This window comes from Tursiops truncatus, chromosome 19, assembly GCF_011762595.2.
Source record: "Tursiops truncatus isolate mTurTru1 chromosome 19, mTurTru1.mat.Y, whole genome shotgun sequence".
NCBI lineage: Eukaryota > Metazoa > Chordata > Mammalia > Artiodactyla > Delphinidae > Tursiops > Tursiops truncatus.
The window spans coordinates 33,294,339-33,559,562 of record NC_047052.1 but is presented as its reverse complement, the minus strand read 5'-3'; the positions used below and the strand labels follow the sequence as shown (position 1 = coordinate 33,559,562).

Below are 265,224 nucleotides of genomic sequence, written 5' to 3'. Positions count from 1 at the left end.
TTGTAATCTTTCCCACACTTTCCAACCTATAAACATTATGCAAAATAACTAGCACAGGGCTTAGTACATAGTAGGCTCTCAATAAATATTTGTCGAACAAATAAATGTTAGTGATTTTCTGTCTTATTAAGCAAGCTTGTTGCAGTTTTTGAATGCAGAATCACCCTATGGAACAGTGGAACGTGAGTTATTACATTGGAAATGTGCCATCCCCCCAATGTTTTAGGCTCTGAGGCATTAAGAGTCTGTACTGCTACCATTTAATTTTGCTATTCAGAACAACAATAAAGATAGGAAAAGATTAAATATACTCTACAGCTGTTTACATAATAGCTCAGCAAGCATATGAATATTATTCATGCCACAGTAAAATAGAAACTGTAGTTTTTTATGTAGGAAAAAGAAGTCTGCTTTAAAATACAGTTATTTGCAAATTATCCAGAATAGTCCATTAAGCATATACACTCTTTTAAGAGTTGAAGTATAAGCTCATGTGAGAGCCTTTTTTCTAGAAAATATTTTTAAGTGTCCAACCTGCCATGGCATGTTTATCCAAGGAAATAAAAATCACTGCTTTACTTCTCTCTTTTTCTTTTTGCCTTTAAGATGGAAACTCATTTTAAAATAGAATTGATTTTGAAATATTAGTCATTTAATTACATTTCTTTATCTGTAGTTTTATCTTTTGCCTTTATCTAGTCTTTCAGAGGAATACCTTTGAGTAATTAAGATAGGGAAAGTTCTTATCTCTTCAGCGTTCCTGTTCAGCCAGTTCTGTTGCAGGCTTGCTTCCTGCCTTTTTGAAATTGCATGGACCAATACTTGATTGTACAGGCAGACCTCGGAGATACTGGTCCAGAAAACCGCGTCAAAGCAAATATTGTAATAAAGTGAGTCACCAATTTTTTGATTTCCCAGTGCATAAGTGTGCAATAGCATTATGTTTAAAAAATAATGTACATACTTTTTTTTTTCCTTTTTGGCTGCGTTGGGTCTTTGTTGCTGCGCGCGGGCTTTCTCTAGTTGTGGCCAGTGGGGGCTACTCTCCGTTGCGGTGCGTGGGCTTCTCATTGCGGTGGCTTCTCTTGTTGCGGAGCACGGGCTCTAGGCGCATGGGCTTCGGTAGTTGCAGCACGCGGGCTCAGTAGGTGCGGCACGTGGGCCCTAGAGCACGCGGGCTTCAGTAGTTGTGGCGCGTGGGCTCAGTAGTTGTGGCTCGTGGGCTCTAGAGCGCAGGCTCAGTAGTTGTGGCGCACGGGCTTAGTTGCTCCGCGGCATGTGGGATCTTCCAGGACCAGGGATCGAACCCGTGTCCCCTGCATTGGCAGGCAGATTCTTAACCACTGCGCCACCAGGGAAGTCCTACATACCTTAATTTTAAAATACTTTATTGTTAAAAAATGCTACCCATCATCTGAGCTTTCAGTGAGTTGTAATCTTTTTTGCTGGTGGAGGCTCTTGCCTGGATGTTGATGCTGCTGACTGACCCGGGTGGTGGTTGCTGAAGGCTGGGGGCGCTGTGGCAATTTTTTAAGTCACCAGTGAAGCATCTCTTGACGCCTCCTTTCGCAAACAAGTTCTTTGTAGCATGCAAAGCTTTTGATAGCATTTTATCCACTTCTTTCAAAATTAGAGTCAATCCTCTCAAACCCTACTGCTTCCTTGTCAACTAAGTTTTTGCTCATCCATAAGAAGTAACTCCTCATCCATTAAAGTTTTATAATGAGATTGCAGCAATTCAGTCACATCTTCGGACTCCACTTGTGATTCTAGTTCTCATGCTGTTTCTACCACATCGGCAGTAACTTCCTTCACTGAAATCCTGAAATCCTCAAAGTCATCCATTAGAGTTGGAGTCAACTTCTTCCAAACTGCTGTTAATATTGATATTTTCATCTCTTACCATGAATCATGAATATTTTTAATGGCATCTAGAATGGTGAGTCCTTTCCACAAGGTTTTCAGTTTATTTTGCCCAGGTCCATCAGAGGAATTGCTGACTTTGGCAGCTGTAGCCTTACAAAATGTATTTCTTAAATAAGACTTGAAAGTGGAAATTACTCCTTTATCCATGGGCTGCAGAATGGGTGCTGAGTTAGCAGGCATGAAAACAACATTAATCTCATTGTACATCTCCGTCAGAGCTCTTGGGTGACCAGGTGCATTGTCAATGAGCATTAATATTTTGAAAGTCATCTTTTTTTTTTCTGAGCAGTAGGTCTCAACAGTGAATTTAAACTATTCAGTAAACTACGTTGTAAACAGATGTGCTGTCATCCAGACTTTAGTGTTTCATTTATAGAGCACAGGTAGAGTATATTTAGCATAATTCTTAAGGGTCCTAGGATTTTTGGAATTGTAAAGGAGTATTGGGTGCAACTTAAAAAGTCACCAGCTGCGTTAGCCCCTGACGAGAGACTCAGCCTGTCCTTTGAAGCTTTGAAGCCAGGCATTGACATAACCTCTCTAGCTATAAGTCCTAGACAGCATCTTCTCCCAGTATAAGGCTGTTACATCTACAATGAAACTCTGTTCTTTAGTGTAGCCACCTCATTAGTGATCTTAGCTAGATCTCCTGGATAACTTGCTGCAGATTCTATATCAGCACATGCTGCTCCACCTTGCACTTTTATGTTATGGAGTTAACTTCTTTCCTTAAACCTCATGAACCAACCTCTGCTACCTTCCAACTTGCTTCTGCAGCTTCTCACCTCTCTCAGCCTTCATAGAATTAGAGAGTTAGGGCCTTGCTCTGGAATAGGTTTTGGTTTAAGGGAATGTTGTGGGTGGGTTTGATCTTCTATCCAGACCACTAAAACCATTTCAGCTATAAGGCTGTTTCACTTTCTTATCATTCCTGTGTTCAGTGGAGTAGAACTTTTAATTTCCTTCAAGTACTTTTCCTTTGCATTCACAACTTGGCTAACCATTTGGTGCAAGAGGCCAAGCTTTTGGCTGATCTAGGCTTTCACATGCCTTCCTCACTGAGGTTAATCGTTTCTAGCTTTTGATTTAAAGTGAGAGACATGCGACGCTTCCTTTCACTTGAACACTTACAGACCAGTTAGGGCTATTAATTGGCCTAATTTCAATATCTTTTTGTCTCAGGGAATAGGGAGGCCCAGTAGAGGGAGAGTAACGGAACAGCCCGTGGGTAGAGCAGTCAGAACACACACAAAATTTATTAAGTTCATCATCTTATCTAGGTGCAGTTTGTGATGCCCCGAAACAATGACAATAGTAAACATCAAAGATCTTTGATCACAGATCGCTGTAACAAATATAACAATAATGAAAATTTTGGAATATTGTGAGAATTACCAAAATGTGACACAAACACAGAGGAAGCAAATTTGTAAAAAACGCCGCTATCTGTGAATTGCAAGGTATGCCTAATTTAACTGATATATAGGACATGAGCAATTTTAACACTCTCTTCTCCATATCCAAAAACACTTTGTTTTCAGCAACAGTAACCTTGTATTATACTAGTTTAAAACATCCGCTTTTAGGAGCAGAACACTTCCTTCCTTTCCTTGCCATTTTATTTTTATAAAATATGGATTTATAGTATATGGTCAGTCCATATATTCTGTCCCCTTCAAAATAAAATCTGTCATCGTCTCTGTCTTGTTACTGCTTAGATTTATTTTTTTTAAAAATTTATTTTATTGACGTGTAGTTGATTGACAATGTGTTAATTTCTGCTATACAACAAAGTAATTCAGTTATACATATATACATTCTTTTTCATATTCTTTTCCATTAGGGTTTATCACAGGATATTGAATACTGTTCCCTGTGCTATACAGTAGAACCTTGTTGTTTACTCATTCTATATATAATAGATTGCATCTGCTAATCCCAAACTCCCAGTCCTTCCCTCCCCTACCACTCCTTCCCCCGGCAGCCACAAATCTGTTCTCGATGTCTGTGAGTCTGTTTCTGTTTCATAGATACGTCCATTTGTGTCATATTTTAGATTCCACATATAAGTGATATCATATGGTATTTGTCTTTCTCTTTCTGACATACTTCACTTAGTATGATAATCTCTAGGTCCATCCATGTTGCTGCAAATGGCATTATTTCAGTCCTTTTTATGGCTGAGTAATATTCCATTGTATATATATGTACCACATTTTCTTTATCCATTCATCTTTCGATGGGCACTTAGGTTGTTTCATGTCTTGGCTATTGTGCTACTATGAACATAAGGGTGTATGTATCTTTTTGAATTATAGTTTTTGAATTCTAGTTTTGTCTGGATATATACCCAGGAGTGGGATTTCTGGATCATACGGCAACTCTATTTTTAGTTTTTTGAGGAACCTCCATACTGTTTTCCATGGTGGCTGCACCAATTTACATTCCCATCAACAGTTAGAAAAGGAGGGTTCCCTTTTCTCCACACCCTCACCAGCATTCGTTATTTGTAGATTTTTTAATTATGGCCATTCTGACCAGTGTGAGGTGGTACCTCATTGTATGCTTAGATTTATTTCTAAGTGTTTATTTCTATTATAAGTGGACTGTGATACTGATAGATTGTCTGCTGCCAAAGTAATTCGTGGTCCTTTGGATGGTTCTGCCCCAGGGCTTGGACTGCTGTGGAACCAACACCAAGTCAAGTGTTCGTGAGACATTTGTGGCAGGAGCAAGTGGCCTGTGGTCACAACGGTGTCCTCTTTGGGGCAGCAGTTTCTTACTAGGCCGTTCCTATGGCTGCACCAGGTCCCTTGTGCCCTGTGTCTGCATTTCCTGCCCATTGAGAGAAACTGATTCTCCCTCCCTCTCATCAGTTTTGTGAGCTACCCTAGAACTTTATAATAAACCTTATTTTTTGATAGCCATGCTGTTTCTGCTGCTTGCAACCTAAAAACCCTGGTTGATAGGTATCCTTCTAGAACTTTCTGGGCACATCCATCTAGACATACATGAATGTATTTTTTCTACAATAGGCACATAATGTTCTGCAGCTTGGCTTTTTTCTTTAACAGTAATTCAGGGATGTATTGTCATGTCAGAATTGTGATTAGATCTTAGGGTAAAGACCTAATATTTAGGTCTTTAGACCTAAAGACCTAAAGACCTAATCTTAAGGTCAAGACCTTTCTTCTTGAACGTGAAAAATCACTTCATTTCCACTGGAGCGTCTGTTAGATCTTAGCTTGATAGGTTGGGGTGAATTTGCTTTTCTAGGCCTGTTCTTTTTTTTTAATTGAAGTATAGTTGATTTACAATGTTGTGTTAATTGCTGCTGTACAGCGAAGTGATTCAGTTATACATGTATATACATTCTTTTTCATATTCTTTTCCATTATGGTTTATCACAGGGTACTGAATATAGTTCCCTGTGCTATACAGTGGGACCTTGCTGTTTATCCATTCAATATATAATGGTTTGCATCTCTAGGCCTGTTCTTGAGACAGCACTTTTAAACATTCTTTTGAATCTTCCAGTGGTTTGGAAAATTGAATCTCCTCATTTGTTGGACCTAATCCCAAACTTTTATTAAAAATAAACCCATAGAAACTATAAGATAGGGACCAAAGATTTTTAGAAATCTAGTACGTATTTTACAGTAGTAATTCCTAACCTTTTCTGGGTCATTAATTATGCTGAGAATCTAATGAAAATTATAGACGCTTCAAATAAATGCACTGCATTAGTTATCTCCTGTGTAACAAATTACCCCAAATTTAATAGCTTAAAATAACAAACTTTATTATCTCACAATTTCTGTGGATCAGGAATTCAGGGGCAACTTAGCTGGGTGGTTCTGCCTCAGGGTCTCACAAGGTTGCAGTAACGATGTCGTCCAGGGCTGCGGGCTGGAGGGTTTCTTCCAAGGTGGCCCATTCACTTGGTTATTGGCAGGAAACCTCAGTCCTCATGACACAGCAACTGGCTTTCGCCAGAGTCAATATTCCAAGAGAGAGAGGAGAAAGCTGAGATGCCTTTTATAACCTATTTTCTTTTCTTTTTTGTTTTTAAACATCTTTATTGGAGTATAATTGCTTTACAATGGTGTGTTAGTTTCTGCTTTATAACAAAGTGAATCAGCTATACATATACATATATCCCCATATCTCTTCCCTCTTGCGTCTCCTTCCCTCCCACCCTCCCTATCCCACCCCTCTAGGTTGTCACAAAGCACCGAGCTGATTATAACCTATTTTCAAGAGTATGAAAAAGAATATGTATATGTATAACTGAATTGCTTTGCTGTACAGCAGAAATTAACACATTGTCAATCAACTATACTTCAATAAAATTTAAAAATTAAATAAATATAACCTATTTTCAGAAGTAGCACGCCATCACTCCAGCCATGTTCTATTCGTTGTAAGTGAACCAATAAGTCCAACGCACGCTCAGGAGGAGGAGAATTAAGTTCCACATCTTGAAGAAAGGAATAGCAAAGAATTGGTGGACATATTTTAAACATACATACCTTTATTCTACATCAGAGTTCAGATTGTTTATGGATTTTTTCAGTTCACACATGGACATCAGGTTGAGATTTGTGATTTTATACTGAGTTGGTTACTCTTCTAACTTTAAGTCAAAAAGTATTCTGTGCACTTCTACATGCAATTGTCTATTGAATTAATTTTTTAAAATTTTATTGAAGTATAGTTGATTTACAATGTTGTGTTCATTTCCACTGTACAGCAAAGTGATTCAGTTATACATATACACACATTCTTTTTCATATTCTTTTCCATTATGGTTTATCACAGGATATTGAATATAGTTCCCTGTGCTATACAATAGGACCTTGTTGTTTATCCATCTTATACATAATAGTTTGCATCTGCTAATCCCAAACTCCCAATCCTTCCTTCCCCCATCCCCCCTCCCCGCCTCCCCCCCCCCCGCAACCACAAGTCTGTTCTCTATGTCTGTGCGTCTATTTCTGTTTCATAGATAAGTTCATTTGTGTCATATTTTAGATTCCACATAGAAGTGCTATCATATGGTATTTGTCTTTCTCTTTCTGACTTACTTCACTTAGTGTGATAATCTCTAGGTCCATCCATGTTGCTGCAAATAGCATTATTACCTTCTTTTTTATGCTGAGTAGTATTCTGTTGTATATGTACCACATCTTCTTTATCCATTCATCTGTCGATAGACATTTAGGTTGTTTCCATGTCTTGACTGTTGTAAATAGTGCTGTTATGAACGTAGGGGTGCCTGTATCTTTTTGAATTATAGTTTTGTCTGGATATATGCCCAGGAGTGGGATTGCTGAATCATATGGTAACTCTATTTTTAGCTTTTTAAGGAAACTTCATACTGTTTTCTGTAGTGACTACACCAATTTACATTCCCACCAACAGCATAGGAGGTTTCCCTTTTCTCCGCGTCCTCTCCAGCATTTGTTATTTGTAGACATTTTTTAAATTTTTATTTTATTTTATTTTTTTGGCTGTGCCTTGCGACATGTGGGATCTTAGGTCCCCAACCAGGGATCGAACCCGTGTCCCCTGCATTGGAAGGCGAATTCTTAACCACTGGACCACCAGGAAGGTCCCCCATGTAGACTTTTTAATGATGGCCATTCTGACTAGTGTGAGGTGGTGCCTCATTGTGGTTTGCATTTCTCTAATGATGAGCTAGATGTAATTGTCTATTAACAGATTTCTTTATTCATTCAACATTTAGTGTTTTATTAAACAAATACTGCCCCCATTGTTATCTTTTCTCCACATTGGAGTGAGAGTAGTCTTTTTGAAACATGAAATAACTTACGTTGCTTCCTTGCTTTTTGCTCTAATTCTTCAATGTTTCCCATCACCCATAAGATAAAGTTTAAAATCCTTGCTGTCCCCTGCAAGTAGCATGATTACATGTCCAGGTTTGCCTGAGAGTCCAGCCTAATTATTAACACCACTCTATTTGACTATCAGAAGTGCTCTGGAAACTAATGAGACAGTGTAAGATCCAGGATTGGGTCTGGGACCAGGATACAAGCAGCTCTAATGGACATAACTGAGACAACTGACCAAGTTGAATTTGTAAGGTGGACTAGGTAGTAGTATTTTATCACTGTTAAATGTCCTGATTTGATTACTGTGTTTATGAACGGGAATGTCCTTGTTCTTAGGAAATACACATTGACACATTTAGGAGTAAAGGAGCAGGATGTCTCTGACTTACTCTCAAATGATTCAGAACAAAATTTCATCTCTATATAAATGTAGAAAGAAATAAAGCAAATGGGGCAAAATGTAAAGAACTAGTGAATTGGGTAAAGGGTACATGGGACTTCTCTGAACTATTCTTGTACTTTTCGTTAAGTTTGAAATTATATCAAAATTAAAACTTAGAAAAATAATGTTTTTAAATTAGGGGAAAAAAAGTTCTCCAGTTTAGACATTAAATTAAATGGCATCCTAACCATAACCCCCTGCTTGACCCCTGGTTCCTCCTGCTATCTGCCTCGCTAAGTTTCAGCCATTCTGTCTTTTATTCAGTTGTTTGAATGCACCATGCTCCTCTGTGTCACATGTGTACGCAAACCCACCATCTGGCTTCTTTTCCCACTTAATTTAGGGAACTCCTATTCATCCCTCAAAACTCAGCTCAAATAGCAATTTCGCAGGGAAACTTTCTCTAATCCTCCAGACAAGGTCAGGAGTTAGTGTTCTAGCCACTCATAGCATCTTGTACTATATACCCTTCCTTTGTAGCACTTCATTCTTCATCAGAATGCTAGCACTTGCCTGTGTGCCAAGCATGCAGCTTCTGAAGACACCAAGGTAAGGAAAATGTCTTTATAGAGCTTATGGACTCACAGGAGACAGACATAGTCAACGTAAAATTACAAAGGTGAGAAGTGCTACGAACAGAGAGTACAGGTTGTTATGAGGCCATAAGAGAGACTTGCTCTAGTCAGCGAGGTCAGTGGAGGCTTACCTGGACACACAGGAGCAACCCAAGAGGTAGGAGAAAAACCAGAAGAGTGCAAAGACAGGGGCACTAGGGAATGCTTTCAGGAGGAAGGGGCCAAGATCGTGGAATGTGATTCAGGTCCAGGAAGAGGAGAGATGAAAAACAGCCACCAGTTTAGTGACTCGGATGTCACCGGTGTCAGTAGCAAGGGCTCTTTCCATGGAGTGATCAGGTCAGACGTCAGCCTGGAGGGAGCTGGTGGAATGTGAGAGGGGAGGAAATGAAGCTGGTGCGGAGACCAGTCTTCAGAGAGGTTTGTGAAGGGAAAAAGGAGACAAGGCAGTAGCTGAAGAAAGGAGTCACATGTGTCCATTTACTATAAATGAATGAACTGGTGATGTATTGGATATGGACGATAGAGCAAAAGAAAATCCCAGGATCATCCTGGCTTCCAGCTTATGGAACTAATTGAATAGTGGTCTATTTGTCTATTGGAGATGGGAAGCAAGACTCAGGTTAGGAGGAAAGTACCTGTAGTTTGAGTTGAGGAAGCATTTACCTAGGAAAATGGTTTTTTTTAATTTATTTATTTTTGGCTGTGTTGGGTCTTCGTTGCTGCGCGAGAGCTTTCTCTAGTTGCGGCAAGCGGGGGCTACTCTTCGTTGCGGCACGTGGGCTTCTCATTGCAGTGGCTTCTCTTGTTGCAGAGCACGGGCTCTAGGCACATGGGCTTCGGTAGTTGTGGCACGAGGGCTCAGCAGTTGTGGCTCGTGGGCTCTAGAGCGCAGGCTCAGTAGTTGTGGCACACGGGCTCAGTTGAGCCGCAGCATGTGGGATCTTCCTGGACCAGGACTTGACCGTGTCCCCTGCATTGGCAGGCGGATTCTTAACCACTGAGCCACCAGGGAAGTCCCTACCTAGGGAATCTTAATTTACCTTTTAAAGAAGTTGCTTTTTTCCTCCCCAAACCTCAAAACCTGTTTACTGCTTCTGTTGGTAACAAACATTGAGAGTTTCAAAGTCTTAGTGCACACTCTTTTCATCTTATCCTGTCTTTGAGTTAAAAGTTCACCTTAGTCTTACTGTCTAACCAAAAAAATGTTATTTCTTCATATAGTGGAAGATTCTCAAACTTTGCCTTATTAGAGAAATTTATACCTGTAATTGAAACTATTTTGGTCCCCTTATTTTAATGAAAGAATTAACTTGAGTCATTTTTTTCTAGGCAGAGTGAGAAATTACAAACAAGTGATTTCCAGTTTTGCTTAAATATATGTATATTTTTTCTTTTCTTTTTTTTTTTTTTTTTTAGCGGTACGTGGGCCTCTCACTGTTGTGGCCTCTCCCGTTGCGGAGCCCAGGCTCCAGATGCGCAGGCTCAGCGGCCACGGCTCACGGGCCCAGCCGCTCCGCGGCATGTGGGATCTTCCCGGACCGGGTCACGAACCCGTGTCCCCTGCATCGGCAGGCGGACTCTCAACCACTGCGCCACCAGGGAAGCCCTTAAATATATTTTTATCCTCCCTAATCTCATATAGGAATCCTAATTATGACAACACAGTTACCCTAAACTTTTAACATTTTCAGGAATGTATGCCTGTCCATGAAAAAAAAAACAAATTCTTTTTGAATAAAGAAGTTATAGTCTTCAATTGCTTTCATTTAGTATGAATGAAACCAGGAAAAATGCTTTCCTACTCTCATTTGCAGGAACCAATTCCCTGAGTTTATTTAACATAAAGATAATTAAAGTTATTCAAGTAAAATAGGAAGAAATGAAGTTTTTGTTTTTAGACTGAATGCTATTGAATTAAAGGAATAATGGATTTGTTTTTAGGGCCATGAGATTTTAAATTACAGATAGTGGAATAGGTACAGAACATGGAGCTGAAATGATTTCACAAAGGTGTTAGAAATAGTCGCCTCCTTTTCCTTTTTTATTTCAAAGATTAGTGTAAAAAGATTAATCAGAAAAGAAGTTTAAAATCATGGCCATTTTTTTTCTTTTTTAATTTTTGGCTGCGTTGGGTCTTCATTGCTGTGTGCGGGCGTTCTCTAGTTGTGGTGAGCACGGCCTACTCTTCGTTGCGGTGCGCAGGCTTCTCATTGCGGTGGCTTCTCTTTGTTGCAGAAAACGGGCTCTAGAGTGCAGGCTCAGTAGTTGTGGCGCACGGGCTTAGTTGCTCCGCGACATGTGGGATTTTCCTGGGCCAGGCTCAAACCCGTGTCCCCTGCATTGGCAGGTGGATTCTTAACAACTGCACCACCAGGGAAGTCCCATGGCCATTTTTAAAACCTTACACACTCAAAGGAAATAACTCCGTATCGTGCAATTATTTTCATTAAAATTTACACATGAATTTAATGTGTTTCACAATTTGATAAAAGTAAAACTGATAAGCCACCAAAAAATTTTTAAACCACAAGAAAGATAAGGAAGTTTTCACCTTTGGTCTTTCACTTTGACCTTAAAGTATAAAGTAAAATAAGTTCTGAAAAATTCAGAAGATGACATTTCCCATTGCTCTATTGAAAGAAGTTACATTTCCTTTCAATTATTTATTTATTTTAATTTAAAAAAAATTTATTTTTATTTTTTGGCCGTGCCGCGCGGCTTGCAGGATCTTAGTTCTCTGACCAGGGATTGAACCTGGGCCACAGCAATGAGAGCGCCGAGTTCTAACCACTAGACTGCCAGGGAATTTCCTCAATTTTTAAAAATTATATTCAAGAGGTATTACATGTGTATGATAAGCAATTAAACAGTGCCAGAAAAGTCCTTGAAAAAATTTTCTATTTCGCAGTTCCTCTCCCCAAAAAACATACCCCTTCCGGTTTTACATGCATCCTTCTAGAAATGCTCTTTGCATGATAAAGCTCATACATGTGTTCTGCCCCAGTTTTTTGTTGTTGTTGTTGTTGTTGTTGTTGTTTTTTGTGGTACACGGGCCTCTCACTGTTGTGGCCTCTCCTATTGCGGAGCACAGGCTCCGGACGCGCAGGCTCAGCGGCCATGGCTCACGGGCCCAGCCGCTCCGCGGCATGTGGGACCTTCCCGGACCGGGGCACGAACCCGTGACCCCTGCATCGGCAGGTGGACTCTCAACCACTGCGCCACCAGGGAAGCCCCCTGCCCCTGTTTTGTATAAAAATCTTAGTGTACTCTTCATACTATTCAGTATCTTCATGTTGTTAGTTAATATCTTCAAGATATTTCCATATCAACTTTTATAGAACTGCCCCCCACCCCACCCCCCTTTTTATTAGCAGCTCCATAGAATACCATTAAAAGGCTGGAAGCATGATTTAATTAATCTCCCCTTAGAGAGGGAGGCAGCATTGCATCCAGGTCAAGAGATTAGGCTCTGGAGCCAGATTGCCTGGGTTTGAATCCCGATTCTACCACTTCCTCATTGTGTTAAGTTGGACAAGTGACTTAATTTGCATGCCTCAGTTTTCTCATCTGAAAAAGGGAATAATGACATTAGACCCTTAATAGGTTTGTTGTTGAGGGTTAAGTGAGTTAATATTTGTAAAACACAGAACAGTGCCTAACACGTATTAAAAGCTATAGAAATGTTTCTTACCTAGATAGGTACCTAGACTGTGTCCAGTCTTTTGCTGCTATAGACAACGCTGAAGTGAATATTCTAGTACCTATGTGAATATCTATGCACAAGATCCTAGGACTTGAATTACTAAAGGAAAAGAACCCGTGTATATGCACACACTTATATGCACACACTTATATGTATATATAATGTATTATATATATTATGTATGACATATATTATGATGTCCCTTCCCACACCCCTCATCTAAAATAACACACCCTTGGGAATTCCCTGGTGGTCCAGTGGTTAGAACTCAGTGCTTTCACTGCTGGGGCCCTGGTTCAATCCCTAGTTGGGGAGCTAAGATCCTGCAAGCCACACAGCACAGCCAAATAAATAAATTAAATTAAATAAAATAGCATACCCTATGCACACTATACACCCTTACTCTGCTGTGTATTTTTTCTTTAGTACTTATCACCATTTGATATATACTTTTATTTAGAACATTATATTTTTAATTCCATAAATCGGCCCAGGTTTCTTCTCGTTACACTTGGAAAGAATAGCAACCAGAAACTGGAGAAACCTCCTGTGTTCTAGGTTTTTGCATTGCTTTAAAGAGGGCTTTAGAAAGAACAGGGATCTGGAAGCCGCGTGTTACCTAGCGCTCACCTTGCCCTTTCCTGCTAGCGCTGGAAGGCGAGGAAGTCGCTGTACCTGCCTTCCGGGGGCTTGCAGCATCCCTGCAGAGAATGAGAGGCCTGTGAGTCTCTGCGATTTGTAATGACATGGGCAACCAAATAAATTCTGGAAGAAACAGGGGGAAAGAGGCAACTAATCCTGCTTAGGAGTTTTAGGAAGACAGATGTGTCAGATGCTACCCTACAGATCTGCCCACATCCTTGCCCCCTTGGCGCACACCTGCCTAATTCCCTGCTGCCACCCCCTTTCCTTGCCTGAGGACTTTCTTTGGCCCCCAGGTGTTTCTTTGCCCCAGCATGAGAAGGAATGGATGAAACCTCCCCCTTCCCATTCCTTCCATCAACGACTGGCAGGCAGAGGTGTAATAACTACCCAGCACACTTGTCCCCTGGATGGGGTGTGGCTCTGAGGTGCCCGCATGGATCCAGCAGGATTAAGTCTTAGTTACTCACACTGGTAACTAAGACTAAAACAAACCCTTCATCGCTGCCTCCCTTCCCCATCTGGCTTTCCTTCTTCCCACTGGGATCTCCTGGGATCACCTCCCACATAAACTGTTTGCACTTGAAACCCTGGCTCAGTGCCTGCTTCTCGGAGAACCCAAAGCAACACAAGACATATTTAAGTTGTGTTTTAGGGGGCAAAACTATGTGTGTGTAAAATTCGTAAGTTCATAAATTTCCATTCTGGGTGTGCAAGAGTTTTGTGCGTTAGCCATATCCATGGAGTGGCTCTAGTCAACGTGCAGGGTGATCATCTTAGATTTCCTGCCTTAGGATAGAAGATAATTCTCATTTCCATTTATCAAACTAATTTCCTTCTGCAGATATCAAAAATTGCTTACGCCAGCCTACATCTCTAGTTAACAGAAATGGATTTGATGATCGATTAAATTATATTTCGATCTACTTAGGATCAGAATAATATAGCTATTTGAAAAAAATGTGTTAAAAAATACTAGTGGGAAAATACGATGGCACTCCCCATGTTTGTCATGTCATTGCCAATTACGTGGGAAACAAATTCAAGAGGGAAATCTTTCATCCTGAAACTCATAATTGCTGGTGGATTCTGAGGTCCGAACAACTAACTTCAAAGCTGATTTTTGAGATCTAACCAATGAGTGTGTGGATGGAAATACTTGCTGAACTACACATGAAATTGCACTTGGAAAGCCAATTGATAAGTTCTTGTCTAACAGGAATGAGATGAAATGAGATACTGGAAAATCAGAGCAATACACCTAGTTTGAAAAACAGTGTTTTAATCCAGGAGAGATGACAGGTATAAAAAATATAAGGACTTGCTTATCTAAACTGTGCCTCATTTCTGCATCTGTGAAGGGGGATCACCTTGATGATTACTTGGATACGTCTGGGGATTAATTTAGAAAAATAAAAATAAAGTCGTTATTAAAAGACATGCATTTTAAGATATAGAACTGCATAGACTCCTATGAAGATCTTCCTTACAGCTGTGTTTATGATAGCAAAAGATTGCAAACTACCTAATGCCCATCTGTAGAGGTGTGGCTAAATTCCGTATGGAGTTAAAAAAGGAGGAAAGTAGGGGCTTCCCTGGTGGCGCAGTGGTTGAGAGTCCGCCTGCCGATGCAGGGGACGCGGGTTAGTGCCCCGGTCCGGGAGGATCCCACATGCCGCGGAGCGGCTGGGCCCGTGAGCCATGGCCGCTGGGCCTGCCCGTCCGGAGCCTGTGCTCCGCAACGGGAGAGGCCACAACAGTGAGAGGCCCGCGTACCGCAAAAAAAAAAAAAAAAGAAGGAAAGTAGATCTACATGTATTAACACTGAGAGATCTCTAAGGTTGCTAAGTGAAAAGAAAGTTACATTACAAAATACACATCTATATATATATATATATATATTTTTTTTTTTTTTTTTTTTTTTTTTTTTTTTTGCGGTACGCGGGCCTCTCACTGTTGTGGCCTCTCCTGTTGCGGAGCACAGGCTCCGGACGCGCAGGCTCAGCGTCCATGGCTCACGGGCCCAGCCGCTCCGTGGCATGTGGGATCTTCCCAGACCGGGGCACGAACCCGCGTCCCCTGCATCGGCAGGCAGACTCTCAACCACTGCGCCACCAGGGAAGCCCCACATCTATATTTTTAAGACAAATAATATGTTTTTATAAAGATACATATGTATGTGTCTAAGAGTATGAGTGTGTGTATTGAATTTTAAAATTTTTTATTGTTTGTCTCCCCTACTAGACAGTACGTTCTATCAAATCAAGGGCTATGTTTTATACGTTATGTTCACTGCTATATGTACCTTCAGTGTCCTTAGCAGGAGCTCAGTAGTTATTTTTATTCATGTGCATATGTGTGCGTATGTTCCTCTTCTTTTTTTGTGGCAAAATATACATAAATATATTTTTTAAATATACTTAAATATGACGTAAATTTACCACTTTCACCCCTTTTAAGTGTACAGTTCAGTGGCATTAAGGACACTCACACTGCTGTGCAACCATCACCACTATGCATCTGCAGAATGGTTTTCATTTTCCTCAACCCAAACTCTGTACCATTAAACATTAACTCCCCTCACCCCACAGCCCCTGACAACCATCATTCTACTTTCTGTCTCTATGGATCTGACTACTCTAGGGACCTCCATATAAGTGGAACCATATGATATCTGTTGTTTTGTGACTGACTTATTTCACTTAACATCATGTATTGAAGGATCATCCGTGTCTGAGCACGCAACACGTTTTTTTAAATCCATTTATCTGTTGATGGACACTTGGGTTGCTTTCACTCTTGGCTATTGTGAATAATGCTACTATAAACATGAGTGTATATATATCTGCTCAAGTCTCTGATTTCAATTCTTTTTTTTTTTTAATATTTATTTATTTATTCGGCTGCGCCGGGTCTTAGTTGCAGCACACAGAATCTTCATTGCTGCGTGCGGGCTCTTTTCGTTGCTACAGGCAGGCTCTTTTGGGTATACACCCAGAAGTGGAATTGCTGTGTGGTGTGGTAGTTCTGTTTTTAATTTTTTGAGGAACCACCATGATGTTTTCCCCAGCAGCTGCACCATTTTACATCCCCCCCAATAGTGTGAGGTTGCAATTTCTCCACATCTTTGACAACACTTGCTACTTTTTATGTTTTGATAATAGCCCTCCTAATGGGAGTAAAGTAGGCCATAGTTATTTTTTTGAATAAACAAATAAACAATATTTCTAAAATTAGAATGACTGTTTATTGCATGGCATCTTGTCTAAGGATATTAATATTATAGAAGAATACTTGTATCCTTCTGAGATACACTGTTTCAGTTCAATTCAACAGCAAGAGCATTAGACTTTCCATTTTCTACAGGATATCTAATAGACCCTAAGACAAAATATAATGCTAAACCCAAATTACTGCTTTAACTACGATAAATAATATCCGTTGTCAAAGAGAGACCAGACTGAAAGATCTTTCAAGATCCTGTCATATACATTCTCATTTATGGCATGTAACTAAATATTAAAATACAATGAGAAGCAATATTCATCCTCAGAAAGTTAAAACATAGAATTACCATATGACCCAGCAATTCCACTCCCAGGTATGTACCCAAAAGAACTGAAAAGAGGTATTCAAATAAAAACATGTAAACAAATGTTCATAGCAGCACTGTTCACAATAGCTAAAAGTTGGAAACAATACAAATGCCCACTGCGAATGAACAGAAAAACTTCCTGTAGGATATTCATACAATGAAATATTGTTCAGCCATAAGAAGGAATGATACATGCTACGGTATGGATGCACCTTGAAAACACTATCCTAAGTGAAAGAAGCCAGGCAGAAAGGCCACACTATTATGATTCTGTTTATAAGAAATATACAAAGAAGGTAAATCCATAGAGATGCAAAGCAGATTAGTGGTTGCTAGGGGCTGGGTGGAGAAGGGAGAGCGATTGCTCATTTGGGGTGATGAAAATGTTTGGAACCAGAGAGAGGTGATGGTTGCGTAACATTGTGAATGCACTAAGTGCCGTTGAATTATACGCTTTTGGATGGTTAAAATGGTGAATGTTTTTCTACGTGAATTTTTTACCTTAAAAAAAAAGTAACATGCGTTCACCTAGCAGTGAGGGTGGGCAAAGCACAAACAGTATGGAAGGGTATAAGGAACAAATTCTTCCTCCTCATGCCCCAAGTCCACTCTTTAGTGGTAATGACTGCCAATAGTTTCTTGTAAATCCTTCCAGAAAATATTGGTGCTTAATTTTTTTTCTTTTTACAGAAATTGGATCATATTCTATACACTGCTCTGCACCGTGCCTTTTCCACTTAATGATATGGTTTAGTGAGTTCTCCATGTCACCGTGTTTAGCGCTGGCTCATTCATTTTAACAGTTGCATGGCAGTATTTTATTGACTGAATGTACCTTAATTCGTTTGACTAGCCCTCTCCTGAGGGATGCTTAGGTTATTTACAGTTTTTGGCTACAGCAGACAGTACAGTTTTTGTGTTTTTTAAAAATTAATTAATTTATTTATTTTTGGCTGCATTGGGTCTTCGTTGCTGTGCTTGGGCTTTCTCTACTTTGGGCGAGCGGGGGCTACTATTCGTCGTGGTGCGTGGGCTTCTGATTGCGGTGGCTTCTCGTGTTGCAGATCACGGGCTCTAGGCATGCGGGCTTCAGTAGTTGTGGCACGCGGGCTCAGTAATTGTGGCACACGGGCTTAGTTGCTCCATGGCATGTGGGATCTTCCCAGACCAGGGCTCGAACCCATGTCCCCCGCAATGGCAGGCAGATTCTTAACGACTGCGCCACCGGGGAAGCCTGACAATACAGTTTTAAATATTGTTATTTAAGGGTCTTTGTGCACAATGCAAACACATATGTCAGCTAAATCTCCAAAACTGGATCTGCTGGGCGTTATGGACTATACTGTGACCCTAACTCCTGCCTCCTGCCAAATTCACATCTTGAAATCCTAACCCTCAATGTGTATTTGGAGAGAGGGTCTTTAGGGAGGTAATTAAGGTTAAATGAAGTCATCAGTGTGGGGCCCTGATCCAACAGAACTTGTGTTCTTTTAAGGAGAGGAAGGGAGTCCAGAGATCGCTTTCTTCCTCTGTGTGCACATTTAGACACAGGGAAAAAATGTCACCTACGAGCTAAAAAGAGAGTTCTCACCAGAATCTAACCCCATCAGCACCTTGATCTTGGACTTCCAGCCTCCAGAACTGAGAGAAAATAAATTTCTGTTGTTTCAGCCAGCCACCCAGTCTGTGATATTCTGTTATGGCAGCCCGAGTAGACTAAAACACTGGGACAAAGGACATACACATTTTTAATTTGATAGATGGACCAAAATAATCCTCTGAAGTTTTGCTCCACTTGACCCTTCCACACACAGTAAACAAGGCTTGTTTCCCCTGTATCCTCACCGGCACTGGCTATAATCACACTGTTTAATCTTTGTCAATCTGAGAGACACAAAAAATGTATGTATGTAACTTAATGTATGCTTGAAATTGAGATTTTTTTCCAGATGAGTGTGTGACTTTTAGAGTGAATCCTTTATCCTCCCTCTCCATCCCTGGAAGCCCATTATGTGGTATTACATGAAAGCTTGTCCAACTCCACAGGGACGTTTCAAGTAATTTTCTTATTCACTTTCCATTTCCTCTTGCTTCTTTAATAATTCATGAGTTGAAATGGCTATAAAATAAATAAAGGTAAGAGAGCATTATTGGGAGGGTCTCTCATATTTGGTAGTAAGATATTTAATTCACTGTGATTTGGAAAAATGAGCTATAGGTCATATAATATTATAGATGAACGTAAGTCTCCACTAGAGTCAAATTTTCTCAACTGCCTGATTGCCATGTGAAATGTATTTGAACAGTTTTAGAACAGAAGTTGTTATTACATGTGTCCACAGACTGATAGAAGTAGGAATGGGGGAGACGTGCAATTTTTTTTCTCTGAGACATGTTGAGCTATCTTCTTACTGATCATTCTTCTTTCTTCTTGGGAGTACAAGGATGTGTCACCAGGACACTCTGCTCCAGGGGCTCCCAGGTGCCCCATTTGAATTATACATCCCCTGTGCCTATCCTCCAGGTGCTTGCATTCCAGCCAAATGAAAAAGGTTGGGCTACAATGACATATATTGATTAGAAAACACACCCACACACCCATGGACCACTGGATTATGAATGATGCCCCTGACTTGTACCCCAGTGTTAAATGTTGATGGAACGAGTAAATGTATGTATGTATGAATGAATGGCAAAAATACCAATTAGTTAAGTATCCAAATGTTTCTTGGGAAGGATGTTATTTTGGCCAAGAGGCTGAGCACAGCTTTTGATCTTCATAGCATTCAAAGTCATGACCTTGTAGCCACACTGGCAAATTTCGTGGCTTGAAAAGATGGAACAATCAAGCCAACCTATGAAAAACTGAAGTATTTTACACATATATACCCTCACACGAAGTGAATTACGATTTGAGAAGCTGGATAGCGATGATATCTTATTACTCACTGTTTTTTAGCCGTTAATTCACAGATGTTGATTAATCATTGACCACTCATGATTGTGTGTTTTCTGATTCAGTTCTAGAACTTTGAACAAGGTCAGTAACCTTGTGTTGCTGTGGTCATAGTACCTTGCTAATTACTGAGAGTGAAAAATTATGTCAAATATTTTCTAGAGCACTAAGAAATGGCTTTCAGGATATCTTAAATTTGTTATATGGGCTAGTTTTAAAACAGATCGGGGCTACAAATTTGAAACTATTCCACTGGCATGATGTCTACGGGGGCGGGTGTGTGTGTGTTTGTTGTTTGTTTGTTTGTTTGTTTTGGTAAGTGGTGACCTTGGCAATTTCTATTTGTGGCACATGGTGTGTGGCCTCTCAGAGCTCTATGCTATACTCTCTGACTCGGTTTTCCTTGCTATGCAATGAGTTCATTTGTCCTCAGCCTGCAAATTTCAGTTGGCTTTTTTTCCCTTCTGCCAAACCAATATTGAAATTGCCCCCCTCCCATTACTTTGGCCACATTTTTCAAAGCTTATCAGACCAGCCCCAAACTCCAGCATAACTCTATAACTTAAATTATTCAAAATTTTCTTGAATGAGATGCCTTTTAGACTGGATACATGACAACAATAAGGGAAAAACTTGGCACGTTTTGTCTCGCATTTTACTGTAGAAAAGGCCCTGGTGGCTTAGCTTACACATGTCTGGAAACAAAATTTGCCTTTCTGCATCTTTGTGAGGCAGTCAAAGCATGATGTGCAAGTCCAAAATATATTTAGTTCTGTCTGTAGCAATTCTTTTTAAAAAATATTTATTAATTTATTTGGCTGCGACGGGTCTTAGTTGCGGCATATTGCCACGTGCGGGATCTTCATTGCAGCATGCAGGATCTTTGGTTGCGGCATGCGGGATCTTTAATTGCAGCATGCGATCTCTTAGTTGTGGCATGTGGGATCTTAGTTCCCTGACAAGGGATCGAACCCTGGCCCCCTGCATTGGGAGCATGGAGTCTTAGCCACTGGACCACCAGGGAAGTCCCCGTAGCAATTCTTTTGTTGAAGATGCTTGCCATGAAACATCCTGGAGGGGGGATTGGGTGGAAGAATAATAGACTAGGGTGTTGCTTGGATGGGGCAGGCAGAGCACTGCCTAAAGGAATAGTGCTGAAGAAGTGATTTTACTTTATAAAACATTCAAATCTGAAGTCACGGGGGCTATTTTGTTCTCTTGTGTATGTGTTTAAGTAATACATTTATAGCATAAAACTATTTTTCAAACAGTTCAAAAGGGTATAAAATGAAATGAAAGTCTCCCTCCTTCATGGATTTCTAATACTTTTGTTTTCCTCCCCAGACTTTTGTCAGTTTCTTGTAGACCCCTCTAGAGAAATTCTACATTTATGCAGGTACACACATACACACACAAGTGATAGCATATTATAACACAATTGTCCACTTTGTTTTCTCTGTTTTGTTTTTGCGTAATAATATAGTAATTCAACAGACATTTATTGGGCACCTAATATATGCTGGATCCTGTTCTAAGTACTCAGGATAGAACAATGAAGAAAAAAACTATGTTGGTTTTCTATTGCTGAATAACAAATTACCACAAATTTAGTAGCTAAGAACAACAGACATTTATTATCTCTCAGTTTCAATGTATCAAGAGTCTGGGCACTACTTAGTTGAGTTTTCTGCTTCAGGCTCTGGCCAGGCTGCAATCAACATGTCCGCAAGGCTGTGTTCTCATCTGAAGGCTCAGTTGGATTCTTCATCTGCTTCCAAGCTCGCTCCAGTTGTTGGTAGAATCATTTCCTTTTGGTGCCTGGACTGAGAGCTTCAGGTTTTCAACTGGCTTTTGGTCAGAGGTGCTAAGTTCCCAGTTGCCAGCCTCAAACAGTTCACAAATGGCAGCTTGCTTCTTCAAGGCCAGCAGGAGAGTGAGAGTGGATCCACTAGCAAAACAGTCTTATATTATGGAACATAATCACGGGAATGACAGCCCATCACTTTGTCACATTCTGTTGGTTAGAAACAAGTCACATGGGACTTCCCTGGGTGTCCAGTGGGTAAGAAGCCGTGCTCCCAATGCAGGGGGCCTGGGTTCGAGCCCTGGTTGGGGAACTAGATCCCACATGCATGCCGCAACTACGAGTTCGCATGCTGCAACTAACACTTCGTGTGCCGCAACTAAGAAGCCTGCATACTGCAACTAAGAGTCAGCATGCCACAACTAAAGGTCCCACATGCCTCAACTGAAAAACATGCCACAACAAAGATCCTGCATGTTGCCACTAAGACCTGGTGCAGCCTAAATAAATAAATATATATATATATATACATATACATATACATATATATATATAAAAGAAACAAGTCACAGGTCCCATCCACATGGAAGAGGAAGGAATTAAACACCAGTAAGTGGGGATTGTGGGTGGGGGCATGCGTCTTAGAGTCTGTCGCCTCACGAACCAAGCCCCTGCGGTCATGGAGCTTACATTATAGTAGGGGAAGACAGACAACAAAGGAATAGACAGATAAAGGTTGCAAATAAATGCTAAAACAGAACAATAAATCTGGCTAAATGGAACAGAAGTGAAGGGTGCCGTCAGGGCAGGCCTCTCAGGGGCAGCAACATGGGAGCAGAGACCTGAAGGAAGTGAGGAAGCTGCAGAGAGCTAATAGAAGTGGGCTCCAGCCTGAGACAGCAAGTGCACAGGCCTACCTTGTGGATTTGCTGGAGAGTTCTGTAAGTCGGCAGACTGGTGTTGCTGCAAGCCGTCGCTCAGGTGGAAGGACACAAGCCCAGAGAGGAGATGGGATCAGATGGGATAGGACCTTGTGGGTGTAAGGATCTCTGAGCAAGATGCAGAGCTATTGGAAAATTGGGGGCAGAGGAGAAACGTTGTTTGGCTTACCTTTGCAAAAGATCACATGGTTCCTGGGGTGAGAACAGACTGAAGGGAGGCGTCGGCGGAAGCAGGGAGACCAGTTTGCAAGCTGTTTTAATCATCTCGGCAGGAAACAATGATGGTTTGGATGGAAGTGGCGCTGGTGTGTTTCCTGGAAAGTAGGCGGATCTAGTCTGAGGTGGAGCCTGCAGCACTGAGGGTGGAATTGATGGGCGGTGGGAAGGAAAGAGAAAGGTTAAGGGTGATGGCAAGGATTTGGGCCTGAGCCACTTGAAGAATGGTGTCACCATTTACTGAGATGCAGAAGACAGTGGGAGGAATGGGTTTGGACAGAAAAAATCTAGAGTTTAATTTTATTATACACTTGAAGGCGAAGGATATAGTCAACTTCATTTTTTTTTTTTTTTTTTTTTTGTCGTACGCGGGCCTCTCACCGCTGCGGCCTCTTCCACTGCGGAGCACAGGCTCCGGACGCGCAGGCCCAGCGGCCATGGCTCACGGGCCCAGCAGCTCCACGGCACATGGGATCTTCCCAGACTGGGGCACAAACCCGTGTCCCCTGTATCGGCAGGCAGACTCTCAACCACTGCGCCACCAGGGAAGCCCTCAACTTCATTTTTTTTTTTTTTTTTTTTTTTGCCGTAAGCATGCCTCTCTCACTGTTGTGGCCTCTCCCGTTGCGGAGCACAGGCTCCGGACGCGCAGGCTCAGCGGCCATGGCTCACGGGCCCAGCCGCTCCGCGGCACATGGGATCTTCCCGGACCGGGGCACGAACCCGTGTCCCCTGCATCGGCAGGCGGACTCTCAACCACTGTGCCACCAGGGAAGCCCTCAACTTCATATTTTTAAAAGTTCACTCTGGTTGCTGTGACATGTTGGATTGAGAAGTTAAAGTGTGGATGGCTCTGAGACAACAATTGGAATGGTATTGTGGCAGCCCAGGCAACGAGTGTTGGTGGCCCGGGCTCAGCAGAATAGGGTGGGAGGAGACGGAACTGAATGGACTTTCAGTGTGTCCTGGAGGTAAAATAGGGCAGGTCTGGAGGTTGTCTCAAGGTAGTAGGAATGGTTTTGTTGCAGGGAAGTCCACACTTATCTGATGGGCATAAAGCAGAAGGTGACTATCAAAGTAGAACAACAGCAAGAGTAAAACTGGATTCTCCACAGGGGCTTTGGAAACTTCTTTCATGAACAAGTGTCTTAGTCCAGGCTGCTATAACAGAATGCCACAGAAAACCACAAGGTGGCTTATAAGCAACAGAGATTTATTTCCTGCAGTTCTGGAGACTGAAAGCCTAAGGTTGGGGTTCCAGCATGGTCAGGTTCTGGTGAGGACCCTCTTCCAGGTTGCAGACTGCCAATTTCTCGATGTATCTTCATATGGTGGAGAACAGAGGGAGGAAGCTAGTTCTCTCATGACTCTTTAAGGGCACCAATCCCATTCGTGAGGGCTCCACCCTCATGACCTCATCTATTCCTAATTGTATACTCAACTCCCCCCCACCCCCCAACCCCAGACTCCTATACCATCACATCAGGGAGTAGGGTCTGGGAGAACATAAACATTCAATCCATAATATTCTTCCCCTGGATCCCCCACATTCATGTCCTTCTCACACACAAAATACATCTGCTCAAAAGTCTTAAACTCATTCCAGCATCAACTCTAAAGTCTAAAGTCCAAAGTCTCATCTAAATATTATCCAAATCAGGTATGGATGAGACTTGAGGTATGATTCATCCTGAGGTTGATTCCTTTCTAGCTGTGAACTTGTGAAACCAAACCAATTATGTGTTGCTAAAATACAATGACGGGACAAGCATAGGACAGACATTCCCATTCTAAAAGGGAGAAACAGGGAAGAAGGCAGGGGTGATGGGTTCCGAGCAAGTCCAGAACCCAGCAAGCCAAACTCCATGAGATCTTAAAGCTCCAGGATAACCCTCTTTGGTTCCATGCTCTCCCCTCCAGGCCCACTGGGGCAGAAATCCCACCTTTCTGACCCACTGGGGCAGTGGCCCCACCTCCACCGGGGTGGAGGTGCTGCCTCCAGAGCCCTACTAGGCAAGAGTCGGCCCCCAGGACTCTGCTAGGAAGCCCCATCCCCACAGCTCTGGGCAGCCCTGCCCGTCCGGCTCTGGGCAGAGGCTGTCTAGCCTGGTAGAAGCAAGGCAATGGTCTTATTTTCTGAAACCAAGGAGGCAGCCCTGATGATCTCTGAATCGCCTTTGGGGTCACTCTTCTCTCGTCTTGAAGAATAGCACATGATCTCACCAAATAGCTCTACGGTCTCATCCTGTAAAATCCACAAAGTTTGACAGCCTTCCTTCATTCCTTCCTATTTCCTTCTCCTTCAGTTTAAATTGGCAGTTTTCCTCCTGGGGTGTCAGCCATATCCTTACTCATTTCCTGATGCCCCAAATGGTCACTTGGCCATATCCTTAGTGTTCTCATTTTCTGCAATATGGATAGGCTGAGAATTTTCCAAATCATTAAGTTCTACTTCCCTTTTGCTTAACAGTCTGTCTTTAAGTCATTTCTCTCTTCTTGAATTTTACTATAAGCAGCCAGGAAGAGCCAAGCCACACCTTCGACACTTTATTTTAGCAATCGCTTCAGTTAAATACCCAATTTCATCGCTTGCAAGTTCTACCTTCCACAAAACACTGGAACACAAACACAATTCAGCCAAGTTCTTTACCACTTTATAACAAGGATTGCCTTCCCACCAGTTTCCAATAACATGTTCCTCATTTCCATCTGAGACCTCACCAGAATGGCATTTACCATTCATATTTCTACCAACATACCGTACATGACTACTTAGGTATCCCCAAAGAAAACTGAGACTTTCTCTACAGATCTCTTTTCTTTGACCTCTCATCAGAATGACCTTTAAAGGCGGAATTCCCTGAAAGTCCAGTGGTTAGGACACTGCGCTCTCATTGCCAAGGGCCTGGGTTCAATCCCTGGTCAGGGAACTAAGATCCTGCAAGCCATGCGGCCAAAAAAAAAAAAAAATTACCTTTAAAGGGCCTTTCATGGCAGTATAAACTTTTCTACCATGCACCTCCAAACTTCCCCAGTCTCTACCCATTTCCCAGATCCAAAGCTGCTTCCACATTTTTAGGTATTTGTTAGAGCAGCACCTCCACTTCCTAGCACCAATGACCTATATTAGTCAGGGTTCTCCAGGGAAACAACCGGGAGGATATATATATTATCTATTATTTGGATTTGTTATCTATGTAATATATATCCATATAGAGAGATTTATATGGAGATCTATTATGAGGAATTGGCTTATGCAGTTGTGAAGGATGAGAAGTCTCATGATCTCCTGTCTGCAAGCTGGAGACCCAGGAAAACCAGTGGTGTAATTCAGTCCAAGTCTGAATGACTGAGAACCAGGGTCGCTAATGATATAAATCCCAGTCCAAGCTGGAAACGATGAGATGAGATGAGATGTCTCAGCTGAAACAGCAAGGTGTGAAAAACGGGGTGAATTCCTCCTTCCTCTGCCTTTTGTCCTATTCAGGCCCTGAACCCGTAGGACTCCAAAACTGGATGGTGGTGATGGCTGCACAACTCTGTAAATTTAGGAAAAGTTATTAAATTGTACGCTTAAAATGAGTGAATTTTATGGTATAGAAATTATAGTATAAAGACTTTAAACACACACACACATGCATACACACACAGATACTCTCACTCCAAAGATCCCAGAATGCACACAATTTGAGCAATATTTTTTCTAAAAGTTAGGAATGGGAGAAACTTCCATTGCAGGGAACAAGATACAGGCTTCCACACTGCATGTTATTTTGAAGTCTCATTGAAATGCAATTCCCTACTTGGAATCCTCTTTGTACTCACAAAGGAGGAAACAAACATGGTACAATGGTGTATATTCTGTGCAAAAAAGAGAAAGTTGTAAATGGTACCTAAGCCCAAGATTATTAATACCTGGGCAAATACTTCATTTGCTAAATGCAGAAGATACTAATAACTATAACTATGTGACTATTATTCATGGTTTTGTGAACTCTGGAGTAATATAATCACACACTGATTTAATTACAATGACAATTATTAATAACACCATGTAGTAGTATGTATGTGCAATTCCCCTTCTGTTTTATTCAAGTTAATAAATCAACAAAATTGTACTTAAATTTGCCTGATTCTTGGGCAACTTGCTTTTCATTTATCTACTCAATTTTTACTCTGCAGAATCTTGATGTTTCTGTAAATCTTGCAAGTTGAGGCCAGCTCAGTATTTTCCCCCCTAAGAGTAAGAATGCTGAGAATGAATAGGACGTTATATTATGCAGGATAATGTCTGGTGGGTTTTTTTTAAATTAATTAATTAATTTGGTTACACAGGGTCTTAGTTGCAGCAGGCGGGCTCCTTAGTTGTGGCATGTGGACTCTTAGTTGTGGCATGCATGTGGGATCTAGTTCCCTGGCTGGGGATCAAACCTGGGGCCCCTGCATAGGGAGCATGGAGTCCCAACCACTGCGCCACTGGGGAAGTCCCCAATGTCTGGGTTTTTGGCTCATCAGTTTAATGAAGGTGGTTTTAAAGAATGTAATGTTCTAAATAGCAAAATGAAAAGGTTGAGTAATCAAAATTTATTATTGAAATTAGTGTAGTCTTTCTCTTTGGTCGCAGTAGTAGATTACTTTGAGACAAAACATTGAGATTTGTTGTGGAAAGTGAATATATTTTTGTGTATTTAAAATTCCCTATTGTTTTAGACTGGATGGTTTTTGAGGAAACTTCCAGAAGAGATACTTTATGATTCTATACACATTCAACACTCATTTACATTGCCTTATCATCCTGCACACAAAGTAAATTCCTGCCTCAGGGCCTTTGCACTTGCTGATTTGCACTTGCTATTCCCTCTGTCTGATGTGTCATTCCCTAGATGGTCATGGTCCACTCCCTCACTTAAGTCCCTGATCAAATATCACTTCCTCAGAGCAGCCTTCCCTGATTAGCCCATCTAAAAATAGCACACCGTCACTATCCTTTTAGCTTGCTTTCTTTCTCTTCACAGCACTTAGCCACTGTCTGACCTTATATGCTTGGCAGGGACATTGTCAGTATTGTTCATTGCTATATCCCCAGACTTTGGCACATAATAATTGCTCAAGACATGTTTGTTGAATTAACTGAATGAATTTTAATTTGACTTTAAATATTTACCTTTTTTTGCCTCCCTAATCAGACAGTAAATTCATGGAAGGCAGCCAAAGGCCCTGGTTGCTTATTTATCTTCTCTAAAACAATTAGCTCAGCTCTGCAAGGATGCTAAACATTCAACCAAGATTTACTGAATGAATGCCTTGAAACATGGACATGTGACACGGCTAACCAGTCAGCGTTACCTGCAGGTGAACAAGAACAGTGATGTCTTGCCTTACAGCCCACATTTTACAAATTACTTTTATGTATATTAACTCATATGATCATTTTGGTAATACTTTAGTAGTTCTGAAGGTTTGCCTGAAGAAACAAGCATTCAAAAATAACAAATGTTAATTTCCGGCGTGTACTATTGCTAATTCTGAATACTATTTTTTTTTTGGTTTAAATATCATTTAATGTGTTCTTGGACATCTGAAAAACTATTTTAAAAGACTGAATAAGATTTAAAATAAATAAGGAAATAAGTAAAAATAAGAAAGACTGTCTTGAAACATATATATGCATGGAGAGATTTTTCGAAGAGTGTTTATCAAAGTCTTCATGGTAGTTATTTCTACATGGTGGGATCTTAGTATTACTTTTTTTTGGCTTTGCATTTTTCTCCCTTGAATGTTTAAAACAAATTTGAAGTCATGAAAAGAAACTTTTTTCTATACAATGCTTTATTTTTAATTTGCCAGTGTGAAGAGCATAAAAATATCACTACTCATTTTCCTGGCTATGTAATTCTCAGGACATAGCAAATTTCATTCTGAGAAAACTTTTAATACTGATTTATAGTAAAGCAACAACAAACATAGAACGAACCAAAATTCTTCAGGGTTTTCGGTGTGTTTTCCATATTTATGCCCATGTTATTCTCTGAGCAAGAAAAAAGGTAGAGCAATGCTTCGTAATTTGTTAATTTTTCATCTTTGCCAAAAAAACCTTTCCAGGAAATTGCGCTCCCAAAATAGGCCAAAATCGGGCGTTAGGGGCTCATTCTGGACTTTGGACCAACCTTAGAGGGCACACATGAAACGTACTAACTTATTTTCCGTTTTTCTCTTGATGATTTAAAACGCTTAAAATCCCTGTCTTTTCCCCACAGGAATTGGGAAGATATGCAAATAACCACTTTGTGGAAAATCTCTGCTGATGCCAACAATATGGTCCTCAAATTAGGCTTAAAAGGTTTTGGGTTTTCTTTCATTCTGAACTAAGAAGGGTTTTTCATGGTTGCTGGTGCACCTTTGGGCAAGTGAAGTTTCTTTACACGCTGAACACCTTGTGTCTGTCTCCCTGCCGGTGCGTCTGCGCGTGTTTCTGTGCGCAAGTCTGCATAAAGTCGGTTTGGGGTGTGTGACGGTGGTTTTGAGCCCATGGTTTACGCACTCTACGAAGAAGCGCGTCCAGCCCTGTAGGTGGGCACAGGTTTCTCCAGTCTCGGGGTCGTGTAGGGGGACCCTCCGCCAAGGCCTGCGGCTCCCAACCCCAGCCAGGGCGCGGCAGAGCGGGCGCAGGGAGTAGTGGGATGGCCCGGCAGCCCGCGTCCAGGCAGGGTCCGGGACACATGCTCGGGTGGCGAGGGGGCGCATTTTCTCCCCTCTGGAACACTGCTTAGAGCGGAGATCTCGGGAGGGGTCGGAGAAGCCCAGGGGGTCCCGGCGCTGCAGACTGGGGGAGGGGACAGTGGGCGGGACGGCACCTCCCACAATCCATTCGCTGCGGAGGGGGCGGCGACCTCCGTCCGGCCCCACCCAGCCTCAGGGACCGGGAAACTGGGACCGGAGGCGGCACGCGCATCAGGGGCGCCTGGACGCCCAGGTGCGTGCTACCCTCTCCCTAGCCGGCGCCGGGACGGTTGGGCCGGGCGGTTTCAGCCCCAGACACACCTTCCCGCGGCCTCTGTGACGCACCGCGCGGCCTCTGGGGCTGGACCGGCGGCGCGGCGCGCGCTGTGGGGGCGGGGCGGGGGCGGGGCGTGAGGGGCGGACCCGGCAGCGGCCCCGCCCCGGGGCCGGAGGAGCAAGGACGCTACGGAGCAGGCGCGTCCCGCCGCCGTCGCTGCCGCTGCCGCCGCCGACGATCACCCTTCTCCAGAGCCGCCGCTGCAGCCGCCATTTGCACGGGGACCCCGGTGACAGGGGCTCGGCAGAGGGGCGGAGGGAGGGGGGGAGGGCCCGCGGAGCCCCCGAGGGCGGGAGCGACGCCGCTGGCGCCGGCCGGGCTCACAGCGCGACCGCGCCGCCCGCGGCGGGCCGGGAGCAGCAGCAGCAGCAGCAACAGCAGCAGCAGCAGCAGCAACAGCAACAGCAGCAGCAGCCGCCGAGGCCGGGCGTGCGCCTGAGGCGCGGCGGCGGCGGCGGCGGCCCTGCGGGCAGCCAGGAGGGGCGGGGGCAGCGGCCGCCGCCGTTTGATGGATCCGAGGATCGCCTGGTTCCAGCCAGAGCAGCTCGGACCGTCCAACAGTCTGTGGATGCAGATCTGGGAGACGACCCAGGGACTGAGGAACCTCTACTTTAACCACCACTGTCACAGCAGCGGCGGCGCGAGCGGCGGCGGCGGCGGCAGCAGCACGGCCACCGGCGGGAGCGGCAGCAGCACCGGCAGCCCGGGCGGCGCGGCCCCGGCCCCGGCCCCGGCCGGCATGTACCGTTCCGGGGAGCGCCTGCTGGGCGGCCACGCGCTGCCGGCAGAGCAGCGGGACTTCCTGCCCCTGGAGACGACCAACAACAACAACCACCACCACCAGCCCGCGGCCTGGGCCCGCCGGGCTGCCGCGGGCCCCTCGGCGTCCCCGTCCCCCTTGGCGTCCTCGTCCCCGCACTCCTCGGCCGCCGTCCCCGCCGCGGAACCCGCCGACCCAGCTTCGGGCAGCAGCAACAAGAGGAAGCGCGACAATAAGGCCAGCACCTACGGACTCAACTACAGCCTGCTGCAGCCCAGCGGAGGGCGGGCCGCGGGGGGCGGCCGGGCCGACGGCAGCGGGGGCTTGTACAGCGGGACCCCGTGGAAGCGGAGGAACTACAACCAGGGAGTCGTGGGGTGAGTGGTGGCCCTGCGGCCTGGCGGCCTGGCCCTTGCACACGCGCAGCCGGGCACACGCCCACAGAAGGGGGATTGGGGGGGAGCCTGGGTGAGGCCACCCCCCTCTGCCTACCTTCATTACTGGTCCTCAGGGGGCTGATGGCCATCGCTCCATCCCTCCGCCATCCATACCTTCTCCCAACCTTGGTTAGCGGTCCACAGCTTTCCCCCCTCCCCCTCAGCTCCACGCCTTTTCTGGACATCCCCTCAGCCATCCACACCCTCCCCTCACCTCCCTTAGTCATCCACATCCTCCTTTTTAACCCTCCACACCTTCCCTGGACCCCCCCGTTATCCATCCAGTCTTTCCTCCCATCCCCCCTAGTCAAAGACACCTTCCCTCTATTCCCTCTCCAGCCCTCTAGCCCTCCCCACCCTGCTCGCCATCATCACACCCCAAAATGAAGTCGCTTAGCACAGGCAAATCATTCATTCCCTGAGAACGTTCCTGTGTTAGTGCCTTTTGACGGTACAGGACTTGGAGGTGCTTTTCTTGCCAAGAATAGAAACATCCAGAAAGCTCCTCCCCCTCCCCCAATCCCAAACAGGAATCCGTGTCAGCCCTGAAAGGCTTTGCCTGCTATTGACCCTTGGCCCATCTCTTTATTTTTTATTTTTAAAACTTTCTTATATTAGCGATGCCTTGCTTTGTGGGGAGTGAGAAATGGGGTGACAGTTAAGTTTAGGCTGATGGAGATGGTGAGCTCTTCTTCTCAGGCGGATAGAACTTTCTAGGAGTTCATGGTCCTTGGCCCCAGTTTTTCCCTGTAAAGTTGTCATCCTGGCAGAGACAGCCAGTGCTTTTCATTCTAGGGGGTAACTTTATGCTAATGAATGAATGTTGCACCACTAATGACTTTCTGTTTAAAGTTCAGCTGTTACAAAATGGAATCTTACCTGACCCCTAGTGAATTATGTACATAAACAGGGACTGTTTCCAGCTAGATTTCCCTTCTGGAAGAGCCCCTGTGCTGGAATAGATTATAGAGTCCTTTTTAAAAATTTTTGTAAAATAAAGCTTTTGGGCCGTGTGTGTGTGTGTGTGTGTGTGTGTGTGTGTGTGTGTGTGTATGTATGTGTGTGTGTGTGTGTGTGTGTTTAGCTTGAGTATGGAGAATGAGCTTTAAAATTGCTTTTCATTTTTCAGATCCTGTTTTACATTGTAGGCTACAGTAGGCAAATGAAATCACCATTAGTAGTCCTTTGTGAAACCTTTTCTTAGATTCATCCATTCAGATCTGCCCTGCTTTGGCAAGCAGAGAGAGTTCTGTGTACCTTTTTGAAGGTCTGGGTAAAATGAGTTGGTGGGTTCCATCTGCTTCTAGTGGGCTGGTGTCTGCTGTATGCTACTATTACAACTCCCACCTTTTATGGAAGATGTAGTCAAGCATTTTAGGACTGGCATTGGGGTACATATCAAACCTGTCCTCACTTTCCAGAGGGGAACCTTTTTGGGTTTAGTCCTCTGTTGCTAAGCTTCAAGGGCGCTCTCCATGGTCATCTCGTTTTAATAAAAGGCTCATGGTTCCATCCTGTTAGCATTTCCAAGATGAAGCATAAACCTGTGGTTTAGTGACAAGCAAATTGATATTGAGGGATTCTGGTAGTTTCATTTCACAGGAATAAGCTCCAGTTAAGTAATCACTGTAAACTAAAATCTTGAAGTTCCCTAGTTTCATTTTACTGAAGCTTCTGCATATGTATGTAGCAATGATAACATTATAAATCCAAAATGCTGGCTTGCCTCTCTTTTTGATAGATTAGAAATTCTCCTCTCTTTCACTTGCTATTTAATGTTGAGGATACTGTAAAAGGCTCACATTTGAACTTAGGTAGAAGCAAGATGTTCTTGGTCCTGATTCAAATATTATATTGTCCTCAAAGGGATTAAGGAGAGGAATTTCCATTTCCCAGAGGGATTACTGTTTAAAAACTGATTGTAAACCTGTCTTAAAACTGCTTATCGCTTCATCAGACTTTCCATTCTTTCGCCTCCTTCTTTAGAGGATGTCAGCAGTTAAATTTTTTAAATTTTATTAAGCGGTTCCTAAGAGTGTTTTTGTAAAAGTGTCTGGGTGCTTAAAAATTCTTGTTGTGATTTACGGATCCTTATTTCTTGACTTTTACAAAAGTTTTGCTTTTTTTAATACAGGTATTTTAAAAATTCTGATTTCAGAGTGCACCTCAATGTTACGCTATTCTGAGATTAAATACAGTAAAACTATTCTGAGTTCTTGGGATGACTGACATTTAGCTAACAGATTAACAAATCGTGGTGGTCCCTGGCCTCTGAACTGACATGACTGTCCAGATAGGGAGAGGAAGAAAAAGCACATGAACAGTGGACTGGAACTGTGGGACAGCTGTATACACACTCTGTCTCACATGTTTGATCTCTCTGTGTTCTTTGTTTTGGCCAGACTGGTTGACTTACTCCCTGAACACTCCAAGATCCAGTTCAAAATCCTGACTTTGTTGCCCAGGTTCATGATTTTTTTGGTTCTTCCTCTGAAATCTTGTAGTAGTTGTTTCATGCTCTTGGTATAGCTTGCTTATGTTTGATTTTCCTTTTATGTATATGTTTTCTCTTACCCACTAGGTCACTAGTTAAGATGAAATTTCTTTCTTTTTTTTAAATTGAGGTAAGATGGAAATTTCTTAAATGTAGAATAAGATGTTTGGATTTCATCCCGAAGTTTTCATGGTTCTCTTTCAAAATTAAAACTCACCTGGGCTTACCATCTCAGCCTTCTCTGTGTACCCCAGATCCAGGGAGGAGTTTGTTTGCTTTTCTTTTCTTTTTTTTTTTTTTTTTTGCGGTACGCGGGCCTCTCACTGTTGTGGCCTCTCCCGTTGTGGAGCACAGGCTCCGGACGCGCAGGCTCAGCGGCCATGGCTCACGGGCCCAGCTGCTCCGCGGCACGTGGGATCTTCCCGGACCGGGGCACGAACCCATGTCCCTGCATCGGCAGGTGGACTCTCGACCACTGCGCCACCAGGGAAGTCCATAGACTCATTCTTTTTTACTTAATGATTTTAATAGCTGTGTATTATTCTGTCTAGTGGTTACATCATATTTTACTTAAACTCATCCCTATTTTAAGCATTTTATATTTCAATACATTGTTCAATATTCTTTGTGACTATGAGTTTCTCTATAGTTTGGATTATTTAGGTTAGAATCTTTTTTTTTTTTTTTTTTGCGGTACGCAGGCCTCTCATTGTTGTGGCCTCTCCCGTTGCGGAGCACAGGCTCCGGACGCGCAGGCTCAGCGGCGATGGCTCACAGGCCCAGCCGCTTCGCAGCATGTGGGATCTTCCCGAACCGGGGCACGAACCCGTGTCCCCTGCATCGGCAGGCGGACTCTCAACCACTGCGCCACCAGGGAAGCCTTCTTTTTTTCTTTATAAAGTTGCTTTCACTTATTCTGTTGCTTGGAATTCATCCCCTTTCAGCGCTGGCTATGATGTAGGACGAGTCCGCCTGCCGCTTCTGGTTGTCCGTGAAAATGAACTTTAAGCCCTTTGCTTTTCAGAGATTTAATTGTTGATCATAATGGAGAAAGAGGAGATGCCAAAAGGTACCAAACATGAGAAACTTTGGCAGATTCAGAGTCCTGGGTCCTGCGTCCAGGTGTCCAGAAACTTCTTGTGGAAGGTGCTTGGCGCTTGTCCAAGCTCATGAGGATAGGCTTGTGTTGGCTGCACTGCCAACTCTGTAGATATTTTTTCAAGGCTTGGATGACTTGTTCAAAACAACGTTTTAGAGTATGAATTTGACTGTGGGACATCAAGAAGTCCCTGGTGGGAAACTTGGGTTGAAGGAATAATTTCTTGAACTGGGATGATGCGTATGGGAATGGGAAGGAGTGAATGTGAAAGGTACCACAAGGTAAGAATGGAAAAGATTCTGACTCCCTTCATGGATTTAATAACAGCTTTGAATTTGAGTGACTAGGGTAATGTTCGTGTTATTGTTGAAAATAAGGGTTATGACTGTTGGTTTGGAGCAAAAGATATGGTGCTGTTTAGATAGAACTGTCTAGCAGGGAGATGAAATTTTGGGGCTGAGATACAGTCATCTTTACTGCAGTGGGGCAGTGTCATTTCTTATGTGTGTTGTACGCTGTATCGTAGTAAGTCCGAGATGTTAACGCTGTTCTTTGGCCCTGGCCTTATGGCCTCTTTCTGACTGTTTCTACACAATATGATCAGTGGGATTGGTGTTAGTGCTGGGCTCCAAAGCGATCAGGCAGATTAACGTGAAAGAATTTAGAGGCCTTATTCCAAGGGTTTGCTCTAAGTGTAATTTCTGTGCATTTGCAAATGTAGCCCACAGTAATTCTTCACTGAACTAGGACCTTCAGGCTATTGAATTTTACTGCATTTGGGTGCTTAAATGTGCTTTCAAGAAGACATTAGGTTTTCTGAAGTGTAGATTCTACACTAACAACGTAATTCATATTTGAGAATTTCAAATCTAGTATACTGTGTTCAACTAAGCTGCTTCCATGCCACAACTCATCTTCTGTCTAAAATCTGTGACAGTGAACACTGTCACACCGTCAGAATCATTGGCATTTTAGCGTGTGGAATTTTCTTCAACACCTATAAAGTTTTTAGGTGCCGAAAGGCAGAAAGAAACCATTACTAGAGCTTTTAGGAATCTACCGTGGGGTCACACAGAAGGTTTAGTTTTTTTCTGGAAAGGAAGCATGGGAAAGGGATACTAGGAAAGTCTAAGGTAGGGAGGAGGAGGGAGTGTGTGTTACAGCAGTTCTGGTCCTGGGGTGGTAGATGGCCTTACATCACAACTTCTTCCGTGAAACCGCTACCAGTAAATCCTAGTGTTAGGAGTCCAGAAGGGTCCATGGGGAGAAAATTTCAAGGGCTCCCTTGCTGGTATTGGACTGGTCAGACAGTTGTGGTTAGGTATTCTTATACCTGAGAAAAATTTAAGCCACTTTTCTATGGAAAGTAGAAAAGCAAAGTGTTGTATGATTTTACTCAGCTTTCTTTTTGTCCTTTAGAGTAGAATTTTGTGGAGGAAACTATTTCAGGATCACACCCACTGCACTGGAGACTGTATATATTAATCATTTATACACACATAGGTATGGAGTAGTCTTGAAGGGGCTGTAGGCCTAAGAGGATGCTCATTTGAAGAATTAGGGTCCAGTTCCCAGCAGCTGGTCTGAGACTGCTATTTTGACTCTTTCCTACAGAACTGGCTGGACAGCTCAGCCTACTTCAGGGATTCAGAGGATGGCCTAACCCTCTGAATATTTGTTAGGGACTCAGCTGCTACAGAACACCAAAAAGACTTTAAATTCATTTTTACCATTTTTACCATGACAGGAAATTATTTTTTTCTAAGAGAATATTTATCGAAGTTGAGGATGCCCTTGAACTAGGCTTTTCATTAATTTGAACCCAAACAGCAGGTGTTAATTTATTTCCATCCTATAAGTTACTTAATGATATTAGAGACTTTTTTTTAATACTAAGGGCTTTGGGTTATGTGGAAATTTGAGTTAAAGATTTTGGGAAAAAGCTGAATGTGGAGCTGTTTTGTTGTGTACTGGCTCCTTAATCACTTGAAGGGTTTCAGAGTGTGGAAAAAAATCTTGCCATGTGCATAAGAGATTTCATGTAGTATCTGGTAACTGAACTCTGGAATTCTAGCTCAAGTCATGCTTTCTGCTGAAATAGTTTGAATAGTATACAGAAACCTGTGTTTTCAAATTAGTTGCTTTATTAAAAGTGCTCTATAAAATAAAAGTGCTCATGGAGCCTTTTTACCATGTTCCATATGCTGTGTTAAACCTTTTGTATTTCTTATATTAACCTTCTCATGCATAGCCCCATCTAATTTTTTAAAACTTTTTATTTTGAAATATAGATTCACAGAAAGTTGCAAAAAATAGTACAGAAAGATCCCATGTTCCCTTCACCTAGTTTCGTGCAGTGGTAACATCTTACATAACTATAGTTTAATATCAAAACCAGGCAATCAACATTGTTATAATCCATAGCCTTATTCAGATTTCACCAGTCTTACGTGCACTCATTTGTGTAGTGTGTGTGTGTTTAGTTCTGTGCAATTTTACATGTGTAGATTTGTGTAACCACCACCGCCGTCTTTAAGATGCAGAACTATACCATCACCTCAAAGATCCCTCATGCCGTCCCTTTATTTTCACGCACACGCATCCTCATCTCTAACCTCGAACAACCACTGATCTGCTCTCCATGTTTATAATTTTTTCATTTCGAAAATGTTATATAAATGGAATCATATAGTACTTTACTTTGACTTTTTTCCATTTACCATAACTCCTTTGAGTTCTTTCCAAATTGTTGCATGTTTAATAGTTCCTTCCTTTTTAATGCTGAGTAGTGTTCCAAAATTTGGATGTACCACAGTTTGTTTAACAGTTTACCTGGCGAAGGACATTCCGGAAGAGTTTATATGGTTTTTGGCTATTGCAAATAAAGCTGCTATAAACATTCATGTAGTACACATTTTTATGTGAATGTAAGTTTTCACTTTGGGGGGAATAAATGCCCAAAGGTGCTGAGTCATTTGGTAAGCACATGAAACTGCTAAACTCTCTTCTAGAGTCGCTGTATCACATTACATTCCTACCAGCAATGTATGTGAGATCTGGTTTCTCTGCATCCTCGCCAGCATTTGGTATTATTACTGTTTTTTATTTTAGCTGTTCTCATATGAATAGCAATAGTTTATTATGCTTTTATCATATTAACCACCTCATAAATAACTCCACCTAATTTTAAGTTTTATTTTAAAAACTTCTTGGCAGTATTGAGAATGTCTGCAATTAAAAATCTGTAAGTAAAATTGACTTAAAAGGGCCTTACTTTTCGATTTGCTTTGATTTTATACTTAGCAATATCACTTTAACTCTTTTATCATTGAATTACTTTACAGTGTTTCCTTTACGTGTTGCTTTCTCTTAGAAACTAGTATGAAGTAGAGCTTTATTTTCATTTTCTAAAACCATATAAAAGGATAACTTCAGAGTTGATTTCAAAATTTAGAGTCCTTCCTTTCATATGCTATGAATAAACTTTATTTTCTGTTGGCTTGGTTATATTTTGGGGAGTAAACCCCGTGGTTAGTGGTGATTTTTTTTTAAATTAATTTATTTTTTGGCTGTTTTGGGTGTTTGTTGCTGCACTCAAGCTTTCTCTAGCAGTGAGAGGGGCTACTCTGTTGCAGTGTGCGGGCTCCTCACTGCAGTGGCTTCTCTTTGTTGCAGGACATGGGCTCTACGCGCGAGGGCTTCGGTAGTTGTGGCGCGCGAGCTCAGTAGTTGTGGTGCACGGGGTTAGTTGCTCTGCGGCATGTGGGATCTTCCTGGACCAGGGCTCGAACCCATGTCCCCTGCATTGGCAGGTGGATTCTTAACTACTGCGCCACCAGGGAAGTCCCTAGTGGTGACTTTTTTTGTTGGTGGTGGTAGTAAGGTTTTTTTTGGTTTTTTTACAGTATTTTTACATCTGAACAGTGCCTTCAGACTGTGTAGAATAAATATATTTTCTTCATATCTATGCTAGAATAAACCATGTTTCATTGGAACCATTTTCTGGACTGAGAATTAGGACCTGGTCTCTTATCTTTCCCTTACCAGCCCCTTTAGTCACTGTTTTGATTTTGTCAAAATAACGTAACTTTTAGCACTGTCAAGTTTGTATTATAAATTGTACTTTTTTTTTTTTTTTTTTTTTTTTTTGCGGTATGCGGGTCTCTCACTGTTGTGGCCTCTCCCGCTGCGGAGCACAGGCTCCGGACGCACAGGCTCAGCGGCCATGGCTAACGGGCCCAGCCGCTCCGCGGCATGTGGGATCTTCCCGGACCGGGGCACGAACCCATGTCCCCTGCATCGGCAGGCGGACTCTCAACCACTGCGCCACCAGGGAAGCCCTATAAATTGTAAATTTATTGTATTGTAAATTTCTGCCAAAGCAAGAGTAAGGATGCATTAGGATTGTGGTTGTGGAGGTTTGTTTTTTTTTTTTTTTTTTTTTTTTTTTTTGGCTGCGTTGGGTCTTTGTTGTTGTGTGCGGGCTTTCTCTAGTTGTGGCGAGCAGGGGCTACTCTTCGTTGCAGTGCACAGGCTTCTCACTGCGGTGGCTTCTCTTGTTGCGGAGCATGGGATCTAGGCGCGGGCTCCAGTAGTTGTGGCACGTGGGCTCAGTAGTTGTGGCTTGTGGGCTCTAGTACGCAGGCTCAGTAGTTGTGGCACACGGGCTTAGTTGCTCCGCGGCATGTGGGCTCTTCCCGGATCAGGGCTCGAACCCATGTCCCCTGCATTGGCAGGCGGATTCTTCCGTTATTATTTATTTATTTTTTTGCGGTATGCGGGTCTCTCACTGTTGTGGCCTCTCCCGCTGCGGAGCACAGGCTCCGGACGCGCAGGCTCAGCAGCCATGGCTCACGGGCCCAGCCACTCCGCGGCATGTGGGATCTTCCCGGACCGGGGCACGAACCCGTGTCCCCTGCATCGGCAGACGGACTCTCAGCCACTGCGCCACCCGGGAAGCCCGGTTGTGGAGTTTTAAAAGTTATCTTCTAGTAATTTGGATTTAATAAAGTGTTAGGTCTGTGATGAGGTTTTAAATTTGATGTCTTTATTAAATTTAGTTATTCACCCTTGGTTTTCTTCTTTGTTTGAGGTGTTAATACCACTTTTCCTTAGAATACTTGTTTTCTGGTGTTTTTTTTTTTTTTGGCCGTGTTGGGTCTTTGTTGCTGTGCGCGGGCTTTCTCTAGTTGCAGGGAGCGGGGGCTACTCTTCGTTGTGGTGCGAGGGCTTCTCATTACGGTGGCTTCTCTTTTTTTTTTTTAAACATCTTTATTGGAGTATAATTGCATGACAATGGTGTGTTAGTTTCTGATTTATAACGAAGTGAATCAGTTATACATATACATATGTTCCCATATCTCTTCTCTCTTGCATCTCCCTCCCTCCCACCCTCCCTATCCCACCCCTCTAGGTGGTCACAAACCACCTAGCTGATCTCCCTGTGCTATGCGGCTGCTTCCCACTAGCTATCTATTTTACCTTTGGTAGTGTATATATGTCCATGCCACTCTCTCACTTTGTCACAGCTTACCCTTCCCCCTCCCCATATTCTCAAGTCCATGCTCTAGTAGGTCTGTGTCTTTATTCCCATCTTACCGCTAGGTTCTTCTTGACCTTTTTTTTTTCTTTCTTAGATTCCATATATATTTGTTAGCATACGGTATTTGTTTTTCTCTTTCTGACTTATTTCACTCTGTATGACAGACTCTAGGTCCATCCACCTCACTACAGATAACTCAATTTCGTTTCTTTCTATGGCTGAGTAATATTCCATTGTATATACGTGCCACATCTTCTTTATCCATTTATCTGTTGATGGACACTTAGGTTGCTTCCATGTCCTGGCTATTGTAAATAGAGCTGCAATGAACATTTTGGTACATGACTCTTTTTGAATTATGGTTTTCTCAGGGTATATGCCCAGTAGTGGGATTGCTGGGTCGTATGGTTGTTCTATTTTTAGTATTTTAAGGAATCTCCATACTGTTCTCCATAGTGGCTGTATCAATTTACATTCCCACCAACAGTGCAAGAGTGTTCCCATTTACCATTGCAACAAAAAGAATAAAATATCTAGGAATAAACCTACCTAAGAAGACAAAAGACCTGTATGCAGAAAATTATAAGACACTGATGAAAGAAATTAAAGATGATACAGGTAGATGGAGAGATATACCATGTTCTTGGATTGGAAGAATCAACATTGTGAAAATGACTCTACTTCCTAAAGCAATCTACAGATTCAATGCAATCCCTATCAAGCTACCACTGGCATTTTTCACAGAACTAGTACAAAAAATTTCACAATTTGTATGGAAACACAGAAGACCCCGAATAGCCAAAGCAATCTTGAGAATGAAAAATGGAGCTGGAGGAATCAGGCTCCTTGACTTCAGACTATACTACAAAGCTACAGTAATCAAGACAGTATGGTACTGGCACAAAAACAGAAATATAGATCAATGGAACAGGATAGAAAGCCCAGGCATAAACCCACACACGTATGGTCTCCTTATCTTTGATAAAGGAGGCAAGAATATACAGTGGAGAAAAGACAGCCTCTTCAATAAGTGGTGCTGGGAAAACTGGACAGGTACATGTAAAAGTATGAAATTAGAACACTCCCTAACACCATACACAAAAATAATGGATTAAAGACCTAAATGTAAGGCCAGACACTATCAAACTCTTTGAGGAAAACATAGGCAGAATACTCTATGACATAAATCACAGCAAGATCCTTTTTGACCCACCTCCTAGAGAAATGGAGATAAAAACAAAAATAAACAAATGGGACCTAATGAAACTTCAAAGCTTTTGCACAGCAAAGGAAACCATAAACAAGACCAAACGACAACCCTCAGAATGGGAGAAAATATTTGCAAATGAAGCAACTGACAAAGGATTAATCTCCAAAATTTACAAGCAGCTCATGCAGCTCAATAACAAAAAAAACAAACAACCCAATCCAAAAATGGGCAGAAGACCTAAATAGACATTCTCCAAAGAAGATATACAGATTGCCAACAAACACATGAAGAATGCTCAACATCATTAATCATTAGAGAAATGCAGTGGCTTCTCTTGTTGTGGAGTTTGGGCTCTAGATGCGCGGGCTTCAGTAGTTGCAGCATACAGGCTCAGTAGTTGTGGTATGTGGGCTCAGTTGCTCTGTGTGGCATGTGGGATCTTCCCCAACCAGGGATTGATCCCGTGTCCCCTGCATTGGCAGGCGGATTCTTAACCACTGTGCCACCAGGGAAGTCCCAGATTACTTGTTTTTAAAATCAACATATGTTTTATATACTACTAATAAGTGCTAATTGTCAAAAAATTAGAAAATACAGCTAAACCAAAGGAAGAAAAAATAGCCCCTATAATACTAGTACCAGGACATAACTATTGTTAGCATATTTTGGTGTAGATATTTTTTATAATTTTATAATATTAAATATATTTAATACACTTACTATATTTCATTTTTTCTGTCTATCAATATGGACTCCACTATGGGTATACTTAAATTTTTTTTCCGATTTAAAGAAAAATTTTTTTGTTTGTTTGTTTTTGCAGTACACAGGCCTCTCAGTGTTGTGGACTCTTCCGTTGCGGAGCACAGGCTCCGGACGCGCAGGCTCAGCAGCCATGGCTCACGGGCCCAGCCGCTCCGCGGCATGTGGGATCTTCCCGGACTGGGGCACGAACCCGTGTCCCCTGCATCGGCAGGCGGACTCTCAACCACTGCGCCACCATGGAAGCCCCTAGAAAAAAATTTTTTGAATAATAGAAATTTATTCTCTCACAATCTGGAGGCCAGAACTTAGAACTGGTTTTTATCTTAAGATTGTTTTCTACTTTGGGAGAAGGGTATCAGACTATTGTGGGCATACTTTTTTGACTTAAAAAAATGTATTAATGTGACAAATATCTTGCATATGAAATACATTTCTACAGCATTTAAAAATACCCCACTACCTTTAGTATGACTCTGTGTACCTACTGTGTGTGGACATGGTATTCCAGTGATCGAATGCACCTTAATTTATTTCACCAGTCCCCAGTTGAACATTTAGTTTGTTTCCAATCTTTTTTTTTTTTTTTTGCATTACGCGGGCCTCTCACTGTTGTGGCCTCGCCCGTTACAGAGTGCAGGCTCAGCGGCCATGGCTCACAGGCCCAGCTGCTCCGTGGCATGTGAGATCTTCCCGGTATCTTCCCGGACCGGGGCACGAACCCGTGTCTTCTGCATCGGCAGGCAGACTTTCAACCACTGCGCCACCAGGGAAGCCCCAGTCTTTTGTTTTTTAAAAGACATGTTTTTAGCTGAGCCTGTGCCACAGTGAGGATTATTTCTTCTATTTTTCTACTTATCTTTACTGAGATAAAATTCATATGCTATCATATTCACCCTTTTAAAGTGTACAATTCAGTGGTTTTAGACCATTACAAGATTGTGCAACCATCACAGCTATCTAATTCCAGAACGTTTTCATCACCACAGAAAGAAACCCTGTACCCATTATCACTCCACTATCCCCTTCCCCTTCAGATCCTGGAAGCCTCATACAGACTTTTTGTCTCTCTGGATTTATGATTCTGGACATTTCATAAGAATGGAATCATATAATATGTGGCCTTTTGTGTCTGGCTTCTTTCAGTTAGCATGTTTTCAGAGTTCATTTGTGTTGTAGCATGTATCAGTACTTCATTCCTTTTTATGCCTAAATATTCCAGTGTATGAATATACCACATTTTGTTTATCCATTTATTAGTTGATGGACATTTGGGTTGTTTCCACTTTTTGGCTATTATAAATAATGAACATTCATGTACAGATTTTTTTTGTGGACATGTGTTTTCATTTTTCTTGGGTAAATAACTTGGAGTGGAATTGCTGGGTCATATAAAGTGGCTATAATATTTTTCATTCCCACCAGCAATGTCTGAGGTTTCCAGTTTCTCCATGTTCTTGTCAATACTTTTCATTATCTGTCTTTTTGATTATAGCCGTCCTAGGGAGTGTGAAGCAGTATCTCATTGTGCTTTTTTGTTTTTGAAAATTTATTTAATTCATTTTATTTTTGGCTGCCTTGGGTATTTGTTGCTGCACACGAGCTTTCTCTAGTTGGCGCAAGCGGGGGCTAGCTACTCTTCGTTGCGGTGCGTGTGGGCTTCTCATCGCAGTGCCCTCTCGTTGCGGAGCACAGTCTCTAGGCGCGCGGGCTTAGTACTTGTGGCTCGTGGGCTCCAGAGCACAGGCTCAGTAATTGTGGCGCACAGGCTTAGTTGCTCCACAGCATGTAGGATCCTCTCCGACCAGGGCTCGAACCCATGTCCCCTGCACTGGCAGGCGTATTCCCAACCATTGCACCACCAGAGAAGCCCTCATTGTGGTTTTGATTGCATTTCCCTAACGACTAAGGATGTTGAGCATCTTTTCATGTGCTTGTAGGCTGCGTGTATATCTTCTTTGGAGAAATGTCTGTTTAAGTTGCTTGCCCAGTTTTTTCTAGTGGACTTTTTATTGTTTATGGTAAGAGTTCTTTATATATTCTGGATTGTAGACCCTTATCAGATAGATGATTTGCAGATATTTTCTCCCATTTTGTGGATTGTCTTTATATTATCTTGATATTGTCCTTTGAGGCACAAAGTTTTATTTGTTTGTTCTATTTTATAAATTCCAATTTGTCTATTTTTTTTCTGTTTCTTGTGCTTTAGGTGTCATATCTAAGAAACCATTGCCAAGATCACAAAAATTGACCCCTATTTTGCCTTCTAAGAGTCTTACAGTTTTAGCTCTTAAATTTAGGTTTTTGATCCATTTTGAATTCACTTTTGCATATGGTGTGAGGTAGAGGTCTAAGTTCATTCTTTTGCCTGTGGATATGAGGTTGTCCCAGCACCATTGGTTAAAGACCATTCTTTCTCCATAAATTGTCTTGCCACATGGTTATTTCTTGAGGATAAAGTTTTAGACTGGAGAATGTTTATATCTTTTAAGGCTTTTGCCAAATTTTCCTGTGGAAAGATTCGATCAGTTTACCCTTACATTAGCAGTGTGCAAGAGTCCGAATTTTCCCTAAACCTTCACCAATGCTACATGTTACAAATAAAAGCAAATACCAATACAAAAGGAAACATTTTTTGCCAATTTTATAGGTAAAAAATAGTATTTTACTGATTTCATTTGCACATGCCTTCACATTAATTGGCTATTTTTCTTTGCAATTTCTTATTTCCCTTGCCTATCTTTTTTTAATTGGAGTATAATTGCTTTACAATGTTGTGTTAGTTTCTGCTGTACAGTGAAGTGAATCAGCTATATGTATACCTATATCCTCTCCCTCTTGGACCTCCCTCCCACCCCCCGCTCCACCCCACCCATCTAGGCTGTCACGGAGCACCAAGCTGAGCTCCTTGTGCTATACAGCAGGTTCCCACTAGCTATCTGTTTTACATGTGGTAGTGTTTTTATGTCAAACCTAATCTCCCAATTCATTCCATCCACCCCTTTTCCCCTCTGTCCACATATCCGTTCTCTATGTCTACGTCTCTATTCCTGCCCTACAAATAGGGTGTTTGTACCATTTTTCTAGATTCCACATATATGCGTTAATATACGATATTTGTTTTTCTCTTTCTGGCTTACTTCACTCTGTGTGACAGACTCTAGGTCCATCCACATCTCTACAAATGACCCAGTTTCGTTCCTTTTTCTTGGAGATGTTGGTCTTATTTATAAGAGCCCTTGTTCTGTCCTATTACAAATACATGTAATTTTTAATTCTAATTTTATGATTTATAAATAGCTTTTATTAGGATATAATTTATATATAATAAATTCACCCATTTAAATTGTACAGATAGGTGACTTTTGGAAATATATACAGTTGTGTGACCACAACAATCAAAATGTAGGAAGAAGATATAGAACATTTCCATCACTCAGAAAGTACCCTCATGCCCGTTACAGTCAGTTGCTTTACCCCATCGCTTCCCCTGAGCAACCACTTTTGCCTTTTCTAGGATTTTGATTAAATGGAATTATATATGCTGGGTAGTCTTTTGTGCCTGACTCCTCTTAGCATGATGTTTTGGAGGTTCATGCATATTGTGTGTAATATAGTTCTTTGTTACTTTTTAATGCCGAGTAGCATTTTTATTGTATAGATCTATCACAATATGTTCATCCATTCTTTGTGACATATAGATTTTGTAAACATGTCCTCTGCTTTTGGTTCTTTATTACTTGTTGATTTTGCGACTCATCTCCAAACAGACCAGGATGATCCACACGGTTTTTTGGTTGGATAATCTACTGCTGTATGCAAGCCCCTGCACTAGGCTTTTTGTGGGAAGTAAAGACAGTAAAACATTCTCTGCCTTCTAAGAAATTATGGTCTGGTTGGATAAACTGGATAAGGTGGAGAGGTTGCTTTTGACTAGTGAGGTAAGGGCAAACTTTGAGAAGAGTAGAGATTTTTTGCTAATGTTTTGGAAGATTGGTTAGGTTGTGGAGGGTTGGAAAGGAAAAATTGGTTATACAGGTTTCATACGACAATCCCTAAAAGGATAGGTTGGATATACAGTGGTCCCTGGGTATCCATAGGGGATTGGTTCCAGGATGGATACCAAAACACGGGGATGCTCAAATCCCTTACATAAAATGGTGTAGTGCAATGAATACAGTTGGCCCTCCATATCTGTGGGGTTTGCATCTGAAGAATCAACCAACCTCGGATTGAGATTTTGATCTGTGGTTGGTTGATTGTTTGGATGTGAAACCCACGGGTACGGAGGGCTGACTGTGTAGTATTTAGCTTAATCGAGATAGATGGGGAGCAGCATCTACTATGATGGGCTATAATGGTTTATCTTTCTTAGAAAAATTTGAGGTCTGAAATTACTCTACTTCATTTTTTTTTTTCGCGGTACGCGGGCCTCTCACTGCTGTGGCCTCTCCCATTGTGGACCACAGGCTCCAGACGCGCAGGCTCAGCGGCCATGGCTCATGGGCCCAGCCGCTCCATGGCATGTGGGATCTTCCCGGACCGGGGCACGAACCCGTGTCCCCTGCATCGGCAGGTGGACTCTCAACCACTGCGCCACCAGGGAAGCCCTCTACTTCATTTTTTAAAACATTTTTATTATGGAGAATCACAAACGGTATGAAAGTACACAGAATAGATAATGAACTTCCATGTACTCATCACACAACTTCAACAGTCATCAACCCATGGCCAAACTCATTTCACTTGCATGCCAGTCCATTTCCACCCCACATTATTTTGAAGCAAATTCCAGATGTCACATCATTTTATATAAACCTTTCTATATGCGTGCGTCTCTAGATAAGGACTTAAAAAGAAACCATAATCGTGATACTATTATTACACCTGAATAAGTTAACAATAATTCGTTAGTTACCTCAAATACCCAATGTTTATATTTCCCCAATTGTGCCTTAATTTTTTTTTAACAGTTTGTTCAAATCAGAATCCAAATGAGTTTCTTGCATTGCTGTTGGTTGAAATGCCTTTTTAATCTTTTAATCAACAGCTTTGTCTGCTGTCTGTTTTCCCCCCATTAATTTATTTGTTGAAGAAGCTGGGGTGTTTTTCCTATAGATTTTTCTACTTTCTGAGTTTTGCTAATTGCACTCCTGTGGTGTCAATTTAATATGTTCTGTGTACCCCTGTATTTTCTATAAATTTGTAATTAGATCTAGAGGCTTGTTTAGATTTGTTGTTGTTGTTTTCTGCAAGAATACATCATAGAGGGTGGTGTGTACTTTTCCCAGGACACATATAGTATCTGAATGTCTTTATTTTTGTGATATTAGTAGCCATTAATGATCATTGCCTATAAATATTAGTTCATTATTAGAGTTGTAAACTTGGGATCTTCTTATTCTCTTGATCCTTTATCATTTATTAGCTCCTAAAAGGAGAAACATTTCCTCCTCAACCATTTGGTTGTCCTGAGGGTACGGTTCCCATAGGGAAAACAGGATAAGAGTGAGAAAGGGGATATAACTTTTAACTAGCTCTGTTAATGAGCTGTCATCCCTCAGGAAAGAGAAGCAAGGTGGGCTGCAGGAAGCTGAAGTGGGCTTTGGGCCGACTAGTGCCTGGTGTGTGGAAGAGGAAGTAGTGAACTGTACGTGACCTTTGGTCGGTGGCTGGGACTGTCAGGGGAGCCCTTGGCCCACAGGCACACCTGACCTTTGCTTTCAGCTTGTGGTAGCTGAAGAAAACCATGATGGATGTAGTGGCCTGTGAGCCTCTGCTCAGGAGACAGAATTCTCACAGCCTTAACTTGACAACCAGGGTAATACATTTATTTTTCCTTTAAATTAAACTTGGATTGTGTTTCTTCATCTTGTGCTAATATTCTTTAACCTTAGGCTAAAGAATGCTGTAACCCATACAGCATTATAGGAAGGATTCCTACCGGGAGTAAATGTTTAACACTTTACCTCCAATCAAATACTTATTTTAAAGGTTACTATTTACGTATAAAAACCATGTAGCAAGGTGTGTAAAGGAAGGGCAGTATGACCTCTGTAAAGGAAGGCTCCAAGATGATGACGTGAATCGAGCCTCAAGATCATGGTTTGGCTTCAGCTTCCTTAGGAGTCTGTGGTCGCCCCTTCTGGGGAGTCAGTAGGCAGGGAAAACGGTGAGACCTGGGCAAAGTGGAGATATTCATGGACATTTCTGTTCTGAAGTAGCTGGTTCCTCTTTCCTTCCCCAAGAGCCGTGTGTGTGTGTGTGTGTGTGTGTGTGTGTGTGTGTGTGTGTTTTATGTATATATTTGTGTGTATATGATTTTTTCTTGAGCAGTTTTACGTTTACAGAAAAATTGAACAGAAAGTACAGAGTTCTCATATACTCCCTCACTTCCCCACTCCCACCCCAGTTCCTCTATAATTAATGTATTGTATGTATTGTATTTGTTACAATTGATGGGCCCTATGTTGATACATTACGACTAATTAAAGTCCATAGTTTACTGTTAGGTTTCACTCTTTGTGTTGTACATTCTGTGGATTTGGCAAATGTATATAATGACTTGTATCCATCATTATACAGAATGATATCACGCAGAATAGTTTCACTGCCCTAAAAATCCTGTGTTCTACCTGTTCATCTCTCTCTCCCCCTGAGCCCCTGGCAACCACTGATCTTTTTATTGTCTCCATTGTTTTGTGTTTTCCAGAATGTTATATAGTTGGAATCATACAGTATGTGACCATTTCAGATTGTCTACTTTCACTTAGCAGTATGCATTTAAGGTTCCTCTGTATCTTTTCCTGGCTTGATAGCTCATTTTTATTGCTGAATAGTACTCCATTGTATGGGTATACCACAGCTTATGTATCCAATTACCTGTTGAAGGACATCTTGGTTATTCCAGGTTTGGGCAGTTATGAATAAAGCTGTTATAAGCATCTGTGTGCAGGTTTTTGTGTGAACATAAGTTTTCAGCTCCTTTGGGTTAATACCAAGGAGTGTGAGATTCCTGGATGGATGGTAAGAGTATATTAAGTTCTGTAAGAAACTACCAACTGTCTTCCAAAGTGACCGTTCTATTTTACATTCCCACCAGCAATGAATGAGAGTTCTTGTTGCTCCACATCCTCTCCAGCATTTGGTGTTGTCAGTGTTTTGGATTTTGGCCATTCTAATAGGTGTATAGTGGTATCTCATTGTTTTAATTTGCAGTTCCCTAATGACATATGATGTCAGGTATCTTTTCTTATACTTGTCATCTGTATTTTCTTTGGTGAGGTGTCTCCTCAGATATTTTGCTTTTTTTTTTAATTGAAGTATAGGTGACTTACAATATTATATTAATTTCAGGTGTACCGCATAGAATTTGATATTTTTATAGATGATACTCCATGTTTTGCTCATTTGTAAGTTAGGTTATTTTCTTTCTTTTCTTTTTAAATTAATTAATTAATTTATTTTTGCTGTGTTGGGTCTTCATTTCGGCACGAGGGCCTTCTCCAGTTGGGGCAAGCGGGGGCCACTCTTCGTCGCGGTGCGCAGGCCTCTCACTATTGCGACTTCTCTTGTTGCAGAGCACGGGCTCCAGACGCGCAGGCTCAGTAGCTGTGGCTCATGGGCTTAGTTGCTCCGCGGCATGTGGGATCTTCCCAGACCAGGGCTCGAACCCATGTCCCCTGCATTGGCAGGCAGAATCTCAACCACTGCACCACCAGGGAAGCTCAGTTAGGTTATTTTATTATTGTTGAGTTTTAAATATTTTGGATACCAGTCCTTTATTAAATATGTATTTTTTAAAAATTATTTATTTATTTATTTTATTTATTAGTTGCGGCGTGCGGAATCTTCATTGAAGCATACGGGATCTTTCGTTGTGGTGCGCGGGCTCTTCTTTGTGACACTCGGGCTTCTCTCTAGTTGTGGTGTATGGGTTTCCTCTTCTCTAGTTGTGGTGCGCAGGCAGGCTCCAGGGCGCGTGGACTCTGTAGTTTGCGACCCGCAGGCTCTCTAGTTGAGGCGCGCGAGCTTATTAATTGTGGTGCGTGGTCTTAGTTGCCCTGCAGCATGTGGGATCTTAGTTCCCCGACCAGGGATTGAACCCTCATCCCCTGCATTGCAAGGTGGATTCTTTAACACTGGACCACCAGGGAAGTCCCTTAAATATGTGTTTTGTAAAAAATTTTTTCCCAGTCGATGGCTTGCCTTTTTTCCTTCTCTTGACAGTGTCTTTTGCAGAGCAGAAGTTTTTACTTTTAGTGAAGTCCAATTTAGCAATTTTCTTTTATGGACTGTGCTTTTGGTATTGTGTCTGAAAAGTCATGGCCAAACTCAAGGTCACCTAAATTTTTTCTTAGGTTGTCTTCTAGGAATTTTATAGTTTTGTGGGTTTTTTTGTTTGTTTGTTTGTTTTTCTTTTGTGGTACGTGGGCCTCTCACTGTTGTGACCTCTCCTGTTGCGGAGCACAGGCTCTGCACACGCAGGCTCAGCGGCCATGGCTCACGGGCCCAGCCGCTCCGCGGCATGTGGGCTCCTCCCGGACTGGGGCACGAACCCGTGTCCCCTGCATCGGCAGGCGGACTCCCAGCCACTGCGCCACCAGGGAAGCCCTGGGCTTTCTATTCTGTTCCGTGTCTAGCCTTTCGCCAGTACCTCACTGTCTTGATTACTTTAGCATCATAGTAAGTCTTGAAGTCAGGTATTGTCATTCCTCTGACTTTATTCTTCTCCTTCTATATTATTTTGGCTATTCTGGATCTTTTGCCTTTCCATATAAATTTTAGAATCAGTTTGTTGAAATGTACAAAATGTCTTGCTGAATTTTGATTGGGATTTCATTGTATCTGTAGATCAAGTTGCAAAGAAATGGAATAGATCTTTGATTTCTTTCATCAGAGTTTTGTAGTTTTCTTTGTATAGATCTTGATCATATGTTGTTACATTTATACCTAAGTATTTCTGTTTTGGGTTTTTTTTAAATGGTATTGCATTTTAAATTTCATATTTCATTTGTTTATTGCTGGTATATAAGGAAGCAGTTGACTTTTGTTTATTAACTTTGTATCCTGTAACCTTGCTATAATGGCTTATTAGTTCCAGGAATTTTTTTGTTACTTCTTTGGGATTTTCTACATAGATAATCATGTCAGTAGCAAACAAAGGCAATTTTATTCTTCCTTTCCAATATGTACACTTTTTATTTCCTTGTTTTGTTCTATTGCATTAGGACTTCCAATATGATGCCGATTAGGAGTGGTGAGAGTGGACATCTTGCCTTGTCCCTAATCTTAGTGGGAAAGCATCTAATTTACATCATTAAGTAGCTGTAAGGTATTTGTAATATGTTCTTTATCAAGTTGAGTAACTTCCCCTCTATTTCCGGTTTCCTGAGTTGTTTTTTTTGGGGGGGGGGCGGGGCGGCGCACCACGAGGCATGGGGGAATATTAGTTCTCCAACTAGGGACTGAACCTGTGCCCCCTGCAGTCGTAACCATTGGACCACCATGGAATTCCCTTCCTGAGTGTTTTTGATTGGGTGTTAGATTTTTTTCAAATGCTTTTCCTATTTGATATGATTATAGGATTTTTCTTCTTTAGCCTGTTGTTGTGATGGATTACATAAATTTATTTTTGAATGTTGACTCAGTCTTGCATACCTGGAATAAATCCCACTTGGTCATGGTGTATAATTCTTTTTGTATATTGTTGTATTTGGTTTGCTAATATTTTGTTCAAGATTTTTACATCTGTGTTCAGAGACATATCAGAGATATTGGTCTGTAGTTTTTCTTTCTTATAATGTCTTTGGTTTGGGGATTAGGGTAATCGTCTCAGAGAATGCATTACAAACGATTTCCTCTGCTTCTATTTTCTGGAAGAGATTGTAGAAAATTCAGATAATTTCTTCCTTAGATCTTTGGTAGATTTCCCTAGTGAACCCATCTGGGGTTGTTGCTTTTTATTTTAAGAGCGTTATTAGTTATTGATTCAGTTTCCGTAATAGACGTAGGCCTATTCAGATTGTTCTTTTCTTCTTGTATAAATCCTGGTAGATTGTCTCTTTCAAGGAATTGGTGTATTTTATCTAGGTTATCAATTTGTGGGTTCATAATATTTCTTTATCTTCCTGTTAATATCCATAGGATCAGTAGTGATGGCCCTTCATTCATTTCTGATGTTAGTAATTAGTGTCTTCTCTCTTTTTTCTCGATTTGGCTAGAGGTTTATCCATTTCATTGATCTTTCCAAAGAGTCAGCTTTTGTTTCACTGATTTTTCTCTATAGATTTCTTTTTTCACTGATTTCTGCTCAAATTTTAATTATTTTTCTCGTCCTTACTTTGAATATAATTTGTTCACCTTTTTCTAGTTTCCTAAGGTAGAAACTTAGATAATTGAATTTTAGATCTCTCTTCTTTTCTTTTTTTTTTAAATAAATTTATTTATTTTATTTATTTATTTTTGGCTGCACTGGGTCTTCATTCGTGCTCACAGGCTTTCTCTAGTTGCAGCAAGCAGGGGCTACTCTTCGTTGTGGTGTGCGGGCTTCTCATTGCGGTGGCTTCTCTTGTTGCAGAGCACAGGCTCTAGGCATGCAGGCTTCCGTAGTTGTGGCATGTGGGCTCAGTAGTTGTGGTTTGTAGGCTCCAGAGCGCAGGCTCAGCAGCTGTGGCGCACAGGCCTCGCTGCTCTGCGGCATGTGGGATCTTCCCGGACCAGGGCTCGAACCCATGTCCCCTGCATTGGCAGGCGGGCTCTCAGTCACTGCGCCACCAGGGAATCCCTTTCTTCTTTTTTAATATTTGCATTCAGTGATATAAATTTTACTCTATGTACTGCTTTCCCTGCATGTCACAAGTTTTGATAAGTTATATTTTCACTTTCATTTAGTTAGGACTATCTCTTGAGACAACTTCTTTGACCCAAGTTTTAATTTCCCAATTATTTAGTCTCCAAGTATTGCATATTTAATCTTCAAATATTATATTTGGGATTTTCCAGCTATTTTTAAATTACTGATTTCTCGTTTAATTCCACTGAGGTCTGAGAGTATACTTTGTATGATTTAAAAGTTTTTAAGGTGTGTTTTATGGCCCAGAATGTGATCTGCTTACAGGTCTTTTTTTTTTTCCCCCCAAGAAATGTGATGATGTAAGGTTCTCTCATTTTTATTGTATGTGACTTCAAAGTAACATACAGTTAAAAAAAAAAAATCAGAATGAAGCAACCCAAGTGTTCATTGATGGATGAATGGGTAAACAAAATGTTGTAATATACACACAATGTAATATCATTCAGCTTTATAAGGGAAGGAAATTGACACATGCTACGACATGGGTGAAACTTAAGGACGTGCTAGGTGAAAAAAAAGCTGGTCACAAAGGACAGAATTGAATGAGATTCTACTTCTATGAGATACCTAGGGAGTAGTTAAATTCATAGAGACAGAAAGTAGAACAGTGACTGCTAGGGGTTTGGGGGCGGGGGAGAAGAGAATGGGGAGTTAGGGTTTAATGGGTACAGAGTTTCATTTGGGGAAGATTAAAAAGTGGAGGGCTTCCCTGGTGGCGCAGTGGTTGAGAGTCCGTCTGCCGATGCAAGGGACACGGGTTCGTGCCCCGGTCCGGGAAGATCCCACATGCCATGGAGTGGCTGGACCCGTGAGCCACGGCCGCCGAGCCTGCGCGTCTGGAGCCTGTGCTCCACAATGGGAGAGGCCACAACAGTGAGAGGCCCGCGTACCGCAAAAAAAAAAAAAAAAAAAAAAGTAAATAAAGGGGGCAGGAGGAAACTTTTGGGAGGTGTTGGATATGTTTTTGGCCTTGATGGTTGGTGATAGTTTTACAAGTATGGTTATATACATTAAATATTTTATGTGTCAGTCATACTTCAGTAAAGTGGTTTAAAAAGAAAAGTTCTACAGATGGATAGTAGTGATAGTTTCACAAGATGTGTATGTCTTCTTTTTGTTTTTTTAACGTCCTTATTGGAGTATAATTGTTTTACAGTGGTGTGTTAGTTTCTGCTCTATAACAAAATGAATCAGCTATACATATATCCCCATAACTCTTCTTTCTTGCATCTCCCTCCCTCCCGCCCTCCCTATCCCGCCCCTCTAAGTGGTCACAAAGCACTGAGCTGATCTCCCTTTGCTATGCCGCTGCTTCCCACTAGCTATCTATTTTACGTTTGGTCGTGTAAATATGTACATGCCACTCGCTCACTTTGTCCCAGCGTACCCTTCCCCCTCCCCGTGTTCTCAAGTCCATTCTCTAGTAGGTCTGCGTCTTTATTCCCGTCCTGCCTCTAGGTTCTTCATGACCATTTTTTTTTTTTTTTAGATTCCATATATATGTGTTAATATATGGTATTTGTTTTTCTCTTTCTGACGTACTTCACTCTGTATGACAGTCTCTCGGTCCATCCACCTCACTACAAATAAATCAATGTCGTTTCTTTTTATGGCTGAGTAGATGTGTATGTCTTAATGCCATAGAACTGCACACTTAAAAATGTTTAAAATGGTAAATTTTACACATATTTTACCACAGTTTTTAAAAATGGGAAAAAATTTCCTTTAATCAGAACATTAACAAAGACAAGGTTGAATTATTTAAAAAATTTCTTTATTCCAAATGTATGTATTTATTTTTATAGTTTTATTTATTTATATCTTTTTATTATTTTTTTAAATAGATCTTTATTGGAGTATAATTGCTTCACAATACTGTGTCAGTTTCTGTTGTACAACAAAATGAATCAGCCATACGCATACATATATCCCCCTATCCCCTCCCTCTTGAGCCTCCTCCCCACCCTCCCTATCCCACCCCTCTAGGTTGTTGCAAAGCACTGAGCTGATCTCCCTGTGCTATGCGGCTGCTTCCCACTAGCTAACTACTTTACATTCGGTAGTGTATATATACGTCGATGCTACTCTCACTTCCCCCCAGCTTACCCCCACACCCCGCCCCGTGTGCTCAAGTCCATTCTTTATGTCTGTGTCTTTATTCCTGCCCTGCCACTAGGTTCATCAGTACCGTTTTTTTTTTTTGTTTTTTTTTTTTACGGTATGCGGGCCTCTCACTGCTGTGGCCTCTCCCGTTGCGGAGCACAGGCTCCGGACGCGCAGGCTCAGCGGCCATGGCTCACGGGCCCAGCCGCTCCGCGGCATGTGGGATGTTCCCGGACCGGGGCACGAACCCGTGTCCCCTGCATCGGCAGGCGGATTCTCAACCACTGTGCCACCAGGGAAGCCCAGTACCATTTTTTTTTCCTTTAGATTCCATATATATGCAGTAGTATATGGTATTTGTGTTTCTGTTTCTGACTTCACTCTGTATGACAGATATTGAGCTCCATGAGCTGTTTGTATATTTTGGTGTCTGTTTCCTTTGCAAATATTTTCTCCCATTCTGAGGGTTGTCTTTTTGTCTTGTTTATGGTTTCCTTTGCTGTGCAAAAGCTTTTAAGTTTAATTAGGTCTCATTTGTTTGTTTTTATTTTCATTACTCTAGGATGTGGGTCAAAAAAAATCTTGCTGTGATTTATGTCAAAGATTGTTTTTCCTATGTTTTCCTCTAAGAGTTTTATAGTGTCTGGTCTTACACTTAGGTCTTTAATCCATTTGGAGTTTATTTTTGTGTATGGTGTTAGGTAGTGTTCTAATTTCATTCTTTTACAAGTAGCTGTCCAGTTTTCCCAGCACCACATATTGAAGAGGTTGTCTTTTCTCCATTGTATGTTCTTGCCTTCTTTGTCATAAATTAGGTGACCATATGTGTGTGGGTTTATCTCTGGACTTTCTATCCTATTCCATTGACCTATATTTCTGTTTTTGTGCCAGTACCCTACTGTCTTGATTACTGTAGCTTTGTAGTATAGTTTGAAGTCGGGGAGCCTGATTCCTCCAGCTCCGTTTTTCTTTCTCAAGATTGCTTTGGGTATTCAGGGTCTTTTGTGTTTCCATACGAATTGTAAAATTTTTTGTTCGAATTCTGTGAAGAATGTGATTGGTAGTTTGGTAGGGATTGCATTGAATCTGTAAATTTCTTTGGGTAGTAGAGTCATTTTCACAATGTTGATTCTTCCAATCCAAGAACATGGTATATTTCTCCATCTGTTTATGTCATCTTTGATTTCTTTCATTAGTGTTTTAGTTTTCTGAGTACAAGTCTTTCGCCTCCTTAGATAGGTTTATTCCTAGGTATTTTATTCTTTTTGTTGCGATGGTAAATGGGATTGTTTCCTTAATTTCTCTTTCTGATTTTGTGTTGTTAGTATATAGGAATGCCAGAGATTTCTGTGCATTAATTTTGTATCCTGCAACTTTACCAAATTCATTGATTAACTCTAGTAGTTTTCTGGTGGCATCTTTAGGATTTTCCGTGTATAGTATCATGTCATCTGCAAACAGTGACAGTTTTACTTCTTCTTTTCCAATTTGTATTCCTTTTATATCTTTTTCTTCTCTGATTGCCGTGGCTAGGACTTCCAAAACTATGTTGAATAATAGCGGTGAGAGTGGACATCCTTGTCTTGTTCCTGATCTTAGAGGAAATGCTTTCAGTTTTTCACCATTGAGAATGATGTTTGCTGTGGGTTTGTCGTATATGGCCTTTATTATGTTGAGGTAGGTTCCCTCTATGCCCATTTTCTGGAGAGTTTTTAATCATAAATGGGTGTTGAATTTTATCAAAAGCTTTTTCTGTGTCTATTGAGCTGATCATATGGTTTTTATTCCTTAATTTATTAATACAGTGTATCACATTGATTGATTTGTGTATATTGAAGAACCTTTGCATCCCTGGGATAAATCCCACTTGATCATGGTATGTGATCCTTTTAATGTGCTGTTGGATTCTGTTTGCTAGTATTTTGTTGAGGATTTTTGCATCTATGTTCATCAGTGATATTGGCCTGTAGTTTTCTTTTTTTGTGGTATCTTTTTCTGGTTTTGGTATCAGGGTGATGGTGTTTTCGTAGAATGAATTTGGGAGTGTTCCCCCCTCAGCAATCTTTTGGAAGAGTTTGAGAAGGATCAGTGTTAATTCTTCTCTAAATGTTTGATAAAATTCACCTGTGAAGCCATCTGGTCCTGGACTTTTGTTTGTTGGAAGATTTTTTTTTAACCTTTAATTCATTTATTTTAAATCCTTTGTTCATAGGAATTTAGAGACTATTTTCAAACTAGTACAAATATTTTATAAATAATATCTAGCAGTTTATTAACTAGTGGAGTATACTGCACAACAAACTACCTCACATCTTTCAGGAAGAAAAACTACTAAATTTGAAAAGTAAAAAGATGTCACCCACTGAATTTGGACACAATTAAAATGTGCTTTAAATATTTGTTTGGAGGAGGGGGGTCACACACTTCTACTCAATTAAGAGAAACATTTATACAGTCCAGGTCTTCTATTTTCTTTACACCCATCATGCCATGAATTCATAGGGAATGGGCTCTAACAGTTCAGGATCCTTTCCGTTGGTTCTCACAAAGTGTGCTTCTCTGGGTGGAGCAGGCTGGCGCTTCAGTTGAACCCAAGTACCTTTCTCTTTGTCTTCCTTCTTTTTCTGATTGTTTTCCTTCACCCGTTTCAGGAAGCTGTCTCGGCTCTTAGAGTCCTTAATATGCTCGATACGCACATGAATTCTCTTGGCAAGAATCTTGCCCTTCACTTGTTTGTTTACAATGATGCCAACAGCATGCTGGGTAACATTGTAGACTCTCCCAGTTTTGCCATGGTAACATTTCTGAGGTATTCCTTTTTTTTTTTTTTTTTTTTTATTTGCGCGGTATGCACGCCTCTCACTGCTGTGGCCTCTTCCGTTGCGGAGCACAGGCTCCGGACACGCAGGCTCAGCGGCCATGGCTCACGGGCCCAGCCGCTCCGCGGCACGTGGGATCCTCCCGAACCGGGGCACGAACCCGTGTCCCCTGCATCAGCAGGCGGACTCTCAACCACTGTGCCACCAGGGAAGCCTGGGGTATTCCTTTTTGAACAGTGTCCAGATATCTACAGTATCTCCTTTCTTGTAGATTCGCATGTATGTGGCCAAAGGAACAACTCCATATTTTCTAAAGGGCCTGGAGAACATGTAGCGAGTGCCCCTCCTCTTTCCCTTTGTGTTGATCATTTTGGCGAATTACTGGAAGATGGTGGTTCCGGCCGAAAAGCTGTTGGAAGATTTTTAATTAACAGTTTCAATTTCATTGTTTGTGATGGGTCTGTTTATATTTTCTATTTCTTTCTGGTTCAGTCTTGGAAATTTGTACCTTTCCAAGAATTTGTCCATTTCTTCGTGGTTGTCCATTTTATTGGCATTTAGTTGTTTGTAGTAGTCTCTTATAATCCTTTGTAATTCTGCAGTGTCAGTTGTGATTTCTCCTTTTTCATTTCTAATTTTACTTATTTGCGTCCTCTCCCTTTTTTTCTTGATGAGTCTGGCTAAGGGTTTATCAATTTTGTTTATCTTCTCAAAGAACCAGCTTTTAGTTTTATTGATCTTTGCTATTGTTTTCTTCGTTTCTATTTCATATATTTCTGCTCTGATCTTTATGATTTCTTTCCTTCTACTGACTTGGGGTTCTTTTTGTTCTTCTTTCTCTAGTTGCTTTAGGTGTAGGATTAGATTGTTTATTTTGATAGTTTTATTTATTTGTTTGTTTAATTTTTAAAGAAATATTTATTTGGTTGCATTGGGTCTTAGTTGCGGCTCGCAGGCTCCTTACTTGCAGCTCCAGGGCTCCTTAGTTGTGGCTCGCGGGCTCCTTAGTTGTGGCATGCAAACTCTTAGTTGCAGCATGCATGTGGGATCTAGTTCCCCAACCAGGGATTGAACCTGCGCCCCCTGCATTGGGAGCGTGGAGTCTTATCCACTGCGCCACCAGGGAAATCCCTGTATTTATTTTGAGACTTATGTGACTAGTTTAATTTTCACTTGTGATTGATCTGATAGAATCTAATTAGGTTCAGTTAGGATTTCTTATGGTGTGATGATGAATAGAATTTTTATGTAGATTAGCATAAAATTATATGTATGATGAATCTGATACTCGCAGAAGATATTCATGCATTTATTTAAGGATACTCTGCTTATGGACTTGATTGATTTGTGGCCACATGGTAGAATCATCATGGGGTTTGAGATCAGAGGATCTTCGGAGGTCATTTATTCCAGTCCTTTAAAAAATTGATAATTTGAACCTCAGAGAGGTTAAATGACTTTACCAAGTTTCAAGTTAGTGGAGTGACTTTATCTTTAGTTGAAACCAGGGCTTCTTACTAGCCCTAGTCTATAATGGATCTTAGTTATAGAGAATCTTGTCCTGTTAGCCTAACTCTGTGATTTCAAATAAAACTGGGGGTTGGTGTTTCAGCTCCTCTGCTGGCTGCCACTGTGTTTCCTATGGCCCATGTAGATAATGGTGTTCTGCTTCCTGAGCTGGATAAGAGCAACGCCTAAACCAGTTACTTCAACACAGGGTTCTCAATCTGAGGAAGTTAAAAAAGAGAATTGATGACGGGAACCCACTCCTCGGAGATTCTGATTTAATAGGTCTGCAGTGGGTGGTGGCTCTCACGTCATATTTAAAAAATAATAATCGTATGCAGCATGGATTGAGAAGTACTGCTTAAAACCCACTTTTAGAGCATGGGTTCCCAAATCCGGCTAATTATCAGAATCCCTTGGACCCCCTTGCTATAAGAGGGGTTCCTTGTTGAGGCGGGAGATGAGATGCTGGAAGTCCTCCGAAATTATGCTCAAAATGGAATAGCTTTGCCTTCCCACTAACTTTTCTGTATTGATTAAAACCAGACCAAGTGAATGAAACAACTTCAAAATAGTTATGTGGGCAACAGACATCATCTTAATGAGGTGAAGTTTGGCTAAGGCTTTGTAACACTATCGTTTTTTGGATGAAAAGTAAAAATGCTTATTAAGGAGTTTGAGATTATGTGTAAGATTTTTTAAAAATTTGGTCTTGTACTAAAAGTGCTTTTTTCCTTTTTTTTTTTTTTTTGGCGAGGAGGGTGTCTGGGGTTGTTTTTAAGGAAGGAAACATATTTACATTGCTGGAGAGGTACAGAGGGAAGTGTGTTTTTCTACTTAAATGTGAAGACAGGGCACCTTCAATGCGCTTTATCAGTTAGACCCATACCACCTGTGTTCATATAGATTTGAATTCCCTTAATGGAATATTAGATAAATCACATGCAATTTATGATCCAGAGATTTTTCTTAAATTATAATTATGGAAATAAGGCATGAATTTATTCTCCTTGTAAAAACTCAAAACGTTACAGAAAAGTCAGGAGTCTCCTTTGACCACCATTCTTATTCTTAGCTCCAGCCTCTTCTTCAGAGGTAGTGATTGTTTCCAGTGTCCTGTGGATCCTCCCAGAACTTTTCCTACTGGGTGGACTTTATTTTGTAAATTTTGGTTTTTTCCAAATAATGTATCTTGGAAATTTTTTCATGTCAGTTCACGTGCTGTGTAGAATTCGACTGTGTAGTTGTACCATAATTTTTAAAGCCATTTTCCTCCTGGTGAGCACAAATGTTGTTTCCACTGTTTCCTATTCCAGTGCTGCAGTGAACATTCTTGTGGCTGCCTCTGTGTGCACATGTGCTGTGATTGCTGGGGCAAAATGCTAAATTGTCCTCCAGCCAGGTCATGCTGCAGAAGTGTTGAGGAGGGGAACTCAGGAGAATTTTCTGGACTTCATTGAATTTGCAAATATTTCAGTGAAGGCACAAGAGTAGCAGAGCAATTTTTTTGTTTATAATTGTCAAAAATTTGAGGAGTGTTTTGGGTTTGCTCCGCATACCCTGAATGTCTTCATGCCCAGTGCCATTGTGCTGGCTGCTGACTTGGAAATAGTTTATAAAAAACGCTGAATTAGGTTAGTGATGTGAAGATGATTAACAGATAATGGTAGCCAGAATAATTGTGTCAAAACAGCAAGAAATATCAAGAGAATTTGATGAGTTCCGCATTTTCTTTGGTGCTTGCCTTTCATAATAGTGTTAGAAACTTTACGTTGTATATTCAATCAACTTGACTGTAGAATAACAACAAATATGCCACTTCAAAGAAGCTCTTCATTAAAAATTATCAACTAATATTAGTCTCCGTAAACTCTTATTTAAGTGTCATTGTAAAAGATCCATTTAAAAATATACAATTTTCTTCTACTTGAAAGATCTTATTCCTTCTCCTAGTTTACATTTTGCATGGTCTTTTCCGTGTATTTACATAGTCTACGATGCAGTGTTTTTAGGAGAGGGTAGACCATATTTTCCTACATAACTATATATACCAGGGTTTACTAAAGCACGCCCTTGTTATTGGACATCTAAGTTGCTTTTCATTTTCTGTTGTGAATAAAGCACGAGAAACATACTTATAAGTGTTGTTTACTTTTGAGCCAGTTTCTCCATCTGTGTTCCTCAAAGTAAAATTGCTGGTCTCATTATGTGTTAGAAAGACTGTGAAGGTTAACGGTGCATGAGGGAAACTGTTACCGCTTTTCTGAAGGCTCCCAGGCTCCTACCCTGCACCCCGCTACCCCCAAGTAGATTTGGGCTTTATCCGTTTACTTATTTTTGTCATGGAATAGTGGTTGTGAGATTTTTGCCCCATGGGTTTGTTGGTGTGTGTGTTTGTTGAGGTATGTGTAAATGTGTTGGCTGTATTATTATTCTACTTTGAAGTTTCTAGTGTGTTAATGTTCTGATTTTTCTCAGGCATATCACTTTCTTATCTGAAGGTGAGGTAATAATGAACTTGGCACCACTGAATTAGAACATTGGCAGTTTGTCCTTGACCAGAAGATCATATGCCCAGGAAAGAGGTAATTACATGAGGGATTCAGCAGTTACAGAAATGGGTGGTTGTGTCTTCCAATGGAGAATGTCAAAGAGTTATTCAGATTTATAAAACTTTCCGTAAAATGAGACAAGACTCCCTAAGTAATGGTAAACTTAAGGACATATAATATATGCTCATTGTTAGGGAAGTTAATGGTGAAAAGAGTTTTTGTTTTTGTTTTTTTGTGTTTGACTTTCTCTGGATGCTTGAGGATTATCCTGTGAAACCAGCAGTGCCCAGGAGGGAGCTGAGGTGGGCAGGCGCAGATTCATGGACTCTCTAATGACACGTGGAGAAGCTATTGGGACTCTCGGATTAGATTGATGTTGCGTTAAAAGTTCTGAATGCCGGGCTTACCTGGTGGCGCAGTGGTTGCGAGTCCGCCTGTCGATGCAGGGCACACGGGTTCGGGCCCCGGTCCGGGAAGATCCCACGTGCCGCGGAGCGGCTGGGCGCGTGAGCCATGGCCGCCGAGCCTGCGCGTCTGGAGCCTGTGCTCCGCAGCGGTGGGAGGCCCGCGTACCGCAAAAAAAAAAAAAAAAAGTTCTGAATGCTTTAGATACATGTTGACCCTGGAATCTCTAGGTCCTTTTTGGGTCTTTCAATATTTCAAAAAGCGTAACAATTTGCCTGTTACCTTGGTCCATGTGCTAAGTAAAATGTCAAGTTGTTTTGTTTTGGGTTTGTGTTAAGTCATTTACTACCTGGATACAAGTCTTCTTTCTATTGACTTATAGACTCTCCTATTCCTCTTATTTTGCTTTGTGGTAACATACAAGTTGAGGCAGAATCTTTTGGGGTCTGTAATGGCAGCTTGTCCTTGTTTTTTCTTTTTTCCCTAATAATAGCCTCACTGAGATATGTACAGTTCAGATGTCTTTTAGTATATTCACAGAGTTGTGCAGCTATCATCAGAATAAGTTTTAGAATATTTTCATCACCCCCAAAACAAGCCTCATATCCACTAGCAGTTACTTTCTATCTCTACGGATTTGCTTATTTTGGGCATTTCATATAAATGGAATTTTATAGCTTAGGTGTCCTTTTGTGTGTGCCTTCTTTCACTTAGCGTGTTTTTAAGGTTTATCCATGTTGTAATATGTATCATGCCTTTATGTGGCTGAATAACATTTCAGTGTGTCCACATTTTGTTTATCCATTCATCAATTGATGGACACTTGGATTGTTTCCACTTTTTGGCTATTGTGAATAATGCTGTTACGAACAGCTTTTGCGTGGGTAGACGTTTTCATTTCCCTTGGATAGATACCTAGGAGTGTTCCCTCTTTTGGTTCTTAGTGTCATTTTGAGCCTGGTGTACTTTTACATCTCCCATACTTACATGGAAATAGTGTTTTGGCTAAAAGAAAAAAAAAGATCTAATTGTGTGTTGTGTGTGTGTGTGAGAGAGAGAGAGAGAGAGAGGGAGAGGGAGAGGGAGAGAGAGAGAAAGAATGACTATGAATGGCTCTAGGGTTATTTCTACCCTGATCTTATTTGTACACTTTTGATACAACTGGCAAAGTAGCAAAGCTCCAAGTTGCAGTTACTTCCAAGTTCTGGCTTATTTGGGAATTTTTGCCTTTTATTGACAATTTTCAGTTACCTGCAGTAAGTAATTATGAACCAATCGTAACTGTATTACTACTACTAGCCTGGTATGAATTTAATTGTATGTAGAAATGCTGCAGTTTTTACATTAATTCTAATGGGAATTAGTGTTTTTTTAACTTGCAATTTTGGAGGCAAGCAAAAATTGTAAGACCAATTATGGTCTCAGAGTGAGAGAAAAGTCTGGCTAGTGAATGCTGATTGACAACTCTGACTGCTTGTTGGTGGCAGCTTAGATCCATGGGGAGAGGGGAAGATGGGAAGTGGAAGGTGCTCTTGATGGTAAATTGGGAACATGGCCTGTGTCTGGGCTGTCTGCTCATTCATTGTGTAGAATGGCTAAAGGAAGTTTTAATTCCTTATTATGTAAACTTTTGATTCTTAGTCATTTCACATTTTTATTATTAACTATTTCAGACATATGGAGAGGATACAGAATAGCAATGAGCCCCTGAGTCCCCACCATCTGGATTTAACAAATTTGACTTTTTCCCTTTTTTTCCCTCCCTCCCTCCCTTCTTTTCTTCCATTTTTTTTCTTTTATTTCCTTTACATAAGGAATATAACTTTTCAGGTACACTTGAACGGCGTTTGGCACACCTCCCATTTACCTCCCTCCTTTCCCAGAGGTAACCACTCTTGCAACGCTGATGTTTTTATGCTTCTGTGTTTACATCCATAGCAATATATACCATTGGTGTCTATATTTTTAAGCATTACATAAATGGTTTAATTTTTAATTCTAACTCTGTAGCAGTGTTTCTCAGATTAAGATCTTCATAAAACATTTTTGGCAGATATCCAGTGTTAGCTTAAGTTTTTCTTATTGTGATAAAATATACATAACATAGAATTTACCATTGTTAAGTATACAGTTCAGTGGCATTAAGTACATTCACATCACTGTCCAACCGTCACCACTATCAGTTTCCAGAATTTTTCGTCATTCCAAGCAGAAACTATCTACCCATTAAACTGTCACTCCCCATTCCCCCCTCCCCTCCAGCCCCTGGTAACTAACCTCTGTTCTGCTTTCCCGCTGAATTTGCCTATTCTAGGTACTTCATATAAGTGGAAACATACAATATTTGTCCTTTTGTGTCTGACTTATTGTTTCACTTAGCATAATGTTCTTAACATGCATGTTATGACATATATCAAAATATCCTTCGTTTTTATTTATTTATTTATTTATTTATTTATTTATTTTTGTCGGTACGCGGGCCTCTCACTGCTGTGGCCTCTCCTGTTTGTGGAGCACAGGCTCCCGATGCGCAGGCTCAGTGGCCATGGCTCACGGGCCCAGCCGCTCCGCGGCATGTGGGATCTTCCCAGACCGGGGCACAAACCCGTGTCCCCTGCATCGGCAGGCGGACTCTCAACCACTGCGCCACCAGGGAAGCCCTGTCCTTCGTTTTTAATGCCGACTAATATTCCACATTTTGTTTATCCATTCATTTGTTGATGGACATTTGGTTTGTTTCCACCTTTTGGCTATTGTGAATAATGCTATGAACATTGGTGTATAAGTATCTTGAGTTTCTGCTTTCAGTTCTTCTGGGTTTATACCTAGGAGTGGAATTGCTGCATCATATGGTAATTCTACTTTTTAAGGAACTGCCACAGTTTTCCACCTGAGCTAATCATTTTATATTCCCACCAGCAATGTAGGAGGGTTCCGATTTTTCCACATTTCACCAACATTTGTTAATTTCTGTTTATTTGATAATAGCCATCCTAATGGGTTGAAGTAATCTGATGGTACTGATTTGCATTTCTCTAATTGACTATTGATGTTGAGTGTCTTTTTTTTTTTTTTTTTTGCGGTACGCGGGCCTCTCACTGTTGTGGCCTCTCCCGTTGCGGAGCACAGGCTCCGGACGCACAGGCTCAGCGGCCATGGCTTACGGGCCCAGCCGCTCCGCGGCATGTGGGATCTTCCTGGACCGGGGCACAAACCCGCATCCCCTGCATCGGCAGGCGGACTCTCAACCACTGCGCCACCAGGGAAGCCCGATGTTGAGTATCTTTTCATGTGCTTATTGGTCATCCATAGTTCTTCTTTGGAGAAATGTCCATTCAAGTCCTTTGTCCATTTTTGAATTGGGATTTGATTTTGTTGTTGAATTGTAGGAGTTCTTTGTATATTTTGGATATTAATCCCTTATCAGATAGATGATTTGAAAATATTTTCTCCCATTCTGTTGGTTGTCTTTTCACTCTCTTTTTTTTTTTTTCTTTTTCGGTACGCGGGCCTCTCACTGTTGTGGCCTCTCCTGTTGCAGAGCACTGGCTCCAGACGCACAGGCTAAGTGGCCATGGCTCACGGGCCCAGCCGCTCTGCGGCATGTGGGATCTTCCCGGACTGGGGCCCGAACCCGCGTCCCCTGCATCGGCAGGCGGACTCTCAACCATTGCGCCGCCAGGGAAGCCCCCTAGCACCATTTTTTGAAAAGACTGTCCTTTCTCCATCGACTGCTCTTGGCACCCTAGCTTGAGTTATTTTTATTATAATGTAAGAATGCACACAAGGATAAATTTCTTATGCTTAAAAAAGGTTACAAAAACAAAACAACCAGGTAAATACAGATAAAATGACAGAATCAATAAAATTAAAATTAATTTATGGGACAGATGATGTTTTACGCAGATCATATTGCTACTCTCAATGTAAATATGATATTGCCTGCTGTGGTGTTGGGAATGCACTGGAAATGCCTTTGGTACCTTGCCATGTGACAACTCAGTTCTCTCATCATTTTTCTCTATTCTGAAAACTGTAGAAATGTTCAGGGGTGCCATTTGACCTTTACTTGGCATATGTGTGTGATACGTGTATCAGGTCTTACCCTGTTCTTGACTGTTAGTACAGACCAATTAAAATCCTCTTCTTTGGCCTTAGCTTGATGGTAAACACAACAGCATGTGGGCTGGAGAATCCCTGGGCAGCTCTCTGTTTCCAGAGAAGCATCTGGATGATCCAGAACAAGCTCATGCTAATGTTATTAGAGTAATATTGAAGTGAAAACACACAATTTAAAAATTCTCATAGAGAACGTATGGACTTAGAAGAAGTATCTACAGGGCCAGTTTGAGACACATTTCTTTCTTTCTTCCTTTCTCTCTTTCTCCTTTCTTCCTTCCTTCCTTCCTTCCTTCCTTTCTTTCTTTCTTTCTTTCTTTCTTTCTCTTTCTCTCTCTCTTTCTCTCTTTCTCTCTTTCTCCCTCTTTCTCCCTCTCTCTCTCTCTCCCTCTCTCCCCCCCTCTTTCTCTCCCTCTCCCTCTCCCTCTCCCTCCCCCTCCCCTCCCCTCCCCTCCCCCTCTCCCTCCCCCTCCCCCTCCCCCTCCCTTTCTTTCCTTTCTTTCCTTCCCATGCCACGTGCGTGGCACGTGGGATCTTAGTTCCCCAACCAGGGATCAAACCTGTGCCCCCTGCACTGGAGGCAGGGGAGTCTTAACCACTGGACCGCCAGGGAAGCCCCAGGTTCAGTTATTTTTATTATAACTTCAGGGTTTTTAAAATTGCTTCTCTTTAGTGCTTTTATATATTATTGTTTTTTCTCTTGATTACAACCAAAATAAAACCTGGTATTCTTAATCTCAGATCCTGATGTATGTGTTTAAATATAATTTTACTGCCAAAAATCTGTCAAATTTGGTTTTTATTACGTTAGTTTTGTTTTTTGTGGATAACATGACCCTCAAATACCATGTCTTCTCATTGTTAAATTCTCAACTGAGTTGTCCCTATTTGAAGTGTAAGACTGCCAATTTGATTTTAAAATATTGGAAGTGAATTATGGTGAGATAGAGCTGTGAAGAAAGAAGCTTCATGTTCCCCTGGTTATAAATGCCTTTGGCATTTGTTTCTACTTGAAGACAACTTTTTCCTAATGCTTTTTTGAGGGAAGAACGTCTCACCTCTTCAGATAGGTCTGGGGGCAAATGGCTAAGAGACATGAACGAAAGCCCTGCGCTGTCTCCTGACAGGAAATCCCTTTCACACTCTCTCTCAAGTGTTCTAGTATGTAAGTGTGTTTCCTATTTGTGTGAACTCCTATATTTAGCGCCTAAAATAAAAATTCTTATCTTCTATGCCTGACATGAAGTTTTATGACATGTGGACGTGGGTGTGGGTAGATGTACATATGTCAGCTGAGGGTCCCTTCCTCAAGAAGTGCTTTTCCGTACTGTGTCCTGGGTCTGGGGACACAGAGCTGCCTCGGAGAGTCGAGTCGGAGCAGGGAGGCCTGTGAGCAGGGCATCTGCTGTGAACTCGCTTGGATTGACTGCTGGGCAGGAGGTAGGACTAAGACTAGAGGGGCAGGAGCGCTGCGGAGGAGCTGAAGTGACACTGCTTCTGGGAACTTGACTGAGGAGGTGCTAGTGGAGCTCGCAAAGGCTGAGTAAAAAGGTGTTCCAGGCACAGGGCCTGCCTGTACAAGGGCGGGGCTCTTGAGGAGGCCTGGCGTGTACCAGCACAGTTCTTTGTGGCTGTACTGGGGGGGAAGAGGCATCAGGAAATGACACAGATAGCTTGAGGAAGGGTGATCACGTGGAAGATGGCCCAGAGAAGGGAAAAGCTAGGGGCAGGAAGACCAGTTTGGTTTCCATTTTGGGGAAACAATAACTCAGGGAAGAAAATGCAAGCAGGAAGGCTAGGTTTTGGAAGAAGACAAGGAATTTCATTTTGAATGAGTTTGAGGTGACATATAGGTAGAGGAGTCTAGCCGGCAGCCGGAAATATAGGACGTGTGTGTGTGTGTGTGTGTGTGTGTGTGTGTGTGTGTGACAATTTCTTTGTAAAAATCAGATTCTAGAGCCTCCTGAAGATGTCACTCAGACTGCTCTAGGGATTGCCTCAGGGCTTGCTGTTATTCACTTCTTTTGGTGCCTACTTGCATTTGAAAAAAATCAAACAGTACAAAAGGCTGTATAAATCCCTATACCTCAGACCTCAGTCCCACCCCCTCCCCCCAGAGGAAACCACTGCGAGCAGTTTTTATGTATTCTTCCAGAAATTTGTCTTGCATATACACACAGATTTAAGTCCCTAGAAGGGGTGAGTCAGACAGCAGCAGAAACTTACTACTATACTCACTGCATCATGCATGACGTAACTTCCCAACTGTGTCATGTGTCAGTTGCTGCGTGCCCGGGTTTGGGGTCCCCTCTCTGCTCAAGTCTTCCAGCTGCCTGGTGTGTAGCCTGTTGGTCTGCAAAGCTCGATTATTAGAGTAAGCTGAGTCTTTTTCCTTTAAGTGTTAATTTTCTTTAATGATATTTTTCCTTGTTATAAAAATATACAATGGTAATTAACGTGTATGCATTTTAAATGATAGACTATATATATATCAGTGTATACTTTAAAAAAAGTGAGTCTCTTCCCAGCCCCAAATTCACTCACCAGGTTTAGTCACCATAAACAGTATGGTATATAGACCATGTTCTGTGGGGCGAAGCTTTGGGGAAATACACGTGTGTATTTTTCACATGGAAAATATAAAGACGATGACAAGTGACCTGTAATCTCGCCCAACAGATAATGATGATTCCTGTTAGAAAAGCAGACAAACAAATAAGCACTAGTGGTTTTAAAAAAATTACAAGATTATACAGAGTGATATGAAATAAAAAACTAAAGTGTCCCTACCTCTCCTGCCATGCCCTGTCCCCACAGCCATCACTGTTAACAGTTCTCCTTCCAGAAAACTTGTAATGCAAATAGAAACATATGGTGACTCTCTCTCTTTGTGTGTGTGTTTTTATTACTTTATTTTATTTTTTAAAATTTATTTTATTTATTTATTTGGCTGCGCCGGGTCTTAGCTGTGGCGCGCGGGATCTTCGTTGCGGCATGTGGGATCTCTTTCCCTGACCAGGGATCGAACCTGGGCCCCCTGCATTGGGAGCATGGAGTCTTACCCGCTGGACCACCGGGGAAGTCCCTGTGTGTGTCTTTTTAATGTACATGAAAGGGATCCTTTCTTTTAAACATAACAAATCTTAGATCTTTCTCTCTCGGCTCATTTAGCTCTTCATCATTCTTTTTAATGGGTTATTGGCTATAGTTCAAGGGAAGGTCAATGAGTACTCCTATGATTATTTAATTGGATCCCATTGATGGACATCGAAGCTGTTTCTCAATTATTTAGTATCCTAAATCATGCTGTGGTGAATATCCTTGTTCCCTCATGGAAATATTTCTGAAGGGTGAAAAGAAGGGGATTTGTTTTTAAACAGCTTTACAAAAACCTGCACGTATTTCATGCAGATATTCAACTGGATGAGTTTGGACATATGCATCCCCCCATGAAACCATTACTGCAGTCAAGGTAATAGATATCCAGCACCTGCAAAAGTTTCCTTGTGTCCCTCGCTTGTTTTGTGGTACGAATACAACATAAAATCTACCCTCTTAACACATTTTTAAGTGCATAACACAGTATTGTTAACTATAGACACTGTGTTGTACAGCATATCTATAGAACTTATTCATCTTGTTTAACTGAAACTGTATACCCATTGAACAACTCCCCAGCCACACCCCTATGCCAGCCCCTGGCATCCACCATTCTGTTCTCTGCTTCTGTGAGTTTGTTTTAAATATTGCCTATAAGTGGAATCATGCAGTATGTGTCTTTCTCTGATTGGCTTATTTTACTTAACATAATGTCCTTCAGGTTTGTCTATGTTGCAAATGGCAAGATTTCCTTTTTTAAGGCTGAATAACATGTCATTATAGATATAGACCATGTTTTCTTTATCTGTTCATCTGTCAATGTACATTTCGGTTGTTTCCATATCTTGGCTATTGTGAATAATGCTGCAGTAAACATGGGACTGCAGATAAGATACTCTTCCAGATCCTGATTTTAATGAAATAATGGGATTTTAAAAATTATTTATATAAGCATTATTTATCACTAATTAATACAACAACCTCTGGAGAGGTTGTAGTAATTTATATTTTTACATACAGCATGTGAGTGCCTTTTCCATATGTCCTTGTCAAAATTGGTTATTATTAATCTTAAAATTTGGGGGGGGGAAGTAATTGAATAGAACTTTGTCAATGCCTTCATGTAAATCTGAAGTTATAATTAATGAGGACTTCAGTTATGGAAACTGGAAAGCTTGCCCTTGATGTGGCAGTGTTTTCAGGCACATTGCAAGCTGGACAGGTGTCCCTCAGGAAGCAGGGTTAGCCCCTGAACAGATTTTGGCTGAACTGCAGGGGGCAGTGTTGAGCAGCGGGGCCAGCAGTGGGTGATCTGCCTGCCTTGGCCTGGAGGCATCAGGGAGACTGCCATGTTGCCTCTGGTTTTGAGGGTACAGAAGCTCCTAAGAGACTCACACCGCCACCCTGGGCAACCCAGCTGAAAGGGTGTGAAGCAGGTCTTCCCTTTGATAGCCAGAGAAACGGAGCCTTTGAGGGCCATTTTGAAAGGCTAACATTTCTCCCTGGTGGAACTTTTCTCAGAGCAGAAGCAATTTTTTTTTTTTCATGTCTCTGTTTTGACCTAAATTATCTGTGGGGTTGTACTTTTTAAAATACAGAAGCTAGTTTTTGTTGATATTTCTTCCTTGTCACTTTAAATTTTTGTATTATCATTAATTTTGAGATTAACGTAAATTTTACCCCAGCAAGTTAATTTTGATTCTGTTTTTTTGGGGGGTGGTATCCTCTCCAGTTGTATAGCAGCACCTACTTTATCATATTGCTTTTATATTATGTACTTTTCCTTTAAAAACAGGGAGTGGGTATGCTTTCATGCTCACTTTATCTTATAAAAAGAAAACATTGATATCCTGATAGAGGGCACTGTGTTTTGATCACTCAGGAATTTTGATCACAGGAGAGTTGTATTTTATTAATTTAAGATGAGAAACCGTAAGGCTGCGTATGTAGCATACAGCAATATTTACTAATTAATCATATTGAGTTTTGACCCAGATGTGGGAGAAACTAAAGTTTTCTCTGAGTCATTGATTTCAGAGGCATAAAGTTGCATTAATATGTGAAAGCAAACTTGCAAAGTTTCTCTAGTTTCCAGCCTTTATTAGGTCATCATGTCACTCAGAAGTGTGCCAGGCATGCAGTAGTTACTCCAAAAATGGGATTCAGTTCCTTCAGGATCTTTGAAGCCCCTAGATGTACATGGCGCCATGCCAGTAAAATTATGCAGTCCACAGGGATAGAGCCCCTCAGAATTATTTTAAAATCTTTACTGGAAATTTATTTTCTAAATATACCAACATTTCTCACTTAGTTCTTTAAGCATTTTATAAGTAGCTAGTTAAATATAGACGAGATATAGGTAGTGATGTTTGTGTTTGGTGTGGGTAAAGAGATGACCCTGGCAGGCTTGAGATGGGTTCTCTTGTTCTTACTGTTCCAGTACGTTTTTGTTTTAATAGCCCTCCCTTTTTCCTTTATCCCTCTTTCCCCCTTCCAATATGGCAAATGCAAATCTACAGATAAGCTGTAGAACCATATTTTCCTAAATGGGAAGATGGTTCCATGGATTTTTAAAGTTTAGGGTAGTCTTGATTTAAGGATTTGTCACGTAAAACTGTAATATCTTGTCTCCAAATTAATGTGCTAATTAGAAACCTAAAAGCCTAGGGATAAATAGGAATTTTAGAATCTTCTCCACTTTTTACCAAGTTCAGAAATCTCTTACAAGACCTTTGTTTGCTTCATGGTCATCTAGTATTTTTTATTTATACTTGTAGTGACGGGGACCTTACTACCTTGCAAGGCAACCCCTTTCCATTTCCCGAAGCTATCATCATTGGAAAGCACTCCTGTTCATCTGCAACCTGCCTGTGGTGGAACAGTGCGGAATATATATATTACACATCACAAAACTACTTCAAATGAGTATTTCTTTTCATCATTAGATGGAAACTACCCAGTGCCAGGATCATGTGTGACTAGCCTTTTTCCTTGTAATGCCCTGAACACAGGTGCTCGGTAGTGTTCTTACTTAGTTTCATATGACTTGAAGATTAACTGGAAGACAGGCTAAATATTTTTTGCCTGTATTTGAGTTAGAAAATGTGTAAGTGGGCCTTTGTAGAATAGATAACAGTCAAATTTAGGAGGTTTTTTCCATTGGTTAAAATGGAAGTATTCTACAGTGATATGCTTTCGAACCACAAATAAACTCTGATACATAGCAAATGATCCAGTTAGATAAGAAGTCCATTTATTTTGTTGTTTATTTGTGGCCCTCATCCCTGCCAAAAGTGCAGAAGAGTAAAGCAAGCTGGAAACTCTGTAATGACTAGTCATTTTAGCTGTTGTCTTTAAGAAGCCAAAGGGGATAACCTTAGAGAATATATTAAAACCTGGGAAGCTTAAAAGTAAATCAGAAGATCCTAGGGTACCTAGAAGCATACCAAGGAAGACTTGATTCCACCTGCAGAACTCCCTGGAGTTTTAAAATCCAGTTTTCTGTGGTATTGCACAGTGAACAGGCAGAACGCTGCTATAAATCATTCCTTACCAAATGGCCCAGGATTTGAAACTAAGGGGCTGAGAAGGCTCCCTGTTGCCAACCCCTTGGTCGTGCCTGAGGACACCAAGGCCAGAAAGTGTCAGTTGCTTTTCAAAAAGAACATAGCTGCCCTCAGGCAGAGCCTGAGTCTGGAACTCAAGTTTTTTGGACTCTGTCTAAAAATAAAACATCAGAAGAGGCAGAAACTGTTGATTGCTTACTCAGCCACATTTTAAATGTTATAGCAGCGGAGGTTGGGACTTAGACATTTTTCTTTCCTTTCTTTATAACCATTTTGGATCTCCTGGTGTTTCTAGCTTCCTGTGAATCCCAGACCCGCTCTGGACCTAGATGGGCTTGCCGCTGCGGGCACACCCCTCCTTCCAGATTCTGTTACTTCGAGGCTGCACTGCCTCCCACTGCCCCCCAGCATGCTCCCCTCTGGCACTTGGCACCCATTGCTATTTAACTAGTGCCCTTCTCCTGGCTTCCTGGTCCATCACAGCTGTGCTAGACTGAGACACCACGAGCACAACCTCACTCTGGCTTACCTCCAGCTACCTGGAGCCCGGCCTCCCACCTTGTCTGCGTCCAACACAAGTTTAGCAGATTTCCTCCCGTTTTATATTCAGTTTTCCCTCCTAGAGGTAGCTCTTCACAGTTGCACCAGCTTGTTAAGGAATGCTATTTTCGTCTTCTTCTATTCTGCAGTAGTAATTGACTACACCCAGCCCCTCAGCCAGCCTAGTTTTTCCTTTCATCTTGTTCATTGATGCCCCCAGCCGCTCAGGCCTCAGCCCTTGCAGGTGTCCCCGCTCCTGTCTTTCCATTGCTGGTCATGCCCTGCGGCCCAGCCATTGTGTCCGTGTGTGTGGCGCTTCTGGAGCCCATTTCTTTCCTTCCACCATCCTCCAGGCCTTCAGCTAGTTAGTTCTTCTACAGTTGCAGTAATTTATGAGCCATTCCTCCGCCTCCAGTCTCGTCTCTTTCCCAATCCATTGTTTGCACCACTGCCAGATGAATCTTCTTAAAATGCTCCATTTTTTAAGTCAGTCTTTCCCGGGTCCCTCTCAGAAGCATTTAAATAGTTCCGTTACCACCGGGGAAGGTCTGAACTTCTTAGCTTTTCGTTCAAAGCCTGCTGTCATCAGGTGCTGCCTTCCTCTCAGCTGCTGTTCCTCCCTTTACTCCTCCCTCCGCCACAGGCTGTGCCCTTTGCTCGGTGCTCCCTGAGTGTGCCTCGTACCTCTCGGTCTCTGGAAGTCTTCTTAGCTCCTTCGTGGAGCCTTGTCTGCCAGCCATTCTTTTCAGGTCTTTGCTGATATTCACTGGCTGACCTATTCATTTGACACTTAATTCACTAAGCAAACATTATGAAAGACACGCTGTTTTGCTCCTGTGAGGAATGGATTACAGAGGGGTTAGAGGGTCATCCGCACTGCCAGGAAGCTTGTCTTTGTCACCTAGATTCTGTATCTTCTTGTGTTCATAGCTACTGGATCAGAAGTGTAAAGGCAGAGGCCAGGCCTTACACTTGAAATTTAAGAAATTTAAAAATCACCAGCACCCAGCAAATACTCTGCACAGGCGGATAAATACGTGCTGTGAGGGCTGCTAGTACACTTCTATTAAGGCTTCTTGGAATTTGGAATTTCTTGTTTTATTTATTTTGGCATTTTGATTAAATTTTGTACGTTCCCATTTTAGCATGGATTGTAACTTTAAAATTAAGGTGAGAAATCTATGAATGTAAAATCATCAGCTGAGTTATCTTATAAACTTAATTAGGGAAGATTATTTAAGCTAGTGATTTCTCACTAGTCTGGCCCCGCTCATATTAACTTTTCTGCTTTTTTTTTTCAGTCTGCATGAAGAAATAAGTGATTTTTATGAATACATGTCTCCAAGACCAGAGGAGGAGAAGATGCGGATGGAGGTGGTGAACAGGATCGAGAGTGTGATTAAGGAACTCTGGCCCAGTGCTGACGTGAGTACCTGTCTGGGTGGAAGGGTGCTTAGGTGGTAATATCCCTGTGTATGTGCATCTGTCGAGTTGTGATCTAATGAAATTTTAAAAGCAAAGAATTTTCTTCAGCTTTGAGAATTTTGGGCTTCCTAATTATTTGCATTGAATTGGATGACTTACTTAAAACTGTTTCTTTGCAGTACTGAATAGCAGCTACTAACTGCAAACTATTTTTGGGAATCATTACTATAAAGAGAGGAAAGACAAATAAAGCCTCCTTGTAGTAGTGGGTTATTTGGATGTGATGTATCAAAACGCTGTTACTATTTTGTTCCAGCCTGTCAGTATGAACATTACATAATTGTGTACAGCTGAATGAAGATGTCAAGTAGGAATTTCTTATGTCATTTGAAATTCGTTTTCCTAGGCTGATGCAGACGTGTGTTCTACTTTCCTGAAACTGCTGTTTTCTTCTCTTTTTCTAATCACTCCTTGCCTCCCAGTATAGCTCCCACCCAGTGAACAAAACTTTTGCCCAAGATTTCCTCTGCTTATTTGTGGTTCTTATTGTGGACGCTCACTTTTTAGGGCTCCTTTGAGGGTCTGTTGTACAATTTTGTGCATTCGAAGAAGTAACTTATTAGAATCCATTACATTGTACATTGTGTTGTATAGCTTTTCTTTAGACTCCGTCATGGGCTGGTAAAGGTGAAGCCAGGGAAGTTTTTCTGGTCCAGTTGGCAAAACAAAGAAGCTTCAAATAAGATACTGTAGGTACAGGGAAGAGGGGAGGACACTAGCAATGTTTTATTGAGCAGCCACTGTATGCCACGTTGTTCCTCCCATGTGATCTAGATTGACAGCTTTCAACTGGGGACAAGTTTCTCCCCCAGGAGGCATCTGGCAATGTCAGAGACATTTTTTATTATCGTGACTGGTGAGGTGCTCCTGGCATATAATGAGTAGAGGCCAGGGAGGTTGCTAAACATCACATGATGCACAGGACAGCTCCTCAACACAAAGAATTATCTGCCCCGGAAGCCAGCAGTGCTGAAGTTGAGAAACCCTGATCTAAATCAGTCCTCCTCCTTCTGAGGTGGGGGATTTTATCCACAATTTTTTTGCAGATGAGGCGCACGAGGCTGTGATTAGGTTCCTGGGTCCATCTCACCTCAAAAGTTGAACTGTTTTCATTGTTCATCCTTTATTGCAATTACTTGCAAACACATATTTGCCTGAGTCTTCCACTGTTCTCTGTGATTTGAGATAGGATACGTCCTGATTTTATGCCACGGCATGATGTTATAATGACAGTGCCTGGTGTTCTCTGTGGAGATGGCCTACAGGCTGGCACTTGTCCTGGAACTGAAGTAGTCTGACCCTAATTCAGTAATCTATGCGAAGATTCCTTTTGAGAGAACAAAAGTTAAGGATTTGTGATTATATCTCTAGATTATCAGGGAACATTAGTGACCTGAACATTACTTTTGAGAGGTTTCTATTTAAGTCTACATATTTGAACCTAATAAGTTTAAGCTATATTCCGAATGTCTGCCTATAAGCCACGGGATCCCGCTTCATGAAAGCATGGTGTTAGAAAAACAATGCTCTTGTAGTACTAAAAATTACCAGTAGAGGGTGGCAAAACCCTGCATTTCTCCATAGCTTGGTGGCTTTTCATCTGATATTTTAATATAACAATTTTTTCTCTTTTAGGTCCAGATATTTGGAAGTTTTAAAACTGGCCTGTATTTACCTACTAGGTTAGTACATTTATGGCACTTATAAGGGATTGTACATTTTTTAAGAGTGTATGCACTTTGACTGTTGAATGTGTAAGAGTTGAAACAAAGCAGGTTTATGAAACAAAAATTCACTTACCTGTATTTTATTTGAATTATCTTGAAGTAGAATATCACTGCAGATAACTGCTCAACCCTGTAACTTAACCCACTAACACAGATGTTAATGTCATATTATGGTAAAACACCTGATTATGCTCTAGAACTTTGTATTCTCTGGAATGCCAGGTCTCTCATTTTTTATTGAGAACTCATACTATTAGCTCCTGTTCCAGTGTTCTGATTCAGAAAATCAGGGTACAGACTCTCCTCTGAGGGAAGTCTTGGTCTTTTCAGGCCTCTTGTTTGTTTCGGTCTTCTCAAATGAGGGCTGTCTTGGCCCATAGCTGGGGGTGGGGTGTGTGTGTTGGGGGTGATTTTGGGGGTTAGTAAGACTTCCTTGAGGAGTGAGTACCTGTCCTCTAAGAATTGAAATGCTGTGGTCTCTACGAAGCAAAAACATTTATGATGTTTTTGTTTTTATTGTGGTAAGAGCACTCAACCTGAGATTTACCCTTTTAACAAATGTTCAAGCGCACTCTAGGCACCCATCATGTTTTTCATTTGAGTTTGATTCACTCTACTTTACCCAAACTTAAAATGTGTTAAAGTGGCTGGATCCTAGCAATTTCCATTCTTCCCATTGCTGTCTTAGGCCTACAAAAGCCATAAAATATTCAATTTGAGTCCATTAATATTTTTCCTTACTTAGGTTCTGAGCCTCAGCAAAACCTGAGTCACTCTTTCTAATAATTTAATTAAATGTTATGAACAGTACTACATTTACCTAGTTCAGATTTGAAAAGAGCACACACACAATTACAATGCAAAGTCTGGATCCCACCTCTCTCCCCCAGTTTCTCTCCTTGGAGGAGCTGCTATTACCAGTTCTTTGCATATCCTTCCAGAGATATTCTATGCATATAAAAGGAAATGTGTGTTTCTTCCTTTTGTACACAAATGGTAGCATACTAGATACACTGCCTGCATCTTGCTTTTTATACTTAATAACGTAAGTCACAATCCGTTAACCTCATTCACTTGGAAGGTCTTAAGTTTTTTAGTACCAGAAGCCTTTATGAACAGGAAACGTTAACTGGTGTTTTTGAGGTGTTACTTCTTTTAAAATCACCCCGGGAAATGACCAGGAGAAGGAGGAGGTTGTTAAAATCACCAGTTTCCACTTCCTCTCTAAAAACAGTCCTCACCAACACATTCAGTCTTCATGGGCAGGGTGAGAAATAGAATTCCATTGTACTAACCTGCTGCCTGTAGCTTGAATGAGTTAGAGTAAGTACAGTTTCTCACTTCTTGAAACAACTCTTGGGTGTGCTCTGTGTTCAGTGACATCGATCTTGTGGTGTTTGGGAAGTGGGAGAACCTACCCCTCTGGACCCTGGAAGAAGCTCTTCGGAAGCATAAGGTTGCAGATGAGGATTCAGTGAAAGTTCTAGACAAAGCAACTGTAAGTTCTTCAACATTTCATCTTAAACTCTCTAGGTTACTTATACATGAAACTTGTAAAATTAAAATTTAATTTTGGTGAGCACCGTCGGATTGGGAGTGAATTATTCCTTCCTTTTGTTCATGATCACAGTGTTTGTACATAAAAAGTTGTGTTTGTGAGACAAATGAATTATTCTGGTTGTACATTTCTTTAAAAAATATTATTCAATTTATCATACATAATGTAGAGATTTTTTCATATAAAAACATAAGTAAAAATGTGGATATCTGATAAAGTTTATAGTTGCACAGCTGTTGCTTTTCTATCATATTTTGTATCCTTGAAGAATTGTATTTATTGAAATTTTGTAAATCAAGTTATATTTAACTAACAGAATGGACATTAAAGAATTTTCACAGAAGCTCATTTTAGAAATAAATATGTCTATTTTAGAAGTTTGGATTTTTGCATATTGGGTTTTATTAGAGCAAAACAACTTGTATTGTTTTTTATTAAAAGCTGTTAATTTGGAAATCCAGTTCCGTACACAAAGTTTGCTGGCCTGAGTTTTCTAATGCATGGTAGAAATAGAGCTTTTTTTTTTTTTTTAAAGAATTCCTGATATCACATATAAATCATCCTATCATTTTTCATTTGAGAATCATTCTTACATTTTAAGTTCTCTTGTTAGGTTGTTTTTTGGGCTGTTTGCAAAACTGACCAAAAAGGCCAGCGACTTACTGCGTGTGACTTAAGAATCTAGCGGTTTTCTTATTGGAAACGGTTCGGCGCTGTGGGCTGACATTCACAATTCTTGATTTTCTTGAGTTGGAAACTGTTCTCCAAAGTATATTAATGTTGAGAAAGTTTTTGTTACCTGATTTCAGAACTCTCAGTTAGTAGAAACTACAAATATATTGCATGAGGTTAATGCTAAATACGTAATGTAAAATATCTAGAAGGCCAAGTCAGCTATGGTACGGAGGGTTCAGGATACTCGGTGTTTTTATGTCCTCATGAGGAGGTGAAGACCTCAAGTCTGATAACCTTCCATCCCCTGATTTTGTCATTTGATTTGGTTAAAGTATCTAAATTTTACCTGTCTTCTCTTTCTAGGTACCTATTATTAAATTAACAGATTCTTTTACCGAAGTGAAAGTTGATATCAGCTTTAATGTACAGAATGGTGTGAGAGCAGCTGACCTCATCAAAGATTTTACCAAGGTCAGAGAATTTATAGTGTTTATTCAGTGAAAATGTTAGAAATGGAGTTGTGTTTTGAGATTCTGTTGTGGTGGTGTTCGGATATACTTGGCTAAACTATCTTTATATGTGTATCGCTGACAAATGCTTCTTTTCTGTGCAGTGGTTTTACTTTCCTTGAATCTGCTTGTAATAATCAGTAATTTATAATGTGACCTCAAGTAAGAATTAAGGGTTGAGGAAGCTTTTGAAGAACTTCTCTCCAAGAGTTCAGATTAAGACCCTCTCTAGGGAGCCTTTTCTAGATTTTAATCCCCAAGTCACCTGTAAGATAGGTCCTGCAGGTGTCCTTATCTTACCCTGAAGTGGTTTAAGTCTGTTTCTGCTTATTCTGTTTTCTTCCCAGATAGTGCAGAATTTGTCAACATCATCTTCAGAACATTTCACATGCTTAAACCCATCAGCTTTTTTCTCCCAAAACTAAAACTGTGAACTGCTTTGGCTTATGTAGAATATCATTTCTCTCCATTCACAATGTTTTTTTTTTAAATAAATTTATTTATTTTATTCATTTATTTAATTTTTGGCTGCATTGGGTCTTCTCTGCTGCACGCGGTTTTCTCTAGCTGCTGAGAGCGGGGGCTACTCTTCGTTGCAGTACGCGGGCTTCTCACTGCAGTGGCTTCTCTTGTTGCGGAGCACAGGCCCTAGAGCACGCGGGCTTCAGTAGTTGTGTCGCATGGGCTCAGTAGTGGCAGCACGCGGGCTCTAGAGCACAGGCTCAGTAGTTGTGGCGCACGGGCTTAGTTGCTCCGCGGCATGTGGGATCTTTCCGGACCAGGGCTCGAACCCTGCATTGGCAGGCAGATTCTTAACCACTGTGCCACCAGGGAAGCCCCCACGATGTTTTTTTTTTTTAGCAGCTCTTCAGGTTCACCTTTTTCTTTTTATGTCAGAAAAAATTTTAACTCTCCTGTGGTAAACATATTCTTGTATAAATGAGCAGAGTATAGAAAAGCAGAAAAAGAAAAGAAATATTATCTGTAATCCCACTCTTTTGGAGGTATTGGGTATGTATAAAGTTTCTTTTTACCAGAAAGAAACTTTTTTTAAAATTGAGGATAATACGTATGATAAAAAAATCTTACCAGTATAAAAGGGTAGTGAAAAGTGAGTCACCCTTACACCTTACATGCTTAGGCCAGCTTCATAGGATGTGCCTTCATCGGCTTTTTTTCTTTGCTTTTTATCCTCTTCTTGAAATTTTTAACAAAAGGAATATAGCACGCTATATACAAGACGTCTAATACTTTTTTTCTAACTTAATATTTTGGTGGGTTTTTCTGTATCAGCACAGTCAGGGTTCCTTCTTTCTTTTCACTGACTACATGCTTGTCCCTCATCAGGATTATTGTGCTTTGTGCAGCACTTCCCCGGTGTTGCTTCCAGTGGTTTTTTCTGTTACAGAAGGTGCTTGGTGGACATCCTTCCATGCCTACATCTTTCTTTACACTAATAAATTGTAGGAAGATTCCCGGAAGTGGAATTTCTGGGTCAGAGGATATATGCAGAAAAAATTCTGTTGGAAATTTGCCTAGTTGTTCTTTAAAGAGACTATATTTCTGAGTTCAACTGTAGTGTTTAAAAATGATTATTTCTCCATATTTTTGTTGTTTCTCGTGCTTGCTTACTTTGACATGATTTGCAAAAGTTTAAACTTTTTTCTTTCTCATGGAAGCGGTTTGTTTCCATTGTAAGTGTCAAGAAAAGAGTGGAAATCACTAGTAATTCTGCCGCCCTAGGTGATGGTTGTTGACTTCTTTCTCGATGTTTGTGCTTGCTTTGTTCCCCTCGGCGTCCCTAGCCCAGGGCCTGGCTTGTGGAGAGAACTTAATAAGTGTGTGCCTGAGTGACAGACAGACTCACACTCTCCCTATTGGCCAGCATGGATGTTCTCACCCTTCTTTGTAAAGCACAGAAGGTGGGTCTGTGTGTTCACCCGCCCGCATGGAGAACAGCGGGCAGGATGGCTCCTGCTTCTGGGCTCTGCAGAATCATCTGAAGGACCCTGGTCTGCCTATGGAGTGCCACCTGCAAGAAGTGATTCTTCAAAATCCCACTGATTTAGTGCTTTAAGAGATGGGAATTCCCTGGCGGTCCAGTGGTTAGGACTCTGCGCTTTCACTACATGGGGCCTGGATTCGATCCCTGGTCGGGGAACTAAGATCCTGCAAGCTGGGAGGTGTGGCCAAAAAAAAAAAAAAAAAAGAAAGAATTGAGACATTGTCCTGTACTGTTTCTGTTACCTATTTACAATTGAATATTATTCGGTAATGGTCATAAATGAGTGTCACAAAATATGTATTGCTAGCGTTTTTGTCCTGTAGTGAGTGCTTGGCTGCTGTCATTTACGTCTACATGTTTTAGATTTTAGATGTGAGGAGACAATCCTTAATTACTTATAGCTTACTTTTTTATAGCTTGTTTTAAAAATAGAAAATTAAGTATATTACATATGTCCACCAAAGTTTGTAATGTAAGGACCAGTTTATACTTAGAGACCATATATGCTGTTAATGCTTAGAGCTGTTATTGATGTAGGAATTCATTGAAAATACAATTTTCTTTTCCAGAAATATCCTGTATTACCATACTTGGTTTTAGTATTGAAACAGTTCTTATTACAGAGGGACCTTAATGAAGTATTTACAGGTGGAATTGGTTCTTATAGTCTCTTTTTAATGGCAGTGAGTTTCCTTCAGGTAAGTTATACCATACTAGTGTACACTAAACATTTTTTAAAATATATCAGTTGGGAATCATTTTGGAAAAAATTTAAATCAAGCTCTAATTAGAGTGTTTCCCTTGATTACTTACGACTTTTCCCTTTAAACTAGGTACCTTTTTATAATTTAGCAAATAAGTACTTTAAAATCCCTAGGGAAGAATATTTATTTTTAATCCCGTGTGCTCTAGTATTTTTGAGACTTTTCACTGCAAATTTTAGCATGCAAAAGTATGGTGTGGTTTCCATAGGTGTAAATAGTAACACAAATGCCAAAATTAAGAATGTCTTCTAAGCACCTACTCTTGTAAGTTTAGCTGGAGTTGAGATTTGCTGTCTGGTTAAGATGAGTTAGAAGCCTTAATCTCGTCAGTGAGCGTACTTATGTGGCGCAGTGTTGCCAACTGCGTGACTCGCTGGTGAGTCAGAATGACTTCCCTGATGTTGGGCCAAGCCCGCGCTCTCAGCATCCTGGGGCAGCTGTAAAATTCAGCCTTATAAATTGTCCCCCACCAGGTCCCCCCACACCCATGGGGCTTTAATTTAGGTTGTCTATAACAGAAGTGCTATTATGATTAGCCTGCTCTAACTCCATGACCTATTGGCTGCTATGCTAAAGCAAAATTATAATAATACTGTTTATAGAAGTTAGAATGTCATTTATTATCCTCACCTTGAATTTAGAGAAAGTCCAATATAATTCTTTTTCTTCTCATTTTAGTTACATCCCAGGGAAGATGCTTGCATCCCCAATACAAACTATGGTGTTCTCTTAATAGAATTTTTTGAATTATATGGACGACACTTCAATTATTTAAAGACTGGCATCCGGATAAAGGATGGTGGTTCCTATGTGGCCAAAGATGAAGTACAGAAAAATATGCTAGATGGCTACAGGCCATCCATGCTTTATATTGAAGATCCTTTACAACCAGGTATTGAATTTAGGTAAATTTATGGACATTCAAAGAAAAAGGCATTGGGAATTCCCTGGCAGTCCAGTGGTTAGGACTCACTCCACGCTTTCACTGCTGAGGGCCTGGGTTCAATCCCTGGTCGGGGGAACTGAGATCCCGTAGGCCTCGCAGTGCGGCCAAAAAAAGAAAAAGAAAGAAAAGGGCATTGTCAGTCATCATATTGTACTTTAAACTCTCTTCAGATGAAAAATTAAGCATTAACTTGTAGTAGTCTTTTTTTTTTTCCTCAAAATATATATATATATATATTTTTTTTTTTTTTTGCGGTACGCGGGCCTCTCACTGTTGTGGCCTCTCCCGTTGCGGAGCACAGGCTCCAGACGCACAGGCTCAGCGGCCATGGCTCACGGGCCCAGCCGCTCTGCGGTATGTGGGATCCTCCCGGACCGGGGCACGAACCCGTGTCCCCTGCATCGGCAGGCGGACTCTCAACCACTGCGCCACCAGGGAAGCCCTCAAAATATTTTATAAGCAAACACATGAACATAAACACACACACACAGCAGGAAAACACATTGCATACTTCCAAATGAGTTGAGTTGGGAGTGGAATCCATTCGACTCTTAAAGGCAAAGGAGAATGGGTATTAACTATATGGGTGGGTTTGTGCATCTCCAGTTTGGTGCCATTTTTCTTCTTTCTTGCGTCCTCACTGCTTCTGATTCTAACCAGGTGTCAAACGGCGCTTTAAGTGAGGATTTTGAGGTCCTTAGAGGGAGTGAGCTCGCTCATATGTCTCAGAATTCATGAGGGAAAGGGTACCAAGAGATAGTTTAGTTTCCCTTTGGACCCCTTCTTTTTAATTTTGCATAGTCTCCCTGTGCTTTTTCCAGCTTTATGTTGGCTTAAAAGTGAGCAGAAAATGAATTCCTCCTGTGCTTTCATGATGCTGTGTTTGCTTGCTTGTATCCTAGTTTTTCTGGGCAATATTTTTTCCTGATATAATTGTAAAATATTTAGATTCCGTATTATCGGCCTTCAATGGAAATGCTTCTAGGCATTTGCTTTTAATGTATTGGCCTTGAAAATGAGTAAGGAAAGGGAGTTAAGAGATAGAGTAGTTACCTAGGAGCCCTTTTCTGGCTTGATGAGCCATCTTATAAACATTAATAGTTCTGTGTGGTGACTTCCCTGGCGGTCCAGTGGTTAAGACTCTGCACTTCCAATGTAGGGGGCTCAGGTTCGATCCCTGGTCGGGGAACTAGGATTCCATATGCCGCGCAGTGCGGCCAATAAAAAAAAGAAAGTTCTGTGTTTATTCATTGAGGAAATGTTTACTGGGAGCCTACCCTACATAAAGGACACAAAGGTTTTTTCAGCAAGATGGTCCTTGCTTTTTAGAAGCTCATAATTTAGTGAAGGAGATGTCTGTATACCTACCAAGCAAAAAATAAGTATTTATAATTTAGCTTGGTTTCCCTCTTAGGGAAAACCAGGCAGTTACTTCTTTTATTTGCATGACTGTGTATGGGATAGTCCTGTTGGGCCAGAAGACATCTAGGCAATTTATATGACATAAGAACATATTTATGCGTGATGCACGCGTTTATAGAGTCTGGGGAGCTGTGGGACCGACTGACAGCTCAGATTCTGAGTGCCGCTCTAGCAGGATAGTGAGTGCCCTTGCTCTCCCAGAAGAGGGCTCATAAACATTTAGTTCATTTTAAGCCACGGTAAGTTTTAATATCTTATGTATATATTTCTTTTAAAGGTAATGATGTTGGAAGGAGTTCATATGGGGCCATGCAAGTGAAACAGGCCTTTGATTATGCCTACGTTGTTCTGAGTCATGCTGTATCGCCAATAGCAAAGTACTATCCCAACAACGAAACGGAGAGGTAAAAGTTTAACTAAAATCAGCCCATTGGGTCAAAATTGGTTGTGGCTTCTTATCTTCAAATTAATGTACCTCCCCTCTTTTTTTTTTTTAAACACTTGCAGCATATTAGGTAGAATAATTAGAGTAACAGATGAAGTTGCCACATATAGAGACTGGATATCAAAGCAGTGGGGCTTGCAGAATAGGCCTGAGCCTTCATGCAATGGTAAGAGTTTTTCATCGATTGAGTATTAGAGGCTTTTCTGTGTTGTGTGTGCTTAATGGGAAGAAACGTTTTCCAATCTTTTGCCACTCTTTCAGGAAATGGTGTTACCTTGATAGTAGATACTCAGCAGTTAGATAAATGTAATAATAATCTATCTGAAGAAAATGAAGCCCTTGGAAAATGTAGAAGTAAAACTTCGGAATCTGTTAGTAAACACTCTTCAAACTCTTCATCAGGTCCAGTGTCTTCCTCTTCCGCTACACAGTCCAGCTCTAGTGACGTCGTAAGTATGAAGACGTTGTTTTCTAAACCTAGACCCTTAGGAGTTCTGTTGGGGGTAACTCTATCTAGAGAGACAAGGCTAGCTCATTTTCTTATTTGTTCCTGGGAAATTTTAATAACTTTATGATTGTACTTCTTTTTTTTTTTTTTCCTTGCAGTATGCGGGCCTCTCACTGTTGTCGCCTCTCCCGTTGCGGAGCACAGGCTCCGGACGCGCAGGCTCAGTGGCCATGGCCCACGGGCCCAGCCGCTCTGCGGCATGTGGGATCCTCCCGGACCGGGGCACGAACCCGCGTCCCCTGCATCGGCAGGCGGACTCTCAACCACTGCGCCACCAGGGAAGCCCTATGATTATACTTTTTCTCAACATTGTGTTCAAATTTTCAAGCATACAGCCAAAAGTGAAAGGATTTTAGTGAACATCCATATACACCACTAGATTCTACCATTGACATTTTACTGGCTTATCACAGAGCTGTCCATTCATTCACCAGTTCATCTTATTCTTTGATACATTTCAAAGTATTGCAGACATTAGCACACTTCCCACAAAGTACTGTTGTGTGCTTGTCATTAACCACAGTTCAGTGTTTGTCCAGTTTTCTCTTTTGATATAAAATTAACATATAAGGAAATCTTAATTATACATTTACTAAATTTTAACAAATGCATACACATGTGTAACACCAAATCCTAACAAGATACAGACTATTACCATCACCCCAAAGAGTTCCCTCATGATGTTTTCAAGTAAATTCCCAATCTTACCCTCAGAGGTAACCACCACTACGATTTTCTAATACCATAGATTAGTTTTGTCTGTTTCAAAATTTTATATAAATGGGATATATACTCTCTTGTTCACCATTTAGAAATGTACAACTTAAGTGGTTTTCTTTTAGCATATTTATAATATTGTGCAGCTATACCACTATCTAATTCCAGGACATTTCCATCACCCCAAAAACAAACCTATTAGCAGTCCCTAATTTATTCTCTCCCCCTGTGCCCTGGAAATCCCTAATCTACTTTCTGTCTTATCCTGAGTTTACTTAAAATCAAGATCTATTAATAAAATGGGCTTTATTGGCTTCATTAAGTGTATAACATAAAATCTAAATATGGAAGAGGAGGGCTTCCCTGGTAGCGCAGTGGTTGAGAGTCCGCCTGCCGATGCAGGGGACACGGGTTCGTGCCCCGGTCCCAGAAGATCCCACATGCCGCGGAGCGGTTGGGCCCGTGAGCCATGGCCGCTGAGCCTGCACGTCCGGAGCCTGTGCTCCACAACGGGAGAGGCCACAACGCTCTGAGAGGCCCGCGTACTGCAAAAAAAAAAAAAAAAAAAAAATTGTAAATATGGAAGAGGCGTAGTTTTTCGTTGTCGACGATGACCGTTTATCATAATGGAGTCGTAAACGCTCACATGCAGGATCTACCTGTGGGCAGTTGTGGTTCCTAGAGCAGAGCTGTGGAGGACAGAATGCCGAGCTAGATGTCACAGACACAGAGGGGCGAAAGCAGACACAGCCTCGAGAGGGCGCCTTAGGGACTGAGAGTACGTGTCTCTGAAATGCTGGGCAGAGTGTGAGGGGAAAGGTAGAGCTGAGGAAAGAGTAGCAGTCATGGCCCCAGCAGCCCCGAAACAGGTGGGCTCAGACCGGTGTCTCTGGGAAGTCTGGTCCACTCGGTGTGTTCGGTGCAGGGAGCGCTGATTTGTCATCGCAGACTCTTGAGAGACCGAGCTTTGTAAAGTGACTGTTTTGTATTTGGTTGAAGACATTGAATCAGGGACCGGGACCTAGGTCCTCACTCTTTACCATGCTCTTTCCACTCTACCATGGTTCATTTTCTGTAAATAAAAATGCAAATAAACTTGGACCTCCATGAGCTCCTTCAAGGCCGATTAACAAGGTCAGGCGTGGGCAGTGGATTTAACAATGAACAGAAACCCTCTGATAGAATAAGCCACTTTAAATGTTTGGAAGAAAACTTAAGCAGTTAATTTTATAAATTCCTCAGTGTGCTTCCTTTAACTCCCAAATATTTATTAGACTTAGTCCAGAGAGTGCTTAGCTGAAGTTTTTTTCCTTTCTTAATATTGAATGTCTAAATTATTACTGTGTCACATTATAATTCATGTGACTTGTGTTAGGATTCCGACGCGACACCGTGCAAAACCCCGAAACAGCTGCTCTGCCGCCCGTCCACTGGGAACCGGGTAGGGTCGCAGGATGTGTCCTTGGAATCCTCTCAGGCAGGCGGGAAAATGCAGAGCACCCAGACCACTAACATATCCAACAGCACCAACAAATCCCAGGTGTGTGGAATTTGTGTTTTTGATTGTTAATATTGCGTATAGAATATTTAGAGTTTTGTACGTGCATGTACATATATACATATGTATTCATACACATTATGGGTTTAAAGAAAGCTCTAGGTTAAAAAACAAACATATTTTGTTCTAAGAGGTGCCAAAGCATGACAGTGCTTCTAGTAACAGGATGTCCTGAGGATCTTTGTGAGACACCATTGTAACATAAACCTTTGTGGGAATCTAGCCACCTGGTCCTTATAAGATGTCCCGGCCAACCCACCTTATTACAGATTCAGCATAAAAAAAAATTGCTTCAAGTTATACAAAGTTTCAGCTGTACTTGAAGTAAACTCACGTGAAGTTTTTGCATGACCTCATTGCAGTGTTGTGCACATCTGGGAATAATGTATCCTTTTTTATTTTAAAATTCAATACCTGGTTGCCTGTGTTGAAATGATCAGACAGCAGTCAGCCATGGTCAGCTGACTAGCTTTAGCTTTGACTTAAAAAGGCCACAGAGACACTCTATTGGAAGTTTTTCAGTTGCCTGAAATTTTATTCATCGTGAATAATGAATCAAAATGAGGGGAAGAAGTCATTTCGTACTAGACTCTGGCCTAAGGCCATCACACCCTCTCCCAGTACATCAGGGACCCTGGGGAAGGCCCCTTGGCAGTACAGATTGACTGTTAATGTCAGTCACCTCATGTGTGACTTGACTCACAGAATCCACTTTACCTGTAGTCATGTGCACCAAACACAGACTCGTTTAGAAATGGCAATTAAAGTGACACGTGATAGCAGGAAAGGAGTGGCCGGCTGTGATGACCCCTGACCTGGCAACACACCTGCATGTCTGACAGCTTCTTCCAGTAATGCCATTTGTTACGTGGTGTATCGGTTGATAGGCTCCTTAAGAAAAGCCTTACATTGCATATACTCTGTTAAGAAGACAGGGCTTCTTCTTAACAGAAGAAGTGGTCTATGTTTTTTGATATTTAAAAGTTTTAGAGCCCGAGAGAGTTAACCCCTGTAGCATCGTTTTCTGCCTGCTAGATAAGTCAGCGTGTTCCTAGTTATGAAAGCTCCCCGAGGTAGGTCTTAGCCAGTGCTCTGTTGAATCTGCAATACTGATGTCTTTTTGACCGCTTTCCTTCTCTGCAGCATGGATCAGCAAGGCTCTTTCGTTCTTCCAGCAAAGGCTTCCAAGGTACAACCCAAACAAGCCATGGTTCCTTGATGACAAACAAACAACATCAAGGCAAATCAAATAATCAGTATTACCATGGCAAAAAGAGGAAACACAAGAGGGACGCCCCCCTCTCAGACCTTTGTAGATAGTCGGCGTTGTACGATGGACTGTCTTCTGTGTGCAATGATCTCATGCTCAGGACAGTTGGATAGGGACTCCTGGGAAACATTCGGGAGCCTTACACTGTTCAGACGTTGATTTAGCAACTGCGTTTTTTCCCAGCTCGCCACGGAATGGATCATGAAGACTGACAACTGCAAAAACAAAAAGCACGCAAAAAAGGGGGGAAAAAAAGGCTGCTCATTTGATAAGTCATATGCTATAACAGGGTCATTTTAAGATTTAAAGCTTGAATGTAAAATAAATCTATTTCTCATTGGCTTTATGCAGAGTTATAGGGACTAGTATTCAGTGTGGGTAGGGTGACAGAAACAAGAAACAATTTCAGAGGATGGGGTGGGGAAGGAAAACACAGGTATCTTATAGGAAGTCCAGATTTCAAAGGGGAAAGTGATCTGTGCATGTTTTTTTTTTTTTAATATTTTTGCATATATTTACCATTTTATTGTGTGTATATATAGATGACCATATAGGAAATTGATATTTGTAATAGTGGATTTGTTAATACTTTTTACATAACATTACTGTTTAAATTGTAAACAGATTTTTCTCAGGATTAGTTTGAAAAATAATCTGAATTGTCATCTTAACATCCATCTATAGGGAAGTGATTAGTTCTATTACTCAATTTGTTTCCTCAACATTGAAATGACTTAATAGAACCCTTGTGACCTGCTGCAAAAATTTTCCTCTCTAAAGAAAAGGTTATGGTGGCAAATGACGTTTACTTTATTTTGTAAAAAAACAAAAAACAAACAAAAAAAACATACGTACTATGTACTTTTGTGTAAACACTGAAAAATCTCTAGTCATCTCTAAGAATTGACTTGCAACTGTTTTCTATAGTGCTGTCGTCTTGGGCAATGGGCAATTACATGACTTTGTGTTTGTTTCCTTTGCAGTCTTTTTTTTTTTTTCTTTTCTTCCTAATAGGAAAAAAAAAAAAGGCCACCCACGTCTGGTCCCATTCCTGTTGCAGGGAAACCTCGAGTTCCACAGACGTTGCATGCTGGCTCCTCTAACCCTGTGTGCTGCGTGTGCTTGTTTTTCTCATCTCATATTCTTTTTTAAATTCATGCTTAACTACTGTGGGAGAGAATAACTGTAAACAGCTTTAATTAAATCATACTTATAAAAAACTATTTTCTTATACTCCACTTTATGCTTTTGGTATTGTTGATCTTTAAAAATTAAATGGTCTTTGATAATGGATCTATTTTGTATTGCCTTATTAAGACCAAATACTTCTTGTCATCCCATTCTTTATCCTCTCCTTTCATGGAATTGTTATCTTTAATTAAAACTTTTTTAAACATTGGCTTGTTTCAATCATGCTGTAAATTTTGGTTATGGTCAGTTTTGAGTGCAAATGAGATGTATAATTCTGTTATTCATCACATGTTGAGTTTGAAACTCGGTTGGAAGTATTTAATGGAATGTAAGTGATATTTCTGAAAACGCTTTCTTTCAAGGTGAACACTCTTTATGTTCAGCATCACTATGTCTGGCTCTGTTAATTACAGCCATTTCTGAGATGAGATTCTTTTATAAATATATACATATAAAGTACTATTGGCTTTTAGGAATTTCTTTTATGTATGTTTATGAAATACTGAAGACCAATCAGACCATTAATGGACATTTAGTGCAACTTTTTATAAAGAAAATAATGCTAAAATAAGACCAAAACTGATGTCATCACTGAAATTAACAGTTTTCAATGAGTTCGTATTTTAATTCACAACAAAAAAATGTGTTCCAAAACTGGAAGTTCATAATACTTGTGTAAACCGTGGAAGATTTTAAATGTGATGTTATTTTGACAATGTTTTAAATTTTAGAGTCACATTTTATTCTGATCAGAATTTTTATCAAGATGTTGAGCTTCTGTTTTTTGAAACTAGTTTGTCATAACATTGTGCATAGTCACAGTATTTATTTTCTAGGACTATTGTGAATGTGTAGACTTATGTTTACTGCTAAGGGAACAATTATTTATGAAATAATATTAAATCCAGTATTAGCTGCCTATTTCAGACACTTAATACTTGCAGAGATCCATGTTACATTTACCACACTGAAGTTTTTTTTTTAAAGAATCACCCTCATTGTTGAAAGTAAATGTACTCTTAGGGTGCAGATATTAGTGTTTCAATAAGCATGTGATTATATTAAGGTGGTGGTAGCGGGAAGATAATCTTGATTCCATTGGGAATCTTAGGTTTTCGTAAATTTATTGGGAAAATAGTTTTTCCTGTACTGCTGACGTTTCTTTTTGGTAAACAGTATCTTTCTAAAAGAAAAGCATGAAGGAGAAATTGAGGTGTGTACATTTCCTCAAATGACCAGCATTGTATTCGTGAATACTGTGTATCTTGCAATGAACGGTGTGGAAGCTGTTCATTTTTCAACCTGAAGTAAAATACTTTCAAGAACTTTTAGTTTGCCTGCTCATTTGTTTTGTACATTTCATCTCTGTATTTGACTCCTGTCTTTTTTCTTTTCTGAGTTTAAATAGTTTCTATAAAGATTTTGTGAATATGTCAGAAACATGCCATTTAAATATTGTAGTCCATCCATGTCCATGAGTCATAACCTGCCTTTGCTAGTACGTGTAGAATGGGGTTTTACAAATCCGGCCTCACTGTGGTGACATTTCTCTGGCAGTGGCGTGTGTGTACCTGACTGGTGTGGAAGCTCCTTAAAAAGTCATAATAAACTTTTCAAAATACTGGTTTTTAGAGGTTGCTGATGGGTCATAGAGGTGTCAGCACAAAACCTGAGTGGTTATGCTTTGATGATAAAGGTAAATGCACTTTTTCTTCCATTTTGAAGGTGTCCGTGAAGGTGCCCAGTTTTTAGCGTCTTTGATCTGTTTGGAGATGTTGCGCGTGGCTTGCAAGTCTAGCTTTGATCTGTGGGATCCACTGGTTTTACATGTAGTCGCCCTCCAGGCTTCACCAGTTGATCATATTATACTTTTGCCCTGTTTTGAGTGTTTTACATTTCCTTGCATTTTGAGCCTCTCATTAATATTTAGGTTTAATATTTAGGTCATTTGCTTTGGCTCCAGATATTCCTGGATAAAGTCTTCACAGAGCAAAACACGTGCGGTAGGGAGAGCATTTTTAATAGCCTTTTTTCCTCTGGAGTCTTAAATCTCCTTGTGTCTTCTTTTCATTGCCTTAAGCTATGGCCTAGTGTTTGGGGGTTCTGAACTGTAGGTGGGTCACGAGAGAGTATGGCTGCTCTGAGCTGCAGGACCCTATTGCTGTGACGTGTATCCATTGCAAAGACCTCCCCGATGACTAGGACGTAGTTTTTTAAGTTGCTCTGTAGAAATCCCTAGGAATCACCCTGGGTATTATTGATAAGTTTTGCTGCTATTTTTATTGTTCATGACGTATCTTCTCAACTTTAATATCCATCTAGAGTTTGAAACCAATCAGTTCCCTCAGTTATCAGACGCTGTTGATTTCTTAGTGTTTCAGTCACTAACTTGGAATGTTGATAGGAAGTTGGTTGCTTCTCAATTAACTTTTCAGGCATTAAATGGTAAAGTATAAAAAATATTCCCAATTTTGCTGTGATAAATATTAAAATGTCAAAATTAATAATCAGAAGAGTTTATGCTTATCCATCAGTTCTTACTCTCATTAAACTGTTTGAATTAGTGGAAAGCAACATTCTCGTAAAGTATTTTGTGAGCGGAGTATTCAATAAATGACTATTAAACCTGAGTAGGAAAGTTATAGTTAACAGTTGCTCTTTATCCTAATTTTCATCAGTGACATCTAGTGAAATGTGTAGAGAGAGGATGATGTAGCATTGAAGTGGGATCAAAGATACGTGTAAGTAATTCTTTGGAAGTGGTGTCTTTACCTTGTCTCAATTTCTAAACCTCAAGACTCTTAACTGCCTGCAATTTTGTCAGAACATTTATGGGTGGAATAATGTTAAAGAATGAATTTTAATATGCTACTTGGTAGTTACCATAACTAAGAAACAAGCCAGATTTTACCCGGAGAGTACTTGCATGACTTGAAAACCCTACATCACCCAGGAGCCTTTTACTCGACCATCTTCTTGTGAGCTGTCTTGACTTTACACCTTAAGCAACATTTTTTCTTCAAAGAGAATGAACTAAATGTCTGTATACATTGAATGCTGACAAAATTATTAACCAAAGGAATTGCTTATAAAGTCTGCTGATCTGTTTTATATCCAGAGTTAAATATTTACTTAAGGACAGCTTTTAGCTCATAAACTGCTAATGTGCTAATGTTTGTTTTCCTCATGTCAGGTTGGGTTTTTTTTTTTTTTCCTGAGTATTTGGCCTTTATATTTTCTGCTTGAGTATGTGCCTTATTAAGTTTAAGTTTAGCCTAGTCCAGAGTCTACTAGCCTGAAGGAGGTAACACTTTAGAAAGAGGCTGAACCAGAGAAATGGAGATAGATAGTGCATCCCCTTTGATGACTAAACGCTTGAGGTATCTCCTGGATTTACTGAGAGACATGTTAGCCATGTCAGTAAGAACAGATGCTAACAGGGAAGTCAGGTGTTCTCTTATTTTGTGTATTTTAGCGAACGTGTTGATTGGTATTTGCACATCATCTTAATTTTGCATTTTAATTTAAGTCCTTTTGGTTCCACACAGCCAGGGCTTCTTTTCATTGCAGCAGCTTCTACGTGTCCTGATTACAGGGAAGGTCTCCACTAAGGAAACAGTCTGGATGAATTTGTTAGGAGTGTTGTTTTATCTTAAAGATGCTGTGGTAACGAGAGGTTGTGAAGTAAAACAAGCTGGTCGTTACCCACTGGTGGGGTGTGTGGGGAGGGGAGAAGAAAGGGGCCCAGGAGAAGCATTCTGTAAAGCCAGTAACTTGGTGAAATGTAGTCCTTGTCTCTTATGGATTAGTCAGCCGTACTTTTCGAAGAGAATGGGATTTTTGGTTATCAGCCACTTTCTTTGAGTTTAAATTTCTCTTCCGCTTTCTGCTTGGGTTCTGTGCAATTCATAGCTGTTCCCTAAATCATTCCATATTACCTTTTGTATTTGGTTGCGGCTTTTCACAGCATGTCTCTTTGTCCCTAAACATAATCTCTGAAATTTAAGATCCCCTCCCTCTGATTTTTACGTACTGAAACTTCCAGTCACTTTTTTAAAGAAGTCTTTTGAAAGTCCTGTAATCCTAAAACAATTCAAAGTCTTGTTACAAGTATCAGAGTCTTCGCACTGTACTCACTACTAAAAAGCACCGTCTTATCGCATGGTGTTAAAGATGAGAGGATAGGTGGCAGCCAGTGTAGCTTCTGGATATGAAATGTGAAGGACTATTGAGATAAACATTTTTTTTTGAGTGGAATATAGATAGATACATGTATTTAGCAGTTTGATGAACCTGTGTTTGCTTTTAATAACCTTTTATTTATTTCCTTCTTTGATTAGCATTGCCTTCTGTGCTAAGAAATGCGGACTCCTGTGAGGTGCTGGAGGCTTGAATCATCTTGAAAGCTTTGCAATCTTGTCTAGTTACCGCTGCAGAGGCAGAAAGGAATTTACCAGAAAAAGAGATTTGATACAAATGATTTATGAAATCTCGACATTTCCTGAGGTCATATCACTGGGCACCAGTTACCCTGAATGCTCTGAATGAATTGCACATCTGGAAGCCTTTTTTTTTTTTTAAGCTACCAATGATTTCTTCAAAGATGTCAACTGTTTGCCTTAAAAATTTTATAAATTGCAGTTCTGCACACATCTGCCCCCAGTGCTCACCATCGGGTTTATTATTCATAATCTGCAATTCAATAAAGGCTTTGTACTTTATCTTCATAACCTCTGGTATGAGCCTTTATGTAAGACTGGAATAGCTACTTTAAAAAGAAATTATCTTGTAACTCTGAGGACGGCCCAATTTAGACTGGTAAGAGGTTTTCTTGTATCTGTACAGATAGCATTTCTGTGGGTTTTCATTTTTATAAATGCCAGCAGTGGAGAGGAAGATGCTCGAAGATGCTTTTTTTTTTTTTCTTTTGCCCATGTCCTAGCCAAAGATATCCTTTTGGCCTCCCCATAGCCATTGCAAGACTGTGGGGACGGACTCCCTCAAATCTGGATATTTGCAAGCACCAACCAAGTTTTACTCTTTGCTTTAATGTAAGGGGTTGCGCTTGCTGTACTGAGACATTGAGATACCATTTGTTCGGTGGAGCAGATTACACAGACTCTTACAATAGAGTAATGAAAATGTTAGTTTCTCCAAGGAACAGAGAGAAGCAGGGTTAATAATCAAGTGCAACTAAAGCATGTGTTCAGAATTACGCTCACCCAGGGAGCGGAACTGGCAGTCCTACGGCATGGACCAGTGGTGCTTGCCTGGAACGCAACTGAGTGGTGGCGGGGAAAATCCTGAATAGTTTGCTACAGGATGACTACAAAGCTTGGTTCTGGGTGAAGAGTAGCTCAGCAGTCTGTAGGCCACTGGCTGGTAAATCCAGACTGCCCACTCCAGTTACTGGAAATGTTCTCTTTTAAAAAGCAATAACGTATAATCCTGTTAAATAGCACCCCAGAAATTTCTCAAAGTAAATTAGAAAATAAATTGAATATACAGGATGATTTTTGTCCAGACACCCAGACACAGTGAATTTACTTAATTTCTTAACAAATACGTGAATGTATGTTCATTGTGAAGAAATGTAATTTGTAAATAGCTACATAAAAGGAGTTAGTTACCCTTCACCCTCTTAATCCCTTCATGTTAGAGCCAGCTTCTTTAATATTTCGAGATGTATACTTTTAAGATTTAAAAAGAAATGCATTTTCACACATAAACATATCTGCACAAATATAATTTCAGAGGGCGTCATTTCCCCTTTTACATAAGTGGTATCATTCTATGGTATTCTGCAAATCTCCTACCATATAGAGAGATCTTTCCATGTCAGCGCACATACAGATCTACTTCGTTCCTTTTTATATGCTGACGTTTGCTTGCAAGTAGCTTTGGTAAATTCACATGTCAGATACCCCAAGGCTCTTACAAGCTAATAAGCGCTTATGAAATGTCCAGTACTTTTCAGCTTGACTTGAATAGGCGTTTTATAAAGTGTTGCTGTTTGATGGCTTTTTTCTTCTGAACTTTTACTGAGGAAAAAAAAAGATTCCCCTAGTTTTATCTCTTAGGTGAATTTTCATGAGTTGCTTTTTGGTATTTTTACTAGGATTTTTTTTCTTTCTTTTTTTTTTTTTTTTTGGTACACGGGCCTCTCACTGTTGTGGCCTCTCCCGCTGCGGAGCTCAGGCTCCGGACGCGCAGGCTCGGCGGCCATGGCTCACGGGCCCAGCCGCTCCTGGGCATGTGGGATCCTCCCGGACCGGGGCACGAACCCGTGTCCCCTGCATCGGCAGGCGGACTCTCAACCACTGCGCCACCAGGGAAGCCCTTTACTAGGATTTAAATGTTATAAATGCAACATGGTCGTCTGAAACTACACCCTGCTACTTTTTTTCTGTACTTCCACGTAAAAAATTGCCCTTGGCAAAACTGATAAAAAAATATTAGTTTTATTGATCATTTTCCCCCCACCTGTCCCCTAACTTAATCTTTTAAGACCATTCAGTGACTGTAGCAGCAACAACCGTAAAATTTTCTCTAAAAATAAGTTATCTGTCTTAGAGTAGAATGAATCATACAGTGAGCCAAGAGAGGGAACTCTGGCAAGAAAAGGGATCCAGCTATTTGGGTCAAGAGTAGGCAGAAAACTGCCTTGGATTTTATTGGGAAAATCTGCTGGAAAAATTTGTTGGAAAAAGGATGAACAGTAGCTGTTGGAAATTCCAGATGGTGGTCTCCCTGCTCTTTAGGAGCTGTCATTTTCTAAGGAGATACTTTCCTTGAAATCACTTTCTTAGGCTGCAATTGTAGAATTTTTGTTTTTGTTTTTGTTTTTTGCGGTACGGGGGCCTCTCACTGTTGTGGCCTGTCCCGTTGCGGAGCACAGGCTCCGGACGCGCAGGCTCAGCGGCCATGGCTCACGGGCCCAGCCGCTCCGCGGCATGTGGGATCTTCCCGGACCGGGGCACGAACCCGCGTCCCCTGCATCGGCAGGCGGACTCTCAACCACTGCGCCACCAGGGAAGCCCAATTGTAGAATTTTTGCTGTAATCTGTGTTCATTATCATTCAGTTAAGTCTGTGATGAGATGTTCTATATTTACCAGGTTAGCTTAGGAACGCACCAACTTTGACTTTTAAATTGGGACCATTTTTCACTTTATAAGGAGAATGCTTTATACTTCTTGCTTGTCTAAGAAAACCATTTAGAAACGCCGATGCAATAAAAATTCATATTTTATGGCAAGACAATTTAAAAATAAAAATTTTCTCTGCCTGTTTGGGCCTCCTGCCTCCCCTCTGGTGTGCACTGTGCATCTGCATTATGCATTAATGAGACCCTCCCCAAGGGCAGAAGCACCTACTCAACCATAAAGATCAATTTTTCTCCTTCTGGTACCAGCCATGTAACTCCTTAGAAGATAACATTCCTTTCTCTATCCTGTAAGGGGTCATAATAACCTTGTACATGCAGACATCTTTGGTGAACTTTCTGTACGATGCCAATATATCATTTCCCTGAAAGATAGCAATTGGTGCAGAACAGACTGGTCAGATGACCTGGGGGTATACTGGGCTGCACCTAATAGAAGTTCTTAAATACTTACTTATGACCTTATTAATGTTACTAGCTAATGCTACTTGTATTCTGCCCATTTTACAAGATTACTGTTTCTTGCATTACCAGTGTGTGACTAGCCTCAGATAAAATTAATGATGATTAGGCAGCTTGAAACAGTTGATCAAATATGCAAGATAATGATTGTAATAGTGTAACGCTAGATGTGGGAAGAGGGAACTTTCCTGGACCGTAACACACTAGTAAGACCGGTGGTCCAGAAGCTTTTGGCTACTGTTAACAGGGCCTAGTCCAGTAATAGCAAATTGAGTGGCCTATCAGCGATATCCTTGCCTGACCAGGGAACGAACATTCTTGGCATCACGGGACAAATTGGTCACGAAATGCCTCCCCAAACTTGGTCAAAATTAAGACCAAAAGGCAAGGGATTGTAAAATGAAGAATGTTGCCCACCATCCAGCTGCTGACCCCCAGTACACCCTGAAAGGAGTTCAACGTGAAGAGCAGATGAAGCACTTTGTGCTCTGAGAAGACTGAGAGACTGGCCCTCAGATATTTTCAGGAGAAGGTTTTACGAACCCAGTTTCTTGCATCTTCCCATGCTTAGAAAACCGTTAGCTAAGATGTTTGTTCCTTGCGGCTAGCAGCGACCGTCTACCAAGATGTGTCTTGGTTGCACGTACGCCCTTTGCCAAAGTCACATCTCTACTGGACTCCGCCACTTACCTCGTCAGAACAGTTCTCAGAGCTCTCTGAGAGCCTGTCTCCTGGGTTATAATCCTGTTTGGCCCAAGTAAAATTTACCATTTCTTTCTTAGATTGACTTAAATTTTTTCATCAACAACTCAAATTAATATGTGAAATAATCTATTTGGGTGTAAATAGTATAAATTTGTGTTATATGTGTGTTTCTAAAGCGAGTAACTAACTCCAGTTTGAAAACACAGGATTAAAACATCGAAGAGAAACCCATCAGAGATAAAAATGTCAGTGTTTAATGCCAAGATGAAATTGAAGGGAAAGGAGAGGGTTGAAAGTATCGAGTGGCCTAATCAAATGGTGTGTCAATCAATATTCAAAAGAGCTCAATGTGGGTTGCAAACCACTTTTGTACTTAAATCACTCAGCAGGTATCTTTAGGAATGTGGTTTTGTGCAAGCACTCAAAATAGTTGAAAGGTGATTACATCATGCATCTTTGTTTTCTAAAATCCAATTCAGGGAAACAGTGCTTTCACATAAGTAGGCAAGACATCTCCACAGGAAGACCCAAGTGAAGGGGAAACGGCGACACAGAACAGCCTATGGAGATAGGGGTGCGTAAGGCAGCCAGGCTGGCATGAGGGGCCCTGCCAAGGAAGTGAAAAGCAGGTGGATAGGGACAGAGCAGGGGTTGTGTTGTAGTTTAAAACCAATAGTTCTAAAAGTTTGTCTCCCATTCCCTCCCTCTGCTTTCTCCCTCCCCGCTTTTTTGGGGGGTGGAGTGTTTACCTCCTTGTCTCTCAATAATATACCTTTAATACACTTCTTGATTTTTTGTTCTTGAAATTGTGTGTTGACTTCCCACCAACCCCAAACTTCTGTGCCCCAACCTCCCAACACAGTTGTATTGAATTTTGCTTAGCACAATAGACAGTGGTTGCATTATCATGACTGTGTAGATGCTGTGCTTATCCGTTGAGCTGGATGATAATATGACTCCCTTTTCTGCACAAGTTTTTTTGTTTTTCCTGGAGTTTTTTGTTTTCAGCTTTCCACATTAATTCACCCTAAACTCTGCCAATTTTCTAAGCCTCTCTAAATGCTCAGGTGCATCAGAGGCATCTCTCCTGGAGCTTATGGCCTGCTGTGCCTGTGCACACGTCACCCTGGTCTGTCCAACCTCCACCTGGACATTCCTATCACGTATCCTGTGTTGCAGCTCCTGTTCTCTGTATCCCGTTTCCCTCTTTTTGATAAACTCTCTCCTTTCCTTAGCACACATTCCAGTACCCTGGAAAAGGGTGCACAGACAGTAAACATCTGAAAATGTCTTTGTTCTTCATTTATGCTCCACTGATAGTTTGGCTGGGTATGGAATTCTAGGTTAGAAAACATTTTTCCTTCAGGATTTGAAAGCATTCCTTCATCACTCCCACTGTTGTGAGAAAAGCTGGTTGTAACCTTTTGTTTGTTTTTTTTTCTCTTGAAACGTTTAAGAACTTCTCTTTGGTTCCCAGTGGTCTGAAATTTCACAACTATGGAGATTTGGTGGTTCTATTTTTGTCACTTGAACTGGGGCGTTAGATAGTACGGGCCCTTCTGATCTGACACCGCATGACCTTTAGTACTGGGAAATCTTGAATTCTTATCTTCCTTTCTTCTGTTTTCTCAGGAACTCCACAATTATTCCGCTATTGTGTCTCCTGGATCAATCTCTCATTTTCTTATCTATTCTTCCCTATTTTCCATCTCTGACTTTTTATTCAACCTTATCTTCCAACGCTTCTGTTGGCTTTTCATTTCTGCTATCATGTTTTCATTTGAGGATTCTTTTTTTTTTCCTCATATGTTCCTTGTCAAAAAATAGTACCCTATTTGTTTTCATGGTTACAATGTATTTTTTGAATCTCTGAAGATATTAATGATACAGTTATGGTTTGCCTGTATAGTCTCTGTGAATGTTTCTCCCCCTCTTGCTGTCTTGGACTCTGCTTTCTTGGGTTAGAGGCTTTCCTCGGATTCCTGATGTCTTCTGCTTGCCTGCACATGTGTAAGAATGGGGCCTAACAAGCTCGTGGGAAGCTCTGCACTCAGTGTGGCAGCCAGCTGTGTGCTTCTCTCAGGGTGATCAGGCTTGATGGCGGTGAGGAGAGGATCTTCAGGGGTTCCCCAGGGAATCCCTCCAGCCTGGGGGTAATGGTCTGGCTGCCAACACCCTGGGACTAGCTGAGTGGAGAAGAGGGCTGGCTTGGGGTGGGGTATGTCTCAGCTTCCCGTATAAATGTGCCCTTTAAATTTCTCTTTTCCCACAGCTGGGCTTAGTGTGGTCCAATCCAGAGACTATTTTAGCTTTTCTAGAGAAAAACCCTGCAGATTTCTGCTTGCCTGGGGAGGGGTACTCAGCTGGGCGGTGGTAGTCAGGGGTGGGGGAGAGACTGGCACTCTTAATTGCTTCTTAGGTTTTCAACCTACCTTCTTTACTTGAGCTCTACCTTGCTTCCTGAGATACCCAGCACTTCCACTTTCGGAGACTTTGGAGCTTACTCCAGTATAACTGGGATTGAGTCTTTCCCAACTGCCAGTGGGTGATTCAGTTTCTTGTGTCTGCCAAGTCAGTACCACTGGTCCATCTGCTTTCCACCCTCCAAGTTTGTACTCTTTACTTCCCCTCTCATTCTCTTCATTTTTATGGGCCTTAAAAAATCCCTTCATTGCTGTTTTAGTAGGTGTAAGGAGGCAGCAGGAGTAGATAACGGGTTCAGTCCACCATCTTTTCTGACCATTGTTCCCCCCTAATTTTATTGAGATACAACTGACCTACAGCACTGTATAAGTTTAAGGTATACAGCCTAATGATTTAATCTGGTGAGTTTTCTAACGTAAAATTGGGTTGCCAAGGAGAAGGGTATAGAAAGAATATATCCCAAGCCTTGAGAGTCAATTCTCTCAGGGAGTGGCATGAAGGAGAGGACAGATTTCCAATCCTTCATACCTTCGGATTGTTTCATTTTTCTACTGTGAAGTACATATCCCCTTTCTAATTAAAAATCGATAGCTGCATAGCCCATTCCACAGGTACCCAAAGAACACCTGTCCACGACAAGTGCTACTTGGGGGAGTGAGGGCAAGAAGAAAGCTCCTTCTTCCTTAGCGGTAAGTGACAAGGACCATCCGGCTGGGAAGGCTAACGCGGCTTCACGTAGTGACGAGTGAAGAAGTTGTACCAGGACTGCAATGACAAAAGCACCAACTTGGCATGCTCTCCTGCTTGGCCTGATAAAGAGAAGGGTTGAGTTTACTGAGATAAGCAAATCACAGCTTCCATTGTAGTGATTTATTTTAGGTTTTTGAATCTTCTCCCTACACAAGTGAATCAAGGCCCCTGAACTGTTGCCTACCACAGAAATTCATTCAGGCAACAAATGCTGACGGTTTTCTAGCGGCAGATGCTGGCCCTCCATGGGGGACTCTGTCCCTGGGGCAGTTAATGAGGGACTCTTCAAACGTGCTCTGGAGGTTTTCAACACAGTGGATAATTAAAATCACAAACATACTCGATGTGGACATTTGGAGACACCTCACCTGGAGAGAGACGTTCAACTTTTAACTGCAGCCCTTCAGTGTGGATTTGATTTCCTGTGCAGACTTGTCCACTCCAAAATTACTAAAATATCTTCTTTTATAAGGTTTGTTTTCATACACAAAGATCTGATTCTATTGGTTGACCGTTGTTGTTACTGAGGTGCTTTCTAATAGTTTTGCCTCCACGGTAGCCAATTCAGCACTGGATTGAAGGAGCTCTTCCTTCCCTTTCTGATTTCAAGTGCCGTCTTCGTCATGAACTAAACTCACTCTGGGCTTTTCAATAATGCATATTCGCAGACCTACCCCAGGATCAGAATCTCTGGGAATAGGATCCAACCGTATTTGGAGACCAGTGCCTTAGAGCCTTGCTACACAGGCTGGCCTGAGGGCCAGCAGCACTGGAATCACCTGGGAGCTGGGTAGAAGGTAAAACTCTTGGTAGCCATTGCCAGACCTGCTGCATCAGAAACTCGAAGCGGGGCCCGGCAGGGTGTGTTTTCACCAGGCCTCTGGGCGATTCTCATGCTGGCTGTAGTTTGAGAATCACTGACTGAGGACTGAGTATGCAAGGAGGTGACTGCCACTGAGGTGACCACAGCACTGATGGGGCGATGGAGCTATCCTGGCAGTTCATGGCAAACGCTTTTGCAGGCATCATGCTTAACTCACTTTCTCTGGCTCTGCTTTTCTGTTCGCTGTCAAGAGAGTTGGTCACAGAGTCGCATAAAGATGACACACACAACAGGGTGGGAAATCATAGCATAGCTCCCCGCCCCCCCCGCCCCGCAACATCACGAAGGGCAGAAGGCTTCTAGCGCTCTGCATGGAGAGGCCAATGGAGGGAGACAGCTGAGAGCAAGCCCCAACTGGGCCATCCCATGCCCAGGGCTCCACCTCACTCTCCAGGGCTGACCTCACACAGCAGAACGCACTGCTGCGGGGCTGAGACACACACTGTTCTTGAGGCCTTGGGGTTAAACAGGTGGGTTCCCTGACTTCCTGGGTGGTTGAGGAGGAAGGGCTGCAGGAGGTAGGCAGGCACAGCTCCCAAGTCAGCTCTGCTGAGCATGAGATGTGCCCACCATCTTGCACACTGCAGGGCTTCCCATTTCCTGCGGGGGGAAGTCCCAGCAGCTGGGAAGCCCTTCCCCTGTGAGCCCTCGGGAAGCAGCAGTGACCGCACCAGGGCTCCAGCCTAGAGGGCCAAGGGCCACTGTCTGGACACCCAGAGGCTGTGGGAGCCCAAGGAGGTGCCTGACCAGTCTCCAGGGAACCAGGGAGGGCTTGCTGCTGAGGACAGACGTTTCAGCTGGGATCTTCCCACCCGCCATCTGGAATGGAAATCAGATGTTCACCTTCCAGCATCCCATCATCTGATTCCTCATAATAGTTCCAAAGTAGGTGGGCTCTGGGCTGGGTTCTAGGCCCACTGCAGGGTCAAGGCTGTGACATATCCAGGGTCTCTTCCCCCTGGAGTAAGCTGTGGTACCTTGCTCCAGGATTCCACCACAGGGTCCCAAGTAGACCAGAGTTCATGAACCTGCTTCTCATAGGATCACCTGGGGGCTCGTTAAACTGCAGATTCCCAGTAATCTTTCCTGTGGGGCTCTGGCCTCTGAGGTTGGACCTGAGAAATGGGTATAACAGATGCTCACGTGATTCCTCTCAGCAAAGTGGGAGCCTCGGGATTCCACGGTGGGCATAAGGGCGCTCTGGACAAGTGGGAAGGGAGAAACTCATGCAGGTGTATGAGTTAAATGCCTCCTCCTCTTGATTACCCCTTCAGTCAGCCTCCTTTGTCCCTCCCAGTGGTGACTCAGAGGAGGGATTTCTTGTTCTCCCAGCCTGGGTTCCTCGGAAACAGGACAGATTTTTTTGCTGCCAGCTCTGGGGCCTCACCCGGGTTGTAGGCAGCGGTGAGTGGGATCACGATGAGGTTCGGTACCTGCTTTCTGAGGACAACTACTTTCTGAAGCGAGCTTGGTCTTCCTGGTGCCCGAGAAGAAGGTCAATAAAGGGCTGAATCTCGCGGGTGCTGGGGCAGCTCCCGCCTCCGGACCCCTAGGAGTTTAAGGCCTGAGTGAGACAGTAGGTTTCGACTAGTTTCCCTCATCTTGGCAGGAGGGCACTAGACCACAGTCCATGGGTCCTTCTAGAAACGGCGTTACTGGTGGGGGTGGGATGGGAATCTGGAGCAGAAACAGCTGAAAGAATTTGCTAGAAAGTGTTTTCCTCCGGGGCTGGGGCTGCACCTGGCGCGTCCAAACACGTGCGTGGCCTTGAGTTAGAGAATGTGTTTTGAAAAGGTTTTGTTTTCTGCTCACGTTCCGAGGGTGCCTGGCCGCTCGCTCCCACACCCGCGTGGGAAGGCGGGCGGCGGCTGTGGGATGCTTGTGCGTTTTCCTTGTTTCTGGTGAAAACCGAGTAGGGTGGCGGCACGCGGCGCCCGAATGGGGGCCGGGGCGTTGGGGCCGCCCTCCCTCCCGGCCGCGGGGCCCGGGGCCCGGAGCTCCGGGCTGGGCCGGGCGGCCAGCGGGGGGCGCCTGCGGCCTCTCCGCCGCCCCCGCCCGCACAGCCCGATCCCGCCCGCGGCGGCGCGCCCACTCGGGCGGCGGCGGCGGCGGCGGCGGCGGCGGCGGCGGCGGCGGCGGCGGCCGGCGCAGGAGCGGGGCGGCGGCGGCGGCGACGACGGCGGCAGGTGAGCGCGGTCCGGACGGCCGTGGCGGGGAAAGGCGCGGCGGGAGGGCCGGACCGAGGGGGCGCGCGCCGCGGCTCGGGGCCTGGGGACGCGCCCGCCGGCCAGGTCCTTGGACCCCCGCGTGGCAGGGCCTCGGCGTGGGGGGCGTCTGCGGCTTTTTCGTTGCTCGCCCGCCAGGCAGCACCCGAGCGGAGGGGTGGGCGTGGGCGGCTGCAGCCGGGCCCCTCGCTCGGCCTGCCTTCCCGGGCCTCGGGAGCCGGGGAGAGGCGCGGGGTCGGCCGACTGCCCCCTTCCCCCGCCCCGCGGAACCGCCCCCGCCCCGTTCCCCGGCCTTGCTCTTTCTCTGGCCCAAGCTTGGGGTGGGTCTTCTCAGATGCCCCCTCGCTCAGGCACTGCGGGGAGACGTTTCCCACATAGGACCTCAGCGCAGGAACTGGGGCCCAACCCCACTTCCCGGATGACAAGACTGAGACCTCACTGAGGGACATGGCTCTGCGTCCCCCCTGGGTCTGGCACGCTCCGACCACTCTGTTGGAACGCCCATTGGCTTATGATGGTAAAAAGAGGGGCTGGTTTTTCAGGTTTCTCAGACTCAGGCAAGGCAGGGGCCCCAGGAGGGTCAATATGGTCTGTTTAAAGTAAAAAATAACTCAAAGGGAGAAGGCTCAGGTAAGGGCAAGACTACGGCCTGGGGTTGGAAGCAGTCCAGTCACAGCCACAGTGAGCAGGACGCCTCACCAGTTAAGGGGGGCGGTGTGTAGATGGGAGAGCCGGTGAGGCGTTTGCTCTGGCTTGCGTCCCCACTGGGACACTCCCGAAACCTACCCTTTTACGCGAACGGCATGGTAACCATCCCTGCTTGGGGGTGAGATGATGGAGCCTTTCTCAGTGTGGGCTGGAGCTGTTCTCTCTCCTGGTGTATATCTCGGGTCCCCTTCCTCAAAGGCGAAGAATTCGTGTTCTTTCTGAGTCCCAGAGCCAGAGCTGGAAAATGAGAGTTTGGGCCCTTTCACTAGAAGTGGAGCCTTTAAGGTGAGGACCACTGGTGCCCTTGGTGGTTAGGCTGTGCCTGGAATGGCCAGATCTGGACTGGCCTTAGGTTCAGGGCCCTCATTGCTTGCTGAAGCCTCCTCAGACCTGGTCCAGGATGATGGTCAACAGAAGCATGAATGAATGAATGAACGAACGAATGACCAGCAGGACTGCAATGGTCTCAGGGCGTGAGGCTGAGGGCACTTGGCAGGTTGGGGCTTTGGGCTCAGAGATGAGGGCCTCTGGCATTCAATCAATCACCGCTCTCACACGTGGGCAGGTGCCCTCCTAGGAGAGGTGAGCGTGTCCCGCTGTGGACCTGGAGCTATAGGGGCAGATCCCCAGTGTAGTGAGGAAGCCCCACCGGGGTGGCCAGCTGGGTCCGGGGCATGGAGTTGGGTCCACAGGGTGACCTTTGGAGCTGCCTCCCCCAGTGCTGAATGTTTGGGATCCTCAGAGGCTGGGTCTTCTTCCTCAGCCCTCGATGCCCTTGGGCTTTTGAGAGCGGTTGCTCTTGGGCCTTTTATGGAGGAAGGCTGAAAGAGGTGGGGGAGTTCCAATTTCTCAGGCCAGATGGCTTACAAAGCCATGGCATGTCCCTTGTACCGTTTGATCCTGTTAGGAACAGAATGACGAGCACCATTTATGGGTGGGAAAGCTGAAGTGCTTGAAGGTCTTGTAGCAAGTTAGGCCTGGAGTGGGGACTAGGGCCTGGCCTTCTGGTCTTCCCATCCCGTTTTGGCCTGGTTCTGGTGGAGTCTGACTAAGTACCCATTGGGAGCCTGATCCCATCCCAGCAGGCAGTCTTAAGTGAGCGCATTAAATCCCCCTCAAGGGTAGAGCACATTGCCTGCCCACCCACCTGCCCACCTCTCTTCCTCCTGTTCCTCCTGCTTACCAGGAGATGCTCTGGACTTTGCTGCTGACCTCACCTCCTGGGCCCCCTTCCTCTGCAGCTGGGCTCAAAGGGACTGCTAGTGGGGGGATAACGGCTTATGTTGCCTCTGTGGCTAACTCCAGCAAGGGAGCCTCGACTGGCCTGCCCTGGTAGGAGGCAGAAAAGCGAGTTAGGCGTGGTCCCTGCCCCCTGCCAATAGGGGCGACAGAGTGGTTGCACCTTGACCCCAAACACCTCTGTAGAGAGAGGCTCACAGAGCAGGCAGGCCGGTCTGTGCACTAGAAGGATGGGCGGAGGGGTCTTCATTGTGATATCTTTGGGAGAGTTTGTCGATAGGTCATTTTCTTATTTCTTCATGCCTTCTGTATTTTCAAAATTGTCTACAATGAAGAAGAAAAGCAAAACTATTCCGTTTTTTGTTTGTTCTGGAAAATTTTCAAGAGCTGTTCTGCTTCTGAAACTTGGAATTGGGTTTGCAGGTGAGGTCGGTAAACTTCCGAATTTAATAGGGCATCCAAAGGGAAGGTCCCAGGATTTTGAGATATTTCAGCACAAATTAGTCTACAGAATGGCCTGGAGCTCAGGCAGAAGTTGCAAACTTCTTGTTGACAGTGTTGCCTCTCCCACTGCGAGTCTGCTGGTATTTGTGGCTCACGACCAACTGTTGGAGAGCTATCTGATGGGGCCTAGCTGGTGGGTGGGCAAGAGCTAGAGGTGATGGAGGCAAGGTTGGTGGCAGCTTCCAGGCCCTGAGCCACACCCATCTGGGAACCAAAGAGAGTGGTTTTTTAAGCTGATGCTGCCCGGCCTAGGTTGGAATTGGGGGTAGGGACTTTGGCCAGAGAAGAGTGGACAAGTCCACATCCACGTGGGTCCTCCCTGAGGAAGCTGAGTTTGTGGGATCAGCCCGCAGCCTCCTGGTCCTCTTTGCACGCAACACAGGCTGCGTGATGCCCTGGAGTCCTGAGTCCTTGCTGCGAGAGCTCCGCTCCCACCTCCAGCCCTTCCTTTTGCTATTCCTTCTTCCTGTAAACCCTCCTCTCCAGTGCAACTCCGTCATGTGTCTTAGGATGTGCTCAGCCCCCTCTTGGACAACTGACCTCAGGGGTCCCCTTCAGTCTGGTGCTCTGTGGGTCAGGGACATGGCCTGAGGGCCCTTTTGACTTCAGGCTCTGTCCCTGGGGTATTTGCCTTGCTCTGATTTTGGGACATGGGCATTTGTACCTGGACTGTCACTTTAAGAGGGGGAAAAAGCAAGGTAGGAGCTGTGGGCCCCTCCAGCTCTCCAACGCCCAGCTTCTATAGAGGGAGCTAAATGGGGCCCCACAGGGTGGGGTGGTGGGCCTTGGGCCAGGGCCATTGCCAAGTGTGGGGAGCTGGCAGCAGGAGGTCCAGCCAGTGTGTGCACAGGAGGCCACCCCTTCAGTTAATGACCACCTGCTGAGTGAGGTGGCTGTGATCAGCCATCTACCTGTTTGCAGAGGGAACCACTGTTTTCAGTTATTAACAACAAAGGTTACTATTTGCAAGCTTTTATGCTTGGAGGACAAGAACACAGGCTCTGGAGGGAACCTCTTGGGCTTGAGACCAAGCTCAACATTTCCTAGCTGTGTGACTTTGGGCAGGGGCTTCAACCTCTCTGAGCTTCAGTTTCTTATCTATAAAATGGAGACAGAATAAGACTACTTATCTCAAAAGCCAGGAACAGTTCCAGATTAAAAGAGACCAAAGTGACGTGACAACCAAATGCAGTTATGTGAACCTGGGCTGAAAAGAATTACATAAAGGACATTATTAGGACAGCTGATGAAACTGGATATGGACTGTAGATTAAAGTAGTGTGTCAATATTAAATGACCTGATAACTATATTGGTCCTTGTTCTTAAGAAACATGCACTGAAGTATTTAGGGGTAGAGGCTCATGGTATAGGCAAACCACTCTCAAATATTAAAGAGAAACATATGTATAGACAGATAGTAAAGAAAGTGAGACAAAATGGTACAAATAGGCAAATATGAATTAAAGTATAGGAGAGTTCTTTGTAGTTTTCATCTAACTTTACTGAAAGTTTGAAACTGTTTCAAAATACACAGTTCAAAAAAATGCCTATCTAATAGTATGAATGAAATGACATTAACTGATGTTACTTAGAACAGTGCCTCGCACTCCCTGAACATAGCTGTTATTGTTAGTGTTGCTTTTTGTTATCATTAATATGGACAAAGTATACATCTTTGTCTTTGTCTTACTTCATTGTCACAATACCCTGTGTTATTTTTCCACTTTACAGATGACAGTTGAAGCCCAAAGAGGTTAAGTGGTTTGCTCAGGGCCACACAGCAGTGAGTCCAGAGCACTGGTAGGAGAACTGCTTAAAATTTATTTTGGATTCATCGCCAGCATCTGCAACCATGAGATTTTATGTAAAAAAAAACCCAATTTCTTTTTTTTCAGTTATATATATGTAATGTATATATATTGTTATCTATATGTAATTATATATATATAATTTTAAAAAATACATATTTTTCAGATTATTTTCATTATAGATGATTATAAAGTATTGAATATAGTTCCTTGTGCTATGCAGTAAATCCTTGTTGTTTATTTTATGTACAGTAGTGTGTATCTGTTAGCCGCATACCCCTAGTTTATCCACCCCCCCCCACCCCCCCTTTCCTCTTTGGTAACCAGTGAGTTTGTTTTCTACGTCTGTGAGTCTGTTTCTGTAAAAACCCAGATTTCTGATTTCCTTTGATAACTCAGAAGGCTTGCAACACTCGCCACATTCCTTTGTGGCAGCTACTGGCTGAAGCTCTTTACACAGCTTCTCTTTACACAGAGCTTGGGCCTCCAGTTTACCCTAGTCCCCAGCCAGCCAGCTGGCATCTCTGGTTGATGTCCCGTCTGATCTCTGGGGGCTCTGAGTTTGCGCCTCTGGGAGAGTGCCATTGTACGCCTGATCCCAGGGCTCCAGGCCAAGGCTTGGGTTCTTCCCTTCCCTCCTGATGCCCCACCTTGGGTTCTCCCCTCCGCCCACCTGCTCCTCCAGCCAGAGGGTGCAGCATTGCATGTCCTTTGCTCAACCTACACTTGAGCGCCTATCAGCTGTGTGGAGAGGGGCTGGGGGGCCGGATAGGAGGAGGTGCCGGAAGTTTTGTGGCTCCAGCCTGGTGTGTCCTACGACGTTCCTCGTCTTCCCTCGGTCCTGCCCGTGGCCCTAAGCAGTGCGCCTGGCTCTTCAGAAAGGGTACAGGGTGGTTTGCTGATACCCCATGAGGAGGGTGTAGGAGGAGCTCACAGAAGGGCCCCCAGGCTGCAGTCTTCATCTTGGTTTGGTATATGTAGATGGGTGGTTATTTCTTTTCTCTGAGTTTCTGGTTCTTTCTCTGTAAATCGGGGCTATTCCGCCTTCCTGGAGGGTGGTCAGAGGGCTGGAGGGGCTAGCCTGTCAGCCTCGAGCAGCTGGAGATCTGGGGGTGTGGTCGTGGGGATTGTTTCATTCCACGTTCGGCCTCTGATGCCCCTGGTTCCCCACCACGCTGGGTGTAGAGTCAGCAGGTGCCCAAGAGGCAGAGGAATGAGCAAAGGCTGGAAATGAGGGCACCAGTCCACGGGCAGTGGGGGAGGGGAGGCTAGGCAGGTGGTGTTTATGTGGCCTTGTGGGTGTGCCTTACTGTACCCATCTCACACAGGAGGGAACAGGCTCTGTGAGGAGGTGGGAAGAGCTCACTCGGTGGATTTGGTGTCTGACAGATGGGGAAGCTGAGGCTCAGAGAGGCCGTGTGGCCTTGAGAAGTCCCACAGCCAGGCAACTTCTGCCTCCTGGGCCAAGACTGAGCAGCATTCCTGGGGAGGAGGAGAAGGTCAGCTCATTTTTTATTTTCAAATGGCTTGAATTTTGTGTTAATTACCCAAATAATTCACACTTATTACTAAAAAATCATAAAACCTAAGCAGTAAAGTGGGGATGGGCTTCCCTGGTGGCGCAGTGGTTGGGAGTCCGCCTGCCGATGCAGGGGACACGGGTTCGTACCCCGGTCTGGGAAGATCCCACATGCCGCGGAGCGGCTGGGCCCGTGAGCCATGGCCGCTGAGCCTGTGCGTCCGGAGCCTGTGCTCCGCAACGGGAGAGGCCACAACAGTGAGAGGCCCGCGTACTGCAAAAAAAAAAAAAAGTGGGGAGAAAAGCCAGAATCTGTACCCATTAATGTAACCTATTAGTGTATTGGTGTACGTCTTTCCAGACGATTTCTTGTTTTGGGGTTTTTTTTTTTTTTAAGCATGTGACAAGAAAAAAAAAAAGCATTACAACATTTCTTACTGTGTCTGTCCTGCTTGCCCCCAGGCTTTGGGAGTGGAGTTGCTGGAGTTCTCAGACACATATCAGGCCCGCTCCAACATTTGGTATACTAGGAACCCTGGTTGATTTTCTCTGTACCCTATTGCTGGACATTTAGGGTTTTTTCCAGTATTTTTGCAGTTAGCTCACAGCGCTAAGTAGTCCGTAAGTTAAGTCTTCGTACACTGGGGATTATTTTCTGTAGGGTTTGTGGCACTGCAGACTGGATGCAGGTTTGTGGTTGGGCCGTGTCTGCAGGCGTGGAGGTCCTGGGTGCCCCACTCCCCCGGTTAACTGCTTTGCGGTCAGAGGATGCGACGGGGAGGGGCTCCCACCGGAGGGCTTTGCCAGAAAAGGGGTTAAGATGCCGCCGCCCAGGCTGGTACTGGAAGCCTTTAAGCTCCTGTGCGGGAGTTGGGTGGAGGTGGAGGCGAAGGAGAAGGTGGCCGCTGCTCCAGGCTAGTACATGATGGTGGAGCCTGCAGCCCTGCAGCCTCCTGTGCTTCTGCAGAGGGGCCTGGGGGCGTCTCTGCCCTGCTCAGGCTTCAGGCTGAGAGTGCATCCACCCCTCCCAGTCGGGAGCAGGGCTGAGGCTGATTCTGTGTTACTGGCTCTGAGACTCCCTGGGGGCAGGGTGGGGGGCATTCCTCATCTGTAGGAAGGGGCTGAACATGTCGCCTTCACCAAGTGAGACTCAAATGAGACAACAGACGCCAGAGCTCTTACAGTGACAGTGTTTCAACATTCCATTATGGAAAAATTAAACACCCACAAAGGAAGACAGAATAGCATGTCCACCCCCATATACTCAACCCCTAGATGCCACGGTTTCCAGCTCTTGGCTAACCTGGAGTCATCTCTCCTCCCACACACTTCCCTCCTTCAGACCTCATATCACTTCATCTGTAAAAATTGTAGTACAGGCATACGTCGTTTTATTGTGCTTTGCAGGTATCGTGTTTCTTTTTTATTATAAATTGGAGGCTTGTGGCCACCTTGCTCTGTCAGATGATCTTTAGCATTTTTTAGCAATAAAGTCTTTTAAAATTAAGATATGTACATTGTTTAGACATAATGGTATTGCACACTTAACAGACTGCATGCAGTACAGTGTCAACATGACATTTATATGCATTAGGAAACCAAAAAAATTCGTGTGACTCACTTTATTGCAATATTTGCTTTATTGCAGTGATCTGGAACTGAACCTGCAATACCGAGGAACTATTCCTAAAGGAGAAGGAGTAGAAAAACAAAACAAAACAAAAAAACCCCAGAGTATTATTACCACACCTAAAACTTAGCAATATTCTTTAAGATCATAGCTATCCATGCAGTGTATTGTGTTCAAATTTCCAATTGTTTCGTAAATGTCAAAAATATATATATATTATTTTAGTTTTTTAAAATCAGCGTCCAAATGAGGTCTATGTAATGAGATTGGTTGATATATTTCTCAAGTCTTCTTTCATCTGTGTGATTGATATTCATTCACTCTCTCGTGCCATGTTTTTTTTTTGCTTCCTATAATGCTTAATGTGTTTTTTATCCACCGAACCTCCTATAGATTGGTAGTTGTATCTGGAGCCTTGATCTAATCTAGTTTTGACTTTTTTTCCACACAAGAGCACATTGGAAATGGGGTTGCAAACTTCTACTGGGAGGCTCGCATTGTCTGGTTCAATCTCTTTTTGTGATCTTCAGTGGCTTTAAGGTAGTAGTTTTTTTTTTTTTTTTTAATTTCTTTTCTTTATTTTTTTGTCTCCGTCGGATTTTTAGTTGCGGCACGCAGGATGTTTCCATTGCGGCACGGGCTGTTCGTTGTGGCCTGCGGGCTTCTCTCTAGTTGTGGCATGCGGGTTTTCTCTCTCTAGTTGTGGCATGCTGGCTTAGTTGCCCCCCGGCATGTGGAATCTTAGTTCCCTGACCAAGGATCGAACCTGTGTTCCCTGCACTGGAAGGCGGATTCTTTACCACTGCATCACCAGGGAAGTCCCTAAGGTAGTAATATTTTAGATTATCATAAAAACTTTCCATTTTCACTTGGTTACAGGTGGTGCTGAGTTTGGCATTGGGTGGAGACCTTCCAGTCTCAGGCCATTGTTTTTCCTTATTCCTGCTTTTTCTTCATAGTAGTTGCTTTTCCCTGTTATCTTTTAATTACATGGGAGGTATATTTTCATTAGAGAAAACTGGAAAACAGGCATAAACAAGAAAATATGCAATTAAAACTGTGCTAAATTTTATCACCTAGCGATAACTCCTAAGATTTGGAGTATATTTTTCCGGATTTTCCTCTGTGTTAAAAAATATACGTAAATCTGTGATATTGTTGAATGAAAGGTCTGTTTTCACCTCGTGGCACCTCCATAACCTCCTTCCCAGGATCTGTAGGGAGGGTCATGGTTTTCCTCCCTGTCCATCAGTAGTTCACACCAGACGGGGTGTGGGGAAGACAGGCGGCCGCTGGTGTAGCCCAGCTGCCAAGTTTTTCAAAGGAAATAAGGACTTTTGGTTGGCAGGGCAGTTGCTTTCACATCTGTTCTTTTAGGATTCTCTGCAGTTACTCAACACACTGTGACCTGGGCTGCCCCTTTCCTTCTCCAAAGCCCTGTCCCCGAGGCCTGGCAGAGGCTGGGGCCATGGGGGTCATGGGAGCCAGCCCCCTGCCCTCTGGCAGGCTGTACCACCAACATGATGCAGGGTGGTTCATTTTTCCTTGTCTGGCATTCTAACTGAGACAAGCAGCAGCTATTTAGATTTCTGCATAGGAGGGGCAGTGGCTAAGGGAGCTGAGTTTGGTTGCAAAGGTGCTGTTTACTTATTAACGCATGTGTGTTTTGGGAGTGGCTTTGTATCTCACCCCTTAGGACCACCACTGATTAGGAGTGAAGGCCTTTGTTCCATCCTATAACTTGTAACTGGTTGCATGACCTCAGTCGGCCCCTTCTCTGGACTGAAGGAGTGAGCCAGAGCATCTCCATATGTTCCCAGCCTGGGGAAGGAAGGGATCCTAGCACATCCCTGAGTTTGCAGTCGACTGGGAAGAGATGATGGCAGAGGGGCCAGAGGTGAGTCACTGCATTGGAATGCACCCCACCCCCCCAGTGTGAAAAATCATTCTGGGAGAAGGGTGAGTGATGGGACCACAAGGCCGTGCCTGCCTCGGTGAGGCTGTCTCCTTGGGGATCTCCTGGCCCAGAGCGTGGAAGAACTGGGGGCCTGGAGGAGTGGGGCCAGCAGACCTGACACCGGTACTGAGCCAGACTGCCCTGTCCTCCCAGGCGGGGGGAGTGCTGCTGTCTGCACAGGGTGGGTTCTGTGTTTCTGCTTTATGTTCTTGTCAGGAGATTCTGGGTGCAGATCAGTTTGGCAGAGATGTCGTGAAGGCCTCCTAAGTGCCTGGTACTGGGGATGGGTGGGTCTGCTGGAAGAGCAGAGGTGCCCCCCTGTCTCTCCTGATCAGGTCGGGATGCTACAGTGAGAGTGCATCAGTCCAGTCTTGACGGGGACTGGAGGATCTGCTTCCGAGGTGACTCAGTCACATGGATGGCAGGTTGGTGCTGGCTGTGGGCAGGAGGCCTCAGTTCCTCACCACAGGGCTACTTGAGTGTCTCACGACACGTTGGCTAGCTTCTCCCCAGAGGAAGTAATCCAAGAGGCAGCAAGGTGGAAGCCAAAGTATTTTTCATGACTTCAGAAGTCAAACATGTGATTTCTGCAGTATTTTGTTGGTCGCCCAGGTAATGTGGGAGGACACCATACAAGGGCGTGAACACCAGGAGGCAAGGGTCACTGGAGGCTGACTACCACTGTGGCATAGATGAGCCCAGCAGCTTCCAGTTCATATCCTCCCAGCCTAGTGAAATGAGAGCATCTTCTTTTTCCAGTTAGTTCCAACAAAAGTCCCAGAATTCAACATTGTGAGTCCCATGCCCGTTCCTCAATGAACACTGATCAGGAGCCCACCCCTGCAGGGCTGGTTCTCCATAGGAATAGGGAGCTGTTACTAGAAGTGAAAATGGATGCTACAGAAGGAAGGGAACAGTGTATGTCCTCTAAGGAGAGGCCTGTGGCACTGTGGCCCAGCGGAGGTGACGATGGGGCGTTGCTTCCTGAAAGAGGTGGCGTTTGTACTTGTCTTGGCAGGTTGAGTAGCATTTTGACCATTCCTGGTTGCAGAAAGGCTTGAGCCAAGGTATAGCAGGGTGAGGCAGCTGGATCATGGGGTCAAAGGAGATCAGGATGGAAAGACGAATTGGGCCGGGTGTGGAGGCCCGAGAGGAGGAGCCAGGACTTGACTCAGGAGGTACCGTGAAGCCATGGAAGTTCTTTGAACAGGACAGGTGTGCAGTAGAGCCAGGATCTAGGGTTTATTACTTTTTTGTTGTTTGTTTTTTTTTTTGCGGTACGCGGGCCTCTCACTGTTGTGGCCTCTCCCGTTGCGGAGCACAGGCTCCGGACGCGCAGGCTCAGCGGCCATGGCTCACGGGCCCAGCCGCTCCGCGGCATGTGGGATCTTCCCGGACCGGGGCACGAACCCGTGTCCCCTGCATCGGCAGGCGGACTCTCAACCACTGCGCCACCAGGGAAGCCCAGGATCTAGGGTTTAAAACTGAGAGAGCGCCCTCTGTCCAGCCTCCCTTGTCTTCAGCTGTGACTGAGCACTTACTGTGTGCCTTATACACATTTCTCACTAACCCTCACGGCCTCCCAAGGAGCTGGATGATGATGTTGTCCTGACTTTACAGATGGGCTCCTTGAGCGGCCAAGATCGTGTAACTTGGCCAAGGTCACTTGATGGGGACTCTGATTGCAGAGCTCTCAGCCTCTTCATCCCACATTCATGGGACAAGGGACTGGGTTGGGGGTGAATCGCCAGACCTGATTGCTCAGACCCCTCTCTGGGGTGTGGTGACTGTAGTATTGATGGTTTCCGTGCTCACACTCCCTCTCATAAATCTGCCTGGAGTTTGAAACACGCTGGGGTACTGTGGGGTTTCTTCCCAAGGGGAAAGGGATTGACATCTGGGTTTGTCAAATGGGGCCAAACTATGTGCTCAGAGCTCAGTGTTATTTGTCTCTTGGTCGACTGCCAACTGTGTCTGCCTTGTTTTTGCTGCAGTTTTATTCTTTCTTGCCCACTATTTGACAGCCTTGCCACTGTCTACAGCCTATTGCTCCCACGCAGCAGTCAGGGATTGGCTGGGCCATCTCCCGGGCCTGGGGCACCCTCTCTTGGGTCCCCTTCTTCAGGGAGGCCCTGAACCTCCCCCAGGTGGGTGAGGTCTTTCTCCCCTGAGCTCCGGACCACATATCTTGCCTTCACGGACGCTTCTCCCAGATCTTTGTGCCATGTCATGGGTGGTGGGCACGCTGTGTCCAAGTCACGCTTGTGTCCCCAGCCCAGAGGGAGTCCTGCCCACAGGGAGGAGGGCGGGTGCTGCTGAGTGGGACAGGAGAGGGTGGGGCTGTGCTTTGCGCCTGGCACCTTAGCGAACAGAAACCAGTCTTCCCTGCCTGATGCTGAGAAAGCCCGCGGTTGCCCCTCCTTTGGGGAAGTTTCGCTGGCAGGTTTGGGAGCACCGAGTGCCAGGGCTTGGAGACCTCGGGCGACGGCCCCTGCCAAGGAGGGCGTAGTGGGATCTGGATCAGCCTGTCTCCAGGGAAGCCCTTCTTTGCTCCTGGGGAGGGTCATGATGTGAGTGGTTGAGAGAGCCTAGGCCATAGAGTCAGACAGACCTGAGTCTGAATTCTGGCTCTGCCTTTTTTTTTTTTTTAAAGCTGTGTGTGCTTGGGCAAGTGGGTAGCCTGAGTCTCAGTTTTCTCTTCTGTAGAATGGGCACAATAGCGGGACCTCCTCATGAGGCTGTCAGTGTTTAAAGAGTGATCCTGGGTGCGTTAGCCTGTGTGCACAGGTCCCGCCTGCTGGGACCTCGCAGTTGGTATGAGGGGTGAGGTGTCAAGTGCCGGGGGGCTGGGCCTCGGGGTGCAGCAGGTCAGCAGAGAAGAGTCTGCTTCCTCTGAGGAAAGAGCTGGAAGGGAGACCTGGGGAGGGCAGGACGTGCCAGCTGGGAAAATTGGACACCGTTCCCTACTTTGTTACTGAACAGTAGGGTTTACTGTCAGGATAGAAGGTGGAAGATGATCCCAGGTCCCCATGTCTCATGCTCAGAGGGCTCCCTGAGGACCAGGAGGTGCTTTCCCCCTCTGTTTTGGGAGGTCTGTGCGCCCTGCTTCCCAGTCCCTCCTAGTCTCCTGCCTCACCACTGAGCACCCCATGATCCCAGTGGGGAAACTGAGGCTCAGAGCCTTGTGTGAGTGGCGGAGCCAGGATGCGGCTCCCTGCCAGGCCGCTCTTGCTTCTAATTGCTCATTAGGGAGGCGTTTACTCCCTGCCTTCAGAAGCTGTCGCCGGGCTTCTCATGCAGGCTTTTGGTCCTTGTTTTGTTTGTTACTTCTTGAAAATGGTTCCAGCTTAAAGCTTCCAATTTCCATGAAGTCACTGGAGGCAGGAGCCTGGCCTGACAGCTCTGCCCCTCCTGTTGAGGGCTCTGTGTGGCTGGGAGAGCCCCACTGCACACCCGAGAGGCCCTGAGCTGAGGGTTGAACGTGAGGGTTTCTGCTGCTCCCACCGCCAGAGCAGGAAGCTGTGGGTCCCAGATGTGACTCACTCTCATTAGGTGGCTGGTGGAACGAGCCTTCACATGTGTGAGCCTGGACACTGGCCTAGGAGGGGCAGGCGGCGGCCACTTCCACGCTGGCCCTGACCCTGGCCCAGCTGCCGAGGGGCCCTGGAGGAGAGCCAGGTAATGTGGGGAGGGGAGCTGGGGCACCATGTGTCCTAGTGGCCTGGGCCTGAGGGGACCGCTGGGCAGCGCCCCTCCTCCCCAGGCGGGCCTAACCTGGGAGCGGATGGACAGGGTCTGACTGGAGGTAGGGGAGGCTTTGGAGGCTGCTGGGCAGGCGGCAAGGTGGGGGGGCTTCTGGACGAGAAGGAGATGCCTTGTCACCGGCTTTTCCCGGCCTGACCGGAAGGTGCTGTTATGACTGTGGTGGTGTTTATTTGGCTTGGTCCACCTAGACTGCCGTGACTGTCTCTCAGGTGCCCGAGTTTCTTTGCAGGGTTGTAATTTTACATTTACAAGTACACTACTTTTCTCAATGAAAGTAAAAGTTAACTGGGGAAGTGCAACTGAATTTATGTTGTTAGATTGAAAAAGAATAAGCAAAAACCAAACCCTGAAAGTGATGCGTGCCCATGAGGCAAAGAACCGAGATGCCTCAAGAAAATGGAACAGCCTCTCTTTCCCTCCAAGTCCTCCTAGCCCAAGGCCCCGGGACCACCAGTGTGGACCATGGGGAGTGGGTCTTTCTGGATCTTTCTGCCCACTCATCCAGACACACGTGCACAGACACAGGGCGAAGCAGGCATCTCCTGTCCGTGTCATCACATGGGGTTCAGGACAGCTGGCCCTGGGGGCTTCCTTCCTGGCCAGCCCTGAGGGGAGGGGGAGGGGAGGGGGTTGGGAAAGCAGAGGCCTGGGCTGGGCCTCTGGGAGACAGAACCCCGGTCCGCAAGGCCTGGACGGGTGCCTGGAATGGCTCTCTGCCACAGACGTGCAGGTGGACGATGTGAGGGGGTGACCAGACCAGCGTTTCTCGGGGTGGGGACCCTGCTCCTCGGACGGTTTAGCCTGGACGTGGGTGAACATGCTTCACATGTAGGTATTCGTTTTCATACATTTCAGAAAAAAAATTTGGAAATAGGACATTGGATCTGTGACTTCATGCACGTATTTTTGCCTTGGACAAGGCCGAAGAAGACACAGAAATGAAACGGGTAGACTTAAGAGGAAGTATAGTGAGACTGGCTCCACAGGAAGTGCGGGCGTCCAGCGGGGCGCGGAGTCTGGAAGGCCCGTCTGAGCGCCCTCCGTTCTGACCAGGCTGCGGGCGTCCCCGCTCCAGGTGGGCCCTGGGCTCCCTGGAGTTTTCCTGGGGCTCCTGGTGTAGGGGAGGGGACGCTCAGGTTGTGCACATTCTCTGCCCTCAGTGGGGAAGGTGTGAGCTCTGGCGGGGAAGTCGCCAGTGGTCATTCATCGAAAAGAAGTGACTGTTTACTGGCGGCCGTTTTCCCAGGGGTCGGGGGTGAGGGTGGTCTCACGGGGCCTCTTTGCCAGGAGTGGGTCTGGGGAGAGGCAGTCTTCCTATGGGCCCTATGGGGCTGGGGGCTGGCACAGTGAGCCGGGGGTAGGGGGTGGGGAACGGGGCAGGAGTGGGGCTTCCACACAAGCCAGAGGTGCTTCTCAAGAGGAGACAGAGGCCCAACTTGACATCACTTTGGGCATGTGCACCCTCCTTTACAGTTTGTAACTATTGGTCTAACCCATTCCCTGCCTCCCCGCCACCCTGTGTGGTAGTGTCGTCTGTCCCCAGTTGACGGAGGAGAAGCCCAAGGCCAGCAGGGCACCATCTCGTCCTGGGCCACACAGGGAGTCGGTCCCCGGGGGCGTCCACTTGCACACACCACCTCTCACGGAGAGCCGCCGCGTTCGAGGCCTGGGGCTGTGTAGGGACGCTGTGCTTTGGGGAGGCTGGTGGGGGGCAGCACAGCTGAACAGGGGCTCTGGGTGGCTTGGGAGGGCTGGTGCGGGGGAGCCTTCCTGGCGGAGGGTCTTGCCTGTCCCCTATGCGGGGTGGCTGGGCTGAGTCAGGGCTCGCACCCCAGCTGGGCCGTGTGTTCTTGGACCCGTGCTCGAGTCCTGCCTCACCGGGGAGGTGGATGACCCAGCCCTTTGCATTTTCCATGACTTGCCATCCCACCATTACCAGGGGTCATGAAGGGGTGGCCGGTGGCCTGTCCCTCACCTCTCTCCTCCTGTCCTGGGCACATCGCACTGAGCAGAAGGCAGCTTTCCACATCCCATTGCCCAGGCCAAGGGCAGTGACTAACTCGCCCGGGAAAGTTCCAGGGCCCCCTGAGGGAGCAGGCAGAGTGGGTCACACTGGGCACCTGAGTCTGAGTGGCTGATTCTAGCCTTTTGTGGGGTCGGGTCTTAGGGATGAGAGGGAAGCGCTGATGGTGGACCTTTGGGGCGTTTACTGTCTTTAAAAAGGCCTATGTAGAAAGAGCTGGGAGTTAGTTTGGCTCAGTGAATGAGGCCTTGGCGTCTGAACAGTCGCCAGAGGAGCTGGGTCTTCCGGAGGTCGCCGCGTCCAGCCTGTCTCCAGGTAGAGCTGGGTGATGGCCTGGGTTCAGCCGCACTGTGCCTCTTCCCGGCAGCGTGCGAGATGAGCGAGGGGCTGAGCTAGTTTCTTGCATCTATAAAATGGGCTGCTCGTGCTACCCAACGTGCCAGGTAGTTGTAGGATTAAACGAAGGGACGTACGTGGTACGGCTGGCACAGAGAAGCCACTACCCAAGTGGAGGTGTTTGTCGTTACTGCCCCGTCCTGCCTTGGGTGGGAGGGTGGACCTCCCTAGGGAAGGGCGCCTCGGAGGTGAGGATGGGCAGGGCCAGCTGAGGGGTGTCACTGAGAGGCCTCCCTGGTAGCCGGTGGGCCTGGGGGTAATCACTGACTCTCTATTCCTCAGTTTCCTCATCTGTACGATGGCAGTGCCCAGGCAGGTTGCTGGGAAAGTTAAATGCGTGACAAATGCTTCCCAGGCATCTGAGGCCAGCAAGCCGAGGCCTAGAGGTCCCTGGCAGTGGCGAGCCCCCCAGCCTGTGTGTGTGGAATCCTGCCAGCCCCTCCAGGGGTCCTCTAGCTCTGCCCCCACCCTCCCAGCTGAGCCTGCTTGCGGAGTCTCCACTTGCCCACCTGTGGCTCCTGCCAACACCCCCCAAGGAGGGTGGCACGGTGCCCACCTGACGGCCGCTGGCATCTGGCTCAACCTGCCGCTGCCCACGCATTTCACAAGGGGCTGCGTCATGGCTGGGGCATTGCCCAGTCCCGGGCGCAGACCTGCTGGGCTGAAGCACCTCCGTTCCCTGGGCTCCCCTTTCCTCATGCCCACACCCACCCCAAGCCTTCGGAGGAGGACAAGGTGTCGGGATGGGGCGGGGCGTGAGCCCTGGGCAGAGGTGGCCTCAGTCCCTCTTCGGTTGCCCTTCTCGCCGTGATGCCTGGGACGGTCGTTTCTCCCTGCACGTGCTGATCTCTGACGAGTGTATTTCACAGGCGTTTTCTGGGGCACTAAATGCTGTGCTGGGGGATAGACCTGAGCCCACCCTGTTGTGAAGATGGGGTGGGACAGCCCTGGAGAGGAGGCCCGTGGGGTTCCTGGGTTCCTCTTAACACACATGTCAGTGAGTTCCTCCTGTCTGGTGTCACGTTTGAACCCCTTCTCCTGGCTTTTGCCCCCCTCGCCGTGTTGGCGAACCACCCGCCCGCCCCCGATTCTATGTCTCAGGCGCTCTGGGCCCACCCCCAGGCTTGGGCAGCAGGTCGGCTTGCCCCCTCTGCCCTTTGCCATGCATCCCCTCTGCTTAGAGTGCTTCCCCACCTCGAGCCCCCTTTTGCCTCGTGTCACCCCCTCGGGGTCCTCGGGCTCAGGAGAAGACGGGGTGCAAGTGTGTCTGCTCTACTCGGCGGCCTCCCCCTTCCCCCTGGGCTCTGCTGGGGCACCAGGAACACCCTCCTCTTTGTGTCTCTGTCAGCCCACCCGCCTTGAGCTGCAGGAGTTACCCTGCAGCTGCGCCTGAGGAAAAAGAAACAAACTGAGGCCTTTGTTGTGGGTGCCCTGGTCCTCAGGCGTGATCCTGGCCCCCAAGGCCCACCTTCTCTGCTTTCTTCTGAGCTGGGCTGGAGGTGATGGGGTGGATGACCCAGGGGGGACTCGTGCCCACTTGGGGGTGGCAGCGTGGCAGGCCTGGCTTTGGGGCGTCGTGAGGCCCCTGGGGGTGACGCCGTCAGTGGTGCCACTACCCGCCTTCAGGACCCAGAGTACCTGCCGGAGGCCTCTTTGTCTTCCAGGAATCCAGGCCTTCTTGCCCTTGGAAGTGGCTTAGTTCACTACCTCAGGTGCGGCTGAGTTGGGTCGACGGTTCCTGGCGTCACTGGCCGAGCAGGGGGAGGCCCAGGATCCAGGGCTGCGCCTTTCTCTGCACAGATGGGGAGACTGAGGCCCAGAGGGCTCCACAGCCCCGGGGCGAGTGCGCTTTCCTGGTCAGGGCTGTTCGGAGGCACATTTCCCTGGCCTCGCTCAGTGGGGGACGTGGATTTGGGGTGGTCGTCCTCTCCTCCTGACCTCTCTCCTCATCTCTGCAGTAGTCAGGCTGACCCTATCCCTGCGCACCTCCCTGCTGTGTGGGCCAGGGACCTCCCGGGCCCGCCCACCCCTGCTGCCCAAGCCCTACTCCCTGGCCTCTCCTTCGGGCCCCATCCGCCTGGGGGAGGAGGTGCCCTTTGAATAAGTCGTCTGGAGGCGTTGCTTTAATGGGGTCCTGGGCTAATGGGGAAGTGTCCTCTTTTGAAATATTCAGACTCCCTGGAAGGGGTGCCTTAGTGCCAGGCAAGGCCTGGGACAGGGGCTGGCACCCCGGCATCCCTTTGTCAGACCCCGCTTTCTGAGCAGGGGACCAAGAGAAGAGAAGAGCTGCCTTTTGGGGGCTGACAGGAAGTGAGGCTGAGGCCCCTGGGACTCGCAGTGTGTCCCCCAGGTCTTTGTTGTTGAGGTCTGTGTTGTGGGTGCCCTAGTCCTCGGCCGTGTTCCTGCCCCCCAAGGCCCACCTCCTCTCTCTCTGTCTCTCCTGGGCCCGGCTGGAGATGATGGGGTGGGAGTGATGTCAGAGTTTCTCAGGCCCACCCCTCCTGTTTGGAGCCAGTTGGGGTGGACCCACGTAACAGCACTCTCTGTGTGCCAGCCTCTGTGTGAGGCCCTTGGGCATTCGGTACCATCACCAGTCCATTCTACAAATGAGAAAACCGAGGCCCAGAGAGGTTAATTAACGTGCCTCAGGTCACACAGCTCCTCTGATGTGGAGCTGGGGTTCTCGCCTGTTTGGTCTCAGAGCCTGTGCTCACAACCACTAGGCTGCCCGGCCGGAGGCTGGGCCCTCTCCCACCCTGGCGTTTCTTTGCCTCGTGTGGCTTCTTTGGCACGCGTGTCTTCCCTCCCCGCAACATGGGCTCCCAAGGGACCCTGCGTCCATCTTGTTTGCTTCAGCACTTCACCTGGTACCTGGCATGGGCAGGAGCCCAGTGGGCACCTGTTGGATGGTAGCGCGGGAGCCTTAGGCTGGGGCCTGTTTTCCTGTGGTAGAAACAACACAGCAAGGTTGGCCCCCTTCCATGTGCGAAGTTTCTGGATTTGTAAGGAGTGTTTTAGCCACGAGGTCATTTCACTGCCAGAACAGGCCGGGGAGTGGGGGAGTGTTTTCGTCCCCATCGCTCAGGTGAGAAATCGAGGCCTGAGAGGCAGGTGACGTGCCAAAGCTCAAGCGGATGGGACTAGGGACCCCAGGGTTGGGGGCCGGACCCTGCAGTTCAGGGCGGGCTGTATTTGACTCAGTTCGTGAACTTGGGGTTTGAGTGTCCGCTATGTGCCAGGCACCGTTGGGTCCTGAAAGCAGGGCGGCGCGTGGCCAGACATCGGCCTTGGTAGAGGCATCACGTGATTGGGCAGTGACAGGCCAGGGGCCCTGTTCTGTGGTGGGAAGTGCAGGCACTGAGTCAAGGCTGGGCAGCCCTCCTGGAGGAGGTGGCAGCTCAGCCTGGCTCTCAAGGGCCGGTAGGAGTTTGCCAGGCAGAGGGGGTTTGGGGGTGGGGAGGTAGGCAGTGCTTTTAGACTGTCTGAGCCTGGAGACAAAAGGGTGGGGCTTGTTTGGGGAACCGAAATAAGTCAAATCACACAGCCGAGAAGAAGGTCTCAGGAAGCCCTGGAGGAGTTGGTTGGCTGGCGGTGAGCAGGACGGGGCTCGTTGTCTTTGGGGTCGCGGACAGGCGTGGGGAGCCCTGGTGGAAAATCCCAGGGGAGGCTTGGGTTTGCGGGGCATGTGGCTGCCGGAGACTGCGCCTCCATCACGGCGACTTCCTGTGCCCGGCGGAGGCTGGAAGGAAGGGGAGCCCAAGCACAGCCGTGGGGAGGGCTCCCGAGCCCCTGTGTTTGTGGTTCCGGAAGCCGGGCTTTTAGGGGTGCAGGGGAGGTCAGCTGGGGCTGCTTCCCCTGCAGAAGGGCTCTTCCGGGCTCTGGGCTGGGCTTTACCAGGTAGCCCTTCCGCCCCTGTCCCCCATGTGCCCCTTTGACCTCGCACAGTCCCCAGGAAGCCTTGGGGAAGGGGGGTCTTAGCATCTTGGGTTAGGGCCGGGCACTCTTGGTGGCTGGTGTGGCGGGAGTCCGAGGGAGGACCTCTTGGGGAGGCACTGGCTTTGGGAGCCAGACTAGATAGACAGTGATGCCTCACGGGGGCTGGGGAGGCCACGGCCCCAACAGGGCCGGCTGAGCTCTGCGTGGAGGTGCCTCTCCACGTGCCTTTCCCGCTGCCCTCTCTGTGGCTAGCTTCTCTGGTAGTCTCAGTGAGAAGGGACCTCGCACACCCTGGGGGCCTTCCCTGCCCCGGGGGGAATCAGGCCCAGAGAGGGCGAGAGGCGGAGCGGAGCGGGGCCGGACCTTAGGTCTCTGTCCCCCGTGCTGCTTTGCTTATGGCAGGTGGGGAGACTGAGGCAGGGGGCGCTTCGCAGCCCTGCGCGGGAGAGGCAGGAAGTACGACAGGAGGGTCTTTCCTGGTTGGTATTCAGTGCCTTTTCCCACTTTCTCTTCCCCAGGGCAGATTGCTTCCCCAGTTGAAAACTGCCCTAGGGCAGGGCCTCCTCCAGTCTTCCCCGAATGCTACCCTGAAGGCCAAGGTCAGGGCTGGTCCCTGTGCGCCCACGCAGCCCAGCCCAGGGGAAGGTGGAGGCGGGGGAGTCGGGGCCCAGCTTGAGGGAGCTCCCAGGCTCTCAGAAAAGGGGCAGATCGTGGCCTCTGTGGGCCACAGTTGCCCAGGGAGTCTTCTTGGGGGAGGATCCCTGAGCCGAGTCTTGGAGATGCCAAAGTCAGCATTCCCCCAAGAGGATCCCTTAGAGATTTAATGCAAAAAGGGCCTCGTGAGCCAAAAAGACTGGGAAATGCTTAGCTGTGTTCATTAATTCAGCAGCTTGCTTTCCTGCAGGACTTCTCAGAACCTTGAATTTGCTAATATGCACAGGGTATCTTTAGAGAAGGAGGAAGAGAATGGGAAGCCCAGCACTGCCTGTGACCAGAAACTGGCGTGCGTGTGGCTTTTCATGGCCCTGCTGTTGGGCAGGGCACACCTCAGGAAATGCAGACGCAGTGTTAGGGAGGAGTCTGGGCCTTGGAGTGGGCAGCTCTGAGTTTGAATCCCAGCCAGGAGGCTTTGAACGAGGAGCTTAGGATCCCAGAGTTGGTTCCCCTGGCTGGAAACAGAGGGAGAGCACCCCTAACCTGCCCTGGGGGTCTGGATGCAAGGACCTTGCCTCTTCCCTGCAGGTGCTTGGAGGCTGATGGCAGGGGCGCCTCCCGTCGGGTTTCCTGCCCTCTGTCTCCCAGTTGGGTTCAGGGTGTGCAGAGTGTGTCTGGAGGGCCGGGCGTTGTGTTTCCTCTCCTCTCCTCTCCACAACCCTAGAGGCCTTGGGGTGAGGACCCCGTGCTGCCTGGAAGCTCTCTCTGGCTCAGGCCCACCTTCCCGCTTTCCTTGACCCAGTGGACAGCTGCTCCCTTGAGGTCCAGCTAGGCTCTGTGTGGGCGTGTGAGCCCACGCGATGCTGATGCCGCTTGTACCCCAGAAAGCAGTCCCAAGGTGCTGACGCTGCTGTATCCACCCCAGAGGCGAGGCCACTTCCAGGGCAGGGAGGGGGCCGGGGTGCCTTGACCTCGGTGCTGAGGCTCATGACAGAGTGGGCTGAAGGGGAAGGGGCAGGTTCTGGGCCCGCCCACAGCCCTTGAGGCCCTTTCTGCCAACTTGGTAGTACTTGTCGTCTTGACCTGGCGTGTTGTGCCAGGTGCAGCCCCCTCCCCGCCCCCCGCCACCGTGCTCTGCTTGCATCACCTCCACTGAATCCCCTCAAAGCCCTGGGTGGTCTGAACGTTATTCTCCCTTTCTTTCAAATGAGGAAAGTGCGGCTCAAGGAGGATAAGTAACTTTTTCAGGGTCATGCGTCTTAGACCTGATGGACCTGGGGCTCGTTTTCCTTTTCTTCTTCTTTCGTTTATAGGCTCTATTTATTTTTTGTGTGTTCACATACATATTTTATAAATTTTTTTAAAAAGATTATTTATTTATTTTCGGCTGCGGTGGGTCTTTGTTGCTGTGCGCGGACTTTCTCTAGCTGTGGCGAGCGGGGGCTACTTGAGGTGCGCGGGCGTCCCATTGCGGTGGCTTCTCTTGTTGCAGAGCACGGGCTCTAGGCACGCGGGCTCTAGAGCGCAGGCTCAGTAGTTGTGGCCTACAGGCTTAGTTGCTCTGCGGCATGTGGGATCTTCCCGGACCAGGGCTCGAACTCGTGTCCCCTGCATTGGCAGTTGGATTCTTAACCACTGTGCCACCAGGGAAGTCCCCAGATACATATTTATATATGTACACACACACACACACACACACACACCGACAAACATGCCAGGAACACATCTTTCCATGTTAATAAACTTAGAGCGTCACTTCAATGATCAGTCGCTTTATATTGCCCTTTGGGTTTTTCTGTTAGGGTCGTTATTTTTTACTTTATGTATTTATTTAAAAAACCCTTTATTGAGGTATGAGTGACATACAAAAAGCTGTGCATTTTTATTGTATACAACTTCATAAGTGTGGCGATAAGTATACACCCGTGAAACCATCACCACAACCCATGCCATAAACCTGTCCCTCACAGCCTAAATTTTCCTCCCCCCCCTTTTAGTTTATCATTATTATTTTTAAGATAAGAACACATAAAATTTACCGTCTTGAAAAAATTTTTTTTAAATATATTTTTATTTAGTTTTGGTTGCATTGGGTTTTTGTTGCTGCATGCGGGCTTTCTCTAGTTGCGGCGAGCTGGGGCTACTCTTGGTTGCGGTGAGTGGGCTTTTCATCGCAGTGGCTTCTCTTGTTGCAGAGCACAGGCTCTAGGCGCGCAGGCTTCAGTAGTTGTGGCACGTGGGCTTCAGTAGTTGTGGCTCTCAGGCTCTAGCGTGCAGGCTCAGTAGTTGTGGCGCACGGGCTTAGTTGCACTGCAGCATGTGGGATCTTCCCGGACCAGGGAATGAACCCATGTCCCCTGCGTTGGCAGGCGGATTCTCAACCACTGCGCCACCAGGGAAGTCTCTTGAAAAAATTTTAAGTATACAATACAGTGTTGTTAAAGATAGGCACTATGTATATGGTCGATCTTGTTTTTTCTACTGAAAACTTTAAAAAAATTGCATAAGCTACATTATAACAATAGAAATAGAAACTGAAAATGAGGAGGAGTAAGATTCGTTCACTCTGACAAAGCAGCAGTTTTGGTGTTTCTGTGTCCTGGTTCAGTCCTAATCCATTCTAGGCGTGACCTTCGCCATGTGGATTTTTCACAGGATGCCCTTCCACAGTATGGTTCAGGCTGCTGCATCTTTTTGATAGCTGCATTGTATTCCACTGTAAGAATGTGTTATGATTTATCTTCCCCAGACTGATACACATATTGTTTTCAGTGTTTTGCAGTTACAGATAGTGCTGCAATGAATAATTTTGTACATATGTCAAATTTCACACATGTGAAAGTGTTTATAGGATAAATTACTTGATGTAGGTTTGCTAGGTCAAAAGGTGTGTGTGTGTATTAGTGAGTCTGTTAGATAAGATGAAACTGCCTGCCCCAGACGTTGTGCTGAATCACACGCCCGCCAGGGGTGAGTGTGAGTGTCTGTTTCCCCCCTCCCCCCGGCCTAGCCAACACAGATTTATGAAATGCTCTGATCTTTGCCAATTGGGTAGGTAGAAATGGTTTTCCATAGTAGTTTTAATTTGCATTTCTCTTGTTATGGGTGAGGTCAGCTTCTTTCCAAATATTTAAGAGATTTGTATTGTCTTTCTGTGAACTTTCTGTTCATCCTCTTCTCCCATTTTTCTACTGGGTTATTGTTCTTTTTGATTTGTAGGAACTCTTTACATATTAGGGAGATTAGCTCTTTAGGGAGATAAAAATTGCAAATGTCTCCATAATCTCTTGCTCATCTTTTGATTTTGCTTTTGATAGTTTTTACTATGTAGAAAAAGAATTTTTAATTGTAATCGAATGTATCAGTCTTTTCATTGTGGCTTTTAGGTTTTGTGTCAGGTTAGAAAGGACTTACTCACTACAGCATTATATGAGAATTCTTTCATGGTTTCTTGCTCTTTGGAAATCATCCTGGTATAAATTATGCCTCCAGCTTTCTCTCCCTCCTCTGGGCTCTGCTGACTTTTTAAATAGGCAACTTAGCAGTGCAGAAGTTAAGACTTAAACCTAAATCTTTCTTGCTCTTTCCAGGACAGTGGCTACTCTGGGTTAAATCTTCTGTCACCAGCAGAACCACTGTCTGGGTGGGCCATGGGAAGCCCAGTGTTCTGCCATCTTGGGCAGAAGTCGCACCACGTGAGGTCCCTGAAGGCCAGCTAGACTTCCCCTTTCTGTTCTTTGTTATCGAGGGGAAAGGGATCAGGAATGAAACATGGGCATGAAAGTTTTCATTCTAAAGGGGGAGCCTAGTGAAGATAGTGCTTAAAGGAATGAATAACTAATGGTGGAATTTCAGGCAAGAGTTGGGGGAAGATATAGCTGTTCTTTCCAATATGGGAACCTGGTTGTTTAGTTGGTCAGTTAGTAAACATTGTTGCCTGAACACCTCCTGTGTGCAGAGCCATTTGCAGACACCTGGGGGAAGGGGGCACCAAGGTCTCTGCCTTCTGAAAACTTGTGCCTGGAGCTGAGTTTCCTCTTGACACATAGAAGGTGTTAGTGCACATCTGCTGAAGGAGTGAATGCGTGACTCTGTCAAGATGCGTGAATGAATAGATGAACTCTTCTAGGCAATTACTAACCATCATTAGAGTTGGCACAGGAGATGGCAAACTGGATTTATTATCCTTGGCGGCTGGAGCCTTGTGGGGGAGGGGTGACAAGGTATTTGTGTTTTAGAGGAGAGATTGACTAGGGTAATGCCTAATCCAGAGGAAGAGTGGAAGGGAGGATTTCAGGAGCAAAGAACAATTCCCTACCCCACCCCTGGAATGAGCCCTCTGGGGCCAGATGGCAACACGCAGGCTTTTCAGCTTTTCCTCAGTTCTCTTTGTTTTATGATTTAACCTCCGTTCCTAGCCCAGCCCAGAGCTGGGCCTCACAGGTTTGACATAACCATCTCCTTTGGCAGAGGGAAAACCGAGGCCCGGATCAGGTAGGGGTCACAGAACACGTCAGTGGCAGAGCTGGGACTGGAACACAGGTCTCTAGACCCCAAGACTGAGTGACAGCTTGTGGTCCCTAGAGGCTGGGGTAGAGTCAGCCTGGGAGTTCTTGGGGAGCAGGGCTGCCTGGGGGCATATGCTACTGGGGGCTTCGGCTTCTGCTCCTGCCTCGTGGCTTTGCAGACTGTCGCCAGGAGGTGGGGAGATAAAGTGGAGGGTTGTTAGGGGCTCTGCCCCCTGTGCACCTCTGTCTCTCCTGTTTGGACCTCATGGTTGGGCTTCCTCAGCTCTAGGAATTGAGCCGTCCTTCTGGGTGCATTTGCTATTTTGTCCTCACAAACTTGGCCTGTTGGCCGTGGGACCTGTGCCTCGCTCTCCCCCGAACTTGGGTATCAGCACCTCAGTTTACTGATGAGAAAACTGAGGCCCACTCCTATGGCCAAGGGTAGCAGAGCTGGAATTTGAACCCAGGCCTCCTCCCTCCAGGTACAGCTCACCTGAGGAAAGGTGTGATGCAGCAGGTACTTCCGGTTCTGGGGGAGACTGTTTTGTCTGTTTTCATCATCTTCCGCCCTAATGCCTGCCCCCCAGCCCCCTCACCAAAGCTGCCCTGTCTGCTCTCTGCACCTTTCTGCCTGACTCAGGACTCGAGTTGGTTGGCTCATCCATCTGTCACCCCACAAGCCTCTGCCGGGGCCTCGCTGCAGGACACAGACGTAAATCCCACCGCAATTTGGTGAGGCAGGTGCGGGGATGTTTGATAGACGTCTCAGAAGGCCTCCCGAGGGGCGCAGATGTCCAGGAGAGAATGGTGTGGGGAGGGAGGTTAGGCCTCGGCACGAGCTAAGGCTTGGGGAGGCCCTTAGTCCCATGAGGTTTTCTGGGTGCCCCTAGGTGCCAGGCCGGGGCTGGTGGCTCTCCTTCACAGAGCTCTGGATCTCCTGAGGGAGGTGGCATTAACATGAGGCCCTCAGCAAACAGAGTGTCTGCCAGTGACTCAGCCCACCAGGCACTGGGCTGGCCTAGGGGGCAAGACAGTGCTGGTGGGTTCCTGGCTGCAGCAGTACGGTCACCTGGGCAGGGCGTGGGTACAGGGTCCGGCCTGAGGGGCTTGAGTGGGTCCTCTCCTCTCCTCAGGCCTGCCTGCCTGCGCCGCTTCACACCCCGAGGCCCCACTTCCCCTTTCTGGGGCCACCAGGCCCTGTACAGCTCTGGGGCCTGCCAGGGCAGGGCCAGAGGAAGCCAGGCTGGGTTCCTGCCAGTATTGCTTGGGTGAGGAAGTGGGTATCCTGTCTGTGTCTGTGAAAGCTGAGGTGGGCTAGAGCTCCCCCAGGGGTGTGGTAGGGCTGGGGGTGCTGCCAGAGCAGCCAGTTCCGCTGGGGAAGGATTTCCTGAGCACCCCTGAGGGCCCCGTCCTGCAGTCATAATTCGAGGTTCCAGCGCCCTATCTCCAGCAGCTCTTCTAGCTGAGGAACCTGGACCCCGCCTGTCAGTATTTGGCAAGAAGACCCCAGTCCTGTCTTGTTGCAGGGAAGGGAGAAGACGGTGTGTATGGGGTAGTTCAGAGGGCTTCCTGGAGGAAGAGGCCCTCCTGGATCTTGCTGGCTTCGAGGAGGCTCCCTGGCATGGCTGCCTCATCTTGCCCCTGGAAGGCAGAGGGAGGTACCTTGATGGAGTCCACTTTGCCCCCAACCCTCTGTCTGGGGCCTTGAAGGGGGAGGGCAGAAAGGGGCTGACATTTTGAGATGTTATGGGCTCTTTGAATGTCAGCATTGGGAGGGTGACGGGCAGGACCCTGAGTGACCTGTATTCAAATCTCAGCTCTCTTTTACTAGCTTTGTGACCTCAGGCAAGTAACTGAATCTCTCTTTGCCTCAGCTCCCACATCCATAAAACAGACACAGCAGTCTCACCTACAGGGCAGGGGTGCAGATTTAGAGAGACTTCAGTGCTGGGTACACAGCAAGCAGTCAGTAGCTTTTGTGATGGTCTGTCCTGCTCAGTCACAGGCCCTGCGGCTGCGGGGAACTGAGTCCACCAGGATCGCTTGGGGGAAGAGATTGATTCCGCCGGTATCAGTTTCTACCTAAGTACATCCCTCCGCTCCCTAATTCCTCCCGCAGCCTTGGGCCCCCTGCTGCCCTGCTTAGTTTGGGACAGGGTGACAGAGGTATGAGCTGGGGTGGGGATGGTGAAGGGTTCCCCTCGCTGGCCGGCGTCCCTCCAGAGGAGGTCTTAGCCAGGACTGGCTGCGTCTGCAGGGGCCCGCTCTCACCTTTGCACTAACTTCTCCCGACTTGGACTCATCAAGGGGCCACGAGGGCTTTCTGGACACAGCGAACTGGGCAGGAGGCCCAACATGGGCCTTGGGACGCGGTTGCAAGTGCCGGAAGCTCCCCTGGCTTCAGCTGGGAGGGTATTGATTATCCCTTGGAGGAAATATCTGGGGGTTGCCTGAGCCTCAGACAGAGCTGGATCTGGGGGCCCCAGCGGGTATGTTCAGGGCTCTGTCTCTCATCATTTCTCCGTGTGGGCTTCCTTCTCAGGTGGGCTGTCCACTGTGGTGGCTCAGGTGGTGCCAGCGGCTCCAGGCCGCGGGCAAAGAGAACATCTTTTCCTCGTGGGCCAGCAAACGTCCCAAAGAGTAATGTCACTGACATGGTTTTGGTCACATGTGCATCTTGAAACCAGTCACTGCGGCTTGGGAGAGACTGCGCTGATGAGCCAGACCTGGGTCATGTGGCCCCTGAACCAGGGCTGAGAGAGGGGGAGAGGACCGTGTCTAGCAGAAGCGGGAAACACCCTCCCAACTGGACCCTTGGGGTCCCCCTCCTCCGTGAGATGGGACTGCTCCCCTGCCAGAGTTATTGTGAGGTGTGGGTGACGGTGAGGGAGCCCTGGGAACCCAGCCTCTCCAGGTAAAAGGGCCTCGATGTCTCTGCTCTTGGTGTCTTTGGAGTTCACAGAGGACCCGCGGGGTGTGGGTGAGGGAGTGACGGGGAGGCAGGGCCTGGCTTGACCTCAGGTCGGACTTACAGCCCGAGCAGCGCCCAGTGCTGGAGAAGACTGGCCCGAGAGGGGCTGAGCTTCCCATCGCCGAGGCCTGCGAGCTGAGCTTGTGGCAACACTTGCTGGAGACCTGGCAGAGGGGCTCATCCAGGGCCTCATGGGGCCCTCCCAGTTATCAGCTGAGTTGGCAGCTGGCAGAAGAACTGGAGATTGGACAGAGGGGCCTTGAAACCTGCCCTGACAGAGGGGCCTCTGGGTCTCCTCCTGGAGAGGAGCTGGCCTGTGCAGGTGCCTCTCGGTGCTGGGTTGTCTGCAGGAGGGAGAAGTGCGGCCCTTCCTCCCAGCCCTGCCTCATTCTGCCGGAGCTGGACGGGGTCCCTGGGGGGCCTAGTCTCCGTGCCCAGTATTGCCCGTTGTCTGCCTCCTCTCCCGCCTGCCGTTGCCCAGGAAGTGGCCTAATTAGATCCCCAAGAGGAGTGTTTACCAGGCCTGAGTTCCCAAGACTGTCGGAATCTTCCAACTAATCCCTCTCTCTCCATGCCTGGCTCAGCCCGGCTTTGTGTGCCTGGAAGGGCAGGTTGGCATCTGGGGGTCAAAGGCTCCATGGTGTGTGTGTGTGTGTGTGTGTGTGTGTGTGCGCGCGCGCGCATGCGTGCACGCGTGCACACACGTGCACACTTGTGCATGTCCTGGCCACCCACAGCTCTGCTCTGGGGGGCTTTGCCTGGGGGATGGAGCAGCTCTGGGGAGTTGCCTTGGCCCCTTGGAGTTTGGGGTTTCTCAGCCTGGCAGTCCCGGTGCACTGGTGTTTGCACCAGGCCGGAGGGACAGGCAGTGTTGTGTATACTTCTGACAACTGGTTCAGTCACTGGGACCTGCTGCTTCTGGAAGGAGCTCCATGGGGAAGCCTTTCTCATTTCAGTAAGACAGTGAGGCTGGGCCAAGGAGCCCTGGTTTGGTTTGGAAGCTGGCAGACTCAGGTTTGAATCCCAGCCCTTCTACCAGCCAGCTCCAGCTGTGTAATCTTAGGCAAGGCACGCTCCCTCTCTGGGTTCAGTTTTGCATCTGGGAAATGGCTGTAACACCTTGGCCTTAGCAGGTTATGAAGGCGAGAGTGGAGGTGGATGTGCAGGCACCTGGCGTGACAGCATGGCAGCTGTTTTACACGTGCCCTGGAGTGGGAGCTTCTCAGGGCAGGGACCTTACCTTGTTTCGTGACCCCTTTAGCACAGGGCTGGGCATATATGGTTAGTACTCAAAAAATGCCTCTTGTGGAACAAAGACTGGTGAGTATAGCTTTAGAGGTGGCAAACTAGTGGGCTGCGCTATGCAAATTTTATAAATTTTTAAAATTGAAGTAATGTTGATTTACAGTGCTGTGCAGATCTCTGCTGTGCAGCAAAGTGAGTCGGTCACACATATATTTATGTTCTTTTCCATTAGGTTTATCCCAGGAGATTGGATATAGTTCCCTGTGCTATACGGTAGGACCTTGTTGTTTATCCCTTCTAAATGTAATAGTTTGCATCTACCAAGCCCAAACTCCAGTGCATCCCTCTCCCTCCCCTCTCCCCCGGCAGCTACAAGTCTGATCTCTATGTCTATGAGTCTGTTTCTGTTTTGTAGATACGTTCATTTGTGCCATGTTTTAGATTCCACATATAAGTGATATCATTTGGTATTTGTCTTTGTCTTTCTGACTTACTTCACTTAGCATGGTAATCTCTAGTTGCATCCATGTTGCTGCAGATGACATTATTTCATCCTTTTTTATGGCTGAGTAGTATTCCATTGTACATATGCACCACATCTTCTTCATCCATCCCTCCGTTGATGGACATTCAGGTGTTTCCACGTTTTGGCTGTTGGCACCAAGCACATTTTAGAAATCAGCTGGCAACAGTTGGAAATCAGTATTTCACGTAGAAATCAGTTTTGTAGCTTTTGTCCAAACACTTTGCACACTTTGGCGGTCCTGGCCCAACCCCCTCAGGGTTGCCTTGGTTAAACAGGTAGTTGCCGAGGCTTGTAGACACCTGCCTGGGCCCAGAAGGAGCAGAGGGGCCAGGACTCCAGGCAGACAGCCCCTTCCTCCCCCACCAAATATGTGGTTTTTCCATTTTGTTCCTGGGGTTTGAGGAACAGGAGCTCCCAGGTGGACTAGTGCCGCAGGTGACTCCCGATCCAAGGTGGCCCCAGGTTACTCAAGGCAGTTGGCACTCACTGGGGGACTTCACTCAGACTCTGGGATTCTGGGTGCCCTGCTATTTTGCCTTTGGGGGCTCTGGACCAACTTTCCTTCACAGCTTCCACCAGTGGCCATTTGCACCCTTGGTGACTGCCCTGAGCCTTCCCATGTCTTACCACCTCCCTGCCCCCTGCCCTGTCCTGGTTCCTATCGCTGATGCAGGCCTGGAGGATGTTGGGGGCCTGGACTCCTGGTCCAGGGCTGCTCCCTTGACACCAGCTTCCTGCTGGGAATGTGTCAGCCACCCCAAGCCCCAGTCGCTGCATCTAGGGATTGCACATTTTTTGGGTAACTTTCTCTCCCTGGAGACTGGGAGCCCTAGGGGGAGAGAGAGCGAGCCTGACACACAGGAGATATAATGGGCTTGGTGTGCCCTAGGCGTGGTTAACGAGCTGTTTGGGAATAAACAAATGGGCAAATAAATGAATGGTGCTGGGGAAAGAGGGAGCCCCTCTGGGCTAAGCATTGCAAGCCTGGGGTCTGCTCTCAACTTTGTCATGAAGGGTCCACCGTGTTCTTCTCTGAGGTGCAGTTTCCTTATCTATGAAGCGGAGCTTGCAAGGTTCTTAAATTCTTGTCAGTGGGCCCTTTTAGAAAAATTCAGTCTTACGTGGAAGCTTAACATAACATGAATGCAAAGGGTATGCTCTGAGTGAAGCTGGCGTTAGTGTCTGAGACACAAGACTCACTGAGAAGTTCCAGTAATCGAGTGAGTGAGGTCTTTGCACAAGAACCATTGGAACAGAAGAAAGCCTGCGAACAGACTTCACATGCATGGCCACCTGACTTAGGACAGAGGTGCGTCCACTAAAACTCTTGAAGGAAGGATGGCGGTTCCACGAAAGGCTGGTGGGGTAATTAGATATCCATTCAGAAAAAAGAAGCTTGGTCCCTGCCTCACACCATACACAGGAGTTCCTTGACATGGATCGGAGACCTACATGTGAAAGTAAACTGTTCAAACTTCTAGAGCAGTGCCTTCCAGTAGAAGTTTCTGGATAATGGAAGGGCTCTATCTCTGTGCTGCCCAGTGTAATAAACGCTAGCTGTGTGTGGCAGTTGAGCGCTTGAAATGTGACTGGTGTGGCTGAGGGGCTGACTTTTTTTTTTTTAACTTTCAAAATGTTTTAAATGTAATCATCAAGCTATTACTATACTCAAAAAAATTAAGTGTCATTTATTAACTTAATCCCACCTTCAGTTCACATTTAGATTTCACCAGCCGTTTCAACATTTTTTCTGTAGTTGCAGCTTTTAAAAATCAAAATCCAGGTAAAGTCCATTATATCGCATTGGGTTCGTAAGCCTTTTAGATTTATTTTATTCTGTAACACCCCCACTCTCTCTCATGGTACTGACTGGTTAATAGTGGGTTATTTGTCCTGTAGGCCAGTAGTTTGCAAAGTGTGGACCAGCAGCTTCAGCAGCTTCTGGGAACATGTGAGAAATGCACGTTTCTTCTCAGGCCCCTTCCAGTCCTACTGACACTGGGGATGCAGCCCAGTGATTTGTGTTTTAACAAGCCCTCCAGGATCTCTCCTGGGTACCACTGTTGTTGACTAGCCCACGTCGTAGATTTGGCCGCCTCCTGCCACCATTTGTCTTCTCCACGTAGCCTCTATATGGGACTGAACTTTTAATTTCAGTTTTAATAAACTTAAATTAAATTTTTGATAGTCACATGTGGCTAGTGGCTGCTGCATCAGACCGCGCAGTTCTCGGAAACACAGGAGACCAGCTTTATGACCTTGGGGTGGGCCAAGCTTTAAAGACCTAAAAGTTAGGTTTGGTTAAGGTTGATAAATCAGACCTGGGGCTATGAGGCCTGGCCTTGCTCTCGCCCGATGCCAGCCTTCCCAGTCCAGGTCAAATCTTGGTCTGCTTTGTGTCTCTGCAGAGCTGAGGACCCTGCGTGTCTGTTCATTCGGGCCTGGAGGCAAAAGCAGATGCGGGCTCTGCAGTGAGCGAGGCCTGGCGGCTGGAGCAGTGCAGGCCCCGTGTGTCCATGGAGCTGCTGGCTGAGGGGACTCCTGCCCAGCTCCGCCTGCCAGGCTCGGAGAAACCAGAGGCCTAGGCGCACAGGGGTGGGTGTCGGCAGACAGATGCTCCCCAGGCTGCGGGGTTTCCTGCGTGGACTGCTGGGCGGGTGTGCCAGAGGTGGAGGATGCCGGCCAAGGGGCGCTACTTCCTCAACGAGGGCGAGGAGGGCCCCAACCACGACACGCTCTACGAGAAGTACCGCCTCACCAGCCAGCATGGGCCGCTGCTACTCACACTCCTGTTGGTGGCCATCACTGCCTGCGCCGTCCTCATCATCATCGCCTTCAGCTACGGGGTGAGTGGGGGCAGCCCGTGGGCGTTGGCGGCTTCCCTGGGCTCCAGGTCTCAGCTCTGATGCTTTGTACTTGTGAGGCCTTGGGCAAGTCATTACCTTCTTAAAGCCTGAGTTTCTGCATCTGTAAAGTGCTACAGAGCATATTTAGGCTGGAGGAAGACACACTTTTTATTTTAATTTTTAAGTCTGGGGTGGTTTTAGATGTTACATTAATTTGGCCAAATAAATTACCCTCACTTTTCTCCACAATGGACTTTGATTTTACTGAAGGCCTGTGTATCACCGCTCCCACTTCCAGTACCGTGGCAGACATCATGCATCAATCCCAGCACTCTTTCTCACGGAGCCGGCCGGGGTGGGGGTGTGTGTGTCTCAGAATCCTTCTTAAGACAGCAGGCACCACTGATATTATCTCTGCCTTAGGCCTCGTCCTGCTCTAGCCATTACCTCTGCGTGGCTGTTGAGCCCTTGAAATGTGGCTAGTAAGACTGAGGAACTGAATTTTCAATTTTATCTTTAATTGTTGGAAATTTAATTTTGAATAGCCACATGTGGCTAGTGGTGGCTGTATGGGACAGTAAAGTTCTAGAAGAAGACATCAGAGACTACAGGCTGTTAACAGGGTGATATGTGTAAGGTGGCCAGCACCCAGTAGGTGCTCTGCCGGTGCTGCCTGTATCTCTGTGGATGTAAATCCCAGGGCCTTTGTTTTGTCATCCGGCACATAGTTGCTGAGCACCCACTGGGTGCTGGCCCCAGATTAGTCTCTGTGCTCATGGAGCTTACGGGCCTCTGGGGGAAACCAGGTGCTGTCCACCTGTGAACGTCTTGCCTGTTACCTTCTCCCCACAGTGCCACACTTCTGTACCTTTCCTTCCGCTCTTCCCCTGTCTGGGATGCCTTTGGTCGTATTTCCTCATAAACATCCATTCATTCTTTATGAGTTAGGAGCACTGGCCTCTCCCCCAGGAGGCTTTGCACAGCTTTGCTCCTGTGCTCTTGTACCTGTGCCCTGCAGGTGTGCACAGAGCTGCTGGGGACCCCGGGGGACGCCTGAGGGGCAGGGGTGGGGAGTGAGAACGTCATAGGGCTGGGCCCCACAGGTGACTGGGGAAAGGTGGTGGTGAAGGCACCCCTAGCAGAGGCAATAGCACAAAGCCTGAGGTAAGAAAGAACTTGATGTTTAGAGGGAGGATGGCCACCACCCACGTGGAGGAAGCAGCCAGTGACCTTGCTTAGGGCAGGCTGGACAGGCTAACCTGGCAGGCTTTCTGGAGGAGGTGGCACCCTGCTGGGGAAAGCTACCGCATTTCTGTGTGTGTTCTCCCCCCGCCCCCTCCCCCCAGGACCCCTCCAGACACCAGGCTGTCCTGGGGACGGCGTTCTTCACGCTTGCCGTGTTTGTGGCTCTCTACGCGCTCGTGTATGTTGAGTGCCTCGTCCGCCGGTGGCTCAGGGCCTCGGCGCTACTCATCTGGGCCTGCCTTGTGACGCTGGGCTACGTGCTGGTGTTTGACTCATGGATGAAGGAGGCCTGTGACTGGGAGCAGGTAACAGGGCAGGGGACCCTGGCGCCCCTGGGGGCTGGGGGCTGCCAGCCAGCTGTGCACTCTGGGCATCAGATCCCTTCTGGAGACCGGCCGCATTGGGTGTGCCAGCCACGGGCCCTCCCTCTCTCCGGGCTGTGGTTCTGTGACTGAGATGGGCCCTGGGCTGGTCTTGTTCTCTAGCCCTGTGCTGATGAGATGGGGGTGAGGTGGGAGAAGAGTGTCCACTGAATGTCTGGCTGCGCTCTTTCTGGAAATGACACATCTCCAGCTCAAAGAGGCACAAAGGCACAAAGTGGCTCACGTGCCGGGAGGGGCCCAGGGCTTGGTCTGCGGCTTCAGCAGGGAGGCCGGGTCCCGAGTTCTCCCGGCTCTGCTTGCCTCTGTGCTCTTTCATTCCCTGTCAGGCCACCCCCAGCTCGGGACAGAGGTGCCTGCGGCACCTCCGGGCTGCCCGTCCATCAGCCTACCCAGGCCAGCTGAAAGAGACGGCCCTTTCTCAACCAGCTTGAGCTGCGCTGGCTGGCCTGGGGCATGGGCCCAGCCCTGGACGGTCATTGTCACCGGGGAGGGGGGCGGCTCTGACCACTGGGGCTGGGTCCTGTGGCTGGGGTGGGGTGAGGCTCGGGCAAGCCATGCAGGTGGGAAGCTCGGGGGAGGGTGCCGTTCCCAGCAGGGGTGGGAGCGGGCGGGTTGGGCGGGGTGGGGGGGGTGGGGAGCAGCAGGGGCCAGCTCAGAGCATGGGCGGGGCCGGTGAGCTGGGCTGCTGGGGGTGGCAGTAGTTACCATTCCTGCGGAGGGAGGGCCGTGGGCAGTGGGCACCAGGCGAGAGCTCGCTGGGTCACGAGGGCGGCGGAGGCGCAGCCTCAGCCCCAGGTGGTAAATCAGCTTGTAGGGGATGATGCTGGCTGGGCGTCGTTTTCTCCTTCTATCCTGTGTCTGTCGCTGCCTCTCGCCACACAGGGTGGGGAAGGGGCCGACCTGAGGGCCGAGGGCGCGGGGAGGGGGGCGTAGCCTCAGAGTTCAGGCTTCCAGGGCCATCCCCGCGAGCCGGGGCTGCGGAGTGACCCCAGCTGGGCCCCGGGCGGGGGCGGCGTGGTGGCCGCGCTCACGACGCCTCTGTGTGCAGGTGCCCTTCTTCCTGTTCGTGGTCTTCGTGGTGTACACACTGCTGCCCTTCAGCACGCGGGGTGCCGTCGTGGCCGGGGTCGTCTCCAGCACCTCCCACCTCCTGGTGCTTGGCGCTCTGATGGGGGCCTTCACCACGCCCAGCGTCCGGGTAGGGCTGCAGGTGAGGGGCGTGTGGGTCTGGGCGCGCGGGGCCGGCTAAGGCCTTGGGTGGGGCTTTGGTTTGGGCCGAGGGCAGCCAAGGCTGGGGCGGGTGAGTTGGAGGCCTCGGAGACAGAGGTGTTTGCCGACGGGTGGCCTCGAGGCCGGGCTTCGTCCAGGTCGGCAGGTGCCCTGCCCTGAAGCCTTTTCTTTGCTGGCCTGGGGTACCCCGGAGGCTCAGCCCCTCCCTCGAGCCCTGACCCTCGGGCCTCCTTCCTGGGTCCAGCGCACCACTGCTGGGTGAGGCCCTGTTCCCGAGGTTTCGCTCGTTCAGCCCAGAGCCGCATCTGCACAGGGTCGGACGCCGCGTCTGGTGTCCTTTGCGTTGAGTGATTATGAACCGTTAGTGGTGACGTGCAGATGTGTTTTCCTCCTGAGCAGGCCTGGTGTCTGGTCTGGGAGGTGGGGGCCAGAGCTCTGGGCAGCCAGCCTGGCCCTGTGCCTTCCGTGGCTGTCCTTGGCTCTCCCTCTGGGCTCCGGGCTCTGTGAGGGGCTGTGCTCCTGCCGCCCTGGAAGCGGCTGGCTGCTCTGGTCTCTGGGGCCTGAGCCCTTCTGCACCAGGGAGTGTCTGGCGGATGCTGAGACAGGCCTGAGTCCTGGTCCTGGGGTCACAGTGACCTACTAGGAGACCAGTGAGTCTAGGAGACCAGTGAGTCTGAACCTGTTTCCCTGCCTGCCCACCCCAGGGAGGCTGCAGCCCGAGTGGGTTGGGAGGCCAGGGATCGGGGAGGGGGTGCCGTCACCAGCCCAGCAAGGGGGTCGGTGTCCCGGGGCACGGGCCAGGCCTGATCCTGAGCCCGCCACGGCCCGCCCGCAGCTGCTGGCCAACGCTGTGGTCTTCCTGTGCGGGAACCTCACGGGCGCCTTCCACAAGCACCAGATGCAGGATGCCTCCCGAGACCTCTTCACCTACACTGTGAAGTGCATTCAGATCCGCCGTAAGCTGCGCATCGAGAAGCGCCAGCAGGTGGGACCCGCCTGGCCCTGCCCGGCCCCCCGGCTGTCCCCCGGGCCCCACGCCCTGCATCCTTTCTCTGAGGATGTGCTCACTGAACGGCACGGTGAGGCGCCTGGGGCACCTGGCCAGACACCTGTGCTGGTGTCATCCCGGGGGCTGCTGGGGACACGGGAGGGTGTGTGCCTGCCGGGTTGGTCGCAGGGTGTAGGCCAGCAGCAATGGGGCACGTGGTGGGCAGAGGGGCAGGAGGGCAGAGAGGATGGAGACCCGGGGCCTGACGCCGCCCTGCCTGTGCCCCACGTGCCAGGAGAACCTGCTGCTGTCCGTGCTGCCTGCCCACATCTCCATGGGCATGAAGCTGGCCATCATCGAGCGGCTCAAGGAGCGCGGGGACCGCCGCTACCTGCCTGACAACAACTTCCACAGCCTCTACGTCAAGCGGCACCAGAACGTCAGGTGGGTGGCTGGCCGGGCCCGTATGCACAGTGTCTCCCAGGGCGGCCCCGGCAGGTGGCCTGCTGCCCTCCTACCTGTAGGCCCAGGTCCCAGCCCGCACAGGGACTGGGGAGAGGTAAATCCAGGCGCCTCCCTGGGCCTCAGTCTCCCACTTGTTCCCCCAGGGGGTGGGGGCAGATTAGATTAGTATTGGGGGAGATCCACTGCCCCCTAAAATTGTGAAACTGTGCACGAACGTGACTGTTGGGAAGAAAGGGGTCTTTTCAGATGATTCTCAAAGGGGCACAGGCCCCCCAAAAGGAGATGAAGCCCCACCCAGGTGACCGCCAGGGACCCCCCCAGTCCTGACACCATCTTTGACTGATTTGAAGGGGCTGCAGAGTCTTACTCAGCGGCGCTGACCTGAGCAAGCACAGATGTGGGCGCTGTGAGCTCCACCCTGGTCCTCCGCCTGCAGGCTCAGCGTTACCCCCGACACTGGCCTGCTGCCTCTGGGTTGTGGACGGTCCAGAACTGTAGACTCAGGAGCGGGGAGATCTGGCGCAAAATGCAGCTCTGGCTTCCCAGCAAGTCTTAACCTCCCTGGGACTCAGTTTGCTCGTCTGTAGAATGGGGTTCCTACAAGGGCAGCGTGAGGACTAGATGTGTGAAAGCGCTGGGTGTGGAGCTCAGCTGGAGGGAGCGTGCAGTCACATCTTACCAGGGCTTTAGCGCTGAAGTCTGCGCAGAGGTGAAATCCAGGTATAGGGAAGGGGAGAAGTTCCCAGGTGCCCGAGAACCCACCTGTAAGGGCTCCGTTCAGGCATCTGTGGTGAGGCTCTAAAGGGGTGGGGGTGCCCGAGGGCCCCTGCAAACTGGGGCTTGTTTCATTTTGCTTTGATGTGAAGCCTCTGGAACTTTAATTCATCCTTATGGCGGGGGGTTTCTCTCCCAATCCCTGGCGGCAGAGGGCTCGCAGGGGTGACTGGGTGCAGGGCTGGCAGATGCTCAGGGGCTCTTGGCCCTGACCCTCCTGCTGGCCCCCCCTACCCCCAGCATCCTCTATGCTGACATCGTGGGCTTCACGCAGCTGGCCAGCGACTGCTCCCCAAAAGAGCTGGTGGTGGTGCTGAACGAGCTCTTCGGAAAGTTCGACCAGATCGCCAAGGTGAGCCCACTGACCTGTGCTGCCTCCCCTCCGCTGATGGTAAAGTCAGGAGCCCTTCCCACTGCATCCACAGCGTGTCCTGTGTCCAGCGCTGTGCTGAGATGGGTGTGGGGAGGCCTGGGCTGAATTTTAGTATTCAGTCAGCAAAGCTTTCAAGTGCCCCATGGTCAAAGTGGATGTTGAGCCAGGATCCTGTCCCCCAGAGTGTGAGGCCTCTGGGGAGACTGTCAGTGCACACTGGGGAATGCACTGGGCTTCACGAGCTTAGAGGGGGACTCCAGAAGGCTGCCTGGAGGAGGAGACGGCTCCATCCTCACTACGCAAGGTCAGCAGCCTCAGCTTCCCCTGGGAGCATGGGAGGACTGTGGGATGCCAGGCCTCGCCCAGAATCTGCCTCTTGACAAGATCGCAGGGTGAATAGTCTGCACATTAAAGTTTGAGAAACCTAAAAAGAAACTGAAGAGGAAAGGGAACAGTGTTATGGGCAGAGGGAACAGCATATGCAAAAACCTAGAGAAGAAAGAAAGCTCTGTGTGTCCATGCAATGAAAGTGGCTCAGTGTGAGTGGGACAGAGTGTGTTGGCGGGGAACATGGTCACAGGGTCAGACATTCAAGGACTTGAGGGCTGAGTTGAGGAGCGGGATTTGACCTCAGGACCCTGGGGAGCATAGCAGGTGGCAAGCAGGGAGGGCACTGGGCAGGGAGAGCCTCCAGGGTTCGGCCAAGGCAGGAGGGGTCTGGAGACCAAAGAGGGCTGAGCTGAGATCTCACTGTTTTGTCTTCACAAGCAACACCCAGCTCCAGGGGTGTGTGTAGGGGGCTGGGGAGGAGCCTCAGTTATTCATTAATTTACCACCTGGTCCGGGAACCTGCTGAGTAGCAGCCCTGGGCTGCCCTCAAGTTGCTCCCGGGCTACGTGCTATGTGGTTGGAAGAGAGGGGTACAGGGGGCAGGACTTGGGGGTGCTCATTTAGCCCAGCCCCAGGTGGTCAGGAAGGCTTCCTGGAAGTGGTAGCCACTGAGTAGAGACCCAAGTGTAAGATTTAGGGCAGTGGCTCTCCATCCTGGCTGCGTGTTTGAATCACATGAAAAGCTTAAGTAAAACCCCAGTACCCATGCCCGCACCCATGAGAGTTTTTCAGAGCCTCCCGGGTGACTCCATGTGCAGAGAATCGATGGTTTAGAACTTGACGGGAACAAGTTCTGGCCTCGCACTCAATCTTGGGAGGGACTACCTCACCAGGAGCAGGCTCCACCTCAGGAGATGAGCTTCCCGTCACAGGAGGTAACCAAATTACAGTTGGACACCACTGGCCAGGGGTGCTCTGGAGAGCTGCCCCCCCTGGGTACTGTGGACTGTGTGACTCTGAGGGTCTGTTTAGCCGGGAGCCTTCCTTTAGGAGCTTCCTTCCTTCGTGATTTCTCTGGTGGAGGTTCCTAGAGTTTGGGCCTCATGTGGGCCCAGGCTCCATCCTCACTACGCAAAGCCCCAGCTGGCTCTTCCCCTGCCACAAAGCCAAGGACCTGCCCTTGCCCTTTTGGACACAGTCCGCTCTCCATGGCAGGCCCAGGAGGCAGCCTCATTTTATAGATGAGAAGAGGGAGGCTATGGCAGGTGCCAGTCTTCAGGCCAGAGTGTCCAGTCCCTGGGCAGACACAGCAGGCAGAGCTGGTCCCAGCCTTTTCTCCTATCAGCAATCAGATTCCAGAACTGTAACCTCCTGGCGAGAGCCAGGGCCTCCTCTCAGAGGTGTCTGCATTGCGTCTGGGCTCAGGCATTTTCTGTCCCAACACACTCACACAACTCCTCCAGTGTGTAAGTCTCAAAGGCGCGGGGCAGAGCAGCCTGGGGAACGTGGCCTCCTGTAAATCCCTGACAGCGGGGCTGGATCCAGACTGTTATCCTGCGCCTGGCTCTGGAGGAGATGAGATAAGGGCAGCGGTGCCCTGAGCCTGTGCCTGGGTGTCCCAGCCCTCGCCAAGCTTCTGCTGCTTTCTAGGAAAGCGCTGTCCTCACCCACCTCCGTTAGGCCATTCAGAACTCAGCACGTACCAGACGGAGCACACCGGGAAGCAGCTGGCACACACTCAGATGGGTCATTGCAGGAGGGCTTAGGAAGGGGACTGCTCACAAAGGCCTGGCGGGTAGGGGACCTCGAGGGAGGCGTGGGGCCTGGCCTGGTCATTGGCGCTGGGTGGCCACCCACAGGCCTGGTGGGCATGCCAGGGAGTGGGCACTGGATCTGGAGACAGAGGGTACCCTGGTTCTAGGGGCCAGCCCTCTGGGAAAAGGCAGGAGGGAGCTGGGGCAAGGCTTCACTGGAGCCCAGTAGGCAGCTTCTCCTTCCTGTTCCCTAAAACCCCACCCTCAAGGCCTTGGTATGTATGGCCACCTTTGCTAAGGGCTTATGGGGGTCGAGTAGCTGCAGCACCACCTCAGATGGAACCTCAGACAGCCTACCTGGGCCTCCCCTTCCCCTCCAGGGGCATTTTTTTTACGTGACCCCACCCTCTCTCCCCACTCCCATCTTTCCCCCACTCCCCAAACCCTGTATCCCTAGCAGCAGAGTCATCTCTTGGGTCACCTTGACACCTGCTGACCCCATAGCTTATGGCACCTGCTACCTCTGTTTTCATCCCTCCTGCTCTCTCCACTCCACCCACACTGACTGCTGTGCTGTGTCTCAAACACCCTTCTGGCCTCAGGGCCTTTGCACATGCTGCGTCCTTCTGCCCAGATGCTCTTCCTCCAGATCGTGGCATGGCTTGCTCCCTCAGTTCCTTTAGGACTTTGCTTGAATGTTACCTTCACTGGGAGGTCTTTCCTGGCCTCCGGGCTTTTGCACGTGCTGCTTCCTTCTGCCCAGATGCTCTTCCTCCAGATCCTGGCATGGCTTGCTCCCTCAGTTCCTTTAGGACTTTGCTTGAATGTTACCTTCACTGGGAGGCCTTTCCTGGCCTCCTGGGAACTTCCTCTTCCTTCCCATTCCTCATTTTTCTCCATAGCACTTATCATGGGTGTCTGCAGATTTTATTTATGTAGCTTAGTGTCCAGCTCTGCCACTGGCTGCAGGGATTGTTTTCTGTTTTGCTCACTGCTGTGTCCCAGTGTCTGGGGCAGGGCAGGGCACTCCGTAGATGCTCAGACATTGCATAGATGAATGAAACGAAGGTAGCGCCTCCCTAGAGGCCCTCAGGTGGCCGCCCTTGGTAACACTTGCTTTTATCCCTGACACCTGCTTGGGGTTCCTCCTGCAGACCCCCCCGTGTTCCCCGTCCTTTTGCCGGGCCCAGAGGCAGCTGCTGGTGGCTGGTGCCCCAGGAGAAAGGCCCTGGCCAGAAGAGAGCCTGGCTGACTCTGGAGGGTGTGGGGAGGTGGCCAGCATGCCTGCTCCCTGGCCCCTGGGCCATCTGCTGACCAGGCCTCCCCTTGCCCTGCAGGCCAATGAATGCATGCGGATCAAGATCCTGGGCGACTGCTACTATTGCGTGTCAGGCTTGCCCGTGTCCCTGCCCAGCCACGCCCGCAACTGTGTGAAGATGGGGCTGGACATGTGTGAGGCCATTAAGTAGGTACCATGCACAAGCCTGGGGCACTGGGGCCTGTTCCCACGGCGGGCCCCTTCTGCTCCCCAAGGCATGCTGGGGAATGCATTGTCCCTGCTTTGCATATGAGGAAAGTGAGGCTCCAGGGGCGCAGGAGGCTTACCTGGACCACTCAGCAGTGTGTTTGCATCCCTCCCTCTGGGCCCACTGGGACTCCGAGTTCCAGAGAGTCTCAGAGCTGAGGGCCATGAGGGCGGGCAGCTGGGCTCCGTTTCTCCGGAGGCTGAGCCTTCGCAGCAGCAGGGGAGCTGGCAGACGCAGGGTTGGGCTCCAGGCCTCCGTCTGCTTCCTGTTCGCCCTGTGAAGACCCTAGAGTTGGGGGACTAGCCCTCAGCCTCCTGCGGCTCCTTGCCACCAACATCCCAGCTCCCCACAAGGCTCTCTGGAGCCCGAGCAGCCGTGGTCTGTGGTGGTCAAGCGGGTGGCGGAGGGCCAGGCGGGCTTGGCCAAACGGCCCAGCGTTCGGGGCAGAGCCGGGCGCGGCTGGGCTGCCGGGCAGCGCACAGCTTCCGCGCAAACCCAGCTCCGGCTTGTCCTCCTGAAGTCTCACCAGAAAAAAACCCGGTCAGGGAGTCGGTCCAGGTCACAGGCTGGCTCTGCGTCACCGCCTGTGTGACCTCGGGCTGGTGCCACAGCCCTGGGGCTTCCTTCCCTCCCTGGAGCATGTGGAGGTTGTGCGGGGCCCTCTGCTCCCACTGGCTTTGACCCCGGCAGGCTCGGTCCATCCCTAGCCCGTTGGCGGACACGTGGCACTGGCTGCTGCCCAGGCCCTCACGCACTTATCAAAGGGACCTGGAGGCCTGCTCGTGTTGGGGGTGCCTTGGGCCCCAGGGAACTCTGAAGTTGGGGCTCCTTGTACTAAGTGGTGCTGGCAACCCCCAGTACTCCCGGTTCCCAGAGATGGGGGTGTGTAAGGCCCCCCAGGGCTGTCCCCACGTTCCTTGTTTCTCCTGGGTTTGGGGCAGTGTCTGGATTCCTCTGCAGACTCCAGCTGGGGCTGCCAGGCAGGGGTAACACCCAGTGATAGTGTGTTAGGGCCTCCAGCAGGAGCCACCGTGACCAGTGACAGTTGGGATTCCTCCTCCTTTCAACAGCCTTTGAGCTTGGGGCGGCCACATCCATTTGCACACTCCTAGACATGGGGGGCTCAACCCCTTGCAAGGAGGCAGCCCCCTCAGGCTGAGAACGTTCTCTTCTGTGAGCTGGGCCTGCCCTGTTCCCATACGCTCCCCGCACCCTTGCTTTGCCCCCACCCCGTGCCACACCCCCTACCAGGGACCTTGAGCCTGTCCTAGGGTTCAGGGCCCCCCAGCAGCCCTGGCTGGGGTGGGCTGACGGGCCTCTGCCCCAGGCAGGTGCGGGAGGCCACAGGCGTGGACATCAGCATGCGTGTGGGCATACACTCGGGGAACGTGCTGTGCGGTGTCATCGGGCTGCGCAAGTGGCAGTATGATGTGTGGTCCCATGACGTGTCCCTGGCCAACAGGATGGAGGCAGCTGGAGTCCCTGGGTGAGGCTCAGCTGGATGGCGGTGGGGTCACAGGTCTGGGGCTGACTCTGGGCTGCGGTGGTGGGGTATCAGCATGGGGTCAGAGAGGGAATCAGCGACCTGAAGGTGGGGGGAGCCCGCCCAGGGTCCGGCCTGCTCAGCACCCCCGGGTGGGTGTCTGCCCTCGCTGGGCCCTGCTGCTGTCTGACTCTCGTCTCCCCCAGCCGGGTGCACATCACAGAGGCGACGCTGAACCACCTGGACAAGGCGTATGAGGTGGAGGACGGGCACGGGCAGCAGCGGGACCCCTACCTGAAGGAGATGAACATCCGCACCTACCTGGTCATCGACCCCCGGGTACGAGGCTCAGCTGCGGCAGGCTGGGGGGCGGCGCTGGGGCTGTGCTTGGGAGCAGGGCCCATGCCCGGGGCATGGCCCCCGTGGAGGGAGAGGTGGGGCCCGCCCGGGGTAGGAGGCAGTGCCCCGTTACTAGGCATGGTCTAGGCCCCAAGGGACAACTTCTCTGGGCCTCAGTGTTCTGTTCTATGAAACGGGGATAACAACGGCGCCTACCTCAAGAGGAGAAAAAGCTAATCTGAGTGAAGCCCTCCCTGTCAACTGGGTGCGTCATAAATGTTCTAGAAACAATAGTCACTGTTAGTTTATTTTCCATGAGGTTGTCACTAATCGTTCAGATTTTCAAAAGACACGTTTTAAAAACACGCTTTGGATGGGAGTCAGGGAAGCAAGGAATGGCCAGGGGGCCAATAGGCAGGAGCCCCTGTGTGTCCTGGGCTCTTACCCGCCGCGTGCACCCGCCCAGGTTCTCGGTTGGCCCCACTCCCTTCAGGACCCCGTGGTGGGGCAGGCTGTGAGCCTGCTTCTGGGCCGTGGGCCCCAGGCCTGCGCCGGCAGGGGCCTTTCGCTCCCGCCCGTGGGAGGCCAGCTCGTCTGGGCCCTCGGTGAATCATCCTTGGGGCTTGCTCAAGAATGTCGGCAGTGGCTGGCTCCTTCCAGCTCCGTCTCACTCTGGCCTTTGCCGTCCTTGGGGCTGGCCCGCCTGCCAGTCTCTGGGGCAGCCGCGGGCCCGCCTGTGAGCCTCCCCCGACACCCTCGGGCTTCATCCTGCTGACGTTCCCAGTGCGCCCTATGTGGGTCAGCCATGCTGAGCGAGCATTGGGGGAACCCCTCCTGGTACCTTGGGGCTGCTCCCAGCCCACTATCGTGGAAACCACCCAGCCCCTCGCCCTGTCCCTGCAGCTCTGGGCCCCGCCCACTCCTCTGACACCCCCCCCTTCCCCCCCCCCCCCCCCCCCCCCGGCTTCCTTCCTCCCCTGCCCTGTGCTAGCCTCCTGTCCCTCCACTGCCAGGCTCTTTCCACTGCAGAGCCCTTGTCACTGCTGCCCCCTCCGCCCAGAGCCCTCTGTCCCAAATGCTCCTGTTTATCCTTTTTACTGTTTATTGTCAGTGTGAGCTCCACGGGGGCAGGCTCGGGATGGGGGTCCCTATTCTCCAGGCTTCAACCCCCGGTCCTAGGACAACGCCTGGTACAGAGCAGGGCCCCAGATAGCTTGTGAACGAGTGAAGCAGAGCCCTTGACCCCGAGGTGGTGGCAGGCGTAGTCCTGTAACCCACCCCGCAGGGCTGCCGGATCAGCAGGTATGACCGCGGGCGCCCAGTCAGACTCGTGTTCCGGATGAACAAGGGAGAAGGCTTTAGTACGAGTGTCTCATGCAGGGTTTACTGGGCACCCTGTCTTTTATCTGGCAACGCTACCTTCCCCGATCTTTGTTTAATTTTATTCATTCCCATAGTTGAAAATTCAAAAAGCATGAAGGGTGTGCTATAGAAAGTTTTTCGTGCATCCCTGTTCGCCGCCGGCACGTCCCCCCTGACGGGGACCCGTGTGGTGAGAGGTGTCTGTGCGCATCTAAGTAGAGGGGGAAAGACTCCTCTGGCCTCTCTGCTGAGCTGGCGGTAGCGCCTCCACCAGTGTGAACTTGTGGCAGATACTGGACCCATGCTGTGGTTTGGGGGCTGTACGAGTGGAACTCCCTGGAATGCTGCCCCGTGGGGAGCAGCCCTGGGTTGGCCAGCATTCCCCTTCCTCCTGGCTGCTCCCACACGAATGATGTGTGCTGCCGCATGTGGGTGGGCAGGGCAGGATGCCTGTGGCTTCTTCCCTGGGTGCCATCTCCCTGGGGTGCGTCCACCGGGAGGGGCCGATGGGCTTTCAGACCCAGGGAGCTTCAGGGGCCAAGTGGAGCCTTCGGGCTTGGGGCCTGACCCCACCTCTTGCCCTGGGGAGGCAGAGAAGGGCCTGAGGGGCTGTGCACAGTTGTGCCTGTGGCAGGGACAGGACCCCGAGCTGGGGCCTCCCCGGTGCCCGGCCAGGGAGAGCACTGGGCTTCCGCCAGTCCCCGAGGGGCTGCAGACCCAGCAGCTGTTTTGCCATTTTCCCTTTTCGCCAGACGGGCCAGCGTTCTGGGCAGCATCGCGCTTCTGGGGGAGCGGGATGGGGGCGGGCCGTTCCCGTGCTGAGAGGGGAGGGGTGGGACAGGCCGTGTCTGCGTCTGCCCGCAGAGCCAGCAGCCGCCCCCGCCCAGCCTACACCTCACCAAGTCCAAGGGGGACGCGACCCTGAAGATGCGGGCCTCTGTGCGTATGACCCGCTACCTCGAGTCCTGGGGGGCGGCGCGGCCCTTCGCACACCTCAACCAACGCGAGAACGTGAGCAGCAACGAGACCCCTGTGCCCCACGGGCGGAGGCCCAAGGTAGGACCTCTCCTCCCAGAGAGCTGGGAGCAGGGGCCGCGGGCAGGGGCGGGAGAGCACATGCTACGGGTGTCCTTCCGCTAAGGGTGTCCTTCCGGCCAAGCCTCACTTTCCGCATCTGCAGGATGGTTGCAGGCTCTGCCCTCCCTCGCTCCCTCCTGGGGCCCTTGGGGAAGTGAAGGCATTTGGAGAATGCTCCAGGGTGGCGGGGGATGTCCCTGGCCTCCTGGTTCTCCAGACCAAGTTCAGTTTCAGTTCTGGGTGCCTGCAGCTTGGACAGTCCTTGCATCCGAGAGTGCCAGAGATGATAGATCCAGTCCGGTGAGGCGCCATCAGGGCCCCGGGTCCTGGAGAATAACCGTCTCTCCCTCCCTTCCCTTCCAGGCCATTCCCCTACGGCGCCACCGGACCCCTGACAGGTTTGTGCCCTGTCTCCTGCCTCCCTGGCCAAGTCCTGCCCCAGTCACCTCCTCCAGGCAGGCTGCCCTGACCAGCCTCTGTCCAGGAGGGCAGCTCCACAAGGCCCAGCCCTGACTATGGGTTTCGCCATGGCTTGGGTCAGAGTGTTTTTAGGAACCAAAACTTCACAATGATCGAGTGGCTGTTGTATACCCACCCTGTAGTGGGGTCAGTGGGGTTGGTGTGATGGAACCCTGGGGTTTAGTGGGAGAGACCTTGGACCGGGGCCTGGGGGGTCTGCCCTTTGCTTCTGGCTGGGTGATGCTGGGCCTTCGCTTGTCCTCTCTGGGCCTCAATGGGACCCGCCTGTCCCTCCTCCATCCTGCACGAGGCTCTGGGACCTCCTGCAGGCACCTGGGAACCCCACTTGGGTGAGCCATCTCGTCTACACCCCTGCCTCTGGGCAAGTAGATGTAGGTTCCTGGGCTGATGCCGTTGCGGGTGTCTGATTCCAGAAGTGCGTCCCCCAAGGGGCGGTCAGAGGATGACTCATACGATGATGAGATGCTGTCAGCCATCGAGGGCCTCAGCTCCACGAGGTGAGGCTCCGAGACCTGTGCTCGCCTTGTGCCTCGTGCCCAGTGGCTGTGTCCCCACGCCCTCCCCCCGACTCCTCCAGGCGCCACCTCTCACTGCCTGTGTCTCCACCCCACAGACCCTGCTGCTCCAAGTCTGATGACTTCTACACCTTTGGGTCCATCTTCCTGGAGAAGGGCTTCGAGCGAGAGGTGAGGACCTCTGAGCAGCCCCAGGAACAGGGGCAACAAGGCCTGGGGTGGGGGGCGGGTGCTGGCCACAGGGCAGCCAACACCCCCAGAAGGCCTGCTCAGGGAGGGCGCCGGGGAGGCGCTCCAGCTGCCACTGGGGTGGGGACGGGGCTCAGTGCAGCCTGTTTGGGTTCTCTTCTTGTTGGCCTCGCCCCTGCCCCTGACACCCCCGTTAGTGGTTCCCCGACTTGGGTTTGGGAGACTTCGCTCCCTTCAGATGCCAAGCCTCGGCCAGTGCTGTCAGGGGCCAGCGTGCACCTTTGGCTCTGCACTTTGTAGGAAAAAGCCCCAAACTCAGGATCAGTTTGACGGGGCCTGACCGGTTCCCCCTTTTGGCTGCTGTAACACCATGCTTGTGTCCCGCTAGTGACCATTCACTTATTTTTCGAGAGCCTACTGGTTCTGGCAACGTCCGAGGCACGCGTGTGTCATTCTGCCCTCACCTGCAGGCCAAGGTGGGCGACGGTACCCATGTCACGGACCCCAAGGTTTGGGGCGTCTTGGCCTCAGATGTGGCCTGAGAGAGTGACCCAGCCCACGGCCCTCTGGTGCTGGGACCTCTCTGCCGCTTCAGCCTCCAGGACTGGGGGTCTCCCTGAGTTGGGGGCTCCCTGTGTGGGGAGCTTGGGGTCTGGAGGCAGGTGTGGTCACCAGCAGAGCCGCCTGGCGGGCCACCTGCTGGCTGTGAGACCTGGACAGGCTGCCGGGCTCCCTGAGCCTCGGTTTGCTCATCTGCGGCAGGAGCCCCGTGGGCTGAGATCTTGAGGTGGTACCGGGTGTGGCGGGGCGGGCAGCACAGGCCCCCTGCCCGACGGCGTGGGGCTCAGGCCTGGCGGTGCTCCTCGGTTTGGGGTGAGAACAGAAGCCCCATAGCCCCAGTCGCAGCAGCCCCAGAGCTCCCATTTGGTTCTCGCCCACGGACTTGGGCTGCGGGCTTTACAGGGACCTTGGAAATGAAGTCAGAGACCTGGCCGGGGTGGGGGAGGGGAAGGTAGCGCCTCTAAACATAAAAGAGAGACTGCAGAATGGAAACAGATGAAAATTGTTTGTTCGGTGATGATGTAACAGTCAAGGAGGGGAGGAAGTCAAGGAGGGGGTGTAAGGCTTTTCTTAGAGATGATTAACTCGAGCCAGGGTGGAGCCCAGGAAGGGGTCAGAGCAAGGAGCCTGCCCTGCGGGCGGGGCCTCGGCCGCCCGGCCACCCCTCACAGTCTCTGTCGCCCCCAGTACCGCCTGGCACCCATCCCGCGGGCCCGCTACTACTTCGCTTGTGCCAGCCTTGTGTTCATCTGCATCCTGCTCGTCCATGCCCTGCTGATGCCCAGGTCAGTCGGGGGGTGGGCCGGATGGTCAGGCACACTGGGGTCAGGCTAGGAGGGGTGGTGACCTTGCAGATCCCACCAGAAGACCTGCAGGAAGGGGCTGGCTGTTAGAGTTAGTACCTTTAGTCCCTTTAGGCGTCAGAGCCCCAGAAACTGGACCTGGCACCGTGGCCCCCATACCTGGATTTGCCAACGTTTAGTTTTAGTGTTAGTTGAACATGCTTGCGCGCTCAAGCCGCAGGCCTCCCCACTCCCAGATGCCTCTCGCCTTCAAAGTCACCTGTTTTCTGTGTGGCCCTTCAGGCATTTCAGTGTTTTGTGACTGTTGCTTTAGGTGTTTGGAGTCCTAGAAGGGCAGACTCCTAAAACCGTAGCTGCTGCCACCTCCCTCTTAGGTGTGGGAAATTGAGGCCCGGGGGGCTTAATGCCTTATCCAGGATGTGTGGCCAGTACACAGGAGCCGCTGAGATTCACGCTTCTGCGAAAGGGCTCTGTTGCTGGGGGCAGGGACAGGGGGCTGAGGTCCCAGGGAGGTAGGAAGGTCAGCCAGTTGGAGGCTTCTGGAAGGGTAGTTAGGCCAAAGGATCCACTAGGATCGTGGTTCAGGACGTGCTTAATAAAGACGAAATAGGGAACGCTTTTCGATGGTGCTTGTGTGCCGGGCAAGAGTCTGAAGGCTGTATGATCAGTTATTTCTTGTATACTTGGCCTGGAAAGCGGGGCGTGATGTTGACCTTGGTCCTCGTGTCTCGGCCGGGCCTTGTGTGTTGTTCGTGGGGCAGCTGGACCACGGTGTGCAGTGTGCCCCTTCGGCTGAGTGCAGAGTAGCCGTTCGGGAGGGGGGAGAAGGTGAACTGAGGCGCTGGGGGTGGGGAGCATGCCGGTGGCTTGGCCCCGGGCAGAGGGTCCCCCAGAACTTAGGTTTCTCCTTCCTCTCCAGGATGGCGGCTCTGGGTGTGTCCTTTGGGCTGGTAGCCTGCGTGCTCGGGCTGGTACTAGGCTTGTGCTTTGCCCGTGAGCTCTTGGTGAGTGGGGAGGCCCCTGACTGGGTGGTGGGCAGGCCGGGCCCCCCAGGTGTCGGGACTGTGGTGGTGCGAGCCCCGGCCCCATGACCCCTGCCCCTCCGGCCTGGAGCGCCGTCTGGAGGCTTCTCCCAGGGCTCTCCGTCCTATGTGCTAGTAGTCCGCAAGCGGCTGTGGCTGTCCCCAGCCCCAAGGGTGGGGCTGTCCCTTCTGTCTACGCACCACACGTGTCCTGAGCTCTGGGCCGGGCGGGCACAGCACCCCTGACTCCCCAGCAGAGCTCTCAGAAGCTCTCGCTCTGCTGGGCCCTTGGGCTGTGGGCCCCCGGGCCAGGCCTCCTGCGGGCTCTCCCTGCACCTTGGGTGTGGGTGCTGGGTGATGACACTGTGATTCCGCAGAGGTGCTGCCCAGCGCGGGGCGCGCTCCGAGCCATCTCCGAGAGGGTGGAGACGCAGCCCCTGCTGCGGGTGTCCCTGGCCGTCCTGACCATCGGCAGCCTGCTCGCCGTCGCCGTGGTCAACCTGGTGGGTTCTGCGGCGGGGACGGCAGGCCTGGCAAAGACCCCTCGGGCCCTGCATGCTTCCGGGGAGGAGGGAGCAGTCTTTGACCCTGGGGACCTCCGGATTCTAGAATCCTATAATCCTGTTGCCTAAAAGCCCATCTGGTGTGACTGTATCCAGAGCCCTGTGAGGTTCCCATGGCGGCTCTGAGCTCCTCACCCTGTGTTTGTCACATGAGGACTTGGGGGCCCCCAGAGCGTTCATGTGGCCGACCCCACAGGGCCACCACGGCGTCCTGACGTCCCGGTCTTTCTTTCCTGCCCCTGAGGAGGTCCTGTCTCAGCTTCTCTGAGACCCAGTCTCCTCGCTGGGGATGAGCAGCCCTGGGCACAAGCTGGAGGGGACGCCTGGGCCCTGCTTCTCGGGCCGGGCTCGTGTGTTTTGGGCTCAGACAGCACTTGTCCCACCCGGTCCTCCCCCGCTCCGACATTTAGAGCCAGAGTCTCTCCCATCTCCGTGTCCCCTGCACTAGGGACTCTGTGACCACCTCCCTCAGCGTCACCTGAGGAGAAGGGGGCTCACTGAAAACGCTGCTCCCAGCTTCTGCCCCCGCCCCGAGTCAGGCGCTGGGGTGGCATCCCTGTGCCTTCCTTGGGCTCCCTCTTCCCGCAGTGAAGCTGCCAGCTGTGGTGGGACGTCGGGGGCACAGAGGCTCCGGCCAGGCTTAGAGCCAGGCCTGGCAGGAGATGCCCATGGCGCTCTCGGAGGCCCCGGCCCTGCCCTCTGCCCGCTCCAGGTCCCCAGCCCCGCTCAGCCGGGGCAGACCCTGGAGCCCCTGGACCACCCTTCACGGGGACCTGTCTTTTCCGTAGCCGCTGATGCCTTTCCCGGCCCCAGGGCTGCCTGCTGGGAACGAGACGGGCCCGGGGGCCGTGAGCAGCTGGGAGAGGACCCTGTGCAAGCTCCTCCCGGTGAGTGTGTCCCTCGGGGCTCCTGGTGCCCTCACTCGGACTGTCCCTGCGTGCTCAGAACACACTGAGCACCAGAGCCCATGGGCATGGAAGAGCTGAGTCCCCCCCCTCCCAGGCGAGGCGACAGAGCAGGGCCGGGTGGGGCTAAGGGGTCCAGGTGCTGGCGCCTGGGTCCAAGGCGAGAGGGTGGGAGCGCCCTGCGCTGGTGGTTGTCTCCTGACCACACTCGTCATGATCTCCACTTCATGGATGGGGGAGTGGTCGCGGGGAGGCCGATGGATTTGCCTCATAGGCGGCGGAGCCAGGACTGGGCCCAGGTGGGCTGACACCAGAAGCTGTGCCTGAAGCACCCTCCCGGACAGGATGAGGGCTGTGGGACTTGAGGGGGGTGGTGGTGAATTTGAGCTGGTCTCTAAAGGGCACAAAGGTTATGGGACGGGGGTTGGAAGAGGGGACAGCGAAAAAAACCAAGGCAGGTAGTGGGCACAGTAGGTTTCAGGTGGTCGTGTCACGGGGAGGGGGTGGGGGAGGATTGGGAGATGAAGCCAGAGGTAGGTTAGATCCAGCTCCAGTGGAGCATGAGTGCCAGGGTGAAGAGCTTGGTCTTTATTCTGGGGGCAGTAGGGAGCCACAGCATGCTCTTGAGCAGGAGAGTAACGTGGGCAGAGATGCACTTTGGGAGGCACCGGCTCATGGCAGAACTCAGATCACTGCCTGGACCTTGTCACAGCCTCCCCAGCACCTGCATTTTTATTTACTGCGTTTCTTTTTCCTTGAGTTCACTTGCCATAAGTGGAAGTAAAAATATAGTAAGAACAACACAATATAGAAAGTTTTAGATTCCGTTGCCTGCTCTTTGTTAAGGGAGGTCAGTGAGGCAGGAGGGTGGTGCTGAAGACACACTGGATCTTCACGGATTCCTCTGTGGCTAAAGGTGTCCGTCCCTTGGGTGACCTCTGATCCGGGAGGTGCCTCTTGGTGACGGGAGATGGTGGGATGACCGACGTCCCTGTCTCCCCAGTATTACACCTGCAGCTGCATCCTGGCCTTCATCGCCTGCTCTGTCTTCCTGCGGATGAGCTTGGAGCTGAAGGTCGTGCTGTTGACAGTGGCCTTGGTGGCCTACCTGGTGCTCTTCAACATCTCCCCGTGCTGGCAGTGGGACTGCTGTGGCTACAGCCTGGGCAACCTCACCAAGACCAATGGCACCCTCAGGTGGGGCCCAGACCCCACACTGCGGGGACCCCTGCCCACTGCCTGTCTTGACCGTGGCCCATTGTAGCACTTTTTGTCTCGTCTTAGTGTCATTTCAAACTAAGGTGCTTTTGCATTCACAGTCCCCTCTGGACCGGACACCCTGTGGGCTGGACCGGCAGGTGGCATGGTTTCTGCTTTACAGGAGGGGAAGTGATGGGCTCAGGCCCTGGGTCTGCAGCACTCAGAGCTGAGTGTGACTCATGTGCAGGGGGTGTCCCCGGCCCCAGGAGGCCACCTGGGTGATCCTGTCTCTAGGCCAGCCTGGGGGCGGGAGGCGGAGGCTTCAGCTCTAGCCCAGTCCCCTGCTTTGAGCCATGTCCTGGGTCTGCAGAGCCCTGGAGAGAGCAGTTGGCTCTGATCTCTTCCCAGACTGATGCGAGGCGCTGGCGTGTGCGTGGTTCTGGGGGCTCTGGGCCTCAAGTGGATTGAGGAGCGGGGACTGGCTCCCCTTGAACTAAAAGGCAGGAGCCTGGGGACCCAGAACTAGGTGTGCTCCCGTGGATCTGGCCTGCACCTGCACCTTGCTTCTGCCGACCTGCAAGGCCTGTGGCCGCTCCCCTGCCTGCCTAGAGTGCTTTCCTTCAGACTTCGCCATGAATATCCCTTGAGACCCAGGTGTGAGCTCAGATGTCACCTCCCTGTCAACTGTACGTCCCCCTTTTCTTTACAACCTGAAGCGTCCTGTTTGCCAACCCCGAGAACGTGAGCTCCGAGGGCAACGATCTCCCATCTTGTTCACTTTCCCGTGGGCTGGCCCTGCGTCTGGGCCTCGTGCCATCCCCTGAATGTGGGGGGCTTTGGGCGGAAGTGGAGATGACGCCTGCCTTTCCCCTCATACCCGGCAGCTCCCCGTCCTGTTCATGGGATCTGAAGACAATGATCAATTTCTACCTGGTCCTGTTTTACACCACCCTCATCATGCTCTCCAGACAGGTACGGCCCAGGAGGCGCCCTCTGCGTCCCTAGCTCTACCTGGCTGCTTGTACCTCTTTCTGGAGAGGCTGGGGGTGGGGCTGGGGCTGCCTCAGATTTGGAGCAGCACACAGGACTGCAGTCTTTCGGGGAGCTCCGGTCCCTGGGTCGGGGTCCTGGGCAAGTGTCCTTACCTCCCATCAGGACACGAGTGACATTTAATCCTGTGGGTCACTTGGCTGACTGGGGAGTGGCTGTTGAGTTGGGGACGTTTGCCAGGGGCACAGGCTGCAGTGCTGATGGGCCGGCTCCGTAGCCCCCAGGGTTACGAGTGCGCTCTGCCCTCGCTCACTGCTGCCGGGACACCGATGTTCCCTTCTGTCTGCAGATTGACTATTACTGCCGCTTGGACTGTCTGTGGAAGAAGAAGTTCAAGAAGGAACACGAGGAGTTTGAAACCATGGAGAATGTGAACCGCCTTCTTCTAGAGAATGTCCTGCCAGCCCATGTGGCCGCCCACTTCATTGGTGACAAGTTAAATGAGGTGTGGGTGAGAGGGGGCTCAGTCACTAGGACAGGGAGACTGAAGGTACAGATGCAGTCCCGTGGAGGGACGCACTATAGCTACAAGGTGCTTTCTGCACTTGGTTTCCATGGCTCTTGGCCTCACTGATGCGCCCAGGAGACCATGTGTGGTGTTAGCTGTAAGAACACAGGCTTTGGATCGGAGACTAGGGTTCAGGTGTGATTGTGGACAAGATCGCTCACTGCCCTGGGCCTTGATTTTCACATCTATAAAATGGGGCCGATAGTACTTGGCTGGCAGGATGGTTGCAAGGATCAGATGTCCAGGTATTTGCAATCTGGACCATCTGTTGATGAAAACATGCATTTTTACCAGTTCTGTGTAGCAGAGTTTTTTATCTGTGGAAACTCAGGCCCAGTGGGCATGGAACCCAGGCCTCCTGTTACCTTCTGCTACCCACGGGTTCTCAAGCCCAGCTGTACAGACCCAGGGTACTTAAAGGAGCCCCAAACCAACCTGAGTCTGACCCTCCCCAACGCATTGATTCAGAATCTCCTATTTTGTAACAGCCCCCACTTGAGTCCCATGTACAGCCAGCATCTGCTCCTGGAGCGCGAGGAATCGCCTCCCGTCTGCTTCCCCCCACCACCCGCCCCAACGAGGTCTGGTGGCCACAGGGTCGTGTTTCTACCCACCCCCAATCCAGGACTGGTACCATCAGTCCTATGACTGCGTGTGTGTCATGTTTGCATCCGTGCCGGACTTCAAAGTATTCTACACGGAGTGCGACGTCAACAAGGAAGGGCTGGAGTGCCTGCGCCTGTTGAACGAGATCATAGCTGACTTTGATGAGGTGAGGCCTCCCTCCACACAGCCTGGAGAGGGCAGGCTGGGGCCGCGGGCACCCTGCGCCCACTGAACACGTGTGCTGCGGCGCCCTTGGGGAGAACACGTGGCACACAAATTATAAGAAGTACCTACACGTTTGCTTGCTTGTCACGATGTAATTTATCTCCTCTGTGAGGGGCAGCTTCCTTAGATTTAGGTTGTAGAACAGTCTGATTTCCTGCCAAGCCCGTGCTAGCAACCTGTTTCAAAGGAAGTCACTCAGTTTGGGCTTAACTCTTGGCTGCAAATAATCGACATTCCTGTGTAGATACTGTCGGGCGGGGTGTTTGCTCCTTCGCAGGCATGAGACCAGATGAGAATGGAAGAGACAGGGAATGTCAGGGAACAGAGACGAGGGAGCAGCAGGGAGAGAACCCAGAGGCTGTGTCCCCACCTGTACGGAGGTGTGAACTCAGGTGGGAAGGGCCCCCGCATGAGAAATGTTTGCATTAGGAGTGGTGGTGGGAGAGAATCCTACGCCCTTCTCAGAACCTGGGACAGGCCTGGGCTGCAGCTGTGTTGTATGGCCTGCTTCCTTTCGTCTTATAGCTGCTGTTAAAGCCCAAGTTCAGTGGTGTGGAGAAGATCAAGACCATCGGCAGCACGTACATGGCAGCTGCAGGGCTCAGCATCCCCTCAGGGCACGAGAACCAGGTACCCAGGCAATCTGGTGGTCTCATGTCCCAGCCCCAGATGAGGGGAAATTCAAGACAGCCCCAGACCGACACCTCTCCGTGCCCCCTCCTTTGAGGGAAGGGCAGAGGAGCTCATGGCTCAGCCTGAGGGAGCCTTTTGGTGGAGGGGTTGGGGCAGGCGGCCCCTCACCAGGAGGGGAGCTTAGGTGGGGGAGCAGGTCCTAGACCCTCTGTGGAGGAGCCTGGGTACATCTCTGCCCATCAGTGGTCCCCCATGGGTTTCATGCCCAGGCTGGCACACAGCGCTCAGCAGGTCAGGGTGTTGGAGCGTCCATCTGACAGCCGGTGGAGGCAGGAAGACGGGGTGTGATTGGCCCTGGCCCCAATGGAGTGCTCTGTCCTGCAGGACCTGGAGCGGCAGCACGCCCACATCGGCATCATGGTGGAGTTCAGCACCGCCCTGATGAGCAAGCTGGATGGCATCAACCGGCACTCCTTCAACTCCTTCCGCCTCCGAGTTGGTGAGGCCCTGGGAAGGCGGGCTGGGCCTGAGCTCCGGGTGGGACTGTGCAGCTCCCGCCTCCTGGCAAATCCACTCTCAGTCCGGTGTATGTTGTCATCTGCCATGAAAAGTTTTAGAAATCCCTTTCTGATCTTAAAACCCCAGTGACTGGGTAATAAGAATTCTTTGCGTACTATTTATGAAGTTACCTTGGCAAGTTTTAAGTAAACAGGAATATATCACTACGGGGACTGGAAAGCCCAAATCCCTGGCTGTAAAGAGGTGACCTTAAATACACTGAGAACAAAGCAAAATCATTAACCTAAGTAGTCACTGTTAGCTAACAGGGTCAGCGCTCAAAGCCCATTTACTGTTCAAGAGATTAGCAGATACAAGAAGTGTTAACAGTGGACTCAGGTTTCACATCCAGCACAGTCTGAAAAAGAACTGCCCAGGGAGCGCTCTCCTCCCATCGCAAGTACCACCTCCCGTCAGACTCAGGAAGCACCCTTCCAACCTTCATTGCAGTTGTTCTGTCAACGCTTTCTGTGGTTGTCGGGTGGATTCTGTGGCCTTATAAGCCCGAGGCTTTGCCTCTATGATCTGCTAACTGCAAACATGTTCTTTAGGCATAAACCATGGGCCCGTGATTGCTGGAGTGATTGGGGCACGAAAACCTCAGTACGACATCTGGGGAAACACGGTCAATGTTGCCAGTCGAATGGAGAGCACTGGGGAACTTGGGAAAATCCAGGTAAAAGCTCACCTGGGGAAACCTGTGCCCAAGGGGGGAAGAACTTCCCAGAGGTGAGGGAGCCTGGGCATCAGTCAGCTGCTTGAGGGAAACCAGACCCCATTGGCCGATTTCTCTTCATCCCTCCCACAGCAGATTTTCTTTCTGCTTCTGAAGACTTAGGTTTCTTTTCCTTTTCAGGTTACTGAAGAGACATGTACCATCCTCCAGGGACTAGGTTATTCTTGTGAATGCCGTGGACTGATTAACGTCAAAGGCAAAGGCGAACTGCGGACTTACTTTGTCTGTACGGATACTGCCAAGTTTCAAGGGTTGGGGCTGAACGGAGGGCTTTAGGTAGGTGCAGAACGTGCCGGAAGCCGATTTCCTTCCCTGAAGCAAGCCAGGGGGAAGGCTCAGCCCCACGGCGGTCACAAAGGCAGTCCAAGGGTTTGGCCATTACCACCCCTAGCAGGTGGTTGTGCATGGCTTCCTTGAACTGGCACTAGAGGATTTCTCAGCTTGAGGCGACCACCAAGCCTTACACACAGGCAGCCAGAACCTCTGTGCTGTCGGAGTCTGCAGCTCGGCCTCCAGCACAGCAGGGAACGGCTCATTTGTGAGCTTTAGACCCTCATCCCCCCAGCTGCTGTGGATGAGACCTCAGAGCGTGACCTGGAGACCCCTGCTCACCCCTACTGCCCCTTGGCCTGTGAGCTGCACAGGCGAGACTCGTCTTTCTTTTCTTGTCCAGGATGGGTGGAGACTCCTTTCTCCCCAGCAGAACAGCTACAAGAGTCCACGTTTCTCATACAGGCATTCTGGTAAAGAGTTGAAAGCGTGCTTGTTTTAAATCTATAAATGGTTTCAAGCAATTGGGAGAAAACCCCACAGTGGACACTTCTTACTTCTTGTCATCTTTGGTATGTGTCTGTTTTAAATGGATACATTGTTAATGGAGGTATTTCTTATCCTTTAAATGACTTCTGAGATGCTAGACAAATTATCTTCTCTGCAGCGTAGTCTCTGCCTTTGTAACCACTGACACGTAAGTGGGACCACTGTCCAGTGTGAGCATATGAGATCAGCTCAGCTGTGGGATGGAGCTCAGAGGAATGCGGCTCATAGCAGGAAGGCACGAGTGTCACAGCCTTGGCTTTGAATCAAACAACTTTGAAGCCAGAATTTTGAGATTAGGTTTAATATGAGAAAAGCCTAGAAAATTAAGGTATAAGCTCTTAGCCCTTCCTTGACTCCTCATGCATTTTTGAGCACCCGCTGCAACCTTCAACTCTGTCTTAGCTTTATACTGGAAAGGAATGGAGTCTGTGTGGAGAGAAGCTGGACAGCCTGTAGTTCTTTCCTTTCCTTCAGTCCTCATAGCTAGCTCTGAAGAGCTTCAAAACTGAGAGCATCTACTCAGCATGAGCACGTGTAGAGCTTCCTGTATCTGGGAGGCCAGCCCTCTCACAGGTGCTCAGATGTCCTTGTTCTCAACTCAATGAATCAAGGCAAGGGAAAACGCCAGGTCTGTGAGGTGGTGTCTTACAGCACTTTAGCTCTAAAAGAATGGAAAGAAGTCTACCTATGTTGTTTCAAGGTGAGAAATAATAATAACCAAACTGCCCGTTCCTTTTTCTGAACTGACGTCATTGCCTCATAACCACAGTATCCCTGGGGTTTCTGATAAATACAGCTGAATTTCACTACCTAGCAGGAATTCTTAGCCAGAAGTCATCCATGAACTCCCCTGAAATTATACAGAAAATCTTGCATACGTGAGGCTTCAAACGATTACACAGCGTTGCGGACAGGTGACTAAGCAGCCAGGTCTGCCTGGGACGGAGGGCTGTGGGGTGCGCTGGCACCCCAGCCACGGGCAGGGAGGGGACTGCAGCCGAAGCTGCTGCCTGCTGGTGCTGTGTCTTGTTGGGGGCTGGGTGGGCTAGTGGCAGCTCTGATGCTCTGCATGAAACTGGAATAGGTAGGAATCAATCACAAGAACTTGCTGGCCTAAAGGAATCTCATTGTGAAAACGCTGGTAAGGGAAATAAGCCGTACTTAAATTGCCCTTTTTACACACCAATTCTTCATCTAAGTACTATGCTGAAATCTATACCCTTAAAATCAGGAGTGACCAGGGCTGCTCAATAGGGCTCTCCTGGGAAGTCAGGAAGGTTCTGTCACGGATATGGTGTAGACACACATCAGTGTGCTGGGCCTCTCTGAGGTGGGCATACTTCTGCTCTTGCAATATGCAAATTACTTTCTTCCTCTGGCAAAGAAATCCCAGTTGGGAGTTTTAAAAAATAATTGGTTACCATTTATGTATTTTTCTTTCACTGTGCTCAGATAAGAATATTGTTTTGAGGTGTTTTGTTTTGTTTTGTTTTTGCGGTACGCGGGCCTCTCACTGTTGTGGCCTCTCGCGTTGCGGAGCACGGTCTCCGGACGCGCAGGCTCAGCGGCCATGGCTCACAGGCCCAGCCGCTCTGCGGCATGTGGGATCTTCCCGGACCGGGGCACGAAGCCGCGTCCCCTGCATCGGCAGGCGGACTCTCAACCACTGCGCCACCAGAGAAGTCCCTAAGTTTTGAGTTTTTGATGATCAGATCATAGTGTATAACTGACCATAAAAATCACTTATTTTTCAAAAATTTGTTTTCCAATTACCAAGTCATTTCTTCACAGGTGTCATTTTGCTTTATGACAAGTATCTTTCCTAACACTGACCTTCTCTCTATGGGTCAGGGACCTGCTTCAGATTTCTACTGAGGTGGCCTCACTGATGCTAGTGAAAATCACACCTGAAGTTTTCTGGTTTACTTATTAAGAACAACATTTCCTAACAGACAAGATCATTAACCACTGTATACATTGTGTATATGTACAGAAATATGCTTTGAGAAAGTACATGCAAATGACTAGGGGTTATTCTATATACTGAATATTTATAGACCTGTAACATTTGTTTCAAAATGTTATAATTTCATTTTTATAAAGCACCAGTGTTTCTCCTTTGTTTAGCTTTTCATAGATTAAATTAGCAATTTGGAAAACCTGATGTCCTAAGGTTTTTTTTTTTGTCAGTTTTTTTTTAACATCTTTATTGGAGTATAATTGCTTTACAATGGTGTGTTGGTTTCTGCTTTATAACAAAGTGAATCAGTTATACATATACATATGTTCCCATATCTCTTCCCTCTTGGGTTCCCTCCCCCCCACCCTCCCTATCCCACCCCTCTAGGTGGTCGCAAAACATGGAGCTGATCTCCCTGTGCTATGCGGCTGCTTCCCACTAGCTATCTATTTTACGTTTGGTAGTGTATATATGTCCATGCCACTCTCTCACTTTGTCACAGCTTACCCTTCCCCCTCCCCATATCCTCAAGTCCATTCTCTAGTAGGTCTGTGTCTTTATTCCCGTCTTACCCCTAGGGTCTTCATGACCTTTTTTTCTTCGATTCCATATACATGTGTTAGCATATGGTATTTGTTTTTCTTTCTGACTTACTTCACTCTGTATGAGACTCTAGGTCCATCCACCTCACTACAAATAACTCAATTTCGTTTCTTTTTATGGCTAATATTTCATTGTATATATGTGCCACATCTTCTTTATCCATTCATCTGATGATGGACACTTAGGTTGCTTCCATGTCCTGGCTATTGTAAATAGAGCTGCAATGAACATTTTGGTACATGACTCTTTTTGAATTATGGTTTTCTCAGGGTATATGCCCAGTAGTGGGATTGCTGTGTCGTATGGTAATTCTTAGTTTTTTAAGGACCCTCCATACTGTTCTCCATAGTGGCTGTATCAATTTACATTCCCACCAGCAGTGCCAGAGTGTTGCCTTTTCTCCATACCTGCTCTAGCATTTACTGTTTCTAGATTTTTTGATGGTGGCCATTTTGTCCGGTGTAAGATGATAGCTCATTGTAGTTTTGATTTGCATTTCTCTAATGATGAATGATGTTGAGCATTCTTTCATGTGTTTGTTGGCAATCTGTATATCATCTTCTTTGGAGAAATGTCTATTTAGGTCTTCTGCCCATTTTTGGATTGGGTTGTTTGTTTTTTTGATATTGAGCTGCATGAGCTGCTTGTAAAATTTGGAGATTAATCCTCTGTCCGTTGCTTCATTTGCAAATATTTTCCCCCATTGTGAGGGCTGTCTTTTGGTCTTGTTTATGGTTTCCTTTGCTGTGCAAAAGCTTTGAAGTTTCATTAGGTCCCATTTGTTTATTTTTGTTTTTATTTCCATTTCTCTAGGAGGTGGGTCAAAAAGGATCTTGCTGTGGTTTATGTCATAGAGTGTTCTGCCTGTTTTCCTCTAAGAGTTTGATAGTTTCTGGCCTTACATTTAGGTCTTTAATCCATTTTGAGCTTATTTTTGTATATGGTGTTAGGGAGTGTTCTAATTTCATACTTTTACATGTACCTGTCCAGTTTTCCCAGCACCACTTATTGAAGAGGCTCTTTTCTCCACTGTATGTTCTTCCCTCCTTTATCAAAGATAAGGTGACCATATGTGCATGGGTTTATCTCTGGGCTTTCTAAGCTGTTCCACTGATCTATATTTCTGTTTTTGTGGCAGTACCATACTGTCTTGATTACTGTAGCTTTGTAGTATAGTCTGAAGTCAGGGAGCCTGATTCCTAAGGTGTTCTGAATTTAAATGTTTTCTTGGTCTTCGGGAACTTACCTTATTAGCTAAGTAGATCTAAAGTTTGAGTCGGTTACTGCCTGAATTATGTTTGAGAGACAAACTCTAAAAAGACTTGATAAATACATATTTGAACTGATTCTTTAATTCTCTTGGCATATGATTTCAAGTATGTTTTTGAAAGATTAGGTCATCTTAACTCTCTTGAGAGATTCAATTTTCCTTCACCCTACTTGTTAAGTGTTAGTTTTCAAAGTCAAGAAAATAATAAAAGAGCTTCCTGCCTGGATGTTTTATAGAAGGGCTCCATGCAGTCTGAGTAGGGTCTTAAGCTTTATTTGTTCACTGAACTAGGCTACAGTCTAGTGCCTGGTTATAGAAGAGGACCACATCATCGTCTCCTACTTAAGTAATCAGACTGCTCGGGCACTTGACCTTTGCATTTCAGGTAAGAGTAGATGAGTATTAGTTTAGGGCGTACGGCAGAGGCATAGGTAACCTGTGAGAAACAGTAAACAGAAACGTAAACTTTCCTTTAAGCTTGGTGATTTCCTTATCTATTCATGGATGATTTAGTTTGTTATCTTATTTGGCTTATCCTTTTACTGTAGTTCCAAATAACCCTCTGACAAATGGCAAAAACAAACCAAAAAGGAACACTAGACAAGTTAGTACTATGAAACTCCTGATATGTTCTGTTTGTTTTGTTTTGTTTTGTTTTTGTGGTGGTGGGAAGCCCCTAATCCTTCTACATAAGGACATCATTCCCAACAGGTATACAGGGGACACACTAGTAAATTCTAAAGTTATTTTAAGTGTAATTGTTTTCATGGCATAACAATGGAAAATCTCATTGGATGGGGATTTTAAAGAAGAGTTTCTCAGTCATGGTCCTGCCTGTGAAACATAAGGAAGCAGCACTATCACTGCTCTGCAAGAACTTTGCCCAGGTCCACTCCCACCCACTTTCTGCTCAGTATGGCAACAGGTCAAAATCATTCATTCCTCACAAGGCCACTTTTTGAATAAATCATCAAGGTGAAATCTGGTAAGTCAGGAACCATTTGGTTATAATTTCCTTAATGAGAAGTATGGCAATGTGGCAAAATGAGGGATTTCAGTTATTTGGGGAACTTCTTTTAATGGATGGTCATAAAAAGGCTGTTTTATTTTTTGAGCTTTTCTCTATCATTTCATCCTCAGATTCAGCCCCAGGGAAAGGTGAAGGGGTAACTTAGCTGATATGCACAATACAGCTCACAGTCCCAGGTTCAGCTTTATTACCTAATAGAAGTCCAATCTCTGGAACATTAAAATTAATTGCTCCAAAGTTTAATTAAAAACACAATTTACAAATATTTAATATCTTCTGAAAAAGCATTTCCAAGTTAAGAATGAAAAAAATATATACATAATATATAATCAAATACCAGTTAGCTTCAAATCCCATCAGGTCCACACTCAGTAACATCAGTCTTTTTAGGTTCTTCAAAATCTGGAAGAAAAAAACCCCCTTCATTCAGTACTTTTTTCCTTTTAATTAGAAAAGGTATGTGAAGGTAAAAAAAAGGGTGACTTGCTAGCCCTTCTTTACTATGTTCCAGGTTACAGACTAGGTGCATCACTGTGGCTTTTTTTTTTTTTTTTTTGGCAAATGTATGAAATCTTTATTCCTTAGACAAGATGGAAAGAAAATAAATAGTTTATATGTTAACAGCAGAAACAAAACCTTTCAGATGTTACTTGGAGGGGGAAGACCAATGTTTACTTTTACTCACACTTAGCCCTCCACTCTCCCGGAGACACAGGGCACGTACCTTCTGTTAAATCTACAAAGGTGTTTTCAACCACCGGGGAGGGGATGGAAATCCCCATTGCTTTTCGGACTCCATACATGCTTACAATATCACCCGGAGTTACTTGCTGTGCAAGTTCTTTAAGGTTATTGGTCACTTGTTCAGCTGGAAAGAAAAATCAACATAAAGACAGTTCAAGGTACTGAAATGTGGTTCCTTTAGATAACTTAAAAAAAAAAAAACAAAAGCCCAATAAATACATAAGTGGCAAAAAATAAACTGTCCATGGTATTCACTTCAGTGTTACTTTATTGTGGTATCACTACTCAGAAATTTTCCCTTTAAGCACCCTTATTCTCCTACCAGAGGTACAACATACCAAGATGCATTTCTCTGTATGAGGGACCCAAGAGACAGATCATGTTGGGAGGGGGTCTGGTGCTCAAACGCTCATTCTGGGCTTCCTGGAGCTCTCTGAGCAGTTTGGTGGTCTCATCAAGTTTCCTCTGGAACACTTCAGCTTCTGTGTGGTAAGAAAAATAACTTACTAAGGACAACATGGACATACTTGTATTTGATCTTGTGCAATAAATTGAGTACTATGCTCTGGGGTTTTGCTATTTATTGGTTAGTCTTCTCTCCTCAAAGGGGTAATCCCCCTCAAATGAAATCAACACCACAGACATGCTTTACTATTCCACTGAAGCATGGCCAGTCAAGATGTTCCTGTAGTGAATGGCTATGTTAATCTGTGCTACTGTGACATTAAATCTTGACTGCCTGTGTCATGAAGTATTTCCTTCAAACCCTCTGGAGACACTTACCTTCCGAGTCAAAAACTTCAACTGGAGCTCCAAAGTTTGCTACTGCTTTCAGTGCTGTAAGCCTGTCTTGATTATTGGAGTCTAAATGCCCTGTTGGTTCGATTTCCGTAATCTGCTTTAAAAAAAAGATTAATTGAGCTTGCTAAGCCCTGACAGTGCTAGAAGGAGAAATTAAGAAGATGGCTTGTGTTTGTAAGCCAAGCTATAGAGTTATAATTCTGATGCCTATAAAAACCTTTAAAATGCCATTCCCAAATCCTGGCAAAAGTGTCCATAAATCACACTTCTTGGTAATGGAATGGTGTGTCTTACACAATCTGCATCACTTGTTTCATCACCACTCTAAAGATAAGCCTTGTTACTGCCGACACTGTGAAGCGCTTTTGGTGACTGTGACAAGGCTGCAGTTTCTGAGGTTCACAGGCAGTGTTTCAGTCTATACACTTGCACTCCCCTGTGGTAGATCTTGAACATAATAAGATACTTCCTGGGTCTCCTCCAGGCCCCAAAGCCAGGCCGTAGTATTGCACGGGAGAAACAAAATCCTAAAAAGGGTGGAATTTTATTTTTGGAATCACAAGACTCGGAGTTTTCCATAACCCCAACACTGCTTTTTAGGAACAGATCAATCCTGACAATGAGTAAACAAAAGTTAATGGTTCCTTTTATACTTTGGTATTGCACTCTCAGCTCGGACAGTCTGAACATCCTATTTCTCTACCGACATACGGGCTAAAAGTGTGTGGCGGAGAAAACCGTATCGGTACATATTGATACTTATGGTTTGCCATTTCGGCTGGGCCCTTACTTCTCTATTCAACAAACTTCTTACCCAGCTTTCTTTCCCATTCTGAAGTTTTCTTTCATTCTTGCCTGCTCACCAAGTACATGACCTTGCTTGGCTCCTCTTTCTTGGAAAATGACAGGATTTTGTCAGTACCATCTACACTACCATCTACATTTGCACCTGTCTTTACTTGATCTCACATCTTCAAGTTTCCTTTCCCTTCAAAGAGCTTACATCTCTCTGATCTTCAATGTCCCAGTTTTCCTCCAGTCATTTAACTCACGGTACCTTTATCTTGTCCCCACCATTTTACTGAAATTACTCTGATTAAGGTTACAAATGACACCTGCTGGTCTCCTCTTACTGGGCTTCTGTGCAGCATCTGACACTGCTGGACTCTTTCCTGCATTAGTCTTCCATGGTTTTCCCACCTTAACTACTGGTCTCTCCAAGGTTCTGTTCTTTGGCCTTTTCCCAGGCTACGTGTTCTGCCTGGACAATCTCAGTCACCTAATACCTACAATAATTCTACCTTGACACCAGTGACTTCCAGATCCACACCTCCATTGATGTCTCAAATCACACTCACCAGCCCCGAAACCAAGTGAAATTTCTTTCCCTGCCAAAGGTGTGCTCCTTTTCCTGTATGTCGAATATGAGCTAACAATACTAATATCTACCTCGTGCAGGTCCTGTCAATTTTAGTTCTACTGTATTTCTCTTTATTGTACATCTTCATTCTCTTCCAATGTATTGTTATCTAAGCAAAAAATTAACTAGCGTAAGTCCCATAGCTTTTCACTGGTCCCCTCCCTCCAGCCCCTCTCTCGCCTCCACATTTGATCACAGCAGTCTAACTTCTAAAATCTCAACTTCTTAAGCACTGCATATATGACTCGTCATCATTTGGTCCTCAATACCTTTCCTCCTCTCTCCAGGTACCCTGTGGTCACTCACTTTCTGGGTGCTCTGCACATGTGCCTTGCCTGCTCAGATCTATTCAGGTCATTACACATGAAGTTCTACCCACTTCACACACCTGGCCCTGTGCTGCAGGAACCCTGTTCATCCTTCTAGACCCAGTTCATCCGGAAGTCCCTCTGTGAGGATCTCCTCAGCTGTCCAAAGCAGCTGGTTTCCCCAACCTGCGTTCCCACAACATGTACATTTATTCTGTACGGTAACTGGCTTTGGCTCCCTTGTTTACGTGCGTGCTTATCTACTGCACTCGCTGCTACTACATTCCCCACAGGCAAAAAAAGTTCTTCGATCTCAGGAGACACTCGATAAATATTTTTCTTTTAAAATAAAAGCTTTATCATTTAGGCTTTTTAGCTTATTCGCCATTTAAATATTTCTTATAAAGAGTAAAAAATATAATCACCTCCATTTCTTTTGCTGTGTCAAGCATCCTAGTTTGGCCTTCATCTTCAGGAGATGACTATAAGGATAAAGAAAAACACTTTATTAAAAGACATATAAAAAGGCAAATATCAAGGAAAATAGAAAAACATCAAGAGTTTCACGGCAAGATAAAAGGAATAAGAATATGTATTATCAAAATATAATTTTTTAAACCAAAAATGAATTAGATATAATTACTAGCATTTTGAGAGTATTTTGTGAGCCCAGAGTACGTATTACTGGTGACTTTAAGACTGACAGTTCTATGACCAATCAAGAAGCAACATACATGTTTAAGAAGATACTTGGTAAATAGCATACAAGGACCTAAATAAATGGAGCCTTATTTTCAGCAATAGGTGGTTGAAATCTCTGACAAAGAGAAGATAGGAGTACTCCAGGGTGTATTCTGCATAAAAAGAGGCAACACTTGCAGACAGCAGAGAATGTAAAATATTCAAATGCTACAGAGAACATGAAAACTTCCCATAATCCTAGTCTTCAGAGATACTGCATATATGAACAATACATGTATCATGCAAAAAAAATCAATCACGATCTGTTATCTTTTCTTGAAAGGTTATACAGTGATTTAACTGATTCCCAGTTTTAAAAAATTATAAACACTGTATTGCTTATATATCACTTCTATCTTAATTTGCTAGTATAAATTCTAAGAGGAACTGCTGGATCAAAGGGCAGAGGAACTTTAAATTTGAAATATATTGCCAAATCAACAAAATGAAAGACATGCAATTTTAGTTCAAGACTTTTAATTAATTCAGGTTAACTGCTGGGAAGGGTATAGTAAAAATATTTGTGAATTGATATAAAGCTGAATGTTTTTTAGGTCATGTGAATGCAGTTTATGTGCTAAGATATAAGACTGTACAGCAGTTCTCACTGAACTTCAGGCGCTGACTCAGCTTTGCAGACAGGTCACCCAAGGACCAGCAGCCACAGGTACAGCGAGGGCAGAGGACAAGGCAACTACAGTCATAGCCACCAGGAAGAGTTATGACCCCCAGGAGATACAGGGTTCCTCTAACTATGGTGACAAGGACATTCTGGAGACCAACTCTCCTCTACACTGAAGGAACACTTTCTGGTTTTAATCTTTGAGCCAGGTCTCTGAATTATCCCAGATTATGAACTATGTCCAACTGAACTGGAGCTAGTTTACAAGTGTTAATACAATACAGCAATGAGGAAGCTTGTTACTTTTTTACTTGAGGTTCCACCACTGTATTATTACTATGTAATAAGGAAAAGGACATTCCCTATCATTTTAGTCAACTTAATGTCAAGCCAGTGAGCAAGACTTCCTTTTTTGTTGGGGCACAGAACACGAGCTGACTTCTGAGTTATAACCCCGTTTTTGATTCCTACGTTTCCAAGATGAGGAGATAAAGACAACCCTCTGGCCCTCACAGACCCTGGTAGCTGAGTTACGCGTTTCCGTTCATTGTCCTCCACCCATGGTCTCCACCCGGGCTGGGCTGTCTTTTCAGCGGAATGGAGTTCAGCTGTCACACTGGTAAATCCCATGGTTTCATAACACTGATGACTAACACCTGAGGGCCAATGATAAATCACTGTTTCTTTAGCAGTATTCTTACCATCTCCAACTCCTGCAGGGTTCTAGAATGTCCTCCTTTTGTTAAAACATCCAGTAAACTATCTGCCATAACATATGGATAATCTTGGCATGTGGCCAAAAACTCATGGATGCTGAAAGAGAGTGTGTTGGGAAAGTCACTTTCATACAAATCATCTCCACTGGCGTAATCTTCCTATCATAGCCAACTGTTTCATTAGATGCCCTTAATTTATACCCCATGATGTGAAACTTTCCATCTGGACACAACACTGTATTTACATATTTACCAGTGATCAAGTTATCATCACAAGAGAATTAAACAATACCAAGAACACCATGAAAAGGAAATGCTCCTGGGGAAAACTTCAAAGAGAAACAAGACCTCAGTGATGGAGGGGATCAGGGCTCAGCCTCTGGAATTCTTTGCTTCTCCCCTTCACTTCCTCCCTAAGGTGATCGTATTCACCTCAGGACTCTCACATATACTAAAAGACTCTAAAAGTCACACCTCCAGTTTGGACCACACTCTGGACAGCTCCATTTGGAGGTCTAATAGGCTCAAAATGTCCAAAATTGAGTTGCTGGATCTTCCTCCCGAAGTAGTCCTAAAATCTTCCCCTTCTCAGTAAAGAGCAATGTCATCCTTTTAGGCTTGGTCTAAAACCCTGGAGTCCTCCTTGACTTTGCTCTCTCACACCCCACTTCAGTGAGTCAAGAAATCCTCCTGGCTGACTACTGATCCCTTCTCAGCACCTCAGCCACCACTCCCACGGTCCAGTTCTCATCTGGATTATGACAGCTGTTCCTCTGTTTCTTCCCTTGCCCCCCTGCAATCTGTTTTCCACAGAGCAGCCATAGTGCGCCTTTTAAAATTATAAGCCAGACTTGGTCACTACTCTGCTCAAAAGCCACCAATATTTTCCCATCTCACTTAGAATAAAATGCCAAGTCCTTACAAAGATCTACTCCCACCAGTTATTTCCCCTACTCTTCCTGTCCCTTACTGCTCTTCTTGGTCTCTAAATGTGTCAGGCAGGTTCCCACCTCAGGGCTTTCGCACAGCTATTCCACTGGCTGGAATGTTCTTCTTTCAGATGGCAGCAACGCTTGCTTCTTTACTGCCTTCAGTTTTGCTCAATGTTCACTTAGCAAAGCCTTCCTTGACTACCCTATTTAAAACAGCACCCCTCTCCCAATCCTAGCACTATCTTCCTTTACTTCTTTACTTTTCTTCAAAACACCTGTTACCACCTGACAGGAGGGCATGGGTCTTTGTCAGCATTGTTTCCCAGGGGAATCCCCAGTATCTAGACGAATGCCTGGAAAATAAGGCACCTGCAATGCCTGTATGTGGAATGCATGGATGAATACTCCAGAAAGAATTTCTTCAAGCTGGTGAGAAGAGGTCTAAAGGATATACAAATGGCTTGATCTTAAACCACAGTCACTGACTAAGGACCCCTGCCTTATAAAAACACTGCCGCCACTACCACCATACATATATAGAAGTGAACAATCCCCCCTTTGTCAGAACACCAGGAGACTGGTTAATCTATTGGGTTAAATTCTTACATATGACGAAGTTAACAAAGTGCCAGGGCCCAGGAGGAATAACCCAAGCTCAGTGTCCCACCCCAAGCCAGAATCCCAGTAAATCAGGACATTTCATTATGTTGATGGGATGCAAAGTACCCAACATCCTAAATAAGAACACAAAGTTATCTTCCCACAGAAACAATAAGGGATAGTTGAGTGTAACTGCAATGGTCTACTGGTACGTGACAGGTCAAACAGGCTTGGATGTGGGTTGCGTTAGGAATCGAATCATGTCCTACCTCTGATCTTGGGGAAAATGGGTTGTGGCTTCCCAAACTGATCAAATTTGGAACAACTCACTGATACACAAAACTGTTACAGTAAAGCAGGTGGCACGTCAACATTTTGAAGCAACAAGCTCCTGAATTTTAGTAAGCATCTTTAAAAAGATATTTTTGTAAGAATTAAAATACTACAGATGCCAACATCAGAAAATATTAGGGAGATACATTCTTTCTTTAAAATATATGGTCTCTATTAAAGAACGATGATAACTAAGGGTCTATTTAATTACTGTCAATTAAAAAAATTACTGAACACATTTTCTACCAATTGAATAACTCTGTAAGTCTATCAATAGATCACTTATGTATATCAGTATTTTAGGACAATGTAGCACTCAGAATACTGACGAACTGGTGACTCACCTGAAATCACTCGGGAGGTCAGAGTCTTCCCCATAGGTTGAATAGATTAAATCAGAATCGTCCTTGCTGATGTTTGCAAATGTGGAGTCATAATGTGGTGCATAAGAACTGTAGGGTCCATAATTCAAGTATAACACTGTTGATAAAAACACACACACACAAAACCACAATACCATTCTTTAACTTGTATGTCAATCTATTTTTTTGTTTATTAAAGATTATTCCCTTCTAACTTTGCTACTTTATTGACTGGCATACAAATTTAGGGTAAACATTTTCTCCAAACATGTATTTGTGAAGTCACAACTCAGGTGAATCTTTGCCCACAAAGCAGAAAGGAAAAAAAAGAAATAACAAAACTCATTTTGAATACTAACACTGATTTTTTCAGGGGCTTCCCTGGTGGCACAGTGGTTAAGAATCCACCTGCCAATGCAGGGGACACGGGTTTGAGCCCTGGTCCAGGAAGATCTCACATGCTGCGGAGCAACTAAGCCCGTGCGCCAGAACTACTGAGCCTGTGCTCTAGAGCCCGCAAGCCACAACTACTGAGCCCACATGCCACAACTACTGAAGCCTGCACGTCTAGAGCCCGTGCTCCGCAACAAGAAGCCACCGCAATGAGAAGCCCAGCACCACAACGAAGAGTAGCGCCCGCTCGCTACAACTAGAGAAAGCCCACGCACAGCAACAAAGACCCAACGCAGCCAAAAATAAATAAATTTAGGAAAAAAAATACTGATTTTTCAGTTTCTTAATAAAATAGCTAATTAATGTTGCAAAAATACCATAAAGAGAGTGCTTCTTTTCCTCAGCTCCTTGAGAAAGAGAGAAGAGAAAAAACTTGACTACCATGTGGGAGCCTTACCTGGAGTTACCTTGTTCCTTTTATCTTCTTTGAACCCCTGCAAAGTATTCACTCCAGACTGAAGTCTTCCAGTCGTCATTCCCAGTCTCACAGGGCAGTAGCCTGGTTCTAAAACATAAGAGTGAGCACGGTGGAGGCAGCTCATGTGGCAGTGATCCAGATGGCGCTCTCACTCAGCGTCTGTGCGCACACTGCTTCATGCCATTCACGTGACTCTGGGCAGCCCTTGCTCTACCCATTTTTAACATAAGAAAATCTGAGCTTAGAAAGGCAGGAACGTACGCGGACCAAAATCTGGTCCTTCTCATTATACTCTACTGCATCCTGGAATTCTTTATAATCATGTTGCACTTCACTTTAAAAAACATGTTTAAAGTTTTTTAAACATGGACTTTTAAAAAATTTTTCTTTTGGCCACACCCCGCAGCATGTGGGATCTTAGTTCCCCCACCAGGGATCAAACCTGTGCCCTCTGCATTGGGAGTGTGGAGTCTTAACCACTGGACAGCCAGGGAAGTCCTGAAGGTCGGATCTTTTAATGTTAAGATGATGCAAGTAAACCAGTAGAAAAGGTCAAGTAAAAGACTAAGGGAAAATACATGATTAAAGACAAGAACTCATAATATATTCAGGATAAGTTAATCTGAATTAATCTGAGGCAGACTTGCACTGCAGGGAAGAATAGTCTTTAAAGATGTGATGTCTGTAAACCAGGAACGAACCCCTGTAATGATGCTAGAAATCTGTGATACAAGCATAAGAACTGAGAAGGATGGTATCAGGAGAAAACGTGGTCTCTAACAAATTCCAACAGAAAGGACATTTTCTCTTCAAGAAGAGACAAGATGATTTTTGTAGCATGACCACCCTGGAATAGAGTCTACTGCCACATGTGATCAGTGTGATAAAATAAACGCACTTGAGAGAAACTTCAAACACCTAAATCAGATCTTCTGGAATTTGGTGTCCTAATTGGTACTAGTGCCTCCAACCAGGAGGATGGAGCTGAGACAGGGACATCTTCTGCCTTAAACCAGTAAACTGGCCTCCTGGGGGAGCTGCTGTGTGTGTGAGGAGTCAGGTCAGCGCTGGCCACATTTGATAATGCCTACAGAAGCAGGAAATCCAGAAAACCAGACCAAGAGCAGAGACCAGACCCCAAGTACAAAGAAAGGGGCAGATCTTAAGGTGTGACCTAAATCAACTTAGCTGCGTCACCACATTTTCATCACGGCTATACTACAGAGAGCAATACTCTCAATCCTGTGGCATTTTCTTTTTTATTTTTCTCCCCTGTGGCATTTTCTTTGACCCAAGACCCTAAAAAGTTCGTATGAAAAGTTCATATAAAAGTAAAAAATGAGTTTTGTTCTGAAAACATAGCACCAGTTCCTTTTCTTCTAAGTAAGGAGGCTATTAATGTTCTCCTTCAGCATTTCAAGAGTGGAATGCAATGCTCAAAGAGAACACTGACAGGCTTGCGTCAAATGCATCAAGCTCTTCTCTGCTTCAAGGTGTTTTTTTTACCTGTTATTCCCCAATCCCTTACCCACCATTTTGGGATCAACCTAAACATCTCTTAAGGAAGCCCTCTCTGACCCCCAGACACGAGACAGATATATCCTGTTACTACTCTGCCGCTCTTTTCCTCTGATGTACTGATTCATGGTGGACAAGTTGCCATCTCTTCACATGATTCTTTTTGTTTGTGTCCTCCTTTCCCCAGTCCACAGAACGTAAGGGGGACTTGTCTCTTCTTGTGTTGCTCCCTTTTTACACCTAGCTCCACCTCAAGCTTCTAAGACAGTGTCTTGCTCATGGCAAACAATAAATAATGGAGACTATTTCCTGAAGTGCAGGAATTTTGTCATTATTCATTTTTGTATCTCCAATTAACTCTCTCCTAATGGTAGTATGAAAACAGATATTTATAAAATATTCTCATGCTTATCACATGATTTTCCCCTCAGATGAATGACATAAATTTCCCATTCTTACATCAAGGTTTAAAATATTCCCTATACTACTTCCATTAAAATATCATTTGAGAAAATGTAAGTATGACTTGAGTTTCTAAAATAGTGATCCCCAACCTTTGTAAACTTTCTATCAACCACAGTGAAAGATATGTCATTAACTATATATTATTCCATTCCCATTAAAGTACTACATGGCATATATATTCATTTTATTCCCTGAAATTAAAAAGTCAAGTTAAATTTATTATGCCATAGTCTGAGGGTTTTGAGATACTTCAAGAAATAACTGAGCCTTTATACCAGAGTCTCTTAAAACCAGGGCTAGAAATGACTGCCTAATATTTTGGCTTTGTTAATGGTGGGTATGATACTCCAGGCACTTTATATTTTAAAGAAAACTTGATCTGTAGTGTACTTATTTGGGATGAAATAAAGTTAGGCTAGCTGTTAGCGTGAAGTACACCATGCCTAGCCAAGTTCTTTACGGATGATGATACAGTTAGGTTTATCGATATTCAGACTTGTTGCTTTAAAATGTTAACCCGGGTTACTGCTCTTTTCCAAATTAGCATCAAGTTCAAAGTTCATGCACAGTCTAATTCTGTGAACTTACCTCCTACAACAGGATCCACAGGATGGAGAAGTCCCAATGTTGTTGTTCCATCTGGTTTCCTCCTTTCAAATTCACACTGCAATGACCCGAAGTATTCAAATGGCATGAACAGTTTTATATACCATATGTACATATGCTGCTCATCAGAAAACCTTACCTTAGTTTAGTCAAGCTAATATTACAGGTAGCGATCATCACTATACTCAGATATCAACTTTCACACCTGTCTCCATGCACACAGGTGTTGATGGGTTAAAGAAATGAAGGTTAGAGAAATCTCAGAATTTTGAGGAGCTGTGTGGGTCCTTAAGGTCACCGAGTTCTGTTCACTCTATTAAAAAAGGATACTGAAGGCCAGGGAAGGGGAGTGACTTGCCCAGAGTCATGTATTAATTCATTTGGTTTTAGAACCAACGTGCTATACAATATGACTTGAAAAGACCAGTACATAAATGGTTTCTTTGTAAGCTTTAAGTCTGTGGTTCATTATCCAACTTTAGAACACATTAACATCACTTAAAAAAACAAACAAACCCAAATCCCTTTATCCAGTAACAGAGGACAATACTATATACTTTACAAACCAAGTATATTATTACTTTTTCTTTTTGTGAGTGTTCTCCTTAAGAACTCTATGGCAGATATGGATTAAAAGGACACAAGCAACTTAAAAACTGTAAGTTTCAGACAACCCGAATCAGTAGGTAATGAAACGAAAGGAAAAGCTTGATCACCTGACTATTAACGAGCCGCCTGGTCAGCTTTCCTCCAGATTCCTTAACAATGCGGTCAATCTGCTCCTGCTCTCTTTCTACATTATTGCTTTTAAATTTATCTTCAAGTACATCTTTGTCTTTCCTGAAAACACACATTAGTACTAAGTAAAAAAAAAAAAAGATAAGATGAAAACATTAAAATGTAATTCCAAATATGAATACAACTAAAGTGGAGAAATTTGCGCTACTGACACCAATTAAAACTTTGTTCCTTAATGACCTGGTAAGGGGCCCTAATAACACACCAACAGTAAGGCAAACCAAGTAGTTGGCTAGTTCCCTCCCTTTTTGTGTCCAGTGTTACTTGCTCTAAACGTTTTTCTTAGAAGATTCACAAAAATGAAACTCCACCTCAAATATGTTTTAAAAGGGGAGGGGCATACAATTTGTATTTATTAAGTTCAATATTTAAAATTAAAATAAATAAATGTACATTTAAAATGTATAAATCTTAGAAATATAACAAAAACTTGTCACAAGTTTACTTTCTTTGCATTATGACAGCAGAAATCGCACACTGCTAACTAAACCCTTCTCCCAGAGTTGACAGCGAGGTGCTGGGCATCAGAGTAGGCAGTGGTGTGAGCAGGATATACACGACTGCGTCCGGCCATGCCAGCTGCTGCCCAGTAGGACCAGTGGCTCATTACTGCTCCTACCAGCTGACACTGAGTGGAAAACATGCACACATCTCAGCGATAGCCCATCTGTTTAGAAGGTAGCTTTAACTGTGCTTAGGCTTAAGTACGGTCTGAACTCCTTTGTGGAATGAAATAATGAATACACTTTTTTCTTAAACAAATAGTTCTACTAAAATAAACTCACAGACAATTATGAGTCCCTAAAGGTAATTTACTGGTTTTAAAACTACTTTCATACAGAATAGACATTCAGAACTATTTTCTGAACTGTGTTTGGACAATTCCATATAATGCTTTGCATGAGAAGAAGGGTATCAAATCATCAAAATGGACTTTCAGGACAAAACCCAACCAACCATGGACCCAAGGCAGGCCCCCAATCAGTATTTTCTCCCGATACTGGTGTGAAAAAGACAGCTTAACCTTAATATTCCAAAGATTCTTTACTTTTTATTTTCCTTATTGGGACTCTTGAAGCCTTGTGCCTCAGTGTCTCCAGGGTCTTCCCTCTCTCTTGGCCAGCAGCCGCTGTCCTCCCCACTCTGCGAGGTGTCTGTTCTATCTTTCTGCTTTCGACTTTTTTGCAAGTCTGCCATGAAGTCTATGCTCTGCTTCAGGCTCTGAATTCTCTCCTAAAAATATTCAAGAATATTCTTATTGAATGTTTGTCATTCATTTTGAAAGTAATGCATTTTTCCCCCACAAGAGTTTGCACTTATCCTGTTATTAACTAGGGAAGAAAAACAATTGAATGTAATCATACCAACAGAGTAGAATATTTAGGAACCAGGACAATAAAGTCTATTCCTTCAATGCAGATAATTTCCAACATAAGAGAATGCTCTATAACTTTGCTGCATTATCAAAAAGTTCACAGAAGAGAAAGTGTGAATAAATACTAAGTATTCTTTGCAATACTAAATTTAAAAAGTAAAATTTAGTTTAATAGGATGTTAAAGTTTTATATTTAACAGAATGGTTTTATCTTCTGAAATTTAAGAATTATCAGGTATTTAAAACCTAGAGCATGTGAACATGTAAAGATCCCTTACATTCTGGTATCCTGGGATAATCAATGATGATTCTGGCATTTTTCTCTGTGTGAAAACATGCCTCAAGGAGAATAAAAAGGCTGCTAGCATAGTTTCTTTTTCAGAGTGCATAATGTTCTAACCAAAGAAGTACTGTTTCTGTTTTGTGAAACATGCTGAATTTTCCACTGCATTGATACGCTGTGAAATTTTCATGGTGGTTAAGGACTTGAGGTTTCTGGACAAATGTTAAAGAGGCAGATTTGTTCCCAGTGACTGTTCTGCGTTTTATTTCTGAGTGTTGTCACTGGATAAAATATGGACTGCAGTCTCCTCAGGGCTGCACAGCAACAGCAGGGAAGACTTCTGTGGAATAATAGAAACTAGAACTGGAAGGGACCAGAGGTCATTCAAATAAGAACAGTGTAGCCCAGAAATGCTAAATGACTCACCTAAAGTCACAGAACCAGTGACCAAGACCAGGCCTCTTGTCTCTCACGATGGGGACTTTCCTCATCATACTCTGCTGTATTAGCAGTACAGACTGAGAGCCTCAAGAAATGAACCCTGCTATTTTTACTGGACTATAGTTTTAAAATAATCTTAAAACTATTTAAGCAATATATTTTATGGTAGACAAAGACATGGGTAGAGGAGAAAATAAATACCTTGTTAATTTATTATCCGGAGAGGAAAAGTGTTAACAGGTTTAACATTCTAGTATTTTTCTAAGCATTACACATATTAGCAAATCGGAATTATAATGAACATTTTGTAACAAGCAAAGTTTCTTTTTTTTTTCAGTTAATAAACTGCAAGTATCTCCCTTCTGTATCATAAAATATTCTTAACAACTGTATAGTATTTCATCCCAGTGCGTCTCATGGTTTAATTAACGACCCTTACTGGACATTTAGCTTATTTCCAAGTTTCTCCTATTATAAATAAAAGTCTCCAGGAATCTCTATCTCTTTAGAATAAATCCTAGGAGTAAAAATACTAGGTCAAAGGGAATGAGTATTTTTAAGGCTTCTGATGTGTACTACCAAACTGCTTTCTAGAAAAACTGTAACAATTAATAGTATTTGAAAGTTTCACCAGTGTTTGAAATTTTCTCTGAATCCCTGGCAAACTGATTAGTACCATTAAAAAAAAATTACTAATTTGATTTTTAAAAACAGGTTTTATTTTAATACACACTTAAAAAATACTAGTGATTCTTTCTGTGTGCATTTACTGGCCATTCGTGTTTCCCCTTGTGCATGTCACTTAAGCCACTTCTTAACTCATCTATTTCTAGCACCTGAAACGGAGGTTGGCACATAGTAGGCACTCAATAAATGCTGGTTAAATGAATGGGCTTAGATCACAAAGTTCTCAGTAACCTATTTAATTTCCATTCTAGAGTTTTATAAAGCAGAACCTACATTTAATAATGTTTTCAGATTTTTAGAAAAACATAATATGCATAAAATTAAAATAATTCAATTAGAGAAATTTTCTAAATTTCAACACAAGTCATGGAAAAAAATTGAGTTTAATTAATTTTAATTTGAAAGCAATGTCTTTCTTTTTTGGTAACTAAAATGTCTCCAAATCAGCATACTGTTTATTAATTGTCAATTTTACAAATGTCTAAAGGGTTTGATTCTTTGCCATTAATAACAGCTAACACCTACTGAGTGCTCACTCACATAGCAGGTATAATTTTATAAGGTAAGTACTACTGTTATGCCATTTTACGTGATGGGAAAAAGGCTGAGAAAGGTTACATGGCCTGCGTAAGATCACACAGAGTCTCAATAACACAGCCAGGACCTGAACCTTGATTAGTCTGATCCAAAGCCACTATGCTATGAATAGTACTGTTTATACTATAATGCAGCACTTAGTATTTGGGAGATCAAAAGAATTATTCTGCATATGTCCACTTTTTATAAAAGTAACACATCTAATAGTCACCTAATAGTCACTATTTGTGTGTAACTGAAAAAATGATGAATGACTGCTCTACAATCTTTACACTGAATTCAAAAACAGTTATCTTTGAAAAGACACCATTCACGGAAGGGTGTACTGGGCTCTCTTGGGAGATGTGCTATTAAAAGAGTAATTCAGAAGGTCTAAATTTAAACATTTAAAAATCACTACTGTAAGGGTCTCTCCCATCTAGGGTGGAGAGAACAGTCAACAGGAAGCTATAACACAGGATGCGTAGGGCTCCTCAACAGGAAGAGATCTGAAAACAGGGAAGACAACAGAGAGAGAAAAGGGAAAGTGGAAAAGAAAGGTTTTCTTCCTGTGCTTCCAGCCATCCCATCCCCAATAAAATACAAGAGATACTGGAGTCGTTTACATGTTATATTAACTACATTATTTAAAGATGAGAAAACAGTGGTAGATCAAAGTTGAAAATTTTACTTGTATATGTTATGTTTGCGAATTAAACTTTATCCTAAAAATTCAATGTACATATTTTGGAGTGACTAAACACTGCATTTGTTGGGTGCACTTTTACTTTAAATACAAAAACAGCAAGTATTTGCAGGTTTTTAAAACTGGAATATGGCTTGGTTCTGGATTCTGAGTTTTTCTGCAAAGAATGGGATAAACATTTTATATTCTCCTTTCCTCTGCATATTTTGCCAAAGATGGGTAACTGGCTTACATTACAGTTTCCCAAGTCTCTAGGAAAGGGTGGGAATTGATGTTGTCTAAACATTAGGAGTGCAAGAATGAACACCAATCCAAATGTTTTTCTTTCCTCCGTTAAGTGGATACAAGAATCTTTCAGAGCCAAGCACACAGACACTAAGACATCTGCGCACCAAGGCAATTCTTTAAATGTAAAACTGTGATACAAATGATCACATTTGATATAAAAATTGGAAAACCATGTGCATCTACACGACTCATTTCTACTATTCTCTAATTCCCTTGAATTTGAACCCGAGCCCTTGATTCTGATTTCTTTCTCCTCATACCCACTCATTTCTCTTTGCAAAATCCCTCTCACATCTTGTTCTTCTTGATCTCCTCCTTACTCTAGCTCTTTCTAAAATCAGCACATTAATGCTAGCAATTATCTTTGAGATCTCAGATTAAACCTTCTTCTCTACAGATAAGAACACTGAGGCCCAGGGTGGTTAATGGGCCCAGGGTGGGCCAAGGTTCAAAAGTTAGTGGAAAAGAGCTAAAACTAGAACTCAGTCTTCTGACTTCCCGCTGTGATAAGGTGCCAGGTTTGTCTCAGTTAATTTTCCATCCTATGCAGAGTTGTGAGTAAAACCTCGAAAGACGTGATTTATCTTGTGAGCTCTCCTCTTCTCCCAGCAGATGCACATGATCACCTCAATTTGCCCTTCAAGGTCATTCATCAGCCATCACTCTGAGATGAGACTCCCGTCACTTTCTGCCACTATCTACAGTATCTCTGTTTTGAATAAGTTATCAGATTAAGCTCCCTCATGAAGCTTGATGATGATGATGTGTCTGCGTCTCTGCACACGTTTCTCCCATGTCAAATGCCTTACTATGTGCAACAGTTCTTATCCTTCAAAGGAAAGTCTGCTCCTGTGGGGAGGTGGCTTTGAGACAATTCCAAATTATCGTTCATTTGTGTATTTTGTTTCTTTCTACTCGAAGAAGTTCCTGTGCTTCACCAGAACATTAGATTCCATCCCTACAAAGGGAAATAGAGAGCTTTCCTTCTAAAAGGTCTCATAATTCATGTAATCTATCCTGTCCTGGAATTCATGTTGATGTTTGTTTCACAGCCAATGTAAGTCTATCTGGTGAATACCAACTCAAGAGCCTCTTAAGTAAATAATTACAAGTGACTGCCAATATTTATTTCTATCAATTCCAAATGAGAATCTTCCTGCTTTAATTTTCTTTTCTATGTTAAAAATTTTTTTTCATTTAATATTTCCTACTTTTAATATCGTCTGCCTATAAAATAAAACCAGTACTGTATTGGATCTGTATCACTATAACCAAAAAACAAAGGGATATAGATTTTTATAACAATTATTATTTATGACAAAGAATTTCCTTTACCTGGCTAAGAATTTTCATCCCTGAGTGCAATAGCTTCTTTGCAGCTTTATAATAAATGGTCTCTGGTTTGTTGTAAATCATAGCATTAGTACACATTAGTTTGAAGTTATCCTGCAGAGAAAATATTAGGAAGAAATACATTAAAATGAAACAAAGTACCCTCCTGTCCTGTTTGAAATCATGCAGGTCTTCAAGAAATTAAAAACAACCACCACCACCAAAAAAACCCCCCCAAAACAAAAACAAACCAACAAAACCCGCTCCCATTCTTTTACTGTTTACTAAGCAACGTTAACAGCAATTTATTAAGTTTTAAAATTCACTAACAGGGCTTCCCTGGTGGCACAGTGGTTAAGAATCTGCCTGCTAATGCAGGGGACATGGGTTCGAGCCCTGGTACGGGAAGATCCCACATGCCGTGGAGCAACTAAGCCCATGCGCCACAACTACTGAGCCTGCGAGCCACAACTACTGAAGCCCACACACCTAGAGCCCATGCTGTTCAACAAGAGAAGCCACCACAATGAGAAGCCCGCACACGGCAACGAAGAGTAGCCCCTGCTCGCCACAACTAGAGAAAGCCCAAACGCAACAAAGACCCAACACAGCCCAAAAAAAAAAAAAAAGAAAGAAAAAACTTAAACTTAAAAAAAAATTAAAAAAATAAAACGCACTTAACAAAACGAATACTGCTAAATTAAATATCCTACTACATTCCTTTCCAAATTCTTAAACATTCTATAGTAACTATATAAATTTTAGATCCCGAGATAAAATTTTAAAATCGGTTTCTTCAGTACAATCTTATTGCACAAAAAAAGAATTAGAAGAAAATACTTCTATCTTATATTTAATAATTTTAACTGTGTACTTCATTTAATTAAAAAATATTCTTAGTTTTAAAACAAACATCTTAATTCTCCAGTTATGAGTTAAATGTTTTACTTCAGATCCTGACTGAAAACTGGGACAATATTAAATTATCACAATATTTCCTACCAGATTCAAATTAACTGAGCAAAAATGGCGAAACATTTACACTAATTTTCTTTTAAGTGTTTGGATACTGTTATAAGCTAAACATAATTTGCAGAATGTTGCAAAATCATGCCAACCTGAAATAAACCATACAACCTCAAAGAGTTACAACATGTAACTGCAGTAGGCAAATTATCAAAACTGTACTTTTGGTTTAAATTTCAAAGTATGCACATGTGCTGGGGAACTCAATCCCACTGCATATTTTCATGGTTAAGTAATTTTTACATTGTATAAACGTGAGGGCGATTATGCCAAGGCCTTGCTAAGTTAAAATGATAAAAACCCAACAAAAAATAATCTGAGCCCCAAACTCCTCCTCTGAATTTAAAACGAAACATTCAAGCCCCATTATTTAATAACTAGTGATGACAGCTTAGAACACTTAATGTAATGAAGATAGGTAGACTGAATATTATTTAAAAGCATATGAGAAGACTGTTCAAGGGTCACAATAAATTTGATATTAAATTTAAAGGAGATGAAACGAAGTATATGTGGCTCCTCAGTTCTTGGCCAAGTCTCTAATCAGTTAGGATTTTGCTCGGTCCTGGATCCCTAAGAATCTGATGAAAGCTATGGATCCACTCCTCAAGCACATACATGTAATACAAAGGTGAACACAAAATTTTCATGTCATTTTATAAGGTTCCTGGTCCCCCTAGAGGCTCATCCATGGCTACCCAAAGGACCCCAGGTTAAGAACCCTTTTACAGATATTCTGAAAAGCTTCCATTCCATTAAGAATTATTAAACATATATTTGGGGGTAGGAGAAGCAAATGAGGGGAGACACTAGATGACTATTACACTAAATGACCATTGGTCTCTAACTGGCAAGAGAGTACTGGACTATTCTGATTGCAGGTCTGATCTGTTAAGGCAATTTGTAGATTCCATGAATCTTAACTGCCACGTGCTAGGCTTTACTGGACTTTTGTGTAATGGCACTTCATCATTCATAAAGCTGAATGACCTTTCTGCATACTTTTCATGTAATAATAAAAAAAAACCTTGAACAGCCTAATGAGCTGGATAAGCTAATAAATACTACATTGGGCTATTGAATTTTCCTGAGAAAAAAGTGTAGTAATGTAGAAAACTCCAAAAAGTTAAAAATACTTGTTCACTTCAATTATGATAAATCTTGACCATAGCTCAAAAACACTTAGGGGGCATACTTCTAGTCCCTCATGTCATCATAAGGAAAAGATCCAAGGAAAACTATTCACAAAAAGGAAAAAAAACTGTGAAAAATTTTCCATTAAGCATTATATAAGGTCCGAAATATGCTGAAATAAACAGTTCTAGCCTAATTTTCACCAGATGAAAGGTTGAGAAAAGTTTCCATTTCTTTGAATACAAGAGAATACAATTCAGGTTTTTCAGAGTGAAATATTATCTATACATTCAAGTTGATAGTAAAGACAGAACTAAATGGTAGTGTTATAAATTTCAACCGATCAACGTGGATGAAAAAAAAAAGAGACCAAGTAAACGTTTACTGTCTTATTTTCCTTCTGTAACTGATTAGGGTCTAGCCCTTAGGTCAGGTGAACGCTACAATGTTCAACCAGAAAAAACAAAGATAGAATAGATATTATCTAAACCAGTTAAGTTTGTAATGGTTTGGTGCAGAGCAAATTAAAAAAGAAAACACATGGTTCCTTTTCTTCGGATGACTAAAATGTAAAGTATAACTCTGAAACCAACATATATACCAAGGCTATTTAAAGATGGAAAAAACTTCAACTATAACATTAGGCATATGTATCATCTTGGTAGCTTGTAGGTTCTTTACTTGTAATTTATAAATTTCTCTCTTCTTAAAGTTGAAGAAAATATGCTAAACAAGTATAGCCGAAGTGAACACAGGGAGCAACTGACTTTCATCAAACTAGAGAATGTAATTAAACTTATTTATTTTTTATTTTTATTTTTGGCTGCGATGGGTCTTCATTGCTGCACGCAGGCTCCCTCTAGTTGTGGCGAGCAGGGGCTACTCTTCGTTGCGGTGGCTTGTTGCGGAGCACAGGCTCTAGGCGTGTAGGTTTCAGTAGTTGTGGCACGTGGGTTCAGTAGTCGTGGCTCGTGGGGTCTAGAGCACAGGCTCAGTAGTTGTGGCTCACGGGCTTAGCTGCTCTGCGGCACATGGGATCTTCCCAGACCAGGGCTTGAACCCGTGTCTTCTGAACTGGCAGGCAGATTCTTAACCACTGCGCCACCAGGGAAGCCCCAAGAAAATGTAATTAAACTTCTGTTTAGTATTTCTAGACAAGCCAATTTATTCTGTATTAGGAAGATGTCTAGAAATAGAAAAAGAAACTACTCTAAATCAACTTCCATTAAAATACTGACTATTCAATATCTTGTTAATAACCTATAATGGAAAATAATCTGAAAAAATATATAACTGAAGCACTTTGCTGTACACCTGAAACTAATACAATATTGTTAATTATACTTTAATTTAAAAAAATCCATTTTACCTGCATTGATCTTAAATTAAAAATCAAACATCTTTTCATTTTAAAGGTTGAGAAAATATTTTATAGAATGCATGAAATTAAAAATTTTACCAAAACCCACAAAATAATAAAAGACAGCAGATGGCTTATTTTGTCTGGTTTTTTAATCACCAAGCTCAAAGATGTTTTCTAAGACAAAAAAATACAGATTTTAGGTATTAAAATAAACTTGAGAAAGATTCTGAATACCAGACGTGCAGATTTCTGCCAGGATTTTTGTACATATAGGATCCAAAAGTTTGACTCTCAATTGAATAGGTATGTTACTTTGTAGCACAGCTCAGTCTATTTCTCCAACACGAGGTAAGTAGCTAGAGTTACCTTTAGTTCTTCTATGGACTGGTAATCATTGTTCTTGATCTTTTCTTTCATGGTACTAAAATCCATTGGGTGTTTAATGATCATGGAGTAGCCGGGAGCAATAAAATCAGTCACAGGAAATGAAAAGAAAGCACTTGGGTCTTTCCTGTGAAGACAGGAAAAAGGCAATTTTATTTCTACCACAAACAAATCTACTGGTCAAGGAGCATGAGTCAGAGGAAACCCTTCAGATGTAGAATTTGTAGTAGGCTAATGCGTTTTTCACTGAAAACTGAAATAACAATTTTAAAGACTACTAACTATTTAATAAGGTTAAGATGCTTTACATATAAATTGTACACTTAAGACAGAGAATCTTTTAAAATATGCAGCTTAATTAATTCACAGCATCTCCAACACAGGGAAAGATGAAACAAAATAAGACATCTAGATTAACTAACCAATATCTTGTACTCTGGAAGATTAGTACTATGTATTTTTATCAATCATAGAGGAAAAAGCAGAAACAATAACAATGAATGCACACCTGCAATCTTCCATGTTGGTTTCTAATTAGGCTTGGACTCTTGGGCCACAGAGCTGTTGCCTCCTCACGAGTACAGCTGGCCCTCTGTATCCGTGGGTTTCTCAGTGTGGATATGGAGGGCTGACTGTATTCACTGGACTGCTGTCATTTTATATAAGGGACCTGAGCATCCTTGGATTCTGGTATCTACGGGGGCTCCTGGAATCAATCCCCTGTGGATACCAAGGGATGACTATATATATTTTCTTAATCAATGGATACAACTTCTATTGTGTGTGTAGGTGGGGGGGGGGGTCTCAAAAAACTGACATTAAAAAGGTCCTCATAATACCCCCATACTTGAGACCCAGTGCTTTCCATCATAGGTTCTTAACTCTGTCTGTGCATGAGAATCATTAGAGGAGCTTTAAAAAAATTCCAGTGGGGTGGGAGGCTTACCCTAGACCCACTATATGAGAATCTCTTATAGGAGGGTGGTCCAGGCAATGGTTTTTCTAGGGTTGAATTTTGATATTTCCAGGACAGACAGGGTTGAGAACCACTGCTCTATAAGATTAGTTCATTAGACTGTTATTTTCCTCTGGAACTCTGGCATATCAAAGCTTTCTTACTCCAAATAATCACATCAATAAAAATGGTTATTATTAAATAAATATATTTATTATTATTTAAAAATAAGAATAGCAACAATTTAAAAGATGTATTTACCACATGCCAGGGCCAGTGGTAGGGAATTGAAGTATTTTATATCTAATCCTCACAAAAGCCATCAAGGAGGTGGTATCCTCACTTAGAGATGAGAATACTGAGGCTCAGAGGTCAAATGATTTGTTCTAGGTCATAAATCTGATAAAATACAGAGATGGAATCTGAATTTAGGTGTGTGTGAATCTGCCTTTGTTCTTCCCAGCAGGACGCCTAAGCAGTGAGATTAAAAAGTACCGAGAATAAGCAAAAAAGTCCAGTCTGGAACTTATACATCCAAATGCATATTATCCATGAAAGCTACTGTGAATAACACCATGAAGCATCTCTGGAGGGCCTCTTCAGAGCAAATTATCTATACCTCCTAAAATCAGTCACTTTAATACAGAGTCCCACTTGGTTTGACCAAAAATGCTATTATTAAACTTGGTCAACTATATTCTTTACCAGCATTTGAGCCTCAAGGATGAAGAATCACTGAGGCTATTCCAAAAAAATGTGGCTCTGGATTCTAATTCCCAAAATGTCCTGAGCAATGTGAACATCCTTAGACTAAGAGAGACCCTGATAAGTAGATTTCTTTTAAGGAGACGTCATTACCCTACATTCCGGTCTTACGTTGTAAGAAACAAAATTAAAAGGTAGCCAAAATGCTTTATAGTCATACATTCTAATTGAGTTGGAATGCTTAATACTTACCTGTTCACTCCTTTGGGACAAGTAATGAATGATTTACTCAAGTGTAAAGACTTGAGATGTAAGTATCTCAATTGTTCTGTAACACCAAAGAGGAAGAGAGACCACTAATTTCTGATTTTCACTGCAAAGCTGAATTGGTGTTGAATACAGATAGCAGTAGAGGCTTTACCTTAAAAAATTATTTATGATATGTTCTGGGGTTGACATACAAGGCCAACATGGTAAGAAGAAAACTCACTGTGAGAATGCATGCCCTATACCCATGAATCCTCTGCCAATAATGTAAATGTCTTTGAGCTGAGAATTCAAATTCTGAGTAAAGAGAGGTATCAAAACAAATATTTTAATGAAGATCATGTTATTCTTTTCTAAGAACTTATCATTAGTGTTATCAAGATATTGTAATTTTTAGAACAAATTTCTGCATTTAAGAGAGGGTCACAAATCTTATTTATGGCATTTTGTCTCTTCTCCCAGACTTGGGAATTGCTGAATATTGACAGCAGTGATAAGCACTGCACAAACATACAGAAGGTGTGTTTATGTATCAGCAAATGGAAATATCTATATTGTTTAATCCTGGTTTAAAGCTTTAACATCAGAAGTTACTTTAGATTAAGGAGAAATTTTCCATTAAGAGTATTAAGTAACACTCTTCAAGCTGCCATTTAAAACAAACCAAATGAGAACATCTAGAAGTCAGCCTCTTGGAGTACTTCTATTGCCAGGCAAAATATTTATCATCCACTTTAAAATCAAGTACATTTGGATACAGGCCATAAAATATGGCTTTAACAAATAATAATAATAAAAAGACGTGGTTTGGATCCTGTATTTCCCATTTCAATTTCCATGTTATAAAAATGTTGGAAAAAACATTCACCTCTGCAGTTGTCTCATCAGTTGATTCAAAGCTTCTTGAAGGGGTGTCTGTTCTACTTCTAAAGTAAAGAAGAAAGGAACAGAGTGTTTTAAAAAGGAAGATTCTAGAGAGTATTGTTTAGCTTATTTTCTTTCTATATATGACTTATCTCATACCCATCATTAAACATCTCAGAGAAATTCCATTTATCTTTCAAATATGGTAAAGTATGAGAATATCAAGTTTAAAACTGAAGCTAATTTAAAGCTCTTAAGCAGTGATATAAATAAGAAAACTTAAAAGAAAATTTAATTTAACAGCTTTTAAACTTTAACTTAAAAGCTAAAAACCCAGTCACTTTCCCTGGCTACCATCTTTAAAATAATTTCAGCCTCCTCATTCAGAACAGTTAATTCAGAGTTATTCCAACCTTCTTGTTTGGCTAAAGAGCTTGCAAGAGGCTTCTCAGGAGGCAAGTCTAATCCTACAGGGGCCTGACACTGGAGGTCTTTTTCTGCCTCATTGTCCACGCGGTCCCGATCTCGCTTCTTTTTATCTTCCTAAATGGAACAAAGGGAGATAATTTAGAAATACTCCAGAATCAATACCTCTAAAACAAATCATTTTAATTTCAGTGGAAAAAAAGAAGACACCACTGAAAAGATTATTAATAATGAAATCTTAATGTATTTTACTGCCATCTGCTGGAAAATGAGAGAATAATATGTTCATAAAGGGGGAAAAAAAAGTGCTTCTTTATGGTAGAAACAACCAATTAGAAAAATAATACTATTCACAAAAGCAAGATAATATACCCAGGAGTAAATCTAATAAAAGATGAGCAATACCTTTTAGGAAAAATCATGAAACATTACTGAAAGGCCACTGTGGAAGATCTGAATAAAGGAGATATACCATGTTCATGAACTGAAAGTCAATTTGCTCCAAAGTAATCTATAAATAAAATGTAATGCCTGGGGCTTCCCTGGTGGTGCAGTGGTTGAGAATCTGCCTGCCAATGCAGGGGACACGGGTTCGAGCCCTGGTATGGGAAGATCCCACATGCCGCGGAGCAGCTAGGCCCATGAGCCACAACTACTGAGTGCGCGTCTGGAGCTTGTGCTGCACAACAAGAGGCCACGACAGTAAGAGGCCTGTGCACCACGATGAAGAGTGACCCCCGCTCACCGCAACTAGAGAAAGACCCAACAAATAAATAAATAAATAAATAAAATAAAATAAAAAAAATGTAATGCCTATCAAAATTGTAAGACAGGATTTTTCATGAAATTTGATAAGCCAATTGTATAATCTATCTTGAAGAGTGAGTCATCAAGAATAGAACAGTTTTGAAAAAGGTCACAATAAAATGTCTTATCAGATATTAAGTATTTGTATAAAATGATAATTAAGACAACGTGGGTCTGACACAGGGACAAACGGACCTATAGAACGTATCATAGAGCCCAGAAACAGACCCATGCACATAGAAAAGTCTTTGATGTATCACAGATTGGCATTATAAATCAATGACAAAAGGGTAGTGCTGGGACAACTGGTTATCTACATTTAAAAAGAATATGAAATTAGATCTCCACCTCATACCACGTGTAAAAGTAAATTTCAGATAAATTAAAGACTTAATTTTAAAACTTGAGATAAAGTAAAAGAATCTTTATGACTCAAGAGGAGGGATTTTCTTATCTATAAAGCTAAAAGACTAGCCTATTGACTGAGAAACACAAATAACTCAAAGTATTAGCAAAGATTACATAAAGAGCACCTACAGATTCATGTAAAAAGGTAAATAACCCAATAGAAAATGGGTAACGGGTATCATAAGTAATTCCCAGAAAAAAAACTGGAAATGTTAAGAAACATGAAAACTAGCTTCAGGCTTCCTGGAACTCTGGGAATTATGAATTTAAAAACTGGAAGGCATTTCACATCTCTATGATTGGTAAAAATTAAAATGTCTAAAAATGTCAAGTTTTGATGAAAATGTGGAGAAATGGGGCTCTCATACCTTGCAGATGGGTGAGTAAATAGGTACAACCATTAGGAGAACAATAAACAATATCTAATGAAGCTGAAGCTACCTTTATCCTACTTCTCAGCTATTCTACTCCTGGGCATATACCCTAGAGAAACTTCCTTTCACAAGTGTACATGTAGACATGTGCAAGTTTATTACAGGACTCTGTGAAATAGTAAAAAATTAGGAACAACCTACTAAAAGGAATATGGATTAATAAATTATGGCATATTTACATAGCAAGTAAAATTAATAGTCTAAAGTTACACTGTATCAGCATGTATTATATTCAGAAACAATTTCTGGAGGAAAAAGTTGAGAATTATTACAAGATTAGTTATGCAAGTTTTGAAAATATATTAGTGTATTTTACAAACGTATGCAGAAGGAGTAAAATTCTAAGAACAAGTTTTCATGTGATGCACACCAAATTCATGGTCCTCTGTAGGGAATGAGGAAGAGGAATGGATTCTGGCAGGGTACACAGAAAGTTTCATCTGTGTCTGTACTCTAATTTCTTAAAAAAAACAAAACCCAAAAATACGAGCAAAAGGCAAAATGTTACGATTTGTTAAAGCTGAATGGTTGGTGTCCAGGTGGTAGTTTTTGTTTTTTTAATTCTCTGTTCTTTGAATTTTAAAAATTAAATTTTATAGTAAAATTGTCCCAAAATGTCTATTTTATGCTCAAGATTCTCAATAGGATCTTAATTTTCTTGGCCCATGTCCAAATTTCTTGTTCTAGTATCTAGAGCAGTGGTTCTCAAAGTGTGGTTCCCAGACCAGCAACATCAGCATCATCTGGGGAATTGCTAGAAATGCAAACTCTGAGGTCTCATTATGGTTCTCAAGCTTCAGTGTGCATCAGAATCACCTGAAGGTCTTGTTAAAACACCAATGACGGGCATCCCTGGTGGCACAGTGGTTGAGAGTCCACCTGCCGATGCAGGGGACACGGGTTCATGCCCGGGTCCGGGAAGATCCCACATGCCATGGAGCGGCTGGGCCCGTGAGCCATGGCCACTGAGCCTGCGCGTCTGGAGCCTGTGCTCCGCAACGGGAGAGGCCACAACAGTGAGAGGTCCTTGTACCACCAAAAAACAAACAAACAAAACACCAATGACTAGGCCCTGTCCCCAGAATTACTGATCCAGTAGGTCTAGAGTAGAGCCTCTGAATCTGCATTACTAACAAGTTTCTAGGCTATGTGGGTGTTGCCGATGCAGTGATCACACTTTGAGTATCACTGATACAGAACTTCACATTCGATTCTCAGAGCCCAAAGCATCTAATACAGAATATATGACTGACTGAAGCTCCAGAGAACAATGTTATAAACTGTACTCATTGTGCACTTGATGTCAGTTTCCATTAAGTTGACTGCTATCTTTTTTATGGCCTCATATTTTGGAGCAGCAATTTTTTTTTTTTTTTTTTTTTTTTGCAGTACGCGGGCCTCTCACTGTTGTGGCCTCTCCCATTGCGGAGCACAGGCTCCGGACGCGCAGGCTCAGCGGCCATGGCTCATGGGCCCAGCCGCTCCGCGGCATGTGGGGTCTTCCCGGACCGGGGCATGAACCCATGTCCCCTGCATCGGCAGGCGGACTCTCAACCACTGCGCCACCCAGGGAAGCCCTGAGCAGCAATTTTTGACTCAGGAAAGTTTTGTATCTTTTCCCCAGAAAAACTAGTATGAATCTTTTATAGGTTGGCAGGTTTAGAACAACTGTTCAATGGAAAAAAGACCCTCAGAGACAAGATCTCTTCCTATTAAACATAAATTGTGGATAGAGGACAGCCTGAAAAGGCAGTAAGCACTCTCCTAGGTGGAAAGAACTAAGGCCATAGTACAAGAAGTCTGGAGTAGGGGCTGGCAAACTTTTTTTTTTTGGTGAACAGCCAGGTAGCATAATTTATGCTTTGTGGTCCATAATGTCTGTCGCAACTACTAACCTTTGCTGGTATAGCAAGAAAGCAGCCACAGACAATATGTAAATGAATGGGTGTGGCTATGTTCTAATAAAACTTTATTTACACAATCAGGTGGTGCTTGCTCTAGTTTGCTGACACATGGTCTAGAGGCTCAAGTTCTTGCTCTAGCTTCATCCTTAACACACTCTGACCTTCTCAGGCACTCATTTACTCTCACTAGGCCTCTTTATCACCTGCAAGATACAGATTCAACTGTTGATTCTTATTTTAGAGTTTATGAGATGGTGAAATGACCATGAAACAGAAAAGCTGAAAAAGTACCAAGGGAAGGTATAATGTGTCTCTGTACTACCCCTATCTGGTAACTTTATCTAGTTAGACTGGTCTACAGTGACCACTTTACTATTTGGTACGGCAAGAGAATACTGCCTTCTGGGCCAGAGTCCAAAAGAAAAAAAGAATATAAAAAACATATACTTGGAAACTACCCTAAAGTGAAAGGAGATATTGTAACATGTTATTGCCAGACTAGATATTAGGAGATCTAGCTTCTAATTTACCAGAATGTAAACCTGAACAAGTTATTCCACTGTTTTAGTCTGTTTCACCTGTAAAACAAGAGGCTCTGATCTCTACAGTTCTCTCTCCACCTAACATTCTGATTCCTACCTTCCAATTTTTTTTTTATGATTTCAAAATACTATAGAACCCTACTGTTAACGCCACTTGTAATAGATACGTAAAACCGGAAGTTAACACAGTTCTGGTTAAGAGCGGTTTATTTTTCTAATTACACAGAGAAAACTGAACAAAAATACTAAAGCCATTTAACTTCAGGTAGGAGGGTTTATAATTTCAGTTTATAAAATGGGTTCAAATTCTGGCTTTGCCACTTATTAGCTATGAGATCATGGATCAAGTGCATAATTTTTGTGGGGGGACTAATTTCCTCATCCCTAAAATAGACACAACAATACCTACCTCAGAAGAGTGTTTTGAGGATTAAAGAAGATAGTGTATCTGAATGTTTAGCACAGTGCCTACCTAGCACATGGTGAATACTCATTCATTCATGCATTCAATAAATAAATGAGGTTCTACTGTGTGGATATTTACTGGTGGATAAACAAACACAGTCCTGCCCTTAGGAAGCCAGCAGTGTAAAAAGCCACAGACATCAAACAACTTAGTAAAAGAAACCCAAACAGATTTCAAGGAGAGGATAACTGTTGGGTGAATCTAATTTAGACTGGAGAAGTAAGGGAAGGCTTCTATGAAGAAGTAACATCTGAGTTGAGATCTGAAGGAGAGAAAATTTAGCCAGGTTGAGGGTGGGAACAGAATTCTAGGGAGAGTAAATATCCTGTGTGTATGAAGGTCTGAGGCAGGAGAGAAAAACAGTGGCTATTTCCATAACTACAAACACATTGCATTTATGTCAGACTAGATTCTAATTTATCCATGACTCAACGGCAAGTTATTTTATTAATTCATAACACCTCTGAAGTAAATCTTTGCTCATATTATTAATATTATAACACTCATTGCATGTCATAGACACATTTGCCTCTTTCTGGAGTTCCTGGTGGGCAGAGGCCCAAGTCTTATTCAGCTCTGTACCCCCAAGCTCAATAATACCTAATACATAATATTTGTAGAATTAATTAATCACAAGAGACAGCGTGAAACGGTAACGTGAAAGCATGAGAAGTAACAGCTGAAGTTCTAGGTACTATCCTTCACATTGGTCACTTTTGTAGGAGAGATATATATATACATAGGTATCTATGTCTATATTCAAATAATGCTTCCAGTGTACAAAACATTTCAGAACTTTGCTTTGTTTTAACAGCTGATTTTAGAATTCAAATGAAAATATCAGTTTTATTACTTTGAAGCTACACCTCATCTTTGGCCCTCCGTTGCATCTGCCACATAATTTAGCTCTTACCTCTATGATGCTTTCCCCTACTTCCCCAAGGCATAATGAGAAACACTTTCCTCTGGACTCCCAGAACACTTTATTCATACCTCTATTAGAACTTGCCAGGCCATGAAGTTTATTTATCCTTTTGTGTCTGATTTCCCAGCCCAACTTTGAGCTCCTGCAGAGTAGGAACTATATTTTATTTATCATTTGAGTCCAGTGCATCATAGGTTTCTGGTAGATATTTGCTGAATAAACAAACCAATAAATAATCCTTCTATCAGAGGACCAACACTACTCTTATGCCCTTAGTCAGAGTCCTTTCTTCTCTGGGAAGATCTTCTGTGATTAAGAGGACCACCTCAGAGGGCTTCCCTGGTAGCACAGTGGTTGAGAATCCGCCTGTCAAGGCAGAGGACACGGGTTCGAGCCCTGGTCCGCGAAGATCCCACATGCCGTGGAGCAACTAAGCCTGTGCACCACAGCTACTGAGCCTGCGCCCTAGAGCCCGCAAGCCACAACTACTGAAGCCCGTGAGCCTAGAGCTGTGCCAGCAACGAGAAGCCACCGCAGTGAGAAGCCTGCGCACCACAATGAAGAGTAGCCCCTGCTTGCTGCAACTAGAGAAAGTCCGCGCGCAGCAATGAAGACGCAATGCAGCCAAATAAATAAATAAATAAATTTATTAAAAAAAAAAAAAAGAAAGAGGACCACCTCAGGAGGGAACAGCAAAATGGGAAAAAGCAGAGAGGATTTTCTGCCAGCCCAAATAAGCCATAGCAGCCCTGAGACCTTGGGTATGGCAGATTCATACGAAAGAAGTCAATGAATTGTGTTTTGAGAGAATTCCCACTTTGCTCAACAATTACAGTCATTCATTTCTCCTCTCTAGTTGTAAGCTACTTTACAGTTAACTCAGCAACAAAATGAGATACTAATAGTACCTACCCCATAAAGCTATTAAGTATTAAAATAGTAAATATAAAGAAGTCAGAACAATGCCTAGCATATAGTAAACACTCAAATGTTAGTTTTTATGAGTATGTATGCCCCTTGGGACCTAGTATAGTGTTTAATAAAAATGGGAATTTATTGTATATGAATAAGTTTTAAATTTTCATTAGAAGTCTTACTTACATTGGGACTTCCCTGGTGTCTAGTGGTTAAGACACCATGCTTCCACTGTAGGGGACGTGGGTTCGATCCCTGGTCGGGGAACTAAGATCCCACATTCCACATGCCGCCTGGCGCGGCCGAAAAAAGTAAATAAATAAAAAATTTTAAAGTTTTACTTAATTTGAAAAGATATATGCACTCCTATGTTCAGTGCAGCATTATTTATAATAGCCAGGATATGGAAACAATCTGAGTGCCTATCAATGGACGAATGGAAAAAAGGATGCATATATACACACACACGTGTGTGTATATATACATATGTATACATACATGATGAAATATTACCCAGCCATTAAAAAAAGACGAAATTTTGCCATTTGCAACAACATGGACGGACCTTGAGGATATTATGCTAAGTGAACAAGTCAGACGGAGAAAGACAAATATTGTTATGATTCCACCCATATGTGGAATATAAAAAACAAACAAGAAAACAAAATAAATGAACAAATCAAACAAAAAAAACCCTGAACACATAGATACAAAGCACAGAGTAGTGGTTACCAGAGGGGAACGGGAGGAGGGTGAAATGCGTAAAAAGAATCAACTGTATGGTGATGGATGGAAACTAAATTTTTGGTGGTGGGCATGTTGTACTGTATACAAAAGTAGAAATATAATGCTGTTCACGTGAAACTGATATAATGTTATAAACTAATGTTACATCAATAAAAAATAAATTAAAACAAAATTTTACTTAACTCTAGCATTGTGAATAATATCCTATATATTTAATGCTCATGATTTTAAAAAATTTAAAGAAAAACACCTGTCATTTTATTCTGATAACATCCCTAGCAACGGGACTAGCCTAACTTCTTTGAGCATCTAAACCTGAAGCTGACTCGCAAAGTTGTTAAGACAGAATTCGGGTTAGGATTATGCTTTTCTGAAGAACAAGTCTGAGTTTCAATGAAAGAATTTAGACCTCTCATCTGAATTACTTCAATAAAAAGCCTTCTAAGTAGGTCTCCTTACACTCAGTCTCTACTCTCTTCAATATCTGCTAGATACTGTTAACAGATTACCGTTACTAAGGCTCAACATTTTATCATTCTTCCACTCAGAAAGTTTTTGACTCTCTACTGCTTACACATTCAAGTTCAAACTCCCTACTCTGCCATCTCAACTGCCTCTCAGATCTTATCCCATACTCCTCTTCACGTATTCTGTGCTTCAAAAACAGAACTACTTTACGTCCCTTGTACACACCCTCAGATCTACCCACTTTCATGCTATTGTTCTTAGTTCTCCACATGGTGTGCAAGCTTCCTTACTTCTGCAGTAATGTACCATTCTGTTCAGGTATCAGCTTCTCAAGTCAGCATATAAATGAAAAGTGGGTTGTCAGGTTACCTCTGAAAATATCTGAAGTAGCCCATAAAGTATAATAAAGCCCATAAAGTATAATACTCATGGCTTTATACATATGATCCTTTATGTTTAATAGTATGATATGAAAAGAATATTTCTACTATACTACAGTAATAGCTCAGAATACATAGTTGACCCCATGTTGACTGTAGTGTTAACATCACTGTACCCTGATTTCTAAAGACTAGAGTTATGCCAGCAGGCAAATTCTTTGCCAACTGCTTGGCATTCAAATGTTTAAAAGAAAAAAAAGCCAACACACTTCGGTGTTGTGCAGATTATGGTCTGATTAAAACTAAAGCATGGGGACTTCCCTGGCAGTCCAGTGGTTAAGACATCACCTTCCAATGCAGGGCGTGCGGGTTCGATCCCTGGTTAGGGAGCTAAGATCCCACATGCCTCGTGGCCAAAAAAACAAAACATAAAACAGAAGCAATATTGTAAAAAATTCAATAAAGACGTTAAAAAATGGTCCACATCAAAAAAATCTTAAAAAAACAAAAAACAACCCCCCCCCCCAAAAAAAAACAAAAAACTAAAGCATGGTGTGCTTTTAATGCTATGGTTGGTATTAAATACCACTGCTCTACAGGGAGAAACAATACTGATACTATCTGTTGGGGCATTTTAAACTAGTATAATCAGAGCCTTCCTACTCAAAAGAAGAATATTACTTAACTTTATATGACATCTTTGAGAAATTACAGGGTTTTGTGTTGTAAACATCTGTGCTTTCCCAAAACTTTATCTTCTCCTTATTTTCCTAAGTAAAAGATTCCTGATTTTTATTAGGATTTAATGCCCCCAACCCTTTCCCTAAACTAAAAGACATTTCCCAGCCTCCCTAGCAGCAAGGGTGGCTAAGTGATTAAGTTCTGGCTAATGAAATATAAGCAGAAGTTATGAATGCCTTTTAGAAAAACACTTTAAAAGGGAAAGGGCATGTTTTATCTTTTTCTTGTGCCCTTCCCCCTTCCTGCTACATGAACTAACAGAAGAGTCACCAGTCCCTCAGAACCACACATACTCTAGCCCCTTTCAGGCCCACAGGTGTCACATGGCTGACTTTCCCCAAGAAAAGACCAGAAGCAACTGCTGTTCCTAAAACTCTCTGGAGATCCAGAGTACAGCTCAGAGAAAGGTGTCCTTCTGAAGTCTCCCTAGCAAAGGAACCCCTCTTCCCCCTCCCCAGTCCAGCCTGGAGAAAAGGGATAACCCAAACAGGCTCTACAGAACCAGTGACACCCCAGAAGTATCCCACAGTCCCTAGCCCTGAGTCCTGGGGAAGTGGGACCTTGGGCAAATTCACTTCAATTCTGAGTTTCCACTTTACCTTCTGTACAATGGAAATCATCCACCTCCCTGCCCTACTTTGGGTGTTATTTCCAAATGAAACTGTGGATAAGAAAGCATGTTAATTTGCAATGAAATAAAAATATATAGGTGGCTAATGATACTTAGAGCCACCGTCAAGAAAGGGCAGAGGGGGAGACTTCCAGGAACCTATCCTGAAGATATCCTTATAAAAGTATACAAAGCGATGTGAACAATGAGGTTCAATGCAGCATTATTTGTAACATTCAAAAGTTATATAAAATATGGTACAGTAATATAACCAAATACAATGTAGTTAATAAAAAGATGAGATAATTGATAAAACAAGAAATGAGGAGTATGAGTATATCAGCTGGCATAATGGTAGAAACTGCCAGAACTAAACCCAGAAGTGGTTAAAAGGGGTTCAACTTCCAGTTAAACGAGATGATGGTGGGAAAAAAGAGTACAGAAGAGATGACAGTGGGTGAAAGATATCAACACACTTGGGAGATGAAAGGCAAGTGGAGGAGTCTGCAGATCAGAGAAAGCAAGATACCTCCTGCATGCAAGGAGGGAGACACCGCTGAGAAAAGTTCTAACCCCAGAAACCTGGAAAAGCACAAAACTTTGGCGGCTCCCAATCAAAATGATCAGGTCTCTGTTTAGTGATGCCCACAGTGAAGTCCATCAGCTGACAAACTTTGTCTAGGCACAAAGCATATAATCAGCCTTTTTGTGCTTCACATTTAAATACAAATAGATTACAAACACTCAACAGATAACTAAATGATGCTTTTAACACAAAAGGAAGAGACCAAATAAAATGAAGAACTTGAGGGGAAATAGAGACAGTGCAAGGAGCAAAAAAAAACTTAGAAGAAAAATATCAAAAAAACTCATCAATTAATATTTCAGAGAAATAAAAGATCCTGCATGTAAAAACAAGAACAGGATGTTATTAAAACAAGGTCAGTTAGAAAACATGAAAAAGTTCTTGGAAATTCAAAATACAAGGTCTGAAATAAAATTCAAGAGCAGAGCCAGAAGACAAAGTTTAGGAACTCTCTTTGAAGGAAGAACACAAAAAACAAAGAGGAAAAAGAGGAGAAAAAAACGTAAGAAAATTAGAGAATCAGTCCAGAAGTCCAACATCTAAATGGCAGGGGTTCTAGAAAGAGAGAAGAGAGAGAACGGAGGGAAGGAAGCTATCACAGAAATACTTCAAGCAAACATCTCAGACCTGAAGGCAAGAATATCCATTGTGCAACAGACTACTGAAGATAAAGGGGAAGATTCTAAGCATTTTGAGAGAGCACATACTGGTCATGTACAAAGGACTAAGAATCAGAAGGCAACAGACTTCTCAACAGCAAATCTAGAAGCCAGAAAACAACACGCAATGCTTTCAAAATTCTTGGAGAAAATAATTTCCAATTTGGAGTTCCATGCTGAGTCAAACCATCAATCTACATGAGGAGAGTATATGGGAGTAAAATAAAGATGTTCAAACATGTAAGAACTTACAAAAATCTACCTCCTATGAATGCTTTCTTAGGAAGTTCGTAGAGTTAAGACTCCACCAGAACAAAGGAGTAAATCAAGAAGAAGACATGGGATCCAGAAAGAATGCAAAGGAGGCCTAGAGAACAACTAGTCCAGATTAGAGCAGGAAGGGACAGAGGGCTGCAAAATGGATGTTTCCAAAAAAGGGGAAGTGTCTGACCATGTGAAAAACAGAAATCAGATGGGTTTTACAAATCTGTTAGAAGTTTGGGAAGAATTAGTACATGATAACTAAACAAATGAAAGCAATTAATTAAGTGGTCAAGATCAGATCTGTATTTGTATATTCCATTTGTCTCCAGTGAACAATAATTAGAAATAAACACTGAATATTGAGCTGTATCTACACTGGGAGAATGCAGGAAGGGAAATTGGGGGCGTGGAGCAATATAAGGATGCTAATTTAAATTCTCATCTTTTGCAACATGATGTCAGTAAAAGATGTACACATAAATCAGTAAACAGCAATATAAACCTACATTTAGAAATGGAGATAAACATCCAAAGAAAAAAAAGTTTGGGAAGTAAAACTCCAGGATGGAGCAGGACACCGCTTTTATGTTAAAAGCCTTGTAGTACTCTTGACATTTTTTTTAATATAATTTTTTTCAATTGGAGTATAACTGCTTTACAATGCTGTGTTAGTTTCTGCTGTACAACGAAGTGACTCAGCTATATGTATACATATATCCCCTCCCTCCCCCCTCCCCCCCATCTAGGTCACCACAGAGCAACGAGCTGAGCTCCCTGTACCGCAGGTTCCCACTAGCTATCTATTTCACACATGGTAGTGTATTTATGTCAAACCTACTCATGAATTACCTTACTCCTAACAGTAAATAATTTTAAGAAAACGAAACAAAACTGGTTACCTCTGAAGAGGAAGATTAAATGAGGTACCTGAGTGAGCAAAACTTTTTCCCTTCCATTTTGTTCACTTCTGTATTACTTGAATTTCTTTTAAAAAAAAATCATAGGCATATATGGCTTTTATAGTTTAGGGAATAAAAAATTAGACAGTTCTATATATTGTCACAATCTAGACAAAGGCAATAAACACTGGGGCAGAAAGGCATATAATTAAGAAATTCCAAAAAGAGAATCTCTAAGATTTAGTGACTTACCCATGTGTTTCATCACACGGACTAGAACATTTCTGTTGTGTATATAAATATTAAAAAATTATAAAACTAAACCTACAGAAATCTAGCTTCAAGATCCAGTAACTGATTAAACAAGTCACTTCGTGACAGGTTAAATTTGGGAAGTGCCGAAGAAGCCTAGGACAATTCCAGGTATGTATGTGATCATCCTTGGAAGGAAAGTTAATTATTATTACTATTTATATAAAGATGGCAGCTACTTTCTTTTTTACGTTCTATTAGCTGCAAATGGTTAAGAAAATGCTTATTTTCATCACTGGTGTCATATCCCTTAAAGGTCTCTGATCAAATTATCTCATCAATAGACTCAAACTTTGTTCTAAAATATGAAAGTTGTTCATTATGTATTTGGAATTATAGTATTTATTTCAGAACAAAACTTGAATCCCAATAGATCCCATTTACTTTTTTTTTTGCGGTACGCGGGCCTCTCACTGTTGTGGCCTCTCCTGTCGCAGAGCACTGGCTCTGGATGCGCAGGCTCCGCGGCCTGTGGGATCTTCCCGGACCGGGGCACGAACCCGTGTCCCCTGCATCGGCAGGTGGACTCCCAACCACTGCGCCACCAGGGAAGCCCCCCATTTACTTTTGAAATGACTATTTTCCACAAACCTCGAACACTGAGGCTTTCTTGAGCATGACTTTTACCTTTCCTAGATGGTAGGAAGCAGCTCCTGAAAATCAGGACTTAGCTGCTCACTCACCTGATGTGTGAGTACAACTAAGAGTATAATTAAAGACAGAGCTGTTGAAACTCAGATGATTCATGTTTCTATTCTGCCCTGCTCCTGCTCAAGACAAGTCCGATTTTACAAGCGTTTCAGCATCTCACTAGACACAAAGAAAATAAAGCAAGGTTGACAGCGGGAGGCGGCAACCCTCAGAAACTGGTACCACCTGCAGAGCTGAAGCAACGCAACGACCTTTACCTTTATTCGTCTCCGTTTTCTCCCCTTTTCCTCCCCTGGAACCTGTTTCTCTCCTTTCTTTCTCTTTTTCCGCTTTCGGTCCTTGTGTTTGTCGTGATCGTTTTTGTCTTCTAAGAGGGTGGAGTCGTGCCCGGAGCTGCCCGTGGAGAGTTCGGTGACTTCGTTCCCTCCCACTTTGAGGACCAGCTTCAAAGGCTTCTCTACATACTCTTTAATGAAAGGAAAGGGCTTCAATTAAAGGAGGCACTCGCGGGGCAGTATCCACAACGAAGAGTGACCGCTGGACGGGAGAGAAGGAGGCGCACAGGCCGAGGCGGCCCGGGGAACGCAGTGGGCGCCCCACGAAGCACCTGTTGAATGACGGGCACTCGCCGAGTGGACGCCCCGAACGTTCCCGGGCCGCCTCACACCCCTCAACAAGAGACCCGCCCGGACCGGGGGTCCCGGGTTCGAATCCCGCCCTAGCCTGGGGTATGCGTGGCTCAGACGGGTCGCGTCCCCTTCGCGGGTCCGGTCCTGCCCGCGGGAGGCGTGGCCCCCGGCCCGCCTCGGACGCTCGAGGGTAGTCTCGAAGGCACGAAAACCCCACCGAGCCGCCGCGGGCTCGCCACCCTCCACCGCGGCCCACTCCTTACCCTCGTAGAGGTGTTTGTCCGACTTGTGCTTCTTGTGCTTCTTGCCCATGTCCGACCGGGCCCCGGTGCCCGCCCCCCGCGCCAGGCCCAGGCCGTGCGGCGCCGCTTCCGGTCCGGGCCAGGCGAGCGGAGGGCGGGAGCGGGGCCCACGAGACCCCGCGCCTCGAGGCAGGGGTACGGCGTGCGCCGAACGGCGCGAGGCCTCGCACGAAGAGACCCAGCAGCGGCCGAGCGCGCGAGACCCAGCCGGAGCCCGAGAGCGGCTGCGGGTCGGCGAGCGGCCGGCGGAGGCGGGAGAGAGGGCCTGCCGCGCGCGCAGAGAGCGGCCGGCTGCGCGTGGCGGCCCCTGGCGGCTGGAGGTAGCGCTGCAGCCTGCGGCCCGGGGGCGGAGTCCGGCCCGGGGGCGGGGCCAGGGTGGGATCCACCACTCTGAAACTCTCTTTTCTCCGTCACTCTCCCTTCCTTCATCTTCATGTCTCTCTCTTCCTTGCCTCCCTTGATGCCTTCCCTCCCTCCCTCCCTCCTCCTCGCCCCCTCCTTCCTTTTTCATCACCCTTCCTCCTTTCCTGAATCCTCCCTTTTATCCCACTTTCCCTAGCTTCTATCTTCCCTTTAACATTATTTGTTGAACCCTGTACTGGATGCCAGATCCAGCAAATCCAGCACCTTGGTAACTGAAGGATTGTAACTTAAAAAACAACAACAACAGAAAACTTATGTGATGATATGTAAAGGCCTCCAAGACCTTAATTAAAACAACATCAACAAAGTATGGAGCAGAGTGTATTTGGTAAGATGCATGTATGGAAATAAATGTTGTCATCTGGATTAAAAGGCTGTGATGGATACACAAGAACTGTTAACAGTGGTTTTCTCAGGTGAATAGGACTGGAGGTGGAATGGATTGGTTTAGTTTTATGCTTCTCTGTACGGTTTGAAAAGTTTCTCATGTGCATGTTTAATTTTTTTGAAATAAAAAGAAAGAAAATTTAGAAATTAGATTGAAAAAAATGATGAAAATATATCTGGATCCACACCAAGTGGGGGTCCAGACTAACACTATTGCTCTGTAGATGGATGTCTACTCCTCAATCCTGTTTTAAGCCCTTCTTCTCATTCACTTTTATCCTTAGATGCTGAGCCTTACTGGTGAGATGAATTATTCACATTTTTGCTCACCGGCATTTACCTGAATAAAATGTTAAGGTGTGTTTAAGATAGCACATCCAGGGATTATGGCTGCAGGGAAACAAAATGATGTTGATATTTTTCTACATGACAACCTTGTAAGGTAGGAAGGGCAGAAATATTCTTATTCCCATTTTACAGATGAGGAAATGGATACCCAGAGAAATTAAGTAAGTTGCCAGTTAGTGGTAGAGCCAGGCTTCAAATCCAGGTTTTCTGAATCTGAATCATAAGCTTGTGAACCTGATGAAGGAGGTCTTGATTGTCTCTACCTTTAGAGTTACAGTGCCCTGTTTGTTTTCAGATAAACCTATAATCACAGCTTGCTCTCAAGAAAGGAGCTGACATTAATCATTTATACTTGAGTAAGAGTTTGGACCTCGGGATTACTTCTCCCAGGAAGATCTGTAGCTTTAACTTGAACTGCAGTGGTGAAATGGTACACTTGTAATTCAGAGCCCTATGGTTGGATAATGACAGAAATCCAGTTTGAATTATTTCAAGTAAATAAAAAAGATGTATTGGGTCACATGTCCAGGAAGGACAGGAGTAAAGGTCGCCTGAAGAAAGATGGGAACCAGGGATTTGATGCTGTGACGTCTCTCTCTCTTTCTTTGTGTCATCCCTTGGGCTCCATTTTTTTGGGCTCCAGTTTTTTCCCCCTACATGGCTGAAAACACTGTTACCAGCAGCTGTATCCTGACTAATTGGGAAACGGGTCTCTTTCTTTCCTATCAGCTTCACCCAGGAAAATATTTCAGGGGAGGGCTCTGACTGGCTTGGCTTGGGTCACATGTTTTATAGGCAAGGGAACGGGAGATTGATCCAGCTTGGATACCAAGTGATCCAGCTTGGATACCAAGTCCACCCCTAAGGCCAAGAGGAGTTAAGAGTCTATGACTGGCAGTCCCCACCAGACCCCAGTGATTAGTCAGTGAAGATGAGGTTCCTTTAGAGGAGGGGAGCTGCTTTTCCACAAAGGCTAAGAGTTTGTGTCTGTTAGCTCCCTGTAACACGCCTCTCTGGCATCTGTGAGGTGGATGTCAGAGTGGAGCAAGAGAGGTGTTGGCGAAGGGAACCTCTGTTGCTCTGAAATCAAGCCACCAAAGCCCCCTAAGTATAGAGCAAAGCTTGGTTTCAGCTTTTCAACTACTGGCTGTAACTGTTTTTGCTTTAAGGAGAACTGCTATGCCAGCTCCCCCTATGGGTCTGGCCTCACTCCAGGCTGAACCTGTGAGTTTTCCGGCCTTCTCCTCATCACCCAGTATGCTCCCCCAGGGCAGGGTTTGGTCTGGGGAGCACAGGACCTTTGTGTCCGTAGCACCCAGCACAGTGACCACTACTCTGCAAAGGCCCCTCAGAACTAGCTCACTGTGTGTGTGTGTGTGTGTGTGTGTGTGTGTGTGTGTGTGTGTGTGTCTTCCCTCTGAGCGCCCTGTGATGGAGGGAAAGGGTCCAGTTAACTCATTTACATTAGGGAGTTAGTAATTTCCCTAATTACTAATGAGTTAGTAATTTCTCAACAGAGATCTTACCTAGGTCCCAAAGTATTCCCAGCAGTGTAAGAACCTGAAGCAGAGAACACTTCACAGAAAAAAGTTCCTGGGAGATAGAAACCTCAACTCATCTACTTTTTTATTCCCAGCCCAAGGATAGTGCCTGGCGCCTAAAAGGCACCAGAAAATTCTAGTTGAAGTGAACGTTGTAGAGTCAGGCAGAGTCTAAAATGACCCCTCAAAATTCCTGCCTCCTGGTGTCACTTCCTCCAATTGACCGTGGGCTGGCCTAGAGACTTACTTCTGACCACAGAATATGGCAAAAGTGATGAGATGTCACTTCTGTGATCTGGTTCCAGAAGATTGTGGCTTTCGTCTTGTTAGCCAACTGTGTTGTCTTCTTGGCTTGCACGCTTCGGGGAAGCAAGCTGCCCTTTTGGATAGGCTCACGTGCAAGGAATGGAGGGCATCCTCTAACCAACACCCCCAAGAGCTGAGGCTGTCAGTCCAGCTGTCCTTGAGCCATTGGTCCTGCCAACAACCACCCGAGCTTCAAAGTGAATCCTTCCTCAGTGGAGCATTCAGATGAGACCTCTGCCCTGGCTCACACCTTGATTACAGACTTGGAGAGACCCCAAAGCAGAAGACCCAGGGAAACTATGCTCAGACTCATGACCCACAGGAACTGTAAGATAATAAACGTATGTTTACTTAAACCACCAAGTCTTAGTGTAATTTGTTATATGGTATTTGTATAAAAAGTTTATACAGGGCTTCCCTGATGGCGCAGTGGTTGAGAGCCTGCCTGCCGATGCAGGGGATGCAGGTTCGTGCCCCGGTCCAGGAAGATCCCACATGCCGCGGAGCGGCTGTTCCCGTGAGCCATGGCCACTAAGCCTGCGCGTCTGGAGCCTGTGCTCCGCAACGGGAGAGGCCACAACAGTGAGAGGCTCACGTACCGCAAAAAAAAAAAAAAAAAAAAAAAGTTTATACAAATAAGCTTTCTGAGCCTCTTACATATGTCAATAAGAAGGACTGAAATGACAGAAACTGAGCAATTGCCTGTGCAGGGGACTTGGCTGGAGTGTTGCCCACGCTGCCATCCCCTTTTAACCTCTTAGGTGGGTGAGAAGAGCACTCTTATCCCTGTCCCACAGGTGAGGAAACTGAGGTCTGGAGAGGTCAGGTGGTTTATGCAAGGTCGCACAGCTTGCCTGTCTGGGATCTGAATCCTTGTCTGCCCACCTCCGAACCCCACATTCTCACCATTAGTTCACACTGCTCTTCAAAAAGAGGGTCAGATAATCTCCAAAGTCCCTTCCTGCATGTTTGGAGTAGCGTTAGATGAAAACAAATTCCAGAAGAAGATGCATATACTCACATAAACGTGTAGAAATGGATGTTTGTGCCTTGAAAAGGATCAGAAGGTAAGTTGAAGAACGGAAATAGTTTTGCTGTTATGGAACAAGGGGAAGTTGACCAATAAAAGATGACTGCTTGGGTTTCCCTGGTGGTGCAGTGGTTGAGAGTCTGCCTGCCGATGCAGGGGATGCGGGTTCGTGCCCCGGTCCGGGAAGATCCCACATACCGCGGAGCGGCTGGGCCTGTGAGCCATGGCCGCTGAGCCTGTGCGTCTGGAGCCTGTGCCCCGCAACGGGAGAGGCCACAGCAGTGAGAGGCCCGCGCACCGCAAAAAAAAAAAAAAGATGACTGCTTGACTTGATGGACCAGCTCTCTAATGGCCAAACTTCAGTTGTCTTTTTTTTTTTAGTATTTATTTATTTTTTTGGCTGCGTCGGGTCTTAGTTGTGGTATGTGGGCTCTTTCCTTGTGGCGCGAGGGCTTCTGTCTAGTTGTGGCAAACCGGCTCTGGAGCGCGCGGGCTTAGTTGCCCCGCGGCATGTGGGAATCTTAGTTCCCCGACCAGGGATTGAACCCGAGTCCCCTGCATTGGAAGGGGGATGCTTAACCACTGGACCACCAGGGAAGTCCCCAAACTTCAGGTTTTATGAGACCTGTGTAGGGGTCTGGTTCTGACCTGGGCTGCAAGGGGAGGCTCCTTGCCAGCAGCTGGTCACCCCTCATAAGGAGAGGGAGCTTCTCTGTCGTGCATCCTTATTGGTGGAAAAGGAGGAGCACAGTGGGAGAGGACAAGGCTGGCTCTGTACCTTGCTTAGTCCCACCCAGCACCTTCCTACATCTGTGGGCCTCTGTCAGTTCCCTTGCAGCCTGGTTTGCCGCACCTCCGTCGTGGAGGCTGAATGGATGCTTTCTCTTTCCAAGGTGGACTGGCCTGATGCATTTCACCAGATTCCTAGAACACAGCCCCTGATGCTTTGGGCATGAATAACTGCTGTGACGCCTGTTGAGCATCTGCTGTGCACTCACCAGCCTGGACCCTTCCTCAGTGTCCTCCCTGCAACACCCAGAGGAGGAGATAGCGTGTCCATCTTACAGAGGCAGCATCAGGACCAGACAGGAGCCACCTATGTTACACAGCTAGAGGGTGGAAGTCAGAATCAAAACACCGAGAGTGAGACCTGGTGTAGAGTAAGTGCTCAGTAAATGTCAGCTGCTAGCATTAATTTTTTAAAGTAAATTTATTTATTTATTTACTTTTGGCTGCATTGGGTCTTCATTGCTGCGTGCGGGCTTTCTCTAGTTGCGGCTAGTGGTGGCTACTCCGTCGCGGTGTGCGGGCTTCTCATTGCGGTGGCTTCTCTTGTTGCGGAGCACGGGCTCTAGGCGTGCGGGCTCCAGTAGTTGTGGCCCACAGGCTCAGTAGTTGTGGCTCGCGGGCTCTAGAGTGCAGGCTTCAGTAGTTGTGGCGCACGGGCTCCGTTGCTCTGTGGCCTGTGGGATCTTCCTGGACCAGGGCTCGAACCCATGTCCCCTGCATTGGCACTGCGCCACGAGGGAAGTGCTAATTTTAAAATATTCTATGATCCTTTAAAAACGTGATTCAGATAATGTCACTCTCCTGCTCAAAACTGTCTCGTGCCTCTTCATCTTTCTCAGAGTCAAAGCCAAACCCTTACCTTGGCTTTCAGGGCGTGATCTGGCCTCATTATCTCTCCAGCCCCACTTCTTGCCCCTGTCACCGTGGCTGGGCCACACCGGCCTCCTCACTTGTTCTGACACACCCAGGACCACAGCCTCTGCTCTTCCCTGTGCCTGGAATACTCTCCCCTCAGCTCCTGGCCTGGCTCCTGCCCTCGGGCCATCCTGGGCTCCAGAGTGACTGCCTCAGCAGCACTTCTGACTCCTCAGCCCCCGTGGCTTTGCTTCTCTTCATGGAGTTACGTGTCAGTTACCCGTCTGCGTGCGTCTTTGTCCACTCTCTCCACTGGACTCCCAGCTCCTTGGGGACAGGGACTGGGTCTGTCTCCCTTACACTGTGTCCTCTGCACCTAGCACAGTGCCAGGCTCAGCGCAGGCCCTCAAATATTTGTTGGATGAAGGAATGAATAATTACCACTGTTTTGTGAGATGATTCCGCCCTCTCTGTCCTCTCCGAGGGTCTTTTAGTTGGGGACAGGAGGTAACTGGTGGCCTCTGGGAGAATCTGAGAATGAGGAGGGGGAGAAGGGGCACTGGGGAAGGCTGGCCACTGGGGGGTGTGGCATTCCCAGGAAATGGCCTCTGACCGGCTCTCTCAGGCCCAGGCCTCTCTGCAGCTGCCCAGTGGGCCTGAGGCCGGGGCAGGCCAGGCCCTGAGCAGACTCATTACCTTGAGGTGTGCCAGGCTCCCACCACAGCTGGGCCTTCTTTCTGACCTTGGCGCCTCTGTGGAGAGGGCGCCCTGGGACACAGCTGATGTCCCGGACACCTGACCCTGGGATAGAGTGTGGTCTCCCTTGGTTGGGACAGTTCTGGGAGAGCTGGTGGGGACCCTTTACAGGAATCCCCTTATAGCTGCCAGATGAAAAATGCTTACTGGGAGGCGACCCCCTGATCTAGACACACTGAAAGGCCTGAACATCAGGGGCTCCCACGACCTTCCCCTCTGCCCTGCTGTGTTCGCCAAAGCCCCCTAATGCAGCAGAGAGGCAGGACAAAGATCTCCCATCACCTGCTGTCCTCGGGCTACTACTTCTTCTCTAGTCTTCCTTTGTCTGAGCCTCAGTTTTCTCCTGTGAGGAATGGGCAGAACCTGCCCTGTGCATCCTGTGTTGTTGGCATGAGGGTCAGGGTAAGTGAAAAGGCTTCTTGCACAGTGAAAGCCTTCCCAAGTAAATATAATGGAGCAGGAAACTGCTGTTCTCCCAGATGCTCTGGGGGTGCCCTGCACTCTGTCCCCAGGGGTAAAGGGGGAGGTGGCATTTCCCGAGCCCAGACCCCCAGCAGCTGGAGCATGTGCCCCAGTTTGGCAGCAGGGATGGGCCTACCTGGCACCAGCCTGTTTGTGCTGCTGGGAGAGCCCCAGAGGGGGCCGAGGCTGGGTCGATGAGCAGCTCTTTGGGGATGCAGCGGCCTGAGGTGATTCGCTGTGACAGGCTGTCGATGGTGCAGCTTCCAGGGCTGTTCATGAGGCCCCAGCCGCCTGCCTCTGTGTGAACAAAAGAGAGGTGGCAGATGACAGCTGTCCATGTAGATATCCTGGGCTGCCTCTGCCCTTGTGGCCCCGGAGCCGCTTGCTCAAGTGCAGTAAGTCCAAGCCACGGTGCCCATTGCAGACAACCGCAAAGTCATTTGGACTCAGATTCTGCCATGATAAAGATAAACCTGGAGCCCTCGATCAAATAGGAAACATGAGTTAATCTTTGCGAAGGGTGTAAGGTTTCTGTCCTGATTCACTTTTTTACATATGGATGTTCAGTTGTTCCAGGACCATTTGTTGAAAAGATTCTTTTCTCCATTATACTGCCTTTACTCCTGTCAGTAGATTATGTTTATAGGCAGCTATTTCTGTGTTATCAATTCTGTTCCACCGATCTATTTGTCTGTTCTTTCATCAACACCACACTGTCTTGATTACTGTGGCTTTATAGTAAGTCTTGAAGTTGAGTAGTGTGTCTTCCAACTATTTTTTAAAAAATATTTATTTATTTATTTTGGCTGTGTTGGGTCTTAGTTGCAGCACGTGGGATCTTTCGTGGCAGCGTTCGGGCTTCTCTCTAGTTGTGGCTTGCGGGTTTTCTCTCTCTCATTGTGACGTGCAGGCTCCAGGGCTCTGTAGTTTTGGCGTGCAGGCTCCAGGGCTCTGTAGTTGTGGAGTGCGGGTTCCAGAGCGTGTGGGCTCTGTAGTTTGCAGCATGCAGGCTCCCTAGTTGAAGCATGTGAGCTCAGTAGTTGTGGCGTGCGGGCTTAGTTGGCCCACAGCATGCGGGATCTTAGTTCCCTGACCAGGGATTGAACCTGCATCTCCTGCATTGGAAGGTGGATTCTGGTCCAGTAGTAACTGGACCACCAGGGAGGTCCCTGTGTGTTTTCCAACTTTGTTCTTCTTTAGTATTGTGTTGGCTACTCTGGGTCTTTTGCCTCTCCATATAAACTTTAGAATCAGTTTGTCAATATCCACAAAATAATTTGCTGCAATGTTGACTGGGATTGCACTGAATCTATACACCAAGTTGGGAACAACTGACATCTTGATAATATTGAGTCTTCCTATCTGTGAACATGGAATATCTCTCCATTTATTTAGTTCTTTTTTGATCCCTTTCATCAGAGTTTTGTAGTTTTCCTCATATGGGTCTTGTACATATTTTGCTAGATTTATACCTAAGTAGTTCATTTTTCTAGGGGTGGTGCTAGTATAAATGGTATTGTGTTTTAAATTTCAAATTCCACTTGTTCATTGATGGTATATAGGAAAAGGATTGCCTTTTATATATTGACCTTAATTCCTGCAACCTGCTACGATCACTTATTAGTTCCAGCTTTTTAAACAATTCTTTCAGATTTTCTACACAGATGATCATGTAATCTGTGAACAAAGACAATTTCTTCTTCCAAATCTGTATTTTCTTGTCTTGTCTTGTTGCATTGGTTAGAATTTCCAGTATAATGTTGAAAAGGAGTGGTGAGAAGGGACATCCTTGCCTCGTACCTGATCTTAGAGGGAAAGCTTCGAGTTTCTCACCATTAGGTATGATGTTAGCTGTAGATTTTTTTGGTAGCTGTTCTTTGGGTTTTTTTTGCAGTACTCGGGCCTCTCACTGTTGTGGCTTCTCCCGTTGCGGAGCACAGGCTCCAGATGTGCAGGCTCAGCAGCCATGGCTCACGGGCCTAGCCGCTCCGTGGCATGTGGGATCTTCCCGGACCGGGGCACGAACCCGTGTCCCCTGCATCGGCAGGCGGACTCTCAACCCCTGCGCACCAGGGAAGCCCCTTATAATGTTTTTGACTGGTGTTGGTATTGGGCTAATGCTGGCCTCATAGAACGAGTTAGGAAATATTCCCTCTGCTTCTATCCTCTAAAAGAGATAATAGAGAATTTGTATATTTTCTTTCTTAAATTTCTGGTAGATTTCAGCAGTGAACCCATTTGGGCCCGATGCTTTCTCTTTTGGAAGGTTATTAATTATTGATTCATTTTCTTTAATAGATATGGACCTATTCAGATGGTCTATTTCTCCTTTTGTGAGTTTGGCAAATTTCATCTTTCAAGCAATTGGTCCATTTCATCCAGGTTATCAGGCTTGTGGGCATACAGTTGTTCATTGTATTCCTTTATTATCCTTTTAATGCCTGTACAAGCTGTAACGATATCCCCTCTTTCATTCCTTTTTTGTTTTTTTAAATTAATTTTTATTGGAGTATAGTTGCTCTACAATGTTATGTTTCTACTGTACAGCAAAATGAATCAGCCATACATATTCATATTCCCCTCTCTTTTGGATTTCCTTCCCATTTAGGTCACCCCAGTGCATTAAGCAGAGTTCCCTGTGCTGTACAGTATGTTCTCATTAGTTGTCTATTTTATACATAGTATCAATAGTGTCTATGTGTCAATCCCGATCTCCCAATTCCTCCCACCCCCTCTTTCATTTCTGACACTAGTAATTTGTGTCTCTTTTTTTCTTAGCCTGACTAGAGGCTTATTGATTTTATTATTTTTTTTCAAAGAACTAGCTTTTGGTTTCATTGATTTTTCTCTATTGATTCCCTATTTAACCAATTTTTACACCTTGGAAACAAACACATTGAAATTTAGGTCGCTGATTATTTTTTTTTAATTTCTTTATTTTTTTATTTATTTACTTTTGGCTGCCTTGGGTCTTCATTGCTGCGTGCAGGTTTTCTCTAGAGGGGGCTACTCTTTGTTGCGGTGGCTTCTCTTATTGTGGAGCACAAGCTCTAGGCACACAGGCTTCAGTAGTTGTGGCTCGCGGGCTCTAGAGTGCAGGCTCGGTCATTGTGGCACATGGGCTTAGTTGCTCTACGGCATGTGGAATCTTCCCGGACCAGGGCTCGAACCCGTGTCCCCTGCATTGGCAGGCGGATTCTTAACCACTGCGCCACCAGGGAAGCCCCTAGGTCATTGATTATTAAAAAAGTAAATGTTAAAACTTTTAACTTAAAAGATAAGATACATTTGCAGTAAAGAGACACTGCTTTTATTTCTTACACACAAGAGCTCTGCTTAATATTTCATTTGAAATAAGAAGTTGCTAAAAATCTTTGAAAACCACTCAATGATATGATCTCCAGGGGTCCTCCCATGGCTCTGTGATTCAGTTAGATTAAATAATGTTGTGGTCAGATGTTTTTGTTTTAAAAATATTTCTTTTAGTAAACCGTAAAACCATACAGATTAGTCAAGTTTGGATATGTGGTTGGATAAAGTCACCTGGAACATGATATAGGGTAAGAGCACCGGACTAGAAATCAGAATGCCTGGTCTTCATCCTTGTATCGTAGCCTTCATGTGAAAGTCAGAATGCTTTTTTTTTGACGGTGTCAGAAACCCACCCCTAATGAGGTTGAGCTTTAGGTATGGCTCCATTCAGAAGCTCAAATGATGTCAAAAATTCATGCTTTCTCTATCTCTTGGCTCTGCACTGGTCCTATTCTCAGACAGGCTCTAATGGCCTCCAGCAGCTCCATGCTGACATCCTCAGAGATCCCAATTCAGAGAAAAGAGAATGCTCCTTCCCCCAGGGGTCCAGCAAAAAGTCATGGGGTTATCTGATTGAACTGAGTTAGATCATGTGTCCACTCTGAACCAGTTACCATGAAGGGGCGGAGTCGGGGGGGGAGGTGGCCCTGAGTGGTGGATTTGAATGACAAGCCAAGTCTAGATGTAAGTCCACCCTGGAACTTGGGTGGGAGGCAGGTGCCACCTAAACCATGTGGCCTAAGTTGAGATCCCCAAGAAAAATTAGGGAGCTGTTACCACAGGATTGGAGAATGGATGCTGGATAGGCAAAGCCATTTAGTAGAAACAAAAACAAACCAGTTTCTAAACTCAGTTTCTCTCCCTGCCTTGAGGGGACCACGGTTGTGAGGGTCCAGTGAGAGGAGGATGTGGACAACAGGGAGGACTGGTCCCTGTCCTGAGATGGATGCAGCCTGGAGGCAGGTTGCTGTGCGAACTCGGCTGGCAGGCAATACCTGGTTGAACAGAAGCATACGGTATTTAATGAACACAACAGGCTTCCCAAAATGTGAGCTCTTGGCTCTCATGAGGCTGGTCACCAATGAAGGGCTGGCAGAGAGACTCTTCCTGACTAATCACATTCTGATCGGCTTCGGTGACACTGCCCTGCTCATCCCAGAGGCGAATGTGCCCATTTGCTCAGGGAAATGCAACCAGGGAGGCTTTTTCTGCCTCTCTCTCTCCTGTGATCTTGTCTTTCAGAGGCCAGCGGGGATCAGACTTGGAATTGCTGACGTTGTCAGCCCCAGGACAAAATCTGTGAGGCTCAGCCAGGTCTATTTATGCCAAATTTGATAATGTCATTGGGTTATTCTCACTTGGAACCGCCGATGGTTTGTTATAATTGTTGTTTAATCCTCCGTGTAGGTGATTTGGAAGGTACTTATTGATGAATGCTCGTCTCTTTCTAGTTTCTGAGGCAGAAAAAGGAAAAACAAATTTTCCCTTTATTCAGGAGGAAAAAGCTTGGAAGGGGGAAATGCAGCCTTCTCCTTTGTTCCTGCCTCTTGAGCTTTCACTTGGGGAAAAATGCCCTCCTCAAAGCCCTCCCATATGTCCCCATTAGGAGGGAATAGCCCCCTCATCTATGTGTCCTTGACATTGACTTAGCATGAGCCGCCATGTTTCCCAGCTTCCACTCTGCCTCACTCTCCATCCACTCTCCCCATGACAGCCAGAGTGACCTTACAAACACAGATTAGCTTAGACCATAACCTCACCCTGTTCATAACCCTTCGGTGGCCTTCCCTCACACTCAGATAAAACCTGAACTTTGGGGGAATTCCTGGCGGTCCGGTGGTTAGGACTCTGAGCTTCCACTGGAGCATGGGGCACGGGTTTGATTCCCCGGTTGGGGAACTAAGATCTTGCATGCCACGCAGCACAGCCAAGAAAATAAAAAATAAAATAAAATAAAACCTGAGCTTTTTAAAAATCGAAGTCTAGTTGATTTACAATGTTGTGGCAATCTCTGCTGTGCAGCAAAGTGACTCAGTTATACACGTATAGACATTCTTTTTTTATATTCTTTTCCATTATGGTTTATCACAGGATATTGGATATAGTTCCCTGTTCTATACGGTAGGACCTTGTTGTTTATCCCTTCTAAATGTAATCGTTTGCATCTACCAACCCCAAACTCCAGTCCATCCCTCTCCCTCCCGCCCGCCTTGGCAACCACAAGCCTGTTCTCTGTATCTATGAGTCTGTTTCTGTTTTGTAGATAGGTTCATTTATGCCATAGTTTAGATTCCACATATAAGTGATATCATTTGGTATTTGTCTTTCTCTTTCTGACTTACTTCACTTGGTATGATAATCTCTAGGTGCATCCATGTTGCTGCAAATGGCATTATTTTGTGCTTTTTTATGGCTGAGTAGTATTCCAGTGTATATATGTACCACATCTTCTTTATCCATTCATCCGTCAATGGACATTTAGGTTGTTTCCGTGTTTTGGCTATTGTGAATAGTGCTGCTATGAACATAGGGGTGCATGTATCTTTGAATTATAAAAACCTGAGCTTTTGTCCTGGGCCCTCCTCTCTGACCCAGTCTTGTGCTGTAATCCATTTTGACCCATTGTACTCCAGATATAATATCCCTAATTTTCTTTTCTTTTTTTTTGTTTTGCGGTACGTGGGCCTCTCACTGCTGTGGCCTCTTCCATTGCGGAGCACAGGCTCCGGACGCGCAGGCTCAGCAGCCATGGCTCACAGGCCCAGCTGCTCCGCGGCATGTGGGATCTTCCCGGACCGGGGCACGAACCCGTGTCCCCTGCATCGGCAGGTGGACTCTCAACCACTGCGCCACCAGGGAAGCCCAAGATCCCTAATTTTAGTCTTAAACATGCCACATGCTTCTAAATGCATGGCCTTCATACATGCTGTTCTCTTATTCTGGAAAGCTGTTCCCACATTCTTCATACAGCGGGTTCCTTGTTATCATTCTCAGAAAGGTAACCCCTTAAACCCTGCTGACATGAGCCTCTTTTATCAATAGTTTCTTTCCTACCACTCTGTGCATTTCCTGTTTCCTTTAAATACATCACATTTGCAACTGCATTTTCCTGTTTCCTTTAAATACATCACATTTGTAACTGCATATTTATTTATTATCAGTCTCCCCATTGGACAGAGAGCTTCATGAGGGCAAGAGCTGTCCTATTTTTCTTTTGTGTTTACTGCTATATCCCCTGCACCTGGCACTTAGCCTCTGCATAATACATTTTTGTTGCCCAAATGAGTAGAGAGCTGGGGTTCTCTCTTAGGGTGGGCAGGACTTCCTCTGTGTTCTTCCTTCTGGCTGCGGTGATTTTTTCTTCCAAGAGGGAACTAGGGATTGTGTCACACTTACTGCTATCTCCCTCAAGCCACTTCCCTGGTGTTTGGCTCACAGCGGGAGCCCAGTGGGGATTGCTGAATGAATTCACATTACCTGTGCTCTTCCCCCGCCCCCTCAACTGCATAGCCAGCAACTCTTGGAAGTGGCAAAGATAGCAACCTACAGGATGAGACTTCAGAGTTGCCAGGCCATTGCAAAATGTAAAACTCTCTCTTCCACTGGTGAGTTGTGGATCCTGAGATTCTGACACAACAGAGCCAGGACAAGCTCTAAGAATCATTGTCCAAGAGACAGCACACCTAGATGAGGTAGTGCCTGAACTAAGCCTAGTGATCTCCTTCAGGGGCAGGGATGAGTGCGGGGGTGGGGGGAGGGGGGGAATGCAGCAACAGCCCCTGAGCCCCTAGGCTCTCACTTTAACAGAATTCATTAAGCAAATAGTGATTGTGTTAGAGTCTGTGGGGCTCAGACAAGAACAAGACACAGCCCCTGAGCTCAGGAGGCTTAGACTTTAGTAGAACAGATACATGACTTACGCCTTTCTAGTTGTATGACCTTCGACCCATTACTTAACTTTTTCAAAGCCTCAGTTTCCTCATCTGTAGGACGGGGTAATAAATGTACCAACCACATTGGTGATAATTCAGTGAGTTGATGCACGGAAAGTGCTTAGGACAGGGCTGGGCTTAGTAAGGGTTGGCAGTAAGTATTATTATTTGCTATTCTGAGGCAGGGATGGGAGTCACTGGCAGCCCTCTAGTGTTAACCTCCTGTTTACCATTGTCTCCAGGCAGAGCTGCCCTCTGGTGGTAATTGTGCGGCATGACCATCTGTCCTGGGACCTTGCCTATTCTGCCTTCCTCCCAGCCCTGGTTCTCAGCCTGGGACCATTTAGCCATATGTGTGAGGAAACTATCATAAAAACCTTTAATAAGCAGTTCTAATTGAAGATATTCTCAGGAGTAAGGGTTCTGGGACTGGAAATATCTCAAGCTTGGGCAAGTGGGTGGGTGGTAGCAGAAAGAGGTGGTGCTCGCTGGGCTGCCTGTCAGTTTTGAGCAGCATGGAAGCAGAGGTGGGAGGAGTCGACATCTGGGAAAAAGAAGAACCAGGATTCAAAGAAGTTTGCCAGGCAGGGTTGATGGTATCCTGGTTCTGCAGCTACAGACTTGGGGTGGAGTCTTGTTCTGACCATTTAGTAGCTTAACGACCTTGGGCAAGTCACTTGACCTCTCTGAGTGCATTTTCATGGAATGGAAATAGCAGCGATATTACCCCTGATACGTTTGTAGAAAGCATCTAATGGGATAATGCCTGGGAAAAACCCTGTATGAACTATAAAAATATTACTGTAATCCATCAGTTCTAAGATGGGCTTTTTAAACATTTCCTATTTCTGAAATTGGAAGGAATTACAATCCGTGGTGTAACATAATTTAATTGGTGGCTTTTAGTTTTGCTTGGTGGTTCATAAAAACTGTGGGTATTGCAATCAGGGGCATCTCATGAACAGATATGATGAGATGGTAGTTGAAACAGTAGTCATTGTCTTTTCCTCCCCCACTGCTACCCTTGCCCAGGAGCTTTCAGAGAATAGAAGTGACACCTTTTTGTGTGTGCCCCCTCAGAGCCTGGCACAGTGTCTGGCACAAATCAGCACTCAATTAATGCTTTATACTCTGATAAGGGCAAGTGGCCAGCTCAAATGTTCGACCAGAAGGGCTTTTGACAAGCCAAACACAACCTTCTCACCTTCCAATTAACTTGGCGATTGAGGAGTGGTCCTTTGCGTGCTTTGTTTTTCTGGCCACCTAGCATCCATCAACCTTATTGCTGAGGGCTGCTGTGGTCCACCCTCACCCATTTAAATGAAATACAGAGGGAACACCTCCTCACCACCTTCTCATGTCCCTGCCCGCCCCCCCCCGACCTCCCCCCTCCCCCCCACCCCATGCCTAATATAATTAGCATAGCACATCACTCTGGCCTCAGTGATTGGTCCAGGGATAAACATATGACCCAATCAGAACCTTTGAGATACAATGAGACTTTTGTCGGTGTAGCTGCTGTCTGTGCCTCCACCATAGCCCCCTGGCATCTGCCATTTCCATGAACGCTGGCTGAACTTCCAACTGCCAGTGTTTGGGACTCTGCCTGAGGGCTCTCTCAGGCTGCTGGAGCCCACTGTGCTCATGCGCGCAGCAGGCCAAAGTACCAGAGTCAGTTCTACCAGGGACCGCCAGGGCTGGGATTCGGGTGAGGAGAGTGGCATGCCTCGGGTGTAAAATGTAAGGAGTCCTAGGCCCAGCCCTGGAGCAGCCCTCAACCGATGGCTGATGGGAGCTGGTAGATAAATGCTGCAATTCCCTTTTGGATGCATGCTCTACCCTGTTTCTCACAGCTCCTCAGTAAGATTAGGCTCTGGACGCCTGCAGAGATAACTAGCTCAGTAATACATCCTTTATTGGCTTCTTTTCTCTCCCTGGCTCACTTTCTCATTCCCCAACCAGCATTTCCTGTGATCACTTCCTAATAAATGACTCGTATTCAAATCCTTGTCTCGAGGTCTGCTTCTGGGGGAACCCAAACCAAGACACCTGTTGGTTATGGTTAAGGGATGATGCAGCTCTAGGAGATGCCGCAGCAGCTGTCTTGCCAGCCATGGGGTGCAGACCCTTCAAGAATGGAGCCGACATGGAGGTGAGCAGAACCGAGCTGGCAAGTGAGGTCATTTTTTTTTTTTTTTACATCTTTTTTGGAGTACAATTGCTTTACGATATTGTGTTAGTCTCTGCTGTACAACAAAGTGAATCAGCTATATGTATACATATGTCCCCATCTCCCCTCCCTCTTGAGCCTCCCTCCCACCCCCCCATCCCACCCCTCTAGGTGGTCACAAAGCACTGAGCTCATCTCCCTGTGCCATGCAGCAGCTTCCCACTAGCCATCCATTTTACATTTGGTACTGTATATATGTCCGTGCTACTCAAGTGAGGTGATTTTAATGAAGTTTTGCTATTAGGATCACACACCACAGTTCAGACACTTTATGAAATTCCCCATGAGATCTCTCTGTGCACCGGTATTTTCTCTCCTACAGCCAGCCACCTCCTTTCTTCTCTCTCTGCCTTCTCCAAAAATTCTATTGTCCAGAATGATTGATCTCCGTCTCGCAGCTTTTGCACCCACTCAACAAAATGAGTCTCTTTTGAGATTTACCATTCTGGAAGTTGCTCAAATGTGGGAGGGAATTGTCGAGGAAAAGTAAAAAGGAGTGCGTGAACGTTGGTAGGATGGGGTATGGTGTGTGTGTGTGGTATGTGCACATGTGTGTACTCTTCTTGTGTTTGTGCACATGTGTTTGTGCTTCTTGGCAGGATTCATCTCACAGGCTCCAAAGTCAGGAGTTACGGAACAGATTTGTCTACTGGGATATCACGTGAGAACCCCAAACCGGGGGCTCCCCCCCATCTCTTCCTGTCTCTTAGGAACCTTTTGTTTCTCTCATCTCTGCTGTTCTCAATTTTCTGTATCTTTCTCCTCCTCTCTGTCTTCTTCCTCTGTTCATCAGAGGACCATCGATCCACACGACCTAACAGACTGACCCCAGTTCAAATTCTCCACGGAGAATCTGACAGGCTGTGCTCAACTGTCAATATCTAGCTTCCCTTGGACCAGGTCCCACCTCTTGTCCAATCAGCTGTAGCCTTGGTGCTGGGGGCGAGGCCTTGGAGGTGGGTGGCCAATGAAATATCCCCAACAGCTCCACCCCTTTTAGGTGCCCGCTTCCTGAGCCTCAGGACAGTATCTGGGAGGGAAGACAATGATAATAAGAGTCAGTAGTGACTGAGTACTTCTTTAAATCAGGTACGGGACACATGTTACCTCTTTTTTTTTTTTTTTTTTTGTGGTACGCGGGCCTCTCACTGTTGTGGCCTCTCCCGTTGCGGAGCACAGGCTCCGGACGCGCAGGCTCAGCGGCCATGGCTCATGGGCGCTCCGCGGCACGCGGGATCCTCCCGGACCGGGGCATGAACCCGCGCCCCCCGCATCGGCAGGCGGACTCCCAACCACCGCGCCACCAGGGAAGCCCACTTCACCTCTTTCATAATGAAATTTTATCAGAGTATAACAAGTGCACGAATATAAAGCGTACAGCTCAATAGGTGTATTATTTCTTGCAATTCTTCTAGCAACTCCATGATTACGGGTGTGATGATTATTATCTTTAATGTACAGGTATGAAAACAGGCTCAGCAAAGTCCATTCACTCGCCTAGAGAGTGGATCTGGGATTTGAACCTAGGCAGTACAACTCTAAAATCGGAGTGCACGACCACTACTGTACACTGCGCATGTCACCAAGTCACCTTCGAGGATAAGCATGACCTGTGGTCCCGGGCAGTGACAGGAAGACAAACAGGTGACATTCATTTACAAAGCGTGTCAGGTGCTGGGTGGAAGAACTGCAGCCCAGCTTTCTCCTCTTGGCCATCCTTCCCCCTCTCCCCCTCGTGGCCACTTGGTACCTTCCTCTGCTTTTCCGGGCAGCACAGCCTCAGCTGGAGACAGCCTCTGGGAACCACCAAGAGGCTTTATGATGTGCAGATGGCGTTTCCGCCGACCCCTCTCTTTTCATGTCGGTGGCCTCTGGGAGCTGGGCCAGCCCAGATGTCCCTGATCTTGAGAAAGGCTCCCGTGGCAAGCCTGGCATAAGATGCCAGCGATGGGGGCCTCGGGCCAGCTCTGGCTGGGATCCTCTGGTGAGGGGCCTTGGCTGGATGCTTGTGAGGCAGACGATTCTGCGTCATTTGTGTCCAGCCCTGTGGATTAGGACGGTGCATCTGCAGAGCCAGGAATATCACTTCTGAGGCTACAGACAAACAGAGACACTGCACAGCTAGCTTTTCAAAGGGACTCTAGATTGATCTCTTTTTTCCATGCATGTTGTTTTATCTGACTCTCAAGCTATCTATGGGCACAGACTGCCTCTCCCATCAGAGGAGGTGCCCTCCTGTGACAGGAACAATCTCATCCCCATCAGTGATACACTGGGCCAAGATTAGGAGCCACGTGTCTCCTGCATCACACTTGGAGTTCTACAGTCCAGGGATAAATATGTCTCTGCCATCGCGGAAAATGAGAGTCTGCTCTCAGCTCTCAGACTAGGAGTTCCCCAAGTCAGGAAAATGTGACTCTCTCATCAGATTGGGCGTTTTCAAGGTTGAGAACTATGTATTTGTCTCTTCCATTAGGCTGAAAACTCCCCAGGGATGAAGTGAGTGTCTCCCGCATCGGACCAGGAGCTCCCTGAGAGTGGGGTGATGGCATTTCTTCATCTCTCTCTTCCAAGAGTGTTCAGACAAGAATCTGTCTGCAACGGATGTCTAGTGTCGGAGAAATGTCTGTGGACAATCCTAGTGGGCAGGCAGCTTTCATCCTGGACTCTGCAGGCCTGCCCTTAGCCAACCGCCTGGGAAGGGTGGGACAGCGTCAGCCAAAGTGGGTGCTGGAGATACATGGAGAAGAAGACCAACTGTGAGATTGATGGGCGTCCGGCCAGTGTCTGTCTTGCGACCTGCTGGAGAACCTAGCTTTTGGCTCAGGGCTTGCTCCTTGTCAGGAGCTCAGTGATGATGGCTGAATGATGAATGAATGAATGAATGAAGACCTGGTTTCTGCCCTTGAGATGCTCACCCTCTGCTAGGGAAGGAATGAAGCTCACTTTTCTTGCATACCTGTATGCACTGGACACAATTTCAGGCTCTTTAATGTATATCACCTTATTTAATCCTCAAAACCACCCTAGAGGAAAAGTTTTATTTTCTCCACTTTACAGATGAAGAACTTGGGGCTCAGAGACCTGTCCAAGGTCTCACAGCTGATAAATAAGGGAGTTGAGATTTGAACTGAGGTTCTTTGATTTCCAGACATAGGACCTCTTTGTGGAAAAATTACTGTCATTTAATTTCAGAGCTACCTAAGACAGGTGTGTATGAAGTGGCATGTGAAATGAGGGAGAGAAAGGCTTCAAAGAATGAGTGACATTGGATATGGGTTTTGAAGGATGAGTAGGAGTTCACCAGACAAAGAAGATGGGGAGGCATGGTTAGAAAAGGAGAGATGTTTTGTCTACTTGGAAGACTCCCATATGGGGTTTTTGGGCAGCTGCCCCCTCCCTCATGTGCTCTTCTGTGGCCCTGCCTTTCCGGGAGCTGGACTTCCTCCCTCTTTTCGAGAGGACACACAGCCTAGTCTTATGCTGCCACATCACTGCTGAGATGCCAGGAAGTCTCTGCTGTGAGCCTCCACCCTGGCGCCAGGGCCAGCTGGGCTTCTAGGAAGAAGGAAGGATGGTTGAGGGCCAGCTCTGATGAGAAGTTTCCTCTTGGGTCCTCTGCAAAGGGCAGGGCAGTGGAGGAGGAGCTGGGACCCAAGTCCTGCATCTGGTCAGAAGGAGGAGGTCAAGGAAGATGGGGATGGGCGAGTTGTCCCCCAGACCCGTGACCAGTGGTCCTCTCTTTGTGGTTTCAAAAACAGAGGGCAGTTTATTGCATCCCCCTGTGAGTGTGGCCATCCCTTAGATATCTTTTCTGGAGACAGGCAGGTGCTACATTCTCCTGGGTGGAAGTACAGAGTAGGTCTTCCATAGATTCTTGGTTGTTGATCAATGGTCAGACTTTGCGAATTCATCATTTTTCTAAAACTGGGTAGAATGAAGTGTAGCTCTTAGTTGAGTTCATCAGGGTCCAGTTAGAATCACAGCTTCAAGGAGGTCAGCAGGAAGGAGCGGATACCCTCTAGCTCTGCGCCTTTTAAATTATATGTGTGTTTTTGTCAGCAGGACCTTGAAACAAGCCTGGAGATTTTACCGGAAGCCTAATGTGTTGAACAGATAAAAGCAGGGAAGCAGGGACCCAGAGGACTGCCCGCTCAGCTTTCTCTTGACCCCACCTTGGCCCCCTGAGGAATGTTCATAGAACCCCATTCTTCCCCGCACCTGAATGTCTCTGGTGAACTCCAACTCTCAGGTTTTACTAGGATAACCGAGGCACTGAGAGAGGAATGATTTGTCTGAAGTTGCATCAGTAATGGGTATGCGGGGTGATAGCTCCCAAATTCCTGGACTGAAGGTCAGTGTGGATGGGGGTGTCTATTCAGCTGTACTACTGGCTGTGGTACCAGCTCCTCCAGGCTCCCCATCCGGGCCAGTGGAACACCCGTGACCAAGGCTTTGGTCTCTGGGCACTGCTACCCAACAGGATAAGAGAAATTCTGCCTGTGAGGGTAGGCCCTGTCCCTTTTGCAGGAGGGCCATCTGAGATCCCAAGAGGGCCAGCCTCTGGATTACGTGGATGGCAGCCAGGGTGTCAATGCAGCACTGGGTCAGAGTTGCCTTTGGTTCTGTTCCTCCAGATTTTCGTTTGTCCCAGGCTCAGTCAGCCAATGGAGACCCTCCCAAGGGCCCTGGCAGACAGCCATCTGCCCGGGCTTCGCCCAGCCAGGAGCTGTGTGAAGCAGGTTCCGATGTGGAAGCTGCCAGGGCGTTACTAACGGGCTGTCGGTTGCAATTAGGGCAGCGGCCTTTCATCTCCCTGCCACTCCCCTCCTGCTAAGGACAGCCTCGCATCAGCTTCCCGTCCTGTCCTGACCCTGTCTGGCCGGTGGCAGGCGCCCCTCCTGAGGTGGGACACCAGAGGGGGGCCCGGATAAGCAGGTCTAACTGGAAACCATTGCCAGGGCCTGGCTCTGGATCCAACTGTGGAGTCTCCCTGGGGGCGCAGGGCCCACCTCCAGCGGCCTTCCATCCATCCCTCAGTCCCGCCCGGCATGGCCAGGCCCGTCTCTGAGCCTCGGCCTGGAAGGCTCCATCCACTGCAGTCAGGCCTGCCTGAGATTACCTAGGTGTTCTGGTGACTTCTGAGGGCCTCGCATGAAAGATAACGCCCAAATCAACAAATCTGCCATTGTGGCTTTGAAGAGACTGTTTCAATCACTTTATTTTGTCTTTATGTCAGGTTTGCCAGATGGCTTGGGTCTTTCTGAGGTCCTGTACCGAGGGGGCGCAGAGAGAACTGGTGCAGCTTCAAAGCTCCTTTTTAATCTTTAGCAACATCACAGCGGCTGGGAAACTGCCTCGGCTCCCTCAAGTCTCTCCCACAAAAGAGGCGCGGCCGAGGCTCTAATGAAAGCCAGATAAAGGGATGGCTGGAATCAGAAACAGAGGGAAAGGAGCAGTCGTTAGTCTTTCTTGTAGCTGTTTCAAAAGAAATTCTAAGACAAATTATGGCTTTGGGTGTTTTTCTAAAAGGACTGAAGCAAGGAGAGGAGCTGGGGGAGGATGCTTTGACCCCTCAGCACCCTTCCCCTTGCATAAAAGGCAGAGGAGACTGAAAAAAGGCCGCAATACAACAATAAACTTTCCGCGTGCGCGTGGGGATGAAAGCCTGGCTGGCATAATTATGGGCGAGGGTGCGCCGGGCGGGTGCCTTTACCTTGCCGCCAGCGCTGTTAATGATGAAGCTTCCTCCTCTTTCTTCTCTGGAAGGGATGCCTTTGGTTTTTGGGAATGGGGGCGGGGAGCCGTGCCACGTGCCTGACATTTGGCACAGGCTGTGTTGTGTGATGCGTCGTTCCATCACATGAGGGTCCGAGCGCCCTCGCTGGCCGCCAACGCCCGTCATCCGTGAGAAGAAGGCCAAGGTGCCCACGGGCCAGCCTCCCTTCCCGCTCGCCCTTCTTTAAGGTTTCAAGGTCTGTCTCTCAGGACCCGAGGAGGGGTTTTCTGACCTGCGATTCTGCCCGCACACGCTCTCTCAGCTAGGGATCAGCCCTGTTCTAGGCCAGGGGTCCCCAACCCCCGGGCTGCGGACCAGTAGCGGTCCTCGGCCTGTTAGGAACCAGGGAGCCGGGCCGCACAGCAGGAGGTGAGCGGCGGGGAAGCAAGTGAAGCTTCGTCTGCACTCGCCGTCGCTCGCATTGCCGCCCGAACCCCCGCCTCCGACCACCACGTGGAAAAATTGTCTTCCAGGAAACCCGTCCCTGGTGCCAGAAAGGTTGGGGACCGCTGTTCTAGGGGACTCAGAGGGGTGGGGGAGCCTATAGACGTCCTTCCACGGCACGTACTGTCTTAAATGCCCACCATCAGCCTGTCCTGTGCCGCCGCCGTGTTCTCCAGCAGGGGGTGCACCGGGCTACACTCAGCTCCTGCCTCCCCTCCCATTTCCCCACGGGTCATCTTAGCTCCTGTGGGTGGTTGGTCAGCTCCTTGGCAAGCCCTGTGGGAATGGGACAGCTAAGATTTGATAGGCGGGGAAGGAAAGAGGCAGAAAACTGGACTGTGTAAGGGGGCTTCCAGGGGAGGGGCCGGGTGGACATTTGGGGGATGCCCTCCTTGTGAAGGCATCACTGGCTTTGAAGGTTGGTGAAGGCCGACAGACTCACAGGCCCCCCAGAATGCCAGCCCTAAAAGGGCCCTCACTGTACAGGTGGCGGACTGAGGTCCTGGGAGGGGAGGGTCTTAATCAAGGTCACACGGCAGGTTAGGGACAAGCAAGCCCTCAAGTCCATGTTCCACAGGAGGACTCAGATATTCTGTGAGAATGAGGGACTTGTGTGGCGTGGGGTCAGAAGGGGGTTCAGAGCCTGATGAGAGAGTTGGACAGGGTCTGGCACGTTCCCTCCACACTGTCCCCCGCCTTCTCCCTTTGCCACTTGGCAGGGCTCAGTGGCCGTGGGCTTTGGCCTCTGGACCCTTGGCCGAGAGGTGTTCCTGGGGCTCCCTGCGCATCAGGTCCCTTGCTCAGGGTGCGGTCAAGTGAGGGACATCGCCCCATGGGCGTGTCTTTGCTCACTTCTCCTCTGGAGGCTCTTGCTGTGCATCTGAGACTTGAGGAGAATTGAAACCAGAGAAAAGTAGCCGTGCAACGTTTACCTGCTCGTGTTAAAAGGTCTTCCTTTTTCCCCATCTCGTTCTCAGCCCCAGCGAGGGGAGAGTTAGATGTGTGGACAGGTGGACGAGGGAGGCGGTAGTCCCATCTCTTTCTCTTACTTTCTGCCTTTGCTCTTTCCCTGTGTGTCTCCCACTTTGTCTGTCTGTCTGGCTGCCTGTCTCTTCCCCATCCCTCTCCCATGATGTCCGTGGGGCTCTGGTGTTTTTTTCTTGGCACTGGGGCCTCTGTAGCCTCCTGTGTCCCCATAGCCTCCCAGTACTTCAGGTGCCTCATCTCCCTGCTGCGCCTGTTGCTGAGTGAGGAGCTCGGGGTGCTGAGAGGTGGAGAACCTCTGGATACTGAGGGGTGCAGGCTCGCTGGAGGGGGGAGGGGTGGTGCTGTGGCAAGGGCTGGCCTGTCACATCGCTCTTCCTCCCTTGGGGCAGAGCCAGGCAGAAGTGGCCTGCCAGGCCCCTGGGCTATTTTAATGAAGGAGAATTTGGGCAGATTACAGGTTCTAACTGTGTGGGGGTGGATTTCTCCTGCTCTCCTGTGTGTATGGTGCACACCTGACACCACCAAGCTCCCCTTGTGGACAGTAATGCACATTGCGGGGGTCACAGGCTCTGGGACCACATTCCTGAAGTTTGAATCCTGGCTCCTCAACTTCTTAACTGGGGGACCTTGGGAAAATGACTTACCCTTTTTGTGCCTCACTTTTCTTATCTGTAAAATGGGACTACTAAATGTACTTACCTCATAGGGTTGTTATGACGAATAAATGACTTATGACATGTAAAGTGCTTAGAATAGTGCCCACACACTGGTACTCAACAAATCTGAACTACTGTTGTTGTTGTCCCCATCTAAATCTCTTCAGCCATCATTGTCAGCAACAACCCAGTTGGCAATCCACACTGTGAACCAGTTCTCCTGCTTGGGTGTTGTTGGGTTATTGGGGTAAGTCAGCTGTCTTCTTTCTCTCTCTCCTTGTCTTCTGACAACAGGCCCTCTTTCCTGGGGGCCTATTCCGTGTAGTTCTAAAGGGGGTGTGGCACCTGCTGGGCCCATGTGACACAGGCCTGGCCAATCAGAGAACCTTACTCCTCAGGCCAGAGTGATCGACTGGCTTAAGGGGGTCATAGGATCCAAACCAGGCAAGAGTCCTCCCCAGAATTTTGCTGCAGGAATTGTCAGGAAAGATGGTTTTCCATCTTCTGAGACCCATGTTCGAAGGATGCTGTAAGCTGGAATCCTTAGAAACCACCTTCTCCAGCTGCATGAAGGAAGCTACAGTAGGAGGAAATGAGGCCATCTGGTCAAGGAAAGGAGAAACAACACATGAAGTGGGGGGAGAGAGAATGAAACCCTGAATCCAGCCATGCAGGTGTCCCCATTTTGCATGTGTGTGTGGCTGAGCCAATTGCTGTTGGCTCTTAAAGCGTTTGACTTGTGTTTCTTGCAACTGAAAGAGTCCTGATCAGTGGCAAGGCTGGCTTGATTGCCCAGGAGGCCTGATCTCACGCTCACGCTACTGTCACTCACAGGAACTCATAGCTTCCTCAACAGAGAAGCTACACCAGGAGACGAACGCTGAGGAGGACCAGAGGATGAAGGGCTGGGAGTCAGAAGCAAGGGTGGCTGGGCTGGAGAATCGGAGTTGGCATGGATTCAGCAGAATATGGACCCTCCTGATGGGCTTGATTTCAGGGTCTCAGAGAAACGAAGAGGGGAACAGGTGAGCATTCCAGGGGAAGGGCAATGCATGAGCTATAAAGGCTCAGAGGAGAGCAAACATGGATTAGAAGAACAGCAGCTAGTTTGGTTTGGATGAAATGTCAGGTAAGTGGGGAAATGAAACCTGGAGGCAATGAGGCTGGAGAGTTTTGTTGGGGTCAGAGCAGGGAAGGTCTTGAGCTTCAGGTCTAGGGCCTTGGATTTTTTATGGGTTAGACAACAGTGAGCCATTGAAGTGTGTGTTTGTTTTTTTCTTTTGGAGTGAGGTGGAAAGATGCAGAGCTGTGTAGAGGACAGTTAAAATGGGGAGGATGAAATCAGGGACTTGTCCAGAAGACCGGGTGAGAAATGATGGCCGTCTAGAGTTGGCTGGTGGCCTAGAATGGATATGGATATCATGGGAATTTGTTGTTTTTATGTTCAGCAATCATTCTTGCTTCTTCTGGTAAGAATGTCCCCATTTTCCTTGGGGAAACCACTCCTCCTCCAAACTCAGTCTGTAGAGTGTGGGTGGGACTGACCTCACACCCAGACCTAGGGCATAGATTGTGACCCTGGCCTAAGCTAACTCATATATCCATCCCGTGATCACAGGAAATGGTTTAAGTATGCCCATTGTCCCAATCTGGGGCAATGAAGTTCAGGCCCACTATTTTTGTGAGTTAGGGAAAGGGCATTCTATCTTCCGGTAGACCTACGGCCGAGGGGAAGTGAGCCTGGAGCTTTGCGGGCCCCCATGAGGCAGAATGGCTCAAGTGGATGACCTTAAGGCAAGGTCCTCTCCATGGCTCAGTTTGCTCATCTAAGAAGTGGACACAATGATGTCTGTCTGGTAAGGTTGAACTTTTCTATAAAGTGCTTGGCACATAGTTGGTGCTCAATAAAGTCTTGCTTTGTTACTGTTATTATTTTTTAAATTATTTATTATTATTTCTCAAGGCATGGAAGCATGGAGGAGCATGAGGGGGTGTGTATTAATCAGTCTTCTTTCAGTTGCAAATAAAAGAAAACCAAATCAGACTGGCTTAAAAAACAAAAGGAAGTTGTTGGCTCACATGAGAGTAAAGTCTAAGGGCGCTAATGAATTTCAGGCACGGCTTGATCCAGAGGCTCAAATAATATCACCAGGATACTGTCTATCTCTCCATCTTTTGGCTCTGTTTTCCATGGTATAGGTTCCATTCCAGGCGTGTGCTGGAGCCAACTGTAAAACATTCAGGAATTTTGGGCAGTGTTGTTAAATCATTGGTAGCATGAAATTGGCCATGGTGAGAGTATTTATATCATGGAAACTGGCAAATGCTGCAAACCAGGGCTTTCTTTCCTTCTTCTTCTTCTTTTTTCTTTGTGGGAGGAGAGCTAGTTCACAAGCACACAATGGCTCCATTCTCCAGAAGCCACTTCCTTTGTAGTGGCAAGAAGTCTGCCCACAGCAGCTGGTTAACATCCCAGCACCTATGCAACCCCAGTGGGAAGCAAGTACCTCTTTTGCAGGAGTCCCAGAAAATGTCCCAGGGTTGGGTCTCATTGGCCTGGCTTGGATCACATGCGCTTTTGTGAAATAGCAACTGAGGCCAGCGTGCTGGGGCACAGAGTGTACTGATTGGTACCTGTCCTTTCTGGAGCTGGGAGATGGGGTCAACTCTCTCTCCCCCTGAACCACGTGGACTGAGAATGGGTGGGGATGGTTCCCTACCGTATCAAACAACCACAGAACCTGGTAGCCTGCAACAGGAAATGTTTATTTCTCGCATGTCTGTGGTTTGGCTGGAGGCTCTGCTTCAGGCTGGGCTTATCTGAGGCAGTTAGGTGGGATGCCTCTGTTCCCATTCTCTCTTCTTCTCCTCCTGGAACCAGCTGAGCAGCCCAGAATGTCCTCCTCAGGGTGACAGCAAAGTCACAAGATGAGAAACAGTGATCCCTCATAAGGCCTAGGCTTGGACTGGACACACCATCAGTTCTGCCTCATTTCATTGCCCAGAGAAAGTCACAGGACTCTGCCCAGATTCCAGGGGTGGGAATATACACTTTGCTTCTTTAATGAGATAAACTATGAAGTCCGAAGGTGAAGGGTTTAGATGTGGAGAAGGGAAAAGAATTGGGACCATGGAAGCAAATCAGCACCTTCCCTAAAGAAAACCAGGGCACTGTCAGTAGCAGAAAGAGAATGGTTACTGAGTGAGTATAAACAATAGATGTCCACTGAGGGTGTTGGGAGGGAGGGGGCTGGATGTGGCTGTGCTGGGTGTGTGGGTAGCAGGGAAGGAGGGCCTGCAGGAGAAGAGGCTGGAGTATAATGTAAGGACTGGAAAAAGGCCTCCTGCCTCTGTGACACCACTGTGTGACCCAGATGACCATTCTCGGTCTCCAGATTCAGGGGAGCTGTCTTCATTTTCGTTTCCCCAGGAGCAGATCCTGAGCAAGGGTTTGGGTGCAAGTTAATTTATCTGGGAGGTAATGCCAAGAAACACTGATAGGGGAGCCATGCTGTGCTAGTAACCTGGCTCTCTGGAAAAAAAACAACCACCCTGATTTCCAGCGTCTGCCAATTTTCATGGTGTAAATGTTTCCACCATGGTTGATTTCAAGCTACTGGCATGATGTACCTGAATGAGGAGCTGGGAAGAGATGGGGGAAATGGGTTCTCATGGGCTGGTCTGAGCTGGCTTCAGCACACCTCTGTAAGTGAGGCAGGGAAGGAAGGTGGCCGGAAGCCAGCTTCCAAGGCGAGCCCCTAGAGCTCGGTACCACTGGGACGGCTGGAAATGGCGTGAAGCACAGGCCTCTGTGTTACCTCATGGGGAGAAGGGCTGGGGTAACCACCCACCAACTCCCCGTCCATTGTTCGGGGGGGGGTATTCCCTAGGGGATGTTAATTCTCTGGCACTTCTGGCCGGGTCTCTGGTTGCACAGGGGCTGGAAGTTGCCAGTTGGGCCACAGCGGATGTGGAAATGGTAAGGTCTGCCATGGGGGCCACTGGAGAATTGCGAGCAAAGAATGCAGCATCCTGTTTTTCTTAAGCTACTCTTAATTTTACAATGACTAGGTGAGCTACATTTCCGGGGCTATAAAATAGAGATTTTCCTCTTTGCAAAGCTAATTGACTGCTGAAGGGTCTAATTTGGCCTCATTAGCATGATAACTGCTTTGTGCCTCGGTTTCCTCATCTGTAGAATGGAAATATTAACTACATCGTAGGATTTCTACGAGGGCTTAAATGAGATAATACAACCTCTTTAGCAATATGTACTCTTCAACATATGGTCCTTAGACAGGTGTCAGTTACTGGTGCACGGGGAGATAAGTATAGCATTAAGAATAAGCATTGAGAAACTTTGCTAGCAATTTGCCAGAGTAATTGTATATCTGTTAAATCTAACAGTTAAAAAAAACCTTGAATTTTGCATTTTTATTTAAAAAATTTCATTTTTCTAAAAATAAAATAAAAAAAAAAGAATTAAGCGTCCAACATGCCAGCCTCCAGGGTCCCCTCACCAGCTTCTGGACCCCGTTCTCCCCCAGCATACTATTCCTTCGTTGAAAGAAACATTACCTGCTTCCCTCGAGCAAGAAATGTAGTAAACATCTTTAACACATTCAATGAAACCATTTTGTTGTTCTCTGGATGTGGAGGTGTTTCTCTGGAATATTTTCAGATGTGTCCCTTCTCTGGGCTTCTGTCTGGCCCTCGATGGGGTGGAAATGGGGTCAATTATATTTATTTCTTGCTTTTTCTTATGCCCTCTTGTATTTCCTTCTTGTGGTTGGGGAGTCTGGAGAAAATGCTCTCCGTAGTTTTTTAAATTTTAAATAGCAAAAATCCATTCATTTATTGGGAACTCACTCATTTTGGTGATTTGCTGCCTGCAGCAGACATGGTGGATGCCCTGCTACTCACAGCTCTCACTTCTGGCTTCTCACCACAAAGAACTGTGCAACTATCTGAGCTCATTCTCTGAATGCCAGAGGGTGAGTGGCCCCACGTGGGACGGGCCCGAAGTGTCCCAGGAGCAGCCTTAGTGGAGGACTGTTGGCAAATGGTGGATGAATCTCTCAGCTTCATTACGCCTTGGGTGGGACACCCCTCAGGCAGGTCCCAGGGTCCTGGTCGGGATGGAACCCATTTCGCCCACAGCAGCAGTCACCTGCTCAGTAACCCCTCTTGTATTGGCTGGCTTCTCCTCTCGTCTCGCTTCCCCACGTCCCTACCAGGGCTTCCTGGGACCACTTCCCTGTTAGTCATATTCTTGTCTCAGGCTCTGCTTCGGGGGAACCCATCCTGGGACACAGTGTGTCATGCCTCTTGGCTTCTGAACGAGACTAATCTGATGGGGTGGGAGTTGTGTCTGATGGTGCTTTTTGATTCCCCTCAGGGCTTGGCACAGTGTGAGGGACTCACCAGGGTTTCAACTTCAAAGTCCAGATCCAAGGAGGCACCATCTAAAGGCTGAAGGGCAGACAGGGACGATGCGGTCTACAGGTGCTGCGTCCTCTTAAATCTGCATGCCCAGGCCCCTGTTTCCTGAGCTCCAGACCCAAGCATCCGACCAGATGCCTCCACCTGGGCCGAAGCTCAAAATGTAATTTATCATCCCTCCCCCGCCTCCCCACCCAGCATGCCTCCTCTCAGGCAACGAAGGCAGACACTGCAGCCAACCCCTCTCTCCCGCGGTCACACAGGGTCTTGTTTTGGTCCTCTGTGCATCCTTCCCAAAGCTCTCCACTTCTCCCCACCTCCCCTGACACCTCTCTGGCCCCTGCCAGCATCACCTCTCATCTCCAGTCTTGTGACCCTGCAACCCCTCCTTCTGAAGCAACCTTGGCCACATCGCTCCCCGCTGAAAGGCCTCGACTGTGGCTCCCCATCTCCGTGAAGAGGAAACTCAAACTCCTTGCTGTGGTCTAACAAGCTCCCCACTGCCCCCATCCCAGGAGCTGGTCCCTGTCCAACCTCCAGGCCCCAGGCTCTCCCCTCCCCTTAATACCTGGAGGCCCATGCCCACGGGGCAGAAGTGCTTTCAGTTCCTTGGACTCACTTTCTTTCACCTGCTAGCCTAACGCTTGCTTTCTCTCTGCCCCCAACACTTCCTCCCACCTCCCCTGGCCAACCTCGATTCATCCTTGAGGTTTAGCTTAGATGCCACTTCCACGGAGCGGGTGCCTCTGGGTCCCTGGTCTGGATTACAGGAGTCTGTTTTCTCAGGAACCCCTGTGGTGATGTAATCCCCTGGATTATAACCTGTTGTTTAATCACGTTGCTCTCATGCAAGGTGAACTCTCTTCGAACAGGGGCCGCATCTGATTTGTTCCTGGTCGTGTCCCTGGCCTTTGGGGATGTTGTAGTGTCTGGGGAGTGACTCAGGCAGTGGAAGGGTGACTTTTCTCTGGCCTGGCCCGGAGGAGTGCATCCAGAGAGCTTGGCTTCAGGCTTTCCTGGAGGAGACAACTTTTGCTTGGCGGCCTCTGTGTTCCCCAGGACATCTTATTCAGGTCCTTAACGGGAAGAGAGGGGCTCGAGGAACGGAGAGGAGGAGGGAGGGCAGGAGAAGAAAGGAGGCCCTAATCCGTGGCCCAGAAGAAATGAACATCTCCAAGTTTCCCACATCCCTCATCTAAGTAGGTCACACGGAAGAACTCAGAGTTCCTGTCAAAGTTTCAGGCAAAAACAATAACTTGGTTTTGACCTTGCTCTCTTCAAAAAGCAAGTTGCTGCTGAGCTGCAACATCAAAAAGAATAAATAATTGTTTTTCTTTTTTGTTGTTATGATATGGATCATCTGAGCGGTTAGTGGTAAGCAAGCGGCTTTGATTCGGCTCTGGCTCCCCAGCGCTTCAGCCCCTCTTTATGCCAGCAGGCTCCTGTTTCCACCCCAGGACAGCAGAATCCCTTGATTAAATTCATATTTGTTTTAATCTTTCCCTGTGTCTGATCTCGAGCTCAAAGATGGTCAGGAAAAAAAGCTGGCTGCCCCGCTGCGGCCACGGGGAAGGCCCGTGTCAGGCCCCACGCTGTTTGTTCTGTCCGGCGCGATAAGGCAGCCAGCCCGCCAGGCCCCGCCAGGCCCCTGTGCCAGCCCCAGTTCCCGCACTGCTGGTGGCTGCCGGGACGGCCCACCGAGCTGCCAGGCCGCAGGTGAGGGCGAGGAGGGTGGGGGACCAGGCAGCTGGCAGCACAGGGCACGGTCTGCGATCGGACCCTCATGCTGGACTGGGAGTGCTAGAATTCTCTTTAAACGTCTTAAAGCTGAAGACAGTATGGATCTCAGGTGCGCCGAATGGAGTCTCAGTCCGTAGCAGGCTACTACCGTTTGTCTGTGTTTTATACCCCCTCCCCCGCACCCCGTCACGTCACTTTCATCCCTTCCCCCATTCTGCCAGCAGGGAGGCAGCCTTCTCAGTGTGTTGCGTCAACATCCTGAATACATAATGTTGTTTTGTATGTGGATGTGTGTTTCTTTTTTAATTTTTAATCGTGGTTAAATACACATAAAATTTACCTTTTTGGTGTACGTAATTTTAATATAGAGAGAAGTACTGTGTTCTGTACAGTGTAGCAGTCAAGAGTACAGGCTCTGGACTCAAACTGCCTGAGTTCAAAACCCCAGCTTTGTCTCTCACTAGCCGTTTGGTGGCTCAATGTCTCCATCTGTGCAATGGGATGGTATATTTGTTCCCACGTCATAGAACTATCTGGAAGATTAAATGAGGTAATACGGAGCACTCAGAACACTGCCTGGCATATGCTAAATGCTCAAAAAATGTTGGGCTTCCCTGGTGGCACAGTGGCCGATGCAGGGGATACGGGTTCGTGCCCCGATCCAGGAAGATCCCACATGCCGCGGAGCGGCTGGGCCCGTGAGCCATGGCCGCTGAGCCTGCGCGTCCGGAGCCTGTGCTCCACAATGGGAGAGGCCACAACAGTAAGAAGCCCGCGTACCGCAAAAAAAAAAAAAAAGTTAGCTATTTTCATTATTCTATTTCTCATTTTTTGGTTTTCTATCACTCAGCCCAATATTGAGAAGCACCCATACTGCTGTATGTATATCTGGTTCTTTGCTTTTAATTTTATTCCACATTGTGTATTGCCTACATTTTACTTTTTGAGTCCCTAGAGATGGACCCCCAATCGGCAATGTAACAGTGAGCACCTCGTGCAGATCAGCAGGAAGATTTCTCCCTGCAGGAGTGGGGTCAACGTGTCCTAGGTCAGGGTTTGCAAATTTTCTTTCTTTTTTTTTAATTTATTTTTTTAAATTTTATTTTATATTGGAGTATAGTTGATTAGCAATGTTGTGTTAGTTTCACGTGTACAGAATAGATACTTATATCTATTGGCAAATCTATACTTATATCTATTGGCAAATTTTCCATAAAGAGTGAGATAGTAGATATTTTTGACTTTGTGGTCCATACAGCTCTGTTGCAATTACCCAACTCTGCCGTTGTAGCATTAAGGCAGCCATAGGCCATATGTAAGTGAATGTGCATGGTTATGTTCTAATAAATATTTATTTACAAAGACAGGGTCTGGCCAGATTTGGCCTGCAAGTTTGTAGACCCCTGAACCAGGTCATAAGTAGACCTATGTTGCTGAATCCCTCCAGCTGCTCTCAGATTGGCTACACAGTCTATTCTCCCGTCAGCAATGCCCATGAATTCCTGTTTCCCCATGTCCTCCTAACAGAATTCTCCAAGTCATTGATTCAGAGGGCAAGGAGGAGGCAAGGGGGCCCGTGCCTCTGCCCTCATCCTCTGGCTAAGACTTTCTTTCACTGTGACATTTGGGCTGTTTACATCTGTTGTTTGAGACCTTTCCCTATGAAATTTAAATTAATGTATATCTGGGACATTTGAACCATTGTCACTACCATTTAGTGTGTGCCAGGTGCTGTGCTAAGCACTTTACATGTATTAGCCCCCTTGGTAATCCCGACGACCCTGTGAAGTAGGTACCAGTGGAATTTTCTTTACCAGATGAGGGAACAAAGGCTCAGGTAGGTGGAATGACTTGCCCAAGGTCACGTGGCTAGGACAAGGTAGAACCAGCGCATGAAACCACATCTGTTTAAAGCCAAGTTGAATTCCACTCCAATCCCTCTTCCTGGGGGTGTGTGGGGAGGGCTGGGCCCAGCAGAAGAAGGTCCAGGAGGTTCAAGTGGGGGCTCGTCCATGTAAAGTACTTAGCACAGCGCCTGGCACATAGTAAATGGGAGGTAGGAGGGTGCAGAGCAGGAAGGGGAAGGAGCTGATAGGAAACTTGGGGGTGTCTCTGGATAAGGGGCCTGCTCTGACAGTTCTGATACTCAAGCCCATGGTGGAAAACTCCTCTGTGGAATCAGCAACCTGAGACCCACGCCTGCGACGAGGGAAGGACTTGAACCAGAGAGAGCAGAGGCTCAATCCCATGTGCTGTGTTGAGGAGTCAGGGCTGTGTCTACGCCACCTTGGATCCCCTCTGTGCTTAGTGCTGTGCCTGACATTTTTTTTTTTTAACATCTTGGAGTATAATTGCTTTACAATGGTGTGTTAGTTTCTGCTTTATAACAAAGTGAATCAGTTATACATATACATATGTTCCCATATATCTTCCCTCTTGCGTCTCCCTCCCCCCCCATCCCACCCCTCTAGGTGGTCACAAAGCACCGAGCTGATCTCCCTGTGCTATGCGGCTGCTTCCCACTAGCTATCTATTTTACATTTGGTAGTGTATATATGTCCACGCCACTCTCTCACGTTGTCACAGCTTACCCTTCCCCCTCCCCATATCCTCAAGTCCATTCTCTAGTAGGTCTGTGTCTCTACTCCGGTCTTACCCCTAGGTTATTCATGACCTTTTCTTTTTTTTCTTCTTAGATTCCATATATATGTGTTAGCATACGGTATTTGTTTTTCTCTTTCTGACTTACTTCACTCTGTATGACAGACTCTAGGTCCATCCACCTCACTACAAATAACTCAATTTCATTTCTTTCTATGGCTGAGTAATATTCCATTGTATATATGTGCCACAGCTTCTTTTTCCATTCATCTGTTGATGGACACTTAGGTTGCTTCCATGTCCTGGCTATTGTAAATAGAGCTGCAGTGAACATTGTGGTACATGACCCTTTTTGAATTATGGTTTTCTCAGTGTATATGCCCAGTAGGGCATGGGATTGCTGGATCGTATGGTGGTTCTGTTTTTAGTTTTTTAAGGAACCTCCATACTGTTCTCCATAGTGGCTGTATCAATTTACATTCCCACCAACAGTGCAAGAGTGTTCCCTTTTCTTCACACCCTCTCCAGCATTTACTGTTTCTAGATTTTTTGATGATGGCCATTCTGACCGGTGTGAGATGATATTTCATTGTAGTTTTGACTTGCATTTCTCTAATGATTAATGATGTTGAGCATTCCTTCATGTGTTTGTTGGCAATCTGTAAATCTTCTTTGGAGAAAAGTCTATTTAGGTCTTCTGCCCATTTTTGGACTGGGTTGTTTGTTTTTTTGTTATTGAGCTGCATGAGCTGCTTGTAAATTTTGGAGATTAATCCTTTGTCAGTTGCTTCATTTGCAAATATTTTCTCCCATTCTGAGGCTTGTCTTTTGGTCTTGTTTATGGTTTCCTTTGCTGTGCAAAAGCTTTGAAGTTTCAATAGGTCCCATTTGTTTATTATTGTTTTGATTTCCATTTCTCTAGGAGGTGGGTCAAAAAGGATCTTGCTGTGATTTATGTCATAGAGTGTTCTGCCTATGTTTTCCTCTAAGAGTTTGATAGTTTCTGGCCTTACATTTAGGTCTTTAATCCATTTTGAGTTTATTTTTGTGTATGGTGTTAGGAAGTGTTCTAATTTCATACTTTTATATGTAACTGTCCAATTTTCCCAGCACCACTTATTGACGAGGCTGTCTTTTCTCCACTGTATATTCTTGCCTCCTTTATCAAAGATAAGGTGGCCATATGTGCGTGGGCTTATCTCTGGGCTTTCTATTCTGTTCCATTGATCTATATTTCTGTTTTTGTGGCAGTACCATACTGTCTTGATTACTTTAGCTTTGTAGTATAGTCTGAAGTCACAGAGCCTGATTCCTCCAGCTGCATTTTTTGTTCTCAAATTGCTTTGGCTATTTGGTTTCTTTTGTGTTTCCATACAAATTGTGAATTTTTTTGTGCTAGTTCTGTGAAAAATGCCAGTGGTAGTTTGATAGGGATTGCATTGAATCTGTAGATTGCTTTGGGTAGTAGAGTCATTTCCACAATGCTGATTCTTCCAATCCAAGAACATGGTACATCTCACCATCTATTTGTATCATCTTTAATTTCTTTCATCAGTGTCTTATGATTTTCTGCATACAGGTCTTTTGTCTCCTTAGGTAGGTTTATTTCTAGATGTTTTATTCTTTTTGTTGTAATGGTAAATGGGAGTGTTTTCTTAATTTCACTTTCAGATTTTTCATTGTTAGTGTATAGGAATGCCAGAGATTTCTGTGCATTAATTTTGTATCCTGCTACTTTACCAAATTCATTGATTAGCTCTAGTAGTTTTCTGGTAGCATATTTAGGATGCTCTATGTATAGGATCATGTCATCTGCAAACAGTGACAGCTTTACTTCTTCTTTTCCGATTTGGATTCCTTTTATTTCTTTTTCTTCTCTGATTGCTGTGGCTAAAACTTCCAAAACTATGTTGAATAAGAGTGGTGAGAGTGGGCAACCTTGTCTTGTTCCTGATCTTAGTGGAAATGGTTTCAGTTTTTCACCATTGAGGACGATCTTGGCTGTAGGTTTGTCATATATGGCCTTTATTATGTTGAGGAAGTTCCCTCTATGCCTATTTTCTGCAGGGTTTTTTATCATAAATCGGTGTTAAATTTTGTCAAAAGCTTTCCCTGAATCTATTGAGATGATCATATGGTTTTTCTCCTTCAATTTGTTAATATGGTGTATCACATTGATTGATTTGCATATATTGAAGAATCCTTGCATTCCTGGGATAAACCCCACTTGATCATGGTGTATGATCCTTTTAATGTGCAGTTGGATTCTGTTTGCTAGTATTTTGTTGAGGATTTTTGCATCTAGGTTCATCAGAGATATTGGCCTGTAGCTTTCTTTCTTTGTGACATCTTTGTCTGGTTTTGGTATCAGGGTGATGGTGACCTCGTAGAATGAGTTTGGGAGTGTTCCTCCCTCTGCTATGTTTTGGAAGAGTTTGAGAAGGATAGGTGTTAGCTCTTCTCTAAATGTTTGATAGAATTCGCCTGTGAAACCATCTGGTCCTGGGCTTTTGTTTGTTGGAAGATTTTTAGTTACAGTTTCAATTTCAGTGCTTGTGATTGGTCTGTTCATATTTTCTATTTCTTCCTGGTTCAGTCCCGGCAGGTTGTGCATTTCTAAGAATTTGTCCATTTCTTCCAGGTTGTCCATTTTATTGGCATGGAGTTGCTTCTAGTAATCTCTCATGATCCTTTGTATTTCTGCAGTGTCAGTTGTTACTTCTCCTTTTTCATTTCTAAGTCTATTGATTTGAGTCTTCTCCCTTTTTTTCTTGGTGAGTCTGGCTAATGGTTTATCAATTTTGTTTATCTTCTCAAAGAACGAGCATTTAGCTTTATTGATCTTTGCTATCATTTCCTTCATTTCTTTTTCATTTATTTCTGATCTGATCTTTATGATTTCTTTCCTTCTGCTAACTTTGGGGGTTTTTTGTTCTTCTTTCTCTAATTGCTTTAGGTGCAAGGTTAGGTTGTTTATTTGAGATGTTTCCTGCTTCTTAAGGTAGGATTGTATTGCCATAAACTTCCCTGTTAGAACTGCTTTTACTGCATCCCATAGGTTTTGGGTCGTCGTGTTTTCATTGTCATTTGTTTCTAGGTATTTTTTGATTTCCTCTTTGATTTCTTCAGTGATCTCTTGGTTATTAAGTAGTGTATTGTTTAGCCTCCATGTGTCTGTATTTTTTACAGATCTTTTTCCTGTAATTGATATCTAGTCTCATAGCATTGTGGTCTGAAAAGATACTTGATACGATTTCAATTTTCTAAAATTTACCAAGGCTTGATTTGTGACCCAAGATATGATCTATTCTGGAGAATGTTCCATGAGCACTTGAGAAAAATGTGCATTCTGTTGTTTTTGGATGGAATGTCCTGTAAGTATCAATTAAGTCCATCTTGTTTAATGTATCATTTAAAGCTTGTGTTTCCTTATTTATTTTCATTTTGGATGATCTGTCCATTGGTGAAAGTGGGGTGTTAAAGTCCCCTACTATGATTGTTACTGTCGATTTCCCCTTTTATGGCTGTTAGTATTTGCCTTATATACTGAGGTGCTCCTATGTTGGGTGCATAAATATTTACAATTGCACATTTATATCTTTTTGTATATTTGTATATTTACATTTACAATTTATATCTTCTTCTTGGATTGATCCTTTGATCATTATGTAGTGTCCTTCTTTGTCTCTTGTAATAGTCTTTATTTTAAAGTCTATTTTGTCTGACATGAGAATTGCTACTCCAGCTTTCTTCTGATTTCCACTTGCATGGAATATCTTTTTCCATCCCCTCACTTTCAGTTTGTATGTGTCCCTAGGTCTGAAGTGGGTCTCTTGTAGACAGCATATATATGGGTCTTGTTTTTGTATCCATTCAGCCAATCTGTGTCTTTTGGTGGGAGCATTTAATCCATTTTCATTTAAGGTAATTATCGATATGTATGTTCCTATTCCCATTTTCTTAATTGTTTTGGGTTTGTTATTGTAGGTCTTTTCCTTCTCTTGTGTTTCTTGCCTAGAGAAGTTCCTTTAGCATTTGTTGTAAAGCTGGTTTGGTGGTGCTGAACTCTCTCAGCTTTTGCTTCTCTGTAATTTCTCCATGAAATCTGAATGAGATCCTTGCTGGGTAGAGTAATCTTGGTTGTAGCTTTTTCTCCTTCATCACTTTAAATATGTCCTGCCACTCCCTTCTGGCTTGCAGAGTTTCTGCTGAAAGATCAGCTGTTAACCTTATGAGGATTCCCTTGTGTGTTATTTGTTGTTTTTCCCTTGCTGCTTTTAATATGTGTTCTTTGTATTTAATTTTTGATAGTTTGATTAATATGTGTCTTGGTGTGTTTCTCCTTGGATTTATCCTATATGGGACTCTCTGTGCTTCCTGGACTTCATTAACTGTTTCCTTTCCCATATTAGGGAAATTTTCTACTACAATCTCTTCAAATATTTTCTCAGTCCCTTTCTTTTTCTCTTCTTCTTCTGGACCCCTATAATTCGAATGTTGTTGCATTTAATGTTGTCCCAGAGGTCTCTGAGACTGTCCTCAATTTTTTTCATTCTTTTTTCTTTATTCTGCTCTGCAGTAGTTATTTCCACTATTTTATCTTCCAGGTCACTTATCCATTCTTCTGCCTCAGTTATTCTGCTATTGATCCATTCTAGAGTATTTTTAATTTCATTTATTGTGTTGTTCATCAGTGCTTGTTTCCTCTTTAATTCTTCTAGGTCCTTGTTAAATGTTTCTTGCATTTTCTCTATTCTATTTCCAAGATTTTGGATCATCTTTACTAGCATTATTCTGAATTCTTTTTCAGGTAGACTCCTATTTCCTCTTCATTTGTTAGGTCTGGTGGGTTTTTACCTTGCTCCTTCATCTGCTGTGTGTTTTTCTGTCTTCTCATTTTCTTTACCTTACTGTGTTTGGGGTCTCCTTTTAGCAGGCTGCAGGTTCATAGTTCCCGTTGTTTTTGGTGTCTGTCCCCAGTGGCTAAGGTTGGTTCAGTGGGTTGTGTAGGCTTCCTGGTGGAGGGGACTAGTGCTTGTGTTCTGGTGGATAAGGCTGGATCTTGTCTTTCTGGTGGGCAGGTCCATGTCTGGTGGTGTGTTTTGGGGTGTCTGTGGCCTTATTATGATTTTAGGCAGCTTCTCTGCTAATGGATGGTGCTGTGTTCCTGTCTTGCTAGTTGTTTGGCATAGGGTGTCCAGCACTGTAGGTTGCTGGTCGTTGAGTGAAGCTGGGTTTTGGTGTTGAGATGGAGATCTCTGGGAGATTTTCGCTGTTTGATATTATGTGGAGCTGAGGGGTCTCTTGTGGACCAGTGTCCTGAAGTTGGCTCTCCCACCTCAGTGGCATGGCTCTGACGCCTGACTGGAGCACCAAGAGCTTTTCATCCACACGGCTCAGAATAAAAGGGAGAAAAAAATAGAAAGAAAGAAAGAATGAGGATAAAATAAAATAAAATAAAGTAAGATAAAATAAAGTTATTAAGATAAAAAATAATTATTATGAAAAAATTTCAAAAAGTAAAAAAAAAAAAAAGAAAAAAGAACGGATGGACAGAATCCTAGGACAAATGGTGAAAGCAAAGCTATACAGACAAAAGCTCACACAGAAGCATACACATACACATTCACAAAAAGAGGAGAAAGGGAAAAAATAACATATCTTGCTCCCAAAGTCCACTTCCTCAATTTGGGATGATTTGTTGTCTATTTATGTATTCCACAGATGCAGGTACATCAAGTTTATTGTGGAGATTTAATCCGCTGCTTCTGAGGCTGCTGGGAGAGATTTTCCTTTCTCTTCTTTGTTCTCACAGCTCCCGGGGTTCAGCTTTGGATTTGGCCCTGCGTCTGCATGTAGGTCGCCTGAGGGCATCTGTTCTTTGCTCAGACAGGACCCAGTTAAAGGAGCTGCTGATTCGGGGGCTCTGGCTCACTCAGGCCGGGGGGAGGGAGGGGTACGGATGAGGGGTGAGCCTGCGGCGGCAGAGGCCGGCGTGACGTTGAAACAGCCTGAGGCGTGCCGTGCGTTCTCCTGGGGAAGTTGTCCCTGGACCATGGGACCCTGGCAGTGGCGGGCTGCACAGGCTCCCGGGAGGGGAGGTGTGGATAGTGACCTGTGCTCGCACACAGTCTTCTCGGTGGCGGCAGCAGCAGCCTTCACGTCTCAGGCCCGTTTCTGGGGTCCGCGCTGTTAGCCGCGGCTCGCGCCCGTCTCTGGAGCTCCTTTAAGCGGCGCTTTTAATCCCCTCTCCTCACGCACCAGGAAACAAAGAGGCAAGAAAAAGTCTCTTGCCTCTTTGGCAGGTCCAGACCCGTGGCGTACTAGCCCCCCTTCAGGCTGTGTTCACGCCGCCAACCCCAGTCCTCTCCCTGCGCTCCGACCGAAACCCGAGCCTCAGCTCGCAGCCCCGCCCGTCCCGGCGGGTGAGCAGACAAGCCTCTTGGGCTGGTGAGTGCCAGTCGGCACCGATCCTCTGTGCAGGAATCTCTCCGCTTTGCCCTCTGCACCCCTGTTGCTGTGCTCTCCTCCGCAGCTCCGAAGCTCCCCCTTCCACCACCCATAGTCTCCGCCCACGAAGGGGCTTCCTAGTGTGTGGAAACCTTTCCTCCTTCACGGCTCGCTCCCACTGGTGCAGGTCCCGTCCCTATTCTTTTGTCTCTGTTTATTATTTTTTCTTTTGCCCTACCCAGGTACGTGGGGAGTTTCTTGCCTTTTGGGAGGTCTGAGGTCTTCTGCCAGTGTTCAGTAGGTGTTCTACAGGAGCAGTTCCACGTGTAGATGTATTTCTGATGTATCTGTGGTGAGGAAGTTGATCTCCATGTCTTACTCTTCCGCCACCTTCTCCTCTCTCTATGCCTGAGGTTTAATGGGGAGAAGCAAATAAGCTGCTTGAACATGAACTAATTAAAAGCAATGTTTTCCAGCCATTTTAAAAAAGTAAATCTTTATTGACGTGTAATGTACATACAGAAAAATACACAAATCATCAGAGTATGATAAATTTTCACAAAGTGAGCATACCCATTAGCACCCAGATCAAGAAATAGAACTGCACCTGCACCCCAGAAACTCCTTTCATGTCCACTCCCAGCCAGATACCTCCCACTCTCCTGGCTTCTAATAGCATAAATTAGTTTTGCCTGGTTGTGAACTTGAACTTTCTATAAATGGAATCATCAGTGAGCATTCTTTGGTGCTTTCTCGGTGTCTTTTACTCAACATTATGTTTGAGATTCATCCATGTTGTTGGTTGGGCATAGTTTTAGTTTGCTTATTTTCATTACTGAAGAAGTGTATATATATGTGTGTGTGTGTGAGTGTGTGTGTGTGTGTGTGTGTGTGTGTGTATTTCCTCACTATATATGTGAGACTGTATACAATACTATATATACATAGTCTCACATATATAAATAATTAGTAATTTAATTTAAATAAATAAATTCAATTGTGATATCCATCGATAGATAGATAGATAGATAGAGATCACAGTTGAACTTATCCGTTCCACTGTTGCTGGGCATTTAGGTAGTTTCCGTTTTGGGGGCTATTGTGCGTAACGCTTCTATGAACATTCTTACATGGGTCTCTTGGTGGCCACATGCATGAATCTCTGTTGGGTGTATATGTAGGTGTATAACATTTGAGTCCTAGAGGAGCAAATGTTTAGCTCTAGTTAGATGCTGCCAAACAATTTATGTTCCCATCCCAGTGCATGAGAGTTCTGTTTGCTCTAGACTGCATTAGTGTTGCAACCAGCTGAGTTTTCAGGTGTTCTGAATATCCTTAAGCGTCACCAGCCTGTGGGTTCAAATGATGTCACCCTAACACATCTAGTGGGCTTTCCCTGATTGGCTAGCTCCTCCCTTCCTGCCTTCCTCCATAGAACCATAGATACTAAAAGAGTGCATTTATCAATCACTCCTAATGACAACATTTACTGAGTACTTGCTAGGTATGTGGTACAAGCACTGAACAAGAATTAGTTGATTTAATCCCCACAACAACCCTTTGACGCAAGTACATTTAATATTGGGTTGGCCAAAAAGATCGTTCGGGTTTTTCCGTACCATCTTATGTAACCCCGAACGGACTTTTTGGCCAATCCAATATCATCCCATTTTACACATGAGGAAATGGAGACACAGAGAGGGGAAGTTACTTGTTCAAGGATACACAGCTGGGAAGTGGCCATGCTGATATTAAACTCCGTGAAGGCTGTCTCCAGAGCCTCTCTCCTTCACCATCAACTCACACCACCTAGTAGCTCAATCTTCTCGTGCCATAGCCTCTGGGCCACTACTTCCTCCTCTCCTGGGTCCTCTGCGAAAGCCACCCTCCCCCTGTTCTACTCAGGCAGCTGCCCTCAAGGGTATCCTGTGTCTTCAGGCCACTATCTGGTGCTGGTCTGGGCCCCCCTTCCCTGGCCCCCCTTGGCTGCCACCCAGTGAACGGCTGGCCTCATGTTCCACAGGAAATGTGTAGGGGAATCAGCCCCTGGACTGAGTCAGAGGGACCCACAGCAGAGATGCTTGAGCCCCTGGTGTCTCAGCTCTTGTTGCCACAATCACTGGCTTTGAAGGAGCTTGAATAAGAGCCAGCAGCGTAAGAACCATTTTTCCTCTCCCACTCTCAGGCTCAGTTGCCAGGTTTGGCTTATAACAACAGAGTTTTCTTTCCTTCAGGAGGATTTATATTTTCAGGGTCCCAGTTCAGTCTGCGTTCTGGTTTCATACAACAGAAACGGGCGATGACAAACTTAAGCAGATGAGGAATGGAAGGGAAGAACGTGGGTTGCTCATAGAATCAATAGAAGGTTGGAGTCCCTTGACGTAAAGGGCAGAGTCCAGGAACAAGGATGTTGTTTCAAAATAGGAAGGACATTAGATTCTGGGTAGGAAGGAGTTGGGGGAGAGAGAGAGAGAGAGAGAGAGAGAGAGAGACCCTTCTTGTCTCAGGATTTGGCATCTGCCACAAACCTCTCAGCCTGTTAACAGCCTGAATATGCCCAAACCTGGATTCTGGCTCTCTCCTAGAAAGCCCTTCAGTCCCAACCCTGACCCCATGTAAATTAGCTGGCACAAACAGGAGGTCCAGGAACGCTGCTGCAGGCCCCACAATGCACTGCAGGGTACCCTTAGTAAGTCTCATCTTGAGTGATTTTTTTCACAATAGTGACTTTGCTGCTTGAAACAAAGAATAGCTAAATGAAGGACTCAGTGCTTTTCTGACAATGATTTGTCCAACTGTAGTCACAGCACCATTCAGCAGTGAGGAACACGCACAGGGTGGGAGCTACAGGCACGCCTCCGACGAATGGAACTTGGAAATGACTTATGCAGCGATTTCTCACCTCTTTATTTCACATTCCAGTCTTAGGATAACATGTGAAATATTAAGGTTGTTTTCAGGAATAACCAATAAAAGAATTGTTCATGCCCTTGTCACTGTTGGAAGTTTTGTTTTTCTTTATGGAAACCACTTAAATACAAAGTCAATATGGAATAAAAGTGTGAGACATATTGCTGAATATATAAAGTAGGCAGTATTTGATTTAAATGCATTTAAAAAATTTAAAGGCAAAAATAGATTGCAGATAGTAGTCCCTGAAATAAGTTTTACAAAGCTGTAAAAAAAAAAAATCACCATTGGGTGTAACCAAAGTTATTAAAGAAAATGCTCATTTTGACCTTTCATTTTGGCACTAGAGACAAATTTAAAAATTTATGACAACATTGTAAAGCCACTGGGGCAGCCAAGACTGCCTGAAAATGATTTTGAAGTCTAAAACTTTAAAGCTGAACAAAAAGACCGACGAGTCCTTTTTAAAAATGTTGTATGAGAGTAGAATTTAAAGAAACCAAAAGCCCACCAAATTCTGAAAACAGCTGAGTGAGCTTAAAGTGCTGTCAAACTATTCAATAGTGAAAAAAAGTCAATCCATGAGATATTAAACAAAAGAGAAAGAAAGGAAAATCAGTGGCTACTTCTGACAATTTGTTGCCTTGACCATTGTTCCGTCTACCAATTCATCTGGAGCTGTAGACGTCTATCAAACAGATGAAGGACCCTGCTGGGTCTTGGGTGCACCCACCTCCCATATACTCCCCTCCCCTCAACAGTGCCAGGTCTGGCTCTGCCCACTGAGCCACTGCTGGTGTCCCGTCTCTGCCTCTGAATTTTCTGTCAAGATTATTCACTATGTTTGAACATTTATCCTGCTTCTTCTTTAGGAACTGTGTTTCATTGTGGCCAAATAGCCCCAGTTGAGGAGGGAAATCTCTTTATGGAACAATTCTGGCTAATAAATGGAGGAATGAGACAATTAGAAACTGGTCGTTTCGCAACTATCAGTGAAATAATTGATTTAGGGAAGCATCATCAATGGATGTTGGAAGCATTAGGTAAAAAGTTGACTGAGAACTGGAGTTTTGCACAATGTCAGGGTACCGACCCCTCGAGTCCACTTGCAAAGGGAAATATGTAATTGTATAATGGCAAGATCCGTCTGTTGCCACCTTACCCAGGAATCAAACTGAGCATCACTAATGTGGGAACTCTTGTTTCTCCTGGTGGGATGCCGTGATGAAGTATGAGCTTTACCTTTGAGGTGTTCTTGTCAATGATGTTGAACACGCTTCTAATCAACTCTTTAGTCCTAACTCTGATTTATAGAAAATATAGAGAACAGAGGGACAAATTAAATGATACCACAAGGAAACAATCAGATTGACAAATACAGAATGTGCCACATTCCTTAAGATAAAGGGTTTAGTATCTTTAACAAAGTCAATGTCATAGGTTAAAAAAAAAAAAAAGACAAAATAAAAGGGATTGTTCTAAACTAAAAAAGACCTAAGAGACATAACAACCAAATTCAAGTATGACCTTTGTTTGGGTCCTAGTTTAAACAACCATAAAAGACATTTTTGGAACAAATGAGGATTTGGATATGGACTGGTTATTAGATGCTATTACAGAATTATTGTTGGTTTTGTTAGAATAGGTAATGGTATTATGGGAAAATAGTCTTATTTTTTGACAATGCAAGCTGAAGTATTACTGTCATGATGTCTGCAATCTACTTTCAAATGGTGCCGCAAAAATACAAAATTTGGTTGAAGCAAATATATTAAATCCAGAGGGATTTTTATGGATGTTCATTTTGCTGTTCTATTTTTCAGTATTTCAAACATGTCTTCAAAAAACTTAAAAATATGCCAGTGCATATGAAAACCTTTAAATCTCTTTAATAGTCTGGTCACAAATAGCAAAAATATAGAGCAGTGACTGATGTAGGAAAAAAAAAAGGGCTAATGCTATAAAATGCTGACTTTATGGTCCCCACAGCAACAATAACCTGAGGGACATGTGGGTGGTGAGGCCTGGGAGTGGCGGGGTGACTTTGCCACAGTGTGTGAGATCCCCCATGCTGGTGGCCCGCCAGCTCCTATGGGAGCCATTGCTGGGGTTATGGCTACGTTTACAAAATTCATTCAGTACTTTGGCTCCTGCACAAGAAATACACGTGCCCTTGAAAAGGTAAGTGTGCCCTTGGAAAATATTTAAAAAAACCTCAGAACCAACAACCCACCAGGCTGGTAAAAACTAGATGGAGTCTACAAATTGTGTCTCACTCTCCCCCATCCTCCTGATTTTACTGTCACCTCTCCTGAGGTTGGGGCAGCCATGGCTTGCCCTTAGATTCAGAAGCTGATTCTTGACCTTGGCTGCTGAGAAAGGCCTGTGTGACCTTGAACATGTTATTTGCCTCCTGGGGGATTAGATTTCTCACCAATAAATAAAGAACAACAGAGTTTGTCTCCCAGGTTTTTTTTTTTTTTAAAGTGAAATTTACATAACATAAATTAACCATTTTAAAGTGAACAACTCAGTTGCTTTTAGTACATTCACAATGTTGTACAGCCATCGTCACCATCCATCTGCAAAACGTTTTCATCTTCCCAAATGGAAACTCTGTATCCCTTAAACAACAACTTCCTACTCTTTCTTTCCCACTGTCCCTAGAAATGACCAATCAGCTTTCTGCCTCTGTGGATTTACCTACTCTGGATATTTCATATAAATGCAATCATATAATATGTGCCCTTTTGTGTCCGGTTCTGTCACTTCACATGGTATTTTCAAGGTTCATCCATGTTGTAGCATGTGTCAGTGCTTCATTCCTTTTTAGAGCTGAATAATATTGATTGTGTATACCATAGTTTGTTTATCCATTTGCTTGTTCATTTGCTTGTCAATGGGCATTTGGGTTGTTTATACCCTTTGGCTATTGTGAGTAACGCTGCTATGGACATGAATGTACACGTATTTGTTTGAGTTTCTGTTTTCAATTCCTTTGGTTTCATACCCAGGAGTGAAACTGGTCATTTGTATGGTGATTCTATGTTTAATTTTTTTTGTTTTTTTGCAGTATGCGGGCCTCTCACTGTTGTGGCCTCTCCCGTTGCAGAGCACAGGCTCCGGATGTGCAGGCTCAGCGGCCATGGCTCACGGGCCTAACCGCTCCGCGGCATGTGGGATCTTCCCGGACCGGGGCACGAACCCATGTCCCCTGCATCGGCAGGCGGACTCTCAACCACTGCGCCACCAGGGAAGCCCTCTATGTTTAATTTTTGAAGACCTGCCAAACTGTTCTCCACAGTGGCTGAACCATTTTACATTCCCACCAGCAAAGTTTGAGTGTTCCGATTTCCCCAAATCCTCACCAACACTTGTTATTTTCTGTTTTGTTTTGTCTGTTTGTTTTTTTAACATAGCTCTCTAGTGAGCGTAAAGTACTGTCTCAGTGTGGTTTTGATTTGCATTTCCCTAATGACTAGTGATGTTGAAATCTTTTTATGTGCTTGTTGGCCATTTGTATGTCTTCTTTAGGAAAATGTCTGTTCAAGCCCTTTGTCCATTTTTGAGCTGGGTTGCTTTCTTTTCTGTTGTTGAGTTGTAGGATTTCTTTGAATATTCTTGATATTAATCTCTTCTCAGATATACGATTTGCAAATAATTTCTCCCCATTTTGTGCTCTGTCTTTTCACTCTACTGATAGTGTCCTTTGATGCACAAAAGTTTTTAAATTTGATGAAATTCAGTTTATCTATTGTATTCTTTTGTTGCCTGCACTTTTGGTGTCATATCTCAGACTCCACTGCCAAATACAAGGCCATAAGTATTACCCCTGTGTTTACCATGAGGATTACAATTAATAAATATCCTAACTTTATAACAATTTAGTTTGAGCTGATTTCAAATTAATTTTAGTAGCATACACAACCTCTGTTCCTATACATCTCTGTCCCCTCCCTTTTTTGTTATTATTGTCAAATTTGCATCTTTATACACGTATGCCTATTAACATAGATTTTTAGTTATTGTTTTATGCATTTATATTTAAAATCAGATAGGAAACAAAAAGAGGAGTTAGAAACAAAAAATATAATAATACTAGCTTTTATATTTACTTATGTAGTTATATTTACTGAGATTCCTTATTTCTTAATGTGGATTTGAGTTACTGACTAGTGTCCTTTCATTTCAGCCTAAAGGACTACCTTTAGCATTTCTTGTAGGTCTGGTCTCCTGGTGACAAACTCCCTCAGCATTTGCTTATCTGGGAATCTCTTAATTTCTCCTTTTTTTGGATTGACTTTTTATTTATTTATTTTTATTGTGATAAAATATATATAACATAAATTTACCATTATAACCTTTTTAAAGTGTACAGTCCAGAAGGCGTTAACTATATTCACAGTGCTGTATAACCATCATCAGTATCTATTGATATTTTCAGAACTTTTTCATCATTTCAAACAGAAACTTTGTACCCATTAAGCAATAACTCTCCATTCCTCCTCCAACCCCTGCTCCAGCCCCTGGTAACCTCTGTTCTTTCTGGCTCTAGGAATTTGCCTATTCTAGATACCTCATTTAAGTGGAATCATGCAATATTTGTCCTTTTTTGCCTGGCTTATTTCACTTAGCATAAGGTTTTCAAGGTTCATTCATTTTGTAGCATGTATCAGAATTTCATTCCCTTTTGGCTGAATAATATTTCATTGTATGTATAGATCTCATTCTGTTCATTCATTCATCAGTTGATGGATAATTGACTCGTTTCCACCGTTGGGCTATTGAGAATACTGCCACTATGAATATATTTTTTTGAATTTTATTTTATTTTTTATACAGCAGGGTCTTACTAGTTATCTATTTTATACATATGCCACTATGAATATTGATGTGCCAAGTATCTGTTTGAGTCCTGCTTTCAATTATTTTGTGTTATCTATCTAGAAGTGGAACTGCTGGATTATATAGTAATTCTATGTATAACTTTCTGAGGAGCCATTAAACTGTTTTCCTCAGTTGCTGCACCATTTTACATGTCCACCAGCAACGTTTGAGAATTTTCTCTACATCCTCACCAATACTCGTTGTTTCCTCTGTTTTAAATTTTAAAAAAAAGCCATCTTTGTGGATGTAAAATGGTATTTGGTTTAGATTTGCATTTCCCTAATGACTAGTGTTGTTGAGCATCTTTTTATGTTCTGTTGGTCGTTTGTAAATCTTTTTTGGAGAAATGTCAAGTCCTTTTCCTATTTTTGAATTTGGTTATTGTCTTCTTGTTGAGTTTTGGGTTGGTTTTTTTTTTCACTCTCTTGATAGTACTTTTGTTGCACACAAGTTTTAATTTTGGTGAGGTCCATTTTATCTATTTTTTTCTTTTGTGGCCTGTACTTTTAGTGATGTGCTTAAGAAACCATTGCCAAATTCAAGGCCGTAACGATTTTCTCCTGTGCTTCCTTCTAATAGTTTTATAATTTTAGCTCTTAAATTTAGGTCTTTGATCCATTTTGAGTTAATTTTTGTATATGGTATAAGGTAAGGGTCCAACGTCATTCTTTTGCATGGTGGACATACAGTTTTCCCAGCACAATTTATTCAAAAGATGGTCCTTTTCCCATGAAGCGTGTTAGCACCATTGTCATAACTCAACTGACTATATATGTGAGGGTTTATTTATGGTATCCTTATTCTATTCCATTGATTTATATGTCGATCCTGTGTCAGTACCACAGTGTTTTGGTTATTGTAGCTATAGTATGTTTTGAAATTAGGAAGGGCAAATTCTCTAACTTTGTTCTTTCTCAAGATTGTTTTGAAAATTTAGGGTCCCTTGAAATTCCATATGAATTTTAGGATGGAGTTTTCTATTTCTGCAAAAAAACACTGTTGGGATTTTGATAAGGATTGCACTGAATCTGTAAATTGATTTGGGTAGTATTGCCATCTTAACAATATTAAGTCTTCCAATCCATGAACACAGGTGTCTTTCCATTTATTAGGACATCTCTAGTCTTTCAGCAATGTTTTGTAGCTTTCAGCGTACAAATCTCTCACTTTGTTGGTTAAGTTTATTCCTAAGTATTTTTTGTTTGCTATTGTAAATGGAATTATTTTATTAATATTTTGATTGTTCATTGCTAGTGTATAGAAATATTGTTTGTGTGTTGATTTTATATCCTGCAACTTTGCTGAATTTGTTTATTAGCTCTAACTTTTTTTCTCCCTGTATAGATTCTTTAAGGTTTCCTATATATAAGATCATGTCATCTGTGAATTAGAGATAATTTTATTTCTTCCTTTCCAACTTGGATGCCCTATAATTCTTTTTCTGGCCTAATTGATCTGGCTATAACTTCCAATACTGTGTTGCACAGAAATGATAAAAGCAGGTCTCTTGTCTTACTCCTGATCTTAGGGGAAATTCCTTCAGTCTTTCACCATTCAATAAGATGTTAGCTGTGGGCTTTTCATATATAGTTTTTATCATGTTGAGGTAGTTCTATTTTATTTGAAGGATGTTGGTTTTTGCAAATGCTTTTTCTGCATCAATTGAGATGATATGCTTTTTCTCCTCATTCTATTAATGTGGTATATTACATTAATGGATTTTCTTGTGTTGAGCCATCTGTGCATTCCAGAGATAAATCTCACTTGTTTATGGTGTATGGTTCTTTTAATATGCTGCTGAATTTAGTTTCTTAGTGTTTTGTTTAGGATTTTGCATGTATACACATAAGAGATATTGACTTGCAGTTTTCTTATACTGTCTTTGTCTGGTATCGGAGTAGTTCTGATCTCATAGAATGAGCAGGAATTATTCCTTCCTCTTCAATTTTTTGGGAAGACTGTGAGAAGAATTGGTGTTAATTCTTCTTTAAATGTTTGGTAGAGGGCTTCCCTGGTGGCACAGTAGTTGAGAATCTGCCTGCTAATGCAGGGGACACGGGTTCGAGCCCTGGTCTGGGAAGATCCCACATGCCGCGGAGCAACTAGGCCCATGAGCCACAGCTACTGAGCCTGCGCATCTGGAGCCTGTGCTCCGCAACAAGAGAGACCGCAATAGTGAGAGGCCCGCGCACCGCAATGAAGAGTGGCCTCCGCTTGCCACAACTAGAGAAAACCCTCCCACAGAAACGAAGACCCAACACAGCAAAAATAAATTAATTAAATAATAAACTCCTACCCCAATATCTTCTTAAAAAAAAAAAAGTTTGGTAGAATTCACTAGTGAAGCTGTTTGGTCCTGGGCTTTTCTTTGTTGAGATGTTTTGATTACTAATTCAATCTCCTTACTTGTTATAGGTCTGTTCAAATTTTATATTTCTTTTTGAGTCAGTTTTGGTAGTTTGTGTGTTTCTAGGGTTTGTCTATTTCATCTAGAATATTCAATTGGCTGGCATATAATTGTTCATAGTATTCTCTTATAATCTGTTTTCTTTCTGTAAAATAGGTAATAATGCCCCCACTTTCATTTCTGATTTAATTGAGTTTTCTTTCTTTTTTAGTCATGTAGGTTAAAGTTCATCAATTTTGTTGATCTTTCCAAAGAACCAACTTTTTGTTTAGTTGATTTTCTCTATTGTTTTTCTATTCTCTCTTTAATATATATTTACAGATAAATAGATTCTATATATCTCCAATCTAATCTTTTTTTTTTTTTTTTGCGGTACATGGGCCTCTCACTGTTGTGGCCTCTCCCGTTGTGGAGCACAGGCTCTGGACGCGCAGGCTCAGCGGCCATGGCTCACGGACCTAGCCGCTGTGCGGCATGTGAGATCTTCCCAGACTGGGGCACGAGTCCGTGTCCCCTCCATCGGCAGGCGGACTCTCAACCACTGCGCCACCAGGGAAGCCCTCCAATCTAGTCTATTATTTCCTTCCTTCTGCTATCTTGAGTGTAGTTCATTCTTCTTATTCTAGTCCCATATAGTGTAAAATTGGGTTATTGATTTGAGATCTTTTTTCTTTTTTAATGTATATGTTTACAGCTATAAATTTCCCTCTTAGTACTGCTTTCACTGCATCCTATAAGTTTGGTATTTTGTGTTTTCATTTTCATTTGTCTTAAGGTACATTCTAATTTCCCTGATGATTTCTTCTTCTACCCATTGGCTGTCTAAGAGTTTGTTGTTTAATTTCCACATATTTGTGAATTTTCTGTTATTGATTTCTAGCTTCATTCCATTGTGATTAGAAAAGATACTTTGTGTGATTTAAATCTTTAAAAATTTTTGTTAATTCTTGCTTTGCGGACTAACATTTAGTCTATCCTGGAAAATGTTCCCTGTGCACTTGAAAAGAATGTTTATTCTGTTGTTGTTGGGTGTAGTGTTCTATATATGTCTAATAGGTCTAATTGGTTTATAGTGTTGTTCAAGTCCTTTGTTTCCTTACTGATTTTCTGTCTGGGTGCTCTATCTTTTATTTATTTATTTTTAATATTTATTTATTTGGCTGCATTGGATCTTAGTTGTGGGTCTTAGTTGTGGCATGTGGGATCTTTGTTGTGGCATGCAGGATCTTTCATTGTGGTGTGAGGGCTTCTCTCTAGTTGTGGCATGTGGGCTCAGTAGTTGCAGTGCGTGGGCTCTAGAGTGTGCGGGCTTAGTTGTCCTGTGGCATGTGGGATCTTGGTTCCCTGACCAGGGATTGAACCCACATCTCCACATTGGAAGATGGATTCTTAACCACTGGAACACCAGGGAAGTCCCTCTATCCTTTATTAAAATTGGGGTATTGAAGTTTCCAATTAGGGTATTGTAGAACTGTATACTTCTCTCTTCAATTCTGTCAATTTTTGCTTTATCTTTTTGGGTCTTTTTGTTAGGTTCATGTAGGTTTATAATTGTTCTATTTTCTCACTGAATTAAAACTTTTATCAGTATATACTGTCCTTCTATGTCTCTTGTAACTTTTTTGACTTAGAGTCCATTTTGTCTGACAATAACATAGACACCTCAGCTCTCTTTTGGTTACTATTTGCATGGAATATCTTTTTCCATTCTTTTACTTTCAATCTTTTTGTGTTGTTACATCTAAAGTGAGTCTCTTGTAAACAACATATAGACGGGTCATGTTTTTTAAATCCAATCTGCCAAGCTCTGCCTTTTAATAGAAGAGTTTAAACCATTTACATTTAATGCAATTACTGATAAAGAAGCATTTACATCTACCATTTAGCTCTTTTTCAATGTGTTTTATGTTTTTTTGTTCTTCATTCCTCCATTATTGCTTTTTTTTGGGTATTTAGTTTATTTTTTGGTAGTAAACCATTTTGATTTCCTTCTTTCCTTTTCTCTACACATTTAATTTATTTTATTAGTTACTACTTTTGGGATTACAATTAGCATCTTTTAAGCTTATTAACAAGCTACTTTGAACAGTGCTAACTTGGTCTCAAAAGTATACATACTCTGTTTCTGTATATACCTGTTCCTCATTTTAAATTTTGTTATTGTCACAGAATACATCTTTATATATGTTTTTCCACTGACATAGATTTATAATTGTTGTTTTATGCATTTTCCTTTTATATCACATGGGAAAAAAAGAGTTACAAACCAAAAGTACAGTAACATTTGACTTTTATATTTAAATACATAGTTACCTATACCAGTGTTATTTATTTTTTCTTATGGCTTTAATTATGGTCTCATGTCCTTTCATTTTAGACTGAAGGACTTCCTTTAGCATTTCTCATATGGCAAATCTGTTGATAACTCCCTCGGATTTTATTTCTATGGAGATGTCTTGGTTTTTTCCTTCATTCTTGAGGGATAGTTTTGCTGTATATAAAAATCTTGGTTGACACTTTATTTTTTCTTCCAGCACTTTAAATATGTCATTCCACTGTCCTCTGGCCTCCATGGTTTCAGATCAGAAATCAGGTGTTAACCTTATTGAGGATCCCTTGTGCTTGTCACAAGTTGCTTCTTCCTTGCTGCTTTCAAATTTTCTCTTTGCTTTGGGTTTCAACAGTTTGATTATAATATGTCTTGTTGTGGATCTTTTTTGACTGTATCTTACTTGGAGTTTATTGAGCTTCTTGGTGGTATATATTCATGTCATTCATCAGATTTGGGAAGTTTCTGGCCATTATTTCTTCAAATACTTTTTTTTTTTTTTTTTTTTTGCTGTACGCGGGCCTCTCACTGTTGTGGCCTCCCCAGTTGCGGAGCACAGGCTCCGGATGCGCAGGCTCAGCAGCCATGGCTCACAGGCCCAGCCGCTCCACGGCATGTGGGATCTTCCTGGACTGGGGCATGAACCCGCATCCCCTGCATCGGCAGGCGGACTCTCAACCACTGCGCCACCAGGGAAGCCCTTCAAATACTTTTTATGTGTCTTTCTTTTTTTCTTCTCTATCTGAGACTCCTGTAATGTGCATGTTGGTATGCTTGATGATATATCACAGCTCCCTCAGGTTCTTTTCATTTTCCTCTTTCTTTCTTTTTTTCCTTTGCACTCAGATTGGATAATTCCAATTGTCTTATCTTTGAGTTTGCTGATTCTTCCATATGCCTGCTCAAATCTGATGTTGAATCCTCTTGCACTTTTCATTTCAGCTCTTTTTACTTTTCAGGTCCAGAATTTCTATTTAGTTCCTTTTTGCCATTTATCTTTTTGCTGATATTCTCATTTTGATCATACATTGTTTTCCTGATTTTCTTTAGTTTTTTTGTCCATGATATCCTTTTACTCATAGTTGATTTAATATTATTGACTAGTAATTACAATGTCTGAGCTTATTCAAGGATGGTTTCTATCAAATTCTTTTTTTCCTGCTGATGGGCCATACTTTACTCTTTCTTTGTATGTTTTGTAAATTTTTATTGAGAATTGGACAGTCTGAATATTATACTGTGGTACATCTGGAAATCTAATTTTCCCACTCCTCAGAGATTGCTGATTTTTACTAGTTTACTGGAGCCATCACTTTTGTTTTATTTGTGACATTTCCAAACTAGTTTGGCAAAATGTGTTCCTTTTTGTGCATGGTCACTGAAGCTTCTGTTCCATTATCTATGGTCAGCCAATGAGCTGACAAAGATTTCCTTAACATCTGACTGCAAAAATGGAAAAAAGAAAGATTATATCTCTAAATCTACAATAGGTCTTCCCAATAGGCACTGAAACTAAGAGGGCCAAAGCAAAAGCAAATATCTGTGCTGGTCCCTCAGGGATCTACCAGACTGACCAAAATGCCCTACCCCCAACTTCTGGAGAATAAGGACCACACTGCTCATCCTGGCACCAGTCAGATGCTCCAGGAATGTGAGCCAGTATCCCCACAGTATGGCAGGGCTTTGTGATAGAGGATGGTAGGTATTTTATACACGCTGGCCTCTTACCAAAGAGCAATAGCCTCTCCCTTCATCAAGCAAGCCCTGGCTTTTATAAGTGTCCCTTCAGGACTCCGAGGTCTGAGGTAGTTGACTTTGACAATATTTTCCCTCAGTTTACTGGTTGTTTGGCTTAAGGACTGAGCCCTAGTGCTTCCTTCTCTGCCACTTTGCATGGTATCACTGTGGTTTCTCCATTTTTGAAGGAAAATTTTGCTGGATATAAAATTCTTGGTTGACAATTTTCTTCCAGCACTTTAAATGTATCATTTCACTGTCTCCTGGCCTCCATAGTTTCTGATGAGAAATCAAGTGTTAATCTTGTTGAAGGTCGTTTGTGCTTGTCACAAGTTGCTTCTCCCTTGCTGCTTTCAAAATTCTTTGTCTTTGGGTTTCAACAGTTTGATTATAATATGTCTTGTTGTGGATCTTTTTGACTGTTCATTGGAATTCACTGAGCTTCTTGGATGTGTATATTCATGTCTTTCATCAGATTTGAGAAATATTTGGCCATTATTTTTTCAAATATTCTTTCCATCCTCTTTCTTCATCTGAGAATTTTATGATGTGCATTTTGGTATGCTTGATAGTATACCTTCAGGTTCTGTTAATTCTTCTTTCTATTTCTCAAACTGTGTATTAATCTGTTCACTGCCATAACAGAATACCATACAGTAGGTGGCTTAAACAACAGACATTTCTTTCTCACAGTTCTGGAGGCTGAGAAGTCCAAGATCAAGGTACCAGCAAGGAGTATTTCATTCTGAGGCCTCTTCTTTGGCTTGTAGGTGGCCACCTTCTCACTGTGTGCTCACATAATCTCTTCTTTGTGTGCATGTGGAGAGAAAGATCTCCCTCTCCTTATAAGGACACAAATTCTATCAGATTAGAGTCCCACCCTTATGACCACATTTAATCTCAATTACTTCCTAAGGCTCTATCTCCAAATACAGTGTCATTGAGGGTTAGGGTTTCAACATAAGAAATTTGGGGGGGGACACAATTTATTCCATAATAGCCTGGATAATTTTGATTGCCTTATCTTCAAGTTTGCTGATTCCTTCATCTGTCTGATCCAATCTGCTGTTGAATCTCTCTAGTGAATTTTTCACTTCAGCTATTGTTCTTTTCAGCTCCAGAATTTCTATTTGGTTTCTTTTTAATATTTTCTATCTCTTTATCGATGTTCTCTATTTGTTCATATATTGTTCTTCCAGTTTTCTTTAGTTCTTGGTCCATGGTTTCCTTTAGCTCATTGAGCATATTTAAAATAATTGACTTAAAGTCTTTGTCTAGTAAGTCTAATATCTGGGCTTCCTCAGGGACAGTTTCTGGCAATATCGTTTCTTTTCCCCTGTGCATGGGCCATACTTTCCTGTCTCTTTGTATTACTTGTATTTTGTTGTTGTTGTTAAAAGTGGACATTTTGAATATTATAATATGGTAACTCTTGAAATCGGATTTTCCCCAGGGATTGCTATTGTTGACTTTTGTGGGCTGCAGCCATAGTTCGTTTAATGACTTTTCCAAACTACTTTTGCAAATACTGTATTCCTTGTTATGTGTGGTCACTGAAGTCTCTGTTCCTTTATCTCAGAGGTTAGCCAGTGACCTGGAAGATTTCCATAAATGCCTGGAGCAAAAAAGAAGAAATATACTATTCTGGTCTTTGCAGATTGGCTCTATGCTGGGTTACTCCTTCAATGCTATGCCAGGTATACACAGTTCTGCCTTAGCTTTCACCTCCTGTTTGTGCAGATTCCAAAGATCAGCCAAAGGTGGAAGCCTAGAATCCTATCATATCTTTTCTGAGTATCCAGCCATGGGCATGCACGTTGCACTCCAGATTCCCTGGTATATGTGATAGTCCTTTGAAATCCGTATTGCCCCAAGAATGTTTCTCCTTAGCCTCTTCCTTCCCAGACTTATGCATCTGTCTACTGCTTGCTTGTCTGTCACACCCAGGTGGCTATAGGTAGTGTAATGCCTCCTACAGATGCCACACAGAAAGCCACTCCAGTATGATGGAGACAAACAAAGGTCAGCTTCTGTTCTAATCCCTCAGGGAACTTCCAGACAAATCAAAACACACCATTACAACTTTTTGAGAACAAGCTCTGTATTGCCCTCCAGCTCCAGCAAGCCACACCAGGAATGCAGACTGCCATCCCCATGGCTGCCACTGATCTAGAGAATGGGGGATGATAGGCAGGTAAGCAAAATGCTATACATTTTCTTATTAGAATTTAGCAGACTGTTTATTAAGCACTCCCCTAGTTGCCATAATTTTTTTTTTTTGGCCAGTTTAATGATTGCTTCTTTTTTTTTTTTTTTTTGTGCGGTACATGGGTCTCTCATTGCTGTGGCCTCTCCTGTTGCAGAGCACAGGCTCCGGACGTGCAGGCTCAGTGGCCATGGCTCACGGGCCCAGCCTCTCTGTGGCATCCTCCCAGACCGGGTCATGAACCCGTGTCCCCTGCATTGGCAGGTGGACTCTCAACCAGTGCACAACCAGGGAAGCCCTAATGATTGCTTCTTTAGAGTTCCTTACTCCTTCATTTCTGTAACATTACTCAACCTTTCCTGGGGTTTTTAAAAAAAATTTATTATTGAAAAATTTAAGTATACACAAAAGTGAGGAGGGTATTTTAATGAATCCCTATGAATTTATCAACTAGGATCAAAAATTATCAACTCATGGCCAACTTTGTTTCATCTATACCACCAGCCATTGACTGAGAACTTACTAAGTGCTGTGCTCAGAGCACTTCATGCATTATCTTATTTCATTTTCATAATACTCTATGAGGTAGGGATTAATATCCCCATTTCACAGATGAAGAACTGGAAACTGAGGGGTTTAGTAATTTTATCAAGATCATATGCAGCTTCCTGGAACCAGGACTTGAACTTGTATCTATCTGGGATCAGAATCATGGCTTAAGCTGGTTCCCCAATCACCTTTCCTGGGGAGCTCATTTGATGCTGACAGCAACCTGAGAGGCAGGTGTGGTGGACATGGCTAATGTTCATTCAAATCCACTTCTTATCTGCTTCTTGGTAGACAGGATTATGATTCCAAAACTTTGTGGAATTAGGCAGGATCCTGTGGCAAGTTCTGCCCAATGAAATGTAGGCAGAAGTCACATGTGTCATTACCAAGCTGAAGCATTTAACTGCTGGTGCTTTACTCTCTAGCCTTCTCTACACCTGCTGCAGAGAACTCTGAAAACTTGTCTTGAGATGCTGGTTGCAGGTTGTAGATGAGGAAATCCTTGTTTCCCTGGGTCCCTGAAGGATGAGTACTGCAGTAGAGCACAGTTCTTTGCTGACAACACACATATAATGTGTACAAGAAATAAACCTTGGTTGTGGCAAACCACTGAAATTTTGGGCTTGTTCATCTGTGCAGCACCACCTAGCCTATCCTGACTAGTAAAACAGGCAGTGCTGTAATTCCTTTATACAGAAGGAAACGTAGGCACAGGAGGTTGCCCATCTTAGATTCTTTCCTACTGTCTTCTGACAGCATGATAGCTTTCTGAAAGGGGCTGACTTGACATGGGGGGATCCTCATGTGATGTCAGAAGGATCCTTTTTTCCAGAATAACTCTTTCTTGTCCCATAGTTCCTACTATTAGGCCACATTTTCATAGCATCATTTCCTGTAATAATGCAGATCCACTCACTGTGGAGATGGGTAACTGGTGGTGTGTGGGTACAACCTATTAGAGATTTCGCTGATCTTCACCATGATTTTAGAAGATGGGGCTTTTCTGGCAATGTTTTTTATAAGAGGGAGCATGAGTATGGCCTGATGGTACTGTGCATGGTTTCAGGTCTGGGAGACCCAAGTTTGAGTCCCACTTACTAGCTCTATGACCTCAGGTAAACCAGTTAATCTTTAAGCCTCAATTTTCTCAGCTCTAAAATGAGGCCAATAAGAAAGAGGTTGTATTAAATTAGTTAAACCATGCAAAACACCTGACATATAACTGAAATATAGCAAGCCACAACAGTCACAATTATTAGGGGAAGACTGGAAGTTTGAATGCGAAGATTTTGGTCTAGTAGGTGAGTTAAGAGCAGCAGAATGCTTTAGGAAGATCCAGCTAGTGGCCACGCACAGGGTGAAGGAGGGCAGAGGATGGGGATCAGTTGCAAAGCAGTTGTAGTAAGGCAAGAGGTTGTCAATGTAGATTCAGGGCAGTGGAGGGACAGTGGGTGTGAAAGGGAAGGACAGTCATGAGAACCTGGGGAAGGAAGAGCGGGCAGTGGTGACAGTTGCATGACGCCTCTCAGCGTGCCTCAAGTCACCTGTGTTGACTGATCCAATACCCTTGTTCTGATCAGCCGGCCCAAGTTCTGCATGTCTATTGTGGCCTCCAGACCAGCTGGTGGGCTGGGACAGTGGGGCAGCCTATTGGCAGTCGGCTGAATGCTGATGTCCACAGCTTACCAGTTGTTACTTTGAACATCCACCCTGCCTGCAGCCATCTCCTCTCCCTGAGAGCATAGAAAGGCAAGCTCTCGGGGACCATCCCAGAGGGCAAGGGCAGGTGCTGGCAGCTGCGGCCATGCTGGGAGCTGACTCTTCCCTTTAAAGTGAAGCCACCGGCTTCAGGCTTACTGACCCTAGGCACCACTGGGACCCCCTCCTGCTTCCACTGGAATCAAACCCTCCTGGTCCCTTTTCCAAGTCAGCTGAAAAGTTTCTAATCTCTTTGCAAAGTGTCAAGTATCTTCCAGTGTCTTGAAAGGTGATTTTCTAAAAGCAGATCAAACACTTTTGACATTTGCCGCCAAGCCATTTAAAGTCCTGCTACAGGCTTGCCTCTGGCCTTGGCGGCTCGACTGGCTGCAGATAAAGGTTGAAGCGGCATCTCTCGTCACAGACACGAAGAGCCTGCTTGTGGGAGCTGCATCCTGGAGAGAAAAATATTCTGTAAAAGTTAATCTGCTGCTTTGTCTTGGCCAACAATTTATTCTTTCATGAAAGCCAGGCCCTGGCCCCCAATTGAATTCTGCACACACATTTTTTTAATTTGCTGGAATTTGCAAAAACACATCAGTGGCCCTGCTGCCTTTGGCTTTTTATGTTCAGCCGAATAATCCCACGGCATTGCCTTCAAAGGGCTCTCAGCATCACACTCTCCCCAGTTCTCTTCCAGCTTTCCAAAGAGGGAGCCGAACTGTGCTTATGGGCCCGTGGAGAGCGCGGGGCCAGGGGTCACTCGTCCACTGTGCTGTGAGGCACTGCCAGCCAGCCCCATCCAGAATGGGCTTGCCGACTCGGATGCCTGCAAGGGATCAAGGAAATGGGCCAAGTGAACTGGGGGCAAACATTGAGGAGTGGTGAGGACTGAGGCGAACCGGAGACAACAGGTCCTACCTAAATGGGGCAGCTGGCCTTAGCGTAGAACAATT

General features: G+C 45.3%; 4 protein-coding genes and 1 long non-coding RNA gene across 29 annotated transcripts; 3 read left to right on the top strand and 2 right to left on the bottom strand.

Moving 5' to 3' along the window:
• Positions 1-29,975: 29,975 nt before the first annotated feature.
• Positions 29,976-91,689, top strand: TENT4B (terminal nucleotidyltransferase 4B). Of its 2 annotated transcripts, none has more exons than XM_019932485.3 (12): positions 29,976-30,852; positions 74,885-75,008; positions 76,704-76,750; positions 78,173-78,293; positions 79,392-79,499; positions 82,112-82,240; positions 82,985-83,198; positions 84,952-85,078; positions 85,182-85,285; positions 85,522-85,568; positions 87,720-87,884; positions 89,046-91,689. In XM_019932485.3, the coding sequence occupies exons 1-12, from the start codon at positions 30,224-30,226 to the stop codon at positions 89,220-89,222; spliced, it is 1,992 nt and encodes a 663-aa protein (XP_019788044.1). In that variant the 5' UTR covers positions 29,976-30,223; the 3' UTR covers positions 89,223-91,689. The 2 variants fall into 2 exon arrangements, with proteins under 2 accessions (XP_019788044.1, XP_019788043.1); XM_019932484.3 differs by having other exon boundaries at positions 85,381-85,568.
• Positions 57,384-58,165, bottom strand: LOC117309125 (large ribosomal subunit protein eL21-like). Its single transcript, XM_033845323.2, has 2 exons — positions 58,002-58,165; positions 57,384-57,842 (listed from the first exon to the last, which is right to left on the bottom strand). The coding sequence occupies exons 1-2, from the start codon at positions 58,163-58,165 to the stop codon at positions 57,461-57,463; spliced, it is 546 nt and encodes a 181-aa protein (XP_033701214.1). The 3' UTR covers positions 57,384-57,460.
• A 12,424-nt stretch (positions 91,690-104,113) lies between the features above and the next one.
• Positions 104,114-164,073, top strand: ADCY7 (adenylate cyclase 7). 21 transcript variants are annotated; one of them, XM_073795600.1, is made up of 28 exons: positions 111,034-114,282; positions 134,073-134,113; positions 136,775-137,212; positions 138,559-138,762; positions 139,889-140,050; positions 140,906-141,055; positions 141,354-141,502; positions 142,538-142,649; positions 146,092-146,219; positions 147,608-147,766; positions 147,970-148,102; positions 150,329-150,520; positions 150,905-150,939; positions 151,435-151,518; positions 151,635-151,707; positions 152,974-153,071; positions 154,009-154,093; positions 154,489-154,614; positions 155,463-155,561; positions 156,583-156,776; positions 157,664-157,751; positions 158,119-158,274; positions 158,963-159,109; positions 159,694-159,798; positions 160,186-160,300; positions 160,911-161,035; positions 161,216-161,371; positions 161,769-164,073. In XM_073795600.1, the coding sequence occupies exons 3-27, from the start codon at positions 137,042-137,044 to the stop codon at positions 161,369-161,371; spliced, it is 3,246 nt and encodes a 1,081-aa protein (XP_073651701.1). In that variant the 5' UTR covers positions 111,034-114,282; positions 134,073-134,113; positions 136,775-137,041; the 3' UTR covers positions 161,769-164,073. The 21 variants fall into 21 exon arrangements, with proteins under 21 accessions (XP_033701099.1, XP_033701098.1, XP_033701106.1 ...); XM_033845208.2 differs by lacking the exon at positions 111,034-114,282 and adding an exon at positions 104,114-104,327 and having other exon boundaries at positions 161,216-164,073; XM_033845215.2 differs by lacking the exon at positions 111,034-114,282 and adding an exon at positions 104,115-104,246 and having other exon boundaries at positions 161,216-164,073.
• Positions 164,074-166,941: 2,868 nt separating this feature from the next.
• On the bottom strand, positions 166,942-205,237 carry BRD7 (bromodomain containing 7). 4 transcript variants are annotated; one of them, XM_019932487.2, is made up of 17 exons: positions 205,037-205,237; positions 204,402-204,610; positions 191,414-191,543; positions 191,005-191,062; positions 188,192-188,336; positions 184,306-184,416; positions 179,663-179,847; positions 178,533-178,656; positions 177,799-177,874; positions 175,207-175,314; positions 174,339-174,474; positions 172,115-172,226; positions 170,476-170,532; positions 168,305-168,419; positions 167,860-168,003; positions 167,502-167,645; positions 166,942-167,179 (listed from the first exon to the last, which is right to left on the bottom strand). In XM_019932487.2, the coding sequence occupies exons 1-17, from the start codon at positions 205,083-205,085 to the stop codon at positions 167,124-167,126; spliced, it is 1,959 nt and encodes a 652-aa protein (XP_019788046.1). In that variant the 5' UTR covers positions 205,086-205,237; the 3' UTR covers positions 166,942-167,123. The 4 variants fall into 4 exon arrangements, with proteins under 4 accessions (XP_019788046.1, XP_019788047.1, XP_019788048.1 ...); XM_019932488.2 differs by having other exon boundaries at positions 168,305-168,416; XM_019932489.2 differs by lacking the exon at positions 175,207-175,314.
• A 195-nt stretch (positions 205,238-205,432) lies between these two features.
• LOC141277121 (uncharacterized) lies at positions 205,433-224,402 on the top strand. Its single transcript, XR_012327886.1, has 5 exons — positions 205,433-205,826; positions 221,234-221,368; positions 222,046-222,107; positions 222,908-223,090; positions 223,923-224,402. It is a non-coding gene; the product is annotated as an uncharacterized lncRNA (long non-coding RNA).
• The last annotated feature ends 40,822 nt before the right edge of the window (positions 224,403-265,224 follow it).

Excerpts from the sequence above, each read along its gene's own strand:
- TENT4B (XM_019932484.3), top strand. The coding sequence starts at position 30,224 with ATGGATCCGAGGATCGCCTGGTTCCAGCCAGAGCAGCTCGGACCGTCC. Across the intron at positions 85,079-85,181 it reads CCCAACAACGAAACGGAGAG|CATATTAGGTAGAATAATTA; the intron begins GTAAAAGTTTAA and ends AAACACTTGCAG. Across the intron at positions 87,885-89,045 it reads ACAGCACCAACAAATCCCAG|CATGGATCAGCAAGGCTCTT; the intron begins GTGTGTGGAATT and ends CCTTCTCTGCAG.
- LOC117309125 (XM_033845323.2), bottom strand. The coding sequence starts at position 58,165 with ATGATCAACACAAAGGGAAAGAGGAGGGGCACTCGCTACATGTTCTCC. Across the intron at positions 57,843-58,001 it reads GAATACCCCAGGCTTCCCTG|CAGTGAGAGGCGTGCATACC; the intron begins GTGGCACAGTGG and ends AAGAGGCCACAG.
- ADCY7 (XM_033845207.2), top strand. The coding sequence starts at position 137,042 with ATGCCGGCCAAGGGGCGCTACTTCCTCAACGAGGGCGAGGAGGGCCCC. Across the intron at positions 137,213-138,558 it reads TCATCGCCTTCAGCTACGGG|GACCCCTCCAGACACCAGGC; the intron begins GTGAGTGGGGGC and ends CCCTCCCCCCAG. Across the intron at positions 147,767-147,969 it reads GAGGCAGCTGGAGTCCCTGG|CCGGGTGCACATCACAGAGG; the intron begins GTGAGGCTCAGC and ends CGTCTCCCCCAG.
- BRD7 (XM_019932487.2), bottom strand. The coding sequence starts at position 205,085 with ATGGGCAAGAAGCACAAGAAGCACAAGTCGGACAAACACCTCTACGAG. Across the intron at positions 179,848-184,305 it reads GGATGAAAATTCTTAGCCAG|GAGAGAATTCAGAGCCTGAA; the intron begins GTAAAGGAAATT and ends GAATATTTTTAG. Across the intron at positions 168,004-168,304 it reads TGAAGTTTTTGACTCGGAAG|AAGCTGAAGTGTTCCAGAGG; the intron begins GTAAGTGTCTCC and ends CTTACCACACAG.